We start from the raw sequence: 288,358 nt of genomic DNA on the forward strand, positions 1-288,358 counted from the left end.
CCCATCTCATTTGTCCCTCCTAATGGCCCCAGATGCAGATGGGTAGCTAAAGGGTGGATGGTTCTCCCTACCTGACATGATGAGACTGAAACCGGTGAGAGCAAGTGAGTTTAAGATCACATAACTGTGTGGGGTCAGAGATAAGGCTTGAGCCCAAATCTCATTCTGTCTGCAACTCTCTTTCCAGTACAATTTACATAGTATTCAAATGATATGTAAAAATAAGCAAATAATGAAACCAAGCATTACAATCGTATTGACCCGTTGAAACGCAAGTGTGAGATGGTAGCCAACTTTCTGTGATTCCTTTGGAGGCTTTGGCTTTGGCACTTCCCCTGGCCATCTCCTTTTTCATGTTTCTGGCCCTGATTGACACTGGTAGAAACATCTCTCTGAGCATTTACCACACCTGCTCCCCGCAACACTCAGGCTGCCATTCTATCCATGGCCACAGCCCTCAGGGTAATAAGGATCGTGGGGTACCAGGAAATGTTTTGTTCAATATGATTCCACTCATTTGCTTATTTGGTTGTTGGATTATCTTCCAGGAGTAAATTAGAAGGTTTTACCATTCTAGTTGCTTGCTTTAGTTGGGAAATCTGAGGGAAATGAGTCTAATTCACTCTTCACATTTCTAATTAAAACTTTTTACATTTCAAGCTTTTTGACATGAAAAAGAAAGACAAGAAACGTTGTGTGAAAGGCAGCTCTGAGAAGACACAATCCATGTGTGATTGCTTGAGCAAGAAGGGTTAAAAAAAGCAACAACAAAAAAACCTGCCTGCTTTTACTTGCTTAAAAAAAAACCCAACTCAAACCATCTCCAAATGTAGCTTAATCCATTTTCAGACTCTATACATTATGCATCAAGATTTTGTACAAAAGGAATTTGAGAGGAGCGTTTGCATGAAACCACTTCAGTGGATTAAATTTGCAGTTCAGCATATTAGACTCAAAGAGTTTACAAGACATTTTGAGAGCCCTGCCCCCTTCCCGAATGTGCAGGGTTTCTGCTTCAGGTAAGTATCTTTTTAAGAATGGTTGAATTTCAGCAGCTGTCTTTTAAAAAAATCAAGAAAGGATTTGGTCTCCTTCCTCTTAGCTTAGCCATGATGACGAAATCTTGAAGAATAGAAAGCATAGTTGAGAAGGTTAATCAAGCAGTTCTGTGGATCCAGAGGTTCTTTCAGGCAAAGCCACGCTTTCCAAGGTGGAAAAGCTCGTGTGAAAGGACATTCTCAATCAAAGGAGGTCCCATGGGTTAGCTCCTTAACAACTGCAAACCCCACCCAGCGTCAGTTCAAAGTTGAGTTGCCACTATGGCTAAACATCTGGATGGAAAGTTCAGAATCAATCATCCAGATGTCTTCACCTAATAGATGCCAAACATCACTGAGACCACATCTGGATGTTTGGAGGGCCAGCGGTACTTTTATTTCCTGTTATTTAAGTAATGGATTGTTGAGGCCTTGGAAACACAGTATCTATTTCCTCTTACCCCAGAGACTATGCACACTGGAGGAACACACTTTATGACAATCACGTAAGGATCTGGAGCACCCCCAAAGCAACCCATTTCTGGGCTGTTATTGATGAGAAGTCTTAAATTCACAGGTGAAGTCTAACCCTGGGCATCATTACTGTTATAAACCAGGGACTGTGCAAACAATCTAAGGAGCATCTGAAAGTTTCTATAGTAACTTTTATTTTTTTAAGTTTTGAAAAGTTCCTAGCGGTGTGGCTGGTTGCCTGGGCTACAACGTTGTGTTGACAGCTCTGGTCCTTTTCCTGGCAGCTGAAGATCAGGACAGTGATCAATAAGAGGGCAGCGTTCTCCTCTGAACTTTCCATTAGGCTGGTGATTCATTTTGAGACTCACATTTTATGAATGCTGTGAATTCAATGCAATGTAGCTGTTGAGGTGTCTACATTCAAATTGGATTCCATTAACTTTATGGTGTGATTAAATGTCTGAATCATAAGGACTCAGGGTTGAATTTATGTGCCTTCTGAAAGCACTTTCGAAGACTGGCAGCTTCGATGAGTGTGATTTGATGTATGGAATAAGGAGAATGAGCCTAAAGAGATATCAGCTCAAATATAATAAGGATCTGAGAACCCAAATTTGGGAGTTGAGGTGGGTGGTCAGTCTCAGACGTCCAGAGTGGAGCTGCATGAATTTTTTGTTTTTTCAGAACATTTTGGCGTTAGAAAGGACTTGGTGGTCTGCAGTTACAGTGGTTGTCAAACGTTAAAGTACCTAAGCATTAATTGGGGTGCTGGTTAGAAATGTCACTTTCCAAGTTCTGCCTTCTGATTGTGAAGGCCTGGAGTGGGGGAGAGCGAAATTTTTAGAGCTCCGTGGGAGAAACACTGACTTAATTACATTTACATTCAGAGAAGTGATGCGCCTCCTCCACGGCCCGGCTCACAGCTAGTGGTAAGAGAGCAACACCCAGAGTTGGCTCTCTTTATGTTTTCCTCGGGGATTTTTCATCATTTACTCAGTTCATCCTCATCCAATTCAATGTTTCTGACATGGAAATTGTCAGGTATGAAAGCCACATGTGCCATGTTAGAAAAGTAGAGAACAGGGCGTGGCAGAGAGAGTGAGCGAGAGGCGTATTGCCATTTGCCAAAAATGGGTTCTAATATCTCATTTAAAAATTTAAAGTACTCCTCAACACATCGGGGTAAATAGAACTGCACAATGCTCCACATATTGAGTCAATTTTAGGCAATTCTTGATGTAGCAGTGTACGAAATACTTTCATTTCTACATTTCTTTTTATGGATTTCTTTGGCTTTAAATGCACTGATTATATAGCACTTGGAAATCCCAGAATTGATGAAATTAAACGCTTTTTCATCATTGCTGACAATTTGTACTTATTCTTTAATTCTCTAATTTGTGAATGATTTCAGATTCTTTGTAATTTTTCTATTGAGTTGTTAACATTTTTTGTGTTGATTTTAAAGAGCTGTTTATGTATTAAAGTTACTTACTCTATACCTGTCATACATCTTGCTGAAAGTACTTTTCTCAGTTTCTGGTTTTTCTTTTTACTTTTATTTATGGTGAATTTTCTTTTACATGGAGCAATTCAAATTTTTTCTGTAGTTAAAATTATTTTTTTTTGCCCATTCTTTGTGATGTTGTTTCATCACTTTTATTTGTTAAAGCCTTCCCTATCACAAGATCAGGAAAAGGATCACTCATACTTTCTTCTAGATACTTTGTAGTTCTTTTTTCTTTAAAGATTTTATTTTTTCCTTTTTTCTCCCCAAAGCCCCCCGGTACATAGTTGTATATTCTTAGTTGTGGGTCCTTCTAGTTGTGGCATGTGGCACGCCACCTCAGCATGGCTTGATGAGCAGAGCAGTGCTTGATGAGCAGTGCCATGTCCGCACCCAGGATTCGAACTGGTGAAACCCTGGTCCATTGCAGCGAGCATGTGAAATTAACCACTCGGCCGTGGGGCCGGCCCCTGTAGTTTTAATATTTATATTTAATGCTTTCATTTGTTGATATGCTCTGTAAATGTAACATATAAAACATAAATATATGATACAAACATTTTTCCTCAAATGATTAATTGTCCCAGTATCATATCTTATAGATTTCTTTACTTTCCCATTGCTTTGTAGGATAACTACCATTCATTATATACTTAGGTACTGTGCTAAATATTTTAAATAAATTTTTAATTTTAATGAATATACATTTCATTTGGTCCTTACAACGGCATTCTAGCCTAGTGATTTTTATCCCCATTTTACAGATGTGTAGACTGAGGCTTAGGTAGTTTAAATTGCTTATCTACAAGGGGCAGATCTGAGAGCGAAGCTCAGGATTGAGTGACTCCAAATTCACAGACACAGCCACCCAAGTAAATTTCAATATAAAACAAATTCTTAGTATGAAGGCCATTTTTGGTTCTCTATTCTGCTTCACTAACTTGGCTGCTGTTTTTGTGTTGCTATCGTACTTTTAAGTATTTTAGCTTTGTAATGTTTTTAAATCAGAAAGCCCTCAGTCTTTATTACTCTTTCAATATTCATGTTGACCTCAGACTAACATTAGCAAATAAAAATCCTGAGATTTTCAATGGAATTACACTTAAAATGACATCTTTACTATATTTAAATTTTGCATCTAGCAAAATACCCTTTAGGACAGTTTTATATTTTTCTTCAGACAGGTCCTTCACATTTCCTATTTTCTTCACCTTAAGTATTTTCTACGATTGTTACTATTGTAAAAGATATTTCCCATGATATTTTCTAACCAGTATTAATTTATAGAAAATCTGACTTCTTATTGATTTTTTAGCACAGTTATTCTCATGGTTTTCAAAGTAGATAATCTTATAATGTAAAAATAATGATGATTTTTAGCTTTGTGTTAATCATACTTTTAATTTCTAGGTGTTGTCTTATTGTAGTGGCAGGAAAAGCTCAATACTAGTGGTGAAACCAGCCGGCCAGCAGGTGTGTCTGCTTGCCCCTGCTCTTCCTTTTACAGAGTATTCATGAAGCACCTGCTCTGTGCCAGGGACTGTGCTGGACCTTGGAGACGAGCACCGAACAGGTCAGAAATAGGCCCCGCCCTCTGAGCCCTATAGCCTGAGCTGGGAGACAGACATTAAACAGGGATTTATACAATTACTTCATTAATTACAACCCTTATCTCATTCTTGACTTAAATGGGAATGCATCTGGTGTTTCAATTTTAAGTCAATTTGAGATATTCTTTAAGATGCTGTGTTCCTTTAAGGTTAGTTTCATTCAAGGAGCGTCCCTAGAGTTTTAGGAAAAGGCTTCTCTCAATGTTGCCTCCTCTTATCTATTTTCAACCCACCAATTTTATAAAAAATAAACCTGAGGCTCTGTGGGGTAATGCGACACGCCCAACATCACACAGTTTGCTGTGACAGAATCCTCTCTGGAATCCAGCTCTAGAGGTCATCTCAGTACTTGAAGGGCAATGTGGCTGCTTACTCAATCCCATGGGCCTGCCAGTGTACCCAACTTAAACTGGAAGCTTCTTCAGAACAGGAGTCATTTCTGGGAAGCTCTTTGTGCTTCCCTGGGTCCGAACAGTACCTGCTGCATTCTAACTGTTGTGGGTGTCAGGACTCCCTGTCTGCGCCAGAGAGGGCAGAGAAGATGCTCAAGCTCCCAGTGGATTGGTCCAGAAGCTGGCAAAAGGACAATGACATTGAAGGCTAGGGTGTAGGTTTATCGACACTGAAGCCTAGGGTGTAGCATAAAACCTATCAGAAGCAGAGTTTATTTCTTATTAGTTAAAAAAGTTAATATAGGCTATATGGAAAAAATTTTTAAAATCACCTGTAATCTCATCATCAAGAGATAATCTCCGTTTTGTCTGAATAGCTTTTCTTTGTCTGTCATTTTTCCCCACAAAACGCATATCATATTAAATGATAGATTATGCTTTTTTCATTGAATATTATATTGTGAACAGTTTCTCAAGTCTGCAATGGCCTTGTCTTTGGTTTGTTTTGTTTCCTCAGTTTAGCCCTGCCCATGAGCTTTCACTTTGCAGTGCTCTCGTGATTCGTCTGCTGATTCATTTAGAAATAGTTCTAACAAATAAAGGAGCCTATGAGGACACTTTGAATAAAGACACTTAACAGAATCTGAAATGGCCACACTTGGTTGAATGAATGATGACCATGTCATCAAAATTTTAGCAGAAAGGAAATGGTAATAATAATTCTACATGAGTCCAGCGCCTTAAGAGCTGAAAAGGGTTGGTTTCATAAAATTTCTGCCTATTTTTCATAGGTATGTTGGAATACAGTGGCTTCTTCTATAGCAAACATTTTAAAAACCACACCCACATAGAGATAATAATCAGTACCAGTATCATAATCTTTGAAAAAGAAGAAAAGACCTATCATCTATCTATCATCTATCTCTGTTTATCTATCTTTCTTTCTATCTGTCTGTCATCGATCTATCTATCTAAATTTGGTATTGAAGAACGCTGAGAATGCTAGAACATTCCAAGGTATAAAATGTTATAGAGGAAAGATCACTGGATGGAGTAGAAACTGGCAGCCATCCCGTGTTTTTTTCCTTTCTGACAGAATCCCAGTTTTGTTCAGCTATTGGCTCACTACATTTTTCAGGCCACTCCCCAGCCCCATGGGTGAATCACGACTCACGTGTCAGCTGTGATAATTCTACTTCCCTTACCAGTATTTGGTTTAGGATTGGCCATGTGATACTCTTCTGGCCAAAGGGACACAGGAGAAACTCTCCTGGCAGGCTTTGAGAAAGTTTTTTTTTTTTCTTAAAAAGAAACATAAGAGAAGAAAAAACTCCTTTTCTTTGAGCTTTTGGTCTTTTGTGAGGATGTAGCTGTCATCTTCAGACTATGAGGGGGAAACTCTGAAGACAAAAGCCAAGATGCTGAAGAGAGCACAACAGACAGAAATAATCTGGGTTCTCAAGGATATCATTGAGGTTCCCTACCTCTGAACTTCCTTTTTTGTTAGATAATATAGTACAGTTTTGTCATTGTTTGAGCCATTTCGAGTATAGGATTTTACTTGTAGCCAAAGGCGTTCTAACTGATTCACGTGGTCACTGACAACAAGTGAACAACTACCGATTGAGCCTGTGTGAGGGAGGGACAAACTAAGTTCTTTTTCTATTTCCAGCTCTATCTATGATCAGACTGTGCCTTTTATTTTAATACGTGGAACTGTTAAAATAGTACCAAACCAGAATGCTTCAAAAATGCATATTAGTCTTTAGAACTGGATATAGTTAATATAAATAGCAGCCAAAATATCAATATTTGCTCTAATAAGGGCCTTAGCCAGGTTCCTTGGGGTAGGTATTTAGTAAATAACTTTTAGTGAATTACAGAATATTTCAGCTGAGGAAATAACCTTGGCCTAAGGGAAAAGCTATTAGCAAATTAATAATTTAGAGTCTTGTTTATACTTTTCTTATTATATTAGAGAAATCCCAAGCTAACCATAGACATTTAAAAAATTGCTGGCCTCACTTAAAGTAGAAAGTATTTAAGGTGTGGCCTCTCGTGGGAAATTCCTGAGTGTGTAATTCATCATGCTTGTGGGGCTCAGTCAATTATTTCATAGAATGTCAGTTTAGGAGGGGCTGTGGGCTCATATAAACGAAGAGGTAATTACCTTATACAGTAAAACTATAAGTAAGTCCCGAGTTAATGAATTTGCTACTTGTTTTCCCAGTTTATAGACACTGACCCATATGAGACATATTACACATGCATCAACACAGGGAGACATATTCATGGAGTTAATTAGGGCAAGCTAACTTGTGGTAACAGATAGACCCAAGAATGAAGTCACTCTAAGAAATAAAAGTTTATTTCTCCCTCATAAGACAGTCTGGATGTGTGATCCAGGTTGGTAAGTGTCTCCTGCTGTGTGGTCATTTGGGTACCCAGGCAGACAGTTGCTCTATTACCTTCAAATTGTGACTCTCCTCATTGCCATCCAGCCAGCAGACAGGAGGAAGAGAAAACATGGAACATGTTGCCTGGTCTTGAGCAATACCCTACATGTAGCACTTTGCACTTCTGCTCACATTCCACTGGCTGGAACTTAGTCACGTGGCCACACCTAACTGCAAAGGGATCTGGAAAATGGAGTCCTGCCATTCTGGGACAATAGACGTTGGTGGACAGCTTCTGATACATATGCAGTGTCACAGAAAGAGCACCGGGCTGGAAAAGTCTCCTTTTGCTCATGGATGCTTACATAACTTCTGGCCCACAGAACGTACTCAGTAAACATTGGTTGAATATAAACATGTTTGAATAAACAAACGAATGAATGAAGATCAGGATTCTAGTTTGGGCCATGCCACAAATTAGCCATGTGATCACAAAGGCTTTTCACTTTTCAGGGCCTCAGTTTCTTCATCGTGAAAGGATTGAACTAGGTGGGGTTTAAGACTGTCAGCACCATGGACCCAAGGTCCTACAATTTTATTTTTTTATTTTTATTTTTTTTTTTAAGGATTGGCACCTGGGCTAACAACTGTTGCCAATCTTTTTTGTTTTTTTCTGCTTTATCTCCCCAAACCCCCGCTGTACACAGTTGTATATCTTAGTTGCCGGTCCTTCTAGTTGTGGGATGTGGGACGCCGCCTCAAGTGGCCTGACGAGTGGTGCCATGTCCGCGCCCAGGATCCGAACCCTGGGCCGCCGCAGCAGAGTGCGCAAACTTAACCACTCGGCCACGGAGCCAGCCTGTCCTACCATTTTAAAATTGAATCCTGCGGGTCTTTGCATTTGTTCAGTTACCCAGTTGTGTTTCCTAAGCAGATATAACAAGTTCTGGATCTTGCAAGGTAGAGTGAGAACACTTTTTATTCTTTCATTTTGAATTTTTGACTATTTCAAGGTCAGTGCAAACTTTAACTTTATCCTAATCTATAAAGTCCAGTAACAACTGAAAAAGGGATTGAATAGGGTTAATAAAAAATAATAGCATCATTATACAGAAAATGATAAGGAAATAAAATCCACAAACATTTTGTTGACCATTGTAAGGGATTAACTCCTCTATGTGGTTGGAAGATGAGGACTATGTTCCTTTTATTCTGGTTGAATTTGGGCCTTGGTTTTATGAAGGCCTTGTATTGACAATGCATTAATATAAAATTTCCTTGGTATAAGAACAGGGGCTATTTTTTTCTCCTTTTGATTTTGAGATTGATAGTCAATAAAAATAGGTTAATATCCAGACTATTGTAACCATTTTTGGGTGATAGGATAGCAGGTGAGCATTACCAAGCCTGATATCAAGTTGCTGGATAGTACTTTATCTATCTAGCTAGCTAGCTATATTTATCTATCTATCCTGCATATATCTATGTGTCTATCTACCATCTGTGATCTATTGATAAACAGAGCTTTCTGTGTTATATAAGGCAAGAAATACTCATTTAGAGAAGTCTTAGTAGGATCCAGAGGAAACTTCCCTTGTTGAGAGCATCTTGAGAGACGGGCCATTCTATAAGTGGCTGATCTCTTTATTTAAGGTTAGCTGATAGACCATATTATGTTATATTGTAGAGAATTAGGTATTGAAAGAAACCAATCTACTCTCTGCTTTTACGAAGTGTGCATGTTTTCAGAAAGTTTCAAATCTACCACGGAACTGAGAAAGTAAGGAGAGGCCCAGGATTGATGAAGTTTGCAATTTCCTCTTTAAAATTGGATTGTTTATCACTTTCTCCTTTAAGAGCATTTCTTTTTCCCTCTACTTTGCAAAATGACTATATCTGATTTTTCATGTGTCATTTATAAGGGGGTGCCATTCCATCAATGGCAAAATCTGATGGTAGGCATTCTTCTTTCTAACTAATTTTATTTTGTTTTGACCAACATTCTTTTAAATTCATTTAAATTCTATTTTTAGGACAGTTTTAGATTTACAGAAAAATGAGTAAATGGTACAGAGAGTGAGTTCCCATTTACTACCCCTTCCCCCACACAGTTTCCCCTATTATTACTAATTATTAGTAATCTTATGTTACTAGGGTACATTTGGTACAATGGATGAGCCAATATTGATACATTTTTATTAACTAAAGTTCACAGTTTATTCATATTTCTTTAGATTTCCTTTTTCTGTTCCAGAAGTTGCATCCAGGATTCCAAATTACATTAGTTGTCATATCTCCTTAAGTTTCTTTTGGCTGTGACATTTTCTCATACTTTCCTTGTTTTTGATGACCTTGACAGTTTTGAGGAGTACTGATCAGGTATATTGTAGGATATTCCTCTACTGGAATTTCCTGATGTTTTTCTCATCATTAGACTGGGATTTGGGGTTTTAGGGAGGAAGACCCCGGAGGTAAAGTACTATTTTGATCATCTCATATCAGGTGTATATGCCATCAGTTTGATTTATGACTACTGCTGTTGATCTTGCTCACTTGGTGGAAGTAGTGTTTATTAACGGTAAGGGTACTCTTTCCCCCACCTTTCCATCCTGTATTCTTTGGAAGGAAGTCACCATGCACAGCCCACGCATAATGAGTGGGAGTCATGCTCCTCCTCTTTTGGAGTGGAGTATCTACATAATTTATTTGAAATTTTTCTGCAAGGGAGATTTGGACCAAGATTCTTTTAAGTAGGTGGGTTTATTTGGGTTTGGGAGTTATCCTGATAGCATTTTGTGGCCATAATTCTGCACAATTTTTTTGAAAAAAATAGGGCAATATGACCATGCCAATGTGATGGAGTGGAAACAGCACTGGAGTAGGAATGTGAGGGTCTGAGGTTGTAAACCAGCCTGGTTACTTCCTAAGAGTGAGACCTAGGTATGCCCCTGTCCCCTGAGAGCTGCTTTGAATGTTCTACCTGGCAATGTCACTTCATTTGCTATCCTCACTGCCTGGAACAAATGTCCCATGGTTGGTTCCTTCTCCTATTCTGTTCTCAGCTCAAAAGTCACCCCTTCCAAGAAGAGTTCTTGGAGCACCCCAGGTAGAGTAGCTCTCCCACATCCCAGAACTTTCTATCCCATGGCTTTGGATTAATCATTGACATCATTTATTGTTATCTAAGATCACCCTATTTATTCACTTGTTTATCATCTACCTCTAGATTATAAATTTTATCAATTCTATCAACTCCAGGAAGTCAAAGACCTTATCTGTCTTATTTCATCTCAGTACCCAGAAAGTATCCTGAATAAATCATAGGCTAGATTAAAAGGAAGAAATAAACACCAAAATGACCATTAGAGACATCTGCACTGAACAGTCTGAGGCTGAAAATTAAATAACACAAAACTCTGTGGCAGTTCTGACAAGAAAACCATAAGCCAATCTCCACTGCTGGTACTTCCATGAAAAAGGGAGGGATCCTAAAAGCAAAAGAGAGTTGTAGTATTCTCTCGTTGTTTTGAAATTTGAATTCCAAGAAGATGGTATTATTTTGATCTAGATTCCTTTTTGCTCAGGAAACTTAATTGGTATTTTGGCTGCCACGAAGGGGTCCTGACTTCTCTTATTTAACAAATCAATGTCCAGGGAAAAAAAAGACTTTGATGTCCAGAAGAGGGACGTCTTCCTGAGACTCTGTGAAATTTGAGACGTCAGAAGTATTTCTCCTCTACAATTGTTGGGAAAAGGTTTATTCTCCAGGGGAACTGAAGCATAATGAAACGCAATCGAAGAACATGCAAACTTATTATCTACCAGGATGGTTGAATGGTTCCAATCAAAAGGAGGATGGAAATAGGGGCTTTATATTCAGATTTTGGAAAAATGACTCCATGGCTATATTTAGGTGTAATATTTGCAGGCACTGAAATTGTGGCAGTCTATGGCTTGTTCATAACATAATGAACATATTTCTCTTTGAAACTTATGGGGGTGAGGAAAAAGGTGCCCCAAATTATTCTTGCAAGTAGAAGAGAGATAGCTTACTGTGGATGATAAGAGAGAGCTTGCTCATTGTCTAAGCGATAGGCTGGCATTGTTTTTTAATTGGCTCTTCAGAGGGCTGCCTTTGTGTCAAAGACTGCTTAGAGTAGGTGGATCCTGTGATGTTAAAAAAGTCAAAATTTTTCTTTATTTCTCCTACTCTTAGAGATTGCTAGGTAGTGGAGCTATAGCATCATTAGCAGTGGGAATTCTTTTACGAGAATACTGTCTTTTCCGTATCTCCATGGATAGAAGTCCTGGCACCAGGGAGGTGACCTTTTTTAAAAATACTAATCTGATGTCAATTGCTACTTAAAACTTATCAACAAGTTCCCATTCCCCTTAGGTTAAAAGTAAAATTCTGTAATGTGGTCTCTGGGACCCTGTGAGAGCTCCGGCTGTGGCCAATTTTTCAACCTTGTGTCCCAGAGAATTTGTACATCCTTCTCTCTCTGCCTGAAATTCATCTTCCTTCTTTTGCTTCCAGTTAAATTCTACCTATCCCTCAGACTCCAGCCCAAATGTCAAAACCCATGGGAAGCTTCCCTGATCTCCTGGAGCAGACCAAGCTCCTTTGTTCAATGCTCTCATAATTCCCTGACGCTTGTCTTTATCACAGTTAGTATTAACTGTCTCCTCCCACTGGATTATTAGGGCAGAGAACATGTCTGTTCGGCTCACTGCTAAATGCCCTGGCAGGTAGTAGGTACTCAATAAATATACGGTGTATGAATGAATGAATAAATGAATGGAGCTGGGTTACAAATTCCATCCTTGCATAAATTCTCTAAATACTTATTATGCTAACAACATAAACAAGTTTGCTCCCTTATTATAACTAACAACAAAAAAGTGAAGTCCGTTTTCACTTTTTTTCATATTGACTATGAGATAGGTAGATGAAGATAAAGTGAAATATGTGGGTTTTTCAATCATACAGGCCTAAGTTTAAAGCCTGGTTCTACCACTTACTGGCTAAGTGATTGTGGGAAAATTACTTAAAATTTCTCCGAGTTCCAGTTTCCTCATCTGTAAAATAGGTCAGACCTGGGTTGGAAGCCCTGATCCATCAATTATTAATTATGCAACTTGATTCAAGTTAATAATCTCTCTAAGCTTCAGGCTCCATAACTATAAAATGTGGCCAATAATGTCTATCAGTTTATCTCTTAGGGGTATGAGGAGGATTAAGTTCATATACATACATTTGTATTTGTTTATAAACATCAGAAAGGTGCTTAGTCCATGTGGAGTAAAACAATAAAAGTAAATTAAAACAATAGTGTGACATTCTTTTTTACATGTCAGAATACCAAAGATAAAAAACTGGCCAATGCATGCTGTTGGTAACAATATTGTTGTTGAAATATTGTATAAAAATATTGTTGGCGAAATATCTTTGGAGGGCACTTTGACAATATCTATCAAAATTGGAAATGCACATAAAATTTGACCTAGAAGTTTCCCCTCTAGGAATTCATCCTATAGGTACAATCAAACATGTTCACAAAGATGGCAATGCAGCATTGTGACAGCAAAGTACTGGAAACAATAAGAAGTTCATCAATAGAACTAGTTTCAAAAGTTATGGAGTTGATAAAATGAAATACCACATGGTCATTAAAGTGTACTGATAGAGAATTATCTCCAAGATATATTATTTGATGAAAAAAGCAATGTAAGAATGATGCAAATTATGTTTAAAAAAAAAAAGGCCACTCTATACAAGCATCCAATTGTTTAAATGGATAAAAATTACTTTTCTAAGGATTTACTGAAAGCTGTGCTTGCCTCATGGGGAGAGAAATGGGAGTACCTAGCTTGGAAATTTCTTTTTCATTATCTACACTTTGTTGTTGTTTTTAAACTGAGTATGTATATTCCTCTATCAATTTAAAATTAATTTAAAAGAGCGGAGACTGTGAATTAAAATTCACAGCTACTGCTACTATGATTGCTCCTTCTCTTGTTATTATTAGATGTTAAAGTTAGGCTGTCACGGAGATCCCCCGGCTGCTCCAACGTGAAAGATGTAGGACAGCAGAGTGGCGAAGTAGTTACCATGAGAGGACACACTGATCCACAGGTGCCAGTAGAGAGACAGAGAAGGATGGGCTTTCTGGCAAAGAGGCTGATCAAAGACTGGGCAGTAGGTATAGGGAGAGGCAGGGGCTTTTCAGGTATCCTAAGAGGTAAACAGAAACCAAACCTCACAACAAACTTCCTTTAATACGAATTTATTGAATCCTCATAACTACCTTGAAAATAAGTATTATCCCCCTTTAATAGATGAACACATAGAGGTTGAGAAGCCTATCTGAAGTCACATGGTGAAGCCAGTACCAGGCCCTGGCGTCTTACTCCAAAGGCACGCTTTAGGAATGCTTATAATATCTTGTCTCTGTGTAGTTTTCAGGGATCCTACTGCTATCGTTTTTTCAGCTTCAGATGCCTGGTACCCTTGCTCAAAATAAGCACTCTTTATTAGAAATGCAGGTTCCCTCTGTGCTGATGACTGCACTTGAAGTTGTTTGGTGATTTCTAGAAGCTCCTTCATTCCCTATTCGTGGTTTTTCTAGTTTCACTTTTGTTTTCCCTGGAGAAAAGATTGCTTGATGGAATCAAGACTTGTAAGCCCTCCTTGTCATCTCCTATGGCCATCAACATTTTCAGTGAGGAAGGACGGCTAAGGAAGAAACACAGCTCAGCACATCTCCAGGCCTTCCAGACTCGGAACTGCATGAACAATCCACATGGTTTCATCTTAAGAACTACTCTTACTTTGCTGATCAGTGTAGTTAGAAAATTACCAAATGCTGTCAGATCTGTCTCTACCCTAAATGACTTTGGGGCAATCCCTTTGATATTGATGGAAAAGGTAAGGTTATAGCCCAAGGTTAGAGCACAGACAGAACACATTCAACCAGGTTCCACCCAGATGCAAGTACATCTGGTTCCAGTATAACGTGGAAACTTCTGGAAGGAACTGTCCCCCTCTTAGCAATGCTCTCCATTCTAGAATACTCTGAAGTCTAAGAAATTTGGAAAGGGCCTACATAGTAATTCATTTAATTTGTCCAACTAGGGACAGTCAGTTGGCAAATGGATATTTTTCTTTTAAAATTATATTTTAATAAAGGTATTTAAAAGCTTGAGATGTTTTTAATCGTTCTACTGCAATATAATGGTTAATTTTAAGAGCTCTGTGAGTTTGATTTGTATTTAAGATTTTTACAATCTATATATAGGTTGGTCTTTAATAACCATTTATACATTTCTTCTTTTTATATAGGTCACGTATTCTCCTGGGAGAGTAACAAGATTAGAAATAACAAATACAGTACAGAATAAATTAAAGTGCTTCAAACTCCATTAAATAATTTCAGAAAATTGGTTTCACACTGAAACGTTTAAATAAGAAAACCAAACGATTTAAGGAAAAAACCCACAGTATATGCATTTGAATTGCCAGAGTTTAGCGAGTTTTATCCTCAGCAGTGCAGTGCGGTAGTGGTATCTGTTCTGAGGCCCACAGTAATTTGACCATTCATTTGGGTCAATATAGGCAAAATTATTTTTATTTTTATTTAAAAAAGTCAGTTTCATTCTTCTTGAAGATGAATAGCATTTATTAGTCAAAATGTCAAAGGAGTATCGTAAAAGTAATTGTATTTTTACATATAATTCTCCAAACTCTTGTATACAAAATGTTCTTATTACACTCAGTGCAATAAATTCAGAGGCTATTATGGGACAGGAGATAGCAAAATTGGGGCCAATACTTTTCTAAGGCTTAGGATAATAAAAAGCGGGGCTTGGTTGTCCTCTCCTAACTAAATGAAGGAAATGTGATGCTCTAGAGTCTATTATGCCGGCTGGTTTTGTTTGTTTCTGTGAGGTTTAGCATCGCTCTCCTTGTACTGAGTCCTCAGGCCTTTTTCAATTTTTCTATTCGTGCATTAAAGGCCTCTTCCTGTATTTGCAGCTTTTCGTTTATCTCGGTCTGTGAAGACAATCATAAAAAAGTGGTTATGATGGAGCTATCTTTTGCTGCACATTGTCTTTGTGGTTTTGACATACTATAGTGCCTAAAGACAGACATTATCCCTCACACACCTTCCTGTTTTGCAGACATAGCCGTGTACCAGCCTGTAGTGATGTGATAACACTTTATCATATTTCTCTGCACATTCCCAATGTATAGCATGTCTGCTATGAACAGGAAGTGGTATTTGGACAGCCATTTTTCACAGAGCCTTGTGTTGGAAGATAGGATAATTTATCTGTATTTTCAGACAGACTTTACCAATAAGCACCGAATCAGAATAACTGCTCAGGGCTCAGTTATTGCGGTGTGGTCGGTCCCCCCCTTCGCAATGGATGTTTTGTCTCCTGTGTAATACATTCTAAATGGGATCACAGAGAACTTCTGTTGTGAAATAACAACACAAATAATCTCACAATTAGAACAATTCTCATAATTAAGAGTATTCATCATACATTATAACTCTTGGAATTATGCCACTTTGTGGTATAGTTTCGGGAGGAAAAAGTAAGCGACTGCTGACAGGTTTTAGTGTTTGCTGCAGCTGCGATAGCATTTAGCCTCTGGCACTGACATTCTGTGGACCAACACTGCTACCTGCACAATTCCAAAAATACTTTCACATTATCTGAACACTAGTAGCCTTGGAAATGTCCTCCCTTTTTCATGATGAATGATAAAATTATAGAGAGAGAAACGGTGGTGGACGATGCGGTAAACTTGGTGTTTTTGTTTAGGCAATTTAAAAAAGTCTACAAGTGTATGAGGAGTAGTTTATACACACAAGTATTAGTAAAGAATTCCAAGTTTAGAATGTTAATGTCTATAACATAATTTGTGGTCTTCAGGGTAACTATATTTTGAGAAACTTTTATTATTTTAGTTTATATAGAATAAATTAAAAAATGGAATACTGTTTTTGGTCCAGGCATAACTAACTTTTCATTTTTATTTATTTATGAGTGTAATTATAATAAATAGTTTTGAAATGTCCACCTGGTTGCCCTGTTTGATGAAATTTTGTTTTACCTTCACAGTAAGAGTTGATACGTATTTCTGGAAAGATCACATCAGTGTCAACAATTCTGGATTCTCAAGTGAGTATCAGTCTTTTTTGGCTCAAGTTTCATCAAGCCCTGTGGTCAACCTCTGGCCTCGGGTTGCTCATCTTTTTTTGTGGTTGGGTAGAGGAGACAATGAGGGACGAACACGGTCCTCCAGGTTTCAAAGGAACTCTGTCATCTTGTAGGAATCACTAACCCCTCAGGTGTGATTTGGTAGAGCTGAAAGAGCACTGGTCTAGGGGTATGGGGACCTAGAGATTAGTTTAGCTATGTAGCTTTTGGCAAGTCACTTAACTACCTTGGGTGCTAGTTCTTATCTGCAAAATTAAGCAGTTGAAAATTAAGTATGTTCACGTTACATGCTGGCTTTTAAATTCATGATTCTAGCTCCTTATTTTGTGATATATTCACCAATGTTATATTTCGCTATGACATCTGAAATATTTTAAAATATGTTACTCCTGCTTCTTTGTCATACATTAGACCATATAGGAACTGAAATGGTTTGAAGAAATAATCTTGTCACAATTCCAAAGGATTAGGAAGCACTGCTCTAACTAAATGATCGATTTTTCCCACTGTCAATTAATTTGCTTTATGTCCACCAATAATCTCATTTCTTTTTAACTAAGGACAGATGTACTTTCATCTACCAGCTTCTGTTTCACTATCTCACCATGGTTTTCATGTCAACTTTTCTGGTATTTCACAGAAACAGAATTCATTGACGTAAGTGTGGGCTTTGGGGAGAAGGTTCATGAAGGTCAGGGTCCCCCCCATAGAGCAGTGTACTGAAGGAGGGGAGGTCTCTAGACAGTGGCGATCAGTACTTCAGTTCAGGCACAACCAGCAGCGTCTGGATGAAAAGACTCTTTGTCTGGTCAAGACTAGGTTGTCATTAGTCTACCATGTCTCCATGTTATTCCTCAGAACACTGCTCAATAGACAAGTTATCCCACAACCATTAGGATAAGGGAAGGCCATATTTTTTTTAGGAAACAATGGAAAACTCATGCCCTGGCTTCAGTAGCCTGTCAGTGATCACTCCCCTGAGGTGATCTCCCACCTAGCTTATCTAACCTGGGAATTGAAGTTGACCCCAAAATACCTATGGTCCCAAGATGGCCAATTTCTCTCGGGATTTTCACATTATTTTACCCTATTGCTTGAACATGGCCAACAGCCAACATTTAATGTCAAAATTTAGTGTTAGCATTCATATTTCTCTGAAATGTAATTCTTTAAATATATTAAAGTTTGCTCTATTGGGCATAATTTTTATTATGCAACTCAGGGCCAAAATAATTTCATTTTGAATGTATCTTTAAAATTAAAAAACCTAAACTATATAAGCTGAAAATGTTTGCTCTGCTCAGTATAATTTTAATTAACATCTCAGGGCCAAGATAACTTCATTCTTAATAAATTTCTAAAACTATAAAGTGAGTCAATAGCCGAGTAAGTGGATTAACATAAAAATTTAAGGATTTGCACTACATTTTCAGAAATGTCTGAATTATAGAAAGTGAAAGATGCCTGTAACCACACTGGAGAAGGAGCTCTGAAAAACATGTACTTAAAACATGAATTCTTTACTGCCTTTTCCTCTAAAAATTATAACAACAGTATGACTTCAAATAAAGAAGGAGAAAAAACTATTGGAAAATTTAAGACGTCTTACAAATAATAATTCATTAAATGTTCCTACAGCAGGTCAGTGTATTCAGAAGGCTTATATACACTGACCACTGCCGTGTGGCTACCTTTTAACAAGAATGCAGCAGTTTTTAGAGCCAGGAACGTTGGAAGGCAGGCTTTAGAAGTGGAAAAGAACTTACCCCTCTAAAACAGGGGAGAAATTTGGGTAGGCAGAGAGTAATTACCCAATTTGGAATTTGATCAAGACACAAGGGTAAACACTGAAAAAGTGCCACACCATGGGAGTATTAAAATCCAAAGTAGTCTGGTCGTGATGTAAGCGGTAATGTGGTTTTTGTGGATAACACTGGAATTAGAACTAGAACCCAGTTCACAGCCTCCTTTCAGGGCCTTTCATCAGTTTCCGACCGTGGAAACTCTGGACAAATGACTTAGTCCTTCTCTCTTTCTGATTTTTCAATTTATTTATCAGGGAAATTTCTGCCTAATTTGCGTGGAGTTCACTAGGATTATTGAGAGAAAACATATAAAGGGGTTTTCTATCTTGAGACATTGTATAAGTCCACATCATCGTGCCATTTTATTGAAAAATTGGCAATAATTTGGCCCAGGCTAGTGTCCATGAATCTACTTAATGTGGAAATGATCATGACACCTAAAGGATCTGCATCCCTCACCTCTGGTCCAAGCTCTTTCTATGCCCAATGACATTTAGATGAGCCAGCTAATGAACTTCCAGGCCCAGTAAGGATGGCTGCAGGCCACTAGGACAATAACACACACATATAGCAATCATACTCTTTCTGTTATAGAGTAGCGGTATAAATGCTGCAGACCCTAATATTAAAAACAAATTTCAATGAATAGTTAAAAACATATTGCTCACTACATGGAACATGGCCTTGGTCAAGATGTTTTCAATTTTTTGGGCCTGCAAACAATTCTATTACTGTCTAGTAGTTCCTCGGCAATCATTTCAGAGCTGCAGGATTGCAAAGGAGCCCAGGGCCATGATTATACATAAACTATATTTAGATGAAATGTTATCAAATCTAAAAAGGAGATATGTTCTGAACTCAGCTTAATTCAACTGCACTTTGCCTTTCTATACAGTAACTAGTTATTACATTCATGGGGTTGTTAACAATAAAGCTTTGTATAAAACATGTTCTTCCACTATTACTGGTAAACACTAAACACCCCTTATTAAACCGAGGACTTTGGCTGATTCTGTTGGCATCAAATCATTAAATGCCCATGTAAATAGTGCATTAACATTTGATGATTAAACAAATACTAAGGTATGTTCATGCCAAGCTAATCTTTTGCTCTTTCTAAATTAGTTGCTAATACAGTGAGCTATTTATATATAGTCTCATGTTCAGATAACAACTAAATCTTTCTGAGTTGCATTAATATTTTAAACATGCAGTATACTGTCCCATTGATTCATTGTCATTTCCACAAGAAATTATAAATCCTCTCAAAATATGCAATTCGCTTATTTAATCATTTTGCCTAGGAAATGATACAAGTCTGTGTTGAGCTAGAAATGAGTTTATTTTGGACAGGAAAAACATTAAGCATAAAGCTAAGCTGACTGATACATCATTGGCAGTTGCCACTGAGATGGCCTTTGCCATGACCATTTTCATGCAGCCATTGGTGTAAATTGCTTAGCTATTAGCGCAATGTGAAAAGGAACAAACTCACTGAGAGGGAATTCAAAGATTTGAAGGCCTCTCTTTAGAAATTTGGTGAGAAGACATAGCTAAGAATTATGGTTTGATCTTCAGTGTTTACTGTCTAGAAATGTACTCCAATCGCTCTTGCACGAGCAATCTTTACAGGGTGACAAGAGACAAGGTCTTTACCATCTTCTTTTTTGGGCTTCAATGTCAAATGATTTTAGAAACTGATAATCCACACCATACCATGTGCTGTTGGCAAATCTATTTTGTGGTCTTATTGAGCCTCAGATGACTTAACTGAGAATTATGTGGAGATGTTAAATTGAACTCCTCCATCGTAAACATCACTCTTGCTGGCAGAGTGTGGGTAGTGTTTAAAGACAATAAGGTTGAGGTTGGCTAATTAATCAGTAATAAAGAAAGTGAGCACACTATCAAGGCTGAGTACCTGAATGCTGATTAAAACGTCATCTGTGACTTGATCCAGCACTGATTTTACATCTTCAATGGTGAAACCAGCTAAAAGATCTGTATCTGAAGTGTCGGCTTCTGGCTGGGACTCCACAGCGCCTTGTTCTTGATCCAGCCCCTAGAATATTGAAAGTAAACAATACTCAAGTGATTTCTGGAGCATTCAGTGATTTATATATAACCTCAAACTTCTCTCGGGTACTTTCTTACCAGGAATAATGTCAGCCTGGAGGGACATTTTGATTTGATGTTATCCTGCGTTTTCATTATGCATGAGGGTCATGTTGAATCAAGCCATGATGCTAAGCAGTGCCTACTTTTGGGAATGTGAAGATGGAGATTGAAGAGGATGGAGTGGAAGAGATTAAAATTGCTGAGCTACCCTCAGCTGGCCCACCTTTGAATCAATGCTAAAAGAAATATTTATGTTTAGCTAGGAAAAGTCAGAGGGAAAGAAAATGGAAGAGCATGGGTCCCTTTCCTTTTGCCCTTAGAGAATATAATCCTGAGATAAGGGGAATTAAGAGACAGGGAACATACCTTCATTTCTGTATCCAATGTTGGGGGTGGCTCTATGAATGTTGAGTAAATATCAAATGAGATTCCTTCTTCTAGAGGATCAGGGAAAAGGCAACCTGAAGGCTTGACAATCTCTATCACTTGCTGGAAGGGAAGAAAACAGCTGTATTATGACAAAGTCTTTGGTGAGTAACCACAATTTCAGCCAATTCCTGTATATATAAATACATATGTATTTATATCAAGTTCCAAGTCTATTTTTTGGTCATCTTAAGTCATTTATCTCCTCTGATTTCTTGACGCCATTGCCCTCTTAGTTTTCTAGTACTTTTTGTGCTCCATATCTGATAATTAGCATTTTATTTTTCCCACTGTCTTATTCTCTTCCTATTATACTATGTGGTTTAGGATGTCATTTTGTATTACCTTGGTTTTGTTCCATGCGTCAATGTCCCTGTCCTCCTGCCTACAAGATTTCTGCAGGTAGAGATCATGTTTTAGATCCTCTGTATATCTTCTCCAGTTCTGGCAGAGTCAGTAACAGTCTGATGTTTATCGATATTATCAGCAGAGTGTAGCTGTCCTTGGGGGCAATGGCGAAGCGGCCATAAAGAGCTTGGTGATAAGGACAATAAAGGCTCTAAAGAGTAATGTATAAAGCCAGCACACAGCAAATCAGAGAGTAGATTTGCAAAATCAACCCAAAACACAGAGGGCAGGGCAAGACTTCACCGCAAGTATTTAACAATTCTGCAGCAAGAGCGTGCCAACCAGAGGGAGGGTGATAGCTGGTCAACAGTGGAAATAAAGAAATAGGAGTCAAAGAAGTCAAGTTAAGCAGTGTCCATCCCACCACGACTTGGGGGTGAGAAAGAGATGAGGCTACTGACGGCATTAAACATTGAGTCATTTTATTAGTTCCTGTTGTTCTGATTCCATGTTTCACAAGCAACATTTTGATCATAATTTGACTTCCCATCTCAACTGATCTATAAAGACATGCCCACTTGAGTGCTCTGATTTTCATGTCTATGACATTCCTTACTTTAAATCAATAAATTGATGTCTTAATTTATATAGTAAGCTCTCAGGAGATTGTTTTTATGGTCCTGAGATGGAGTCAGACACCGTATGCTGACAAAGTAAGACCCTGAGCCTACAAGTTTGAAGACAAAACTCTAGAAATGCATAAATTACCAAATAATTACCATCTCACGAGGCCTGGAAAAACTCTGAAATCAGCATACATTCATTTCTAAGTTTGCCACAATATTTCAAATAAACTTACGTGTTATAATATTTCATTTAAATATTAATATTTTTCTTTAGAAGGTTTTGGGATGCCCTAGAGGCTAGGTTATTGCTTGATCATACCAACGTACATTGCATTGAATTCATATTGTTAATTTAATTTGATTTTGTAAGAAGTTGATGTTTAGTATAAATATATAGAAAAACAGAAGTGTCCTAACTTTATAGTCAAGGAAATTTGGAAACCAAGAGATTCAATGATTGGCTTTAAGTCAACTAATTACTTAGTGACGGGGCTGGGAGTTAAACCGTGGTATGCCAACGTCTTGGCCTGTGCACTTTCCAGTAAACTGTAATATGTCGTGTTGCCACACTTGGAAATTATTAATAGTATTAAGCACTTAATCTCTATTCTGTTAGATGACATCATTCCAGGTTGTTTATCTTAAGTTGACTAAATGTTAATCAAAATAGAATATCTAGAAAACATATCAGAATGATTCTTTTCTCTCACAATATTCATAAGTCATTGTTTTTTTTCCCTAAATGGAACATACAAGCATTTTCATCTTCCCACAAAATTATTTGTACCTTTTTCATCATGCTTGCTTTTCATCCTCCCACATCTTATATTGCTCTTTATCTTACCAACCTAGGAAAATAAAACAGCTAAACCAATTTCAATGTCCCTGAAACATTATAGGTAAAATAAATAAGCTGCGCATGGGAATCCGGAGACAAGGGAAGATGATGAGGTATTTATTTAGTGGTACAGACTTTAATATAGGGTGAGAAATAGAAATTTTGAGGAAGTGGTGGTGAGTGAGACATTGAAGAAAGAAGAGAGAAAGGAATTGAATGGAGTTTACTGAATTTATTACGGGTATTAAGAAAGTAAGCACGAGATAATCTGCAAGGTAAATATTCTCTCTCAACAAAGCAGAACTTTATCTTGCTGCTGTTGCCCCATCTGTCTTGCTGCTATGCTTTTCCATACACAGCTAGGCCTTTCTGCTAATTTTCTCTGACCCCACTCGGTGTAAGCTCTCCACAGGTCGCCTCTCCATCCTGGTCGTAGCAGATGCTACCATCGGCCCACCTGTGACCTTTCTTCCATCAGATTATACACTTAAACACAAGCAGGTAGTCGTGCTCAAGTCTCTCATTTTAGCCTTCACACCCCTGCACTCTGGATATCTTTATAAGGCTCACCTGAACTACTTGCCAATGACCCAGTTTTCCTGGTCTTTGGCACCGTTGTGTGTGTGTGTGTGTGTGTGTTTGTGACCTAGGCACACACCTGGAAGCTTGGAACTCCTCAGCTCCACATCATCATTTCTTTGGTGGAGTGAAGCTCCCGTGTACCCTCAGAACATGAAGCTCTGACTGAGAGTTGGGCTTGTCTTTTTCTTGATTTGTATGAGTGTAGCTCATAAAGCTATTCATTTGATTTAAGTCATGCACAAAAACTGGGGGCGAGAATTTCTTTTCTTCAGTGTGTTTGGCATACTATCAATGAACTAAACCATGGCTATGTTTATTCCCTTCATGAAGGTGGCATTTGGCTATGTTAGTAAGATACTGTACGGGAAAGAAATATCCCAATTTCAGATGAGGGTAGATATAAAGTCATTTCATTAAGAAAAAGAAGGTACACTGTCAAATATCTAGTTTGAAATAAACATAGTGAGCAGAAGCATCAGAGTGATTTTTCCCCCTCAAGTAGCTTTTCCAAAAAATAAGTTCAAGGAAAATTAGAATCAATAATTGTGGTGAGAGCACAGAGCCAGCAAATATGTTTAAATGAAACCGTCTGATGCAATACTTTCTTTAAAAAAATACAATTAGGCCTTTGTATTTTTTTTTAACAAAACCTCATGTTTTACAACATCGCTGGTTCTGTAATAAAATCTATTTAAAACAGAGAGACATGGTCAGCTTTACTAAGTTAGATTTTCTGAAAGAACATTATAATTTCCTCAAGTCTATGAATAGTTGAAGCAAATTAAATAAAGCTAGTTTTATAACTATTTTTATACATTCCTGTAGAATTCTAATTGTTTCATATTTTTTTCCTCAAAAGTCTAATATGTTACCTCTTAAATCTAGAAAAATAAAAACAGAAAAAGGATCAAGTATGTTTATTAAAAAAACACTCCTATTTGGTACCCTGATTTAGCAACCTCCCTCTCTTCTATAAGAGAATAGCACCCATAATCTTCAGATCAGGAAACAAAGGGAAAGACTTTAAGTGACTTGCCTGAGGCCTAATGCTGAGATTAAAAATCAGGAGTTTCTGATTATACACATACATCCATTTGGCCAAATGATTGGTTTTGCTTGACTTTCAAATATCCCCTAAATATTACTTTGAATGTAAAGCAATAAATGTGTTTCTCTTGCCATTTTTGAATGCTTGCACACAAATGGATATAATAAAAACAATCATGTTGTTCCATGTGAATGCCATTTATATTTTTTCTGATAATGAGCAGACCATTTGAACCAAGGTGAGTACATTAAAAGCTCTAATAAAGAAGAGAATAGATTTCTAAACAGAATAATGGACTGTTAAGTGAACATACAATAAATAACATCTACAGATGTGGTGGCTAGAAAATTAGTTTTGCATAACTTACCAATGTATATTTCCCCCAGATGTTATCTGTTACATGAGAATTAACTTAAGTTAGTTACATTGTTCATTACGTGCACATTGCATTAGTGTTATTTAAGATGGTTTACAATCTGAGCTTTGGTTGAATCATGCTATCGTATTTAAAGAATATCGAGTAAATGTCTTTTGGCATAATTTAATACTCATAAGAAAGAAATTTCATCATCGAATATTAAATGATGTAGCTTTAAAAAAAGCCAAGGTCTTTACTTACAAGCCAAATGAAATCACTTGAAATCTTTTAAGAATTTACATATACCATATGAAATGGACATCTCTCATGGGAATAATGATAGGAATCTTGACTCTCCTGGAACTAAGTACAGGGTCAGTTTAGGTCTGAAAATATACTTATAGGAAGTAGAATCTGCTTCCAGATCTTATGGTATCTGAAAAGAACTATAAAGGTTTTATCTGAAAGTTGTGTTACCTCATGCTTTCTTTCTTTACTTTATGTGCTAACATTATTGATAATATTGTCTGGTTTATCGTTTTTGTTTGTTATTATTTGTTTTTGTGGTTATTGTTTTTGTTATTTGTTTATTGTTTTCTTTGAAGAAAGTGTAGGTGATTTGTGGGTAGTGTTTGTACCACTGAAATCTATGATTAAGGTGGCAATTATTAAATTATTCAAGATATTAAAAAAGCCATTGAGATGACAACTTTCCACTGTTTTCAATGGCAGAAAGCAAGACAAATCTCTTAGCCCCTTTTTGAGCTACAGAAACACATAACAAATACTGGTATGCTTTAAAAAGACATTTGTTTGGAATTATCAGATGATGACTTCATATGTAAATCAGAACTTAGTAAAAAATGTCACAGTTTCAAAAAGCAAACTTTATTGCAAACTTTTCTCAATTCTAACTAAGGAAAAAAGGCATAAAAATTCCTGTAATGTTTTAACTATTTTCTCCCCTTCGAGAAAGGCATTACTCATTTGCAAGTCTAATTAAAAAGTACTTGTGTGGTTCTGGAAATTTTTAACAAAAAATTGTAACCCACTGGCCACAACATACTACACAAAAAGTAAAACATATGAATGCCACCTGCAAAATGCAATAAACTCTGGTAATGTCATACTGAGGCCATAAATTTAAAATCAAAAGAGAGGAAATTCAAAAGCTAAGATTATCAGAGAAACTTGAATTAATCCATTTCTAGAGTGTTTTTCTTTTGTCTTCAGCTATCACAAACTTCTTAAGATATCCTATAAATGTAGAATATCAATTCTGCTACAAGAGTCCTCCTCCCCCTTTGCATTTTGACTTGGAAATAAATTTGCAAATGCAGCACATTAATTTTCTTTCCTATGCTTAATATGCAGTATTTACATTTTGAAAAGGTTCAAAATGTTGCCAGGCTTCTGTAGGGTATGAATAGACATCTAATAGCAACTTCTATTTTTATCCACAGCATGTTGGTAGTTTGAACATTTATAACTTAATAGAGCTTTGAGACGGTCAGATCCACATGCTAATCACCTAAACAGTGAACGGTAACACAGTACAAGTTAAGACAGGAAATGAAGACTACCCGTTCCGGCTGAAGCTGCAAGGAGGAATTTAAGTTGGCAGGCCACAGCAAACCAATTTACAATCTGGCTAGGACACTCCAGTTAACACCTTGTGCCATTTTTATTTATATCTCTTGATTTGATCTTGTTTAACTTGTGCTTGAAAAATAAGGTTAGATAATTAAAGAAACGGATTCCAGAGTCTTTAAGATATCTTTAGTATTTCTAAGAGTACTCCTGCTTAAGGCCAATACTATAATTTGAAAAGAAATCTGAGTACTCCTATCATAATGACCTCAGACAACAAAATCCTCTCTAATGAATTTGAAAAAGAGTACCTTCTTGTAGTGTAAATGCAATTTAAAAGGAAAAGATGTTTTGATCTGGCTGTGGTGCAAACATTTCCTGAGGAACAGGAGTTCTTCATATACACAGATATTTTCTAAAGATGGCAATAATCTGGAAGATAGACCACTGAATCATAGGCTGTTGACTTGGCTCTATCCCTAACTGTGTGATGCTAAGAAAATCCCCAGGCCTCCATTTATTTATCTATAAAAGGAGGGTAAGGACAATTGTGACCTTGCTACTTCATTGAATTGTTTCAAGCACAAATTAGATAATGTGGATGAAAAGGCTTGGAGTTCTTCAAAGGGTAATATTATTAAACCCAAAGGTGTATTATTATTATTGTTATTTATAATCACTGTTATTATAATGCCAGCATTGGAAGACAGACTAGAGCATCCATATTGAGGACAGTGATCCATGCTATTGCTATATGCTGTTGTTAATATTGCCCAAGCAGTCCAATTAACTCAGAAGAATTAGTTAGTGATGACATGCCATCACCCTGTTTCCATATTGTCACAGTCTTTAAAATACCAAACCTATATCTAATGTCATTTTCTTTGAAGAATTGGACCCAAACAACTTTTCTTTTGAGACCTAGGTGGCATGACATAGGTAGTCATGAGGCATGGTTGGGACCAAGTCACATCGCCTATTTAGAAAAGGAGAGTGTTTACATCTAACTTTCAAAATGAGCAAATCTGCCTCGCCCCCTCCCCCGCCCTATTTATCTCGCTTTGTCTTCTGTTTTTCAGCATCCAGTGTGGCCTGTGGTTGCCCAGATTGAGTGCATTTCGAAAAGATTTCCTTTAACAAATTTTGTCACAAGTAAAGAGGGCATATAGGGCAAAGGTCCAACATGTCTTTCTCGTGAACACTGAAATACCAGAGCTCTTGAAACTATTAAGTTCAACACTGTACTTTCGATTCTTAAATTGACTTTATCTTGCAACTTCCTCAGGATGAGAGACGGAAAGTATGGTTCCATTATAAATAGTTAGAAAATAACTAATGCTTTTCAAAAATATTTTTTTAGAAACCACTCAGTATATTTGTTTAGCTTACTAAGATATGCTCTAAAAGGCATATCCTTGACCTCACTGTAAAGTATTGCAAACAGTTCTAATCATGGATGAGTTTTCATTCATCTAGCTTGTTCTGTTTAAATTTGAGGTTTTTAATATTTAAAATTGAGGAAATATTCTAAAGTAACTCTTGTTTGAAGGACTGGAAATTAAATATCAGTATTTGTCAATTAGAATAATAAAGATGAGTAGTGCAATTATCTTTGTGGAAAGCCTGTTTTGAATTATCAAATATAAATTTAAAAATTTGATTTTATATATGTTACATTTTAATTACATCTTATGATAGCTTATATGACAATGAAGCTATTTCATGGTCTTTATATTTGAGAATAGTCTTTTTGAACAAGTACCTATAATTGCAGAAATCATATGAGACAGTAAATCACAATAGTTAGAAGATAAACTACAGTGGAAGAACCCTAAGTTCTTGGTTCTAATCTTTCTCTTTTCACCAGCTTCCTGTTATTTTCACAGTTTAAACTACCTAAGTGAGAGGAGGCTGAAACTTTTGGATAAAACCATACATGTAATTTACTTAACTTCAAAGCATCCTGATGGAACTGCACTTGAGTCCTGAAATCATCAGTTGAAAGCAAAAAAAAAAAAAAAAAAAAAAACTCCAAAAAACAAAAAACAAAGCACATTAAAACTATATTGAAATTAATTTTGTTTAGAAATATAAAGCCTTTTTGGGCCGAACTAGAATGTTTGTAAAGTGCTACGAAATCTTTAGAGAAGTCAACATAATGTTATTATTCCAACCTCTTAGACCCAAGATGTCTATTTTAAGTAATCTGACATTAAAAATGTGCTGACAAATATAGATTAAAAAACAACACAGGAAGTTGTAAATCAGTTGGTAACTCTTAGCATCAAGGAAATAAGAGACCATGAAAAACTAGTCATTTACTTTAGTCAACCTCATCCTTAATTTTTAACTAAAGAAAATTTGCAGAAGGCACGATGTTTACATTTTGGATATTTTATTCATAGTTCGTGTGTTTCCTTTTTCTCCAGTGGGTTCATAAATTAGTACAAGGAAACATGTTGTCACAGTTATAAATATTTCCCTCTCTGCGTAGCTCCTTCCACCATCCCTCCCCTTCCTTTAAAAAATCTCCACTAACTGATTCTTTAACTGTATTAGGCACTCTTTGGTCAGCTGGGCAGGATTTTCTTGCTTTGGAGGAGGAAACTGCTGTCAATTATCTTACGCGCCTGGCATTCTAGAAACACGGCTCTTACAGGAAGCACCCAAGCCTTTCCTTCTATGTAGGGCAACCCCTTATTATATACAAGGGAGTGTCATGATTTCAATGACCTGAAAAGAGTCATGTTTTCCCTTGCAGGGAACAGCTCATGGTACTCTAAGGTTCCAAGGCTTTCCATGGAATCTGAATTCTTGGAAATTAACTACAAAACTATTTTGTGGACAATGGTGTATACGGCCAGAGATTTTCTGAAAAAAGACTTTTTACTTATAATTTGTAAATCAGCCTAGTTTACTTAAAAACAAACGAACTGAAATAACAGTAACTCCAAAAAGTTTAGGTAGTATCTTTATTCCAGATTCAAATGTTGTAGAAATCTGGATTTTTTTTTCCTTAAATGTGCAGTCACAGTCCTGGATAGGCTCTGCCACTCAGACAGAGTATGTCTCAGATGTGATATCTTGATTTGTAAAATTAGGGAGTTGGACTAGGTCATCTCTAGCCCAGTTACAGATGTTATATCTTATGTTACTAAATTTCAAGTGGCTTTTTCTATATTTATATAAGACTCAAAGCTGCCGGCTTACGCAGATCCTCAGCTTCAGTATTCTTCTGTCATGTTGTAGGAGAATATTTGGATTACACACTCAGTGCTTCCTGGAATCTTAGACAGGCTGCAGCTTGTCCATTTTTTCTACTTAATTATCTTCCCCAAACCTGCTCCTCCTCCATTTTCTTTATCTCTCAATGGCATCAGCAGCTTCTTGGTTACTGGGCTCAAAACCTTGAGATTGTCTTGAGTTGTTCCCTCTGCCTTTGTCCATAACATCAAATCAACCACAAAATGTGTTTGAGGGCAGCTCCCTGCCGTCGGTCACACCTGCCCTCTTCTTTTTCATGACAATGCCCATCATGCAGCCTTCAGATCCAAGTTCTTGCCATCAGAGATCTTGAGCTCCAGGCATCCCGGACTCCTCACTGGTTCCCAATATGCACAGTGCCTGGGACGTAGTGGGTGCTCAATAAATACTTTTTATATTAAAAAAAAAGAAAAGAAAAGAAAGCATGGATGGAGGTGTTTTCCCAGCCCTGAGTCTTGCCTGTGCTGCCCCCTCTGCTTGGGAAGGCGTTTCTGTCTCATCCCTGCCGGGTAATATTCCATCAGGCCTTCCAGGCCAGCTCATTCACCTCAGTGAGGGTTTTCTTGATCTCCCTTGTGCTTCAGAGTCTTTTGCCTGTTCCTCTTGCATAGTACTTGTTACACTGTACCTTGAGTTATAGCCATGTATGAGTGATCTTCCGCCATGTTGTGGAAACAACGTGAAGGCAGGGATCTTATTCATCTTGAGGGTCCCTAGCTCAGGTCTTTGTACATAGGAGGTTTCGTTAGGTGTTGAGTATTCCATTAGGGAAACCATTCATTTAAAAATCTTCAGGGCCATCAGTTTGTTTGATCAGTGATGATTCAGTTTAACAAGTATATGATGAAAAATGATACCACTTGGAGAAGCAAACCTAATGGTTTACTGTTGCATCAGGGCAATATCTGCATCTCTTGGTTACCAATGGAATCCTAGAGTATTTTATTAGCTTAATGCCAAACAACTAAACAGCTTCTCACTGATTTGACTGCATTACTTAAACTGACTAATAGTTGTTTCGTAGACATGGGGTAGTTTAAAATTCTAAAGAATTTCCCAGAGATACCACTCCCTCTACATAGTTCCTGACAGAAGTAACATCAGATAATCTCTAGATTTTCTGAGTCACCTGAGACCAGGGGCCGTGGTCCACATTGTTTTCCACGGGCCTCTCCCCGTGAGTCTCCCATCCCCAAAACAATGTGAATAGTATCCATTGGAGTTGTGGCAGCACTGGCCACCATCCAGGAAAATGAACGTCAATGATGAAAAAAGGCAGCTCTTGTTTACTGAGAACTTATTCTGAGCCTGGCTTTGGGCTGGTTAGAAGGCACATCACAAATATTAGGTCCTTTAATTCATACTACATTGTAAGGAGAGGTTTTATTGACCTCATTTTTTGAATGAAGAATCTAAAGCTCAAAGAAGCTAAGTAACTGGGTCAAGGTCATACAACTAGAGAATGGTGAATTCCTTCCGAACTTGAACCCAGATCTATTTGACTCCAAAGCCCATGTGCCTAAACCTTAGGGGCAAGTGGAACCCCACTGGTTCTTTATAAATCCCCAAAAGTGTTTCTCTCCAGTTGATAGGTGAGGAAATAAAGGTTCAGAAAAGAAAAATAACATATGTACATTGGGAATCTGAAAGAATAAGTTGCGGGGAAATTCCAGAACAAGTTTGCTCGCTGGCTGCTCTCAGCACTACAGTGCATTGTTCCAAAATAAGTCAACAGAAGTAAGGCATGGAGGATGGTTTTTTTTTTAAGATGGCAAGATATAAAAAGTATTTGGTTTATAAAGAAATTTGAGAACATGCTTAATTCATTTGTTTAAACAAGAAAGTACAGGAGCGTCAGTTTGCTTTTGGTGACTAAAACCGCATGTTCCTGCTCAAAGAGCAATTTGTCCTATTTGTTGTAATTGTAATTACTGTTTTCATTGGAATCACAGATTTTTCTAGGAACAGGCATGCAGAAAAACAACCAATAACCTAGACAGTTAAAACACGCTGAGAAATGGGTATGGTTGTGCGAACAAATCTCTTGTGATTATTCTTCTACTGTGTGCTGTACTGTGCCTTAAATCCATTTCCATATTTTTAATTAACACTTAGTTCCAAAAAACTTTCTGGAGGCCATTTAAATCACAAATGGGGGAAAAAAACAAATTTGCTTTATCAGAAAATTGACTATAGACTATTTTGGTGGCTTTTATTATTTTTACATTTTAATGATTAAAATTAAATATAGCCTGATTACTCACGACAGAAGACAGTGAAATAATTTTCCCGGCTGATATAATTTTAAAGTCAAACCTGGGTGAATAAGATATTAGTTCTGCTCTGGACGAGTTTCACTGTCCATCCTGCGGCTCTAATTCCTGATCAGTTCCATCCATTTCAGAAAAGGAATTAAACAGCTGCACTGACTTACTTTTCTAGCGGAGACCCAGTGGTGCTTTGCCTTTATCTCAACAGCTGTCCTATCGGGACTAGAGTGTTGCTTCTGTCCTATGCATTTTAGGCACCTCTTTTCACAGTTGGAATCATTCATTTCTTTGAGTGGGAAACAGAGAATGCACACATATTATTTTAAAATTCTTTGCACCAAAAAAGCGATATTATCTGCTACATTGAAACACTGTCATTGTCACAAGTAAAAGGCGTAACTGCAGCTCTCTGCCGATGTTTATTTATCCGTGGACCCACAGCAAGGGCCACTGCTTCCTTATCTAGAAAATGGGGATAACAATAGTTACCCACCCCATGGGGTTTGGGGAGGGTTAAATGAATGGGTGTAAAGCACTCACACAGTGCCTGGCAAGGAGGAAGAGCTTAAAGTGTGAAGTTCTTGTGTTTTTTTTTTTTTCAGATTTTCACATCACATATTTATTTCTACAACAATGCTAAACAAAGCTCTCAGAAGATATGGACTTGGTCTGTTTTGTTCCCCACTTTATTGCCTGGCAGGTGGCTGATAAATAGTGGGAAAGTAATAAATATTTATCGAATAACTAAATGCAGGAAATCATTGTGGTCTCATATGGTTAGTAGATCATCTATCACTATTTTTCCCCCTACTATATAGTCTATTGACATACAGGGCACCAGATTCCGTATCCCCACACCCCCACTTCTCACCCCCACCCTCTACTATGACTTATAACTCAGGCCGCTCCTCATCTGGTGTCCAGCCCAGCTCCTTGACTTTACATGTTCCTCCCCTGCTATTTGTTATATTCTTCCAAAGGGTGTCCATGCTAGATGGAGTTATGCAAAACAGATAGATCGTAGCAGTAAGACTGGAATATTAGGATGAGTGTAGCTGGTTCCTTGATGGGGAAATTATTCAGGCCAGGAAAACCCTTGAAGGATTGTTCTGCTTTGCACACTTGTATGAGCACAGCCTTGGTATGAGGGGTTGCTAATGAAGCCAGAGAGTCTGGCCCAGCATGTTAATTTACTCGATTCAGGGAACTTCCCGGTATTTATAAATGAACTCCATACATAAGGCAGCTGATATTTAGATAAGAAAATCAGAAAACAGCACATGCTGTAATACAGTGCTTCAACAGACTGTAATATCTTTAAGCGATGCTAGCAAAGCTAACATCTTTTAAGTAATCAAAACCAAGCAAGGACAATGAGCTACTGTTTCGAAATTCTTCTGCTAGAAATAAGAAACCAGGACTAAAACCATTTAAATAGTAAAAGTACATTGCAAAACTAAGCCATAGTATTAATTGGGTTAATCTAATTATACAACCTATAGCTAAGCCTTAACAGATTTCGGATTGGAGCATCATTGGAAACATCAGGCATGTGACTATCATCATCGCCCCAGGAGAAGGTGACGGTTTTACCTTTGAGGGGTCTGGTGTTCAAGGCGTGTTTTGAAGAACAGATAGAGTATCAAAATATTATGAAAAGACACATTCTATTTCTTTAGCTTCTGTTTGTGTTTGAAATATTTTATTCTTGTTTGGCTCGGCAATGATGAGAATACTTAAAAATGACTGGGAAGATAATATTTTACAGTAATTCTTTATTCTAAAAAAATACCATTTTCCTTGCAGTTTATTTTTCATAACTGATTTGTTTATGTGCTTATTGGTAAGTAATTTTATTTTGGCTTTGGACACAGAAATACAGCATTGTAACTGATTTATTCTTTTGTCTGAGTGATTTTGCTATTGGTAGATCTTAAGACATTTTATTATTTTAACAAGAATGCTTTTAAAGCATTTGCTGTTACATCTCTAAACTTCACCATCTCACTAGCATCTGTTGGATTTAATCACCTACAGAACCACCTTATAAAGATTACCTTATCAGAAAAAGTGTCATCTCGTGAGCTTAGGTGTGAGAATTGCAAAATAAAGCTGAGCTACACTAACAACTGCTGTGCTAATTTATTGTAAATTATGTTTTTTGTTTGCAGAGATAAGACATGAGAAGTGTTTCTATTTAAATTCATTTCCTATTATTTCAACATCGATACCAAACAGCTTGACAAAAAAAAAGTGAGAACATAGAATATTCCTTAAATAGGTTCTAGTGATAGTGAAATTTATTTTCTAAGCTATCGGTACAAGTCATGTCACACTGTTCCAGGTGTAGAATCAGACAGCACAATTAAGACGAAACCTGGATGCTTAGAATGCTAGATGGAAATTGCTGATTATCATGTGAAGAGTGATGATTTATAGGATATGAACTGGAAATAATTGCATAGCAAGCTGGTCTACAACAAAGCTTTAATTCACTGGGCTGACACTGTAAACTCATAATGTGTCGACCTGGCACCAGCCATGATAGATTACGGCTGTTCAGAACACATAAGCCTGTCCCCTTCATGAGCATTCTGGGAACCGTAGTTCAGACGACCCCAGTAAAAACAACGGCACTGGTTTTAACCAAGCTGGTTCTCTAGAAATGTAAAAATCATGATGAGTCATTATATTATTAAAATTCAGAACTAGGTGGCAATGAATCACATGAAGTTATCATCTTTAAATCATCAAAGAGAGTATAAAATGGGTCCTATAAAGTATCATGAGTCTCAATGCATTTTTAACAAAATGAACCTCTTATATAAACAAGATTTTATTTTTATATTTATTGTTATTATTATTAAAACTAGAGTGAAATTTAGTGCTCATAAAAGCGAAGGGCTAATGTTGCTAGCTTGAGCCAGAAAGAGTATCAGCCTGTATTTGTAGACTGCTTTATGTAGCTCTGCCAGTAAATTTTGACCTATTCTTGTTTTTATGAGTCAATGCCAAACATGGGAATTTGTTTGATTCTTAAAAATGCATTAGTGGATGGGGCATGTGGTAAGTGGCCCTCAAAGCTATTTTGTTTTTTAACCTAAACTGGAATTTGAACTCTAGTCTTGAGAACCACTTGTGGGTCAACTCTGTTTCATGGCCCCCTCCCTTTTTTTTTTTTTAATACATTGGATCTTTCAAAGAAAACCGAGTGGAAATACCATTTAAGAAAAAAGTGAAAAACCATTTTGCTGACTTTGCTATGACTTTCTGCTAGTAAACTTGATGCTGTACCAGATCACATATTTAAAAGAAGAGTTTTGCCTCTAGTGTAAGATCTAGATTTTAGTTCAATTCAGTTGATCTGGATACCTTTCCTCCAGGCAGACACATCACAGGCAGCATTTCTGCCCTCGCATGGGGTAGAGTCTGGAGGTGGAGTTAGAAGGCAGGGGATACAAATACCCGTACAATCAATTATACCAGTATGTGAGAATGGCTCCAGCTGGGCCAGAACAGGGGACTGCTGGCTTAGTCACACCTTATTTAGCTGTGGACTGACTGAATAAGAAGGGCATGGTGGGGTATGTGTCAGCTGGCTACTCTTCATAATAATTACCCATAGGCAGAGGAATAAGGGGCATTTGCATATAAAAACATGTTAAAATAAACTCGACTCTTGAAGAAGTTGAGCGCAATTTTGAACTGCTGATGAATATTACTTTGATTACAAAGAAGAACAGAAGGAATACTATTGTTACTTAATGGTTATTTTTACTTAAAATGTTTATAGTTGGAGGGACACAAATAGACCTCTGGTCATAGATTATGGAAAACACATTTGATAGCTAAATATAAAAAAATCCAAATATTAATAACTACTGACATTTATGTAGTCCTTCCCTCCCAAAGCTCTTGACAAACATTACTGATTATATACACACAGGAATAGCACTGAATTGCTGCTACTATTTCAAAAGACTAGACATTAATCCAAGAAAAAAGTAACAAATGGCTGATCTACTTAAATATAGGTCTGCAGAATAGGGGTGTGCATTTAGAAATAAAAACTCACACCACAGCACCTCCCTCCCAAAGGGTTTGTCATATTTTATTTCAACTTTATTGAATGACTGGTCTTATTTAACTCCATTCTCTCACTAAGACACCTCCAGTGTTTGTGTTTTTTTCTCAGATGGAGACTCAGCTGGTTTATGACTGCCATGCAGCAGTGAATAAGGACCAGGGCTGATGGCGCCTCCTCTCTAAGGACATCAGCTCTGGCTCTTTAGTGCCTCCTAGTGGGAGGAGAGCTGATATGCCAGTGCAACACAGGAGTGTCTCCTACTGATGGACGAGTTTCGTTTCATCACGAACCAAGACTGTTCTTAGTTATCTGAGAAAAACCATCTGACTCAAATAAGTGTCATTTATGAAATATTAGATCAAATGAATTGTTGCTGGGCTGCTTGGTAACACTGATTAAAAAGATGCCATGTTTGTCATACTTGCTTGATCAAAGCGTAAATTATGGCAATAATCATTTTTAAAGGTCAGAAAACATAAAATGTTTAATGTACACTCTTAGGGCTCTTACTGTAAAATATTATTTTATTGCATTCTCAAAATATGACTGGCAATGACAAAAATGTAATTTGTTTCTTTACATTTCCTGTAATGATATTATACTTTGGAAATTTCCAATTCCGGGCTTATTACAAATCACTTGCTTTACATTTTAACCTTCCTTCCTCCTCTATAAATTCTACCTATCTTCAAAAGTTCAGCTAAACTCCCAGCTCCTCCTTAAAGCTGTCATAATTTTTTTCTGAATACAAGGCACTCTATGTTTTTAAAACTCTCATTTATACAATCATTTTTAGTGTGCACTTTACTGAGCAGCCAAGCACTGTCTAGGCCCTGGGGATTCAGGGATGACCAACACACATTCCTCCACTTCCAAGGAGGTCACAATCGAGTGCGTGGGTGGGGACTTAGTAGGGATGACATACAAGGTAATTTGCAGAGGGAAATAATTATTAGAAGTGTATGTGAAGGTGTCCTAGAACCATAGAGGAAAGACAGCCATCTCTCGCTGGGAGGGAAAAGAGGAATGGATTTAGGGAGGGCATAAAGGGAAGATGGTGCCTGGGTTAAATTTTTAAGGATAAACAGGGGGTAGCAGCAGATGGGGTTGGAGAAAGAGAGAAAATCCCAGACAGAAAGACAGATAGACAGGGGAAGTGGCATGGACAAAAGCATAAAGACATAAGGAGAACATTCCAGGACAAGAGAGGCACACGGTGTTGGTGAAGAGCTAGGGTCAGACGGGCCTGGGTTTCGTCCCAGCTCTGGTATTTAATAACCACACACCTTTGTCTAAACGTCGTTAATCTCCTATAAGCCTTAGGTTTCCCACCTGTCAAATGGGGCATGTAACGTGCCGAGTGGCGATCATCCAATCGGTGGAGCCCATTTTCCTGGGGATTTTGTGGGAACACATCTCGAAAAATTTAAAAATTAGAACAATGGAAATAAAAATTACAGTGTTAAAGTCTAACAACAATAAAATGAAATTTTGTTAGAGGACTGCTAATGTTTTAAATATTTAAATGTTGCAAATGTTTTAAATTTAAAATGTGATGTATAGTCTTTCAGAGTAAGTCATGTCTAGAAGTAAGTGTATGTCTTTTGCTATAGCTACACTGAAACAATGAAGAAAAAAATGAGAAAGAAATCAAGGGATTTATTTTCCATATGCCCAAATAATATCCAGCAATTTTAAGAACAAGCTTAGCAAAAGTTAGAACAATGTATTTTCCTCATCAGTTGCTGAGAGGAAGCCTGCTTGATTAATGTAATTAAAAGGTTGCTTGTAACTCAAGACTCAATTAAAAAAAAGAAATTTGGCCTCATTACTTTACTTCCAACTGGTGGTTTTCCTAGTGTGATTTTTGAGCTAAAATCTGCGGCTGCTTTGTTCATGACACACGAATTGTTTTAGCACATCCTTTCCCCTGCTGTGCATATGATTAAGAAAGCAGAGGTTAAATAGTGCAGTAAAGAATTGGGTAAATTCATTCTATTTTTGCTCACAGCTACTTTGAGTCCCCTTACCCCTTTTCAGGACTGGAAGAGTGTAGAAACCTATTATCTTCTCCTGAAATTCTTTAAGATATGTTCTTATGCCAAAAATGTAACTTGTCTCTCTGAAACCTTCTCTAGTACACTGACTTTGTGATGTCTGTGCTGCAGACATTATCTGTGTTGGCATGAAAACCAAATGCAAGTGCATCCTACCATTTATTGAGTGCTCATGTATGCTAGGCACCAGGGTAAGCATTTTGCATACAGTGCTTTTTTTTTTTTACTTTGTGATAATCCTACGAGGTAAAGATAAGCATTCTCATTTTTGATGAGGAATAAGAGGCTCTGAGAGTTCATGATATTGTTCCCAGATCCCACAGTTAGTGGGTGACAGAGCTAAGGTGCTCACTCTGGTCTGTTTTATTCTAAGGCCGGGTTCTTATCCATTAGCATTTTTTGTAGGTAGAGTTTGAGTCAAAGGATTTGAATCCAGTTCTGGTACAGCATCTTGCATACAGTTGATGCAACACATATTAAATTCAGTAGAATGGAAATTTTATACTCATGAGGGCAAAGGGTAGTCACTTGCCCTCTTTGAGTTTATAGTCTAATGCGAGTGTGACTATAGTATAAGGTAGGATATGATAAGCAGCGTAGAAGGCAGAGTGCAGTGTAGTGGGGATATCATGACAAACTCAACATGGCCAAAAGAACTCTTTTTTTCTTTCCTTAAACCTGTTCTTTCCCCAGTCTTCCTGGTAATGGTGTTAATATCCACCCAGCTGTTCGAATGAGAGTCCTGGAGGGCATCCTTGATTCCTCTTTTTTCCCTCACCCTTTACATCCAATTCCTCAGCAAGTCCTATCAGATATGCTCTGAAATATATCTGAAATCTACCTCTCTCTACCTTCCCTGCCGCCACCCTTTCCAAGCCCCCCAGACAACAGCCATCCTTCTAACTGGTTTACCTCCTTCCTCTACCTAATAAGAACCGTAAAAAACCGTAAAAAGAGCAGCTAGAGCAGGTTTTGTGGAGCCTGAAGCTAAATTATGATACAAAATTACATACAAAAGTGAATGTATAGAAATTGCAAAAGTGATTATATAGAATGATAAAAGAATGAGTAACAAATTACACGTATTAGAAAGCTGACAAATTCCACAAATATCACAAAATAAATAAAAAATTATTAACTGCTTGATACATATCTATAATACATTTTACTCTACTTTTTGGGCTTCATACTCTAATCAGCTCTTCAGAGGGCAACAATTTTGTAATATTATTTTCCACAGAAAGAATAGAAAGATTATTTAGTTATTATTGATATAGTTTAGGAAAATTTCAGCCTCACACCTCGTTATTGGTAACATCATGTACATTTTCAGATGGATATCAAATTTCAGAAAACCTAAAGCAAGTTTCTTTCATATATGAACTGCAAGATTTAAGGATCTTTTCAGGTTCTCTTATGCAGTGAACAATATAAAATAATCTTTACTCCTTGAAAGAATGGCTCTCATTAACTAATTTGTGTTTATGTCTTCATTGTAGAGGCATATCATACATCTAGTATTATCTTCATCGATGTTGGTATTTTTTGTAAAAATGCAAGAAATTTAAAACTTTTTACAATGTGTCCATATGATTCACTCCTCTTCACTAATTGGACTATCAAGCAATCTAGAAGCCTACACATTGTTTCTATTTAAAATGTATTTCTTCCTCATCTTGGATCACCAGTTTTGTTACGATCTGAATTTTTTGGAATTAAAATTTCCTCATTGATGTCAGTATAATTTCTATTGATTTAATTGCTCGTCTGTATTGCTCTTGTTTCATATTCCATTATATTTTGAATTTTTCTCAGTTCTTTAATAAATCAATTTAAAGATGACAAAAGAAGGTACTCCAAATATAAGCCCAAATCAGAAGTTGTAATTTCTCACTTGTTGAACTGAAACATTCCAAAAGTCTGCTCAAATTGCAGTTAAAATGGTATATTCAAAATTTATTGAATAAAAGTTTGCATTTCATTTGCACTTAGGTTTTTATTCCAAGTCTTCAAAAATATATTTTAGAGTTCTTAAAATGTCATTTAACTCCTATGGCAAGACTCGAGTAACTTTTTACATAGCTGATGATTATTAGAATTTTCCATAGCTTCTAGCTCCATACATTTCAAACCTGGTTTCTCCTTCATTATTTACACATGTCCAGCGCCTGGCCGTAAAGGACACACTCACATTGCAGTATGACCCTGGACCTTGCAACTTTGTATCATCATCTCACAGTGAGTGGTAGAAGCCATATCTGCACAAGGATGCCTAGATATAGATTATTATACAAGAGTTCCCTCTCCCAATTCAATCAATGACTTTTCTAATATACTTATCCAGCCCCATATTTCCAACGCTCTGTAGGAAGCTTATATTTGGCATTCCAGTATCACATTAAATTTAATGTATTTAACACTAAAGTCATAATCACAACCCTTATGATCATTATGAAAAATTGTCTTGTCTAATTATGTCAACGGCACAATCACTTTTAGATCCTTTTTCTCAAATCTGTGCAAGGATTGATTCACCTTAACTTCTGAATTTTTACATCCAAATGGTCACCAAGTTCTATGTTAAATTTTCTTTCTAACATTTCTTACTTATGTCCATTCCTTTTCATTTCCATTGCTATACTTAGTCCTTTTTTAAAAATAATTTTTCAATTTCCTAATTTAGTCCCTAATCATTTTTCATTTCACAATGTTGTATATAACATTGCCAAGTTACTTTGTTCAAAATACTGCTTTTATCTTACCAGTCTCGTGTAAAAATTACAGGCTAGAATTGCCTTCTATAACATTTAGATAAGAGTTCTTACCAAAGATGGAATAAAAAAAGAGCTCAAATTTCTGAAAAATTAAAGTTACTTTTATATCTACAAAATATTATTAATTTGGATGAATTGAGTGGAAAGCCAGTCTGACTTTGACAGCAGTCTGAATTATAGAGCATTTTCTAAATAGAACTGTACTTTCAAGTGATGCAATTCTCAGCCTGTCAACCAGGATTTCCAGAGGATTTGGCGCTCATGCCCAAGGCATCCACTGTTTATAATAAAATAACTTCTTTCCCATGCATCTAGAATCTTATTAGTTATGTATCATCCTTGAAAAACATAAGAAAATAGTCACCTAGATAATTCTCTGCAGGACTTAGTTCTCTCACAGAACCCCTGTTAAAAAGACTGGAGAAGTAACTGAAATAAACTCCTAATAAAATGTTATAAGTACAGATTCTGGATCTACCTTAAAGACTTAAAAAGCACAAAACGACTTCATTTATAATTAGCACTGTCCATTTGCATATAAACAGGGAGTGCTGCCAAATTCAAACCCTGTCCTACTTAAGAGAGCAAGAGGCTGTTTATAAACAGCCTCCGTGGAATACCGTCCACATGATGGGTCTCCGTTATTTTATGGACTGAAGTTTTACTATTAGTGCAGACCAGATTGCTATGTCTGAAATTCTAAGATTTTTGGGTTTGAATTAATGAGGTTTTTACTGTTTATAATTTGCAAAAAGATTCAAACTGCTACAACATATTTTGTCCAATGTAATTGTTAACATAGAACATATACTACAATAATTTTGATGTTAGAATTATATGAAAAATACAAATATTTTGAGAGGAGAAACTGATAAAATATTTTGATTCTGGAGCTATCATTAAAAATGTTTTCAATTTAATTTTTAAAATTAAAAGTGGATAATATTTGTTTATTAGCAATATAAAGTAGTGACATTGGTATATTTGGATAGCATTTAGCTGTTAAAGAGACAGAAAACCCAAAACTCAGCAACTTTAACAAGATAATATTTTATCTCGCCTTCACATAAAAGTCTAGAAGTAAGCAATAGAAAGCTGTTATTTTGGCTCTGCTTTGTACAAAGTCTCTTGGGGTCTCAGCTCCTTCCATCTTGGTGCTCCTCTGTTCTGTCCTTCATTCCCAAGATTACCGCATGGTCCAAAAAGGTTGCTGCACCTGAAGCCACCTCTTTCATATTCTAGCCAGAAAAACAGAAGAAAGGCAAAAAGAACGGTATGCTCCTTCCTTTTAAGGACACTTCCATTAAGTTCCATACTTTATTTCTGCTTACATCCCATCGGTCAAAACTGTTTTGTCTAAGTTTACTTACTTACTGAAAAGGAGGTTGGGAAATGAAGTCAGCTATTTGCCCAAGTAAAAATCTTCCATGAAGGGAAAAGGGGGAGAATGGATGCTGGGAGACAATTTGGAGACTCTGCCACAGATCATACTGTCCTAATTCTGATGTGTCTCCCAGCTATCTAACAATAAACCACACATATTTCATTCTTATCTCCTTGGGGGAGGAGATGGTAGGACCTATGCCAGCAAATGACATCCAGTTGTAGCAGGCCAAGTCGAATCTGCCAGTTTTCAGCCATGCTTGTACATCAAAATCACCATGAAGCTTTTAAGAATTAGAGATGCCAAGACCTAACCTAGACCTACTGACCTAGAGTTATGGTGGTGGTGGTGGTGGGGCGGTGTGTCAAGAGTTTATTTTTAAAAGCACCACAGGTGACTCAGGTACATGGTCAGGTTTAGACTGCAGCATAGGGATCCCTTGAACCGCATTATCTCAGAACTAGTAAGGGAAGGGACTATAGGAAAGATTGAGTCAGAATTGTTAGCATCTCTTCAAAAGTCCCTTTCTTCCATCATTTATCTGACTTGGTTACCCGTTCTTCTCTTTCCCTGCTTTCATCAAGCCTTCAGAGCAGCTTTGCCACAGCTCACATGACAGAGGAAGTAAAGAGGGAAAAAGGAATTTAGGATTAAAAAAACAGTTTCCTGCAAGGAACTTAGGTGATAGATAATGAGAACATTCACAGCTATAAAGTGAATTACTTGAGGGCAAGGCCTTCATCTTTTTCGAGAGGACTCCAGGGCCTATGGCATGGAGATCTCAAGGAAGGTCTGTGTGGGGAGTAAGTAAGCTGTAGTGGTACCACACGGATTCAGCTCTCTAAGTCTGGCTGCTCTAGGGACTTCGGGGGAAACTAAGACTCAAGATTTAAGGATTAGCATTACTTAGTCTTAGATGTTTTCACCTGTCTGACTTTATCTGATTTTATTGACAGAAAACTGCTCTCAGGCCTGCCTAGAATCTAGAAAGAGAGATCAAGTTCCTCTTTTACTGAATTAGCTGTCTGAGGAGGTCATGTTCTGAGCCCCACGTTTCCCTTTTGACTATGAACCATGTGATACTTACTTTGTAAACAGCTTTTGGGGTTTATCCAGATGCTTTTGTGGGAAATTTTCTGGCTGGGCCTCAATTTTATTCCATTGATTTTACTGTTCTATAAAGATACCTTAGATTTCACCATTGCTTGTCAATGGAACTCCCTATATTCCCAGCCTCAGAAAATCCCATTCTTCTCCTGGATCCTCTTTAGAACACAGAAGAACAAGGATGCTCAGTACCAAGCATGCTTCATCTAAAATTTTAAGGTTACTTTTAGGTTAGGTTGAGTTTCTCAACTATGATTCGAATCTCACCTGGTCTCACTAATTAAGCTATTTTTACTCAAAGAAACTAACACCATCCTCCACTCTGTGCCACATTATCTCATCCTTTTTTTGTTTTTAAGATTTTTGTCCAACACTTCTAGTTCAGATGAGCTTACTCATAATTTCTTTGATCATGGCTATCGTTTCAGAAAGAGCTCCACTTCTCTAGTTATGAATGTTGCCAGTTTCCTAATAGTCTGTAATTACAGACATTTAAACTTTGAAAAACCAATGTTTTTCCCTTCCCATTTGCAGGAGACAGATTTAAGGAGATTTATGTGAAGAGACAAAAATTCATTGAATTTGTTGCTGGCATAAAATGTTGCAGATAGCTTTCTGTTTTTTGTCTCAACTCTTTTTAGTGTTTTTTTCCTCCTACTTCTTCAAGAAAATCTTAATTAGGTTCTATTGGTTCTTAACACCTCTTTAATTTCCCATTTAAGAAGGAAGGTGGGCTTTAGCTTTTGAGTAGTTAGCAGGCATCTTTAGCATCAGCAAATGGAAAAAGTTGGTTGGTAAAGCAGTGGGCTACTGGAGGACGAGTGAATACAACGGGAAACATCAGACCCCCAAATCCACCAGTCTGAGAATTTTGTACACATTGAACTCTATTATGATAGGCAGCAAAAGTAAAAAGTCTTGGAATATACATATATATATATATATATATATATATGAGTGTGCATGAGTGCATGAGTGTGCGAGTGTGAACACCAGATATGGTAATTAACTTCACATTTCCACAGCCTTGAAACTAAAAGACGGTTTAGAGCTGAGAGGAAAAACAAATAAACCAAATTATTTTGAAATAAATGCCTAATATGTAACATTAATTTATCCTCGGAAAAAAGTTGAAATCTTGAACTGGGAAAAAAGCTTGACTTTGAAAAAAGTTACCTTTTGCATATTTTTTAGAAAATATAAATGAGTGTATATTCTGGACTAAACTATTGTTATCATTTTTTATTTTTTGGCTTAAAAATATTGTAGTCTTTATGCTTCTAACAATAAAACTCTGTTTTCATTATATAAATCTGAAAATGACTTAGCTGAAGAATTTATTTTTCTAGTTAAGGATTTGATTATGCTTTTTCCTCTTTATTATTTAAGGAAAAATCAAGGAAAGAAATCCATTTCAATAAAATAATTAAGAAATGTAGATAAAAAGCTGACATGCCTCAGTTTGTATTTTGAATTGCAAATCATCTGAACTGTGAATGCTTTTAGATTTTAAAAGTAATTTAACATCTAGTTAGAAATGAAAAAAATGACCAAACTATATCAAACTTCAGTAATTTGAATGTAATGATTTTTGTCACTTAGTTGGAAAATCATTCTCATGGGCAGAAAAATGAAGTTTTAACCAAACCTCCACAGGAGGGCACTATAGTGTGACTCTGGTAGAAGTTGCAACTACAGCAACCCTTTCTGTTGTTATCCGACCCTTGATTGAAAGTCTAAAATAGTGCATCCTCCTGAATGAGAAAATTCTAGTTTTCAAAACTCAAGATAGGTAGATTTCACATGTGTAAATATTTTTCCTTTGGTAAAATGGAAATATGGATAATTTAATCTTTCTTTTGTGGCATACATTCAAGAGAAAACCTTATCTCAAAATACAGCACAATTGGTAAGATGCCTGGTCTGCTTGAAGCAAAATCTAAATAGGTTAAAATTATATAGTATTTTAACAAATAACAGGAATATTTTAGAACTATCAGGCTAAGCAACCACTACCAGAAGACATTACAACAGATAAATGCATTTATTACTTATAAGTGCTATGTATCTATAAATAGTCTATGTAAATGGTATGTAAAATGGTATTACTAACAAATGGTATATATTACTTATAATGGAGTGTTTAGCTAACTAGACAGTGGATAGGTAAAACAATTTTATTGAATGCAGAAATAGAATCAAAACATAAATACTAAAGCATTTCCAAATTGGCTCACCTCGTCCTGATAAGGCTCTAAAAACATTCACTGTAATGATAAAGATGGAGATTTGGCCCAAATTAAGATTTTTAAAATGCCCCTGGTTCTAACTTTCAATTTCACTGGTGTATTTTCAAGTTGTTCTCCAGGAGATAAAATATTTTAATGTCTTACTAGAGTTAAATCAATGTAAGAGTAATTGTAATCTTGGCAGTCGCCATGTGTCTTTGTGGGCCTTGCCTGATTATTTTGAGGACTAACAGAAGGCCATACAAGTCCAAAAAAGCTATGTTAAATAGACAGTTTCATTCAATTTAAAAGAGTAACAAGAGCAGGGGTTATAGATATGGATTACACAGTTCTATAACTTTACATAACAAGCGTTTCCATTAAGAAGATTACCCATTTCATTACAGTTTTGCCAAAAAACAGCATTTAGGTAAATCCTAATAATGGAGGGAAAGACTGGTAGAAAGCTAAAGTGGTGAAAAACCCCATATCAACAGGACCTAACTTGGGTGGCGCACATCCCTCTCTACAGTCTAATACTGATAGCTTTAAAGTTCTGGCAATTTATAGTTGAAGCAAAATAATGTAACCACACTATAAATCTCAGCTTTCCGAATCTGCATTCTATATTGGAAATTGATGGCATCATATTTTCATACAAATGCAAAGCACTGACTTAAAACAGAGGAGCTCTCTAAACTTTTGATGATTCACACCTGGGTTGAATAATTAAATTTGTTGGTAATTAAAATGCTAGTTCATCTCTCTTCCAGGGATTCAAGGCAGACCGTTTTAATTTAAATATCTTTTCTTTTAGCTCGTACTTACAGATTCTTTAGCCAATAAAGAATTCAAAAAGCAGATTTAAAAGCAATAAAAATAAGAAAGCAAGACTTGGATAATCTGCTTGCACATAATAAGAATTACTTTTAAATATTATTCTTACATAAAATTGGCAAATTACATAGTCAGATACTTAAATAATGGAATCATATATCAAGGTTTTCCTTTGCTTTTTAATCTGGAATCTAGCTAACCAAAACATTCAATTTACTAGATTTTTTTTGTTTTTTAGAACTTCTATTTTTAATTTTTTCCAACTTTATTGAGGTATACTTTTATATACAAAAAATTGCACATATTTACTGTATAGATTTTGATGAGTTTGGACATATGCATACACTGGTGATACCATCATGACAATCAAGGTAATAAACATATCTATCATCTCCAAAAGATTTCTTATATCCCCTTGCTTCTGTTATTTATTTATTTTTGTGGTGAGATCTACCCTTTGAAGAAGTTTGTAATTGTATTACACTGTATTGTTAACTATAGGCACCATGTTGTACAGCAGATCTCTAGAACTTCCTCATCTTACATACCCGAAACTTCACACCCACTGAACAACTCCCCATCTCCCCCTCCCTTCATCCCCAACTACCATTCTATTCTCTGCTTCTATGAGTTTGACTATTTTATACACCTCTTACAAGTGGAATCATGAAGTATTTGTCCTTCTGTCACCAGCTCAATTCACTTAGCATAATGTCTTCCAGGTCCATCCACATGTTGCTGCAAATCGTAGGATTTCCTTCTTTTTTAAGGCTGAATAATATTCTACTGTATGTACATATACATTTTCTTTATCCTTTCATTTGTTGATGCAGATTTGGGTTGTTTCCATTTAACAGCTATTGTCAATAATGTTACAATAAACATGGGTGTGCAGATATCTCTTCGAGATCCTGATTTCAATTCTTTTGGCTATATACCTAGAAGTGGGATTGCTGGATCATATGGTGGTACTATTTTTAAATTTTTTGAGGAACATCCTTATTATTTTCCATAGTTGCTACACCACTTAACATTCCTACTAATAGTGTACAACAGTTCCAATTTCTCCACATCCTCACCAACATTTATCTTTTTTTTTTTTTTAAGAATAACCATCCTAACAGGTGTGAGAGGATATCTCATTGTGGTTTTGATTTGCACTTCTTCGATGATTAGTGATGTTGAGCACATTTCATATAATTGTTGTCCATCTGTATGTCTTTGGAGAAATGTCTGTTGAAGTCCTTTATCCATTTTTAAATCAGGTTATTTGTTTTTTTGCTATTGAATTGTAGGAGTTCCTTATATATTTTGGAAATTAACCCTTTTATCAGATATATGACTTGAAAATATTTTCCCCCATTCTATAGGTTGGCTTTTCACTCTGTTTTGTTTTCTTTGCTGTGCAGAAGATTTTTAGTTTGATATAGACTCACTTGCCTATTTTTGCTTTCGTTGCCTGTGCTTTTGGTGTCATAGCTGTGAAATCATTGCCAAGACCAACATCAAGAAGATTTTCCTTTATGTTTTCTTCTAGTTTTACAGTTTCAGGTATTGTATTTCAGGTATTATATTATATTATGTTTCAGGTATTATATTTAATCCATTTTGAGTTGATTTTTGTGTATGGTATAAGATAAGGGTTCAGTTTCATCCTTTTGCATGTGGATATCCAGTTTTCCCAACACATTTGTTCAAGAGACTATCCTTTCCCATTGAGTATTCTTAGCACCCTTGTCGAAGATGAGTTGCCTGTAAATATGTGGGATTATTTCAGTTGTAGTCAAATGACTTGACGTCAGTAACTCAAAAAAATGCAACTTCTGGGATCTATATTAGGGATGAGCCAAGTTTCCACAGAATTTTATATCACTCTGGGATACTAAAAGGTCTTCCTCAAAATAAAGTTCTATTAAGAAAACTACCTTCTTTCCTTCCCTCCCTCCCTCCTTGTTTCCTTCCTTCCTTCCTTCTTTCCTTCCTTCTCTCTCTCTCCTTCCTTCATTTTTTATTTTTACCAAAGTCAGGAAGAGGTACCAATAGATTTTTCAAAAAATCTAACGTGTCAAAATAAAAGCAAATTTTGGTTAACCAAATGCTCTATTTCTTAAGCACTAATCAAAATTTTGTTGCAAAAATATATTTAATTTCCAAGTTTGACTCCATTAAAAAAAATCAGTATTTTGAGAGGTGCCTGTTGTTTCTATCTTAAAACAAGAAAAATTAGAAGATGAAATATGACATTAGGTGAGTACTAGAACTTCCACAATAAAACAGGGAAAAGAGAAAGATATGGGAAATTTACACCCCTGGATTTTATATGGGCTTCATCTTTAGGTGAATGGAATGACACACTGTGCCTCCTTGGGCAGGATTATGTAATAAAATCCAATAGAACTATGAGCCAGAACATGTGGAAGCAGCTTCTCCTAATGGCCCACTTGAACATTCCCAGCATTCCTATGATTCAGACTTTAAGATTTTAAAAATATTACATAGAATTTTGGTGAAAATTGGTTTTTGTTTGTTCTACTTTTTTCTTTTGAAATAACTTCAAATTTACATATAAGTTATAGAAATAATACATAGGGTTCCTGTATAACCATTGAGATTAAATTGCAGACTAATGCTGCATTTCTCAGTGTGCATTTAAGTACAATGACATTTTTGTATAGAACCACAGAACAGCTATTAAAATTAACTTTGATCTAATATTGCCATATACTCCCCAGACTCCAATAGAGTTTTGCCAATTATCCTAATAATGTCGTTTATAGGTCCAGGATCCAATCCAGAAACATGTTTTGTATTTAAATGTTTCTTTAGTCTCTTTCAATTTATAATAGTTCCTCAGTCTTTCCTCATTTTTCTTGACCTTGACATTTTTGAAGAGCCTAAAACAGTTACTTTTTAGAATATTCCTCTTTAAGGGTTTATCTGATGTTTCTCATGATTTATGCATTGTTAACAGGAGTAGCCCAGAAGTGATGTTACATTCTTTTCATTTCAGCCTGTCAGTAGGCAACAACGTTAATTTGCATCATTTCTTGTAATATTAATATCTGTTACTTGGGGAAGATGGTATTGGCCAAGTTTCTCTGCTGTGAAGTTAATTATTCAGTATGTTGTACTTATTTAATAAACAATAACAATTTTTATGGGAAGATAGATTGAGACTACGTAACATTGGTTCCTTATCTAACCTACACCTTCAGTTTCCACATTCTTTGATCATTCAAATCTAAATCAATTATTATTGTGATGCTTACCAAACGGTAATATTCTACTTTCATTATTCTTTTGGGATTTATTAGTTGTCATTCTACTGATGCATCCAATTTCCCCGCATATATCTATTTTTTTTGATTCATGTATTTATAACAGTAGTGCTTCATGGATATGTATTTTATTCAAGTAGTTACAGTCCGTTACTATCATAATTTATTTAGATGTTCAAATTGGCTAGTAGGAGACCCTTCAAGCTGGATCATGTGTCCTTTGGACAAAATACCATCACTCGTTGTATACTTCTTTACTTTCTAGTACAATAACATATTCCAGACCCATTTAATTTTTTCCTTCCCCAAACCAAAGTCAGACATTTCTTTATGGAGCCCTAGTTTCTTTAATTGGACAACAGTATTTAGAAACCAAGAGCTGAGTGCTTAGTGTGTTCATTGTTACCAAGGTATCATTTCTCTGGGCTGTCTCAGCAGACAAAATTAGAACAAAAGAAAATTACATTACATTACATTCTATCTATCTACCTACCTACCTACCTGTCTTAAAACTCATTAATTCACATTGATAACTCCAACACCATGTGGTTTATTGTAGTCTTCCTCCCACTACATGTATAAGTCCTTTCTCCTATAGTGACAAAGCCAATTTTATCAATTCTTGATATATTTACTTATTTCCTCAGTTCCTGCCCCCCACATGTAACCAAATTTCAAAGTTGTGCCGGTCAAAAGCACAACCCTAGACATAGGCTGCCCTCCCCCTCTCCCTGTTGTCCCCTGCCAGCTCCAAGAAGGGGAACAGGAAGTGAATGAAGAAAGAAGGAAGGAGGAAAGGCTTAAAAATCTTGGCTCTGGCCACATCACTCCCTTACGCTGCCGCTAGTTGTGTTGACTGAGAGCTGGACCCTAAATGGATACACCGTGTCTCTCCGGCCCCCTGCTGGGCATCCTGGCAGAAGCTTAGCTTGGTCAAAATTTTTAAAATACAAATTCTGAAGTCATCTTTTGAAGTCCATTCAATGCTAATTAAGACAATCAGGTTAGCAATATGAGCATATAAAGCAATCTAATATTGTTATTCCTTTTCCCTTGTACTCTCAAGGTTCAATGACTTTCCCCCATGAAGGAACATATAAAATGCATAGAAATATTATAGATTCTTCTTTCTTTTTAATTGACAAGGGGCTATCTAATGGATTTACTGATGAGGCGAGCTCCCCACTGATAGGTTTTTGCCCAGAAATCTCCAATCACCTGGTGACATTTGGTGCTGCTTTGTAAACAGTGAAAGGCCAATTGCAATGGTGGCAGATCTGTCTCACACTTCCATATTTCAAGAAAGACAGTTTTATTGCCAAACATCTGAGAATTGATATGCCAAGTGTTACAGGCCTTGTATATAAACATAAGAACTTACTTTGTACATTTAAAGGAAAAACAAACAACAAAAATAGGAAGAAAAACCAACAACATATAAGACTCACAGAGCTAGAAGGATCTAAAGAAATCAGATAGAAAGATATAATATCCATGTCTTCAGGTGCATTCAAAAGCATGCTGAAACAAAGGAAGGTTGAAAAAAAAGGTTGTAGTCCTATGACATATTATCTAAAAATACTGAATGTGTGTGACCCACAGGTTTTAAGGCTCTAGAAATAAAATTTAAACCCAATTCTGTAACAGATGCTAATGTAAATGATGCTTACAGGCATTGATAAAACACTTTGCCTTCCTTCTACTAACATATTCCATAATTATACTGTGATTTAAATAGTTTATATATAGAAAGATGAATGTGGAACAGGAGAAAAGTATTCATAAATTAGCATTCAGAGTAAGTAATTCAAATATCTAATTGTTCCAGCTCAAGGAATATTTTAAAATATTACAAGCTAGGTGTTCAAAATTATTTTGGTTTATTTTTTTATTGAGTCATGATGATCATTTACAAAATTAGAAAATGTTCTTGATCATCATAGATGCACATTACAGAAAATATAGAAAAGGAACACAATGACAGACAATTACCATGAAAACACTTTTGCTTTTCTTTTATCCTAGATACATTCAAAAACCATTTTTTAAAATGGTGCTTGTGCTATTTGAAGAGTTATGGATGAAAACATTTCTAGTTTTTTTTCTTTACTGGAGAGAAATGTTGGGTATAAGGGGTTTGATTGTACATTCTTTGAACTCTAGAGCTCTTTTACATGCATTTTAACTAACTCGAAACAGTTTAAATCTCTTTCCTCAATATTTAGAGAACACCAGTGAAAACCTTACTATTGTAAAAATTATTCTTAAGATTTATACAATGGCCAATTTATAAATCTTTCCCTTTGTAACTGGAATGATTGGAAATTTTCAGATCTTTGAAGATTTCAGTTTTATTGGTATAGCTTTAAAGATCATAATATTTTTTAATGGTTGCGGAAGTTCAATTGGTACAACCCAATAAATGTTTACTGAGCACTTCCCTACGTTCAGATCTGTAGGAGAGTCAATTAAATAAGAAACAGTCCTCACTTTAGAAGTTTATAACCAATAGAAGGTGATCACTTGAAAATCACATTTTGTCTTTTATTATTATAGTTTACACAAGTGTCATAAATGAAGTGATGCGGGAGTTCACAGGAAGTCATCCAATTCTGGGCAATCACATATGATTCCACGAATAATAGTATTTTCCTACTATTATAAATGAACTATATATCCACTATCATAGTATTTTCCTCACCAATGAAAATGATTTTATTGCTTTTTGATCACAGAAGTAAACAGAATCATTGTAAAAGAGGTCACGCAATACAAGATAGTAAAAATATAAAAGAAACAACTAAAAATCACCCACATCCCATAAACCATCAACATTTAGATAAACATTTTCCAAAATAATTTTCTGTGTAATCAAATATGCACATAAAAATAAACTCCTTCCTTTTATTTTGCTATATTTAATGTTATATATGCATATATTTATTTATTTTGAGAAATGGCACAATGTGATAGTTATTTTGTAATCTTTCCTTGTCAGTCTCATGTGAAAATTCACGAACTCATCGTTTTTTTTCTTTTTCTTCTTCTCCCCAAATCCCCCCAATACATAGTTGTATATTCTAGTTGTAGGTCCTTCTGGTTGTGCTATGTGGGATGCCACCTCACCATGGCTTGATGAGCAGTGCCATGTCCGCGCCCAGGATCTGAACTGGCGAAACCCTCGGCCGCTGCTGCATAGTGTGTGAACTTAACCACTTGGCTGGCCCCCATGGGCTCATCATTTTTAATGTAGTCTTAAATTGGATGGATGTACAAATATGTGCTTAATCAATTTCTTATTGAGGAAGACTATTTTCCAAATTTTCATGATTGTAAAAAGTAACACCGGGATGAAAATCCTCATAGACATATCTCTGCACAAAATGAATTATCTTCTTGAGACAAAGCCTGAAAATTAGAGTTGCCAGGTCAAAGGGTATACCTTTCTAAAATTTTGATACATTTTGGGGGCCAGCCTGGTGGCACAGTGGTTAAGTTTGCACGTTCCGCTTCAGTGGCCCAGGGTTCGCCGGTTCAGATCCTGGGTGCAGACATGGCACCGCTTGTCAAGCCATGCTGTGGTAGGCGTCCCACATATACAGTAGAGGAAGATGGGCATGGATGTTAGCTCAGGGCCAGTCTTCCCCAGCAAAAAGAGGAGGATTGGCAGCAGATGTTAGCTCAGGGCTAATCTTCTTCTTCTTCAAAAAAATAAAATTTTGATACATTTTAATAAATTGCACTCTAGCAAGGTACCAATTTCAGTTTCTACAAACAGTGTAGGACAGTTTCTCACACATAGGCTAACACTCAGGATTGCCAATCTAATAAAAGGAGAATGGTATCACATTATCTTCTTTGTATTCTTTGATAATTAGTGAGCCTGAGTATCTTTTTCACATATTTAGTGGCCATTTTCTTTCTTCTTCTATGAAATGCTGTTCATGCTGTTTATTTTACTGTTGGGTGTTTTTGCTTTTCTTATTGATTTATAAGATGCTAGGAATATTAATCCTTTGTCTAACGTGTTATAAATAATATTTCTCCTTTAAAAATTTTTCAAACTTGTTTTTGGTGCCTCGTTCTATTAAAAATATAATTTTGATGCTTTACAATTACCAATCTTTTCCTTAATGGTTTATGTGACATGCTCAGAAAGGGCCTCCCCATTCAAAATTATCAACAAATTAGAAATAAATTCACTCATATTTTCATCTAATTCTAGTTTAATATTGTAACTTTAGATATTTTATTTATCTGGCATTTTCTTTGATGTAAGGAGTGAATTGGTAATGAGCATTTTTCCACTTTCCATATTTCAATCATTGATTTGAATGCCGTCTTTATCCTATATTAAGATCCTATATGTACTCATAGCTATTTCTTTACTGTGCTACCTCCATCTGTTGGTCTTTTCCAGATCCTGTATTATTGTATCCGGTAGGATGAGTTTCCCTTCATTACATCGTAGTTTTATTCTTCTAGGTGGAAGAATAATTTTGCTGTATTCTCTCTTCTCAGTGTAGGAACCCCACAATGAGGGGATCCCAGCCACAAATTTTAATAGGGTTTTGGGTGGCTCTGCATTGGATTTAAACATTAAGAACTTAAATTTTCACAATATTGAGTATTTCCATCAAAGAAGAAAGTATGCTTCTTCTTTTGTTCAAGACTCCCTTTATTTTCTTCAGTAAAATTTACAGTTTATCTGGGTTTAGTATATCCTTTTGACTTTCTCATAGCTATCGAAAACTTTTCTTACTTTTGTGGAGTTTTTATTCCAATATATTTTCTAATTGTATTGTTTAAATGTAAAAATGCTATTGACTTTTATATTTTAATTTTTAATAGCCACCAACTGAATGCTAGTTTTTTCTAGAAATTTTCAATAGATTTTCTTGGATTTTTCAGATAAATCGTTCCCCAATTTGAAGCTAATCATAATTTTGCCATCTCCTTTCCAATATTAATACTTCTTAGACTGAATCGTGTGCCCGCCCTTCCCCCTCCGATTTTTTACGTTGAAGGCCTAAACCCCAATTTGACTATGTTTGGAGTAAGAAAGTAATTAAGGTTAAACGAGGTCATAAGGATGGGACCCTGTCCAATAAGATTAGTGTTCTTATAAGAAGAGACGCCAGAGAGCTCCCTCTTTCTCTGTCCCGTGAGGACACAGAGAGAAGGTGAGTGACTGTAGGCAGGAAAAGAGCTCTCATCAGAAGCTGACCGTGCTGGCACTCCGACCCCAGACTTCCAGCCTCCAGAGCTGAGAGAAAATAAATTTCTGTTGGTTAAGCCATCCAGTCCGTGGTAGTTTGTTATGGAAGCCCAAGCAGACTAACATACTTCTTATTTAATTTTCTTATTACATTGGCTATAAGTCACAAAAATGTTAAACAATAGCAGCAACGCTTGTCACTATTTTTAATGGAAATGCTTGTGGTATTTCATATTTTAACTTTGGTTTGGGAAACACATACTTTTAAAACGTCAAATATCTTTCTATTCCTATTTTAATCAGAGTTGCTATCAGCAATGTGTGTGATTATTAAAATTTATCAAACACTTTTTAATATTTATCAAGAGAATAACGTAACGTTTTCTTCTTGTCTATTAAGGGATAACTTATGTCATGGACCGTCTCTGCATTCCTGCAATAACTCTACTTGATCATAGTGTGTTATTCTTTTAAAGTATCACTGAATTCTACTCAGTAAAATTTTATTTAGGTCATTTGCACCAATATTCAGGAATGAATTGCTTTGCAGTTTTCTTTTGTAGATAACTTTTAACAAGGTCTGAAATCATTATTTTGACTTCATAAAAAAAAATGAGCAGCCTTTCCCCTTTCTGCAGCCCTGGAAGAGTTTAAATATATGTCGACTATCTGTACTCAAAGGTTAAGAAAAATTCATCCCTGAAGACTTGTTTTTAGTTTTCGCCCTAGAGCTATTGATTGGTTTAGGCTTTCAATATCATCTTCTGTCTATTTTGATAATTTTTTCTTCCCTTTCATCCACATTTCTCTGTAGTGATCTATGGCCATTTCTGCTTTCTAATTCATATTTATTTTTATAGTAGTGCTTTTCCTCTATGTTTTAAAAATTTAGCCTAGCTATTATTTTATCTGTTTTCTTTTTAAAGAAGCAATTATTGAATTTATTTAGAAATTCTATTGCTATTCTTTAAAAAAGTTCATTAATATGTGCTTTTATCTTTTATTTTTTTTTTTAAGATTGCCCCTGAGCTAACATCTGTTGCCAATCTTCTTTTTCTTTTTTTTCTCTTCTCCCCAAGGCCCCGCATACATAGTTGTATATTCTAGTTGTAGGTTCTTCTAGTTGAGCTATGTGGGACACCGCCTCAGGATGGCTTGATGAGCAGTGCTAGGTCTGCGCCCAGGATCTGAACTGGTGAAACCCTGGGCTGCCGAAGTAAGCAAATGATTTAACCACCTGGCCACATCGCCGTCCCCTGTGCTTTTATCTTAATTAATGATTTTCTTCTGATTTCTTTGCTGTTACTGTTGTTTATTTCCTAAACTCTTGAGTCGAATGCCTTATTAATTTATTTTTATTTTTTATTGTTTCATATTGAAACAACTTTAAGGTCCTGTGCACAGCTTTGGTTATGTCCCATAGGTTTGGCAATTAGTGTTTATATTGTTATTTTTCTGGCAGTTTTGGTTTAGATTAACTCTTTGGCTAGAGTCATTCAGGAGGATTTTAACATTGGCAAGCAGCTATTGTAATGCTTCCTTATGCACTTGTTTTTCATTCCTAATTTTAATGAATTATTGTCAGACAGTGCATTATGTACTATTTCTAATACAGAAATTTGTTGAGGCTTTCTTTGGGGACTAAAATATTACATGCAAAATTTTTTGATGACTGCTTAAAATAATGTCTTCTCTGTAGATAATAGATGAAATGGATATAGTTTGTGTGTGTGGTATATGTACAACACATTAATGCACACCAGAGGCCATCCACCATGGAAGAACTAAACAACCGAATAGACAAAAATGACCCAGCCAGTTGACATCAACTAGCTTTTGCCATCAGCCTTCTCATTGCTGGTATCATGGCCACATGGCTGGCCATTTCAGCCCTATGTGGGATGTTCTGATGGCTAATTCTCACTCCAGAGCTCTCTGATGGGTTGGCTGAGGTTTTGTAGCTCATTGTCTGCATTGTTGTTCAACGTCTTTCTGTCTAATCCTGCTTCATTGCCCTTCCCTTTAGAGGTGTTTATCCCTAGAAAAGATTTTACACCCAAACTCCATCTTAGCATCTTATAATGAGAAAACCAACTTGTGACATTTAATTCTATAGAATGCATCATTCCTTAGTCCTCTACTTTCAGTTGGATTTGGCCAAATGGAGCCCCAAGCAGGATGTAAGAGAGAGGGCAGGGGGAAAAGAGAAGTCAGGGTATTTATTGCCCCATTCTTTATTGCTTTGTTTTAGTTCTGGCCTACACTGTGCTTGTGACTTCAGTTCCAGTTTTGTGGCTCCTCTTCCATGATTCCATCTCTTATTAGATTCTAGTGACTCCTCGCCCTTCCCTTTCCTCTTCAGGCTTATGGGTAGTTATACTAGTGCGAAAAAGCTAGAGTTGTTGCTGTGAAAGATTACTTCCAAATCTCAATGACTTACAACTACAAAGATTATTGCTCACTGGTTGTGATGGTGCTTCCTGATGTCCAATCTGGGATCCAAGTGATGGAGAAGCACAAACTGGCTTTAAAAGCTTCTTCCCATCTGTTTCATGACATTTCAGCTCACACTTTATTGGCCCTGACAGGCCAAGTCTAACTTTAATGGAGCAGGGAAGTGTAAGCCTCCCCAGGAAGAGGCAGAAATGGGTGAACAGTAATACAATCTACCAAAAGTATTAATGCCTTCCCCACTGCTGCTTGTAATGGGTTCTCACCAGCCTATGGAGATTTTTGTTCCTATGTAAATAGATCTTTCTTTAAGTTTTTTGAGGATGCTGTCTGTTGCATGCCCAAAATCCTGATAGATACTGTGGTGTTCAGTGAGTCTCTGGCCACCATCTCCCTTCAACATAATGTAGTTTTTCTTTCAAGCATTATAATAATTATAATTTTTATACTTTGTTAATTACTAATTTGGCCTTAATTTTATGCTCAATTGAATTCAGTACTCACCAACCATCTCTCATGTGACTTTGCCATTCCCATAGTTTTTATTTAGATGAATCTATATATTGGTCGGACTGTGTGGACAAATGGATTTTTAAAAATGCTACCTAGATACCTGGGAGATATGCTTCCACAAACTTTGTTCATTTTGGATTAGTTCATATTGTCTTGACATTTGAATACCAATTTGACTGAGTATGCAGTTCTAGAGTCAAATCTCTTTTCTCCCAAAACTCCATTGACATTGTTCCATGATTTTCTTGCATCTAAAGCTGCTAAGGAGAATTCTTAAGTGTCTGTTTTTTGGTGAGGAAGCTTGTTGCTGACCTAACATCTGTGCCAATCTTCCCCTGTTTTATGTGGGACGCTGCCACAGCATGGGTTGAGAGTGGTGCTGAGTCCGCCAGGGATCCGAACCTGCGAACCCCAGCCACTCCCGAAGTGGAGCACTGGAACTTAACCACTATGCCACGGGGACAGCCCCTAAGTCTGTGTTTTTTGTTTGTTGTTTGTTTTTACCATTTCCTTCATTGGTGACTTATTTTTGTTGCTTGAATGCTTTAACCTTGAAGTTCAACACCTTCACTTGGATATGTATAAGAGTTTGTCATTCTTTGTCTTTTTCTTCTAGAAGTGGCTTCTTCTGTTTTTCATATCCCGTCTTCCTTCACTTCAGAAATGATATTTGAATTATATCTTTGAATGATTTTTTAAAATTCCACTAATTCTGCTGTTTTCTCCAGATGTAGCCATCCTATGTATAGTGGTCTCCATTGGATCTGTCCTAATCCTGGTCTCTATGTCCTTTCCCTCACATCTCTTGTGGGATTTTCTAAAGCTGGTTCTCCATTTCATGGGTTGGTTTTTCTAGAGTATCATTTCTATTCTTCATTATTTCTAAATATTTTAAAGTTCTTCAATATGACTATTTTTCTCTGTCTTTTGAATATCAGTTCCATTTTCATTTTATTCTGTTTTGTATCTTTGTATGTCAGAAGGTTCCCTTAATCTCTATGGAGATACAAAGCATTTATAGTTTAAAATCTTTAGTGAGCATCCTTGTTTTTTTCTCTCCTTTCCTCCCCCCTCCATTCGCTTCTTCTCCTTCCTCTTTTTCTTTTCTTTTCTTTCTCTCCTTCTTCCGTCCTCCTCCTTCTCTTCCTTTTTTCTGCATTGTTGTTGTTACAAACTCAATTTGTGTGTGTGTGTGTGAGGAAGACTGGCCCTGAGCTAAGATCTGTGCCAATCTTCCTCTATTTTATGTGGGATGCTGCCACAGCATGGCTTGATGAGCAGTGCTAGGTCCACACCTGGGATCCAAACCTGTGAACCCCAGGCCACCAAAGCAGAGTGCATGAACTTCACAGCTATGCCCCCAGGCCAGCCCCTACAAATTCAATTTTTAAAAACTACTTTCTTATTTTTGATTCAGGGAATCTCTTTCCAGTGCCCATTAACATCCCCTCTTCAAATCAGTAATTGAAAACTAAGGGAGTAAACCACAAAACAGGACAAACTCCTACCCTAGAGAAGCAACCTCCAGTTTAGGAGTTTCAAAAATTTTAGAAAAAAACAAAGAAGGAAGGCTCTCATGTCTGATGGCTTAACGTTTGCCCCAAGATGGCACTGCTTTTGATTCAAAAGACAGTCAGAGATGACAGCATGCTGCTTGGAGAAGCCATTTCCCATGTACTTGTCAATCTTCTCATCAGAAGTAGAAGAGTAGACCCTATACTGAGTATTTTCTGGCTTGTTCAAAGCTAACAAGAAGAAAAAAGTGGAAATCTTTAGATTTTTCTATCATATCTCACCTGAAACCCTGTACTGTGTTCATAAACTGGGGAATTTAAGCTAGGCTCTCAGTGTCCTCTCTCAATGTGGTCTAACTAGTATTGTACCTCATAGTTGTTTAGTGGCATTTACAGTATAGGCTGAATCTTTCTTAGTTGGAAACCAAAGAAAGAAGTTTTATAAACATGCCCATATATCATTACCTTTCCAAGAAGTCCATTATAACTTTCATAATTTGTTTTACTAAGACCCGGGAAAGCAATGATCACTCTTAATGTTTGGCTTAAGATAGAGGAAGTCAGGGCTTTATTAATACTTCCTGAAACTCTGAGGCATTTAGAAGTAAATTATATATTGGAATTATTTTATTCCATTAGTAAGTGTATCCAAAAGGTAATTTATTTAACCTAATGATTTTCTGTAAAATTAACAAAGTGTTTTCAAAGCATATTTATGAAATGAAAAGTAATTGAAAGTTTTTTCATTTGGCAATTTTGCTGGACTTTTTATTATGAATTGGAAATCAATTTCCAAGCACCTAGAAGATATAGGCATTGGGCAGAAATTAACATTTTTTGTGACAAATATATCCCATCAGATTACTCAAATTTATTTTAATGACAGAGTAACAAGCTGTTAGATGTCATGAAATAATACCTGAATTAATAATTTTCATTAGATAAACTTACCATGTCTTTTCTCAATGAATTGGTAAATATTTTGTTTTAAACTTAGTTTTTTGAACTTTTTCCAATAAATTGTCTGCTTCATTAACTGAAATGACCTTTCTTGATTAGTGGCTTCACTCAATGTAGTAATCTTCCTTCTGATCCTCACTTCGGAAATTAAAACATACACAAGCACACACACACACACACACACACACACATACACACCCAAACTCTGACCTTTGCTTCATGTTTAAATAATAATCTTTTTATGGAAAAAATGCATATTTTTACATCTTTCTTTAAACAAACTCGGTTTGCTTTTCACAAGTAATTTGTAACTATTTTATTTAAACTTAGTTGATTGAGTGTTTTCCAGTGAATTGACTACTTTTTGGACTGATGTGAACAGCTTGCTTAGCTGCAGTGACACTGGGTAGCCATAACCTGCCTCCTGACCTTGACTTTGGAAATTAAAATACCTACACACATCATCGTGTTCATGGACACAAATATACACCCAAACTCTGACCTTTGCTTCATGTCAAAAATAATAATCTCTTTATGGAAAGTCATGCTGAATTTATGGCAAACGAATAGGAAGATTTCATTCCAACTGTGCTTCAGGAAGAATTTTCCTATGTTAAAACTCAGTAAAGTTCCCTTTACTTCATCAAATACTCTTACAGTCAAGTATGAAAACAGCTTCAGGTTGTTTGCTGTACCAAGTCTGAACCACACTGACTAGCACCCACTTAGAGCTTGTCACAATCTAGCCTATCTTACCCATTAAATTATGTTTTCCAATACTCTCCAATACACAGCTCTGCTCAAGACCTGTACTCTCTTCTTTGTTATCTGGTTAAAATGTAACAATCATTCTTGCCTCCCTGACCTTGCTCATATTGTTACCAATTTCCACTTTCTCAAATCTGGAATGTTCTTTGGTAACCTTTCTAAATTCTGCCCTTCTTTGTGGGCCCACCTGAATTCCCAACTCCTCCAACAAAATTTTATTTTGCTGTACTATTCCACAGTGATTCCTCCCTTTCCTGGTCTTTTATCTTATTTTTTAAACTAAAGCTTTCCTGTTAATTTCCTAAATATTTATCTTTTCTAATAGATTGCTTATTCTCTGATATCAGGTACTATATTACACTCCTTTCATTTTTTTCAACAGTCATAAAACATAGCACTGAGCACACAATATTTCTTGGTTGTTAAACAAAAGTATCAGAAATGCATTTAATTTTCTCTACTTATAATAGTGGACTCAATTTTTTAAAACTAAGTTATGGTTGGGCTTTGCTTTTCCTGTATGGGTGGTTTAAGGATTTAACATTATATTAAAAACTACACTAAGATAATCTGAAGCCCTTGAAGTTCCAATAAGGCAGAAAATCAATGATTTTGTTTTCAAAAATAAGAATTCATAAGACAGACTGTATTCCATATAAATATGGGAAGTGTAGATTCTAATTCAGAAGAAAGATGCCCTTTTTTTTGCCCCCAAAGTTATTTCCTGAGTATGTTATCAGAGTCTGGCTTCCTTCACCATTGTAACCCACAATTTCAGAAGATTTGGAACTGCTTGGGGTTCTACAGGATACATTTTTTCCCCTGGCTCTTTTGTTTCCTTTGTTTTTCATTCTTTAGTTATTTCTTCCTTTTTTTCAAAACCTTGTAGGGCTGTTCAGAAGATGAAGTGCACAGAGCTGTGCCTGGCACATAGTTGAGAGCTCAGTAAGTGTCAGCCATTGTATTATTTTCTTTTGCTTCTTTTATTATAACATTTCACCCCCACCCCTAATATGAACATGATAAAATATACACAAACATTATTTAGTATTGTTTTGTCTATTTTTACCTAAAAAATTATTATGAAGAATAAGGAAGAAGGGTAATGTCAGTGTCATAGTGGAGTGAGCTTGCCTGGGACTCTCTCCCCTCCAACATACAACAAAAAGGAGCAAACATATTCCAACAGAAAATATCCTAATAGCACAGGAATCCTCAGAGAGTCATAGCAGCCAAATGATGGAGGGCAGAGAGGCTGGAGCCCTCCTCGGAGGAGCTAGAATGGGATAAGAGAGAACTTCGCTCCCTTCCATAAAGACTGGGATCGCTACCGTGGGAGGCTCCATGAGGGAAGTAGTGGGGGAGGGGTCACATGTCTGCAGGATTGCCCATGACTCCATAGGGCCCTTGCAGCCTAGAGGGAAGTCCTTTAATGGGGTGAAAGCTTTCACGCAGGAGACCAGACAGCAAGACCTGATTGGGAAACTGGGGACTGTATGCAGGAGAAAGCACCCCCTCAACCCACCCTGCACCATCTCAGCTGAAGGTGGAGGGCTCAGAAGATGTGGCTCTCAACCCCGATCCAGTGGCAATAGGCTGTAACTGCAACCGAATAATATCAAAATGGGAAAATCTCGTTCTTCCAGCATCAGAGAGTTCATCAAATCTCCAGAACAGAAAGAAAACAATAAATACCCAGAATTCAGTCCTGAGGACTCAAAAATAAGTAAACTAAATGACAATGAATTCAAAATAGCTATCGTCAAAAAACTCAATGAGGTAAAGAGAATATAGAGAAACAATTCAACGAGTTCAGGAGCTACTTTACAAAACAGATTGAAACTACAAAGAAGAATCAATCAGAAATACTAGAGATGAAAGACATAATGGAAGAGATAAAACAAAATATGAATTCCCTGAATACTCTTGTGGACACCCTAGAGGAGCTAATCAGCATAATGGAAGATAGACATGTTGAATTGCTCCAGACAGAGGAGGAGCAAGAACTGAGACTAAAAAGAAATGAAGAAAGTCTCTGAGAAATATCCAACTCAATGAGGAAATGCAACATAAAAATTATAGGTATTCAAGAAGGTGAAGAGAAGGAGAATGGAGCAGAAAGCATGCTCAAAGAAATAATAGCAGAGAACTTCCCAAATCTAGAGAATGGGAGGGAAATCTGTGTGGAGGAAGCTTTCAGATCTCCTAAATTTGTCAATGTAAAAAGACCTACTGCAAGGCATATAGCAGTAAAACTGGCAAAAATGAATGACAAAGAAAGAATACTCAGGGCAGCAAGGCAGAAGAAAGTAACCTACAAAGGAATCCCTATCAGACTTTCAGCAGATTTCTCTGTGGAAACCTTACAAGCTAGGAGAGAATGGAATGACATATTCAAAACTTTAAAAGATAAAAATCTTCAGCCAAGAATACTCTACTCAGCAAAAATATCCTTCAGATATGAAGGAGAAATTAAATCTTTCCCAGACAAACAAAAGCTAAGGGACTTCATAGCCATGAGAACCCCCTACAAGAAATCCTCAAGAAGGCCCTCATACCTGAAAAAAGAAAAAAAAAAGGATAAAGGGTTCACAAAACACAGAGTAAGGAGACAAACAGATAGACAGAATCAGAATAGGATAGCAAATATTCAACAAGAGCATTAGGCTAAAGGGAAGGAAAACACCAAAAACAAAGACAATCTTGTCACTTTAACCACAAACTCACAACACACCTTGGAATAAGATATGAGAATAATAACTTAGGAGGGGAGGAGGAAAGGGACTGAATCAGTTTAGACTAAGGAAATAAGATGCCACCAGAAAATGGACTATGTTATGCACAAGATTCTGCATACAAACTTCAGGGTAGCCACTAGACTAAAAAACAGAACAGAGACACAAAAAAATAAATAAGGAAAAAAACTAAGAAACACAGCATAAGAAACTGCAGAAGTCAATGGGTAGACCAAATCACACAGGACGAGAAACAAAGGAAATGTGGGAGAACTGGAAAACGAGTGACAGAATGACAGCATTAAGCCCTCACACATCAATAACCACCCTCAATTTAAATGGATTGAACTCTCCAATAAAAATACAGAGTGGCAAGATGGATTAAAGAACAAGATCCAACAATTTGTTGCCTCTAGGAAACACATCTCAGCTCCAATGACAAATACAGGCTCAGAGTGAAGGGGTGGAAGACGATACTCCAAGCTAATGGAAAACAAAAGAAAGCAGGTGTCACAATACTTATATCAGACAAAGTAGACTTCAAGATAAGGCAGGCAAAGAGAGACAAAGAGGGTCAATATGTAATGATCAAAGGGACACTCCATCAAGAAGAAATATTGCTTATAAATATCTACGCACCCAACACAGGAGCACCAAAGTTCATAAAGCAACTATTAACAGACCTAAAGGAAGACGTTAAAATAGCACAATAATAGTAGGGGACCTCAACACCCCACTCACATCAATGGACAGATCATCCAGACAGAAAATCAACAAGGAAACAGTGGAACTAAATGAAAAGCTAAAAAAGTTGGACTTAACAGACATATATAGGACACTCCATCCACAAACAGTAGAATACACATTCTTCTCAAATGTGCATGGAACATTCTCAAGGTTAGACCATATGTTGGGAAACAAGGCAAGCCTCTATAAATTTTAAAAAATTGAAATAAGAATAAGTATCTTCTCTGATCATAATGCTATAAAGCTAGAAATTAATTACAAGAAAAAAGCTGAGAAAAGGACAAAGATGTGGAGACTAAACAATATGCTATTGAACAAGCAATGGATCATTGAAGAAATTAAAGAAGAAATCAAAAAAATACCTGGAAAAATGAAAATGATAACATGCCATGCCAACTCCTATGGGATACAGCAAAAGCTGTATTAAGAGGGAAATTCATAGCAATACACGCACACCTTAACAAACAAGAAAAATCCCAAATAAGCAGTATCAAATTATACCTAACTGAATTAGAAAAAGAAGAACAAACAAAGCCCAAAGTCAGCAGACGGAGAGAAATAATAAAAATCAGAGCAGAAATAAATCCTATTGAAATAGAAAATGCAGTAGAAAGGATCAATGAAACAAAGAGCTGGTTCTTTGAGAAGATAAATAAAATTGACAAACCTCTAGCCAGACTTACAAAGAAAAAAGAGAGAAAGCTCAAATAAACAAAATCAGAAATGAAAGAGGAGAAATAACAACAGACTTCACAGAAATACAATGGATTATAAGAGAATACCATGAAAAATTATATGCCAACAAAATGGATAACCTAGAGAAAATGGATAAATTCTTAGACTCTTACAACCTCCCAAAGCTGAGTCAAGAAGAAACAGACAATCTGAACAGACCAATCACAAGGAAAGAGATTGAAACAGCAATCAAAAGCATCCCAAAGAATAAAACCCCAGGACCAGACAGCTTTCCTGGGGAATTCTACCAAACTTTCAGGGAGGATTTAATACCTATCCTTTTCAAGCTAGTCCAAAAAATTAGGGAGGATGGAACACCTCCTAACACATTCTACGAGGCCAACATCACTCTGATACCAAAGCCTGACAAGGACAGCACGAAAAAGGAGAACTACAGGCCAATATCATTGATAAACATGGATGCAAAAGTTCTCAACAAAATTTTGGCAACCCGAATTCAGTAATACATCGAAAGGATCATACATCACGATCAAGTGGGATTCATACCAGGGACACAGGGAAGGTTCAACATCTGCAAATCAATCAATGTGATACACGATATCAACAAACTGAGGAATAAAAACCACATGATCATCTCAATAGATGCACAGAAAGCATTTGACAAGATCCAATGGCCATTTATGATAAAAACTCTTAACAAAATGGGGATAGAAGGAAATTACCTCAACATAATAAAGGCCATATATGACAAACCCACAGCCAACATGATACTCAATGGGCAAAAACTGAGTGCCATCCCCCTGACAACAGGAAGGAGACAAGGATGCCCACTATCACCAATCTTATTCAACATAGTACTGGAGGTTTTGGCCAGAGCAATTAGGCAAGAGAAAGGAATAAAAGGAATCCAAATAGGGAGTGAAGAAGTGAAACTCTCACTGTTTGCAGACAACATGATCTGATATAGAGAAAACACCAAAGAATCCATTGGAAAACTATTAGAAATAATCAACAATCACATCAAAGTTACAGGGTATAAAAATCAACTGACACAAATCAGTAGCATTTCTATACTCTAATAATGAACTAATAGAAAAAAGAACTCAGGAACACAATACCATTCACAATCACAACAAAAAGAATAAAATACCTTCGATAAAGTTAACAAGGAAGTGAAAGACCTATGCAACAAAAACTACAAGACTTTCCTGAAAGAAATTGATGATGACATAAAGAGATAGAAAGACATTCCATGCACACAGATTGGAAGAATAAACATATTTAAAATGTCCATACTACCTAAAGTAATCTACAGATTCATTGCAATCCCAATCAGAATCCCAATGACATTCTTTATAGAAACAGAACAAAGAATCCTAAAATTCATAGGGGGCAACAAAAGACCCCGAATTGCTAAAGCAGTCCTGAGAAAAAAGAACAAAGCTGGAGGTATCACAATTCCTGACTTCTAATCATACTACAAAGCTACAATAATCAAAACAGCATGGTACTGGTACAGAAACAGGTGCACAGATCAATGGAACAGAATTGAAAGCCCAGAAATAAAACCACACATCTATGGACAGCTAATCTTCAACAAAGGAGCTGAGGGCATACAATGGATAAAAGAAAGTCTCTTCAACAAATGGTGCCCGAAAAACTGGACAGCCACATGTAAAAGAATAAAAATTGACCATTCTTTTTACCATTCACAAAAATAAACTAAAAATGGATCAAAGACCTAAAGGTAAGACCTGAAACCATAAGGTTTCTAGAGTAAAATATAGGCAGTACACTCTTTGACATCAGTATTAAAAGGATCTTTTCAGACACCATGTCTTCTCAGACAAGGGAAACAATAGAAAGAATAAACAAATGGGACTTCATCAGACTAAAGAGCTTCTTCAAGGCAAGGGAAAACAGGACTGAAACAAAAATCAACCCACCAATTGGGAAAAAATATTTGCAAATCATATATCTGATGAAGGGTTAATCTCCATAATATATAAAGAATTCACACAACTCAACAACAAAAAATCAAACAACCCGATCAAAAAATGGGCAGGGGACATGAACAGACATTTCTCCAAAGAAGATATACAGATGGCCAATAGGTATGTGAAAAGATGCTCATCATCACTGATCATCAGGGAAATGCAAATCAAAACTACACTAAGATACCACCTTACACCTGTTAGAATGGCAAAAATAACCAAAACAAAAAGTAACAAATGTTGGAAAGGTTGTGGAGAAAAAGGAACCCTCATACACTGCTGGTGGGAATGCAAACTGGTGCAGCCACTACGGAAAACAGTATGTAGATTTCTCAAAAACTTAAAAATAGAAATACCATATGACCCAGTCATCTCACTACTGGGTATCTATCCAAAGAACTTGAAATCAGCAATTCCAAAAGTGCCATGCACCCCTATGTTTATTGCAGCATTATTTACAATAGCCAAGACGTGGAAGCAACCTAAGTGCCCGTCAACTGATGATTGGATAAAGAAGATATGGCATATATATACAATGGAATACTTCTCAGCCATAAAAAGGATAAAATCATCCCATTCACAACAACATGGATGGGCCTTGAGGGTATTATGTTAAGTAAAAGAAGCCAGATAGAGAAAGACAATCTCTGTATGATTCCACTCATATGTGGAAGTTAAACATGTAGACAAAGAGAACAGATTAGTGGCTACCAGGGAAAGGAGGGGTTAGGGGTGGGCACAAAGGGTGAAGTGCTGCATATACAAGACAACTGACAAACAATAATGTACAGCTGAAATTTCACAAGATTGTAAACTATCATAATCTCAATAAAAAGTTAAAAAAAAGAAAACCAAATAAAGAAATCAACTTTCATTCCATTTCCAAAACAAAAAAGAAGAAGAAGGAAGAAAGTAGCAAGCCAAATGGCCTTAGAAGCACCTAGTATTGGCCTATTAGAAAGTGTGGATGTTATCTCAATCTTCCTCAATAAATGTTTATCAATCACCTCATATGTGCACAGTAGGGTGAGGGAAGCCCATATTATTCAGAAATAGATCCTGATAATTTTCTACAATATGAATTTCTTATTTCAGCAACTAGAAGTAATGTTATTTAAAATGTTGAGGAGATAAGACTTACATAAATAATTCAAGGTTGAAAGTTAAAAGTGCCCCAAGAAAGGTCCAGATAAAACGAGAGTTCACAGGGGGAAATGGAAGAGCTATTTTCACTTTAGGGGGTTAATAATTCATAAAAGAGAGAGGATTTGGAAGGAACTTTGACGACAGAGCCGGTGTTGGACAAGCACAAATTTGAGGGAGGTAGGAAGATGTGATGGATTATGGATGGCTGCAAATTCGCCCTCACTCCACACATTGAGAGGTGGAGTTTCCCCTCTTGAATCCTAGCTGGTTCCATGACTGCTGTCACCAGTGCAACATGGTGGAAGTGACACTGTGCCAGTTCTGAGCCTAACCTCTAAGAGGACTTGGCAGCTTCCGCTTCTTCTGTCTTGCAACCCTTACTTTTGGGATCCAAGCACCCTGTAATGAGTCCAGCTAGCCACGTGGAGAGACCATGTGTGGAGACGATGTAGAGAGAGGTCAGCTACCAGTGGTTTGCATTTTCTTGATGACTAATAAAGTTGGACATGCCTTTTCATTTGGATATCTTCTTTTGTGAAGTGTAGGTTCAAGTTTTTGCCCACTTTTTCCTGTCAGTTTATCTATCTCATATCTTGCTGATTAGTAGTTCTTTATCTAGTGTGGATACATCTTTTGCCATATCTTGGTCATGATACTTTTCTACATTTTCTTCTATAAGCTTAAATGTTTTACCTTCGTGTTTAGATCTACAATTCATCTGGCATTGATCTTTGCTTATATTGTGAACTAAGAGTTCAGATTCATTATGTTCCTTATGGAACGTGCACTTGACCCAGACCACTTATTGAAAAGACTATGTTTTCCTCTCTGCACTACATTGCTATCTTTGTCACAAACTAAATGACCATGTAAGAGTGGGTCTCTTCCTGCACTTTTAGTCTTTCAGTGGTCTATTTGTCCATCATTAAGCCAAACACATGTTGTTTTAATTACTATAGATTTATAATTACTATTTAAATAGTAACAGTAATTTAAATTACTATTTAATTACAAGATTTATAAATCCTGAAGGTAGAATAAATGCTACAATTTTGTTCTTCAAAATTGCTTTACCTCTTTTTTGCCTTTTGCAGTTCTTTATACATTTAGAATAAAGTCATCAATTATGTGCACAAAACCTGCTGGGATTTTTAATGAGATTATGTTGAAAATGTAGATCAAATTGGAGAGAACTGACATCTTTATTCTGTGGAGTCTTCCAATCCATGGCCACTGCACATTCTGCCATTTATTTAGATGTTCTTTAATTTCATTCATTAATGTTTCATAGTCTTATATGTGTATATGTGCTTTACACATTTCCAGTTGGGTATCTCATGCTTTTTGAAACTATTGTAAATATCATTTTATTATTTCCTAATTGTTTCTTGCTAGTATACAGAAGAAATTATTTTTGTATAATGTTCGTATGTGCATGGATCTACAAAATTCTTTCATATGTCCTAATAATTTTCCTGTAGATTCTTTTGTATTCTACATATACAATCAGGTCAGCTGTGAAAAATGAGAGTTCTACATCTTCCTTTCCCATTTCTGTACCCCCAGTTTTCCCTGCTGCACTGCGCTGCTAAGACTGCCTGTGTATTCTGAATAGAAGTAGTGAGAGCAGACATCCTTATTCCCATTCTGAGGAGGAAAGGTTTCAACATTTCACCATTAATTATGATAATTATGACCATTAATTCTTCTATTCCAGGTGTACTAACAGATTTTATGATGACTGGCTGTCAAATTTATGAACTGATTGCTCTGCTTCTAATGAGAAGATCATATGATTGCTCTCCTTTATTCCAATGTGGTAAATTGCATTGATTGAATCTCAAAGATTAAACAAACCTTGCATTCCTGAAACAAACTTAACTTGTTAATAGTATACCATCTTTCCATATACCATTGGATTTGATTTGGTAACATCTTGTTTAGAATTTTTGCATATATGTTCATAAGGGAGATATGTCAAGAATTTTCCTTTCTTGTAATGTCCTTGTCAGGTTTTGGTATTATAGTTATGCGGACCTTTTTCTAAACTTGAAAAGGTCATATACGATTCCTTTTATTTCTTTCTTAAATATGAAGATGTCTGGCCTTGGAAATTCACTTTCTTTGATATAGAGGTATTAGAATCTTCAAAATTCTATCATTTTTATCTAGTATAAAAATTTAGATATGTTGTTTATATTATCTTAATGTCTATATGACCTTTAGAGATGCCCCAATTTATTACTGACATTTGATTTTGTGCCCTCTCTTTCTTTTTCTCTTAAATAGTCTTGCTAGGAGATTATCAATTTTTTTAGTCTTTTTAAATAATCACCTCATAGGTTTTTAATTTTCTCTATTGGTTGTATATTTTCTTTTTCATTAATATATGCTATTAGCTTTTTTATTTGCTTCTTTATGCTTTGAGTCTAATTCGGTATTTTTAAACTTTTATTTCTCTAACTTGATCCCTGGCTCTCCTGCCAGCATCCATGAAACTGTGAGAGCTAACTTGTCAAGTATGTAAAATTTCAGACCCTGCACAGTTCTTGATAATAATATCCCCTTATCCTTTCAATATTTGTAGAAATTATAATGATGTCATCTCTCTTGTTGCTGATATTGGTAATATTGTCTTCTCTCTTCTTCCTGTTCAGTCTTGATAGAGACTTATCAGTTTTATGGATCTTTTAAAAAATAGCTCTACTCGTTTTGTTTTACTGGGTTTTGTTCCCGATTATTGCTTTTCTTCTGTTTATTTTTTGTTTAATCTTCTCTTCTTTGCTAGTTTCTTAAGGTGAAAGTTGAGGTTAGAGATGTAAGATATTTTGTTTAATGGTACGAATTTCCTTGTAAAGACTGCTTTAGCTTTATCCTGAGAATTTTGATGTATTTTGTTTTCATTTGATCCCATTCAAAATACTTATTTAGTTTACACATAGTTTATACATATTTGGGGTTTTCTGTTACTGATTTCTAATTTAATTCAATTGTGATCAGAAAACATATTTTGTATGATTTGAATCCTTTGAAATTAATTCAGACTTGTTTTATGGTCCAGAATATGGGCCATCTGTAAATATTCTTTGTGCACTTAAATGTTTTCTGTTGTTATTCTGTAAATGTCAATTATATTGAGTTACTAGATAGTACTATTCCAGTCTTCTACATCTTTACCAATTTGGTTTTCTTGCTCTACCAATTATTGGGAAAGAAGTGTTGAAATCTCCCATTATAACTGTGTATTTATTTATTTCTCTTTGTAGCTCTATTGGTTTTTGTTTCATGTGTTCTGAATCTCTGTTATTAAGTACATAAATGTTTAGGATTGTTTGTCTTCTTGAATTGACCCCTTTATCATTATGAAATGTCCTTCTTTTTCACTGGTCAATTCTTTGCTCTCACATCTACTTTGTCTGATATTTATAAAGCCGTTCCCCCTTTCTTTTCATTGTTGTTAGCATGGTATATATATCTTCCATCTTTTCGTTTTTAATCTATTTGTATTCTTATATTCAAAGTGTGTTTCTTGTAGGCATCATATAGTTGGGTCACATAGTTGGCAAGCTGATAATCTTGCTTTTTATTTAGGTTGTTACATTTAATGTGATAATTGATATGGTTAGGTTTACATTTCCATTTAACGTGGTGATTGATATAGTTGAGTTTAAATCTACCATCTTGTCATTTGTTCCTACTTGTCCTGTATGTCTTTTGTTCTCTTTTCTGTCTTCTTTTGGATTAATTGAGTATATTTTTATTTCATTTCATCTTCTCTGCTTATTAGCTATAATTTTTTGGTGTGTTTTTGGCAGTTTATTTAGGGTTTATAGTATACACCCTTAATCCAGTTTATCCTAAGTGATATCGTACCACTTCATGTACAGAAACTTAAAACAATAATACTTCCATTTCTGCCGGTACTATTGTTGTCATACAACTCAGTCTCTTTTATATGTTTTAAATTCAATAATACATTGTGTATATTTTTACTTTAAACAGTCAATTGTTAAACAATTTTTTTAACTTATCTTATATTGACTCACATGTTTACCATTTCCAGTGCTTTCATGCCATTGTATAGATCTAGATTTCCACTGGTCACATTTTTCTCTGCCCGAAGGACTCATCTGAATATTTCTTATAATGCAGATCTGCTGAGGATGAATTTTTAAGCTTTTGTATATCTGGGAAAGTATTTATTTCATTTGCAATTTTGAAAGATATTTCCACTGGATACGGAATTCTAGGTTGACAGTGTCTTCTGGCTTGCATTGTCTCCAAGGAGAACTCTGCTCTAATTTTTATCTTTGTTTCTCTGTGTGAAACAAAGATACTGTGTTTTTATTCTCTGGTTGCTTTTAAGACTTCTCTTTATTGCTGGTTTTTAGCAATTTGATTTTGATGTATCATAGTTTAGTTTTCTTTACGTGTCTTATGTTTGGGGTTTGTTGAGCTTCTTGGATCTGCGAGTTTATAGTTTTCATGGAATTTGGATAAAAACTTGCCACTATTTCTTCAAATATTTTTTCCCTCCTCTTTTTCCCTTTCTGGGAGTCCAATTACACATATATTTTCACACTTGAAGTTGTCCCACAGCTCGCTGACTTATTTTCTCCCTGCGGACAGGCATGTAATAGGAGCAGATCACCTCAATCCCATCATGGAGCTGGTGTTAAACACTGTAAGGCTAGGTGTCCCTTTAACTTGCCACCACTCTCAGGATATAGCACTCCATGGTTCCAAGTGACAAGGACCCAGCCCTCTCTTGGTTTCTCAACTTTAATTTTGTATGCCCCCATCATAAGACTGTTGAAAACTCTGCTTTGCTGTACGGATGCTCCCTGCACAGCATTTGAGTCATTTGCCTGCCACGGTTTAAGAATTAGCACATGCCTGGAGTGGAGAGCTGTCACAGAGTGTCAGGCTTGCTTATATACACCTACCTACTTCCTGTGATCTTTCTCTCTTAATCCTGGCAGCCTTGGCATGCCCATACTCTAATTAGTGTTTTCTCAGTCTTATGAAATTGCCAAAAGTTCTATTGGCTCCTCGGCTTCTTAGGGGCTGCCCTCTGCCTGCTTCTCAACTTCTAGCATTGTATTTTCTAAATCACATGCCCCAAGGGGAAAAGCAGCACACAAATATCGGGCTCACTTCAAAAATATTAGGCTCTTTTCTCTCTGGGATCATGTCCTCTTAAGGCCCAACTGCCTTGAAAGATCTCTAAAGCCTTCAAATGGATTTTTAAAAATCTATCCACTTTTCTATTTGTTCTTGATTAGAGCACGGTCTTTTACAAGATACTCCATCAGAGCTGGAAGCAGATGTGCCATAATGATTATTTTTAGATGAAGCATTTTTCACAATGTAAAGATATGTAATCATTTGCAAATTTTATGTTTTATTGTTTAATGCCCCAAAAGGATGTATTTCCACTGTTTTGAAAAGTGAGAATATTTTTGATTTTACTGCATATTCAGGGAATATCAATAGCATCACAACAGCTTTTGGGATCCAAACTGTATTCAACAGAAACTTAGGGTTTCTCTAGTTAACTCTAAGAGCTCCCTAACGAAGCTCTTACAATAAAGTCACTATCCCTTTCTCCATATCTATGTCTCTACACACACACACACACACACACACACACACAAATTCAACATCTCAAGTCTCTAGTCACAAAGCTGTCTTAGGCACTGAAAGTCTGTGACACAGAACAAAAGGTTTCCATTGACTATAAACACAAAAAGCTCACTGGAAAATTTATTTAAAATACTAATTAGGTAAATTTCTTCTTGTTTTCGGCAAATAAATGCATTATGTTCTTAAATCATTCTGTCTTCATTTTGAGGTAACAAGAATTTAAATTTACAAATTATGTAAAATACTTATTTTATGAAGTCACTCATGCTTTAATTCATGCCCTTCACCCTGTAATTCATTTTATAATTTTGAAATGGCAAGTGAAGCTTACGTTACCACAAACATTTCCTTTAATGTGAAAAATGTGTTTTTTGAAAAGCCACTCGATGCAAATAAGGCTCTAAGTAAAGCGTCTTTTTCTAAATCAATTTAAATTAGTTATAGTCTAGATCTTGATGTAGTGCTGGAGCCCTAATAAAAACCGCAGAAAGAGCATCGAGTCTTGTCACATATTTTCCTTATTTCAAGGAAAGAAGGGAAGTCAGGCCAATAGAGATTTAAATGACTTTTAAAGTTTTTCCTCTTTCGTCCTTTGTTTTTAGTTGTTTAGTGGTTGCTGGAGTCCCTTTTAGTGTGTAGAATGAATTTGTATAAAGGCACTGATTTAGTGTAATTGTGAATTTGTGTAAAGGCACTATGCATTTACCATGAAAAATTAACTGGTTTTTTATGGTTGTGGCATAAAGCTAATAAAACAATTCAAATGTCGCAGCCATGTTTCAATCAAAGGCGACTATCCTAAACTGACTTAATTCCAAATGTCTGGCCTTATTTTAACTTAATGGCTCGATGTTGAAGGAATAATTTAATTTTAAGCCTTTTGTTTATTCCAAGTAAAGTCAAACAATGTGTGCATTTGCGAAGAATAATCTTTGGGCAACACTTGAGGTGATATATCCCACTAGAAATGATTCAAGGGGTCTCTTCTGGGTAACCTATTGAAACTCTCTCTTCTTATAATTTGTAGAAATAAAAGGTATAAAATTAATCACATATCTCTTCTATTCAAAGTTAACTGTTAATGTTAAATATTTTCCACATCTATCCATTCTGGATTTATTGAAATAAGTTTCAGAAGTGGGGCCTCTTCCAAATTCTTGGAATATGTTAACCACAAAAAACTTAAAAATATTTTGCAATCCCATGAGTAGTAATCTGACATTTAGGAGTTTTTTTTTTTTTTAAAGGAATGAATGGAGTATACACTTCCTAAATCAGAACTTCATGTGTGATACATCATAGACAACATTATTTCAGTGCCTAAAATGTGCCAGGAACTTGAGATACAAAGGGGACAAGAGAAAGGGAAATAAAATTTATGGGATACTATTTTCCAGATATTTTAACTGTTATCTAATTTATTTCTTACAGCACTCTTATGAGTATAAGAAATGTTAGCTCAGTTTTATAGATGAGGAACCCACAGCTCAGTAGGGTTAAGTAATCTGTTCATGATTATAAAGGCAGCAGACGAAGATGGAATTTAAACCCAGGTAGAGGAATGGAAAGGAAGGTAAGTCATAAACTGACCACTTCTATTTCATTATCAAAATAAGATATTTACTCATTCATTCAATCGCTCACAGTTGGCATCTGGTATGTGTCTGTCCACATGCTGAGCACTGGGGATATAAAATGAGATAAGCAGACACAGATCCTAAACTCCAGGGGTTTGCAGTATGGTACGTGGTACCAGGTTGCAAGTCTATGAGGGAGGAATGCCCAAGATGCTGGAACCCAGAAGAAGGGAAACTTAATTAGTTTGTTAGCTGAGTCACTGTCCTCTATGGTGCTTATCCTCACAACTATGGGAGGCAGATATCATTCCCCTCATTTTGTAGTTGAAGAGATTGAGCTTCATAGAGATTAAAAGAATTGTCAATAACTCCACTAGCAAGTGGGAAGGGCTTACCTTTGAACAAGCTCATGAATCAGTTTGTTTTCACCTTGTGCCAAATTTGAAATAGGACTTAGCACTTTTTTTGTATCAATTATAGTGGATTCATTAAAGCGTTAGTGACCAGTGTAGATTTTACTGGAGATTTCTTTAAAAAGGGGTTCTTACCAGCCCCGTGGCTGAGTGGTTAAGTTTGCGTACTCCGCTGCAGGCGGCACAGTGTTTTGTCGGTTCGAATCCTGGGCACAGACATGGGACCACTCATCAAGCCACACTGAGGTGGTGTCCCACATGCCACAACTAGAAGGACCTACAACTAAAAATACACAACTATGTACCGGGGGGCTTTGGGAGAAAAAAAAAAGGAAAAATAAAATCTTTAAAAAGACAAAAAGGAGTTCTCTTTAGCACTCTTTTCTCACTAATATTATTAAAAATTCATTTAGTGGTTAAGAAAGTATAAACATGTCATAGGAATGGCAAATATGATCTACATCCCAAACATGGGTCCCAGTATCTCACTCCTCTGGTCTCAAGTCAGCCTACAAAGAGCAGCCAGCACTGAGTGACCGGTGATGGTAATGACCCCCTTACCAATGCATTTATTAATGCCTTGATGAAGGAAGTGTGTCCTCTGGACACTCCTGGGTAATGGTTAGCAACTGGCTAAATAGGTTGTACATTTTTCAACTTCCCAAATTATCTGAATCCCTCCTCTACATTATGGCAGGGAAGTTCTGGCACGTCATCCTAACTGACTATAGGACATCATTGAGTTCAGTCTCCCGTTAGCCAGTCAACAGACTAATAAAGCCACTCCTGGGTACTTGAGCCAGAGTTTCAAGTCCTGAATGATAAGAGAGTGCCCCGATATCAATACATTCATACTGCTCCATCTATATCGTCTCAACTTTTGTTTCATCCTTTTTTGTTCGACACCCTTAAAATCAACTCAACCATGTTCCATCCAGTGTTGCACCCCCACTACTCCCCCTACTCCTGCCCAATAAGTTATCTGGACACCACACATTATGTGAACAACCCAGTTCAGAATCCCATTTTGAGGGTCAGTTTCCGGAAGCCATTCCTGTTAGTGATTACTCTAGAATCAGGATTCTACGAGAAAACGGCACACTGAAGCATGGTAATTGAGGAGGACTTGATAAAGGGGCTATTTACAAAGATGTAGGCCAGTCTGGGGGAAAATAACAAGGATGGGTCAGCACTCTACCTATTCTCATCGCTGGGAATAATGGGGAAGGGGAGGGAGCAGTTTCCAGAATACAGTAAGAGCTGTACAGACAGGACAGGAACTCTAACCTTCTGTGGACAACATGGAATGACCCAACAGGGAGGGAGCTGGGAGTAAAGACACCTCAGCCCCACCCTTCTCCCACTCATGCCCCCAGTGGCCCAGCTAGAAGTTAGAGGATGAAGAAGCCTATTGATGATTTCCATAAATGTTGGCATTCTGAGGCACAAAGTAGGGTAGAAAGTGGATCTGGAGGGGCAAACAGAAGACATTCGAGCAATAGGCCAAATATTTAATGTAGGATTGTTTATGGTATTTAAAATGTATCTAGGAAATAGCTATGTTCAATTATAATTGTTTTTTACTTAGATAACTAATTATTTTGATTAGGTGACTGCAATCATTTTGTGAAAATGGAACAATTAAATATTCAGAACCTCAGCCAAAGAATTTATCTTAAGGAACAGTTCAAGTTTTGAAAAATTTACATTTATATCAGAGTTATGCTCATTTGCATTTAATGATCACACTGCTTCAAAACGTTCACTATTTAACAAAGACTAATGAAGTACTTTCCCTTCTCTCTTCTCAATTTTGGCTGTAATTTAATATACAGTACAGTGTCCATTTTCATAAACTATATAAGCCGAATCATACACATTTGCTTAGCAGTGTTTATTATACAAAAACCAACATCATGGGGTTCTTGGGTATAAAGCATAAAGAATTTGAAAGGGTTGTAAAAAATGATGAATAATATAAAGTAATTTTGTTATAATATTATTTACATCATCTTTTTTTTTAGAATGCATGTTTAAAAGGTAATAAAGTTAAACTATGTCCTATTTTGTGTGTGTGTGTATGTGTGTTTTTATTTTTTTGAGGAAGATTAGCCCTGAGATAACATCTGCTGCCAATCCTCCTCTTTTTGCTGAGGAAGATTGGCCCTGAGCTAACATCTGTGCCCGTCTTCCTCTACTTTATACGTGGGACACCTACCACAGCATGGCTTGCCAAGCAGTGCCATGTCCGCACCCAGGATCCAAACCAGCAAACCCCAGGCCACCGAAGCGGAACGTGCACACTTAACCACTGTGCCACCAGGCCGGCCCTTGTTTGTGTTTTGTTTAAACTTCTGTAGGTAATCAATATTCTGACATGCTGCTTAACTGAAAAGTGGTCTAGACAGTCTCATTCATGGGTTTCTTTGGTGCCCCTAGGGATTAAATCAAAGCCTTTGCAGAGGAAGTTTGGGACAGTCATTAAGCATGTGGACATTAGTCCTCAGGTTTCCTTAAAACGTGGTTAAAATGGTGCCTACCTCCCACAGTTGTTGTGAAGATTACACATGTTGATACTTAAAAGCCTTTAGACAGTTCTGGCAAATAGTAAATGCTCGACTAACTTAACTTCCCTTCCCCTACACTTTTGCCTAGTGAACTCCAACTGTCCCTAGATTTCCACCCAAAGATTCCTAGCTCAGAAGAGCTTCTGTGATCCACTAAACCCAAGGTTAGGGGAAGCTCTCTAACACACTTTTTCACAGTAATATGTATTTTTCATTTATAGTACTTGGCTTGTAATTATATGCCTGTGGGTTTATTAAATTATTAATGTTCATTTCTCTTGCTAGACTGTTTAGCATTATGAGTAACTGTGTTTGTTTTGCTAACCAATGTTACATACTGGAAGTAAAAGTAATATTTGTAAACAAGTTGACTAACAGTAAGTTCCCAGAGTACTTAGTATGGGGAGGCCTATGCACTTGTTTAATAAATATCTTGATTATTAAAGGCGGTAATAGACACCAATCCTGAAGATTATAGGCAACACCTACAATGGGAAATGCGTTTAGAAGACAGTGACCTTGAACCCATAATTGTTTCTTAGGGCAAAGTGCATGTTGAGCTTTAACTTCATGGCAGCTTTGCCCTTGTGGAACTGAAATGCATACCTATTTCTGTACCCAAAGCTAGAGTGCATCAGTCCAGGATCTCCCTGGGTCAGGCACCAGATGAAGTTGTATGGCAATCAGTAGTAAGCCTTGCTTATAGGAGGCTTAGCTTCAAACACAAACACTTCTCTCTATAACTCTAGTCTGAGTTGGTAAAAAAATACTGTTTTTCAAATGAATGATTTTTGTTTGCACAAGTCAACAGAAATTGAAATTTGGTTATACTATGAACAGATATTTAGCACCTATTATGAACAATCTAGTTTGGAAGATGAGCCATCCATAGAAAAGAATTTGGCTTTTTACTAGAATTCCAGGGGGCTTCTCTGAGAGTGAGGAGCAGTAAGAGTAGGCCAGAGTAGGTTATATAGGAGCAGCTTGACACAGGGGACCATGACTGAAACATGGGGCAAAAGAGAGATTTCAGTTACTGTTGTGTATGGGAAATGTATCAGTTATCTGTTGCTATGTAACAAATTACCCCAAATTTGGCAGCTTAAAACCACCATTTATGATCACCCCATTCTGCTGGTCAGGAACGTGGGAGGGGTCAGCTGGGTGGTTCTGGTTCAGCATCTCTGACCAGGTTGCTGTCAAGCTGTTGGCAGGGGCTGCAGTCAGGTCAAAGCTCACTTTGGGGGAGGATCCTCTTCCTGGTTCACTCATGTGCTATTGGTGGCCCCGGGTCCTTGCCCAGTGGGCCTCTCCAGAAGCTTCCTGAGTGTCCTTGAGACATATCAGCCGGCTTCCCCCAGTGCATATGATTCAAGAGAGAGATAGCAAGAGACTGCAAGCAAGCCTCATGGTCACCACAAGATGGAAGCCACAGTTTTTTAATAGCTTAATCTTGGAAGTGACATCCCATCATTTCTGCCATATTCTGTTCTCCAGAAGCGAGTCACTAAGTTCAGCCCACATTCAAGGGGAGGGGAATTAAGCTCCACCTCTTGAGAGAAGTTCAGTTGTCCCTCGATATCCTGGGTAAACTTTTAAAGAAGGCTAACGATATAAAGAGTCACCATTTCCCTCCAGCTCCTAGGAATCAACTGTGTGTTTGTGTGTATGTGTCTGTGTGTGAGTGTGTGTATGTCAAAAGGCAGGGGCAGGCCTCAAGACAACCCAGCACTAGTCAGATGACACACAAACTAACACTGCAAGGCACAGTGCCTTAGTGGGCAGTTTATAGAGGGGAGAATTCAGCATGGTCAACAGAAGTCAGGAATGGCTTTGTAGAAGAAACACGAGTTGCTCTAGATTGTAAATATTAATAAGTGATATTTAATATATTTCACTTTTTGATGAGGAAAAGATAATTCAAGTCAGATTTTCACTGTTTAAACAGAGCAAAAATATCTGCATTCCCTTGTTAGCTGCATGTGTCATTTTTCCCATGTACAATACTTGATCTTTTCAGTTGAAAGCCCCTAATTCTCAAGTTACTGCATATTGAATAAGGGCAGAAAAACATCCTCTGAATAATGGGTAGTCTACTCTTTTTAAAGAGAGTGTGTGTGTTTGTGTGTTGGTGTGCGTGTATGAATTTCCCCACAAGCACTGGCACATTTATAAATCCAGTGTGTACTGGGCATGCAAATCTTGAAATAAGGGAAAGTTGTTTTCTACTTCTATCTAAATTCTTATGAGTCCAAAAGCCATGCTCTGGAATGTACGAAACTCCATATTCATCAGTTAAACTTACCACGTTTGCTATGGTCATTAGTGCTTGAAGCAAGCAAAAGAAAAAAGCAACTGAAGAACAAAACAAAACAAAACACTCGACCTCATCTACCCTTATATTATTTCCTTGATCAAGCACAGAGCTAGTTTGCCACAGAAAACTTTGGGGTTTTTTCCTCTTCACTCCTATAGTGTCAATGGGGCTGATGCAGCTGCATAATTTGCATAGAAAGTTGCTTGATTCTGTAGTCAGAATACCAATAAGGTGGCCTCTTTCTAAGCATGTTGATTCCCTCTTGATTGACTCTTCACTTGCATGCTTTTCTGCACAATGCATAGTTACGTGCATATTTTCAGCCATCTGTCACACACTCACCAAGCCTTAAGGCTGGCCTATTATCAAACTTGAACACTATGAAACACTGGGGTATGGCCCAATATTATAGAACTGTGACCAAAATCTTCTTAAAGAAAGTAATCAATAAAAATGTATCACCCTACAGTCTTGGTTGACTTACATTTGATTACATAAATTTATTAACATTAAGTCTGCATTCACCAAGCTAGAGCTAGCTATATATTTATAGTAAATGACTTCCTAGTTATAAACAACTGTAGTGCTCTATCCACACCAACTGTAGCAGTCTAACTTGATTTCTAGCCTGTAGAAAGGAAGCTATTTCATCATTCTATTAGTTATGCTAGACAGGCTCATCATAAATTTTGGACTTTACTACCAGAAAGAACATTTGAAAGTATACTTATGGGAAGAATAGGACGAAATAGTTTAAATTGCAATTGTCCTAGAAAAGTCTTCACTAGATGGTCACGTATTTTTAGGTAATCTGGCTCAATCTTTCATCCAATGCCACAAACAACTTCACAAAATACCTTTCAGCAAAAATCATATAGTTAAGTTGTGAATATATTCAATGAAGATATAATTTATTATCAATTCATTCAATAAAATGTATTAAGTGTCTTCTGTTTGCCAGGACCTGTGCTAAGAGTTGGTAGTATAAAAGTGAGGAAGGCATGGGCTGCTGCCCTCCTCCATCTTACCCCTTCCATTTCTGGATACGTCCATTATTTAGACAGTGATTGCATGTGACTAGTCAAAATCTTCCTCCAGACTAGCCAGCCGCTGGTCTTTGGTCTGCCATCTGGGAGTTACTCAGATAAGACAAATTTCTTTTTTATCTTGCTAGACCTTCAGATTTGAAGACAGCTATTATATCTTCTCTGAATTTTTTCTTCTTCAGAGGAGGCTCCTGGTCCTGGAAAATCCAGATTATTTTCCTCTAACACATTTCAATTTGAATATGTTCCTCTTCAAACATGCATTGCTGAACCTTATATAGTCTATTTTAGACAAGTCTAGACATCCTAGAGAAGAAAGAAAATATCACTTTTTCCTTAAACCAGAAGCTTGGATTATTAATGGATTCTGCTGAGTATGTCACAGAATAGAGATGAATTGATTTTTCTTAGACTCCATTCATTCCCCCACTGCTTGCCCTCTATTGGCCAGATATTATCTGAAATAACAGAGCAAATCCCTGTAGCTAGAATCCTTGTTATCTAGGTCTTATGGTGATCACCCTGGACATTTTGGTGATTTATATAACTCATGAATAATAAGATGCTCATCTTCCAGTAACAATTAAATCTTCATTTGCAATAGAACCTTTTGCTTTAGGGAAAAAGAACACTGCCTAATCACATAAACATGAAATGCATCTTTTCAAAATAAAACATACATTTTCATAATGTTATGCAATCTTTTAAAGTTAAATAAGCAAGAAAAAAGAAATAATGCTGAATAAGGCAAATGAAAGGAAATGGAAGAAAACTGTGACAGTTTAAGTCTCTACTCTTGAAACACAGCTCCATGCTGTAATACACGCTGATTGCCAAACACAACGTCAGGACCCATAGGCAAGTGTAAAGGGAGAGCAAAGATTATCTAGTACCCTGTCAACATCAAATGAGTACTGCTAACAATTTGATGTATGTCCTTCAGGGTCTATCCTCTGTGTAGACATAGATATGGATATACAATACAGATGCAATCACAATAGGCACATTTAGTAGTCTGCTTTTAAAAATTAATTAACATAGTGTGAATAATTTTCCATCATAAGTGTAACACTGTATGAGTATTCTTAATGATGACAGAATCATTTAGAGGCACCACAAATTTTTAAAGCTTCCTTCTAATCATAGACATTTAGGTACTTCACAGTTTGAGTTGTAATTTTTTCTATTATAAACAAATAAATGCACCCATAGTTGTGTCCATTGTCTTATTATCTCCATGGAGTAAACTCATAGAAGTAAAATTATTGGCTTAAATGTTAAACACATTTTAATATTCAATATATCTTGCCAAACTGCTCTCTGAAAAGCTTACCAATTTACACTCCTACCATCAGTATATGAGAGTGTGTGTTCACCTCTCTTTCACAAGACAATGTATCATTTTAATTTTTGAGAATCTGATATTAGTTTAATTTGCATTTATTTGAGCACTACAAAGGGTGAAAATCTTTACATAAGTTTATTGGCTATTTATATATCTTCTCTTCTAAATATGCCTTGTTAATTTTTCCATTAGCACAGACACTTTATTCTCATTGATTTGTAAGAAATCATTGCATAGAATATTAAGACTACTATGCCTATCTTCTATACTGTAAATTTTATTTTTACAGTCTGTTTGATTTTGTTTATGGTGTTCCCTTCCCCCAAAACAGAAGTTTAATTTTTTTTTTTTTTTTTTTGGCTGAGGAAGATTTGCCCTGAGCTAACCTCTGTGCCACTCTTCCTCTGTTTTGTATGTGAGCTGCCACCGCAGAATGGCCACCGATGAGTCGTGTAGGTCTGCACCCAGGAAGCAAACCCAGGTCGCTGAAGAGGAGTGCACCAAACTTAACCTCTGGGCCACAGGGCCAGCCCCCAGAAGTTTTAAATTTTGATGTGGTCAAAAATATTAGTGGCCTCTGGTGTCTTAGAGTCTTTCATTCCCAAGGTGGTCCATATAAAGCAGGTCCTCCATAATTAAAAATGACTAATGTAAACATTTTCTTCTAATATCAGCTTTTAATTTTCTGGTAATGGGTTTAAAGATTGATATTTAAAAAGGTTGATTTAGACTTTTCAGTCTACACACCAAAATAATATTCTCCAAATATTTTAGAATTAGTCAATAAAATAAAATTTTCTTTCTTTTACATTAATTGATTAACAATTATTGAAGAGTAGGTGAATGTATATAATTCCTATACTGAGAAAAACAAGAGAAAAAATGTCAGTTACCCCGATCTCACAGAGCTATGTAATTAGTTCCATGAGATGTTGCTCTACAATTAGAAGGTACACAATACTGAGGAATAAAAAGTAGAAAGTAATGTTAGTGGGGCTGGCCCTGTGGCATAGTGGTTAAGTTCATGTGCTCTACTTCAGCAGCCTGGGGTTCATGAGTTCAGATCCCAGGCATGGACATACACACGACTCATCAAGCCATGCTGTAGTGGTGTCCCACCAGCAAAACAGGGGGAGATCGGCACGGATGTTAGCTCAGGGCCAATCTTCCTCAAGCAAAAAAAGAGGAGGATTGCAACAGATATTAGCACAGGGCCAATCTTCCTCTCTCTCTCTCTCTCACACACACACACACACAAAATAATGTTAGAGAAACTATTTTTTCCTTCCTTCCTTCCTTTCTCTTCTTCTTGCTTTCTTTGATTTTTTAAGAGAAATATCCCTCAAACCGAGCTGTGAGGGAATAATAGGTTTGGCTTAGCAGAAAAAGGTTGGAGAGCATTTCAGGCAGTAGGAAGAGCTCACTTCAAGGCAGAAGTAAGTAGGAAAGCTGTAATTACGAAAAGACCAATCAGAGTACTGGTCACAGAGGAGCTGACTGATGCTAGCGGGCCAATGGATGGAAAAACTTGAGTGACAGGTTCAAGAGTTTAGGTGCCATGTGATCTGTGATGGAAACCATCTTTAAATTATGCTCCTGCCATTTATCAATTATTTTACTGGAGACAGATTCCCTGAATTTCTCTTAAAAGATTTATATTTAGAGAGGGATGATTATTTTTCTGTGCTTTGGAGAAAAAGGACTAGAGTGAAGTTTGATAAATTGTACACCCAAGCGTCAACCATTTTCTTTCAATGATAGATTCTAAAATCAGTTAGTCACACATGCCAGCTAGAGCAGATAGAGTTATTTTAACACAACAATTTCTGATTGATTTTCTTTAGCAACACCCAATGTGAGTAGGTCAAGCTACAAATTATGTCCTGTCTGATTTTCCCTTCCAGCAGTTTGCTAATAGGATCATCCAACAAGAGAGAGAAAAAAAAAGGCTTTTTCAAGATTAAAAACATCATCTGGATAAGTTTAGATTATTTTGATAGGTACATCTCAAGGGTAAACTGAAGAGAAAAAAAGATCTTTACAGCTATGCTTCAGTTGCCTTTCTCCTTTCCAAAATATGATCAGACACGCAATGTTACTTTTGTTGCTTTTTTTCCCTTAAAAGGGTGAGTGTTTACATAAGTCTTACATTTTGTTTATTCAGGACACCATAACTTTATAGTTTAAAGGAAGAAAATAAAATTTATGTTTCTATCTGGTTATTTTTCCCCCCAAAGCTAACAATTTTTAAGTACAGTGTCATTAACACCTATAATCAGTGTGGGTTTTGAAATAAAGAAGAAAAAAGTGTTTTCTTTCTTTTGTTTTTGCTTTAGGAACAAGTGCTCAGAACACTGATTTTAGAGAGATCTAAATTTCCTCTATTTGCTGACTTTACTTGTATGATTTTGGGTTATGAAAGGCTGCCAAAATATGAGTCTAGGCAAGGTAACCACTGAGGTCTATTTCCCATTCTCCTTACATACCTCTCTCACTACGTCATATTTATAACAATCGGACTCTGCTGCAGCACCACTCGTCAAAACAGGGCCTCCACCAATGGCTGCACAGGCTGGGCATTGCACAACTCCATTAAGCACACAGACTGCAATGTGAATGGCGCTCCCTGGAATTGTGCAAAGCGGGCTTGTGTGAAAATGCCCATGTTATAAAGTAAAATTCTGAAACATTAAGTATGCTGATTTCAACAGAAATAAAACTACATATATCTATTACATTTTGTAAATTAGGTAAACTAATAAAGCAGACAATCTTATGAGGTTTTTTAATATTCAAACACAATTATGTGTGTGTGTACGTGCATGTGTTTAAACACATATATATAATACAACCTTTGAAAGTACTAATGATCCAAGATTTGATGTGTTGTCACTTTGGTGAAATTAAACTGAATAAATATTTTTAAAATGTGCTATGTATACATAATTCATGATATCAGTTTTATTTTCCTAGGGAAAATTTGGGATGTTATAGCACAACACCAGATTTTTATTCTATAAACGACTTTTCAGCAAAACCTAGTTTATACTTAAAATTAAAATGTGGCAGCAACACAGTGGTAAAGTATTTAATTTTATGGGTCGAGAGGTTCACCTATGTTTTTCTATTCGGTCTCTCATTTTGTAAACACCCAGATGATATCTCTCTGTCTGTGTGTCAATATATTAGTGTGGAGGTACGTTTATATGTCCACACTTAATTTACAAAACGTGCCTCAAAACTTCTTGCGAATGAACTAGGGAACAATTTTGTTACTGTATAAGTAATACATGAAGACATTCATATTATAAAAGATTAACACAGCTCTGAAATATACAGAATAAAATGTCCCTCTTCACATCCTCTCCAACTCCTACTTCCATTCCATTGCCCGACTGTATGCCACGTTAGCAGTTAGTACAAATCCTTCTAGTCACTTAAATACATATACGTGTCTATATTTTCATGTGTATTTGCATTTAAAAATAAATGGAAACACTGTTCACATTTTTCAACTTTTATACATTTTTCATTAAGAATATGTTTGAGATCTTAACATAACCATACATCGGGATCTGCTGCCTTCCTTCTGAAGACTGGATAGTTTTCTATACTATGATTATACTTCATTTTATTTAACCATTTTCCTTCTGATTGATCTGCTATAATTATTAGCTGTTATAAACCCTGCTTTGATGTGTATCTATGTACAAATAGCTTTACATAATATGACTATGTCCACAGGCAAGATTCTCACACAGTCATGTGCTACATAATGACATTTTGGTCAACGATGGACCTTGTATACAATGGTGGTCCCATAAGATGTACCATATAGCCTAGGTGTACAGTAGGCTATACTATCTTCTGTAAGTACACTCTGTGATATTCGCACAATGATGAAATCACCTTTAATGACACACTTCTCAGAACTTATCACCATGTTGTTAAGTGATGCATGACTGTAATTAGAATTTGGGGAAAAAAGGACATTCACATTTGGTTTTGCTAATCTGCTCTCTAAAGTGGCTTACAAATCTAACCGCTAACCAACCTCTCGCCAACAAGCTGTTTTCATGCATCCTCATTAATATTGGCTATTATTCAATTTTTGCTATTAGCCAATATTACAGTTGAAAAATACTTTCACTTTTTTTGCATTTCCAGGAAATTAAAAAAAAAATTTGAATATCTTTATATCTGTTTAACAATAATGTAGATTGTTCATATTCTTTGCTCATGTTTCTGTTGTCTTGTTTGTCTTTTACTTATTTCATCTCCAGGAACTAATTGTGGATAAAATATTTTTGACCTTTATATATTAGTTTGCAAAAGTTTTCTCCAAGTTTTGTTCATAGTATCTTCACTAAACCTTTAAAAAAATTTTAGCTGGCCAATTCTACAACTAAATTTAATCTCACAATTAAAAACATTTTCCTCCTTTTTCTGATGTAAAAACATGAGAAATTTTAAATTTGGCACTTTCAACAAAGTGATTTTGTTATTCCATTCCTCTCCTGGCTCAGCATCTATTATTTATGCAATGTTTACCCTAGAGATTACAATATGCATCCTCAACTTGTTAAATGACTTTAAAAGTCAGTACTTTTACTTTTCTCAGACAATGTCATAACCTCAGAATATATTAACTCATTTACCTCCCTCTAAATTTATTTAATTCTCTATTTTAAACCACATAAAACATTGATGTGTTATACATTCAATATTTATTTAGATCTATCTAAACATCTCTCTCTCTCTCTCAACCATTTTACTTGTTTTCATTCTTTTCTATTTATCTCACTTTCCATTTGGAATCATTTTCTTTATATCCTGGAGAACACCCTTTAGTATTGCCTTTATTGTGACTCTGTTTGTAACGAATTCTCTTACTTTTTGTTGTATAAAAATACTCCTGTAAAACTTTTCATTCTTGAAGGAAATTTTTGCTTGGTATATAATTCTAGATTGATAGTTGTTCTCTTAGAACAGTTTGAAATTTCCTCATTGTCTTCTGGCTCTCACTGTTTCTGTTGAGAAGTCAGCTGTCAATCTTACCGTGCTTCTTTGAAGGAAATACACCATTTCCCCTTTATGGCTGGTTTTAAAAATTTTCTTTGCTTAAAAAAAAATTTAATTAAAAAATGTTTTATTAAGGCTTTTCTTTTAGAGCAGTTTAAGTTTCACAGCAAAATTGAGAGGAAGGTGCAGAGATTTCCCATATACAGTAGTCCCCCCTTATCTGCAGTTTCACTTTCTGCAGTTTCAGTTACGTGCAGTTAACCATGGTCCAAAAATATTAAATGGAAAATTCCAGAAATAAAAAATTCATAAGTTTTAAATTGCATGCCATTCTGAGTAGCATGATGAAATCTCATGGCATTCCACTCTATCCCACCCTGAGGTGAATCATCCCTTTATCCAGTGTATCCTTGTTGTATATGCTACCCACCGGTTAGTCACTTAGTAGTCATCTTTGTTATTAGATTGACTGTCGTGTTTTTATTTTCATTTAGTTCAAAATATTTTAAGATTCCTCTTGAGATGTCTTATTTGACCCAGTGTTATTAGGAGTGTGTTGTTTAATCTCTACGTACTGTGGGATTTTCCAGTTATCTTTCTGTTATTGATTTCCAGTTTAACTCCATTGTGGTATGAAAGCAGACATTGTATGATTTCTATTCTTTTAAATTTGTTAAGGTATGTTTTATGGGCCAGAGTGTGGTCTATCTTGGTGAATGTTTCATGTGAGCTTGAGAAGAATGTGTATTCTGCTATTATTGGTTGAAGTAGTCTATAGATGTCAATTTTATTCAGTTGATTGATAGTGTTGTTGAGTTTAACTATGTCCTTACTGATTTTCTGTCAGCCAGCTCTGTGAACTTCTAACAGAGGGGTGTTGAAGTTTGCAACTATGATAGAGGATTCATCTATTTCTCTTTGTAGTTGTATTAGTTTTTGCCTCACATAGTTTGATGCTCTGTTCTTAGTCACATTCATGTTAAGGATTGTTTTGTCTTCTTGAAAAATTAACCCCTTTATCATAATATAATGTCCTTCTTTATACCTGATAACTTTGCTTGCTTGAAGTCTGCTCCATCTGAAATTAATATAGCTACTCCTGATTTTTGTTGATTAATGTTAGTATGGTATAATTTCCTCCATCCATTTAACTATTTTTAAGATTAGCCCTAAGCTAAAATCTATTGTCAATCTTTCTTTATCCCTTCTTTTCCCTAAAGCCCCCCAGTACATAGTTGCAGGTCCTTCTAGTTCTGCTATGTGGAGTGCTGCCTTAGCATGGCTTGATGAGCAGTGCTAAGTCCATGCCCAGGATCTGAACCAGTGAAATCCTGGGCCACCAAAGCAGAGCATGTGAATTTAACCACTCGGCCATGGGGCTGGCCCCTCCATCTACTTACTTTTAATCTACATATGTTTTTATATTTAAAGTGTATTTCTTGTGGAAACATATAGTTGGGTGTTCTTCTTTTTTTTGAAGAAGATTAGCCCTGAGCTAACATCTGCCACCAATGCTCAAATCCTCCTCTTTATTGCTGAGGAAGATTGGCCCTGAGCTAACATCTGTGCCCATCTTCCTCTATTTTATATGTGGGATGCCTGCCATAGCATGGTTTGATAAGTGCTGTATAGGTCCACACCTGGGATCCAAACTGGCGAACCTTGGGCTGCTGAAGCAGAACATGCGAACTTAACTGCTGTGCCACCAGGCTGGCCCCTGGGTGTTGTTTTTTGATGTACTCTGACAATCTCTTTTTATTAGCGCATTTAGACCACTGACATTGAAAGCAATTATTCTTATAGTTGGATTAATATTTACCACATTCATCACTGTTTTCTATTTGCCACCCTTGTTCTTTGTTCCTATTTTTGTCTTCCACTCTTTTTCTGCCTTTTTCAGTTTTAGTTGAGCATTTTATGTGATTATATTGCCTTTCCTTTCTCGCATATAAATTATCTTTTTTTACTTTTTTTAATGGTTTCCCTAAAGTTTCCAATATCCATTTATAGCTAAGCCAAGTCCAATTTCAAATAACACTATACTGCTTCGTGGGTAGTGTGAGGACCTTATTATAATAAAATAATCCTATTTCCTGCTCATCCCTTGTATCATTGCTGTCATTCATTTCACTTATATTTAAGCAGATATATACACATAAACATAATCAAATACATTATTGATATTATTATTTTGAACAAACTGTTACCTGTTAAATGAGGAATAAGAAAAATAAAAGTTTTTATTTTACCTTCACTTATTTCTTCTCTGATCCTCTTCCTTATTTATGAAGATCCAAGTTTCTCATTTATATTATTTTCCTCTCTAAATAACTTCTTTTAACATTGCTTGCAATGCAGGTCAGCTGGCAATAAATTCCCTCAAGATTTTTTTTGTCTGAGAGAGTCTTTATTTCTTTTTAACTTTTTCTTTTAAAGATTGGCCCTGAGCTAACATCTGTTGCCAATCTTTCTTTTTATTTCTTATCCCCAAAGCCCCGCAGTACATAGTTGTATATTCTAGTTGGAAGTCCTCTGGTTCTGCTGTGTGGGATGCCACCTCAGCACGGTTTGATGAGTGGTGCTGGGTCTGCACCCAGGATCTGAACTGGCAAAACCCTGGGCCACCGAAGCGGAGAGTGAACTTAACGACTTGGCCACGGGGTCAGCCCCTCTTTTACTTTTGAAGGATAATTTTTCAGGGTATGGAATTCCAGATTGGTGGTTTTTCTCTCTCAACAGTAAATATTTTGCTCCATTTGCTTCTTGCTTGCAAGGTTTTTGATGAGAAGTTAGACGTAATTCTTATATCAGTTTCTCTATAGGTTAAGGTTTTTTCCCCCTCCTGCTTCTTTCAGGATTTTTTCTTTATCTTTGATTTCCTTACTTTGAAAATGATACACCTAGGTGTAATTTTTGGCATTTATCATCCTTGGTGTTCTCTGAGCTTCCCAGATCTGTGGTTTGGGGTCTGACATTAATTTGGGGAAATTTTCAGTTATTATTGTTTCAAATATTTCTTCTATTCCTTTCTCTCCTTCTTCTATTTCTGGTATTTCTATTATGTGTATGTTACACTTGTTGTAGTTGTCCCACAGTCCTTGGGTAGTCTGTTCTGTTTTCTTCAGTATTTGTTCTCTTTGCTTTTTGGTTTGAGGATTCTGTTGATAATATCTTCTAGTTCAGAGATTCTTTCCTCAGCTGTGTCTAGTCTACTAACAAGCCCATCAAAGGCATTCTTCATTTCTTTTATGGCATTTTTTATCTCTTGCATTTCTTTTCAGTTCCTTATCATGATCTCCATCTCTCTGCTTACATTTCCCATCTGTTCTTCTATGTTACCCACTTTCTCCATTAGAGCCCTTAGTCTATTAATCATAATTGTTTTAAATTCCTGCTCTGATAATTCCAGCATCCCTGTCATATCTGGTTCTGATGCTTGCTCTGTCTCTTTAAATTCTGTCTTTTGTCTTTTTGTACGCCTTACGATTTTTTCTTGATAGTTGGACATGATGTACCAGGTAAAAGGAGCTGCTGTAAACAGACCTTTAGTAACATGGTGGTGAGGTGTGAGAAAAGGGCACATGTTCTAAAGTTCTACAATTCGGTCTCAGTCTTTTAGAGAGCTGTGTCTCTCGACTGCAAACTTCACAAGAGTTTCTCAGTTTTTCCTCCCCCCTTAGATGGAATAGGATGGCTAGAGTAGACTGGAGTTGGGTGTTTCCCTTTGCCCAGGTTGGTTAGGCTCTAATAATACCTCAGCAGGTTAGGCTCTGGTTAACTAGTTTCCCCTAAGTGCAAGTCTTATTAAGAATAACAAAGTGCTCTGGCCTATTCCAAAATGGTTCCTTTTCCCCTCCCCCTGCTAGAAGCATGAGGGCATTTTTCTCGATATTTACTATAAGAATCTGGTTAAACTCCTGGAGGTAAATCTCACAACATTGTGGAGGCCCCACATGACTGACTCTCCCTGGAGTTTTAACTCTCAGAGTTGTTGGCACTGAGTCTCTAGCAATTCATCAATTACAGCTCAAGCTTTCCTACCCTGGCACTGGTTCCTATGGCAGTTCCCACTTTTGAGTCTCAGGTCTAATATACCACAATGGTCTGTATTCTCCTGACTGTCTTTCCAATTTTGGGGGCAGCAGTTTGTCGTATGTCCTTCCCTCTCTTATGGATACAGGAATAGCTGTTGATTTTTCAATCTGTTCAACTTTTTATATGTTGTTAGGATCGAGTGTTGACTTCAAGCTCCTTACATGTGGATTGGAAACTAGAACTCCCACCTAAGGTTTTTAGAAATTTTACTATGATATGTTTAAATGTGGATATTTGTATTTGGAGTTCACAGTAAATCTTAAATCTGTGGTCTAAAGTTGATTATTTCTGGAAAAGCAACTCTTTGAATGTTGCATCTATTTTCTCATTCTGGAATTGACTTCACTTATCTCTATGTCATACTTTTTCACTCTGTCTGTATTCTCTATACCTTTTTCTATGTTTATCAAACTTTTATCTACCCATGCCTCATTTTAGATATTTTCTTTTGACCTAGCTTCCTTCCAATTTACCAATTTCCTCTTTAGTCTTGACTAACCTATTGTTAAATACATCTATTTGGTTCTTAATTTCAATTATTATATTTTCTCATTTCAGAATTTCCATTTAGCATTTTTAATAGTTTCTAGTTCTCTGCTGAAATTCAACATCTTGTATTTTATTTTCCAAAATAATCCTTATTTCTTAAGCATAATTATTTAACAGTACATGACTAATTACTTCATCATCTGAAACACTTACAGGTCAGTTTCTATTTTCTGTGTGCCTCGTGATTTCTATTGAGTGACAGACATTGGTTATGAAAAACTGTTGATATAATCTGAAGTGTAGCACGAGTTTGTTTTACTTTAGAGAGGAGGTTAACAGCACTACACATGCATAATCTTAAATCCATCAGAGATTGAGATAATTTGAAGCTGAAGTTCAGTCCATATAAGGGCTGATCTCTTAAAGTATGGTCCTTTGGAGTCCCAACATGCAACTTACGGGATTTACTATATTTCCCTCCCCCTCCAATTTTTGTTCTCCTAGTTCCATGTGTCTACCAAAGCTCTACTTCTCAGCTTCTCAGACTCTCAGCCACCTTTTACAAACCCTTAGATGCCTATAGGTAGAAACCATTTCCAAATGCCAGGTTCACTTCTTGGGCCCATAATTTTTTTGAGCTTTGCTAGCCTCAGTACTTTCAAACATTTGAATATTTAAAAACCATCTTGTCCAACTTTTCTGGTTGTTCTCAATGGGGCCAAATTATAGTTCGCCATTATGGGATATGTCTGCCATTATAGGAAATGGATCTCTTAATAAATTAGACTCATTTTCAAGTTTGGTATGAGGTAGAAATCTAATTTTTTCATCAAGCATGTAACTAATTTTTTTTCATCAAACACGTAGCTGATTTTAAATGCTACTTTTCTAAATACTTGTATATGTTATACACTAGAAACATACATATGCATGAGTTTAATTCTAAATTTCATATTGAAGAAAAAATGAGCTATTATATGTAAACTATATAATCAACCAAATATTGAAGAAGAATAATATGAAGGCATTACCATAACAGACACTAAGACATTCTATAAAGCCATGGTAATTAAAACAGTATGATATTCAGACAGGGATTGGCAAATAGACCAATGGGATCACTGGTCAAAGATGAGACAACTTAAACATTAATAAGAATACTAATTAAAATGAATCAAAACACAAAAAATGTGTGCCATTAGTCAACATATATATTAGTTTCCTATTCCTGCTGTAACAAATTACTACAAACTCAGTGGCTTAAAACAACACAAATTTATGATTTTACAGTTCTGGTCTGAAGTCCTCAAGTTAACATGTTGATAGTGCTGCATTCATTCTAGAGGCTCCAGAGGAGAATCTGTTTCCCTGCCTTATCTCTCTCCTAGAGGCCACTTGAATTCCTTGGCTCCTGGTCTCTTCCTCCATCTTTGAGGCCAGCAGTGTACCATCTTCAGATTTCTTTCCCTGTCTCTGACTCTGACTCTCCTTCCTCCCTTTGTCTCTTCTAAGGAGCCTTACGATTACATTGAGCCCACTCGGATAATCCAAGGATAATCTCCCCATCTCAAATTCTTTAACTTAATCACATCTTAATTGCAAAATCACAGAAAGTCCCTTTCGTTATGTAAGGCTACATATTCATAGGCTCCAGGAATTAGTATGCAGGCATCTTGAGGTGGGGGGGATTATTCAGTCCATCACAGTCACTTTTGGAAGATCCTAAAAATCCAATTGATTATTTTGAAAACTATTAAAGAAAGGAGAAGAATCAAGCACTTATCTTGTCTTTTCCATATGAACTGTATCTCAGTTTAATCAAATAATTGAAGAATAGAAGTTTCTATACATGGAAGTATCCAGCTCATAAATGAAAGGAGAATAATGAAATAGAATATCACCATTTTAAAAATCTTAATGATAACAGATCTAGGCAATGATGATCAGTTGTCGCTAACATCACAAAAAAGAGAGAAAACTAGACATTATTTGCCTCCTAATAAAATTGTACAAAACCACCTATAAATTGCTCTTGCTAAACATTTGAAGTGAAATCTGGTCAGTCTCCTAATATTTACTATCCATTTACTGGAAATATGGAAGACAGAAGAACAAGTTAAGGATACCACAGGAATGCAATTAGAAAACAAGGCTCTGAGAAATTCTATGAGATAGACGATGTGGATTCTTCAACAAATAAATTGCAAGGAAATAAAGAAAATATAAATAGTGAACCTATAAATTAAGAATGACTTAAGAATCTAATTGCAATGTAGGTATCTTATTTGGATGCTACTTCAAACAAACACATAGACAAATAAATGAAAACACAAACACAAACCAGTTATAAGATAATCAGGGGATTTTAAACACTAGCTGCATATTTGATGATATTAAAAAGTTATTTTAAATTTTTTATATTTTAGAGTCACATATTAAAATACTTAACAATTATGGCCATAAGTTCATAATCCTTGAGGCTAGGTAATGGGTATATGAGGGTTATTACCATTCCTTCTATTTTGTATATGATTGAAATGTTCCATAATAAAAAACTTGTTTTTAAAGAATTACTTGGTAAAGTGCCACAAAAATCATGACATTTTGATTGTGACTACACTGAGTTTACATGTTAATTTAGAGTGACATATCTTCCTAAAATTGAGTCTTCTCAACTGGGAACATGTTTGTCTCTTCATTTACTCAGAATTAAAAATAAAATTATCTGGGGCCAGCCCAGTGGTGTAGTGGTTAAGTTCGTGTGCTCCACTTCAGTGGCCTGGGCTTCATGGGTTCAGATCCCAGGCACAGACCTACACACCACTCTTCAAGTCATGCTGTGGCTGTGTCCCACATATAAAATAGAGGAAGACTGGCACAGATGTTGGCTCAGTGACAATTTTCCTCAAGCAAAAGAGGAAGATTGGCAACAGATGTTAGCTCACAGCCAATCTTCCTCACAAAAAACAAAAAAAACCTCTACTAAAACTACTTAATTTATATTATTTTTGCACATTTTTGTTAGGTTAATTCCCAAACATTTTATGCTTTTCATTATTATCAATGTGATTCTTTTCTTATGAGGTATTACTAAAATATAGGAAAATATTATTTTCTTAATGTTGCCCTCATATCAATCTACCTGCAAACAATAGCAGTTTTGTGTCTTTGTTATTTTTAATACCTTTCTTTTTATTTTACTTTTAACTTCTTTTTTGTTTTATTATTTGGTAGGAACTAAAAAGCAATATTGGGTAGCAATAATGAGCCTTCTCTTGTTTCTGATATGTACTTTAATGTTTTCATTAAGATATATTTAGTGAGTTTCTTGAGTTGGTATATTCTATGAGTTAATGTAATTCTATATTACTGATTAGAGTCTTTTTAAAATCAGAAGTCAGTGTTTAATTTATCAAATGCTTTACCATATCTATTGGGATGATCACTTGTTTTTTCTTCCCTTAATCTGATAAAGTAATGAATCACATTAACAGAGATCCCAGTGTTAAACCATTCTTCCATATCTGAAATAAACCCTATTTGAACATCCAATCCTCTGCTCTATTTCACTTCTTAATATTTTATTTAAGATTGTTGCATCTATTTTCATAATTGAGATTGCCCATAACTTTGCACTATCCTTTTCCATTTTTGGTTATAATTCATTATCAATTCATGGAATAAGTTAAAAGCTTTCTCAGGATTATACTAACTTCAAAGAATGAGTTGAAAGCTTTCCATCTGCTTCTATCCTCTAACATAATTTATATAAAAGGGAATTATCTCCTCTTAGAAATTTTGGTAAAACTCGCCTTTAAAATCTTCTAGGTCTGATGCCATTTCTACATATGGATTTTTCCAATATCTTATTTGGTTATCCTTCTATTAAGATTTTTCTACATCCTCTCAAGTCAATATTGATAATTTACAGTTCTCTGAATATTGTTTTTTCTAGATTTTCAAGTCTACCAACATAAAATTGTACCTGATATTTTATTAAAAGTTTTCAAATCTTATTTTAAATTTCCAAGATTCTCTATTAGTTCATTTTTCAAAATATAATAAACTTTCAAACTTTTCCAAGAATATCAATCAGATTTAAGGTCTTCTACCATTTGCTCAATCAACTCTGTTCCTTAGCTGTTGTTTGATCTGTTTGTAGAGGATCAGGCCTCTCTCTGATTTTATTCCCTCAGCTGTTGGGTTATTTGGGGCGGCCAGTTTATCTTTTCATTAGATGATCCTGGTTCACTTGCCTGGGGATGTCTGCTTGTTTGCCATAGGCTGCTTCTAGAGAGTGTAGGAGAGGCGCAAAGAAATGATGGTAGTTAGATGTGCGAGAAGCTTATATTTAGGGTATAACTGTTCCCTCTCCTGAAGGTCAGTAGTCACATGAAACCTGCCCTCCTCTTTGGTGTCAATGTACACACTAGTTTCTTTAGCTTTGGAGCAAATGCTATGGAGGCCCAGTTTTGCACAAACAGCAGAGAGTGAAGGGGCTGAATAATGCATTTGCTCTGAAAGCAGTCAGTCCCCTACTTGCTTTCGTTTTTTTCCCTCTAAAGCTTTCTGCCATTTCTGTATCAATTGAGGATGCCTAAAGAACTTTGATTAACTCTGTAGCACTTTCTCTGTATGTATGGGGCTGTGGCTTCATCTAATCAATAATCTATAATTTTAGATGTCATAAAATCTCTTATCCATAGCACTACGGATTTTGAAATTTTGGTTTCTTATGGGATTTTGGATGGAAGAAGAGTTGTACATGTGTGTTTAATTCACTTTTTTGATAAAATCACTCTTCCTTTTGCAAAAGCTCTTTCTGCTTGTTTTGGGAGATCTATTCATCCTCTGTCACCCATTCAATATGGCCTACTTGGGTCTTCTAATAACTTTACTCCATTCCTCTGGCCACAGTGATTAATCAAGAGTGGACATATGACACAATAATGTTAACATTGTGAAGAAGAATGTCTCTTTCTTCTGGAGTTCTAAACTGGAGCTGCCTGTGTCATGTCTCCTACCAGTTGGAGGAAGCCTGTTTGCAGTAGAAGGGAATGAGGCCTACACTGAGAGAATCAGAGAAAAGAAATGAAAAAAGAGTAGGAGAGATGAGAGACTGAGACACATGCATGTCTCACACTCACATGCAAATACACACTTAATAACATTGCTAGACTACTTAGATCCAGTTGACCTTAGTCCCACTCACCTCTTCTGTTTACCAGTTAGTGATCAAGTAATACACCCTCCCCTTTTTGTGATCAAATTATTTTGAGTGGAATTTCTTTCATTTTCACCCCCAAAATTATAATACACTGTCTGGCTGGCTGATTCGCTTTAGGTTTTTAGGAAACTTTAGGTTTCCTCTTAGATTTCACCTGTTCCTGGAAGCTCCCATGAGCCTTAAATCTGCAGGTTAGATGTTCCTCTTTGTCTTCTATCTGTTCCCATTGGATCGTGATATTTTTGGCCCTATAGTGCAATTATTTATTCATCTCTCTCCTCTCAGTAGACAACAAACTCCTTGAGGACAAGAATTGTTCTTTTCATTGTGTATCTGTGGGACTTAGTACCAGGCCTAGAGCATAACGAGAACTGGATGTCATATATTGAATAAATGAATAAATAATTTTCTTAGCTGTTGTAGATGCCTAGCAGTAGATACCTGGACAGAACCCTGACTTTGGGTAACTGCTATGAGTTTTTGATCATCACCATTGCTAATATCCAATAGTGTTCTTTGTGTACAGTTATTAAATATTTCTTGAAGTTTTTAGGCAGCAAAAGCAAAAGACATAGCAGTTTCCAGGTTTCTTGGTGGAGGTTTAGGCCAAGGAAAATATGCATCCCCTAAGGAGATTCTGGTTCCCATTACAATTCTTATGCCAGAGTGTCTGTGGTCTAATTGCACTGTCAAAATGACAGACTTGGGGAGTTCTTGGCTTGGTTGACTAAAAGAGAGTCCTCATTTCTTCAAATAAAGTGAGTGACACTCATACTTCATCCATTCAGATGGCTACGAATACAGGCATTTGCTGCCTTCATTTTCTGCTCTGTTCTATCATTACCCTAGCTCAATCTGGTTGTTTACTGCCTTTTCAACACATATGATCTGTGAACCACTGAATGAACTACAAAACATGTTACTTATAAAAACATATCAGGAAGATTTCTAGATTATGAAAAATCTCAGATCACGAATAATGGTTTACAGGGGCCAGCCTGATGGCATAGTAGTTAAGTTCCCGTGCTCCACTTCAGTGGCCCAGGGTTTGTGGGTTCAGATGCCAGGTATGGACGTATATATGCTCAGCAGGTCATGCTGTGGTGGCCACATACAAAGTAGACGAAAATTGGCACAGATGTTAGCTCAGGGACAACCTTCCTCACACACACACATATACATACACACGAAAAGAAAAATGATTTACTGAAAATGTGCCTCTATAATCTAAGAATAACATGAAATTTCTTCAAAAAGGTGAGTAGAAATAGCTAAAAACAATTGTTAAGTTCAAAAACAAAAGGCCAATTTTCTTTAAACAAAAAACCAAGAAAAGTATGATTTATGTTCTCTATTAATAATTAAAATCAATATTTAACAACTATTCTTAGAGGGGATTCATGTATTTTGTTCTAATCTTCTATCCACAATTAAGAAAGAAACTAGAACCAGCCCTGATGGCCTAGTGGTTAAAGTTCAGAGCTCTCACTGCTTTGGCGACCTGGGTTCGTTTCCTGGTCTCGGAACCACAGCACCCGTCTGTCAGTTGCCATGCTGTGGCAGTGGCTCATGTAGAAGAACTAGAAGGACTTATAACTAGGATATAAAACCATGCACTAGGGCTTTGGGAGAAAAAAAAAAAAAGGAAGATTGGCAACAGATGTTAGCTCAGGGTAAATCTTTCCCTGCAGAAAAAAAAAAAAAGTACACACACACAACACAAAGAAAGAAAATAAATTCTGCCAGTGTTATCTAAATTGAATGCTTGTTTGAGAATAAAGTTTGGAACCTTTATGTGGTTGTTGTGTGGCCTCTGTTTGGTCCTGGAGTAGTGAGATCAGCATAAATAATTACGTTAGTGGGGCAGGTTCCTGCCTCCTCCACGAAAGGCTGTTAATTGAAAAATAGATATTTGTACCAAGGGTTATCAGACACCTCTAAAATGCCATAAAATATTGTAGTATATTTTGTTAGGTTAATCCTTTAAAATTCCATAAGTGGTCTAATTGTTGAAGACCCAATATTCTTTCCTCAAGGATTTTTTTATAGCTCTAGTCAGCTTGGGGAAAATTACAAAAGACAATCGAAAACAGAGGAGCCGATCCCTGTCTACTTTCTCCATTTTGTCTTTCCATAAGCACAAATGTCACCTAAATATATCCTTACAACAGAGAAGAAGGGCATGATTGTGCAATTAACAAAGGGAAAAGGGAGTTCTTTATGAAATTTTTTCTTGATGATTCTAAATATCTCCTTAGGCTGCTGTTGAAGCCACTATCATTTTCCCAAAGTTTTACTGAATAGATGAGATAGGATTGTATTCCAAGTCGATAATTATTGCAACACTGTCACATTATACAATGTAATTCTGAAAGGAAGACGTTTCCAGTGAAACTTTGTCAAGTGACACTTCATTTAAACTATAGCATGAGGAAATTGCAAAGAAGAAATTTTAAGGAAAGTTAAAAGCAAAAAGGGTTCCTTGTTTTCCTTCAGTTCACTTTTAAAAGGCTGGCATTAGAACAAGTACCCAAATGGAGGGTGAGTAATGGTGACTGAGGTGTTTATGAAGTAAGCAATTTATAAACTCCAGAATAACAATCCTCTGGAAGGAAGAATAGTTGGCACAATCCATCTTGTTCTTAATATCAGGAAAATTATAAAGATACATAAATATCCCCTTATTCACTATTTATTTCTGAACATGGCCACTCCTATCCCTTATACGTCTAGGCAATGTAGCTTCCTAAAATAGTTAAGAACCTAAGAAGCACTTTTTATGGCATCTTTAGACTCCTTAAGATGTTCTCTCATGCAGGATTCACTTCTAGCAATTACAGATATGTGCTTATATGTAAGGCTGTTCAAAAGTGTCTCCAGGTAGACCATTTATCGTAGAACTGCAATTGTATGCACTGTCACTGAATCACTTATGTCATATTAATTGGGGGGCTACTATGTCCTGCATTATACTGTATGCCATGGTAGAAAAACAGGACATGATCTTTGCCTTCAAGGAAATTAGAGTTGGGTTGTGTTGACTGTATCAATCCACAGGAAACTATTAGGAAACCATATAACACAGTGCATATTTATGTGCTTATTGGTGTGGTGAGAGTAGCCAATATTCAGCAGAAAGAGATCAATTGGAATAAAATAATAGAATGTGATTAAAGAGTTTGTCTAAACCCTTCCTTTGAGATGCAATGCAATTAACGAAGGTTTGCTTCATTGAGGAAGTGGGATTTGAATTAGGACTTAAACAATGAGCCGACTGAAAATAAATGTGAAATTAGATGAGATTTCACTGAATTAATTTATTTTACTTTTCCTGATTTTCTTTGTATGAAGACATACATACTCTATCCAATTGAGCTTTGTCAAATAATCCATAAATACATAAAGTATCCGTGATTAACAATGCTTTTAATGCCAAAAGACAGCTTATTTTCTTAATCCACGGCTCCCTTTATGTAATTACTCTTTTTGCAAACTACTAGTTGGTTATATTAACACTTGAGTAATCTTGACAAGAAGTTGCTTTAAGCAGTTAAAGATCCAGATGCTGATCAGCATGCATTAAGTGATTCAGCTTAATTGGTTCCATCTAGATAAATTACTTACCTCAGTTCCTATCACAATTTCTTCCCTGGGAGAGTAGAAGAGAAACTCATACAGCTTGTAATGTTGAAATAAGCTGAAACATGAAATAAATGTACAAATCTGATAAATTTATTTCAGGACAAAAAGCAAATATGTAAGAGTACTTATTAAAGGAAAGTTGTTCATATTGACCAAACTAAAAATATCAAACACTAATATGGTGTTAGCCATCTCATTTGTTCCAAAATAAACTGTCCAGAAATGCTAAGAAAGTAAAAGTTTACTTTTTGAGATGTTGACAACATCACACAGTATCTAACATAATACCAAGTAAATTAATCTGTGATGAGTGGATAAGTTTGAGATAAGACAGTAATTATATTGCATCTTGACTTTTCCTGGCTTACAACCAAATAATGCACTGCCCATAAATAACACTAAACTTCACAGTATTTTTCATATTTTGCTCCAAACTGGAGTCAATTTCCTCTGGCACGAATGGCACTGAATTCTATAACATACTTCCATATCAATTACTTCTCACATTCTCAAACTGTTTGGAGATTAAATTAATCTCTGATAAAACCTGAAAAATGATGCAACATGAACTGAAATCCATTTAGAAGATGTCTGATTTTCTCGTAGGATATTTGATCACACATCAAAGAGAGGAATTAATTTAAGAAAGATAATTTCTTCAGTTCCTACTCTAAAGACCAGGTGGTCAGTGTATAAAAACTATAAAGAGACAGAGGATAGGAGTTCCCTGAAACAAATATTTCTAGTAAGTTTAAAGATCTCAGCAATATATTATTGAGAGAGAAAAATTTACTGAAGGGCTGACTTCTAATACCCTGTTTGTGATAATATTTGAATTTTTCTAATTCTCTTCCTGCTGGTTGGGAAAATTAATAAACTCATAATACAGCAAAATGCCCAAGAACAAAAAATTGTCTTAGTGGTTTCTCTTTCACTCTGGTGCCTTTTGCTATTTAAGAAAATTGATTTTAATATAACTGAGAAATTAACATTTGCAAAATGTAGCTACAGAGCATGTATAATAATGGCTTCTCCTGAATGCTGTAATGGATCAAAGTTTCAATTCATTTGAAATCAATGAAGAAATCCTCAGGCAGCTGGGTCTCCCTGAGTTATATTAGCAGTTGATCTCACTACTAACACAATCCATTAAAAAGTGATGGGTGTGCAGACCCAGTCATGGATTTTTTTTTTTTGGAAAAGCAAAAACCCTTGTACATTCAAATTAGTCATCAACATTCAGAAAACTAACTTAGCTTTTGACATTACTTTGATTTGTTGGCTAGGAAATACATCAAGATTAGTGAAGTCTGATGATTCAATGAAGCAAAATAAATTCAAATTCTTCCTCCCTTGCATTGATTACCTAGAGAAAGCTTTAAGGTTAAAAATATTACACTGGCAATTACTGATTTTGAGTAGAAAAATTAAAGAGTGTAGCGCATTTTGGAAATAGCTTGGCTTCCTGTCAGTGAACTAGTGTAAAATTTTCCTTTCTCCATCTTGAAGTTAATTCATAAAGCTTCCTTCCTACAATTTTATAATCTTTCAGCCTTATTCTCTTCATCGCATATAGGAATTAGATTGTCCCATGCCAAAAGGGAAATCCATTTCTTACAATGAACATAAAATGCATTTCCTTGATGCAGTGGTCAAAGATGGAAGGCTGGGGCAAGGCCAGGACTAGGGTGAGAGGGACAAGGGGAGGGAGGCACCTAAGGATGCACTTACTCAGGGGCAGGTCAAGTTGCCTCCATTGCCTCAGTCTAGTCCCCACCTTGGAGGCGGTTCTCTAACTTTACCAAGGAGCTATCAGATGGCCTTCCATGGGAACAAAGTGACACTTCTGCTATGGGTATACATTTCCTCCCTCTTTCTTTAGACTTCCGGCTGACTCAAGCCCCTAGACTATTTTGTCATCCATCTTGTCTTAGTCCTAAATCAAAGGGAAAATACTCAGAATGAAAATGGGTCAAGACATCTGGCTCCATGACAGGAAGTGCCATACCCTGCTGTGCATGGACGGACAGTGCTGATTTTCTTACATTGAGTATCTGTGCACATGACCTTCACCTAATTCCCAGGGAATAGACAGAATACACAAGGACAGAAGTGTACTTGGACCAGATATATATAAATTACGTCTTGTATTAAAAAGCTACAACAGTATTTATATTTATATTTGTACATGTTATACAACATATACAAATGTAGATACTGCACAAGTAGATTAGTCAGTACTTACAGCAATGCTGGGGAGGAATTTTGGTATTTTTTTTCAAATCACACACACATGACAGAATATAAAATTGAGACTCCATTAACAGCATCAAATGAGATTTCACTTTTATTGCCAGTTAAGTTTCATGTGCTATGGGTCATCTTCTAAAAAATTCTCTTCCTAAATTGACAAGGGCTTTCAGTAGTTGAGTAAATTTAGTATCCAGTTAAATTGAAACATGCTTGTACTTTTGATAATTGAGTTAGCTTTCTATTTACACAATTTCTTGATAGTCATTAAAATGGAAAGTATATGATTTAACTGCCATTAAACCTACATTTGTGGACCTATGAGGCATTCTGAACAGGTGTTGTAGAAAAGTACATTTCTCTTTACACAATTTCAGTATCGATTCCAGATATGCTACTGATATTTTATTTTTTGTAACAAGTACATTTAAAATGTATAATTTCTTTGGAATCACAATATAAAGATTTAACAGCATCAGAAATAGTTCTGATTTACTTTATGTGACTAATCTCAATTTTTTTTTTTTGAGAAGTAAAACTAGGGATTTTTGGCAGGTGAACTTATGCTGGTTAGGATCTAATGGTGACTAACACTGATACCCACTCCTAACTTAACCATGTTCTGAAATAAAATGTCAAGAAATACATTGATGAACATATGTCCAGAGAGATGAGATGAAAGAGAAAAAGAGTTGCCATCTTTCACCATCTAGAAGGTGTCATGGCGGCGCCTGCCATGGTTTTGGGGACTATAGTTAACTATCAGAACCAGTGCCCATTATAAACCTCCTGGGCTTAGAGCTCAGCTGAAAAATGTGTTCTGCAAGAGAGACCTGGCAGGTTCAAATACATAGAGAGAGAAGGGAAAGAAGGATGCTATACAAACCTGCAGAGAATTCCCCTCGCCCAGTGATTCCCAAACCCCGATGGGCAGAAAGACCTTGGGGAACAGGTTCTCCTCCAGCTCTGGATTTCCACTCCCTCCCCCCACCCCCATAAGGACTGTGCTTTACTCTAATTGATTATGAAGACTACTGCGGCTTTCAGTGAGAGACACACATTAGGAGGTATGTTTTTATATTAAGAAATCATATTATACCAAATGCTATATAGAAAAACATTATATCATGTACCATTATTAATTCATGCCAGAAACCAGCACATAAACCTTATCATATTAAACACATTAATATTTAAAAAGCTTCCAGACTACAACCAGGATCCTTGCCAAACAAATCACGAGCATGTCTAGGACATCATGCAGCACCTTTTATTTTGGAATTTTAAAATTTAAAGTTGGAAAACACTGCAGCATTTAGTATTAGAGGAAAAAAGATATTCTGCAGAAGCTTTTAGTTACGCAAAAGAAAGATTTTTTTACCCACTCTTGTTTAAATATTTGCAAACTCTCAAAGTGTCCTTTGGGAGAGATGCATGACTCCAATGCAGACCTTGTGACAGATTATATAAAAAGACAGATTTCTTAGTTCACCGATGAAGAATCACTGTAATAAAAAATACTTTCCCTCCATCCACCACCATTTTCTAAGCAGAAAGAAAAACTTAATGAGTTTAATTGGTCAATACTACAAAATATTTCAGGCACATAATAAATTTGAGGAAATATGTACATAAATCTCTTTAATTTCTGATACAAAGCATTTAAAGTAAATGTTTAAACAGAAGTGAATGTTTCTCTTTAAAATGTAAAATTTTGATGTGAAGGCCAACAACCTAAATATAGAGTCTATTGTAATCAAGTCTTGATTAATCTGAAAGAATTATTTTATTAATAAAATGGTATTAATTAGAGATTCAGAGGAAAATGAAATTCTTAGGTAATTTATTATAATTCTAGATGAAATTATACTTACCAAACACAAACCTTCTTTTAAGAATGCAAGGTTAGCCAAAACATTTAATGTCCTGACTTTTACTTATTGGATGGAAGATTTAAATATTAATTAATTATGGGTTGGGTTTATTACTGCATAAATTCTGTAAATGTCTAACTTTGCAAAAAACTGAATTAATTTCTATTTAATAGACATTTTCTAGAAGGTATGAAATGAAAAATAAATGCTACTGAAAAAAAGTCCATACCTGACTTTTAAGTAATCAATGATAGCATTGGCTTGTTTTACATCAAAGATATTCCATGCTTCATTTTTTTGTGAATGGGATGGTCCTATTTCAGCCATAACTTCTCCAAGCCATTTTAAGCTGTCTTCTAATGACATACGCAGTGCTGAAATAGAATCCAGAGAAGTCATAAGCATTATTTTGATAGATGTTTTGGAAACAAAATAATAATAATCCAAGATGTGTAAAAATTTACTTTTTTAATATTTCTGAGGACAAATGGTAAAACTATTGTTTATTTATGATAAATTAATAATTACACTTTGTGTAAAAGAATAGTAGCTGACACATCCAACAACAGAAAATTACTGTAATGCTACACAATCGTCTAAAGAGTTTTCCATTTTAAGATGCAAAAACAAATTCAAAATCTATTTAAAGATTTCTTTAAAATGGAAAAGAATAAATTTTTTTTTTCAATCTTAGAATAAGAACATACATAGAAATGACAAAAAAGTTGGTTGGATTAGCTGATGTGGAAGGCCTGCTTGGTAGATTCAGTAACTGTAGACAGCAGAGCTGAACTCAGAGCTCAAAATGCAAATGAACAGAGTCGACCCACACTTGGCTTTAGCTGATTGTTACCATGTGGGAATTTGGGCCTGCAGATTTTCAGTAAATGCCAGAAATATGGATTTTTATGTAAAACATCAAGATATTTTTTTCTTTTCCAAGCTACAGACTTATAGCTTATGTAAGCTGTTTCTCCAATGTATGCCTGGTGATGGTGGTGAGAGCCAGATGACAGTGCAAAAACAGTGACACTGACACCACTTTGCCACCATTACCAAAAATGAACAAGTTCGATGATTGTGATCTATTCTTTGGCAACTAGAAACAAACAACAAAGCAACACCATCTTCTATGGCATTTGTCCAGATGGAAAAAAAGTAGATAAATGCCTAGATTTAACTTTTATAGTGTCTATAATACAAATATTAATTTCCATCTTCTTTTCATGTTTGGTTATATTATGCTCTTTTTTACTTGTGGCAGGCGAATATTGTTGATAATACACACACACACATCGCTTCCAATGCCCTGAGGATGAATCTGGGTAACTGGAGTGTCCATAGTGTCCTTTATCTGCTGACAAGTGATGGTGTATAGACATAAAGCTGGAGAGCCTGGACGTGGAGAGTTGAATGGCTCTAGCAAAAAAATGAAGTTGGACTGGCTGCCTGGGGGAAGCGAATGTCAGCTGGGGGCCTGGATGAAGGCTTTGGGGAGAATTATGCTGTTCAATGTGAACGCCACCCTCCCAATCCCAACCAAATCTGTCTGTCTCTCAGGAAACCATCAGTAAACTTTCCACTTCTTGCTAATGGAGTGGATTTTTCAAGGAGGTAAGAGGGGAGAATGCAGAGGAGTTAGGAGAACGTAGGCTGATTGTTGGACCCAGCCACTTCCCGAGTACACAGATCCTCTTTCTTTCTGGGATGTAAGTGCTATAACCCCAAATTACTAACAAAATGACAGTAGAGTAAAATTTTAGGAAGACACTATACACACTTACTTGTACTTTGTTTAGTCTAGATTCTTTTCTACTTGTAGGAATTAGAAAAAAGCAAAAACCTATATAACAATCAAAATCTGGTTTAATGAATGACAATTGGCCCAGTTCTTATGGCCTCCCTGCAGATCATCTTTCACGTATGTCAGACACATAGATTATTGCTGGATAACTAGGCTTTCCTATATCATTCTAAGTGGAGCTCAATTATTATTGTATATTTCTTTTTCCATGATAAACTTCTTTTGGAAATGGTGGGAGTAACTTCAGAAATGAAAAATAATTGGATAAAAGCAATTTAGAAATGAATGGATTAAAAGCCTGAATCATTTTATTAATAAAATGGTATTAATTAGAGACAGAGAAAAAAGAAACTCTTAGATAATTGATTATAATTCTAGATATAATTATACTTATCAGGCACAAAAATACATTTATATGACTATTTCCTTATGTTGAAATATTACTGACTCTTTAAAACTGTTTTTCTATGTCTAATGTCTTTCTATAGATAATGGCTTAAAAAATTAGGAAAGTTATCATTTTACTTATCTGAGTGAAATATTTGCTCTTTTAAAAATCACATTTAGTGATGTGATTAAAACATGAAAGATTAAACCATTTAAATAGTAAGGGCTGTTAGAAATAAAATTTATCTTTGAAATTTTAGGGTAATAAAAAAGAACACACTAGACTTATAATTAGTTGGAAGACTTCAGCTCGTACCTCATAACTGCCGCTTACTAGCTAGGTGATCTAAGCTTGATTTTCCTTAACTGTAAGTGAGAATAATACCAATTTTCAAAATTATAGTGCTGTGGTAAGGATCACATTAGAAATGCAGGTGAAACTCCTGCTAAACTGAAAAAATACACATACTAGTGTATTACACATGAATAGTGCTTTCTAGAACTCAACCCAAAGCCAGGCACATTTCATGCAGTAGTCAGGAGGATGGGCTGTTACTCACTGGGGTTGACCTTTGTGACCTTAAGGAGTTATTTAACCTCTCTGAATCTCATTTATTTTTCTCATATTTAAAATGGGGATAAAAATAGAAGTATCTCACAAGGTTGTGTGTGAATTAAATCAGACGGTATTTGGAAAGCAAATGGCACTATGACTGGCACAAGTTAATCCTACACAAATGGTACCTATTATTATTATTATCATTCCTGTTTGGGGGAAAACAATTCAATTTCATAGAACTAAAAACTATACTATGGTTATTTACTAACATTCACGTTATATACAGGGAAATCAATCTAGGCCCATGGACCTGGATGGAGGCCCAATACCCAGTCTATTCAATACTTGAAAGCTGGTCCTCGGTCAGTCCCTGGAAATATTAGACCCTCAAATGTATATTGTTAAGATAACTATACAAATCCTATGTTCCATAATCTTTTGGTTGATCCAATTTGATCTGAGGTGGGTTGTCTGCAGAATGCCTTGTACATAAGGCCGCATAAGTTTGAGACAAGAAACAGGCCAGAAATCGGGTCAGTGTAAAATGCAGTTCCCACACTAGGATTTTATTTATTATGGCTGACCACAAGACAGCTCACAGCTCCAACTGCTCTTCGGTGCTTTTTCTATTGAGCTGTTGCTGGCTGGGAGAGCTCAGGACTCTACCTCTTAGTTTAAACATCAACACGAGCTTACCTCCTTCCCTGGCACCCTTGGCTAAGATTGCGTCCTTTCCTGAGGATAACTATAACCTTGTTAGGTTTAGAGGTTTAAGGGGACGTTTTTTTCCTGCCAACAGGAAAAACTAGATCCCTTGCATTTTTTCTGGTTAGGTTTTACATACGTACTCTCACTTTCTCTTGGTTTAGGAGTAGTTGGATGGATCCTACTCAAGTGTTAAAAATTCATTTTTGAACTGATATCAACAATGTAAAGTTTCACGTAAATGAAATATTCTTGAGTCATTATAAGTTATGCAAAGTTTAAAATGGAAATATCATGTCAAATTTGGAATGTGAGATTCATGAACATTTTTTTACTTCATTCTGTTTCTAGTTTGTGAAGACAGCTCACAGGTTGTGAAGCTTGGGACTGTTCATGTCATATATTCTTTTTTACAATTTAATGTTTCGCATAGGTGATATGTTCACCTAGTTCAAAAAATATACGTGAAGATATATTGTGAAAAGACTTCCTCCAACCCCTGTTGCCCACATGCCCAATCCCCACACCTTTCCCTACAGAAAATTTAAGATTAGCTTTTCCTGAATATTCCTAGCATTTTCTGTTTATATATAACAAATAAGATACATAAATTCTCATTTTTGTCTTTTACAAACAAAAGCAAACAATTCTGCACCTTGCTTTATTCAATAACAATATACAGTTCCCCATACAATACGTAGAAAGCTTCCTCATTCTTTCCTTTTTGCAGCTGCATAGCATTCCATTTTAGGGATAGACTAATCCCTACTGATAAACTTTTAATTTCGGAGTAGTTTTAGATTTACAGAAAAGTTGTAACAATACTACAGAGAGTTCCCATATACCCCATACACAGTTTCCTCTATGAACTTTGCTGTGGTGCATTTGGCACAACTAATGCACAAATATCGGTACTTTATTATTATCTAAGTTCATACTTTCATTGGATTTCTTCAGTTTTTATGACAGTCTTTTTTCTGTCCCCAAATCCCATCCAGGATACCACATTACATTTAGTCGTCATGCTTTCTTAGACTGTGACAGTTTCTTGACATTCCTTGTTTTTGATGGCCTTGACAGTTTTAAGAAGCACTAGTCAGATAGTTTGTGGTATGTCCTTCAAGTTGAGTTTTTCTGATATTTTTGTCATGATTAGACAGGGATTAAGGGTTTGGGGAAGACCACAGTGCCATTCTCAACATGTTATATCAAGTGTACATGCTATTTAACATGGCTTATCACTAACAGTGTTGACCTTAATCATGGGCTGAGGTAGTCTTGGTCAGGTTACTCCACTGTAAAGTTAGTTTTTCCTCCTTTCCATACTGCCCTCTTTGGAAGAAAGTCACTACGTGCAGCCCACACTTAAGTGGTTGGGAGTGTGGGTTTAACTTCTTGAGGGTGAAGTGTCTATATAAATTATTGGAAATTCTGTATGGGAGATTTGTCTATTTTACCCCAGTTAATTATTTATCCAATCATGAATTTATATCAGTATGGATTCATGGATGTTAATTTTATACTTTGAATTACAATTCAATACTCTGTTTTCTTGTTCAAATTGTTCCAACTTTGGACATTGGGAGCTTTTTAAGTTGGCTTCTCTATTCCTTTGACACACCCTCATCATTTTGATTTTTGAGCACTTACTTTGGCCACTATAAGGTGCCCCTGGCTCATCTTTCATGTCCCCTGCTCCACGTCTGCAATCAGCCATTTCTCTAAGGAGCCCTGGCTTTTTAAATTCGAGAATGAAATTATAAACCAAGACCTGGGTCCTGGGTATGCTCATTGCTACTGGGATGTCATTACTTCCAGGCCCTCTCAGTGGACAGAACTAAGAAATATATGCGTGTACAGTTAACTAGACAACTATTCATCTGTATCTATATTAAGTTAAACATGAGTTCACACTGGTGTCTCCAGTTGACGTTTCTAATCTTTTGCTTTTACAAACGTTTCTGCAATGAGTAACTTTACATATGTCAGGTTACATGTGTGCAAGTGAATATGGAGGATAAATTCCCAAAAGTGGAACTGCTGGGTCAAAGGGACAACCCATTTGTAAATTTGATAGATAGCTGCTAACCTACACTCCACAGGGGTTTTTTAAACGTATACTTCCATTAGCAATAGAGGAGAGCAACTGTTTTCTTACAGCTTTGACAGCTGAGAATGCTGCCATGATTTTACAGTTCTGTCATTCTGATATGTGACAAATGGCATTTCTGTGTAGTTTTAATTAGCATTTTCTTATTATCTTTAAGGCTGAACTTTTCATTTGTAATTTATTTAGTCATATCCATATGCAATAATCTCTCCAGTTTCTTATTCTTTTTTTGATTTTTCTTTCAGTATTTTTTCTTTGCAGACTTTTGACTTTTAAAAATCAAATTTAACTATCCTTTTCTTTATGGCTTCAGAATTTTGAGGCATAATTATAAAGGTCTTCCCCATCCAACGTTGTAAAGAAATTAACCCATGTTTTCCTCTAACATTTTTATAGTTCCATTTATTTGACATTTAAGTATCTGATCCATTTGGAATGTATTGTGGTTTAAAGACAGGGAGCTCTGGATCCAGTTTTATTTTATTTTTTTTTCTCGATGGATACCCAGGTGTCCCAATATTATTTATTGAATAGTACATCTTTTCACCACAGGTTTGAGATGTCATTATATCAAGTACTGAATTCCGATGCTTGGGTGTACTTCTAAACCTGTTCTATTCCTTTGGTCCATCTATTTAGTCATTCACCATCGTGTTCAAATAGTAGAGATTTTATAACACCATTACTAATATTATAATAACAAAATATGTTATAGCTTATTACACTTCTTAAAGAAAGTTTTTCTGGCTATTCGTATTTGTTTATTTTCCCTATTTTCGTTAGAATCACCTTGCTTAGTAACCCATCCCAGGCAAAAACATCGACAAAAACTGTTGGTATTTTCAATGGAACATTAATATTGTCAATTAACATGATGAGATTTAGAATCTTTATCGTGTTGAGTCTTTCACAGAAAGTTGTAAGTTTTTTCCAAATGTTTAAAACTTCCTTTGTGACCTTTACAACTGCTTTGAGGTTTTCTTCATATAGGACTTGCACATCTCTTTTCTAAATTTATTCCTAGGTAGTTTCTCTTTCTTGTTAAAATTATATATTTTTTCTTTCACTATATCTGTTCTTTCTTTTTATAAGTAAATATTTAAAAAATTATCGTCCAGTGGAATTGACTTTTCTTTTGGTCTATAGTTCTATGAATTTGAACCCTTGTGTAGATCATGTAACCAACACCACCACAATTAGGATACAGAATAGTTACATCACCTCCAAAAACTCCCTCAGGCTATCCTTTCATGTCCTCTCTGCACCCCAGCCTCCAGCAACCATTGACTTGTTCTCCATCTCTCTAGTGGCATCTTTTTAGAATGTCCTATAAATGTAATCGTACAGTACACAATCTTTAAACTGACTTCTTTAACTCAGTATGATGCTATTGAGATTTATACAAATTGTTGTGTGTATCATGGTTTATTCATTTTTATTACTAAGCAGTGTTCCATTTATGTTCATGGCGTGGATATACCATGGTTGTTTATCTGTTGCCCTATTGACAGACATTTGGATTGTTTTCAGCACTTATGAATAGAGCTGCTACAAAACATTCATGAACAGGTTTTTGTGTGAACATATGTTTTCCTTTCTTTAGAGTAATTCCTAGAAGTGGGACTGATAGGTCATATAATTTTATAAGAAACTGCCAACCATTTTCCAGAGTGGCTGTGCCATTTTGCCTTTTCATAAGCGAAGTATAAGAGTCCTAGCTGCTCTCTATCTTTGTCAACGCTGGTATTATCAGTATTTTCTACTTTAGTCATTCAATAGGTGTGTAGTGGTATCGTAGTGGTTTTAACTTACATTTCTCTAATGGCTAACGATGGTGAAGGCCTTTTCATGTGTTTATTTGCCATCTTTATATCGTCTTTCGTGAAGTGTCTGTTCAAATTATTTGCTAATTTTTTAAAAAAAGATAGACTTTATTTTAGAATAGATTTATAATTATAGAAAAATTACAAAAATAGTACCTAGGTTCTTGCATACCCCACACACAGTTTCTCTTATTTTTAACATCTTACATTATAATGTACATATATTACAACCAGTAAACCAATATTTATATATTATAACTAACTGAAGTCCATATTTTATTAGATTTACTTAGTTTTTACTTGCTGTCCTTTTTCTGTTCCAGGATCCCCTCCAGGATACCATATTACATTTAGTAGCCATGTCTCCTGAGGTTCTCCTAGTTTCTCAGATTTCTTGTTTTTGATAACCTTGTCAGTTTGAGGAGTACTGGTCAGACATTTTGTACATTGTTCCTCAATTTGAGTTCGTCTTCTGTTTTCCTCATGGTTAGACAGGAGTTACAGGTTTTGATGCTTTTGTGCATTTTTAATAGGATTATTTGTTTTATTATTATTGAGTTCTTTATATATTATAAAGTCTTTTGTCAGATATGTGATTTGCAAATATTTTTCCCTATCTGTAGCTTGTCTTTTCATTCTTTTAACAATGACTTTCACAAAACAAAAGTTTTAAAATTTAATGAAGGCCAATTTATCAATTTTTTTTTTTTACAGATCACGTTTTGAGGATCATGTCTAAGAACTTCTCAGAAAACTCCATGTCATGAAGATTTTCTCCTATGTTTTCTTCTAAAAGATTTATAGTTTTATATTTTGAATTTATATCTATGATATAATCAGAGTTAATTGTATCAAATGAAAAGTTTAAGTTGAGGTATATTTTTTTTAATGTAGAGGAGGAGCTGTTTCAGCATTTGTTGAAAAGTCTATCCTGTTCCACTGAATTGCTTTCACGTATTTATTTAAAAAATTCAGATGACCATTTTTGTGTGAGTCTATTTCTGAATTCTATCTTTGTTCCATTGATCTAAATGTTTATCCCTTCACCAATTCCACATTGACTTTATTACTGTAACTTTATAGTAAGTCTTAAAATTATGTGGGATCATTTATGCTATTTTATTCCTATTTTTCAAAGTTGTTTTACCTACTCTAGGTCCTTAGCCTTTCCATAAAAATTTTAAAATCAGCTTGGGTATGTCTAGAAAAAAATCCTGCTGGGGTTTGGATTGAGACTGAATTAAATCTACAGATCAATTCAGGAAGAACAGACATCTTTACCACGTGGAGATTTCTAATCCAAGAACACTATTTCAATTTATTTAGGTTTTATTTCTTTTATCATAATTTTGTAGTTTTCAGCATATAGATTTTGTATTTTTTTTTTTTTTTGAGGAAGATTAGCCCTGAGCTAACATCTGCTGCCAATCCTCTTCTGTTTGCTAAGGAAGACTGGCCCTGAGCTAACATCCATGCCCATCTTCCTCTACTTTATACGTAGGATGCCTACCACAGCATGGCTTTTGCCAAGTGATACCACGTCCGCACCCCGGATCCAAAACAGCGAACCCTGGGCTGCCGAAGCGGAACATGCGCACTTAACTGCTGCGCCACTGGGCCAGCCCCAATTTTGTATATTTTTGTTAGATTTATGCTTAAGTACTTCTTTCTTTTATTTTTTTAGCTATTATAAACATTATTTGTTAAAATTTTGATATCCATTGCATATTGTTAGTATACTGAAATACAACTGACTTTTGTTTTGACCTTATTCCTGCAACCTTGCTAAACTCATTAGTTCTAAGATTTTTTTTTGATTCTGAGTAATTTCTTTATAGAAACAATCATTTTATCTGAGAACAGGGACTTTTATTTCCTCCTTTCTCATCTGCATATGTTTTATTTCTTTTTCTTACCATATTACACTTATTGCTAAGACTTCCAGTCCCTTGCTGAATAGGAGAGTTGAGAGCAGACATTCTTGCCTTGACTCTGATCTTATGGGGAAAGCATTTGGTTTTTCACCACTAAGTATGATGGTAGCTTTAGGTTTTTTATAGCTGTCTTTTATGAGGTTGAGGAATATCACTTCTTTTCTTAGTTTTCTGACAGTTTCTTTTTTAAAAAAAAAATAATGAATGGATGTTGTATTTAGTCAAAGGCTTTCTCTGCATCTATTTATATGATCATGTGGTTTTTTTTCTTTAGACTATTTACACTGATGAGATTTCCAAATAGTGAACCAGTATTGAATTTCTGGGATAAATCCCAACTAGTCGTGTGTATTATTTTTCTAATATATTGCTTGATTCATTTTGGTAATATTTTGTTGAGAATTTTCAAATTTATGTTCCTGAGGGATATTGGTCTGTAGTCCTCCTCTGGCCCCTCCACTTCCTCCTTCCTCTTTCTCTCTTTCATTGTCTTTGTTGGGTTTTGGTATGAAGATAATTCTAGCCTCAAAAATGAGTTAAGGAGAGTTCTTTTCTCTACTATTTCTGGAAGAGATTATGCACAATTGGTGGTATTTCTTCATGAAATGTTTGATAGAATTTTCCAGTGAAAACATCTGGGCCTGCAGATTTTTTCCCCCAGATTTTAGCAACAAATTCAACTTCTTCTTTTTTTTTAAAGTTTATTTTTTTGTCCTTAGGAAGATTAGCCCTGAGCTAACATCTGCAGCCAATCCTCCTCTTTTTGCTGAGGAAGACTGGCCCTCAGCTCATATTCCTGCCCATCTTCCTCTACTTTGTATATGGGACGCCTACCACAGCATGCCAAGCAGTGCCAAGTCTGCACCCAGGATCTGAACTGGCAGACCCCAGGCCACCGAAGTGAAACGTGCAAACTTAACCACTGCGCCACCAGGCCGGCCCTGTTAACTTCTTAAATAGTTATAGGACTATCAGGTTATCTGTTTCATCTTGGGTGAGTTTTGTTATAGTTTTTGAGGAATTGGTCCCTTTCCTTTTTCTTTTCTAATTTATGTACATAAGCAGTATTCTCTTACTATCCTGTTAAAAATCTGCAGGGTCTGCAGTAATATCTCATTTTTTTACCTGATAATGATCATCTTTGCCTTCTATCTTTTTTCCTTCATCAGTTTTGCTTCATGTTTCTCAAGTTTATTGACCTTTTCAAAGATCCAGATTTTGGTTTAATTGATTTTCTCTATTGGCTTTATGTTTTCAACTTTATTGATTTCTGTTCTTTATTATTTCTTTTCTGCTTGATTGATGCTTTTTATTTTACTGGATTCCTAAGGTTTAAACTTACATTATTAATTTTAGACTTTTTTCTTTTCTAATACAAGCATTTAATGAAATAAACTTCCCTCTTATCATTGGCTCAGCTGCACCACACAAATTTTCACGTGTTTTATTTTCATTTTCATTTACCAAAAATCTTTTCTAATATCTATTGAGAATTTCTTTGACCCATGGACTATTTAGAATTGTGTTTTTAATATCCAAGTGTTCGGAGATTTTCCTGACATATCTCTGATATTAATTTCTTGTTTAATTCCATTGTGGCTAGAGAACATATTTGTATGACTTCAATTATTTTAAATTTCAGGTTGTTGTATGACCCCGGATAGATCCACCTTGGTGAATGTTCCATGTAAACTTGAAAAGAATGACTATTCTGCTGTTTTGGGATGAACTGTTCTGTAAATGTCAATTAGATCCAGTTGGTTGGTAATGTTTTCCTTTTTGTTTACCTTGTTTGTGGTCCAGTCAGCTTCTTGAATTTATAGGTTTAATCTTTTGCCAAATTTGGGAGGTTTTCAGCCATTATTTCTTCAAATGTTTGTTCAGAACTCTACTCTTTCTCCTGTCCTTTTGGGACTCTGAAGAGTTGTATATTAGAACTTTGGTTGTCCCGCAGGTCCCTGAGGTTTTGTTCATTTGTTTGCCAGTCCTTTTTTCTCTATATTGTTCAGATTGGATAATTTCTATTGCTCTGTCTTCAAGTTCACTGATTTTTCCATTGTTTCCTCTCCATTCTGCTATTAATTCCATCCAGTGAGATTTTAATTTTGGTTATTGTATTTTGTGGTCCTAAAATTCCCATTTGTTTCTTCTCTATACACCTCATTTCATTCCTGATTCTTTATATTTTAATATGTGTTTCAAGAATATTTGTAACTGTTCATTTAAGCACTTTTATAATAGCTGTTTTGAAGTCTCACATATAATCTCAATACCCATTTTATCTTATTGTTGGTATCTATTTATTATTTTCCATGCAAGTTGAGATTTGCATAGTTCTTTGTTTGCTGAGTAATTTTGGCAATGATGTTGAAAGAATATATTTTAAGATATGTAGTACTCAGAGATTCCATAAATATTTATGTCATGAGGGAAAAAAACCCAGCCAAAGTCTGTCTTTTTGATGATTTACTAAGAATTCTTTTTTTGGAAGGTTGTAGTTTAACAATTGAAATTCAAATAATATTATATTACTTATTAGGCATCTTAATAATAAAATATGCATCTTTAATGAAGTACTGGAAAAGACTGAATTCTCAAGACTAGCTACCTGAGACTTCGGTTTTTGTTTTAGCTTTATACCATGTTTTCCATGTGCAGGATAATTTGAAATCAGTCAGTTAACATCATACCAGTTTTTCATTCTAAAGTATAATTATTTTTTCTTCTATTGGTACAGCTATTTATCTTTAACGTGGCACTACGTACCTAAGTAAAAGATGAAATTCTCCCACTTACAGAGAAGAAAATAATGATTTCTTCTCCTCACATACAAGAACTACCAATTCTTCCCTTGTAAAGGGCAACTAGGAGCAGGAAGGGTGCCTAGGGCATGAGTGGCTCCTCTAGGTTTTGCTAACTCACTTAAAATTTCCCATGCCTCTGTGTAGTTAGAAATTGATACGCAGAACAGAATAGATTTTGTGTGACCACAAGGTACCCACAAAATTTGCTAGGATGATGGTAACAATTCTTTAGGAGGAGCAAGGTTTCTATCTGCCCAATTAAAAGAAAAAGAAGAAAATAAACTAAAAACAAGCAAACAACCAAAAAGAAAAGAAAGAAGTTGCCTTCTAATGGACACAGTCACATCTTTCCATTGAGACACAAACACCTTTACCAGGTAGTGTGCTTGTGGCCTTTTGGTTCTACAGTCTGAGATTTAAGTTCAGCTCTGCCAGTTACCAGCTGTGCAACCTTGCTCTCTGGACTGCTTGCTCAAGTCTGAGATAGTGGTCCTAACACTTCCCTGCAGGAGCTTCTCTGAGGTTCAAGAACGTACGTTAAAGATTAGAACCAAACAAGTGCCTAGCACACCGAGTTAATAAATAAGTAGATTTCCTTCTTTTCCTTCTTCCAAGAAGCAATTCTACTTAGTCTCAAACAAAAGTCAGTACATTTAAAATTGCTCCAAGGGGAGCCGGCTCCGTGGCCAAGTGGTTAAGTTCGCCCTCTCCGCTGCAGCGGCCCAGGGTTTGGATCCTGGGCCTGGACATGGCACCGTTCGTCAGGCCACGTTGAGGCGGTGTCCCACATGCCACAACTAGACGGACCTGCAACTAAGATATACAACTGTGGACAGGGGGGGTTTGGGAAATAAAGCAGAAGAAAAAAAAAAAGATTGGCAACAGTTGTTAGCCCAGGTGCAAATCCTTAAAAAAAAAAGGAAGATTGGCAACAGTTGTTAGCCCAGGTGCCAATCTTAAAAAAAAAAATAAATAAATAAATAAAATTGCTCCAAGGAAGAATTTCCAAATTTCCTGTAGTAAGTCATTTCAATGTGGTCTAAGAAAAAAATCACAAAATCTAAGTGTATGTGAGTGAAGTCTATTTAATAGGGTTTTGATATTGACCAAAGTACCTCCTGTTTTCAGTCATTCTGAGATATCCCAGTAATACTTACAGGTAAGATGAGATGAAACAGCTCAAACAATAAAAAAATACCTAAATAAATCTGAACTTTCTACTTGACATTTTGGGGATGGATAGCACTGATAAGATTTTAAAATGAAATTAACATATCTTTGGCAAATTAATTATCAAGAGAACTTTGCCCTTGTTAAGTACTATTTGAAGTTTTACAATTTAATATATAAACTACATCTTTGCTACACCCAGGAAGAAAACATAATTTTCACTGAAGCAATTACAATAAAATTAGGAAATTTTGCTTAAAACATTAATTTAGATGGTGGACTAAATTTTCTTTTCTTAAAAAGAGAGAAAAATACTGTACTTACTTCTAAGATTATGAAGTAACATATCTAGTAAAGTCATAAATTTTGAATATTGAATAATAGAAAAGTCCATTCCTCTAGCCCACAAAAATCCAGATACATAATAATCTAGTAGGATGGCTTCCTTTAAACAGGTTTGAAGATTTTTGAAATTCAAAAACTTTTCCAGTTTTCTGTAACAAAAAGAAAAATCCATATATTAAAATCAGATTACATATTGAACAGTTCCTTTTCTAAGTTTTGAAAACATAGATATTTTTTTGAATGAAAATTCAATAATGCCCATAATCTAAAAATAGTCATAGTTATATTAAAATCCTAAGTCCAAAATGACATTCAAAGGAGAAACAGAAAGAGAGAGCAACCTCTTTTGGTCTTCTTCCTCCACTTCTTTATTCTTCTTCTAATTCTCCTTCTCTCCTTTTTTGTCTTGTTCCTTCTTCCATCTTTGAAGTATAGCAGCTTACTAGTATTTTTTTCTCTGGCATGCAGTGTCTTCTCCCATTTATACAATCAAGTTTATTTCTGACAATGTTCCGGAACTAGATTATTAAATATTCGCTCTGTTTTCTTTCTCAAAGAATCCCAATTGTATACATTTTACTCAAATTTTCTACAGCTATAATTTTCTCTCTAACCTGCAAAATATTTTTTCAAATTTATTTCCTTTTCTCTTTATATACTTTTCTCATTTCCGTCTTCTATGTCCCTTAGAGTTTTCAGCAGTGTTCATTCTCCCTGGGGCTGCTTATAAATTTCACCTCTGCAAGATCTTTCCTTTTCTACTTTTTTAAATGTGTTTTATCACCTTTTATTTCTTAGTATCTCTTCCTTGAGTTTTCATATCTCTGTTTTATGCTCTCGTTGTGATTGCTTCAAAATTTTTTTTTAATTCATAAATATTTGACCATATTTTTTGTCTGCTCATGGCTATATTTTTCTGTCATATTCTCTTTGCCTGTCGGTTCTTTTTCCTATTCTTCAATTATTTTTTTCTTGTAATGTCTTTGTATGCACATTCCTTGTTCAGTACTCATACTTGGCCATGTTAGAAGCTATTTTCTGTATGAAGTAAGTTTGTGTCAATTATTCTAGTTTTCACTCGTTTTTAAATTAGTGGGGAAACAGAAAAAAAGTAGGATTGGTTCTCTTTACTATCATGTAAACAATCTATTTCTCGTAAATATGGGAAGTATCTGTCCAGACTTGTACATCCTGATCCTGCTGTTTCACATAAAGTTTCTTGGAACAGCACTTGAGGGTTTTATCCTTACCTGGAAGAATAAGTATATTTTTTAGCTCATTCTAAGATCTTCAATCATGTGTATCCTCTCTGTACTTTCTCCTGCCCTTCTGCTTGATCCGGAATGCTCCTGGCAGTCCTCCTCGCATTTTGTGGTTTGGGCTTTCAGAATTCTTTTGGATAAAGGTGGAATTGGTATTTCCTTGTTGTTTATATATTATTTGCCAGGTAGTGTGTGTGTGTGTGTAAGAACCTTATACTGACATTGTTTTAAAGAAAGGAAGTCCTTATTCATAATATTGAAATAAACTATATGATCAGAATAATAAATAGAGCAGGATTAAACAAGTTTGGGAACAAATAAAGCCAGCGTTATGTTTAACTAACTCTCTAACGTCCATTTCATCTATAGTGGTATCAGGACGGACCTCAACCTGAAAGTGAGCTCTGATTCTCCTAAGCCAATCAGAGTGATCTCATCCCCCTTCCCATAATGCCTTACAATGCCATTTAGTATTTGGCATTCTCTATAATAGTTAGCGGTCTACAGTGGGCACTCTTCTAAACTGTTATAATTAATTTGTAACTAATGGTGAAGTTCATTTTGTTCTGTGGAACAAAAGTACAGAGAACAAGTAAGTAGCTTTAATTGCTCCTAGCAGTCATCTTATAACCATAAGAAAAATCAGTCCTAAGATTAAGCCTCATCTTTTGATACTATTGAGGCCTTGAGTCAATCAATTCTGGAATCAATCTCTCAACATCCTGTTATGTGATATTTCATATATATGTATGTGTGTGTATGTAAGTGTGTGTATACTTTCAAGTCAATGATCAGTTTTTTATGTTACATGCAACTAAAAGCATCCTGATACATTTTGTCAAGCCCACAAAGCAACTGGTAGATGCAGATGTGAAGGGGGATGGGAGGTTACATTACCAGCCAGGTGTCTTCAATTTGCAGTGGATATCAGTCAGCAAGACTTATTTTTCTATGTTTAATGTATAATATCATTAACTCAAGTGAAAGTCAGTAAGAAAACTTCTATAGTGATAAAAACCTGTGGTATTTTAATGGGATCAACAAATAGGCCAAAGGAATGGAAAGCCCAGAAATAGACCTAGCATATATTGAAAATAGGTATATGACAGAGGTAGTATTTCAAATCAATGACGGTAGTATGAACTCTTCAAAATTGTTGCTGGAAGAATTGGCTATCTGTGTAGAAAATAAAATACTACCTCACCCAATACTTTGAAATAAAATCCAGGTGGATTAACTAAAACCACCACCTAAATTAGTACTTTATTTGGAATTACATACTTTTGACTCCCTAAATTTTGGTTACTCACTACTCTACTAATTTCTGCTACCTAATGTTGCTAAGGAAAAGTCTGAGGCTGCCTGGTTATTTTCCTCTCTACATGATGGACTTTATCCCAGAGATAAGGTAATACATGAAGTTTTATTCTATCAAAATATTAAAATCAAAGCTTTTCTTTTATGAAGTTTAAATTGTTTTTTCTAATTCACTGTTGGATGTATATTCTAACATCTAATTGCTTTAATCTGCATTTTGTATAAGTTGTCTTAAATTTGTTTTCCACACTACTGACTTGATTTTCAGCAAGATAAGTTCTACATTGGTTTTATTCTTTACCCTTAGTTTCTTGTCTTAGTTCTAAGAGCTTCTTATTTACATATTTTATCATCTCTTCTTTAACCTCTTGTTTTACAGAATCAATGCCCTCTTTAATCATCAGCTTTTGCCTAACGTTTTCTTCTGTTTCTAGCAATGACTCTTCCTTCTAAGTATACTCTTCATTTGCCATCTGCATGCTATGCTGTTTTTTATTAATTAAATATTTGACCTGAATAGTTGCACATGTTCTTTGCTTTTCATTTTTATTTTTTTAGTGTTTAATTGTATATGAATGAAGACAACTATTTGCCTAAGAATATTTTGGTGAAATCTCTTTGAGGTCCTTCCACCTTTGCTTTCCTCTCTGTGCCTCCTCCACCACTTTCCCTGGTACTATTTGAATCTCAACCTTCAACTTGAACTGCAGGGCTAAATATTTACCATTTCTATTCTTTGTTCAGTCATTTCATTCAGAAGGAGATTATGTAGGAAGGCATTTGGAGCAGATGCTGTTGTCGTTTGAATGCAAAGTTTCCATGCATTTTACCGCCAAATTTGTAAGCATCTCCTCTGGGGATAAGGGGAGATGGAACCAGGAAGGGGAGAGAGAAGGCCACAGCGGAGAGAATGTAGGGAAAGTGAAAGATGCTTACTAGTGATTCAGGAAGTTTGCTACAGTGATAGATGATGTAACTATCTACTTTGTCTCACCAAGATTTTCAGCAAAAATATTACATTATTCTGGTACGCTCTTGAAATTGGAGTGCATTTTATTTTTTAATATGATGACAGGCAGAAATAAGCCTTAAGGCAAGAGCTGAACAGCTCCTGGAAGCCCAGTTATGGAAAGGTTATTAAAAGAACTCTGTGTTATTTCTATGTTTAAATAGTTATTTTCAATTTAGTCCCTATCCCTTTTTCAAAAAGGATTTAGGTGAATCTGTAAATAAAATCAGGATTATATTAAAACATGAATGATTGATAGTAGTTAGGAGATCATGAGAAATGGACCCAGACATTTACCTTGGTTGGAATTGTACTCCAGAAATATGTTTTAATGATACTTTAATGTGCTATTTGGTTGGTTGCTTTCATGGAACACAATTTTCCATTTTAAAAGGTAGAAAAATGTACTGATTTCCTATAATTTATTTAAATAGGTTTACTGCTTTGCAGACTATACAATTTTGGCATACTTCTGTCACTTGGTGACAGGATACCTAAATTATATTTCTGCTATTTTGAAAGGGATATAGTCCTCATTTACAATAATGCTATTTTAAATGGAAAGTGAATGATTGATTGCGAATATTTCAGGATTACTGTTACAAAAATCATATAACGGACCTCAAGAAAATTACTTTGCAAAGAAATGGCTCCTGACATAACACTGGTGTCATTCCTCCAAAATTGATGTCCTAAAATTTGAAATTACTTCAGGTGAATTCTATTAATGAGATGGTCTAAAAGATCAAGCTGCTGTTGACCCTAGTTCTTTCTATACCACTAACTTCCGTACCACCCCCTTTTCATTTACTTTGTCCTAGACCTCACCTCTTAAAGATTAAAAATACTTTTAGAATTCAGATATTTAACAACAAAGGAAGCCAATAATTGAAAAATAAGGATTGTCACACAGGGTATGATACATGGTAAAACTTAAGATGTGGTAAGAAATAAACAAAAAGCATTTGTTTGCAATATCGTTTATTTAATATTAATTGCACTTAATATAACATCTTTTATTTAATATTTCATACAAATAAATTGTAAACTATATTAAATATCTGTCATTTGAATTGTATTATTTTGCTAGTATTAAATACTTATTCCTGTGCATTTCAATGATCAACATTTGGGGTTACCTAGAAATGGAGAATAATATTTTACTTAAAACATAAACAATCAGTGATATTAATACAATGAATCATTTTACTAATCAGTTGTGACACTGAAAATCAGAATTCCCAATGAGCATTCATTTCTATAAAAATGGCAAAATCACCATGAAATACCTGTTTAAAATCTGTGAAATTTTTAATCGACTAATACTTATAAAGACACAGTTAGTATGCAGTATGGCCAAATCACAGATCACCAGGATTTCTAGCAGGATTTTCAGGCGCTGGAGGTGAAGAGCATCTTGGGAAAAGGCCTGTCAGTGTCATTTGCCTGCTCTTTATATGCCTTCCCTCGTCAGCTTTCTCTTCCAGCTAGTACATCTGTCATATTTCCTTCTCACTAGTAAATTACCTCTATTCCATAATATTTGTAAGATTTGTAAATGATAATCACTGACAGAGTCATTTTCTATTTGTCCATTACGGTTCACAATACCCTGCTTCCATCCGAGGACTGGCATGCAGAGATCTTACACTGGGACATTATGGTCCAGAACATCACATCGTCCCCACTCTCCACACATTATGGCCAATCAGGCTTCCATTATTAGAGTGAGATAATTTTTAAAATGAGTGATTTACTAAAAACATCTTTTAGGAATTTGTGTTGTCAGATATATCTGACTAGCGTTCTAAGTAAAAGATCCACTGTAGAAATAAATGGCCTTAAGAGCGAGATGTACATATATTAGAATTGTTGCTTATAAATTCAGTTATATTCACACTTTTAAGCAAAATGAATGAAATCAGAGTACTAGTACAGCTTCATAGCCAATAAAAATCACAGGTAGATGATAGATAATACTCAAGATTTCCAAAATAATTAAATATTGACTAGTAATATTATAGAAAACACAACTTGCTCTTGTTATGATGAGACAGAATGCCCTTTAGGTTCTTGGGCATATTGACAGATAGTTTCATGAATGAAAGAAAAAAGTAGAAGAAGATGGCATATGCTAAAGACTGCTTTTAACAATAAATCCCTATTCTTGGTTAATATTAACAAGTTGGTTTGACAGGCATTTCTGCCATAAAGAAGACTACTGAGTGGTGCAAAAAAGTCAATGTTTGAGAATTTTTGTGTTCCAGAGACTGGACATATATATATTTCTGCACAATATAAGAAATATTTTGAAAAGACGTTTAAAATATGTAAGAACATATCATGGTCATTTATAGATGCAGAATTAGAACTGCTCTATACTTGGTTGTAATATGAAAATGCTTACTGTTGAACTCCATCTACGTCCTCTGCTAGCATTTCAGTGATTTGGTCAACGGAAAGGAAGTCTGGAGACAGAATCTTTTCATGCTCCTGGAAGTCAACATCTTTCTATCAAAAAAAAAAAAAAAAAATGGGATGAGTTATTTCAATCACACATTTTACATATTAATCCCAATAATATCAAAATTTGTTCTTACTATGGTCTAGTTGCTATCAGGAAAAAAAAATTAAAACCAACAGTCTCCTAGATAATCATTTTTCTTTTCTGTTTTTTGGTAATGGTACTTCTTTTCTGAAAAGTCAAATAGCTAGTCAATCTGTCTTCTGCACATATTTACAACTGCGTGATGGTTTTCAACAAGCAAATTCTTTTTTGACTGTCTACATATTCCTCATTGAATTTGGGGCTCAAGAAGAGGCAAAGACAAGTAAGAAAAACACACTAGCCCCAAGAAGCTTAACATCTAGTGGGAGGAACAAACCAAAGGTGACTTTAAAACAAGAAAATGAAATGCAAAGTGAGCCAGGATATATCCAGCATTCAACCAAAAAGAAAGGCTAAGGACAGGGACAGGACAAGTAAAGTCTATAGAGAGGAGTTCCAGAGTGGATTTTGTGAGATCTGGCATGGATAATGCCCCAGGTGAATTATCGCGACACCAAGGTTATGAAGGCACACAGTTGGATACTGGTTCTGCAAATATGAAGTAGCTCACAATGGTGCATAGGGTATATGTGGGGTACTAGTTGGATCTAGGTGGCATGTGGGCATTAGGAATACATTATCTTAAGGAAGATCTTAAATTTAATAATTCAATAAATATTTACTGAGTGCTTACAAGACAGAAGATATTGTGCCAGGAACCATACATATTTTAGACGCTGGCTGGTTGAAGAAGGACAGCCTGAGGAGTTGGTTCTTAACAATACAGGCAACAGGAAACCCATGAAGTTTTTGAGCACTTAATGACAAGATAAAACTGTGCTTTAAGGAAGGGTAATCTGTAACAGGGTTAGGAAAAGACACGAGCAGAGAAAGTATGCAGAGGAAGAGTTAAATGAAAAGGTCATTAAAACAGTGCAGGAATGATGCATTGGGCTGTACTGGGCCCCAAGCACTGTGTGTGAAAAGAAAGGGGTGACTGCAACATATTATACAGAGGGAACTAAAAGAGGGAAGAATGAATGGAGATTCTGAATTTCAGGAATAGGTCACTGGAGGGAAAAGGATGGTGATACTCAGGGTCTCCAAGAGCACATATGCCACCTTTGTGTGAACTAGACAGGGGCATCCTCCCTGGGTGGAGGAAGTGCTAAAAGGGTTTTTCCCAAGGCTGATGCAGCTCTGTGCCCAACTGCACTGCTTGTGAATACAGTTTCAGTTCCTGTTCAACCCTCAGATGAATTCTTTTGTTCAGAGTACAATCTGCACAACCATACAACCCTTGTTACAACAAAAGCAATAAGAGCTTTGGAAGTTGATGAGTTTGGTTTCAGTGGTTGAGTTTAAGGTGAAATATGCATACCAAGGGAGAAATGTTTAGAGGTAATTAGAAATGCTAGAGTCAGAAAGGTCAAGTTTAAAGATGTTGGTTTAGGAGTCAACTGCAAGTATGAGAATGGATGAAACTGCCCAAAGCCAGAGCATGAGGAGAAGAGCTGTGAATGGGGAAGGGAAGAGGAAACTGAGAAACAGAGGTAAGATGGCAGATATTTTGCCACACAAAATCTAGGATTGTGAGATTTTGGGGAGAGAGGGGACAAACGTTTTCAATTAAACAAATCATTGATCCTTTCTTGTGAATGGGCTCCAAAAAATAAGAACAACAAGGAAATGCTTTGCTATAGTTAATCAGACCACATCCCAAATTTTCCTTATTCTTTTTCAAGAGTAGAAAAATCTCAAAGATAATACTTATTGGTAATGGTAATCAGTTTAATGTTTTTAATGCAATATTAGGTTATTATATTTTTATTATTAAAAATCTATTTGAAATAAAATGTTACTTTATTAGCTCTTTTTGTAATCCAGGTTTAGCAAATTAACCTAAACTAGGTCATACTATCAAATTATAAACTCAATATGAAAAAAATATTTTAGTACCTAATATGATAACTTACAGCTGGGACGCACTCATATATTTGTAAATTGAATCAAATGTACTCAGTTTTTACACAGGATAGTATTTTAGTCCATAATATATGACTATATATTTGTTTAAATGTTTGTTGGTTATATACATTTTTTATTTTTAGCAGTAAACTATACTTATTTCTGCACTATCAATTCCATTAGATTGTAAATTCCTCAGGGACATTCATTCAACCTTTCACTTCTGTTTAGAATTCTGCAGATCCTAGTCATATACATAGGTCGTTAATAGACTGTCTGAATTCATCTCCACCTCATGATGACATTGTTAGATGATGGAGCATGATGAAAAGCAGGCCTTGGACTTAGAGATATCATGATGGTTTGGCTACTGATTAATTTTGTAACTTAGAGAAAGTCAATTGAACCTAAATTTGGAACATGTTAAAAAATCATTTTAATATGTTTTAATACACACAAGAGTGTATCATTGTTAATAATGAATAAAGATACACATGTAAATTATGCAGACATTTAGGTCAATCTTATTTGATTTGAAAATCTCTAGATAGGAGAAAATAGGTCACAAAAGAACACTATGAAAGAGAATACAATAATCTTAACCTTTTGTACAGTAATAATTCTAGCTAAGATGCCTAATATTAGTGCATTTTTTTAGTAAAACTTGATGGCTTAAGATAATTATCTTGTATGTAGGAGGGTTTGCCTCTGGGTTTTTGTTTTCTTTTGCTTTAAATTGAATTCCTGGATCTATTTTAAACTAGAGCTATTTTCTGTTTGTTTATACACTGCCTTGCGCTAGAAAGGATATAAGGTGGTTAAAATCTTTAATCTCTCAACACATACATTCTGATTTGTAAAAATTAGAGATACAATAGAAAATTAGTGAATAGGCTATTAAAAAATGTGGCTATGTAATTGTGTCTTTCTCTGTAAAATTATCTCTCTGACTAGGTAATATTTAAGCTAAATTGCACTGTAACTCATTTTACTCCACCACCTGGTGGATTTTAGCAGTTATTCCAGAAGCAATAAAACTGTAAGGCCCAATATTACTTGCCAGATAATCTTTTATCTGAATTTTTTCTCTAATGTCACCTAAACTGTCCATATTTGAATATATGTCTTTCTTTTCGAATTTAAGCTTTCGGGGGCATCTTTGTATCTATCACTGGTAGCGTCTTTAAAGATTCTTAATAAATGTTCATTAAAAGAGAGATAACACATTTCACCAAGGATTACTAAAGAGAGGTTTCAAAGTCACAGAGAACATAAACTGCTCTACAGTTTCCACACTTGGAAAGGCTTTCTTCAAGCCTGAATAGAAATGAATTTAAGAGCAGCAGTTCTGTGTTGAACCATAGTGGAGCCAGAGGCAAAAGGAAAAATCGGTAATACTGACCCTGTCTTTATTTAAAATTTTGATCTGTTATGGATTTTTTTGCATTAATTTTGACTTTTTAAAGTACTGCATTAAAATATAGTGCATCTTGACTAATGAATTTTGTGCCCAAGGAGTGCCTCACTCAACCTCACTAAAATCCTGGCCACTGTAAGGAGCCAATTTAAGACAAAGAAAAATATAAAAATAAAAAAATAGATGAGAGAAGGATAAGTGAAAGCTAGAGCTAGTTCTTTAAAATAATGAATACAACAGGCAAATCTTTGGCAAATGTGATTAAAGAATGAAGAAAAAATACATACATGCCACATTAAATGGAAATACATTTGAAAATTACAAGGAAATGGGTGATTTCCTAGGAAAATACGTTATCAAAATTGATCTGGGGTAAGGGAGAAAATGAATCTGACTAAAAGTGAAATAAACTGAAAGTCTACTTTTTAAAAAGTCACCATGCCCAGATGGTTTTACACTTGAAGTTCTACCTAACAATCAAGAATTCATAAATTCTGCTAGTATAGTAATTCAAACTGCAGATAATTCTTTTCTTTTTTTTTTTGAGGAACACTAGCCCTGAGCTAACATCTGCTGCCAATCCTCCTCTTTTTGTTGAGGAAGATTGGCCCTGAGCTAACATCCGTGCCCATCTTCCTCTACTTATGTGGGACGCCTGCCACAGCATGGCTGGATAAGTGGTGCCTAGGTCTGCACCTGGGATCTGAGCTGGCAAACCCTGGGCTGCCAAAGTGGAATGTGCGAACTTAACTGCCGTGCCACCAGGCTGGCCCCGATAATTCATTTTTAAGAAGCCAGCACAGTCTACATACAAAAACCTGAACTAGCACAAAAAGAAAATTATAAACCAAAATCATTAATGAATCCAAATGCAAAAATTCTAATTAAAATATATTTTAGAAAATTGAATCCAGCAGTGTACTAACAGAATAATAAGCTATCATGACCAAATACGGTTAATTTCAGAAATGCAAGGCTGGGTCATCATTAACAACTCTACTATACTTTTTATGTCAAATTAAATGATAAAAATGATATGGTTATATAAAATAATAAACAGGCATTTGCTAGAATGCAGCAGCAAAATTCTCAGTAAAATATGAACAGAAAAGAATAGCTAGGGGCTGGCCTGGTGGCGTAGCGGTTAAGTTCACATGCTCTGCTTCAGTGGCCCAGGGTTTGTGGGTTCAGATCCCAGGTGTGGACCTACACACCACCTGTCAAACCAGGCTGTGGTGGCATCCCATATACAAAAGATAGAGGAAGACTGGCACAGATGTTAGCTCAGGGACAATCTTCACAAAAAAACAACAACAAAAAAAGAACAGCTATACATGAAAAAGATTATTCGCCAAAACATCACATTGAATGGCAAAATACTGAAGTCACTCTTATGAAAATCAGGAACTAAAAAAAGGATTCTGGCTAGTAACATTAATGTCAGTCCACACTCTATAGAGGCTCTAATTAATACAATAGGAAAATTAAATATGTGGCTTAAATATTAGGGATGAGGAAATTTTAAAAAATCTTAATTTGAAGAATGCATGGTGGCATACCTAAGAAATCTGACATTGGACTAACATGGTTTGAGCTAATAAGAAATTTGATAAGACAGTTACATATAACAAATACATAAAGGCCAATTGCTTTTCTCTATATTAGAAACTAATTAGAAATGGAAACAGCAAAAACTTGACTAAACTATACTCAGTTATAAATGTAATAAAAAAGGTACAGGACGTAAAGAAGTCAACTTCATCAAAAGTTTAACAACAAGTTTGATAGAAGAGATTTACTGGAAACCTTCAAATGAAAAAAATTAAACCCTTCCACATTATAAATGTAATGCAATGACAATCTCAAATCTAGAATGCATCATTATGGAACTTTACAAAATAGTTTTTTAAAGTCCTTATGGAAGAATACATACATTTTGAAAAACAAAAATAGTAAGAGAGACCTTTTCAAATTAGATATTACAGCTAAATATAAAATGGTATGGCATTGACATAAGAATGAACAAACTGGTCAGTGGAAAAGAATAGAGAATTCAAATATTTATACATATATTGTATATATATAAATTTTGGGATATTAAAAATATTTATACATGTATACATACAAATTTATATACACACATATATATATGAATAGTCACATATTCATATCTATGAATATATATATGAATGTTTGGATTGTCTTTTCTAGTCCACCGACTATTTTATCTATTCTTGGGCCCATTCATGTATATATATAACGTGATAGCGCTAGTCAGTCCATTCTCAATGGAAAGAAAGAGGATGGCTTATTAAGTAACCAAAGCTGATATAATTGATAGTTCATGTCCAGAAGAAAACAAAATTAGATCCTCATTTCATATATACAAAATACGTTTATTCAAAATTAATTTTAGCTGTGTAAGAGGTCTAACTTTAGTAAAACTTTAAATATTAGAAAAAGATTGAAGATCACTTGTGCAACCTAAAAGGGAGGCTGGAGTGGGTAGAAGCAGCAGGACTTTTAAAATAAGACAGGAAATCCAAAGACCAATAGTAAGAAGAACGATAAACCCAAATGCTTGTTAATATCTCCACACCCAAAGTCAATATTCCCAGAAGTTCTAAGTGTCTGATAAATAATACTACCGTACATTGCAATTTTGAGGAATATCAGTACTTTTTCCCCAACAATATTTTACCCAACTTTTTGGCATCCTCCCCACAACCCTGCACAGGTTGATCTACACTATGTGCTGTGAATGGCTTCAGTAAATACCTCTTGAGCGATATTGAAACTGTAGCAACTTGATCATCTTGTTGCTCAAGTTGAGCTCCAAGTGTTTCTCTCTAACCTTCCAATGATGGGGTGGGAGCTATTTTTAAGATCAGTAGGGACCACTTAATATAAAGAGAATTGTCCAGGCCTCTTCTTGGACATGTTGAGGATCTCTAAGACAAGTGACATCATCTTTCCACTCAGGAGTACGTAAATGTCTTCCTGTTCTGATAAAGTCCCGAAGCACTGAATAAATGTCATCTATTAGGAGATGTGGTAACACTAAAAGACATTATTCAGAAGAAGCAATTAGGAAATAATTATTTACATTTCTTTTAGGTCTCTGATGTGAGTTGAAGTCAATAGTCCTTTTAAGTTTACTACTTAAATGATTATATTTCCCAAATAGTTCTTTTTTCTTTCTTCTTTTTTTTTTGTGAGGAAGATTGGCCCTGAGCTAACATCCTTGCCAATCTTCCTCTATTTTATGTGGGATGCAGCCACAGCATGGCTTGATGATCAGTGCTAGGTCCATGCCCAGGATCCAGGCCAGGCTGCTGAAGCGCAATGTGTGAACTTAACCACTATGCCACCAGGCTGGCCTCTCCCAAATAGTATTTTTGAAGACACTAAGAAAGTTAGTTTATGAACAAACTACTGATAAAAGACTGATGATTGAATTCTAAGTATTTACTTATAAACTCATTTATAAATTAATTTGTAAACACTTATAAACTCCTTTCACTTACATATTTATACATAGCGAATATTTACTTTCAGATTTTTGTCACTATTCTCTGGTCTTGTGCATTTATACAGATATCTGCCAAAAGTTTAGTCTTATCTTTTAGAGGGAGGCATTCACTCCCATGTTACTAAAGAAACTGGAATGTTGAATTTAGAAAGTTGCCAAGAAGAGTTTATGCAACATCACAGAAAAAATATTTTCCTGGACCTGCATCTTACATCTGGTGGTTCACAATATCTCATAGAGTAGATTTGGTCCACGATAACTACCATTCCTGGCATACATCAGACCACCTAGCTGTTCTCATATTTTATTAAGTGCCTACTATGTGATGGGGATAATTGGTTGTTTTTATTCTAGGCACCGGCCACCATCAACAAATGGGAAACCTCAGACTATTGGAAGCTTAAGCTTTATTTCCAGTAGACCTGGCAAGAAAAGAAATATTTCACTACTGCTTGGCTCAGATGACTAGATGGTCTACTGGCTAAGTCAATTTGGATGCAGAATTTATTAGAAACGACACCATAAGGGACTAGGTCATCAGGGACCAACTCTAGAAAGAATCTGATCTGAGAAGTATCTTTCAGTATCTAACTGAAGAGCTGTAGCCTTGGGAACAGAGACTCTCAGGCAGATTTTTGCCATCTTTTCCATCTAACCCTTGAAACCCACAGTAGGCACAAATGGGCGACATGCAAGACTTGTCATTCTAATGAACCACACAGCTCTACGGATCAACTGTCTTCTCTGTGAACTACAGGAACACTGCTTTCATTACCATGGAAAATGGAGTTTCCACCATGCATCGGATTAACCTGCTAATCTTAGCAAATGAGCACAGCTGAGTACAAATTCCAACTTGATTTCTTCAACTTTCTACTCACTAAAAGATTGAGCATACCCTAAATTGCTTGTCATGGGAAATACCTGCTCCTCCAAGAAGGTAACAAATGTGCCTGCTGACAGTGCTAAGATGGCAGATAATCATCTAAGGTCTATAACTAGCTCATTCATCCAGCCCATTCATTATAAAAAGTGATTTCACCCCCCTCCCCGGAACATGCATCTTTAAAAAAATTACAGGTTATATTTTTTTTGAAGTGCAGATTCATTAACCCCAAATTATCAGTCTTCTTAGAAAGGACATTATCTACACAGTTAACTATATGTAAGTGTACACTGACAATTGTGTATTCTCATAAGTAAGTTTTTGTATATATTTAAATAACACAACCTAATTGGGAAATTTCCTATGCCACTTTTGAAAACGGAATTATTTACATTAGAGACCAGAAGGGAATAACTGGCTTAGTAACCAGTTTGTCACATTAAAATGTATTTTTAATGTATACTAATTTCAAAAGGCTCATAGGAGAGTCAGCCTGCTTTGTGGTCCCCATACAATATCAGGAAGAATCTGGACTGGGAACGACTTGTGTATCTCTGAGCAAAGCACTGGATTGTTGGGTCTGTGTTTCTGGATTTAAAAAATGAAGCACTTATAAAATTGCAGCTAATTCTTCTGCACAAAGAATGTTATTTAACTAATACCGGAGTTGAGCACGGCAATATTAATTATAACATTATTATTCACCTTCAGCGTCTTAAAACACTGAAGGAAAAACTTCATAGAAAAACACGATGGACTCTGTGAAGATGCAAACATTTTTTAGTAATATCTGGCATAGCAAACATGTTCTTAATTAAAATTTCAGGATATTAAGCTTATGAGTAATAATAATTACCTAAAACATTGATTATTGAGAGCTGGTTGTGGGAGGGGCCTAAAGGTAACAAATCTTTATTTTACAGAGGAAAAGGCGCCCAAGGAGGTTAAATAACATTCCTAAAGACAAGCTGATGATAAGCAACTAAGCCAAAACCAGAAGGTCCATTTTCCCGGCGCTCCTCTTTTGTGTTGTCTTCTATCTCGCATTTATTTACTTATTGAAATATCAAAATAATGAGGGAAACACTAAGCCCCAGCCTGCAAATATTAATCAATCCACTACCAATGAAGAGTTATTATTCCCTGACACCTTTTGAGCAATGGGAACTGTGATCATTGCAAAAGAATCAGTAGCGATTTCCCAAAGCGAGTGACCCATTTTAAGTTGAGACAACCCTTTTGACGAGCAAGGCATCCGGGGAGAAGCATCGTTGTGAGGTCTTTGGGGCAAGGAACCGTCCAAAGGAGGGATTTCTACAGTTTGGACATCCTCGCCGGCTCTCAGCGCGGCCCGCCGGGGCTACGGGGCTCGGGGAACGCATCGAGGACCCCGCGCCGCTCGGGGACCCCGCCCCGTGCCCGGCCAGCTCCCAGCCCCGCCGCCTGCCCCGGCCGCGCCGCCGCCGGGCCGGGTCGTGGGCGCCGCCCCGCTGGCAGGGGCGGGCGTTGGGGGCCGCGGGGCCCGGGAAGGGGCGGCGTACCTCCAACTCGGGCGAGGCTCCCACTGGGGTCATAGCCGCGGGGGTCGTCCCCCCGGGAGTGGTCCCCACAGACGCCGCCATGATCTCGCCGGAGCGGAGCGGCCCCTCGTCGCCTAGACAACCGGGGCGGGGCCGGGGTCGCTGGGCGGGGCAACTGGTCCCAAGGGAAAGCTGCTCCCGGACCGAGCCGGGCCCCACCGGGGAAAGCGGGGACCGGGCCGCTCTCCTGGGAAGAAGGAAAAAGCGGTTTAAATAACAGCAATTTTAAATGAACTATTACATTTGGAAGTGTGTAATGCTAACACATGGCAAGATCTCCGTAAATATTAAAGTGAAATATATCGCTGGGATTTGACCATTGATTGATATCTGATATTAAGGAATCGTAATTTTAAGGTGTTATGACGTTATTGTCATGTTTACAAGGAAAAGAATTTTATCTTTTTGAGATACATACTGAAAGATTTAGTGATGATAAAATGATCTAATGTCTGCGATTTATTCCAAAATAATGAGGGTGGCGGTATAGCAGATGAATGAAGATTGGGTACATGGAGTGGGGCGGGGACCCACTATACTATTCTATTTTATACATGTTTGAAATTTTCCATAATAAAAACATTTAAAAACGATATATTTAGTGGCAGTAGGAGTATTCTTTTGGGGATGATAATACCTGCTTGGAAAATGAAATGTACAGTACTTTACCTGCATGGGAGTTGCTATGCAGGAAGCTTACCGTAAAAACTAAACGTTCTTTAAATACTTCAGTTTCCCAACTCTAAAATGAGATAATAGCGTCTGCCTCATAACGTCACTGTGAGGATCTAACATGTTAATATATGGGAGTGTTTAGAACAGTGTCTGGCACCTGTGTTAGGTTTTATTAGGATTAGTATTAGTTTGTATATGTTTCTCCTGACTTTAGTCCATCCTGTATACAGCTGCCAGGATAATTTCTCATCATGGACCTCTTGTATTTGCCCATTGCCTTTCAGATCAATTTGAATAGTTTTACATAACATCATGATAAATGTGCCTTTCCTTCATATTGGGTCATAGTTCAAATTATGCACACGATTTGTACTGTCACCTTGTGTTCATGAATTGTCTCTAGTTTTCTGTATGTTTGGCCAGTCTTTCAAGTGGATTGCAGTGTCCTCCTTTCCATGATGTTTTCACTCGTGAAGAAACTGGTTTAGTTCTTAATACAGAATATTCATTCAACACTGTGTTTATGACTTCCAACCCCATTTAAAAAGGACTACATTAAAACTTCCTCAATTAGTGAAAATATAGTCAATTTTTAATGATTGCCAGAGTTAACACAAGAGCTACCACCTTACAAACTCATTATGATGCTTAATTATTTGATTATTTCTCTCTGATCACTACTTCAAAGAAATTGAAAATAGCAGGTTACCTTCTGCTAGGTAAGAACTCTCCACATTTCTTTAAATTCAGCATTTGGTAAAATGCCAAAGCATTTATTTCTCTAAACTGCAGCTAGTTTCCCTGAGGATCTGATTTATTTTTCTAGCTTTTAATTGTTCTGCCATTTCTTTGATGGGTTTTAGGTTTTCTGCACCCTTTTCCTGGACCCCAGAACAAGATGGAGTACTCCATTAGAGATGGAATCAGCCGGAGCAGTGACGGATGGGTTACCTCAGGGAGGGGGGAATATTGTTTTGTAGGAATTCCAATTTTACTGTATTTAATGTTGTAATTTATTGGAGAAGTCAGTTTTGAGGAGGTAATTTAATTATGTGGGGCACAAATTTCTTTGCCCAGTAAGAAGTGGTGTTGAAAACCCGTTAGCTTGAAGGTTACTTTTTTAATTTGCACAAGTTGAAGCTGACTGTAGCCTCTCACTTCTTTTGTAGGGAGGTGCCAAGAAGGAAGACAAATCTCACTAGGTGATTTGCTTTCTTACATGGAAAGGTCAGATAAGTCTTCCTTATAAGGTCTCTTTTGAAGATAAAGGCTTCTAACCGAAGCCTGCAAGATTCCGTTTGTTATCTTAGTTTATTGTTTTAGGGCTGGAAGAGAAAAGGAGACATATGGGTCTTGTAGTTTGCAATTATTTTTCAAAAAGACCTCTGACTTTTATCACATCACAGCAAAATATGGGGTAGCTTGATATTATTACAGTATTTGATCAATTGGATTGGCTTCTGTTCTAATGAAAGTACTTCAATTTATACATCTGTAAACCCATGAGTAGCTCATTTTATAAATGGAACCAGATTTTCTTGAAGAGGAGCAGTTTCATAATTTTACCAGTTCAAGTATTGGATGTTTAAAATAAACCAGACTTTTAAATACCAGAGATACATTTAGGAAAGGGCTAGATAATCCTGTGATGGATATTGATGGTCTAGTGTGGCAATATATGGTGTTGAACACCAACAGTGAGATTTCAGCTGTCTTCTTAGGGTAGGAAAACATTTCTGCTCCACTCTTCACGATTCCTGTGTTTCTTGCTCATTTTAAGTATGAATGAATTTCTTTAATAATAAATGAAATAATGTCATTAATGCAATTCATGACGTATTAGTAATTCAAACACTGATTCCTGAGGTCTTCAATCTCTTAAGTAATACCCATGATGGTCTTAAGTGGATCAGGCTGGAAAAATTCCAGTTTGTGCTTAAAATGGTACTGAGAGACCACAAAGTTCTGAGATGAAATTTAGATAACACATTGTATCTTAGCCTTGAAATACATTAAAATTGTTAGATGTGGAAAGAAAAAAATATAAAAAGAGTTTTAATTTGTGAGTAGCTGCAAATTACTTTTGTTACATATTTAATTTTTAGCAAAGAAAGTATTTCAATTTCTAACCAATTTTGCAATATATTTAGTTTTCTTAACCTTTACCTCATCCTCCAATCTGGGCTTCTCATTTCAATCAAGTGCCTTAATCTGTTCAAGTCAGATGTGAGAATGTTTTAAAGTCTTACCTTAATAAAACACGTTTACAAGATGGCATGGTAAGCCGACTGTAGTAGAATGCATTCTAAGACTGACTAATTATTATTGGGGGGTATGATCTCCAATAAATAGTACAATTTTCACATTGTTTATGTCATACTGCAACTCATCTTCAAAACTCTGCACTCTCCCATTGTGGGTATATCTGTTTTTCTCTCTTTCTCCAGTTATTCCCTTTACAGTGGATCGTTATGCTCTTCAAATGAAAATTCTGTTTTTCCCAAATCAGGAAATACTCTCCTACTCTCTTCTTAATCCAGAGACTTCTTTAAGATAGTTTTGTAACTTGTTCCTTTTCTTCCTGATTAACTTGTTGAAAAGTGGCCTCTTTCTCATCATCTCTCCTTACCCATTCCATGCCCTGCAATCAGACTCTTACCTCCTTGCCCTCCTAAAGCTGTCCTCTCAAGGGCTGCCATGGGGCCCTGTCTTCCTTGGTGTGTGGACATTGTCTGTTTGCCCCTCATATCCACTTTCTACCTTCTCCACTTGGCCTTGTGCCCTGGAAGGCTGACCTTTATGGACTCCATCATGTGGATTTGTCACATTCCTTGCCCTCTGACTTGAGGTTGAGTTTGGCCAATGGGAACACCAGCAGGAGGTTGGAGGGTAGAAGAGTGAGGTCAGGGTCATTTATTCTCCCTGCTCCTTCCCTGCAGGATTGTAGGTTTGGAGTAGTGGGATCCTACGTGAAAGATCTTGAAAGCCACAGCCTGTCCCTCAGCTCCTCCACAGCTACAGTTCTGTCTGGGTTTTAGTAACCATCTCCTCTTGCTCCTTCAGACCTGGGAGTGCTGATGGTGCCCTCCTGCTGCTAGCCCCAGGATGCTTCCCCATCCCTTGTTGGGTTCCCTTATTCTGCCCACATGTTTATACATAGCTCCTTCACTAAACTTTCCTTGGTTCTCACTTTTGTGCCATCTGTTTCCTGCTGGTTCCTTGACTGATATCAACAAAAATGAACTCCTAACATTTAACACAGAAGACTAAGTCTGGCTTGTTTAACACTGTTGTAGTCCGCCACTTAGCTGTTGTGCACTGATCAGTATTGTCTATAAGTGACCTTGAACAATTATCTAGGTAGGACTGCACTCCATCCCCAACCATGCTCCATCTGGAGTAGTTGCACCCAAGTTAAACTACCCTCAGAACTGATGGCAGGCAGGGGGGGTTTGTTAACTACCCATGACACCTGTGCTAACTATGTCCTGGGCAGCTATCAGTCCCGGACAACTTGTGTAAATTGCTGGCTCCCCAAATTCAAACTTTCTGATGCCAAGGAGCCTGTGTAGTTTCCCTGTTGATAAGACTTCCTCAAAACTTGCCCAGATAATGGCAGAGCAATAGACCACCTGGGCTCTGGCGTGCCGCTCCATGGACGATGGAGAGTGTGAGGGAGCCACAGTGCCTTCGTCTTCCCTTCTTGCCCATCCTGGCCTTGAAGCTGACCCCTCCGAATAAAACATTATCCTGTCCATGTGATGTTGTGAAATTCATCTGGAAACCAGGAGGGACACACTAGGCGGGGGAGGTTGCTTGTGAGAATGTATGTTGTTCACAGATTCACCTGTCTCAACACATTTAGATTTGTAATCTGTATTTGTACAAAAATTCATTATTTTCATTTACAAATTATTCTTTATTGGATTATTTGCCTTAGTATTTTTGTCATTCCTTTTATGCTTCAGTGAACTACTTTTAAGTCATTGGTCCATATTTGTGGACTGGTAATTTAATGCAAAAAACAAGTTAACAAACCTAAGCAATGGCATACATATTAAGTGAAAACACTTCAGCTGACAAAAAACTGCACCCTCCTTCCAAATGTTAGCCAAGGCAGACTGACCCAAATTCCTCGAAATGTAAGTAGAATCTTTAAACACATGATTTGAGTTAGCCATAAAGAATTTTGGTAAAAATCAAAATTCATCCTACATTTTACGTTTGTGAAATATGTATGATCAGAATAGTTTCAGTGATTTTTTTTTTCTTCTAAAACTGCCTAAAAGTGACTGAGTGCCACTTAATTAATGGCAGGGGACTCCACTGCTTTTTGAATATATTTTTGAGAAAACTTATCCTGGGGGAGTCAGGGGAGTGCCTTGACTGAGCAAGCATTGCCCCCTTCTCTGCTCTACCGCCCACCCTAATCCACTTTTAAATATAGCACGTCTAATTTTACCTGTTTTACATAATAGCTTTCTTGTAAATTTTGTTAGAAGGAAGGATTTTGAGCTTTAAAAAGTTTGAAAGCCACCAGGTAATCTCTAAGGCAACTTCAGATCTAAAAATTCTTTTACAGTATAATTTCCTAAAGCATTCATTGTGTGAAACGTACACTTTGACAAAGAAACAGTATTACTGTTACTAAACCTTTGTGATGTATATGCATGTTTATGATTCTAGGGAAGTAAAATAACATACATTAACTCATTTAATCATCAGAATCCACTGTCGTGGTATTCCACACAGCACTGCTTTTGATCAAAGATACTATTTCACAACAAAAGAAGTGTGGCAATGGGCCCATGCTCATGGAATTCACTGGTCTTACCATGTTCCCCCTATCCTGAAGTAGATGGCTTGATGGAACAGTGGTATGGCCTTTTAAATACTCAGTTACAGCATCAGCCAGGCGGTAATACCTGGCAGGGCTGGGACAAAGTTCTCCAGAAGGCTGAATATACTCTGAATCAGCATCCAAGATATGGTGCAGTTTCTTCCATGGCAAGGATTCAAGGGTCCAGGAATTAGGAGTGGAAATGAGAGTGACACCACTCACTATTATTACCCTAATGACCCACTAGCAAGATTTTTGCTTCCTGTTCCCATGACCTTATGCTCTGCTGGCCCAGAGGTCTTAGTCCCAGAGAGAGGGACACTTCTACCAGAAGACACAACAATGATCCCATTAAACTGGAAGTTAAGACTGCCACAGACCACTTTGGGCTTCTCATGCCCCTGAACCAACAGGCAAAGAAGGGAGTTATGGTATTGATCCTGACAACACAAGGGGAAATTGGGCTACTATTCCATAATGGAGGTAAAGAAGAGTATGTCTGGTATGCAGGAGACTCTCTTAGTACTACCATGCCATGCGATTAAGGTCAATGGAAAATTACAACAGCCCAAAGCACCCAAGACTTCTAATAGCCCTTCAGGAATGAAGGCTTACGTTACCCCACCAGGTAAAGAATCACAACCAGCTGAGGTGCTTGCTGAAGGCAAAGGGAATATGTAATGAGTAGTGGAAGAAGGTAGTTATAAATACTACGACCACTGACCAGTTACAGAAATAAAGACTGTAATTGTCATGAGTACTTTCTTCTTATTTTGTTATAAATATGTTTGTGTGTGTGTGTGTTTTTGTCTCTTCTTCTCTTATGTAGCATAAAATGTACTGACTTTATATTATAGTATTTAGGTGCGGGATATCAAGGAGAAGACTAAACATCACTCGAAGTCTTTACTTTCTCTTCTGGGGAAGGGGTTAGTGAATTTTCAGCTGGACACAAGATGTATCATATTAGGTGGAATTACAACTATGTTATTTCTTTATGTGGAGATTAAGTATGGTTTAAGGAGATGCTTAAGAGTGCCAAGTTGACAAGGAGTGGACTTGTGATGGTTAATTTTGTGTGACAACTTGACTAGGCCACAGAGTGCCCAGATATTTGGCTAAACATTATTTCTGGATGTGTCTGTGAGGGTGTTTCTGTATGAGAACAGCATTTGAGCCAGTAGAAGGAGTAAAGCAGACTGCCCTCCCCAGTGTGGGTGGCGTTATTCAATCCCATGAGGGCCTGAATAGAACAAAAAGGCAGAGGAAAAGAGAATTCACTTTCTCTGCCTCACTGTTGAGCTGGAACAGTTTTCTCTTGCCCTTGGACTCAGACTGGGAGTGAGACCGTTGCCTTCCCTGGTTCTCAGGCCTTCGGACTTGGACTGGAGCTACATCGCTGGCTTTCCTGGGTCTCTATCTTGTAGATGCCAGATCCTGGATGTCTCAGCCTCTGTAATCATGTGACCCAATTCCTTATAATAAATCAATCTCTGTCTCTGTCTCTGTCTCTCTGTCTCTCTCCGTCTCTCAAAATATGTAAATATATATATATATATATACACACACACACACATACACATCTCCTATCAGTTCTTTTCTCTGGAGAGCCCTGAATAATACTATGGTATTATTTTGTTTTACAGATGAGGACACTGAGACTCAGACGGCTAAGGTAACTGACCTACTGTCTCCTGGCTAAGTATACAGCAGGAAGAACCAGGTGTGAACTAGTTCCTATGATTCCACAGCCCATTCACTCTGCCCCACTTCATCACCCTACCTCAGCTATACTCTGCACTCAAGAACCTCGGCAGGTTGATGAAGTTTATCACTGGAACCTTCCCATAGTCCCCTCCCCCCTTCCCCAGTGCCTTTGCAATAATTGTTAATTCATTTAGTGTTTCACTCTTTGCAATTTATCAAGCAAGATATATAGTAATAACTAAAATGTGAGATTATATGGCTTAGTACCTACCAGGGGGTAGTCATATTTTACTGGGAGACTCTTGAAGATTGAAATTTGTTTTGCAGCTCAAATGAGTGAGGTTTTAATAGAAGATGCCCAAGTTGTGTGGTTTATATTTTAGGAACAGGAGGTCTTTTCTGGTGCCTTCTTAGACCTTGCCTTAGAGACAGCTATATTCCACCTACTACATGATGTTAGGATTTCTTCTACCCACCACAGCACCTATTGCAGTGCTCTGGTAAGCATCCAGTTAATAGGTAGAGCATGATGATGAAACGTAAATTAATCAGTAGAAAATATTCTTGTAGCTATGATTATTCCTGATTCTACTACAATAGATGGCATATTTTGTTTTTGAAGATGAAATTATTCTATTTTTTCCTCAATTTTGTTGAGATATAGTTGACATACATCACTGTATAAGTTTAAGGTGTACGGCATAATGGTTTGACTTACATATAGTGTGAAATGATTGCCACGATATGTTTAGTTAGCATCCACCGTTTCATACAGATTCAGTAGGAGGAAAAGTCAAAAAAGGGAAAAAATTTTTTTCTTATGATGAGAACTTTAGGCTTTACTCCCTTGACAACTTTCCTATACATCACACAGCATGTCAACTACAGTCATCATGTTGTACATTATATTCTTAGTACTTATTTATCTTTAACTGGAAGTTTCTACCTTTTGACTATTTTCTTCTAGTTCTCTCCCCAACTCCCCCCATCTTGAGTAACCAGAAATCCAATCTCTTTTTCTATGAGTTTGGATTTTTGTTTTATTTTGTTGGGTTTTTTTTTTGTTTGTTTTTTGAATTCCACAAACCAGTGAGCTCATACAGTTTTTGTCTTTCTCTGTCTGACCTATTTCGTTTGGCATAATGCTCTCAAAGTCCACTCATGTTGCTGCAAATAGCAAGATTTCCTTATTTTTTATGGCTGAATACTATTCCATTGTATATATATACCACAGCTCCTTTATCCATTCATCCATTGATGGACACTTAGGGTGTTTCCATGTCTTGGCTATTGTAAATAAAGCTGCTATGAACATGGAGGTGCAGATATCTTTCTGATATCTTTCTGAGTTCGTGGTTTTGTTTCCTTTGGATGTACTCCCAGAAGTAGTATTGCTAGATCATACAGTAGCTCTATTTTTAATTTTTTGAGGAACTTCTATACTGTTTTCCATAGTGACTGTACCAATTTACAATCCCAGCAACAGTGCACAAGGATTCCCTTTTCTCCACATCCTCACCAACACTTGTTATCTCTTGTCTTTTCAATGATGGCCGTAACAGGCATGAGGTAATATCTCATTGTGGTTTTGGTTTACATTTCCCTAATGACTAGTGATGTTGAGCATCTTTTTACATACCTGTTGGCTATTCATATATATTCTTCGGAAAAATGTCTACTCAGGTTGTTTGTAGATAGCATAATTTTAAACCTTATTTTTCTATATCACCAAAAGGCCCAAGTGCATCTTTTTCAGATGGAATGCATTTTTGTGTGCCTCCAACTGAGTTAAGCATTTACACTACAGGAATTCATGGCATCATTGTGCAGCTTTCAGAGAAGGACACCAATGTAGCACATAATTTACTATGCCATTTTCTATTTTATTTTACAATAACAAAAGTCATTAATTTTAGGTGGAGAGGGCTGATTGTCTATATGTTCTGGGAAGCTATATCTTTGAAGAGCATGAGAAGATTATATGTGATATTTCTCAAACTAGATATAGCTGATTGGTGGTTAATGGTTGAGTTCCATCTTGTTATTGTGATGATAGTCTCACCTGCCCATTATGGTACCACCGCATGGCAGCCAGTATCCTGGGAGACATAGCTTGGGTACAGGATAGTAGAGTAAATCCTGTCAGTGAGACTTTTGATCCGATAGGTAACCTTAGGAAAAATGACAATTTTAATGTAACATTGATGGTTTTTCTTAGAAAATCATTAAACATTTCCTCATATTAAGTCATCTAAACTTAGAATGTTTGCATGGAAAAAGAAAAATAAAAGATTGAAGAAAAAGAAGGGAGGAGAAAGTGGATGGTAGAACAGAAGTAATCTTCAGACTTTGGAGGGAAAAAATAGGGTCAAATAAAAAGGCAGAGTCAAAACCTCCATGACATTGAATCACACTCCTGTCATTAAGAGTGCGCTCATTAGGCCAGAGTATTCTAGTAGGTTCTGCTTTGCTCTGGAATTACCCTAGTGATTGGTAGGAGGGTTGCTGGGACAACGCCTCTTTCAGACCTAGATGCTCTGAGCAAATGATACACTGAAATGAGACCTTCTTTTCTTTCAATCATTAAACTCTCTCTGAAAATAGTTGATGCCATGGCCATAGAGACAAAGCTGATTGACACAAGTTGAGTAAAATTCAGCAGCTGAATTAGGTATCAGAAATGTCTTTGAAATGTCGATTTTGAAAAACCCAATGGGCTACTCTTGCTAGGCAGTCCACTCCTGAAGGCCTGGCCAGTCTTGATGTGGCAACCTTCTCATTGAATCTTGGCTGTGCTCAAGAAGAGTCAGACTATTTACTGGACTTCGTAGGTGTTAGAGCCCAATGGTTATAGGTCCAGGGTCCCAGGATAACCTAAGACGGCAGGGCAGGACATGATTCTAGTTTCCTGTTGCTGTTGCATCCTCTGGTACCCATTGGCAGAATTATTGTTTCTCCCTGGACTAGACAAGGAAGGGCCCATTTTTCTTGTGAACACGTAGGTTACTGGAACAATTCTACCTATGCTTTCTGGCAGAAGCAGGTGCTATGTGCTGCCTGGAGCGGTGAGACACTGTGAACTTTAGCCTCCCTCTTTGCCTAGGGAGCCATCCCTTTCTTCCCTACTGGAATGTAGATCATGGGCATGCCCATGAAATGGGCTTGGGTTGTATCTCTACATGGAGAGACAAACTCCATCTTAGAGTCCTGCTTCTAACTCCACCTCCAGTGACTAGTGCTTAATTATGTGATTATACTGAGTATTAGGAACAGAAAATGGAGTCAAAGAAACTTTCTTTACAATTTAAGACAATCTAAAATTGCTGATAATGTGTCCTGAGGCATTTTCTTCTTATTATTTGTTCTTTCAACAAATTTTTGTTGACTACTGACTAGGAGTCAGGCACTATTCTAAGCATTCGGTGAAAAAAAGAGACAAAAACACTCTGTCCTCTCAGAAATTCCATTCTGGTGAGTTAATAAACCTAGATTCTATTTCAAGATGTAAGAACCCACTCTTTAGTATTGTGGAAGGCTTTTTGTCCATGCAAGTCTGAGAAGTTAAGATCTGCGAAGAGCAAGATATTACATGCGATGTCTCTTTAACTGGAAATCATATCCTACTGGTTGATGTTTAATAGTTTGTTAGAAAGTGATAAGTGCTATGGGAAAAAATAGAGCAGAATAAATGAGTATCAGAAGTGTGGGGTTGGGAGAATCCAGGCGTGTTGCATTTTAAAGTAGGACGGTCAGGATAGGCCTTAGAGAAAAGATGACAACTGAGTAAGGCTTATCATCACCATCATCATAACTAGGATTCGGGCTAACAGCTTTCTGTGCATTATTTTACTTAAATCTCACAATAGACGTCACTGAAGCTTAGAGAAGTTAATTATTTAGCATATTACACAGCTATTTATTAGAGGTGACAGAATTTAAACTCAGGACTATCTGATTAAGAGCCCAAGTTATGCTATACTGTATTGTGTCTGAAAGCAGTGATTTACAAACTGTTTGGAGGTTTTACTGAAATTTGATTTGACATTAGTTTTTCAAAGCATTTATTATTAACCATATATGTCTTCTTTTTGTGTATGTGTGAGGAAGATTGTCCCCGAGCTAACATCTATGCCAGTCTTCCTCTGTTTTATGTGGGATGCCACCACAGTGTGACTTGATAAGTGGTACTATGTCCACATCCAGGATCTGAACCTACTAACCCCAGGCCTCTGAAGCAGAGTGTGTGAACTTAATCACTGTGCCATGGGGCTGGCTCCTATTAACCACATTTTAAAAGCCATTTTTAAAAACATGTACTCAAATATACGATAACCCACGTGCTAACATATTGGAGGGCCTCAACCTGTTCAACTGGGGGTTAGGTACTTTTTGCATGTGAGCCAACTTTTCCTACCTCTGTGCATATATTTGAACATTATATAAATGTTTCATTGTCTAGGAATGTTTAAATTTTGCATGATTTAAAAAAGTGCAGGTCTTAGCATGTCTGTTCAACATAAAATTGTAAAATAGCACATATGTGGCACAGGGCAGGATTGGGAATGTCTGCTGGTTACATGTTCTCATCACAGTGGAATCATCAACAACTCGTTAACAGGGAACCCATAACACGTTTATATAATGTCATATGAAAGGTAATTCGAGCACTGTTTGTTAGGCTTAGATGCTTTTTTGCCTGGCTTCTATTTGAGAAAAGCTGAGATATAATTAATGACTAAACCTTGATTTTATTTTAAGCTCTGAATTACTTAACTCAGAAGAGTACCTGAGGCTACAGCAATGTTTTTTTTTTTTGTTTTAAACCTACCATTGGCAACTACTTATGTAGATCAAGGTGTTATTTTTCTTAGTACTATGAAACCAAGTCAGAATATTGGAATAAATTCAATATTGAGACTAACATGGCTGGAATAGTCTCATTATGCTAGTTTTTAAAGTTATAAACAAATATATGTTATAATAAGTAAATATGTTTATAGTTATAATAAATGTGTTAAAATAGATGACTGTAGACAATACATTTATATAAATAACACTTTGGCCTATTTACATATTGAAGCTTAATTTTTAAAAAATCAGCATAGGAGGGGTATAGGTTGAAATCCATTGGTATAAAAATGGAATTCGACTCTAAAACGGCAACTCTCTAAGGAATTAAGAGATAATATAGATTGTACCCATAGTTTCCCTCAGTGGGAACTGGGAAATAGTGTTCCTTTTGAGAATATAAATAGTCCAGTGAACAAAATAATTTGTGTTTTCTTTCACCTATTTTAATCTATATAATTGTACCATTAAGGAAGTAGAATAGTATAAAAACCTTCACAATTTCATTACTCAGTCATTGACTTTGGTGACTGAACTTGGAGGGAGGTTATTTCTGGAGTGCTGGGGGCAAAGTTGAACCTTATTAATGATGAAAGAAATGCAAGTGAAACAATCATAGCATCTCCTACTTGTCAAGATTCACAAACAAGTGAGGCAGTGGATGCTTCTCTCAGATACTTCTTGTGGCCATGTGAATTAATAGCGTTTCTGGAACTTCATATGACAATATGCATAAAAATATAAAGGTTTGCATACTCCTTGCCTTGGAAATTTTTTTGTTAGTGCCAAAGACCAGTCGACTGACTCCTAGTGACCCTGCGTACAGCGGAGCCGAACCCTGCCCACTATAGCAGACGATGCTCCCCTGCTATTCATTGGGTTTTCATGACCAATTTTTTTGGAAGTGGGTGCCCGGGTCCTTCTTCCTAGTCTAACTTCACTGAAACCTGTCCACCATGGGTGGCCCTCGGCATAACTTTCAGCATTACAGCATCACGCGTCCGCCACAGTATGACAACAGACAAACTGGTGGTGTGGTCCCCTGACCAGGAAAGGAACCTGGCCTGCAGTGGTGAGAGCACCAAATCATAACCACCAGACCACCAGGGCTGGCTGACGTGGAGACTACATTTCTGGAAATGGATTCTAAGGACATAATCATAAATGTCTGCAAATCTTATCGATAATTTTTGGTGTAACATTGTTTATAATCTTGAGGGGAGAAAGGGAGAAATAAAGTCAAGTCCAATAACAGGGGAAAGACAAAATAAATCATGTTAGATACATAAAATTTTGTATGGTTATGAAGTATCATGTTTGAGAAATTGTCATGATAAATTAAAAGAGAGCACAGTACAAAGTAAGATATATACAGCATGATATTTGTGAATCCATCTGTATACATATAGTAATATACATACATATAATGTCTATATGCATTGTATATATATTTAGTAAAAGGACTAGAGGAATGTTTAGTAAAATATTGTGTCTTTGGATTATTTCTTCTTTTTGCTTATTTGTACTTTGCACATTTTCTATAGTGAATAGGCAATATTATTTTTTACTTTTTAATGGAAAATTTCAAACTTACACAAAAATAAAGAGAACAGTATAATGAACCTCCATGTGCGTATCACTCCATTTCAACAACTATCGAACAAATTTCTTTAAAAAAGTTTTTTTAAGTTCAATTACTTACAAACAATTGTACCAAATTTCTTGGACTACTGATTAATTGTGATTCTTCATACAGAATTTCTCGTATCTTCCCTTGAAAAGTATTTCATTTCCACTGCCCAAATCCTATTTCCAAAACATCGGCTTAGTCACCAAAAATTTTTGTAAGAGAAAGCTGCAAGCGTTTCAGTGTCGTTAATGAAAATAGTAACTCAATAATGTGATTTATTATTTTTTAATCAAAGTGAAAAACACATCTCTGTTTCTGCCAGTTTATCATTGTTTCTCTGAATATATAAACAAGAAACTTATGAACAGTGAGATCCAAAAGGCAATGTGGCCAGCTGTGTATGGTCCTTGCCATCTCTTTCTTCATCTAGCTTAGGGATTATGCAGAATTTGTTAAATCGCATTTAAATCAAAGGGTCTATATACTCTGCAATCAGTTTTGGGAGCACTTTCGTTCTTGAATTCAGTATGAAAGACAGAACATGCTGTGCAAGCAGATGTTTGTAAGGAGTTTCTAGAAGTCAAGAGCCATGTTTGCTCCAAGGATTATGTGCTTACATGCAAAAAAGACTCCCACGAGTTTAAATATTTCCCCCACTGAAAAACAAAAGACACAAAAAGGTGCCACAACCTCTAGCTAGTATCTTTATAACTAAAACCCTCTCTTCCAGACTCCTGTTTTTGTACCAAGCTTTAAAGGCACATTTTCACACTGTGGATCAGTGGGAGTGTATGCATTTTGATGGACGAACACTCTGGAGAACTTTAATGTGTGCTATTTTTTAAAAATCCTGGATAACTTACTTTTGGAAAGTGGAAAATTATTTCTTTTATTTCCATAAGCCCCAATACTGTGATTCCAACGCACTCAGTATAACTGGACCATAAAAATAATAAATGTGTGACAACATGAGTATAAACATAATAAATGTCATGCTTTCACGTGGCAAATTGTCAATATCTATTGACGTTTGTTCTTATGGCGTCTATTAAGGCCGCGCCATATTTATTAACTCTGGTTTGATTACGCAGCTCCATTAACTTGGTAATTTCATTATAGTTTAAGAGGGATCTTAGCTGCTGGATTTAGTTTAAATTTTATGCACAAGCCCAGAAGTCCTTGGGCAGTGAACACATTTCATATATATAAAATAAATAATTAATGAGTAAAAGCTATTTTGGAGAAGCAGAAAACAACAGAATCAGGATCAGATAACTTTTTAAAAACATAGACTGAGAAATTGCTCGTTGAGATTGTAGTCATAAACTGTGTCAGGTGTATTCATATGCTTGTCAGTAAAATACTTTGGAGTAGAAATACGCATGTCAGAGGGAAACATTACTTTAGTCAGAAAACGACATTAAGCCCACACAGACAGTGTGAACGATAAAGGGAGATGTTTGTGTGGGGCAAGAGGTTGAGTAAATGTGTTTGTTTCTGAACTAATTTAAACATGATATCGCAGAAATTTGATGAGCAAAATGTTCCTCTTCTGATAACTCCCACAAGAGTTGCCAAAAAGACCAGTTAAGAGAGAATATACTGGCTAAGAGCTTCTTCAGCCCGTAGTCAGTGTCACCTGTAAAATACATCCACTCTTAGTCTGTGTTATTTCAGCTACTACCTACTGACAAGTTGTAGCCTGCACCTGGGTTTGACCTTCCGGTTCTCAGCCTACTAATTTGTTTAATTTATTGTCCTCTCTGAAGGCACTTAGAACATAAGAAAAATATGTTTTCAAAGCCTTGCAAACAGATGAGTAAATACATGTTCTCCTTATCATTTTGTCAGATGGAACAAAGCTCTTTGGATGTGCTCAACAGCTCTCGGATGAAGACAAACACGATCAGTTAATAAGTGAGCAATTTTATTGGGATCAGAAAGTTTCAGCAGAAGCTATTAATTTTTGTTGAGGATTAGCTGACAAAAATCTATGTGTTTGGTATAACCTGTGTATCTGTAAAACACTCCCTTCGTGTTAACATTAGGAATAGAGAATCAGGCAATTCAGATGAAAATTGTAGCATATGGCAGAGTCTTTACAATGATGGGAAGATAGGGCAAAAATTATGTTTGTAAATTTCTGAAATGATTTCCAGAAACGCATTACAGGCTAAGTGCTTTATACAGTATGTATTGTTAGCAGGTGTTGCGAGTACTTTATTTCTTACACACAATGCTGACATTTTACTCCTTTATACTCTTTAAGGGAACAAGCAACATAATTGGAATTCCTTTGAGAATGATTTGTTAGTTATTTTGGACCTTTATAGGGAGTAAATGGTAAATAAGAGCTGAGATTTTGGACATTAGTATCTATTGGTTGAGCAGATTATACTGTAAATTTTAAAAAGGAAGGGCAATTTAGGCAATGATACTAACAGCTGCATGGTTATTGTGTAATAGTGGCCCACCTGGGCTGAATTGTGAGTTGCAAAACAAAGCTGAACGCTTTCAATTCCATGATGTATTATGCTACAAGGGAAGCTCTCGGCTAAGCAAAATGGAGAGCTACTGTCAGACCATCCCTCTGCCAAATTACTACTGCACTGAAAAATGACTCCGGTGATATCACTTGGTGAGATCATCGCAGTTTACTTCTCTTAATGTTTCCATCACTTCTGATCCCAATTTTACATCTCAGTAATTTATTTTCACTAATAAGTGTTTTCTCCTTCTTCGCTTTCATGGACCTTATATTAATTTTTTTAAAAAAAACTTATTCAACTCTTTGAAAATGAGAACACATGAAGTTTTCTCCCACCTTCATCATGAACAATGTAATAGGTGAACAATATCTAGGCAGCAAATTGCGTGCTATGATTTATATATGTAATGTGCAATTATTTTAAAAATAGAGGAATGTTCTTAAAAGTGGGTTAAACCCAACAAAAGCAAGCCTTCTTGCACTTAAGAATTTACTACCAAATGATGTGATTGATTGGCTTTCTATAACTTAAAGAAAAAGAAAATAATATTTTCTACATCTTTCATTAGGACCCCAACTCTGCATTCCTCTATACTTCTCAGTGTTGAAGAGGATAATGGAGGCTTCTAGAAACATGAGTTCCTAGAAAAAGAAGTTGAGACATAGGAAACCATGTGGTCTTGCTGTGAATCATCACAAATAGGAGCCAAAGAAAAGTTAGGCATTATATCAAGCATTGTTTTCTTTCCAGGTTTTGCTAAATCTGGCTAAGTTTTACAAACACTTCAGGGGAAGTTCAGAGTTCCACATCTTATTCCTAGATGTTTCACATGACTCTGAGAAGTCAGTTAAACTTACAGATGTGTTTGAGATGGATTTTAAACCACCTTTCAAAATATATCAGTAAAAAAATTGTTCAGTTGGATGCTTTCTCTTCACACACACTCGACAAAAGCATGAAAACTGTTATATTTTGATGCAAAGAATAATTCAAATTTTTAATAAAGCCAAATGGCTGCCTGGATAAATCTGTTAATCAGTTTTTCTCTTTGCTTATTTTCTTTCAGTAATGTGGTTTCCATTAGACATTTCAATTCTGTTTCATTGCTGGTAAGCATCTGTTTTAAAATACAGTTAAAAATTGGTACTTTTGGTCCAATTCCAAGGGGCAAAATCAGCAGGAATAAGTAATCCCACAGCCTTAAGAAGAAACTTCTAAACCATGAAAAAAAGTAATAAGTACTAAACTTTGAATAAAAGAGCCATAAATGAGTCTGGAAGCCTCATTTACATTGTAATGTGCATACCAGCATGATGTCATTATCAATTAGTGTGAGTATTTTCTAACAGCCGTCTATTCCGAGTGTGTAGTCATTTAGTTTATGGTTATGATTGTGGTGAGTGTGTGTTGGTATCAGAGAGTAAACACTAAAGCAGCAATGTCCATGGAAAGTAGTAATACAGGAAAAATTTATGCCAGCCATGAATCAGTCCTACTTCATTTAATATTATTTATTGATACGAAGTAGATATAGTACCTCAATAATCTATGCGTAGTGAATAGAATAATAAAATCTTGCTGTAATATAATCTTTCTACTGTATGAGTTAAAGCAACAAATAAATATATATATATATTTTTGTCAGTTCCATCACAACGTAATTTTTTTCTTTTGGATTTTGGAATGCTACAGATATTGTCAAGACTCGTATTTCGTTCTCTGTGTTTTAACATCTCAGTCTCTCTGTTTTGATTGTTTCAAGAATCTCTGCACACTCATTAGTGACGTTGTGTCTGAGGTGTGAGGTGACACTGTCCTCTTGAGTTTAGGGTTTGTTTTTTATAACTCCAGGCTCCCTGCAGGAAGATAGGGCGGTTTGCATGCGCATTGATGTTATGAGTAAAGCAATCTTAATGGGACTCTGTGCTTCTTAGGCCTGCTTTCTTGGTTTTAGACTGTTTTTTTTTTTTTTTAATTTAATTTGTTTCTACTTCATTCCATATTCTCCGAAATATTCCATACCTTCCATAGCTTTATTATTACTATTAACATTTTCTGCTTTTGCTGCATTTCCACCTAACTCATCCCAATCATTAGGAAATTTTTAAAAATTTAGGATTTCAGAACATAAATGCTTATGATGACTGAGATTCATCAGTGGAAGATATCCAGGTAGTGCATATTTTTGTGGCGAGTATTTCTTGATAATATTGTTGAAAAATATAAAGACGTCACCTGAGCAATGTAAAGCTTGTTTAAAAAAAATTTTTTTAATGATACTTGGTTTACCTGTGCAATAAAGGAAAAATAGTAATTAAACAAAACAAAACAGCAACAACAAGAAAACCCTGCTTCTGGCGTCTGCTCGGTCATTATTTTCCCTGGTAAGGCTGCCTTTCCTCTGGACAGCAGTGTGCATCCCGTCCTCAAGGCTCTCAGACTGAGGCTGCGGTGCTTCGCGCTGAGCGCGCTGCAGTTTGGTGATCTGTGTAACGTTCTGTGTCTTTCATAATCACACAATAGAAGGATCCAACTTACTGAATCATTTGCTTTATTACACTCCAGAACAGCACTGTAAGTGCCTCGTGGGAATTTTCTCAGAGGGAGTTCTTCTGGAGGTAGTCACTTTGTAAATACATCCCTTCAATTCCTGTAAGACATTCTGCTACAACTCAGATAAAAAACCAAAATGACCCTGTTGATAACCTTTCCTAGTGGAACTTTTTAGTGTTGCGTTTAATAACTTCACGGTGTTAGCACGCTACGTTGCTAGGGTAGTCATTGAACGGGATAATGTATCTAAGAGGGCTTTGGTACAGTGCCTGGTAGATGCTGAGCACTCGACACATGGTCAATAGCCAGCAATGATGCTGGCTATTGACCATGTTCACATCATGCGTTAAGTTTCAAATGGGCATCCACCTAAACTGCTTTGTTTAAAAATTTACATATGCGCCCTCTTTTTTCCCAGCACACAAATGTGTATTTTTTAACAAGTATATGAAACTCTCCCACCTGATTCCCATCCTCTCTCACTGTTTCTTAGGCTGTGCTCCATCAGGCGTTACTTTGGTCTCTCTTGCTCCACCATCCTCTCTTCTGCAACCTATAAACCCTCTCAAGTCTGCTTCCAAGCCCCGTCCATAAAACATAGTTCTTTTCCTTGATCCAACCTTCCCTTTAAGCAATTGACTTACGTTTCTTCTTTCCTTTGTAGCCAAACTTCTTAAAACAGCCATCCACTTAATGTCACCTCCCGACGCCCTATATAATTTGAAAAGCAAGGAGTGGTATGGCAGAACAGATATAAAGATATAGTGGTGGGTCTAGCATATCTGGGATCAATTGCAAATTGCGTGTTAATCAGAAAAAGAAGATGCTGCCTCTCTAACTCAGCCTCCCAGTATCTGAATCTTGAGCCTAGATTGTAAGAAATTGTCTTCCATACTGTAGGGGATGCCAAGAGAGGCAAGGCATGGTTTCTTTCTCCAAGCTATGTATGAGCTAGTTGCGAACAAGACCACGAACATAGAAAGATAACAGAATGAAAGGGAAGGCCTTTGGTTAGGGGCGGGTGGTGGCAAGATGAGAGCTGAGTGTAGGGGCTGGGTCGAATGTGGTAAGGTTGAGGAGATACAGCTCCAGATGAGGGAATACTATGTTAATATGGTTAGTGGTGGAAAAAGGTGAAATGTGTTTTATAGACAGAGAAAAACAATCTGTCCGGGAAAGAAAATTCTTATGGGAGGGTGGTACAAGTCAACGCAAAAACATTATTTAATGTGTACTTTATTTAATAAATATGTTCCTGCAAAGTGGGAGAAAATACAGACTGATGTATCTAGTTCTTTCAGAAATAATGACAGCTGGCTCTTTCATCAAAGAATGAATGCCAAAGAACCAGGTTCTCATAGTTTCCAGTCTTACCTTTTCGTAAATGAGGCGACTGCATTCACTCTTTAAGGCTTTTAGGTGATATGTCATTTGCCACGTAAATAATTAACTGACACCTGCCATTTAATACACTAATAGTGAGTATGCAATACTACATTCAGTGCAGAGTGTTGTGGGCCTCTTGGATGTTATTTCAATAAATATCTGAATGCTATTCATGTGAGTCCAATTTTTACTATTAACTATCTCAATAAATCTCTGTGTTATGTGGTACTCTATGGGGTAAATTTAGGGGAGAATTATACCAAATTTTTATAAATTACTAGGGGTCTCAGAGGTCCTGGGTCATTTTCAAATTCTGCAAAGTTCATTAAATTGTTAAAAATAGAGCTATGAAGGGGTTCAATTAGGCTAACTTTCCCCGGATGTAACTTACTCTTCGAAGCCACATATGAGATTTTACATGGCTGGTGGTCCATTTAATAAATGACTTCTGTGCACTAGATAGGACCCAAGCGACCTGAAATTGTTCGTGTGGCTTCCAGTCATCCACAGATGACTTCCTGTGTTTATTTATTGCTCTATGACAATATTTTATTGATATACTATATGTCAATTTGTCAGATTGGGTCATTCCGTGTAATGTTGCAGGATATTCCTGATTTTTTTCCTTTATGCAAGACTGTTTTCCTCTAAAGAGCTTCTGTGAAATACTCATCCATTATTAATTTTGAAAGGTAATGAGGATGGGGGCTAGAGCTTTAGGGGATGGAAGGTGTAGACAGAACGTGTTTGCCTGTTTATATGCAAACTGATAGCTGTCTAAGAAAGATGTGGTATTATTATTGAAGACATTAAATCAGCTCTTAATTCAGTGACTTGATAGTAGCCTTTCATCTAAAACATCGTTGTCAAAGGAACACTATGCCACATTTGTCCAACTCTGATCCTTCGAAAGCAATCAATCAACGTAGAGTCTCCCTTTAACATCTGAATTTGACCTAGAGCTGCTGAACCAACTTAGAAAACAGTGCGTTAATACAAAAATAATGACTCAACAATGAATATTCGCCTCCTTCCTAATTTTCCTATTAGGAAATAGAAATCATGAAATTATCGGCAGGAAAACTTCCAGTGTTAGAAGTAACATATTTTAAAGATCTACATAGTATAATATAACAGAATCAACCAGCAATTGATCAGAAAAATCAGCTAGACCAAACAGTGTTATATACACTGAAGAGCATCAGCCACATTTCTCTGAACAGAATCTTATTTTTCCTGATTGTATTATTCTGTGGACTAATTTATCTGAGGATTGAAATTGTCTAAATATGGTTCAGAGTCCTTCTAGTAAAGTTATAAAAGGAATACCTCCTTAATTATCACTCAAAATAGATTACTTTGGTTCCATATTTAAAGACTAAAAATGTAACTTTACAGGAGGTTGCTCTGAAATCTTCCTCTGACAAGGCTTACTAGACTCTACGAGCTGGAAGGGAATTTTAGAACGATTCAGTTCACCAGGCCATTTGCCAGATGAGGAGGCTGAGATCCAGAGGGTAACTGAATTCCTCAACTTCCTGCAACAAGGCCACATCTCTTCCTGGTACCACTCTGCTTGCTTGAGGGTATGGGATTCTGAAAGTTCTTGAGTTCTAAAGGTCTGTCATTGTGTTGTGCTTTTGTATCATTTGATTCTTTGATTATTTTTGCATGTGTGAGTGAAGCATATATTTCCATAGGGATGCAAACTACTTTTAAGCAATAGTTATTATTAGTTGACTGAAATTTGGAGACAAGGTGGATTCAGAGCAGGAGCTTTGCTCTCTGACAGGCATGGACTCAAGTCCCGACTCTGCCACGTTACTTGGTGACATCTGACAAGTTACTTAAGCCTCCGTTTCCTCATAAGGAAAATAGCTTTGTTTATTATTGTGAAATATTGCCAACATTATTATTATTCAATAAATGCTTATTGATCTATTGAATCTAGTAAAAATTTCTGGGGCTTCATTACTAGCTTTAAAAATATTTCTCATTCCATACTGTACAAAAGCGATAGTGATAGTATTTAGAGACTAAATTTGTGAACGTGTTCAACTATGTTCCTTGTTGGGAGTATTTATAGATTTATAGACTTCATGACCTCATCTATATGATACAGAAAAAACAGCCCAAAGATAATTTATTGACTTGCTGGTGAGTCAAAGGTAGGTCAGAGTCAAGTGAGGTTTGATTCAGAAATTAAACCATGTTGTCAAAGATCCCACTTTCTTTCTGCCTATCCTGTCTGCCTGCCAAAGTATCTGCTTCATCCAAGAAAGACTTAGTTTTGGGGAGCTGAAAGCTTCCTACTTCACATTAAGCAGTAAGATCTCTTCTGGTGGCTCTTAAAGAAGAGAGTGAATCTTATTTCTTTAGAAAAGATGTCTCAGCAAAGATTTTCTCATGTTTCATTGACCCTCACTGGGCTCTGGTCATTATGTCAGAGATGCTGACATAATGCTTGCTGACCGATTTTAGTCAGTCAAGATCTGTCTCTGATGTTGGGGATGAGTCAGTTTCTCATCAGAAAATGTGCTGTGTTGGGCAGAGAAGGATATGCAAAAGGAAATTAGAGTATGCTTACTAGGAGAAAAAGACAGTGGATCATGGATTGGCCAAAGGTCTACGATATTTCCCCAAACCACTGGTGTGTCCCAGGTTTGAGGTCAAATGTTAGATGTAACCACAGTTCTTTATTTTATACATCATCAAATTCTTTGCTTTTGCACAGATTAATAATTATTATGGACATAAGCACGTCAGCATGGAGATATTTAAAGAATTACATCAAATTCTATTCAAATTTCCTCAATTTCCTCCTAAAGCAGAGGCCTATGAAAGAGTTTACTATTATTGGACGAGAGGTCTAGATTAATTATATTAAATATGGCACATTTCAGAATCTTTGGATGGTGGTGTTTGAAGCTTTGAAGCCAAGACAAATTATTTGCATTATTTTGTATTAAAATATAACAATTTTCTTCTATAGAAAAATTCTTATTAAGCAAGGTAGAAATGAGATTGGAATGAATTCATTTGAATCATTTTGGCCTCAAACATAATTTCCAATTTTAGCAAATCATCATGTTATCAACATATAATCCTTTGTATTTTCATACATATTATTTAACAAAATATTGTTTAAGCTGGAAATTCTTTTCTGTTTCTATCAAGGAAATTTATGCTTTCAACTCTGACATCCTCTAAACACTATGGATCACCCTGCACGAATGTCTGAGGATATAAAATGGAACCAAGCTGCAGTCGGCTAAAAATAATTATGGCTCAAATGTAGTTTGCATCCCCATGGAGAATGTACACCTCACTTACAGGAAAAATAATCACAGAGCCAAATGATGACAAGTACAACAAAATGATGCAGTCATAGAATCTCGGAAAACTGTCAGAATAAGGAATTTGTCTTATTTTGGACTTCATGGTTGTTGAGTGCACCAGGGTCTCATGATAGTGACTGAATAGCCTAGAAGACAGTACTTTGGGCAGGCTGTAGCGCTTGGAGTCATGGATTCTTTGAGAATCAGATGACAGCCACAAAAGCTCACCCCAGAAAAATGCCCTCCACTCAAAACTCCACGTACAATTTTGGGGATTCATGGACTCCCTAAAGCTCATTTTTAGACCCAAGCACATATAAACCATTTTTATCAGAATGCAAAAACTGAGCCCTCCTTTCTTGAATTCAATATCGGCTTCTTACAAGCATAGGTTTAGGGATTTGAAAATACTGAGTTCATTGTTTCTCAAAATATGTTTCTAGTAGTTTAGTCTAGCAGGGCCAAGAATATGTGAAGGAGTAAGAAATGTGGAGCATTCATAGATTCTTCCAATGCCTTGCACATAGTAGGTACAATGAATCTTTTATAAAGTAATGGAAAACAGTCTTAGAATTATGCTGAGGTAGCAGCTCGATTCCAACGTCAGAAAAGTAATAGCAAGTGAATACTCATCGCAATAATTCTCCCTTATTTTGTCATAAACAAACTACTTCACTATATATAAATTTTAGGCTTCTAAATAGGATTTTCTTAATATGTGAACTCATTGGAATATACAAAATAGTTAAAGCTCCTGGTTACTTTCCTTCAATTTCTAGCTTTTATAACTTCAGGGAAACGTTTTTCAAAATAAATAATATATTATGTTTATGGATGTACTCAAATAGCTCCATGAAGAATGTTCCTTACGTTTTATATCTTAAGGGCTGTTTTAATTCTGTCTTTTGATTTTTATAATCTCTAATAAGCTGTTTTCTGAAATGAATGTTCTCACTGGAGATGATCCAACATGTCGACTCAAATGACTGAAAACTCACGATTGGTCCCAAAACTGAGAGAAACTATGTGGAAAATTTGTAATGATTTGTAAACATTTTCACACTTATTATGATTCAGATATGGACTGTGGCCCAGAAGAGATTGGGATTTATTTAGATAGTCGCTGTAATTAGCTCAGCAATGTTTTCCTAAGTTATGATTTCATGCTGACTATTAGAAATTGCATGTTGTTCAGATGCACATGTGAAGAAGGTACGGTATTATATGGCAACAATTAAAAACACTAAATTAGGATTTCAAACCAAGAAAGATGAAGTACATGTGACATAAATAGACTCGAGAAGGAAAATATCTAGTCTTAGGTTTTAGATACAGTTCTAAGCACAGAGCCCAATTTAGTTTTGAACAACAGAGCAAAACTTGAGTGCTGATGAGGCAGAGAAAATGTGGACTTTGTTCCTGTATCACTGACCTCAGTATAGAGATCAAAAAAACATGTTCTGGCCTAAATGTTGTACTACTAATGTCTTTTCTCCTAGGATGCATGACAGGCATGACTGGCTACATAGTTTGCCGGGCCCAGTACGAAACGAAAATGCAAGACTCCTTGATCAACACTCATTAAAAAAAAATATCAAGATGGCAACAGCAGTGTATTAAACCACGCACAGGGTCCCGTGCCGCTGCCAGTCCCAGTGACAGGGAAGGGAAGTTGTAGAAATGCTTCTGAATCCTCTGTCCTGGTTCTGGCTCCTCCTGGGCTCTGAGGAGATGCTCATCGTAAGCCCAGGGGAATGGCCAGCACTCTGTTCTGTGTTTTGAAGGTGATTGAGATGACAAGGGCTGCTCCTGCCCGAAATCTATCCTCTAGATAGGTTGTGAGGATTAATGAGTTAATATCAGAAATTGCTAGAGGGCAAATCTTCACTTGCCTAAAAGAGCATAAAATTTTTATTTTGCCTTTTATGCTTTCTGACAATCCCTTCAGTCTGCCACTAGGCTTTTAGTGGAGCGTGTGGAGAATTTAGGACAAGATGATGAATCTTACTCAAGGGCATCTCGATAGCTTTGCAAACTTAATGCAATAATGTAGGTCTTGGGCCCTGTGTCATGGCGTAAACGAAGACAGCCGAAACTTCAGATAAAAGAGGCTATAGCTCATCTATTGTTATTGTTTAGGAGACAAATTATGGCAATGAATTTTTTTTATCTTAAAATCTTATCATTGCATGTCTAATTTTATTTTGAGCAACTACTAAGCTATAAAGGTACTTGATTGAATGATTAAGGCTGTATTTTCTTTTAAACAGTGCATAAAGAATACACTTTGGTACCTTGAAAAAAAAAAAGGAGAAGAAACCAAGTTGTACAGATTGTACAACTGCAAACCGGGTAAAGGCCCAAACCAAAGCTGTTGGAATGTGGGGATGGAAACAAAGTTGCAACAACCTTTGCTTTCGCACACACTGGATAGCCCAGGAGGCCATTCCTGCCCCATTGCCACAGTACTCTTAAGAGCCATTTGAGGGCATCTACTTTGCCAAGTCACCAGAAAAATGGTGCTAATGAGGTATATGGCACTGTGCTCCAACAACTGAGCTAAAACAGGTAGGCTGACTACAAGCTGAGAAGATAGCTAGAGGCAGCCAAGGGGAGAAAGGAGGGGGAGAGGAAGCCTGAGTGCAGGGAGCAGTTCAAGACAGTAACCACCTCCGCCATTCACACTTGGATGGTTCCCTTTCTGTGTATTTCACAGTTACTAAGTAGAAGTTAGGTGTCTTCGGTTCAAGAAACCCTTGGGGATAGAATGATTCAGTTCCTGCCTTCAAGGAGCTTTCAGACTGGCAGTGGAGATAAGGATATCAAAAAAAAATGCAGAAAACCACTAAGAACATTGTAAGGGAATTGAAGAGGAGGAAGGAACGAGGGAGATTAGGAAAGGTTTCCTGAGGAAGGCTTTCGAGGGCCAGACCTTGAGGGCTGTGATGGGGAAAATGGGCAGAAATGGGAAGGGAACAGGCTATATTAAGAACTCTTGCAGAATACCTATCATACGCCAGAAGGGAGCTGAGAACTTTCCATAAATCCGTCTCCTGCAATCTTCGTGACGCTTCTATGAGCCCAGTGCTATCAGCTTCATTTAGAGATAAAAAATTTTTTGTCTCATTAGAGATCCAAAAAAACACAAAAGACACCACACCAAGAAATGAGACATGAGTAAGATCCTTGGAGTAGCTAAACACGCAAAGATTATGGTGCCCCTCCCTATATATAATTCAAAATAAAATAATACATTACAAAATCCATTCACACATATGTTAGAGTTAAAATAGCTTATTTTCCAATTTTCTCATGGCTAAACCCCAGGTAAGTTAATTAAAGGTTGACTTATGTCAAGTTTGAGGGGCCCTTGTTCTGCTGTGCCTTAATTACATGCTCTTAGCTAGCTGATTGGATAAAATGGCACTGCGCCCAAGGGTGACAAAACCAGTTTGTGGCAGAGAGAGCATTCAAATTTAGGTCTGTCTGATGCCGAAGCCCAGGCTGTTAATAACGTGGCTTCCCCAGAGGCCTCTGCCTGAGGTACCTCCGGCTCTTGGATGTGCGCTCACCTCATGGGGACATGCTCATCACTAGGAGCAGCCACAGAAGTGGAGACAGAACCTCAACGAAGAGGCGACAGGCTTCCCTGGACTCTGTGAAACTTTGCCACAGATTTTTAAGTGGCATAAACCTCCGCTATGTCTATGGTGTATCGTTCAGTGAGAAAAGCACCTTGCATAGAAGTGTACATAGCAGGATCCCATTTTTTTCTAAGAAAATGTTCCTATATCTATGTTTACAGATGTTGTTATATGTTTGTATAGTTACCTTGGGTATTGGAGGGAGATAAGCAAAAAAGGGGGGCAAAACAGTAAATAAGTTCCTAGTGTAATGTAAAGGGAACATATGTAATAACACAGTTTAATCTACAGTACCTCCAACAGGTCATCATTGAATGTGCCTACAAACAAGGTCTCCAGGGAGCATTCAAAGACAGCACTGTTTTGTTTAGGTGGTGGGGCTGTGGGTAGTTTTGGTCTTGGATTCTTTCCTTTTATTATTTTAATTTAGTTGTTGCTCTAAGGTAAAATAACAGAGCAAGCAAACAAAAAAGATTTCCCCACATCTGTGTGGACTTAGTTGTGCCTAAAGGTGTACAGCCAACAGTGACACAACTTCTGGCCACAGAGGACCCTCCCCCAGGCCTCTCAACCCTGCTCTGTGCTTCTGGATGGGGAACTACCCACTCTGTTCCCACAGGGCAGATGCTGGCAGTGATGAAAGTCACTAAGCACACACCCCACCCCACAGTAAAGAGCACAAAGGGTGGAGGGCACCCTCTGGGAGCTTGAAAAACTGCGATGTCCACTCCCCACCCCCACCTTGGTTAAAGTGGGAAGCCACTGCTCCACTCCCAGAGATTGTTGTGTTGCAGGATGGTGAGCCCAGTATTTTAGATCTTCAAGTTCTTCTAGAAAAGTACAAAATTCACATGTTTATGTGAACACTCTTCATTTTTAATGACTGGCACTAAATCAAATCTGAAAAAATGCTATGCAAGCCACAATAGACACATTTGCAATCACGTGTCATTGTGCCTTGAAGGGGAAAGGGTCTAGTTCAATATTTTGACAAGAGCTCGGGGAAGTTCTGGCATATGGCTATTGGGTGGGTGGGGTGGTAGGGTGGGATGGTTAGGATGGGGAGAATTTAGCATAAACGGAATCACAGAGTCACACACTGGGGGAGAACAGTAGCTGTGGCCCCGTAAAAAGACATTGGCGATAAGTTTTGCTGATTTCTCCATTTTGTTGAGTGTATGTCTTTTCCCAGCAATTTTTTCTCTCTTAGATCTATGTTGAAATTGAACTGTGGAGTTCAAACACAGAGAGGGTCACTTGAATGAGTGAAGACATTCTCTCCAACCCTAACCACATACACACATACCAAGCATGTAGAAACATGGAGAGTTGTTTTGCAACTTTTCTTGCCTATGAGTTAGGGATAGGAATGACCTGAAGTGAAATATAGTGCGTCATTACCTGGTCTGAATGCCAGCGTAATTCAAATACCTCCCACTAAGATTTGTCATCCTGCCTCTAGGCAGGACTGTTCTTAAAGTGTTCTTGACATATGAGCACCTGTGGTATTCATTATGCCCTCCTGGGAATAAGATCACCTTAAAAATACTCAGAAAGTAACTGTCTCTTAAAGAATGAACTTCTATATCTCCATCAAAAAGATGAAGGTATAGCCTTCACTCTGCTGTATCTTAAAGGGCAGGAAAAGTAGGTTAGCATGTAGGGAGTAGAATTAAGTCTGTGCCAGCAAGTCTTCAAGAAGTATGCCTTATATAGCTCATGACTTAATATCAGGAAAAAACTCCTCCCCACTCTGTGTCTTCACAAAAGGGGCACAAGAATTCTGGAACATCATATTCTATTAATTTTTAAATACTGCTGGAAACTACTGCTTTCTAAACATTAAACTATTAAGAATTGTTCTGTACCCGAAACAGATATTCTTATTTTAGAAAGTGCTTCTTCACCAACTATCACAACATTCTTTTGCAAGGAGCGAGCAAAAAGGGAGTCAAGCTTTTTTTCTGCATTGCAAGTCTGTCTTCTCTGTTCTGGTTCAAGCCAATAATTCATTTTATGCAGCCACAGACCAAGAATTTTGAAATTTCGGAGTCAGCATTGGAATAGCACATTCTCCATGATCCTGAAGACACGTTTCTTGATAACACATTGATTACTATATCCCTAAATGGATATTTCTGGTGAATTGTCTGTCTAGCAGCCATATATTCCCCTCTATTTGTCTGGGTAATTTCTGGTTCCAGAAGAACATATGGACCATATTCACAACTTCTACCATTTTCAGTGTTTACCTTTATTCTGTCAAATTTCTTAAGAGTTCTTTCCATTTCCCTTCTGTCTCTTTATTCTCTTCATTTTTCTTAAATGTGCTTATTAGTAATTCGTTTTCAAAAAGCTCCGGTTTTAAAGTTTGTGGGATAGGCGAGCTCAGTGATAAGAAAATGGTAAGACCACAGGCTAACGTTTGAGCCCTTGCTTTGTCATTATTTAACATTAACAATTCATGGAGGTCACTTAAACGCTCATGCCTTAGATTCTCCACTTACCAAATGCAATGAAGGCAGTGTCCTCCTACCAGCTAAGCAAAAATATGGCGGCAATGAATAACGGACATGAATGACCTTGAGAGTCTTTGGGAAAATCTAAGTTCTTGACCTCACTCTGCCAACAGCTCTGTCTGCAGTCTGTGCAAGTCACTTTGACTGTTCTTTGCTTTGGTTTCAACAGCCAAACAATTTGAGTAATAATTTCTGTCTCTACCTATTTCACAGAGATGCCTGAGTCTCGTTAGGCAATTGTGATACTTTGAAAAGGCAAACACTACGAAAAATTTAGGGCAGTGTGGCTCAGCTTCTGGAATAGAAATAGCAATAAGCGCTCTGGTTATCAATACCCTAATAGAGGCGGGCACCTGTGCTTTATGTCAATTACATGATCTCTTATAATCTTTTTACTGTCTCTGCAATCTGGGTATAATTATCTCTATTTTTATATGTAGATCAGGAAACTAAGACTTGGTGCGTAAAAAACTAATCCAAAGTCACATAGCTAGTAAGAATTATGAACGTAGTTTGAACCAAATTTGAACCTAGTTTGTTAGTTGTTTGTTGTTGTTTTTTTTTTTTTACTTTTAAAATGATGGCTATATATCTATATTCATTGTTAGTTATCTATATTCACATTATACAATTAGCTTTTATTGTAAATATTTTGGAATATATAGCGATTTGATCTAAACTACTGAATATCACCAGTTCATGCATCAAAGAAGATGGTAACTTCAGAAACAGCTTAAGAGCCAAAGTCACTGAGCATGGCTTTATCAGGGTTTAAACGTAGCCGCCATCAGTGAGTGCATGCTGTATCTGATCTACAGTGACAGAAAGCAGATCATGGGTTGCCAGCGGCCGGGGTTAGTTGGGGGTTAGCTTGGATAAGGCACAAAGGGAATGCTTTGGGGTGATGGCAAAGTTCAATGTCAATTGTGGTGGTGGCTACACAAGTGCATACAGTTATCAAAACTCATTAATCTCTACACTTAAAATGGGAACATTTCACTATAGACAAATTATGTTTCAATAGATTTGATTTTTAAAATACAGCTGCCATCATCTACTTGCTTTCTGATTGGGCAAATTACTTAACCTATCTCAGTCTCAGTGAAAATGGGGATACTAACTGTATCCACCTCCAAAATGATAGGGAATATTAAATAAGATAATCTCTATAAAGAGCTTACTGTCATACTTGTCCAGAATAAGCACTTAACACACACTTATTCAACAGAAATATGTGTCAGAGAGTGTTTTGGTGTGGAAGAACCAGTGGTAAATAAGACAGTTTCTGCCTTAACAGAGTTTATATTCTAGACAGAGGGAGGCAGACAATAAGCATTAGTAGACGAAGGCATGATCAAGATACTGTCCAATAGCAGTAAGAGCTATGAAGACAGTAAACAGTGATGTGATAATGACTATGAGAAGGGTGGCCATCTTGAGCAGTCAGTGAAGACCGCTGTGAGGAAGTGTCATTTCAGATGGCATTGAGATGATATCAAGGAGACAGCCACAGGAAATTTTGGAGGCAAGTGTTCCAGGCAGAGAGAACAGAATGTGGGAAGGACCCAAAGGAGCAAGGTTCTGCTGAAGAGACCAAAGGTTGGGGGAGATGGCGAGAGGGAGCAAAGGCTGGGGGAGACGAGGAAGGTGTGAATTCGGAAAGCTCAGCAGCAGGGCAACCCATCTACACTACAGGAAGACCCTGGAGCAAATTAGCAGGGCATGATATTTCTGATTTACGTTTAAAACAATCTCTTTGACTTTAAGGGGTGAGAGAAACAACAGGGAAACCAGGAAAGAAATGGTGGTGCTTGGACTAGGATGGTAGGAATTAGAGATGGAGAAATGAGGCCAGATTTGGGATCTATTTTAGAATAGAGAAAACAGGATTGCCAACAGTTTGGATGTGGCAAAGAATAGAGAAATCATTTGTTGACTTGAACAACTAGGTGCTATTTACTGACTCGACATTTACTGCTATTTAGTTACAATAATTTTTTCTAAGAAGCCATTTGGTGAGCTGTTAGGTATTATAAGGCATTTCCGGGCTAACTACTGATATTAAAGTGTTTGTGTGCTAAGTGCTGGTTTGGGGTTAAACTCTTAGCTTTAAGTCTTAAGCTGTCTACTAGGTAATTAAAACGTTGTGCTGGAACCATTTCTGAAGTCAGAAGGAAATTTGTGCTGTGTGTGTGTGCATGTGCAAACGTATATGTGTGTGTATACAATGTGTTCTTGAGGCTGTGGAGTTCTGCTTGCAGGAGTGATATTCAAAGGCAAAGCCTAGAATTCCTTATCAATAGAAATCTTGAAGTTGCCCCCTCTCACGTCATTTGTACCATCCTACAGTCGGCATAACCTTTATGGAGCGAAGACTTTGCCCAGCTGTGGCTCCCTTTATGATTTTATGTTTCTAAAGTACCTAGAGTTCCCCAGTATCTCTGGAATGGCAAATGAGAAAATGTCCTGGAGACTCCCATACTTTCCTCTCACAGTTTAGAATTCAAGAGCTGAAACTTAATTTTATCCCTTAGGTGGAGCGGCTCACATTCAACATCACAGTAGTTGACTAGCAGAGCTTTCTCTCCCACCTCCACGTCCTTCCTTCCTGGCTGTTCTCCCTGCCTCCCTCTGCTTGTGTTTCCTCCTCTAGGAACCACTGAAAGTTTCTCTCAGTGTGAAGGACTACTCTGGGGTAAATCAATGAACCACGTTCCCAAAGGTCAACTGACAACTGATAGAACCTTTAACTCAATAATAATAAAATAAACAGCTGTTGCCCTCCATTGAGCACATCCTACCTGCCGGTACTTTATAGGAATTCTCTCTCTCAATCCTTTCAGCAAACTCAAAAGCACTCTTGTAGAAACTTGTAAAGCTCTTTTATTTTCCACTTCTAATGGTTGAGTACACAGGCTCAGAGAGTAAAACAATTTGCCTTAGGCCACACAGCCAGTAAGTGACAGAACTGAGACTTCAGCTAGGTCTGTCTGGTTCTAAATTCCAAATTTATAACTACCAAGCAACGGGGCCTCAATCCATCTTAACCTTTGAGTATGGGATGTTACAGCAAGGTTCCCCAGAATCTGGACTGGTTGCTAAATGAGCTACTGTGATGCTGACCATGAAGCTTAGAGAGCAGTACCACAAACATGGCAGCCGCTGTCTTCATTAAAGGCCAGACTTTCTGTGTTACTTATATGGAAGGATCTGTTTGTTACGCTTTTGACCTTTCATCAAGGCATAGAAAATAGCATTACCTTCATCTTCAGACTCAAAGTTCCCTGATTTTCTGCTGACTGCTATGTTTATTAAAAGTGCACATTTAACCCATTGGTATTAATTCATGAAAAAGCTGTTCATACATTATTAACCCTGAAATTTTATATGCTCCAAAGCTCCTTCAGATTGAATACTTATAATACTCTAGTCCTTATATGAGAGAATTCAGACATGTGATGTTCAGCAAGGAAGTTCAAATGCGGGCATTGATGACTGACAAAAGCACAAAAGACTATTTTTCAGATTCATGTTGCTCTAAGTTCTGGCTAGAATTTGTGAAAGGAAGCAACACACATAGGCATGAGAGAGGAAGAGAGAGAGAGAGAGAATGTATTCACATAGTATTTTGGCCTGTTTGAAAGCAGGAAGTACTAAAAATACTGTTTAAAAGCATGATCTCATGAGATTTCTACCCCACTTTAGCAGGACGAAATATTTGGTTTATACAGATAATCAAACATTGGAAGCTGGCACTAGGATCAGTCCAACAAAACCTGCAATTCTTCCATTGCGACTTGCAAACTTTATTTGCTGGAATGGGGGGCCAGAAATTACTCACCCTCCTGTGACAATTAGCTATTCAGAGACTACGTCTCTATGTGACTCAGATGTACTTCACTCAGAGTGATGGAGAAATGCAAGTCTGAATCACAGATTGCTAACAAAGCGATGCAGATGAATCTATTAAAGTATATCTCCTCACTGTTTTGTTTTTGACTTCCAATTGGCACTTTTTCTTGCCTTTCAGCTTTGAAACTTGAGAATAAAATGCCTCTGGAAACAAAGCAAAGCGAGCTGAAGTGTGTGTGTTATACAGAATACTGAGAGCGATCTTTGTGTCGTGCACAGCTACAGCTGTCACTGATTTTTCATCTACAGTAAGGTCAGCCAGACACAAAGACCCAAGACAACACATTCAGTAGCATCTTTGTTCTCGTCTCAGTCTGAAAGAGGTAACTCGTAGTGACTTCCAATTACAGTCATAGGGATTTTTCAGCACACCATTGGTTTGGATATTAATTGTTGGTTAGATGCGGGAGTTCTTTCAAGCTCCTCAAATGAAATACAAGTAGCTTTCATTAAAGATGTTAACCCAAAAGCTCCAGAGATAAATGACTTAACTCTCCATGCTGAAAACGGATAGGTTTACCTCCAAATTGTTTTGAGATAGTTATGAATTCAAAATGACTTTTAATCATAAAGAGTCTACTCTGTTATTCAGAGTTTGATCATATAAATTATTATTGAGATCCTTGGCTCTACCTAGCTTCTCTTCCTTGTAGCTTTCCCCATCCCTTTCCACATCAACTGGCTGGATACGACCAATCTTCTCATTAGGTTCCTAAGGAACAGTTAATAAACTGAGATTTAGGAATTGTTCAACCATCAATGCTTTCCATCTCGTTCTAATTATTTGTGACTATTAAGTTGTAAATTTTACACATCTTTTCTTTCTATTAATATTGACCATAACACAAGTGAAATTAAAAATTAGAGAGCTTTTCATCTTGGTCTTTGAATTTTGTGATTTCAAAGACATGAACTGGAAAGAATCTGCCTCTTTCTTGAAGCATTTTCCATGATAAGAATGTTTATTTTTGGTGATTAAACAAAATGGACAGTGCCAACCTAGTTGTTTCCGGTAGACGACTATCTTTTTTCTTTAATGTTGAACTTGAGCTTGAATGGAACTGTATCTCCTCCATTTTCTTCCTAAAATTTTGTTTTATGTTCTGTCTACTTCCAGAGGATTCAATTTTATAAAAAGTTCTAAGGGAAGAAATGGCACATCGTCGTACAGGGATCAATGCAAAACAGTATTTTTCTGTGTTCCTACTTACCTCTAGTACTTGTGTGGTTATGCACTGAATAGAAAGAGGTAACACAAGCCTGCCCATGCCTCAAAATCTATAATTAAGAACTGCCTCTGATAAGAGGGTTTCTTTGCTACTGACAAATAAATGTTAGTTTTAAAAGGAATATTACAGGAAGAGTGATAAAAAATAGGCAACAGGGCAAAAATTCTTCCCTCTCCTCTTCCTCATGGCAGAATACAGAGGGGTTTTTTTTTTTTGATAAGAACTTACAATGACTACACTGTTGCCTTGGCATGCAGATCAAAAGACTGACAGATTTAATTCATGTTTCTGTGCTATACAAACAATGGCATGTACGAGCCAATCTGTGCTGCTTTCAGCAAGTAATTGAAGGGAGCGCAAACACAGACTTTAAAAGATCAGTGGTGCCCAACTGAACTGTTCGACAAAAAGAGATCCGACAGCGCATATTCTTTTTACTGTTTTGTTGGGATTCCGCTCTGTTGCCCTCTGCCCTGCCCTTACTCTCCTGGAATTAATAGCGACTGATAGCCCACGCATTGTGTCAACAGAAATGGACACACACGCACTGTATATTAACTCACTTGCCTGCTGCTGGGTGAAGAGATAAGCTCCAAGAGTGCACAAGAAGAATCTGAAGACGTTTGGAAGTTAACCACAAGAAATCAATGTTTGCATAAGCTTCCATTACACAGGCAGCTTTTGCTCTGTAATGCGGATGGTCTCTGTAATAAGGTAATACATTCATCCACAAGTGCATAAAGGATGACCCTGCAGGATTTTGACATGACATTTTCTGCAGATCTAACTTGGTCGGAAACTATAGGCAGCATTTTTCTCCAGTAATTTGTGTACTTGATGTATTTTTTTTTTCAAATTGCATGGTGCCAGCAATTTGGTTTTTAAATACAATAGTCTTTTGAAAAGTACTGAAGAAAATGAATAGAAAATCACCAGCATCATAGCAAATTATCCTAGGTCAACACATAATGCCTTCATTTTCCAGATGTCTCAATTCAGGCAGCTACTTTGGGCATTTTTGTCGAAGGATGCTTATAAGTATTCCAAGTTTAATAATACATTTTCTGTTGTGTGTTACCGTAGGCTATCATCATTGTATGTGTATCTTCCACATTAAGGTTCCGAAAGAAATGGATTTAAAACAACGTACCCAGAGGCAACGCTTCTGCTTGAATGTTTCCAATAAATTCTTTGTTCAAAATCTTTGCCTTTACTTTAGGGTCGTGGATAATTTCTCATGATTCTGTTTCAATTAAACAATTATAATTGTTTTATACTAAAAGATTTTAAAATACAATTTTTAAGTTTTTTAATGCCCAGAGTTTAAACATTTGGCAGTTGTCTATGCCATAATAAATGCCATAATAATTAACTGACAAGTTGTTTTAAGAATATTAGATCTTTCTTATGACTGTCTTAAAAAGAGTTTTCTAAACAATGCTGGCTCACTGTAGAAAAAATTAGAAGTTTCAAATAAGCAAAAGCAACAAAAAGTATCTATCGTACTTTCATCCCAGAATAATTATTATCATTTGGATTCTATCCTTTCAAAATTTAAAACAAAATATTGTGTCCATTCTTTAGGAAGTAAATATGAACTTCGATCCATTAGTCATTGTGGATATATATCTTCTCCCACAGGGTTGTGTAGAGTGCTTGGTTTGATGTGTCTTTTTCTTTGTTTTTTGGTTTTTTTTGAGGAAGATTAGCTCTGAGCTAACTACTGCTGATCCTCCTCTTTTTGCTGAGGAAGACTGGCCCTGAGCTAACATCCATGCCCATCTTCCTCCACTTTATACATGGGACGCCTACCACAGCATGGCTTTCACGAAGCGGTGCCATGTCCACACCCGGGATCCGAGCCAGCGAACCCTGGGCCACCGAGAAACAGAATGTGTGTATTTAACCGCTGCGCCACTGGGCCGGCCCCTGATGTATCTTTTTCTTTATATTGACTTTTTTCTGTGGATTTCTTAGAATCTAGAGTTTCTGAGTAGCAAGGTACAGCCTATGCATGTCTGTTATAACACAGGTTAGGAAATGGTTAAATAATGTTACTAGGATCACATGGATTGGTTGGTGGCAGGGAGAGAAACTGACAAAGGGAATGATTGTTAAAATCTTGAACAGAAAGGTGAAATATTTGAAAACTATAGATGTAAGGGATAGCAAAAGAAATTGGGCATGTTTAGGCAGAGAAAGGGCTTGTGAGAAATTTGGTAACTATCTTTTTATTTGAATGGTTGCCTTCTGGAATTCTTCATGAGTACTGTCTTGGTCAGTTCGGGCTGCTATAACAAAAATACCGTAGACTGTGTGCCTTAACCAACAAATATTTATTTCTCACAATTCAGGAAGCAGAATTCAGAGATCAGAGTGCTGGCATGGTGGGGCTCTTGGTAAAGCCCCTCTTCCTGGTTTACAAAAGGCCATCTCATTGTACGCTTATTTAGTAGAAAGAGAGAAAGGAAGCAAGTTCTTCCTTGTCTCTTTTTATAAGGGCACTAATTCCATCATGATGACTCCACCCTCCTGACCTAATTACCTCCCAAAGGCCCCATCTCCAAATGCCATCACATTCTTAGGGATTAGAATTTCAACATATGAATTTTGGGGGGCACAAACATCCAGTCCATAGCAAGTGCTGTAGAAAAAAGAAAAATAAAACTGGGCTATGGGGTGGAGACTACCTCATAGGGGCCTTGGAATCCTATTGAAAAAGAAGGAATCAGCTACTAGAAATATTCCAGAGAGGTATCAGCTGTGTTTATACTACTGAACCCGTCATCACTGAAGGTCACCAAAGGATGCTGAATGGCTATTGGTCAGGGATGCTGGATAAGGGTAGCTACATGGGGAGAAATATTAGACTACCTAAGAAATCCTCCCTTCTCCAGGACCATATTTCCTTTATGCCAGGCAATCCAAAGGGCCCAACTCTTTAAGGATAAGATTGTAAGTATACATAATGTTGAAACCTAAATGGTATCTGAGAAAAACTAAGAATAAAAACAAAATCAGTTCTGGTTTGTACAGCTGTTTTGATAAAACTTCCAATTATCAAAATATCAGCAGCTCTTCTGCTATGCCAGATGTAAGTGATACTTTTAATTCTAGAATCATAGGCTCTGTAAACATCAGAGACACCAATAGGAATTGTCAGGGTTTTGACTTGGATGGTATAAATTCCATATCCCATCTCAGAAAAGGAAGCCATGAGGAAGCCTGAGGAAACAGGGAATTATGTGCAACACAGTTAATTAAGTGAACTGTGTTCCTTTCTTTCTGTGCAGAGTCAATCAGTTAGTCTGTATATGAAAGCATTGCAGTAATATAGTCTAGAAGCAAACGAACGTAAATCACCACTTTGGCAACAAACCAAACTGATAGGGAACAAAGCACAGAGATAATTCTTTGGTAGTAGAATAATAGCATAGCCCAAGATGACTTTATGTTATTCCAGAGACAGAACGAGGTTGAGCATTATTCCTAAATACTGCAATATCTGCAAAGGTGAGATGATCATTATAAATCAGGATGTTACAATGAGAAGAAAAGAGCTGTAGCTAGAGACAGATGCTCCAATTAGCACGATATCCATTTCCAAATTATTATGTTTTCAAATAAATTCTGACATGCAATCTCAGAACTATGGAAAATAATACTAAACCAGCCCAAGTAGAAACAGGAAGTAAACCTTGGCAGAACTGTATACCCTCAGCATACTACTAATAATTTATTCCATTGCTGAGAAGGGGGAGGTGGTGGCGAACAGAATGATTTTCAAAACCAGTCTAACTTGAGATGGTTTTCCCAAACTTCGAGTTACAAATTGAAACTGGCAAAGTCAGAAAAAAATCCTATAACTACTAAAGCAGAAGTTCAGCCAGATAGTTTAAATTGATCTATAAGGACTCTCATGTTCCAAAGTATCAAATACACCTGAAAAGTCTTACGAGATTAATTTTACCCTCTGGTACATAGTACGCATTATTACGCATCTCGGAAAATCTATACTGTTCCTATATGCAGACAAAACTGTTTTCTTTTCAGTAAGTCCATTCATGCTCTCCAGTTGGACATAGGCCAGTAAAACTGCTAACCCCATTCTCACCCTCTCCAAATCCCAAAATATATAAGCCAATTTTTGAGAGAGAAAGGGGACATGGTGATGCATATATTGACTTCAAAAAGCTGCTCTCTCGATAAAGTAGGAGAGAGAAGAGGAGTGGGGCAGTGTTTTCTCAAAGCATGATCCTATGTAAAAATTAGCTGTACTGCTTCCTACTAAAACAGTTATTTAGAACAATTCCAGCCCTAGAAAATAAGATTCTGCGGGGGTTAGACCTGCATTTTAAATAAGCTCACTAGGGATGTTAGTACATTGTCTTCTGAATATCACTGGTCCAGGTGGAAGTGTGAGGGTTCTGCTCTCCAGCATCCTCCGTAACCCCTAGAATTTGTGAGTATTGTAGAATCAGTATCAAGGAATGAATGCTGGAATAAAAAAAAAAAAAAAAAAACAAGGAGGATGAGATGAGGAAGAAAAACATGAAGAATGACAAGTTTGAAGATCAAATAATTTGAAGTCTGAATGTCTGAGTATAGACTAATGCATGACATATGTAGACATAAGCTATTGAAATCAAAAGCAATGGTTTGGGGATAGAGTGAGGGAAGGACATAAAATGGCTGTGTTCTGAAGCTGTCATTTATGTCAGCCTATTGCTTGTCAGTGGAAATAAGCTGAGCATCCCCTTTGTATAACACGGCGATGAATCTTGGAAATTCTTACAAGCACGTTGAAGTGCCATTTGAAACTCAGCTGAAGCTTTTCTGTGGGAGTTCAGTTTATACAGCTGTCGCCAATGTGATCCTAATGATGTTTTATGCCTGGCAATATTTGAAACCCTTTAGACGTATTATTTCAATTAATCTTTTCGACACTTCTCCAAGGTAGATGCTATTAATCTTCCTGTTTTCCAGATGAGAACACTGAGGCCCAGAAAAGCTGAACACTTAGCACAAGGTTTCAGTTACCCGACAGCAGAACCAGGCTTTAAACAGAGTACTAACTTAAGAACCTGTGCTTTAGACCAGGATGTTATTCTGCCTCAAACTTTGGGATCACATTATGCAGTTGGGGTCAGCAAACTTTTTCTGTAACAGGACAGACAGTAAATATTTTTAGGCTTTGTGGGCCATACAGTCTTTGCCATTATAGCATGAAAGCCATAGACAAACTGTAAATCAATGAGCATGGCTATGTTCCAATAAAAATTTATATGTAAAAACAAATGGCAGGCTGTGGTTTGCTGTTTTTATAGTACTTAAAAAATGTCCAGGGGCCAGCCCCATGGCCTAGTGGTTAAGTTAGGCGCATGCCACTTTGGTGGCCTGGGTTCAGTTCCCCGGGCGTGGACCTACACCACTTGTTGGTGGCCATGCTGTGGCAGTGACCCACATACAAATAGAGGAAAATTGGCACAGATGTTGCTCAGGGAAAATCTTCCTCAGCAAAAAAAAAACAAAAAAAACAAAAAAAAACCCGCCCTTCATGGGTGATGTAAAAGACTGACACATTTAATTTTAAGGGAAAGTTTTCTGTGAACAAAGATTTTTCATTCGCTTCTAGAGTATTTGAAAATTTTGGCCCCTTCTTGCTGCTAAGAGGCAAAAGGGCATGTGCTTAGAGGAGACTTCAGAAGTGATGATGAGTTTGAAGTGTTCACATTGTCTCATCTAGTTGCTCCTGTGATCAGAAACAGGGTTTATGAAACAGCCAGCTGGGCTCAAGGGGTGGGGCTTTCTAGAAGCGGAACAGATTTTGCACTTGGAGAATGTATCTCACCTGGGAAAATATCACACCTGTGATCCAGGCTTCTTTATCTCCATACTTTAATCCAGCAAGGTCTCTAAATCAGACAAAATCAATGGTTCTGAGCACTAAAATGGTGTGTGCGCTGTAAGCTTGTTTGCTTTGCAATCCCGTATCCCAACTGAACATTGCTTGAAAATATTTGCTTCCTTTTTCATCAAAATGAAGAGACCTTTTCAGTCTAAACTTTTTCAGATGGCCCGTTAATGAGCAACTTACAAATGATAAATATTATTGATAGTGGCTTTCAGAAATTCTCTGACCTCTCTAGAATTTTGTTTCTGTCCAACTGTGAATTGGGACTATGACAGCTGCCATACTCCACAGAACTGAAAAGATTGAATAGGGAAATAGATGCCAAAAAGCCTTGATAAGTTCAGAGGGATAATAACTCTTCTTGGTAAGAATATTGTTGAAAACTTTTGAGGTCAGGTAATTACACCCAATCCCTATGTGTGTATGTGGGCTTGGTACATGGATGGCAGCAAAGTGGGATTCTCACTATAAAATAGCACTAGACAATAGTTTCAACAGTTCATTTAAAAGTTCATTCGTTAGAGTCATTATAGAACATTCTGGAACTGTTTGAGGGTGAATCCATTTGTACTGTAACAGGGGAGTGAAGGCCTTCAGGCACACTGTGATGAAATATGGCAAGAGTGGATATTCACTTTGAATCCAAATGCCTCACAGTGATACTACCACTTTTTTTTAAATGCAAATAGTTATCCACGTTTTAAGAAAAACGGTAAAAAAAGGAGTAAGTTAGTTGTCATTCTAAGAAAACTGGAAGAAGCCGAGCTGTCCTCTCATAAAAGGAGTTGGCAGAGAGAGAGAATGACCCCTTTACCTTGATTTTTACAGGCTTTGCTTTTGGAATTTAGCATTTGTGTGGACAACGGCATGGATTGCTTTAGTGACCAGCAAATACTTAGTGATCCTGGGGAGACTGACATCCACATAAAGGAAACAAACCAGATGAGGTCCACATCACTCCTCGAGGTGTCCACAAATTAGGTTCATAGCTAAGCAACTTGAGGAGTATTTACTTACTTGAGTTTCAAGCTTTTGTTTTTTGGAGGAGGAGTTTGGGTTGACTAAGGTGAAATAAACGCCATCAGGAATAACACAAAGTGGATATGACCATGGTTGTTCAATAACAAACCTACTAAAATGTTCTGAATAATCTAAAATTTCTAATTTTTATTATAAATACTCTATTTATTAAGCACTTACTCTGTCAGTAACTGTGATAATGGCATCACATGAACTATTTCATTTATCTCACTCCATCTCTGTGAAGTAGGCGACTTTATTTTCCATATTTTTTACAGATGAAGAAAATGGCCAGAGGCACACAGCTCGTAAGTGGGATTTTAACCCAGATCTGTGTGTTGCCAAAACCCATAGTACTTAATCCTAGTTAGAAAAACAATACAGGGATAGCTGAGAACTGAGCTTGGCGAATACAGAATTGTATCTAAGGGAATAGACCTCATGAGTAACTTTGATGACACAATTAAAGGGAGAGGGGAAGACAATATTTTTCTTTTCTTTGGAGAGGGAACGCAAGAGGTCACAGGGGAAGACATCTTCCCAACTGAGGTCCCCAAACCACTGTAAATGTCCCCTCCTCAGAACTTCTTTTGCCACTCAATCAAAAGGAACACCTGCACATTGTTTTTTCTCTCAGCATTTTGTTCATCTCCATCATGTGACCCATCAGAATTCAAAATTTTTCGTTTACATGTATGTTTGTTCAACGTATTTTGCTCGCTACTCTGTGAGCTCCATGAGTCTGGTTCCCAGTAGACTTTATTGTCATTGTATCCCCAGCACCTCATAGTTCCAGGCACAGAGTAAGCACACAAAACCCAATAGTAATAGTAACCTTTATTGAGCGCTTACTGTGTGCTAGGCGCTCTTCCAAACACTTTACATGTGTTTTCTCAATTAACCCTCACCATGACTCTGCTCACATTAGACTCAGAGGGAGGAGGCAACTATGCTCTGTGTGGGTTCTTTCACCCATCGTGGGTTCTTTTCATTCCCTGTCCTGCAGCTCCACTGCCTGCCATTTAAATGTGTTTTTTCCACTAAGTCCACCCCAAAATTGTTGTTTATTTATTCTTGATTTCTTGCTTACTATATCTGTATATTTTTATAAAATATGTAATGTATTAGATATAGTACACATACACAGAGGGATTTATCCTTCCTCTTGTGAAACTGGGCTATTTTTCCTGTTGGACAAATCTCAGATAATACCAGCCACGAAGCGGAATTAAAATCACTTTTATATGCCAGCTAAAAGAGGGAGAAAATGGCTCAGCTTCTGAAAAAGGATAACATCTAGAAGAGAAATGAATAAAGTCTATTTAATATACATATATTGAGTTTCTGGTTTATTTATATCCCAGTGCTTGTGAAGAATAGAAGTGAAATTCAAGACCCAGTCTCACTATTGAGTTTACAAGTTTTAAAGTTGTGGAGGGATGGGCATTTTTGAGAAAAATCTTTTGGGCAGCTGAGTCACGTGTCCCTTGAGACTTGCATAAGGTTCTTGACTTACACCTTAAGTCAGCTGGCTGGTAAAAGGGATGTGCAAGGAACCATAGTGCATCTCTTGGTAAATATGTGCCCTAACAACTACCCAGTATACATATGGATGGGAAAAAGACCTTTGATGACTAACAGCAAATGTTTAATATAACCTTACGTTATCTTAGAATTAAATGGGAAAATAGGAGCTGAACAAGATTCTAAGATAGAAGATCCAGGAATGGATAAGAAGAGTGGCAAAAATCAACTAAACATTAGATAAAGCTGTACTAGTTCAAGTATAGAAGATGAAATTATTAATAGAGTCTTGTACGTAGTAAATACTCCATAAACATTTGTTTTGACTTATTTGATTTCATGAGTGCTTATGAGAAGAAATGGCCTCCCTCTCCACTCACATGTCAGTACAAGTCTTTCACTCAAGCAGAAGGAGAGATTAGCTGTTTATTTTTAATCATCCTTGAGAACAAGGCTCATGCAAGAGATTGCTTTATTCTCTTATCTTCCTGCACCATCCCACACTTTGACCATCATAAATCATTCTCTCTCCTTTCCTCTGTTCTCTGCCCAAGGGACCTGTGACTTCCATTCTTAGACACGTCTATGCCATATGGGTAAAAGAACAAAGTGAGGAGTCATTTCCTTTATCTGTTTTTGTAAACAGCCCAGGAAAATGAGACCGGATCTAGGGAAGTTTATACAGGAAAATGGATGACGTATATGAGTGGGGGGCTAAGGCATGGAGCATGACTAAAGGAGATTAGAGGTATCACCTTAGGGGAGCGCTTAAAGGGAGAGTCTTGTTATTAACAGATAATGGAATTTGTTTAAGATTTAAATTAGTCTGCTTTGCTTTTCACTTATTTAAAGAGAACCAATCAAAGGCATAATCAAGAGCCTGTAAAAGGGTCAAAATAAGAGTTAAAATCGTCCCCACTGAAAATGTTTGGTGGTCCTTGGTAGATACTATGCCACAAAGATATTCCATATCAGGTTTCTGACATGCCGAGAAGGGGGAACCCCTGCTATGGGCTTGCACACAAGAGCTGATCTCTCTGTCTTCCCAAGATGGAAATCTGGAATGGTAGCTTTTGGAGGAGTTTGATTTATTGGAATGTGCGTTGGACAAGAGGTATATCTTTGATCACTAGTTTCCAAATTACCTGAGCAGGTCTGTAGAGATTCAATTGCTCAGGTTGACTGCAGAACAAATAGAAAAGTAGGCAGGTGATCATAGCCTTCGTAGGACCATGAATCTGAACATCTGCCCTAAGGCACTCGCCACCACTCTGCACCTTAAGATGGATGGAGGAAAGGCGATAGAGTGACTGCAAGGAGAAGATCTCTCAGAAGGAATCATTTACCTGCTTTACTTCCTTGGTAGCTGTGATCTCAGGCTATTCTAGATTATCTAGAATAAGGTGTTTTCTCAGTCTGTCTTTTCCTTTCCCTCTTTCTTTCTTTTATTTTCTCCCTACCCACTCCAGAAGAGTTCTGAAGCCTCCACAATTCTATAATATGTATCTATGTATTTCTCTCCATTCCTCCCTATTGCCTCCCTCTCCCTCTTTATGGGCTAGCAACTTTTAAGATTTGTGCATATTTGGCATGTTTAAGCTTGTAGTGAAATATTTGACTCTTTTTGGAAATTGAACAGGGCCTAAAAGATATATAACAAATACTTTTGAAAGGGTTATAAAAATCTGAGACTAAGCAGATTCATAAATTAGGCATCTGCCAATATTGTAATTTTATTTTGGTGGACAGCTGTTGGAACAAGATGTTTTCTTGAGTAGTTGGATCGTTTACTAGCCTGGGAAAGGAAATACTATTTCTTGGGGTGGGGACAGTATTTTGCAATTACTTTAGAATCACTCTGTTCCTAATCAGGGAGAAAGGGTTGAGCTTACTTTTATTAAGGAAAAACCACACACATTAAAATATAATTATTCCAATGCAAACCCAAGTTCTTCCCTTCCCTGGTAAACAGCAGGAAGGGTTGAGAAATTCTTCCCTTGACTCTGAAATATTTTCTAGAGCATGTGGCAGGGACCTCAGTAATTTCAGAATGTTGGAACTAAAGGGACATAAGAGGCCCAGGGAGAGCACAGAGGCTCTGAGAGCCTGGATGCCTTGCTGGTGGCACACTACCAAGGATGTCATGCTCTGAATGGCAAGGGGCCTGGATCTGAAGTGTGGCCTGGGATGGAGTTCAGCTATCACTCGTGCTGAGCTCTTACATGAGCAATTTACTCTCTCTGAGCCTCTGTTTCTTCCTGTGCCAAACCGGAGTTTCTAGCAAGGTTCTGGTGAGGATGAGAAAAGAGCCATGTAAATTTTAAAGTACTGTGCCCATAAGAAGTATGCAGATGGGAACATATATGAAGTAATTGGATGGGAATGTCTAACCTAGTTCTCTTTTTCATTTTTTTCCAAAGTGAAATATTCAGTGAGGATCTGCTGGATTCACTGCTGGAGTTATTAATCCTTTTAGAGTTATGGACTTCTGTGAGAACTTGATTCAAACAATAGACTCTCACCACAGAGAAATAGTCTTGTGTGTGTGCACGTGTGAACACACACACACACACACACATTTTGCATGCATATATAACTTTGCGTCCTGCCTGCCTCTGTCAATTCCAGTGTGGCATAGTGAAGAGAGCATGCACTCTAGAAACTGATAGACCTGGGTTCAAATTCTAGCCCCGCTACTTGCCAAGTCCTTGACTTTTACTACATTACTTTACATCTTTGAACTTCAATTTAGTTTCTTCAACTCTAATACAGATACAATACCCACGTCATATATCTTGGTATATGGCGGGCTTGTGCATTGGGTTCTCAGTAATGGTAGGAATGGTAGTTATTATCACTGTTTTTATTATGGTTGTGTTTTCACATAGCCCTGACTGGGTACATGCCTCAAAAGATTCAGCTGTTGTGGGATTTTGGGTGATGTATGGATAAAAATGGCCCCAGAGAGATTTTCAATATTGTCAAATTAGAGCAAAGAAAATTTCAGCAAATATTTAAACCCCACCAGTAAAAATGTTCCCATCTAATTTGGGAACATTTAGTAGCCATAACCACTAAAAATATTTTTACTGGAAAGAGTAGATAAAAATGTTGAACAGACTGCCAAATGCAGCTGTAAATCTAATTTAATATTTTTAAGACAGAACTCTAGTCTGGGTAATGCCTATCATTTAGACTTTCACAAAGATATAAACTTGCATTATATTTAGGATAAAACACTATGAAGTCAATTAGTCCAATTAGTTATATTGATGGGATATTTCACCTTCCTGGTTTTGTCAGTTTCCTTGACTTCAGTATCTTTTCATTTTTCCCTATTTTGAACATACTCTGGTTTATAGTAACCACTCTTTTCTTATGGGCCATTTTTGTCTTGTTTTTTCTTTTAAATGATTTCTTTTCTCAAGGCTCTGATGTTAGTCAGTGTAACATCTAACATAATTTGGATTCCCCTTTTGCATTTGGTTTTTAACAATCACATCCAGATGTTGTTTGCGTTATAGCCTGATTTCTATTCAATAAAGTTTGGGTATTTCAGAATATTTTACTATCAAAAGCTTCTTTCACATTCCTTTCAGTTCACAGTGATTTAGATTTTCCCATAATCTATTTGGTTCCAAAATACCGTCATAGCCCTGAAGGGGACATCAGAGGTCACGTAGTCCAATCCCCTGTGTTAGAGATAAGCAAACTGAACCCTTGAGAGACTTTGTGACCAATCCTAGTAATATACCTAGTATTTGGCAATTCTAGGAAGAAAACATGGATCTCATTTCCCCCAGGCCACTCCAAGCTCAAATACTATGTGGTTGACCACTAAAATATTTTTGAACTGTTTAAAAAATCATTCTCTCATTTATTATTCTAAATTCAGCCAAGAAAGATGTTTAGAAATCCCTAAAAATGACTGCAAATTAAAGATGTTGTATTGTGACTTTTTAAAAAATAGGCAACTTTTAAAGCAAATCATTACGCTTATGCTTCTGAATTTGAAACAAACTTGTACTTCTTCAACTTCTGTATTCTTTGAACATTTTAAACAAAGAGGTCAGTTTTTAAGAAATGAGTGTTCTCTCTTTAAGTAGTTTCTGAAAAGTAAAGTCTGAAAATGAAGAGAAGTGAAGTCATCAGGAGATCAAATGTCATTTAAGGGCATGTGTAGAACTGTAATTTTTTTTCACTAGAAAAAGAAAGGGTTAAAATTTAATTCACGTGGAAAGGGAAAACCAAGAAAATTAAACCTTCTGTTAAACAAGACCAAAAAGAATATAATTTAGAAAATGTGCACTGTAAATGCTAGTGCATAAAAATGCCTCCATTTTAATCACAATCCACTTTTGATTTAACTGGATTTGAAATGAGGAATGCCAAGGCAAGTTTAAAGTCTTTTTTTTTTTTTAATGGGATATCTGCCAACCACTAGCAATTGAGTAATTATTTTCCCCACAGGATACTCTGGGCTCATTGGAATGTGGCTTAAGATAATAATCAGATTCAAAGAAACTCATGCCGATGTAACGTGGAATTTGGTCAGGATGCTCTTTTCAGTAACATACTAAACTGTACTCAGAGAAACATGTTCCAATTCTGTTTAACAGGATGCACTATGTATCCTCAGTGGGATGAGGACAGGCTTCCTTCCAGCCACCAGCTCAAAAACTCCCACAAGACTTCCATGTATAGGCTCAGAAGACTAATTTAATCATTTATCCATCATCTTCAGTAATGAACTTTTGAGCACCCACCATATGAGGTATGGTACTCGATGCTGAGGACAGAAGCTGATTCTGTTTAAATCAGTTATCCCCAACTGTATTTAGTACAGCACTATCTTTTTTTGAGAAAATGGAAATCTATGTAAAAGCCAGTAATGACAGCTAACATTTAGACATACCATTTGCAAACACTGTATTAAACACTTTATATATATTATCCATATTATTTCATTTAGTCCCCACGAGAACCCTACAAGTAGGCACTATTATGTGCCCTTTTTCAGAAGGGGCAATGAGGATGAGAAAGGTTGGCTAAGGTGTTCCAGATCCTGTAGCTAGTATACGGTAAAGCTGAACTTCAAATGCAGTCTGATTTTAGACCTGACACTTTCAACTCTGTGACACAACAGTGTGTCTAGAGGGCCTCAACAATTATTTCCCATGATGGGCCAGTTTAGTTGATCCTAAGTTTTAATGTGAAAATTGAATTGTTTATATCCATTCTTGGAATCATCTTGATTCCAAGCAAATTTTAATGTATCTAAGATTTAGTGACTTTTAGGCATATTTTATTACATCTGAGCTAACTTCAGCATCCAGGATTGTGACAACTAATTTGTAATTCAAGTTCTGTGATTTTTCTGCAAAAAGACTTGAATGCTAAGGGGTCACCAAAAGATCCGGGAAGCTGAAGGCAGAGGTGTGGTTCATAGAATAGCATTCAAAGGTCCTCATCTCATGATAGAGGATAGTTTTTAACATAAGGGGACAATGAAATTTCTAGGGGGTTATGTACATTGAACTTGTTCCATGTGTCTTTGCCATGGATACGCAGTATACTCTGAAGAACTGGAAAGACTTGGAGCACTGGAGTTATGAAGCACGGATCTCTGGTTTGCTCAACCAAAACCACAGACTCCTCCAATATCACAAAACTTCAACTCATTGAACACACATAATGAGGCAAAACTTTAGGAATTGGGTGGCATTAAAGTTCTGCGATATCCAATATATGGTTCAGGCCTGGTACCGTTGGTCTGAACCACAGCTTGTTTTGGACCATACACATTTTCAAACTAACAGGAGTTTGAGAAATTTGAAAAAATTGAACTAGTCTCTTATTAGTTTCTTAACCTCTAAATTGAAGGATTGGTACTAGTATGAGATTGGGTTGTTTGCAGAAAGACAGGTCACAGTTATCAGAAATGATAGGCTGTATGATCTTGCCTGCTGGCTGTTTTTATTATCTAATGAGCAGCATATATATGGAAAACAACTTTTGGGGTAACATAGTATATCTTCAGTCTTGGAGATTCACCTTTTATCTTCACATAGTAAAGACACTGGAAAGCTTACAGTCTTGTTTAACAGTGTTTCTCAAGCTTATTTGACCACAAAATACTATTTTTCAGTAATCGTTATTGACATGGAACTAGTACTCTGTGGAAGATGGAAGTGCTCACATGGGAACAGCCACTGTCGCACAGAATGTCTCCTTTCCCCAGATCCCCATTGGTTTCTTTTTGTTTTCTAATTTCTTTATTCTGAAAAATTTCAAACATACATAGGAAGGTAATGAGTCCCATATACCTATCACTTTGGTATAACAATGATTTAGATTTTGCCATATTGCTTCCCCTATTTTTTGAGGTGATTTAAAGCAAATCCCAAACGTCATAGTGTTTTATCTTTAAATACTTTCGTATGCTATTATAGAAAGGAAAGAAATTTCCTTCACATCCACCATGCCATTATCCTCTTTAACAAAATTAATACTACTTCTTTAATGATGTCTAACACACAGTTGATGTTCAAATTTTCTAAATTGTTCCCCATATGTCTTCTTCATTAAGTGTACAATTCAATGGCTGTGAGTATATCCATAGAGTTGTGCATCCATCATCAGAATCAATTTTAGAACATTTTCATTACCCCTAAAAGAAAACGCTTCTCCCCTTAGCTATTGCCCCCCAATCCCCGCATCCTCCTCAGCCTTAGGTAACCACTAGTGTACTTTCTGTTTCTAGAGATTTACCTACTCTGGTATTCAGACAAATGGAATCATACAATGTGTGGTCCTTTGAATCTGGCTTCTTTCACTTGGCATAATGTTTTCAAGGTTCATCCATGTTGTAATGTGTATTGGTACTCCATTTTTTTTATAGCCAAATAATATTCCATTGCATGGATATACTGCATATTATTTATTCATTTGCCAGTTGAGGCACATTCAAGTAGTTTCCACTTTTTTGTAATTTGTTTTTTACAAAGAACGTTTTTTATTATGAAAAATTTCAAATGTATGCAAAAAGAGAGAGAATAATACAATAAACTCCCAAGTAGCATCTCAAAGTTTCACATTATCAACCTTTGACCCATCTGGTTTCATCCATAGTTCAGCACTCCCTTGCTCTCTAGATTATTTGAAGCAAATTCCAGACATTATATCATTTCATCAATAAATACTTTAATTTGTATTTATAAATGGTAAGAACTTGTTTAAAAAAATCACATCACCATTATCACACCTAAAAAATACACAATAATTCCTCAACACTATCAAATATATATCGAATGGTTCACTGATATCTTAACGTTCACCAGGATGCTTGTCTTCATATGTTAGATTTGATTTACCTGGTGGATATTGAAATTGTGAAAGCCAGTTTATTTATATATAGGATCATTTAATGTGCTAGAGGTAAATGCTTCTTCTTTCTTTGGAATTGCAAAGCGTGAAGATTTTCCATGGTGAAAGCTATCACATGCAGAATTTTCCCCCGCCTGTCACTCCTGGGTCTCCCAAATGCTCTTCCTCAGGTTAGAGGTTCACAAGCCTAGAACTTAGAGAGAGATCAGAATACTGAGATCTGACAGGGGCAAGTTGGGCCAAGACTCCACCTATTAGAGTGCTGTGATATCGATCTGGGCAGAAGCAATGATCTGCCAGCCAGGAATCCTTTCTATACAACCAGGTCATACAGTATAGTCTGGGCTAAGGCAATAGCCATGAAGGTGAAAGCAGTACTACCGGCTGAGATGAGGGAAATAAATGACAAAAAGGCTCCAAGTAGGATATAATCTGCCCTTTCAGGTAAAATATCTGGGACTCATTGATTTTATCAATGTCTACTTACATTAATATTTTTTTCTATCTTCCCTTCCTGGAGAAAAATTGTACTATTTGTCATTGAACTTAGTCTTTAAAATATTCTAAAGGCCTTTAAAATTCTTTAGACACACAAAAAGCTGTGTTTATTTAACCTATGCAAATAAAAGAACTACTTTTCTCCTCCTATTTCTATTGAATGGTTATCGTTTTTGAGAATGTGCATTTTGTCCCACAATAGAGCAAGGAACTTAACTGGTGGCAAATTTAGCAAATGGTGTGTGTATGTGTTATCAAAATTAGTGTTTTCATCTTGCAATTTTGGAACATTGATGTGTACAGTGTTAAAGTGAATGCTGAAGATGGGACAAGTATGACACTGACTGGGTGGGGACTATCAGCCACTAATTAATTAGGAGAATTTTGATCTAGAGCAGTGGTTCTTAAGCTTGTGTCCTTCAGTAAATTTTAAGAACATTTGAAAACCTTTGAAGTAGCATTTACACATTTGTGTGTTTGTGTGGACTTAGAGTTTTTTTTTTGAAGGTCCATAGCTTTCGAGAATTTCTCTAAGGAGTCTGTGACCCTTCTCCTACAGAAAGTTACAAACCAGTGACTTGAGGGTTTGACAAGAAGAGGCAATGAAGTCCTTTGAAATGTTATTTTTCGATGTCTTCTTATCTGACCATAAACTTAAAAAGCCAAGCATAGATCAATATTTGTTGAACGAATGAAAGAATGAATGAATGAATATGTGAACGAAGAGCTGCTTCTCTTATTTTACTCAAGTCTGAGATTTGGGCCAACTCAAGTAGCGATTATTTATTGATTGCTCCATTGAAGGCCCCAGTAACACCGTAAGTGTTCAACAGGAGGCACAGGTGTAGGGAGAAGACTATATGTTCCATATGAGACTTGGCACTTCCAGGGGTCACATGTCCCTCTAGACCATTACTAATGTGGCAGTGCTTAATAGTAGATTTAAGTGATAGATTTAAGAGTCACCTTTAAGGATGCAGTTGTGTGGCTCGTATCTGTAGCTGAGAAAAACACTGGAGATAATTTAAATTCACATTAAAAAAAAGATGTGTTTGGTATGCTGACTACAGCTTGGACCCATCCATCCTCTTTTCATGAAACTTCTTAGAGAGATGAACCATTGCAAATGAAAAGTATTTTGTGATGTAACAAGCTGTTATTTAGAGAAACTCAGAACAGAGTCAAATTCTGGAGTTAGCAGTTCCTTTGAGATTGTCGCTATTTGAGTAATTCTTTTTTGTTAATTTTGGCTTCTTAACTCATTAGGAGGAAAGAAATTTCTATCCCCCAAGAATAACATGTGATACCATTAAAGACAGGAGAATATAGATAATATCAAGAGACTAACGCTGGCCATCTCAGGGGACTGACTGGACTTTTCACATTAACACTGAAAACGTATTTGAACCTTAATCCCTTCCTCTCTTACCAATAACAGTTGTGCTGTCCAGCTTCTGGATGAAGCTGTTTACCCAGTCACAGAGGTACTATGGTTTCCAACACCATCCTAAGAGAACATGTAACTGCAAATTAGAGCAGGAAGTGAAGACTGTCCTGCCTAATTCAAACTAGAGGGTAGTTTCCCTTAGCTAGAAGCTCAGCATCAAGTCAGAATACTTATAAGACAAGTGACCTGGCATTCTTAAAGACTCTTCTGGGTGGCAAGATAGATCTGCATCTTATTTGAAAAAGGCAGTGTAAAACAAGGGAATAATCTTTCTTGAGTGCCCGCCTCAATTAGCATTTTGGAACCAAGAGAAGGAAAATTCATTTAAAATAGATTATCTGATGACAAGGAGTCAGACTTATGAAAAGAATATTTAAGCTTTCTACCAATGAAAGGAAGAATAAAACACATTTTTTACTGTAGCATAATCTTTGTGAAATTAAACATGTGGAACGATTATACTCCAAACATGTCAAGAAGCCCTGTAATAACAATGACGTCATAAATGGAAAAGACACAAAAAACATGATCTCATCAAAGAAGATCTATACATATATAGCCAATATTATATATATATATATACATAATAACACATATATATGCACTCACATACTTTGGAAATTTTTGTGCCTAAGCTAATGAATGTATTATCTTATCATATGGATAAGTAGGGTTAATACTAAGGAAATATCAGTTCCATATTACTCCTGAATGAAATCAAGGTAAAATATTTAGTTTAGCTATTCTATGGACTTCTCAGATGACCAATAGATGTCTTGATTAAAATGATGACAAAATATTACCTTAATGCATTTTAGTGAAATTCAGATTCGGCATTTTCATTTGAAACTAACTTCAGCTCCCTAAAATTCTGTTTTCTGCTTATATTTATATCTGTCTTCATAAATGCAACTGCCCAGAGGAAGTATAATAGACATAGAAATCAAGCCAAGTATTGTTCGTTTGAAAAACATTTGACTAGGAGTTAGGCATCCTAGGTATTTATTCTTCCTCTACGGCTAAACTAGCTGTGACCTTGGCCAGGCAGCTTAATCTCTTTGAACTTGGATTGACAGAGCTATACAATGAATTGGTTGGATTAGATTTTAAAGTATGCTTTTGGTCCTAATAAAAATAAAATTCTAAATTGCTGTGTGAATTAAATCGACATTGCCAATCTGGCTAATTCTGAGCCTCTTGCCCCTTTAAAATGGAGACTAGTTTATGTGAATTATACAAAGAATTGATTCATCTCTTCTACTTTCCATTTGCCTTTGAACGCACAGTCTCAGATTTTTCGACTGTATGGTGGCATTGTGGGCTTATTTATTTTTCCACAGACCTTTTACTCTGATTATTTGATAAGAAACAATATTTTTTTTTCCAAAGGTATTGAATTATTCCCTTGGTTTGTATTAGGGTAGATAAGCCCTTTGAGTTTTTAAATGAGTTTACATTTTCATTCCATCTCTTTGATTCTAGTTTGAAGGGATTCTATTTTGGCTATTTTATCTCTCTGCCCCTAGGAAAGCCAGACTTTAAGTTATCCCCAAGGTATCACTGGCAGCATTCCACACCATCTGTAATGTATAAATATATTCAGTTATTCAGTATATTCCAACTTAGCTAGAGCTAGTAATTTTATATTATTGGAGTCTTTGAGGAGAAAGGCATTCATTCTCTACTGATTTATTCCTTACTGTTAGTCTTGAACTTTTGATTCAGCTGACAAGTAATCTAATACAGAAACAAAACCCTAAAATTTTTCACAATGAGTTAAGTAACAGAAAGTTCTGGAGCCCATTCATTGTCTTTATTGCAGTTGACTGCCTGAATACATTTGAGCACCCTTGGCAGATTCCAAATTTGAATTTAGGAGACTTAGGCAGGTCAAATCATTCTCAATAAAGGGGGCTTGTCTTGGATCTCCTCGCTTGATAGAGCCTTTTGTTCACCTTCCTGACATGGGATCACATTAGTTTCTTTGACTATTTCTTCTCTATTTAAAAATTGCTCTTTTCTTTTTTTTTTTAATCACTGTAATGAAAGAAAACAAACTTTCCTGCAACCAGTGTATGGTTCCAAAAATTTGTTTTGTAAATTTAAATATTGATTATGATTTTTTGGGCTTTCATACATGCACAGACAGCTCCACCTACATGAGAGCATGTAAATACAGAAATGCTTGATTGTTATAGATGACCGCTTGTAAGTAGGAGTTCTTAGCCAGGGGAGAAGTATAACGGAGAACGAGCTTGTAAAAAGCATCAGAGATGGTAAGACAGACCAGAGTTTAATACCAGCTCTCCCATTACTAGTTACATGATCTTGAGAATGTCTTAACCTTTTTTAGCATCAGTTTTTGTCATCTGCAAAGTGGGACACCTGTTGTAAAGACTAAATTATCTTAACCCATAAAATTTACTGTGCAAAGTAGGCTTTCAATATTTAGAAGTTATAATTTTTAAGAACTTCTTGTGTATTTAACACTGTGCTTGCCTTCAGATAGGATGCAGAAAACTCATAAGGTATGACTGTTCTCAGGGGTTTATAATTTAGTTGAAGTTTAAAGTTCACTTAGCTAAATTGTAGCAGGATTTATATACCATTCAGTCATTCTTTCACTCATTTATTAACTCATTCATTCAACAATGCTTCTTACCTGCCAAATTTTATCCTCAGGGTCTGGGGGTAAATCAATGAGCAGAAGTACGTAGCTAAAATCTGTGGAAATTTATATTTATAACTGACTTTTTTTCCCACCTAAACATAGCACAATTGTTATATTAGAATGGTTATGAAGACACTCTGGCTTCACACAGCCTTCATTTAAATCTCAACTCCATCATGAACTATCCGGGTAATTCTGGGGAAGTTATTTTTAACCGCTTTAAGCCTCAATGTTTTCATCTGTGGAATGAGATAATAATCATATATACATTGATGTGAAGAGTAAATGAGTTGGTATACATAAAATACATAGGAAAATTCCTGCCATATAGTAAGACATGAAGGACCAATAAAATGTTAGCTTTATTGTTATTGTTATTATTATGCACTATTTTCCAGGTATCAGATTCTTAATTTTCCTTTAGGGAACAACATCTCCATTCTCAGCCCAGGTTTTGGGCTTCGTGTGGCCTTGTGACTTAAGATAATTAGGCATAGTTCATTTTCCTTAGTCGCGGTGATTGGCTGAGTTAGGACAAAAGCAAGTCAATCAAGTTCAGAGTCTTTCTAGGGCTTTTGAGATGCGTGTTCTCTTTTCTAACAGAATTGAACCTGAGTTGACGTAGCCCTAGAATTCCTGGCAACCTTCTTGTCACTATTCAGAGCCAGTTAATGAAACCATCATGGAAGAAAGCAGTACGAGAAGTTGGAGAGAAACCAGAGACTAATGATAACATATAAGCCTCTAGATCAAACAATGCCAAAGACATTACTCCTGAACTTTTCAGTTTTATGTGCCAACAAATTACAATTCCCCTATCCTATTTTCTTTTTAGTGTTTGACTAAGTTAGCAGGAGTTGGTTTCTGTTGCTTGCAAGTAAAACAGCCTAACTGGTAAGCAACTTGATTGCTTAGAGATTGACGCATATTTCTCATTATGAAATCTCTATCTTTCCTTTCTTTTCCTTCCATCCAATATAGTGGTCTCATGCTACTTTATTCACATTTCCAGAAGTTTCCCTTTTGGGCAGAAGCCTGTGATTGCCTTTTCTAGGACTAGAGCATTTCTGGAATCTACTAGAGGTGACCAGAGAATAGCCAAGAGAAATGATAAGGTAAAGAAAGCTGTAGATTTACTCAATTGTAAGTAAATGGTGTGTTTTTATGACTGGCAAAGAGGAGAATTGAATGGCTGAGTTTGTTACTGTGTATGTGGCAGTGTAAGAGATCTGGCATATTTATTCTACATAAACACACCAGATTAAAGAAGGACAATCAATTAGGCTACGAAATTAAATCTATGGTTACAAATTTTATAAGTGTTGTGAAGGGAAATATAAGGTGCAAATACTAGAGCAAATAATCAGAACATTGTCTCGTATTCTTCTGTGCTCAGAATATGAAAAAGGTCAGCAACTTTTAAAAAGTGGCATGTGACATGCCTAGTCTACAACTCACTTCATTGTTGTTATCATCATTACCAAACCACCTGAAATCAAAACAAAGAAAACCAGCTCTAGTAGTAGAGCTGCAATTGAGCACTTAAGCCTTCTGAGTAAGTACTTGTCACATAAAATTCACCTGACTTCTCACTCCACATGTGGGAGTGAAACTCGAGGACCCTTCTTAAGTTTTCCAAAAACTCTTGCGCTGAGGGCTCTGACTCTGATCATTTTCTTCCATTGAGTTAGTTAGTTTTTTTTTTTTTTTTAATACCTCTCTCTGAGCTTGCTGTCACTGACTTATCACCCCCACACCAGATTCTACTTTAGTCTCTTATCAATCAAAGGACCAATGAGACAAATACAGAATGTAAGAGATTTGTACAAAAGTTGGGTGTGAGTGCAGAATGAGCCAGTATAGATAGCAGGGAGAGTTTTACATTTGCATTTTTGCATGAAAATTATCTTTAATATGGACATATAGCACCCAAGGTCCAATGAAAGTCTCTCAGCCATTCTTAAGGGCCGTTCTCCCTCTTGTTGCCATGGCCTCCAAACTTCCATCTTGCTAGGCTTCTTCTCTCCCCTCCATCCTGGGCACCTTCTTCTCCTGAGCTGTCTGCTAGAAGTTCATTATTTTATTTAACACTTGCCACCATCTAATGAACTATTCTATCATCAATGTTAGGTGAATAAATTTGCCCCATTTAAATAATTTGGGGTTAGGAATTACTAGGGCAAGTTGAGGCTAGGGAAATTCCTTGGTATAACATGTTGACATCTGACAGAAGAAGCAAGAAGACTTGTAACGTCATGACTCCCAAGTGAGCTGGTAGAAACCCAGTGTGAGTATATGAGGAAGAGGGGTTGGTGGACTGAGGAGAAGCAGAGGTTATCAGAAACATAAAAAACATTAAAAAAAAAAAAACCTTCGGAACTTTTATAAATTCTTATTAGTGAGAGTATAGCAGAAAGGACTAATTAACTGTGAAAATAATTCAAAACCCAGGGACAAATGCCAAGAGATAGAAAATTCTTCTTCCCCTTTCTCCTTTATCTTTTTCATCATAGCAGAGCCAAAGCTTGCAATTTCCTTTTTCATGACTACTCAGTCAAGGTGCATCACTTTCTTATAAGACAATTAGTTCTTATTTGGGTGACTGTTTTATTTTTTATAAGGAAAGAGCTGAAGAATTTCTCTTACCAAATTTCTCCTATCTAACGTTAAGTTGTACTGTTCACATTGAAGTGGAAGGTTCTGCTCATTCAAATTTATTCCCCAAATGGTGATCACATCTGAGAGTTTATCTGTAATAATTATGATGATGATGGTAACAATAGGAAATATTTATTGAGCTTTTATTGTATGGTAGGCACTTGGGTTTATGTACGCATTATCTAAGTCTCCCAGCAATTCTGCAGTAGATACTGTTATTATCTCCATTTTAGATCTGAAGAAAAGGAAACAGAAGTTGAACAGTTAAATGACATGCCTAAGATCACATTAATCAAATATGTGGTCAAACTGTTGTTTGTGTTGTGAAGGTTAGCATCTTAACGATTCTTTTATCCTTAGATGCTTCATGCTCGTTTGGATGCTTGGAAGCATCGTTCTGGATGCTTCCATGCTTGATTCTGTTGCAATGTGGTATTTATACCATCAACTGGTGAGCTGATCATTATCAAACCTTTCTTTTCTATTTTATAATTAACGATTCCATTTTGAAGAAATGCGATGAATTAAGGACAGGAAAAAAAAACTATTACCACAAAGATATAATCAGAGAAATTTTAGAAAAAGTTTCCTTAGGGATGAATAATAAAACAGGAAGAAATTCAAGGCACACAAATGTCAACTTATTTGCTCCAGGTCAAACAAATGCTTTTATAATCACATTTTCCTTTGTCAAGGAAGTTAAGTGTTTTAAGTAACTAATTTATTTTAATGTTGGGAGATCTCTATAAATCTTCCTGCATTACTTAGATAAATAATTTGCCACTAAAATTGTTTTTCAGTAATTTTGTTTGGCTATTTTAGCGTGTGTTTTTCATAATCTCTAACGCTGAATTTCTCATCAATTCAGCCCTCCAGATTTTATTAGGTTTTGTGTGCTCAGGACATAACGCCATCAAAGCAGAGTTATCTTCACATACGCAGCACAATTATATTGATATATCATGTGCTGTATTTTAATTTCAAAATTATTGCCTCATTGTTTTCTCCTGGAGCCCAGTTTTATTTCTTTCTTCTCATCGTCAAAGGTATAGCGACAAGTAATTCACCCTTAAAAAAAGAAGAGAAGAGAAAGGTTTGCTTAAAAAAATGTAGCTAGAAGAATCTCCCACAGAGTGAATTCCCACAGTGTTATGGAGGATGTAAATTTAGCCCAGTGTGATTCAAACAATCAAGTTAGAAATTTTAATTTAATGGTTTGTTCCTTTGAATTGTTAGACGCTCACCTCATTGTGCAAGTTGTGTTTGAATTGGAGAAAATTAAACTAAAATGTGTTGAATTTGCCCCACTCAGGTTATTCTGGGAGGTCTGATTCACAGGCTGAGTGAAGGACTAGAAAAAATGAATCAACAAAAGACAGAAGCGGAGGCTTAAATTATTTCACTTTAATGATGACTCTATTATCTCTCAATATTTTAAAATTGAAATATTTGATTTCTGCTATTGGTATATCATGTTAGCAATTTTAATAGGCTTGGGGAATTATCTTATTTTCATTTCAACATAACCCAGAAGCCCGTGTTTTTGGTGTGTTGGTCAGAAACCTCAATGCCTCACAGATTAGAGGGTTTGTGAATCAGTTCCTGCCCGACTGGCTTGGTTGTGACAAATAAAATGCTGGAGGAGAAAAAAATGTCAGATGAAACAGCAGGCGAGAATAAGAACCAAGTATTTTTTTATGATATCTTAGGGAATATTCCAATAGGCCAAATGAGTCTAGACAAACATGGCTCATGTTTGGAACTATGATCATAAGATTTGGTAAAATACAGGACTTTTCTTGGAAAGTAAGAAAACATATTTAAAAAGCCCAACAAGAGGAAAGTGACTTGGTTACAAGCCTTTTTACATGTTTACCCATAAAGAAAGAAATGTTATTACAGTGAACCCCTTGATAGTAAAATGGAGTTCTTCCCACTTAGAGCCTTTAAAAGTTTGACCAGGTAGGGAACTCAGAGCCACAGGTATTGTTCAACTTCATTTCAGAGACATTGAGACTAAAGCTCAGAGATAGAGTGTGTCATGCCAAGGGTCACACTGGTTCTAGCGGAGTTAGAAAAGCTCTTTCTTTGATTTTTATGCCATCATGTCTCCTTGCTTTCCCTTGGGACTACTTGTGTCTCAAATAGTTGTCATTGCCCCTGTGTCCCTTTCCTTGAGTTGAATTTGGTGTTAGTTTACGGCACATGCCCCTGCCCTTTTGAATGACCATAGCCATGTCACACATATGGTGGCATAATTATTCCAACCACTAGTGCTGATAATATGGTGGCTCAGGATCTTTTTACCACCATGGTGGTTCTGAAAGCCTCAAGCCCTCCTGCAGGCAGATCCAGCTATTGTGTTACACTAACTGAGCCCAAAAACATGGTTCCTCCGAGCTGGGGGGATGGCACTGACCAAGCTTAGCAAAGACAGGTGGTTCTACCTACCTCATTTCAGCATTTATAAAAGCATTTCTCATGTGTTGATGAAACACGTTAATGTAAAACAATTAGGCCACGTGGAATAAAATGACATTCTGACAAAGCAAACATTGAAATAGAGATGGAATGTTTAGTACTGATTTTACCAAGAGCTCCAGAAGCCAGGAAACCTGTTCTGTTAAAGACCTAAATGGCTCCCAGCCTTCTCCAGGTGTCAGTTTCTTCATTTGTAAACAAAGGGTTTGGATCAGGTTATTGCTAAAGTCCCTGTGTGTTCTAGCAAGCTCCTTTAAACAAAAAGATCTCTGTTACCACCTTTGATGTGTGAGAGGAATTAATAAAATGCTATAGACTGATAATTTTTTTCTGATGTGGATTGCAAAATTGCTGTCAGCTAAGATTAACCTCATTTATATGGTTTCCCATTGGGCCTTAGTCCCTTACAAAATTCTAGATGCTTTTCAGTTTAATGTGTGTTAACAACGTATTTGTTCAGCGCTTAGAACGGTGATTTTAGGAAATACTTTCCTTTCCAGAATCCTCCACAAGCAATCTTTAAACACTGACTGAATGTGGGGCACTGTTGGCATTGAGAGCTCAAAGAACTATAGAGTTTGGTTAGGGACGGGGGCCTGTAGTGCTGTTGAAGAGAACAGAATTATGACTGAGGGCATATTGAATTGAGTGACAAATGAGTGATCTAGAGAACAATGGCAATTTGTAGCCTGTTTTTATTTAACCACTTAATTTTCCTGTATTGAAGATTTCTGATCTTTAAACTTTCTTTATCACGGTTTAAATAAATCTATTAAGAGTTGACTCATCTAGCAGTGAATAACTGTCTTCTTATTTTCTTTGAGATAATTCTCAGACTTTTAAAACGTTTTCTTAGCATTTGAGTCTAATGACTGAAGGCAGTGGGAAAGAAAGAATCCCAATGATTAAGGCTAAAGAAATATGTTATATATAGCTTTTTTGCTATGCTAACACTCTCCTCAACTCTCATACTAAGAAAAACGGAGTGTGTAGAAATGATTGGCCAGGAATCATATGTAATGACTGAATAATATTCAACACACTGCAACACTGCTAGTCACCTATTTGTCCTATTTTTACTAACTAAATGATCTCTAGTTTCACTTGGTGTGGCAATGTACATAGATTAAAAAAATTACATTTACCAACATCTCTTGTAGCCAGAGTAGCCATATGACATAACATTATCCAGTGAGATACAAAGATAAGTCACAGGACTGGGCTCCTATAAGGCTCATTAGGTTAAGGGAGAGTCTGATCCAAATGGCAAATGTTCTTTGCCTTCATCCTTCTCCTTCTCTGGGATGTGGATGCAATGCTGGAGCTAGAACAGCCATGTTGAGTTTACAAGGTAGCTTTGTGAATAATACATCCTAGGTATGGCAGAGCAGAGCTGGATGGAGCCTGTGCTCCAAATGACATTGTGAGATGTCATACCATGGACTCCTTGCCTCTAAGCTTCTCATTCAGTGAAGAAATTATAACTCCTAAGTACATAATTCCTATTTAAGCCATTTTGGGGGAATTGCTTCTGTTACTTGTGGTTCAACAAATCTTGATGGCTATGAGTACATACTGTGTGCAAAGTTCTAAATCTTGCTGTGTATGTAGGAAGCCTACTAGGAGTTTCCAAGTCTTATGAAGGAAACATATCTATCTATCTATCTATCTATCTATCTATATATATATATACACACACACACATACATACACACATATACGTTGTGTGTGTATATACATACATATATATTACATATTTATAATAGACATAGATAAACATACATTATTTTAATACTAGTGATGGGTGTGATTCTAAAGAACTCCATGAATGTGGAAGAAGAGATTAATCTGACTGATGATATCTGAGAAGGGTTCTTAGGAGCGGGTTTGTTAGCCCTTCTGTTTTTCTTCATAAGGGTGAGTATGACATTGCAGGCATATGGGGCTGGAAAGACACCTGGGGCAAAGGAACAACTTGGGTGATGCTGCAGAGATTCTCTGGTTTGGTCTCACCAGCTAATAAAAGATACCTAAGGCAGTATAGGACGCTTCTAAACTGTGTTAGTACATTATGGTGCAGATCGCAAAGATGGTTTGAACTGGAAGATGCAATTGAAGTTGCATTTTTCCTGTGTTTCCCATATCAGCTTGTTCTTGATCCACCTCATAACTGGGTATAGCATCGACCTTGATTTGTTGCTGTTTAGCTCATATGTTGCAGTTTGCGGGGAAGGCACAATGGAGAAATAGTGGGAGAAGAGAACCAAACACCTGTTTCTGTTCTTGGTAATTCAGCTTGTTCTACACCCTAACTGTTAAGCCCATAGGAAGTTACCTGTGAGCTTGAGAGTTAGAATAAATTTGAGAAGTTGTGATAAACTGTGTCCCCTTTTTAAGGTTTCCCGGTCCTTCACCTCTTATGTGCCCAAAATGATGATCATCAGGAATTTCTAAGAGAGGAGGATGAAAGTTGACATTAAGTTAATTGACATGGTTTGTGGATTTGCATATTTATGGATATTATTCAAGTATGCATAATCTTTTAGATATCAGCAAGTTCATTTAGATGTTATACACACAAACCATATATTCAGATGTTACCTTCTGGAATCTGTGTAAATGAGTGGCTAAATTCCATATATCAGCTTCAATTGCCAGAATCTTTATTTTTACATGAAAAACTTTTTTAGGCAACTTCTGCTTTACATGGCCAGTTTTAGTTTTTTTCTTGTGTTTATCCGACTTTACAAGACATGTGCTTATACATGCAAATTATCCCATAGGTCTGGAACAAGAATGCTATGTACATGGCAGGTATTGGATCTTCTTACTCCCTTTCCATGCATGTACCCCATCACTTTCCCACCGAAGTTAGGCTGCCTGAAAGTATTCTTCAACAGAGTGCTGCAAGGGGTTCCAGCACAAGTATTTGAATTGATACTCAAGATGAAAGTCATTTGCCAACTATTGAATAGGTGGGAAGCCTAGTATACTATTCTGGTACACCCTATTGGATACAAGGCTGGGCTAAGGCCTCATGTCTCCAGAAGGACACCTTTGTCTTCAGGAAGCCTGAGTTTTTCTTTCAAGGACATGAGGAATGTTATACCAGGAGATGGCTTCACAAAATAACTTGTGTCTAGTTATGGTGTTGAACCTGCCTGCTCATCCACAATCCATGCAGCCTCCTTAATACTGGTAGTGAACTGGCAATCTCATTGGACTTTCTTCTCTTATAAACAGGAAGCCACTTCCTTTAAAACTGAAGAACACTGGAGAAATGCCCCCAGAAAAATGCTACTTCATATGTACCTACTGTATTAGTTTCTTATTGCTGCTATAACAAATGGCCACAAACATAGTGGGTTAAAACAACAAAGATGTATTTTCTTATGGTCCTGGAGGTGAGAAGTCTTAAAATCAAAGTGTTGACAGGCCTGTATTCCTTTTGGAGGCTCCAGGGGAAATCCATTTCCTTGCCTTCTCTAGCTATCAGAGGTCACCTGTGTTCCTTGGCTCCTTCTTCCATCTTCAAAGCCAGCAGTGGAACGTCTTCAAATTTCTCTCTGACTCTGACACTCCTGCCTCCTTCTTATAAGGATCCTTGTGATTATATTGAGCCTACCAAGTTAATCCAAGATAATCTTTCCTTCTCAAGGTTGTTAATTTAATCTCATCTGTAAAGTCCCTTATTCACAGGTTCTTGGGATTAGATGTGGGCATGGCCCATGGCCAATCACTTTTGGTCATTTGATCTTCACACACAGATAGCCACTGTGCACAATATCATCCTCACACGCAACCAGGAAAGCTAGATGCAGACCCTTTGTCTGCAAGAGAAAATGGAGATTCAGAAAGATTAAACTAGCTGCCCATGAACATAAAGGGGAGGAACTGGGATTCTAACCCTGCGTGTCTGATTTGAAGTCTTTAAGCGGTGTACTGTAAAATCCTCAGCTTTCATTCACAATAAGGCAGTGATTTTTCAAACTTACTTTAGCAGCAAAACCTTATGTTAAATGAAATCTTACACATGTAACCGATATATCCCACTTCACCATCTAGGGGTTCAAAACAAGGTCATCTCTCTTTTAATATTCAAATTAAATGACTCCAAGTCCCATCCTGCTGTCATAGAAATGTCTTTCTTTCCTCTTTGGATCCTCCTTCCCATAACAAGCCCAAGAACACTGGAAGTGTGTATTTAGTTCATGACATAAAATGGAAAAAAAATCCAAAATAGTTTAATGCATCTACCAGGAGCCCAGATCTCTGCTGCTGTTGTTGCTGTTGCTGCCATGTGGTGTCCTCTGGAGGCAGAGCAGGAGCAGTGTGTGTCCATTGGAAGAAGCACAGCAGAGACCTACATACACAAACACTGACATCTTTGGCGGGTGATAGACTCTGGATGAGGGGATAAAAGGAAACCTCTCTTGTACAGTGTTACGCAGAGTTTACAACTCTACCATGAAACTGCTTTTTCACGATATAATCTATTTCCATTTTCCTAAGGCAGTCCCTTCCTCAGTGTCTGGGGAGCTGGGGCATGAGGGTTTTCCTGATTTAGAAACAGCTCACACCCGGAACCAGCTTCCTTTATAACATCAGCACTCTAGCCCTGACATTAGAGAGAGTCCTCTCTTGGTCTCAAGGTCTATCTCATTTGATGCATCCAAATAGTGATATTTCTTTAGAAGCATTAGCATTAGATTAGGCGGCAAGGAACAAAAAAATAAAAACACCAAATAGTAGTGTCATGAAAGAGACACAAGTTTGTTTTTTTCTCATGTTCTATCTTGTTGTGCTGCCATGTGTTCCTTACTTTCCCAAGGTCAACTCATAGACCGAGGTATCCGTTAAGACTGGAAGCTGCAATCATCACATCCATATTCCAGCCAAGAGGAAAAAGGAAAGAGTAAGAAAGACAAGGACCCTTCCTTTAAGGATACTTTATTTACATCCCACTGTCTAGAACTTAGTTAGCCAGATGGCCACACCTATCTGCAAGGTAGCACGGGAAATGTGACTTGTATTCTAGTGGCTACGTGTCCTCCTAAAATTGACGGATGTTATTTCTAAGAAAAAAGGTAACAATCAATAGTCTCCAGTCTAAGGAAAACACCCTAACTTATTACACAATCAGTCCATTTTAGAAAACAGATAGAACAGACTGGTCTGGTTGAAACAGAGGTGGTTTCCTAGGGCCCTGCACACACAGCTTTCAACACCTTTGCTGTAGTTCTTGAGGTCATGCAGAGCTCAACTTGAAAACCATTGTACAAAGATGATGACTCACAACTCAAAGTGTTACTTGCTTCCTGCTTTTGACAAACATGTTTACTTATTTTTTCTCATAAATTTAAAACTTACAGAAAAATTAAAAGAATAATACAGCAATAATATTATACCTACCATCCAAATTTACTCCCATCACATATGGTCCCAGTATTATTCTAAAGAAATAAAGCAATTTGGATTCAGCTAGAATTTCTTTAGAACACCACACAACCTCCTTCTCCTCTTTCTCCATTTCTATGTCCATCCCCGCCCTTCCCAACCTTATCATAGTATTAGTGTGTATCCCTCTGGTTCATTTGAAGTAAATAAATAAAGTCCATACTTTAGGGCCAGCCCAGTGGTGCAGCAGTTAAGTGTGCACTTTCCACTTTGGCAGCCCGGGGTTCACCAGTTCGGATCCCCTGTGTGGCCATGGCACCGCTTGGCACACCATGCTCTGGTAGGCATCCCACATATAAAGTAGAGGAAGATGGGCATGGATGTCAACTCAGGGCCAGTCTTCCTCAGCAAAAAGAGGAGGATTGGCAGCAGATGTTAGCTCAGGGCTAATCTTCCTCAAGAAAAAAAAAGTCTATACTTTGTTTTGGTTTCCTTTGATTTTACCCAATGTCTTTATCCTGTTCCAGGACCCCATCCAAGGTATCACATTACATTTGGTAGTCACATCTCCTTATATTCCCCTTGGCTGTGAAATTCTTGTACCTTTCTTATTTTCAACCACCCAGACAGTCCTGAGGAGCATTGGTCAGGTATTTTGTAGAATACCTTTCTATTGGAATTGTCTGATATTTTCTCATAATTAGGCTAGGGTTATGGGGTTTGGGAGGAAGATGACAGAGGTAAAGTGCCATTTTCATTATATCATATCAAGAGTACACACTATCTACATGATTTATTACTATTCATGTCAACTTAATCACCTGGCCGAGGTACTGTTTGTCAGGTTTCTGTACTGGAAAGATACTCTTTTTCTCCTCTTCTATTCTGTAGATGACAGTCACTAATGCACAGCTCACACTCAGGGAGTGGGGAATTATGTTCCCCCTCTTAAAGATGGAGTATTTACATTAATTATTTGGAATTCTTCTGAAGAAGAAGATTTGGGAAATTTGTTCCTTCTCCCCCATTTATTTATTTATTCAATCATTTATTTATGTCAGTATGGATTCATGGATATTTATTTTATACTTTAGGTTATAGTCTAATACTATTTCATTTATTTTTTGCTCAAATTGTTTTGGCTTTGGTCATTGGGCGATCTTTCAGCTGGCTGCTATGTCTCTTTGACACACCCCTAACCTCCTGTTGTCATTTTATAAATATATTTATTTATTTAATTTTAGAACTTCCTGATTTTCTGGTACTACAAGATGTTTCAGGCTCACCATGCCCCAGTCCTAGAAACAGTTATTTTTTCGAGGAGCCCTGGTTCCTCTTATTGGAGACTGGTATTAAGAACTAAAATCTGGAGGGAGCCAGCCCCGTAGTGTAGTGGTTAAGTTTGTGTGGTCCACTTTGGCAGCCCAGGGTTCATGGATTCAGATCCTGGGTTCGGACCTACACACGGCTCCTCAAGCCATGCTGTGGTGGCATCCCACATACAAAATAGAGGAAGATTGGCACAGATGTTAGCTCAGGGACAATCTTCCTTGAGAAAAAAGAGGAAGATTGGCAACAGATGTTAGCTCAGGGCCAATCTTCCTCCCCCCCCTCCCCCCCCGCCCAAAGAACCAAACTCTGGAGCCAGCTCTGATGGCCTAGTGGCTAAAGTTCAGCACACTCAGCTTCAGCAGCCCGGGTTCTGTTCCCAGGCTTGAAACACCACTCATCTGGCAGTAGACATGCTGTGGTGGTGGCTCACATAGAAGAACTAGAAGGACTTACAACTAGAATATACAACTACATAATGGGGTTTTGGGGAGGGAAAAAAAAGAGAAAGGAAGATTGACAACAGATGTTAGCTCAGGACAAATCTTTCCGAGAAAAAAAAGAAAAAGAAAAAAAAATCTAAAAAAAAAATCCAAAGAACCAAAATTTGGGCACAATGCCTGCTTGTGATATATATATATATATATACACGTATATGTATATATGGACGCGTATATCTATATATATAAGATTTTTATTTTAACAGGATTTAGTACATAGTATGTAGTAAGCTAACAGGAATAAAGTTCTAATTATGGGATTTTTAGCATTAAGGGAACAAGTGGCAGAATTTTTAGGGTGTGGTCCTTGGAGCTAACTGTCGTCCTCAGTCACATTGTGAAAACAGTTACTTATTCATACTAGAACTTAACATTAACGTTTCTTTGAGCCACAAACCCCTTTTGAGATGCTGACAAAAAGTCAACAGACCTTTTGACCGAGAAAGAAATATATAAATAAACAAATATGAAGTTTAGTCCAGGACTCCTGAGGTTCATGAGCTCCTCGAAGTTCTGACTGATGGCATCAGTGACCCGTGGTTAGGGAACCTTGATGCTAGAGGAAGGGCCAGGAAGTCCACATGCCCTGTTGCTGCTTTTCTCAAGCCCCACTTCCATTGTGACCTCTTTCCTGGCCAAGAAAATGGTGTCATTTAGCAAAGAAATCAGAAAAATGTGATCCAATAATACAGTTTCTTCATCAGTTAATTACAAACATTTTATCTTAAGCTGCTCCCTTTTATGTGAAATCATGATGGAGTTGCTGGAGTTCTTTTTTGGTTACTATGATTTAAAGAAAAAAATCAGACTTAATTTGCATGAGTTCCTTAATTCATATCTCCTTCAATTTTGTTTGTCACTTCCCCTTCGCATTAATGGTTCCTATTTAAAAATGGTACAGTGGGAAGGAAGGTGTATTTAGCATAATGTTGTGTCTGTGAAAACTGACTTAGGTGTAGGACTGAAAGAGTTAATTGAGTTAAATCTCAGTACATTTTTCTGAAGCTGTGTTTAACACTGATTATTTCAAGGTGGTTTTTATAATCACTTCCAAATGTTTTAATGATGCTGTTTTTCATTTTTCTAGAGACTTCTTTTTAAAAATTTTTTCCTTTCCATATTGATTTTCCAGCCACTTTCCTTGATGTCACCATTGGCAGGCCCAGTTATGCACTCTTACGGTTTGTTCCGGAAGCTCCCCTCCACCTCCCAGCCCCATCTCTCCTCTTGTCTCCTGGGTGCTCTTCATCTGAGGAGAAAGCTCTTCTGGTCTGATTGTTCTCAGTTTCTCTTGCAGCTCACACCCCAGGCCGGGTACAGTTTTTATTTCAATCTGCCAGTCTTTGTCATAGCTACCTCCTGTTGTCATCTTATTTCTTTAAGATCCTTCTGGAATAGAATCTGCAAGATTTTTTATGTTGTCAAATTCACTGATGATAAGCACTGGAAATCTGTTTAATTCAAGTTTGCGTTCCTTTGGTTTCAGACTCCACCTTAGAAGCACTTCCCTTTCCCCCTCTGGGTCTCTCCAGTCTGGAGGGGCCCCTTCCCTACTGTATCACGTAGTGATAGGCAATTAGGCTGCCCAAGGAAGGCAGGGCCATGACATTCGTCACCAGCCACAGCTTTCGGACAGCTCTGTGTAAACACACGTTACCAGCCAGCCCAGGTTGATGTCAGAGATTAGAGTCAGAATACGCCTGCCATTTCTCCAGGCAGAGGTCTTGTTAGGTCAGGACAAACAGCCACAAGATTTATGGCTTCCCAAAGAGGAAAACCAATTCCCTAGACTATTGCTGAGAGTGCTCTTGGTATGCCGGACCCTCTCTTTGCAAACATCATGACACAGAAACAAGATCACTCATCAAAAGTGCTCTTATATCTTGGTGTGAAGGGTGTTGGGTATTTTCTAAAAGGTAATGATAATAAATGGGCCTGTTTCCCCTATTTCCTTTGCCTTATTTGTCTATTTGAGTCCGGAAGCCTATTCTCAACTTAGCCCCATCGTTATAAATATGACTTTTCCCCCTGAACTATATTACTCACACAAGCTTACTGAGTGATTTTGCATTTCTATTTCAAAGTTGAAGTGGTCAGGGTACATCTGTTTTCAATGGAGAGAGAAGGTGTGTCCCAGGTTGATGTCAAGATCTCTGCCAAGGTTAACAGAATTGAAAGCATTAATATAGTGTCCCCTATGTATATGCTTGGGTATTGAAGCTTGCTCATTGGCTATTCCTCCAGGACGAGGAAGTATTTCTGCATGAATGATATTAAGGTAGCTCTAGCATTCAGTGGGGAGAAGGCAAATTAGGTAACTTGGTTGAGAAAAGCTTTTTAAAATTTGGATTGTGGTACAAAGCTAACATTAATTTTCAAGACTAAACTGCCATTTTTCAATGCAGTAATATTAAAATAATAAATTATGGACAAATAAGAACACATATTTTTCTAGGACCATTCAAATGGAATATTTTCAAGTGAAGATTGCCAAGTCATTTGGATAAACACTGTCCCAAAAACCCAGATGTGGGGCTGGCCCGGTGGCATAGTGGTTAAGTTCGTGCACTCTGCTTCGGCAGCCCGGGGTTCACAGGTTCAGATCCCAGACGTGGACCTACACACTGCTTATCAAACCATGCTGTGGCGGCATCCCACATACAAAATAGTGGAAGTTTGGCACAGATCTTAGCTCAGTGATAATCTTCCTCACAAAAACAAAAAACAAAAAACAAAAAAAACCCAGATGTCTTCTCTACACATACCTAAACATCTGAGTATTTGGAAATGTCAGTTTGGGGCTAACATTTTCTCCTCTCAACCAGGGTTTGGCAGCCTTTGAAGAGGCCAGTGTATCTGGCTGTGAGTATTAAGCAAATTCATCAGTATCAGAAGTCGAAGGACAAAGGTCCTTGTGAGAAAATCTTTGGAAACTCATAGTATCAGGGTATCTGTAACATGAACTGAGTTCCCAGGCAACACCCTTTCCTGATATCTTCATTAATGTCTGTGGAAGTGATTGATTTGACTCTAGTCTTTGTCTGCTTGAGCTATTCCAAACCCAAGAAAAAAACGTTACTTGAATCTGGGATCTTTTATTATTAAGATTAATTGGCATAAAATTTAATAATTGAGAAAGAATACCAAAAAGGAAGATAAAGTAAAGGTTTTAATGAGAAACAGATATCCATCCTCAAGGAAATAAATGTGAGTACAGATGTACATTAATATAAAGAAAAGGAAAAAATATGTAGCTGCTGCATATAGTGGCAAGCTCCCTCCTAGGGCTACATACTGTCTTCCAATTCTGTTCCCCCTATTCTCCCCAACTCAGAAAAATTCTGCTTTTGGAGTTGAAATTCTCCATGCTTTGTTTTACCCTTAGGGAATGCATTCAGTTTTTCTGGAAGTTTTTATTTTGTGAAAGCTAAATCTCTTTTGCTTTTATCTACGCAATGATGTATTTTAACAAACAAAGGGTTGGCAGTCCCAGCAACAATTAGTCTAGTCCCTGCGTTGCCCCATGAGGAGACGGGAAACACCATCTCATTCCCACTGGCATTTGTATCCTTGTTCATGTTTTATCTTTCCTGGCATGCCTTTCCTTCTTTTTGTTTCTCTGACTGTGACCAATCGCAGGGTCATCCTGAGTTTCATTTGTCCGGTAAAGTCTGTTTCCCTTGATCTCCCTTTCCTTCAGTGCTGATTGACGCTGACTCATGATTTAGCCCTTGGTTATAGACTATCTTCTATTTCTCCCTCTCACTTGATGTGTTAGCCTCATCAGCTAGTCTCCTGAGCTGTTAGTCTCATCATGTTAGTCTCATCGGCTAGACTCTAATCTGCTTAAGAGACCAGATACATGTCCCACGAGGGTCTCTTCTAATAGCAAGTGTGATGCTGGGCATGCGGTGTTGTACTATACACTGCATCTCCACTTGGGGGTTTGATGGACTTGAGTAACCAGGAGAGTTCCTCCTTCATGAGAGGAAGGAGCACCCTGAAGAATATATTTGAAAATATTTTCTAATTACATTGTTAATGGATTATAAAACATAACTGAAGTTCCTCTTATAATAAGTTTATAAGAAAGTTGTCATAAGGTAATGATTGGCTACTTATTGTGAATAAATTTCAAAAATGCTTAAGGCCAATTATTTCAGACAAGCTATTCCTAACATCATTGTTGCAGCAAGGTATCTGACAAATGCTGTTTTTCATAATCTCTTGGGATGCTCAAACTGAATCAGATTAGCACTTTACAGATTGTTTTTCCATGTGTTAAAATCATTTATACCTGCATTTTAAACATATGACAAAGTTATTCATAGTGCTATTTTCCCAGTTGGGACAGATCCCATCTTGCACTAAACCAGTGTTTTTCTAGAAATGGTTCTCACATTTCTGGGGTAAGGTGGATGAAAAGTTTGAGGGAGGTATACCAATGGACATTTCAGATTTTAATAATATATTTTAGTATATAGTAGAAAATATATAGCAGGTATATCAAACCTCATTCACTGATATTATTGCTTAGAATAAAGTATGTAAATATTGTAAGCCAAGGTAAAGGAAAACTATCAATTATTTAAGTACTTACTCTTTGTATGTTGGTGCATGGATATGGCAAAGATTGTGAATTTGGTAGAGAGATCGAGTTAGAGGAAACACAGCTTCAAATTAAGACTCGACCTTCTACTAAGAGAGAAGAGAAGGCAAGAATTTATTAGCACTCATCCAGTGAGGCAGACATGTTCTTAACATGGCACGGCCCCCATTGCCCTCCATGCATTTCTAACGAGGTCACTCTGCATGAACGCACCCATAGGGCTTATTACAAGTTGAACACAGCCTGAATCTGCTGATGAGTGAGCTGTCCACCTGGCAGTATGATTTGAAGAAGGAATGAACATGTTTCCAAGTCCTAAACCTTGGTGTTACCACACTCTGGTGTGTCCTATGAATGATAGCACAATCTGCTAATGAGAAGCATTTATACTACCAAAGTGGACAAGATTTTCTTTTGGTTATAAACTAAAGCAGATCTTATGTCATCTCTATAAATGTTATTACTTTCACATGCATCTAATACTTTTTCTAGAGTGGGAGAGAAAAGTTGGGGAGATACTGAAGAGAGTTGGAATTGCATCTATCTCTGGGTCCAACCTTGGGTTGGTGCCATACTTGGATGCATTGTCCATCCTATGTGGCCATCATTTTGAAGCATCTTATCATAAACCTTATCTCTTCCTCAGCTATGTCTAGAAGCATGACATATTTCTATACTTCAAACTAAAATGTATTTTTAGAAGTTGACAGCAGCTAAACCCTATCTTTGGCTTTTTTTCCAATGGTCATAAAATGTGGGAAATTAAAGGAATATCCCTTGCTCTTTCCAAGTATCACTTTGAATGGCTAAGAATTCAAGATGTTGATAAAGAGCAAGTCACACCCGGCAAGTGACTTGGCCACTGTGACACAAGGTAGCCATCTTTTCCAAGGGATAGAATTCAGTGGCCATTTTGTTGGAGACTAGAGATTCATTATAGATTTTGTTGTTTGTTTTCAGAATATCCTTTCAGAGTAGCTGTATGAAGAATTAAGGCCTGCTATTCTCTTGTTCTAATGAAACTGATTGTAAGGAATCGGTCCTTAGTGGGGATTGTCAACTCTCAGCTCCTCCAACGAAGTGCCGTATCTTATTCACGGAGCAATCCTTTGTACTTAACACTGAGTCTGGCCTACAGAAGTACATTGTTATTGTGACTCATGACTTGTATATTTTTCCATTCATGCACTTCTGAACTTATTATAGTCAATATTACCAAAGACTAATTTTATATTGATAGGTGGTCATGCTGGTAATTAAAAAAGGGGGGGGAGGGGGGGAGGAAGACGAATTTGAGGGGCAGAGAAAATTATGACAATCTAATTTATGCATTATCTATTATATGATGCAAATATACTTTTTATTACTGAAAAGTAATCTCTGAGAATTAAACAAAAGTTAAAAAAGCTGTTTAATAATTGCTTAAAGTTGGTTTCTTTTTGCTGGCTTTAGTAGATTGTAATTATGTTCCATAACTCTGATGCTAAAGGGGAACATTTACGCAATATTTTAGAAACTTTTTAAGCAAAGAAAAACATTGATTGAGGCTGAAACAAGAATCCTTATCATTCCCATTCACTATGAGCTCTCCATTAAGCACAATTGGATAATAATGTAGTGTGACCACTGCTGATCTCTATCTCCCTTTGCTTCCACATCAAGACAGTAGTTCTCATGATTACAAACATGTTCATTTGAAATCAAGAATGCTACAGAATCACTAAAACTAACAGTTTTAAAGTTTACAGATCATTAATGTGACTGGAATTGATTTACTGGCGCCAATATTGCAATTATCCTCTAATAAACCCCTCAGTGGGGAATTTGAAAATATTGTAAACTAAAGTGCTGATTTAGCACTGGAACCCAACATGGTGATCTTCTTTTTCCTCCCTCCTTCCATTTATTCCTCTTTCCCTCCCCTCCTTCTCTGCTTCTTTCCTTTCATTCCCCTTTCCTCCCTCCTTTCCTTATATTTTTCTTTCTATCTTTCAGCTGAACTAGACTCAGCATTCCTCTCACCCACATTCTGCTCTGGCTTCAACATTGGAGGAAATGAAAACAATATTTCTGGCTACTGTTCTTCATAATAAAAGGACTGGGTATATAATGACAAACATTTCTTCTAATGAAAAACATTCTGCATTAAATGTTTATTAAATTACCTACGAGCTTTAAATCTTAATTTATATGTACAAAATTGAAACAATACAAAGGAAAAGCAAAGGAATTTGATTATGAAGATACATTTCAATTTATGAAAACTCCCAGAAACTAACCAATGATGTCTGTGTTAAAGGTTATTTTATTTACTACTGTATTACCTGAGTGAATTTAATGCATCAGTAATTCAGATACCTGGATTGCTCTAAGACTGTGATTTGGGGAGTTCTCATTACATGTAAAAGCATCCTGCAGAGCTCTTTGCTCAGGGGGTCCAACCTGCATCTATAAACCTGCACAAGGTTTTCTTGGTTCACCGCTGGGGGCTGAAACAAGAAAGCAGATGGGGATGTTTTAAAATGAAAAGGAAGAATAAAACATTCTGTCATAATGACAATTCTATATACTTCCAGGGAACAATGGTAATGATCAACACTGGCTATAGAGATGCGGATTTGGGGTGTGTGTGTGAGCGTGTGTACGTGTGTGTGTGTGTGTGTGTTTGTGTTATGTTTGCAAAGGCATTTAATAACTGTGCAGTAGTGACCTGAAAAAACAGAAATATTGAGATCAGTATGTAAAGTAATGCTTCTCCCCACCCTGGCTGGTTCTGGGGCAGCCTGGTGATGCAGACCTTCTGACATAGAATTGGCAGGGCTCACACCCACGGAGATTCTCTAGGGATGGTCAGGAACTCCCTACCCACAGCCTTCCACCTCACTGGTTTTTCTTTGTGTTTGTCTTTTTAAAATTTAAAATAATAGAACGCTCTTTCCCTTCTTAAATCTTATCCAAAATTCCAACATGAAAGCAAGAAAAAGTAGATCATCTGCTTTTGAAATGGTGGCAAGAGCGTTGGAGCTCTGGCCACTAAAGCTCTCTTTTGTTCAAGGCTCCATCTAAAATCAGTTCCTCTATGACTCTTACAGAGTATGGGGAATATTCTAGTGATTCATTCATTTGGGTTAAGACTCTGAAGACCTTAGCTACAAAGTAACCATCTGGGAAGGCTGTCACGCTCTGTCATTACTTGTCAGCCATTCCTACCTTCATTCTCTTTTGTTAGCTGGTAACTAGCAGATCCCAGAGTGGTCTGGACAAAGAAGAAGTGAGCTCTAATTTGAGGAGAGATTGAGGAGAAAAGTAAAACATATTGGGCCACGTCAGAGAGAACATTAAAAGGCTAAGGTAGTAAGAAGAGCTGAGCATTTGGGAAGGAGTCTTAGAACACTGGTTGTCTGGTAGAAGGACATAAGTAGGCCAAAGGGAGGGAAGTATTGTGGAAAGGGAGAAAATAGGTTATGAATGAAGACTGGTACCAGCCTTTATGTTTAGGCATTCCCTAAGCTTGCCAATCTGGTATAATGTTTGCTCCATTTGGTGAAAGGCCTCATTAAAACTGAAGATCGTCTAAGAGTTTATTTTGCCTGGGCAATAGCCTAGAAGACCAATAGAGTGTTTCAGAAAGGAAGAAAAATTGGCCCAAACTTCCCAATGTAGATCCCAGATGCAGATGTTGGCTTCAAGGGCACCTTTGCTTTGGGGTTCTAGTAGGCAATATTCTGGAGGTCAATCTGGTATCTGAATCCTTTCTTGGCTTAGTTCTCTATCCCTGAAGATGCCTCAGAGACAAAGAGGAGCAGGAAAGCCTTCTGTCTTCAATTTACTCGAATCTCTGCTGGATCTTCAAATTCTTTCCTTAGCTCATTGAATGAGTTGGATGAAAATTTTGAAAAGTTACTCCCTTTTGCCAAAGGTGGTGGTGAAGAAGGGTGGGATACGTGTAAAGGAATTCAAGGAAGGAAATCTGTAGTGAGCCAGTGATTGATTTTGCTTAGAATTTATGTATAAATTAAAAGGAATAGCAAATAAAGAGATTGAAAATCATAGTCAGCCAGTTTCCCCCACACCATCTACTAAATAATTTCTGTTTTCCCTTGTTTACTTGTCTTGTTTGTTTGACACATTTTTGAGTGACTCAGTAACCTCTAGGTGCATCCATTCTCCTTAAGGTATTTACCTTGAGTGCTTCTGTATATGATATCTTCAACTTGGTGTTTGTATGCAATTTTCACATATGGTTTGTATTTTGGGGGTTTAGTTTAAGACATAAAAATGTTTTTCAACACTATGTATCAACTTTTTCTTTAAATATTTTTTCTGTTCCATTTTCTCTCTCCTCTCCTTCTAAAACTCCAAATATACACCTATCAGACCATTTGATATTGTCCTACTAGTCCTTAATTTCTTTTCCCTAAATTTTTCTCTCCCCTTCAGATTGAACAATTTCTGTTTACCAATATTTTCCTCTGTCATTTCCATTCCAATGCTAAGCCAGCCAGTGAAATTTTTATTTTAGATATTATATTTTTCCTTTCCAGAATTTTCATTAATTTCTTTCTATAATTTCCATTTCTGTGCTGAGAATTTCTCTTTTCATTCATTGTGAGTATATTTTTCTTTACATCATTGAGCAAAGATATAATAGATATTTTTAAATCCTTCTCTGATAATTCTGAGTCATCTCAGGTTTGGTGTCCACTGATGATATTTTCTATTGAGAATGAGTAGCATTATTTTGTTTCTTTTTAAAGTGATTTTGAACTGTATCCTGGATATTGTGAATGATATGTTGTAGGGACTCTGGGTTCTGTTATATTCCTCCAAAGAAGGAATGTTCATGGACAAAAAGATTCAATATTGTCATATGTCAGTTCTTCCCAGCCTGATGTATAGATTCAATGCAATCACAATAAAAATCCCAGAAAATTATTTTATGGATATTGAAAAACTCTTTCTAAAGTTTATGTGGAGAGGCAAAAGACCCAGAACAACCAACACAATGTTGAAAGAGAACAAAATTGGGTGACTGGCACTACCTGACTTCAAGACTTACTATAAAGCTACAGTAATCAAGACAGTGTGATATTGGAGAAAGAATGGACAAATAGATCATTGGAATAGAATAGGGAACCCAGAAATAGACCCACATAAATATAGTCAAGTAATCTTTGACAAAGGGGAAAAAGTAATGCAGTAGAGCAAAGATAATCTTTTCAACAAATTACGTTTGAACAACAGGACATCCATGTGAAAAAAAAAATCTAGACATTACATCTTTCATAGGAGAAAACCAAGATGACCTTGTATATGGCAAAGATTCTTTACATACAATATGATGGCACAGTCCATGAATGATAAGCTGGACTTTATTAAAACCAAAATCTTCTGTTGTGCAGGAAACACTGTTAAGAGAAGGAACAGACAAGCCGAAGTCCAGCAGAAAACTTTTACAAAGGCACATCTGAAAAAGGACGGTTAGCCAAAATACACAAAAAACTTTTAAAGCTCAACAGTAAGAAAACAACTTGATTAAGAAATGAGCCAAATGCCTTAACAAACATCTCACTAAAGGCAAACAAGCATACAAAGAGATGTTCCACATCATACATCATTAGGGAAAGATAAAGTCAAACAATAGTGGCATACCTCTGCACACGTATTAGAATGGCCAAAATCCAGGTTAGTGAAATCAACAAATGCTGGCAAGGATGTTACGTACCAGGAATTCTCATTCATTGCTTGTTGAAAGGCAAAATGGTACAGCCACTTTGGCACTTTCTTACAAAATGAAATGCCCCTTATCATATGATCCAGCAATCACGCTCCTTGTTATTCACCCAAATGAATGAAAACTTATGTTCACACTAAAACCCACAAGTTCCACTTGTTCATTGCTGGTATATGGGAAAGTAATTGACTTTTGTATCCTTTTTCATATTAACTTTATACTCTGCAACCTCACTATAATTGCTTTTTAGTTCCAGGAGGTCTTTTGGTCAATTCTTTTGGATTTTCTACATAGACAAACATGTCATCTAGGAACAAAGACAATTTTATTTCCACCTTCCAAGTCTGTATGCCTTTTATTTCCTTTTCTTATTGCATTACCTAAAACTTCCAGTACAACATTGAAAACAAGTGGTAAAAGGAAATATCCTCGCCTTGTACCTGATCTTAGTGGGAAAACTTTGAATTTCTCACCATTAAGTATGATGTTAACTTTATGTTTTTTGTAGATATTCTTTATCAAGTTGAGGAGGTTCCCCTCTATTCCTGGTTAACTGAGAGTTTTTATTACAAATGGGTGTTGGATTTTGTCAAATGCTTTTCCTGCATGTGATTTTTCTTCTTTAGCCTGTTGATATGATGGATTACATTAATTGATTTTTGAAAGTTTAACAAGCCTTGCATACCCAGGACAAATCCCACTTGGATGTGTTGTGTAATTCTTTTTATACATTGTTGGATTTGACTTGCTAATATTTTGTTTGAGATTTTTACATCTATATTCATGAGAGATATTGGTGTGTAGTTTTCTTTTCTTGTAATATCTTTGTCAAATTTTGGTCTTAAGATAATGCTAGCCTCACAGAATAAGTTAGAAAGTATTCCCTCTGCTTTTATCTTCTGAAAGAGATTGTAGAGAACTGGTATCATTTCTTCCTTAAATCTTTGGTAGAATTTGCCAGTGGACCCATCTGGGCCTGTTCTTTCTGTTTTAGATTGTTATTATTTATTCAATTTTTAAAATAGATACAGGTCTATTCAGCTGGTCTATTTCTTCTTTGTGAGTTTTGGAAAATTGTGTCCTTTAAGGAATTGGTCCATTTAATCTAGGTTATCAAATTTGTGGGCAAGAGTTGTTCATAATATTCTTTTATTATGCTTTTAATGTCCATAGGATCTGTAGTGATGACCTTTCTTTCATTTCTGATGTTAGTAATTTGTGCCCTCTCTCTTTTTTTCTTAGGTAGTCTTAGCTAGAAGTTTATCAGTTTTATTAATATTTTCAAAGAACCACCTTTTTGTTTCATTGATTTTTCTCTATTGATTTCCTATTTTTAATTTTATTGATTTCTGCTCTAATTCTTATTATTTCTTTGCTCCTGCTTACTTTGGATTTAATTTGTTCTTCTTTGTCTAGGTTCCTAACGTAGAAACTTGGAAAAACTTAGAAACTACTGATTTTGGATCTTTCTTCTTTTGTAGTATATACATTCATTGCTATAAATTTCCCTCTAAGCACTGGTTCACTGTGGCCCACAAATTTTGATAAATATATTTTCATTTTTGTTTAGTTCAAAATATTTAAATTTCTCTTGAGATTTCTTCTTTGATACATGTGTTATTTATAAATGTGTTGTTTAATCTCCACATATTTGGGGATTTTTCCAGTTGTCTTTCTGTTATTAATTTCTAGTTTAATTCCATTGTGGTCTGAGAGAAGACATTGTATGATTTCTATTTTTTTTTAATTTGTTAAGATGTGTTTTATGGGCCATAATGTGGTCTATCTTGATGAATGTTACATGTGAGCTTGAGAAGAAAGTGTATTCTGCTGTTGTCAGATGAACTGGTCGATAGACGTCAATTATATACAGTTGATTGATGGTATTGTTGAGTTCAACTATGTCCTTATTGATTTCCCGCCAGCTGGATCTGTCCATTTCTGAGAGAGGAGTGTTGAAGTCTCCTACTATAATAGTGGATTCATCTATTTCTCTTTGCAATTATATTAGTTTTTGCCTCTTGTAGCTTGATGCTCTGTTGTTATATGCACACATATTAAGGATTGTTGTTTTCTTAGAGAATTGACCCCTTTATCATTATGTAATACCCGTCTTTACAAGGATAAATTTCCTGGCCTTGAAGTCTACTCTGTCTGGAATTAATATAGCTACTCCTGCCTCTTTTGATTAGTGTTAGCATGTTTTACTTTTCCTCCATCCACTTATTTTTAATCTATATCTGTCTTACATTTAAAGTGAATTTCTTGTAGACAACATAAAATTGGGTCTTGTTTTTTTGATTCATTCTGACAACATCTGTCTTTTAATTGATACATTTAGATCATTGACTTTCAAAGTGTTTTTTTATATAGTTGGATTAATATCTACCATATTTGTTACTGTTTTCTATTTATCGTCTTTGTTCTTTTTTCCTATTTTTGTGTCCCATTCTTTTTTTAGCCTTTATGGTTTTAACTGAGAATTTTATATGGTTCCATTTTCTCTCCTTTCTTAGAATATTGATTATACTGCTTTTTTTTTAACTTTTTTTAATTGCTTGCCATAGAGTTTGTAATATACATTTACAGATAATGCAAATCTACTTTCAAATAACATATATTGTTTCACAGGTAGTGTGAGTATCTTATAACAACAAAGTAGTCCTAATTCCTCCTTCCCGTCTCTTGTATCATTGCTGTCATTCCCTTTACTTATATATAAGCAAACATAAAGCATATATATATATTTGAGTACAATATTGGAAATATTTTTTGAACAAACTGCTACCTTTAGATCAAGCAAGAATAATAACAAGTGAAAGATTTTATTTTTCCTTCACTTATTTCTTCTCTGATGCTCTTCCTTACTTTATGTAGATCAAGTTTCTGATCTTTATTATTTTCCTTTTCTCTAAAGAATGTCTGTCTCTTCAAATTGCATTTTTTTGCCTTTTGGTATGCCTTGTTATTTTTCCTTGACTGCTGGACATCATGTGCCAGGTAAAATGAACTGCTGTAAATAGGCTTTAGTAATGTGGTGGTGAGGTACGGGGGGAGAGGAAGTAGTCTGTAGTCCTCTGAATAGGTCTCAGATGTTCAGCTAACCTATGCCTCTGGACTGTGAACTTCCCATGAGTTTCTCAGGGTTTTTCACCCCTTAGGTAGGACAGGATGGCTAAAGTGGACTGGAGTTGAGTATTTCCCTTTGTTCAAGTCAGTTAAGCTCTGATAATATCCTAGGAAGTTAGGCTCTGGTTAACTAGTTTTCCTTAAGGACACGCCTTGTTAAGAATAACAGAGTGCTCTGGCATATTTCAAAATGGTTCCTTTTCCCTGCCTCCTACTAGAAGCATAAGGGGATTTTTCTCCCATATTTACCATGGGAACCTGGGTGAGCTCCTGAAGGTAAATCTCACAATATTGTGGAGGTCCCCATATGACCGAGTCCCCCAGAGCCTTTAACTCTCAGAGTTGTGCACACAGAGCCTCCAGGGATTTGTCAGTTACAGTTCCGGTTTTCCTACCATGGCACTGGTTCCTAAAGTGGTTTCCACTTGTAAGTCTCTGCTCTGGTAAGCCATTACTGCCTCTGTTTGCTTGTCTCTCCAACCTTGGGGGCAACTGTTTGCCCTGTGTCCCCCCCATCTTACAGATCCAAGAAGAGTTGTTGATTTTTCAGTCTGTTTAGCTTTTCGCTTGTTAGGACAGATGGTGACTTCCAAGCTTCTTATATGTGGACTCCGTTCCTTTGCTTTCCATTTTTAGATTTTATTTGGCTATTTGTTTACATTTGTTTTTCTATATGAATTATAAAGTAAATTTATCATCTCCTTCAAAAAAAATCAGGGAACCTGGATTTCTTTATATTAGTACGTTATTACAATGAAGGGTAGGGAATGTCTCCCCATGTATTCAAATCAATGTTTATGTCCTCTTACAATTTTAAAATTTTATCCTTAAAAGTCCTGTGTATTCTCTGTTAACTCTTAGAATTTTATAGCATTTTTTTTGGAACAGTGTGAATTCTGTCTTTCATTTATTCTATTTTCTATTACATTATTGCTTATGTAAAAAGATGTTACTGATCATTGTTACTCTTTAATGGGGGCCTAAGTTACAGATAGTAAATTATATAAATCTTAAAAGTACAGCCTGATGCATTTTTATTTTTGTATATAGCCATACAACTATCACTGAGATCAACATAAGGAATCTTTCCAGGATTCCAAAGGCTCCTTCGCATCTTCTACCATTTAGCTGAGTTTCATACAAGTGGAACTGTATGTTATGTAGTCCTTTATGTCTGCATTCTTTTGTTCAACATCGCGTCTTGAGATTTATCTATGATGGTTTATTCTTTTATTCTTGAGTATTATTTCAGTGCATAAATATGCCACAATTTGTTTCCTCATCTTCCTATTAATGAACACTTGGATTGGTTGATTTGGGGCCATTGAGAATAAAGTTGCTATGAACATTCTTAGACATGTTTTTGATGGACATAAATATCCCTGAAAAAATGCTTTAGATTTTCACAAATTGATCTTTTATCTAGTTAACCTTACTGAATTTTCTTATTAATTTTAAGATTTGTTAAATCTGTTCATGTTTTAGATGATTACATAATCTGAAAATAAAAAGAGGTTTAACTCTTTCCTTCCAATCCTTATGCTTTCTATTTATTTTTCTTTCCTTAAAACATTCATCAGGTCCTCTAGTACTTTGTTAAATAACAGAGGTAAAAGTGGTATCTATGTGGTTTTCCCAATCTGAAAGAGATCATACCTGAAGTTTTCCAATACAGTTATGTATTTCTCTATTAAGTATAAAATTGCTATAGACTTTTGGTATATGATCCTTGTCAAATAAAGATAGTTTTTGACTGTTCCTTGTAGGCCTACAGTATTTTTATAATGTTATAAAATTTTCTTTTTTCTGAAATGTTCTTTTCTTCTCTTCTTTTGTCTTCCCTTAGCTTCTCTTTTCTCTCCTCTTTTCCTTTTCCTATTTTGGAAAGGTTATGCTAGCCTCATAAAGTGAGTCAGACAGATTTATCTCTTGTTTAATTTTCTGGAATTTGTAGGAATTACTTGATTGCTGAAAGCTTGGTAGAATTTACCTCTATAACTGTGTGGGTGCAGGACATTTTGGGAAAAATCTTTTATTACAATTTCAGTTTCTTTAATGCTTATGTGTTTATTCATGTCTGATTTTTCTCATACAAATCTTTTTTATGATAACAGAAATTTATCAATTTTATATAAATTTTATAATTTATGCATGCATAGTTTTTTCATAATACTTTAAAAATTTTCTCTTTTTTCACATTAGATTTTTTTGTAACAGCTTTCTCACTTTCCCTTTTTTCTCCATTGGGGGATATAATCTGTCCTTATCATTGTTATTTGATTTCTGTGGGTTAGCTCTGTTGCCTTTTCCCCCAACTTCTTAAAATAAATGCTTAGTTCATTTGTTCTCAACCTTTCTTGCTTTCTGATATATATATTTAAAGCTATATTTTTCCTCTAAATATTGTATTAGCTTTGTCCAACAAAACCTGACATGTGCTATTTAATTTTAACTTTGTAATACACCCTCTCATTTCTAATTATCCTGAGTCATAAATTAACATATTAATTTTCTTAAATTTGGTTTTTAGCAATGTTTTTCTTGATATTTTCTAATTTTATTGCATTATGGTCAGAAAACATAGCCTGTAAGGTATTGCTTCTTCAGATTTTTTTAGGCTTACTTTGTGGAAGAAATGTAAATATAAATGTTCTATATACCCATATGGAGGACAGTGTTCTCCCTCTCAAGTGTAGATTTTTCTGTATAGCTAATAACTGAAGCATAGAAATTGTATTATTCAATCAAATAGCTCAAGAAACTATCACGAAACCTACATACTTATTTTTTATCTGTTTATCTATCAATTTCTGAAAGAGATGTGTTAAAAATATCCAACTTCTAGCAATTGTCACTTTATATAATTTGAGGCTATATTTTAGGAGTATATTCTCTACTGTTTTCCTTTTTTCTCCAGTATCAAGAGATACTATTGTGCATTATGATCATTTTTGTCTTCACTTTATTTTAACAGAATTTGAGATTGCTGTCACAACTTCTAGTCCATACCATTTTCTGTGTAACTTTTCAATTGTTTAAATTTTGACTCTTTTTGATTCTTTTTGCTTAAATCTGTCTCCTGTAGGAAATATGTTACTGATTTTTTAAAAATCTGAGAATCTGACTTTAATTGGTGAGTTTGATCCACTTATTTGTGTTATATTAGGATTTCTTTCTGCTGTATTATGTAATGTTTTTTATTTCTTTTACTTTCATTTTTCTTCTTTCCTGTTTCCCATTGGACAGATCAGGTTTCCTGTTGCTGGTTTAAAGTTTAAGCTAGGCATTGTTTTTGTTTATTAACATGTTTGTTTGTTTTTACAGTGCTTGCTTTAACCTAAGAATCATACTTATGTTTATGTATCCCTAGTGATATTTATAAAACTCTTTTTATTGCATAAAATTTCCATCAAGTTAAAAACGGAGAAAATAATATAATAAAACCAATGCAGCACCATCCTACTTCAACTATTGGCAACACATTGCCAACACTGTGTCATCTCTAACTTCCTCACACCGTCACCCACAACTCCCAAGATCATTTTGAAGCAAATCTAGGATTTCATATCATTTTACCCATAAATATTTCAGAATGTATCTCTAAAAGATAAAGACTCAAAAAACACAAACACAATGCAATTATCAAAAGCTAAAAAATCAAATAATTATTTTATACAAATATTCAGTATTCACATTTTCCGAGTTGTCTACAAACTTTTTCTTGACAATATGTTTATTTGAATCGGAATCAAAATTATGCACTCACATTTGACAAGTTATTAGTCTCTTAATCCTTTTGGCCATTGTCCTTCGAGCAGCAGCAGGCTCAGTGTCATCTGGAAGTTAGCAGAATTGCAGAATCTTAGGCTCCACATAAGATCTACCAAATCTGATTCGGGGAGGTCCAGTTGTGGCAAATACATATTAAAATATGAGAAGCACAGTGTTATCAGTCCCTCTTGCCTCTCTCTCCCTCAATATTTTTTTAGTTGAAGTAACTGGGTCATCTGCCCCATAGATTTATTTTTAGTCTAGATTTTGATGATTGCTCCCTGTGGTATCCTTAATATGTCTTTCTGTAAACATTTCTGATCCCATTTTATGAAAATTGATAGTTATATCTGGGGTTTGGATTACATTAAGGTACATATTTCTTTTTAAATATTTTCATAAATGATGCTATATACTACCGTTAGGAGATACACAATGTCTGATTGTCTTTGTTTTTGTGATGTTTGTCAACTCTTTGTTATCCTGAGATCACATTGGAAAAATTAGAATAAATTCTTGATTCTATAACTTTATTTACCAGTTTTCAAAATAGTGAAATTGATCAATAGCATCCTCTGAAAAGGACCATGAAATTTTTGTTTTGTATTGTTTTCTTTGCTCTTATTTAATTCAATCATTTATTTATTCATACATTTTGGCATCATTGTAAACTCTTGGATTTAAAGACACGATGTATTTCAACAGATTTCCATTACTATACTTATTAATGCTCAAATTTTCCCACCTTAGAATAGATTGGCTTCTCAATCCTTTTGGCTTAAATTTATTAAGCTTTTGTAACTGCTCTGCTTTTTGCTATGATAAGCTTTCTGGTATGTTAATCTTGTATCCTCCCTATCCCAAACCACTAGCCATTTCTACAATGAATCTGGTTCCTTTCAGTGTAAGTGGGTTCAAGACTACAATCTGAGTATTAGAGAGACTCACTGATACTATCATTGTTGTCTAATGTAGGGAATCCCCATGAAACACAGGAAAGACCCACAAGATTTTTGAGACTGTTATACCAGCAGCTTGGTATTTCCAGCTTGGAATTAAAGAGACAAAGAGAAGACAAAATGAAAGGAAACTGTTGGACTGTTAAAATTCTACAGGCAGGAAACAGGCTGATAAAATTACTTAGCTGCAAACAGGTGTCACCCTTCATGAGAAAGGAAGGATGACCATGAGGGCAGAGCTGTGAGTTTGGAGGGTGGAGCTATGGGCCACAGAGGATAATTCCCAGGACTTAAAAACTAAAGGAGTTTGCCAAGTTGGAGTTCAAAATTGCTTGGGACCAATAACTCCCTTTTTGTCTATCATTTTCTCCCTTTTTAAATGGGAATATCTATTATCTAATGCCTGTACCACAACTGTATTTTGGGAGAGAATAGTTTGTTTCTTGAGCTTCACAGGTTCACAGAGAGGAATTTTGCTACAAGCTAGGCCATACCCAGAGTCTCACCCATACCTAATTTAGCTGATGAGATGTTTGACTTTTGAACTGATGAGACTTAGACAAGATTCTGGATTCTAGTTGATGCTGTAATAGGTTGAAACTTTTGGTGACCTTGGAATGGGGGTGTATGCATTTTGCATATGGGAGCGTTGTGAATCTTTAGGGGCTAGAGTGCAGACTATAACTGGCTGAATAAAGGCCCCTTGAAGATAGCCACACCATAATCCCTGTAAATATATTATCTTAGATAGTAAAAGGAACTTTGCAGATGTAATTAAGTTAATGACCTTGAGATGATATGATCCTGGATTATGCACCTGGGCCCAATATAATCACAAGGGTCTTTATAAAAGGGAAGCAAGATGATCAGAATCAGTAGTAGATGTGATAATGAAAGCAAGAGGTTGGAATGATGCCAAGGAACCACAAACCTAATTATGCAGGTAGCCTCCAGAAGTGGGAAAAGGCCGGGAAATGGTTCCTCTCCTGAGCCTCTAGAAGGAACCAGCCTTGCTAACACTTTCAATTTAGCTCAGTCAAACTGATTTTGGACTTCTGACATCCAGAACTGTAAGAGAATACATTTGTGCTATTTTTAAGTCACTAAGTTTGCAGTAATTTGTTACAGCAGCAATTGGAATCTAAACTTGCTGATACTGGTCATTGTTTCCGGGACATTCCAAGGCTAGAGCAGGGAAATACATACATTTCAGGAAGACAAAGTACAATATATGTGTGTGCTCTTACTTCCAAGTCAAATTCAGAAGTACTGAGTATTTATTTCTCCTCATTAAACTTATATCAGAATCTATTTTCTCCTATGCTCAGAATATTGGTTCTCAGTAACATAATTACTCATTTACTCCATCCCAGATTACAAATACGCCAGTTTTAGAATGATAATACCACTACTGCCACCAAAAATATTACTACCAAAAACGATTTATTCTTAGATTATTTCCTACTGAGAGTGTAAAATGAAATTGCTCTGTCCTAAAGTCATTTGGAATAGATCTTCTCTGCGTGATCATGCCACCAACTGGAGTTAGAGTAGCTTCATTTGTTTCATTTTTAGATTTTTAACGACTTCTTTTTGATTGAATTTTATTTTATAATCATGTAAAATATTTTTATGGCTCCAATGGTAAATCTACAAATCAAGGAATTTTGGCTTCTCTCCCTGTCTTTTCCACTATTCTTTTCCTCTTTCATAAGTACATATATTTTTAAATCACTGGACAAACGTTATTGATTTATTTTAAAAAATATCTCAGAGAACACTTGCTCTTTAGGGTGCATTGGTAATATAAATAAAAATGTATGATCATGGAAATTTTAAAACATATTAAAAGCACACAGAACAAAATTTATGAAGTGCCCTGGAGTCACCACCAACCTTACAATTATTTGCTCATGGCTCCTGTCTTTGCATCTATACCCCCGACTCATTTTTCATCTTTTTGCATTATTTTGAAGTAAAACCCAAAATACTAAATCATTTTATCCATAAATATCTTAATAAGTATCTCTAAAAAATAAGGAATCTCAAAAAATAAACACAGTTATTATATCAGCAAATATAAGGAGTTTAAACTTGCAGATCATTATTTTTATAGTTCTCTTTTTTGAACTAGAATCCAAATAGGGTCCACCTATTGCAATTTTTTCTTTAAAAATCTTTTAAATTTATAGGTTCTCTTCTCTTAAATTTATATATATATACACACGAGAAAGAGAGCTTTTTGTTGGAAAAGCTATACTGGTTATCCTGTAGATTTTCTCATAGTTGTCATTTTACACATTGTATCCCTGTGATTCCATTTAATGTGTTTCTCTGGTCAATGGTCAATGTATCCTGTAGATTGATATTTGGATCTAGCATCTTTTTTCTTTTGAGGAAGATTAGCCCTGAGCTAACATCTGCCACCAATCCTCCTCCTTTTGCCGAGGAAGACTGGCCCTGAGCTAATGTCCGTGGCCATCTTCCTCTACTTTATATGTGGGACACTTGCCACAGCATGGCGTGCCAAGCAATGCCATGTCCACACCCGGAATCCGAACCAGTGAACCCGTGGCTGCCAAAGCGGAATGTGCGCACTTAACCACTAAGCCACCGGGCGGGCCCCTGGATCTAAGATCTTGATAAGACCTTTTTCAAAGGTGGTATTTTATTGTTCAAACAAGAGGCACATGCTACATGGCTCTTCTCTCTCTAGTGATCAATTCCTAGACCCATAAGTCATTAGGGAGTGCAAAATGATGATACTCTAATTCTATCATTATTTTATTCATGTTTAGCTGGAATTCTTTCATAAGTGAAACAAACTTCTCATCTGCTATTTGATTACACAGTGATGCCATTCATCTAGAAAAGCAGGCTAAATCTTTGATTCTTTCTTTTTATTTACAAGTTTTCAAAAAATAGTGAGATTGTTCCCTGGTGTCAGGGAATGTGTATCTATGTGTTTAAGAGATTTATTTTAAGGAGCTGGCTCATATGATTATGGAGGCAAAATCCCAAGATCTGCACACAGCAAGATGGAGACCCAGGAGTGTCAGTGTCAGTGGTGTAGTTCCAGTGTGAGTCTGAAGGCCTGGGAACCAAGAGAATTGATGGCGTAAGTTCCAGTCCAAGGGCAGGAGAAGACTAATGTCTCAGGTCAGCAGTCAGACAGGTGAAGTTCCTTCTTATTCACGGGAGGGTGAGCCTTTTTGTTCCATTCAGGCCTTCAACTGATTGGATGAAGGTCATCCACATCAGGGAGGGCAATCTGCTTTAGTCAGTCTCCCAATTCAAATGTTAATCTCATCCAAAAATACCCTCTCAGGCACACCCACAAGAATGTTTGACCAAATATCAGGGAACTCCATGGCCCATTTAAGTTTGCCCATGAAACTAAACATAGCATCTGACATCCTCCAATAGCAATGGTTTCCTTTTTCCTTTTCATTCCTTTTTCAAAAATTCATCATAAACTCATGGATTCAAATATATTTGATGTGTTTCCAGCCATTGAAATTACTTTCATTATTGATACTCAAATTGTTCCATCCTAGGACTCTTCAGTTTGGCTCCTGAACCATTTTGACACTATTATAGTAGTTTTTTTTATAGCTTCCTTCCTTTTGGTGTGATACTCACACTTATTATGTACATTTCTTGCCCTAACCTTGAATCAGTCATTTCTTGAAGGAGCCCTGCGTCTTTTTAAAAGAGCAAAATGCTATTTCAAGGCAATAATCTGGGTGCTAAGGGTGCACATTACTTACTACTGGGTTGATTATTATTTTTAAAAATCTTTTCCATAGATGAAGCTGGGAATATGCAATTAATTCTTATTATTCTAATTCAGAACCACAGAATGTTTTGTTTGGCTTTTACTAAACCTTTTTTATATTACATTATATGTTCCCACTGGCACTAAGAGAATCTCAGTTACCAATAACACTGGGCCTGATAGAATTAATATATTAAATAATGACTAGTTGCTGGATCCCACATTACACACACAACAGTATCATAAGAACAATATCCACATTACCACCAACAATATGATTATTAAAACAACTTAAGATTTTTTTGGCTGTTCTTTTATCCTTATGATTTCTTCACTAGGAATATGTAGTCAAATTACTATATTTTAAAGCCACTTGGAGCAGTGTCTCTATGTGTGATGATGCCGCTAGCTGGATACATATATACGTTTGTTTCATTTTATTTTATTTTTTAAAATAATTCATAAAAGTCCAACATGGTGAACTACCATATGCTGCAGCAATTCCACTTGTGGGTATACACCCAAAGGAAAAGAAATCGCCCTCCTGAAGAGATATCTGCACCCCATATTCGTTGCAGCATTATTTCCAATAGCCAAGGCGTGGAAACCACCTATGTCCATCAATGGATAAGTGGACTAATTCTATCAGGCCCAGTCTTATTTGTAACTGAGATTCTCTTAGTGTGAGAGAAAACAAATGGATGCAATATAAAAAAGGTTTAGTAGGAAACAAACAAAAATTTTGGTCGTGAAAAAAAGGAAATCCTGTCATTTGTGACAACATGGAGGAACCTTGGAGCCTTACGCTAAGTGAGATAAGTCAGAGAAAGACAAATACTGTGAGATCTCACTTATATGTGGAATTTGAAAAAATCGAACTCTTATAAACATAGAACAGGTTGGTGGTTGCCATAGGCAGGGGCTAGGAGGTAGGGGATGTGGGGGAAGGTGGTCAAAAGGTAGAAACTTCCAGTTGTAAGGTAAATAAGTTCTGGGGGATGTAATGTACAGCATGGTGACTATAGTTAACTATACTGTATTGCATATTTGAAAATAGCTAGGAGAGTAGATCTTAAAAGTTCTTATGACAAGAAAAAGTTGTAAATGTGTGAGGTGATGGATGTTAACTAAACTTATTGTGGTAATCATTTTGTAATATACACATATATCAAATCATTGTGTTGTACTCCTTAAGCTTATATAACATGCCAATTATATCTCAAAACACTGGAAAAAATCATTAGATTTTTTTAGTACATTCTTGATTTACAGAATAATATAGCATATAGTACAGATTCCATATGCCCACCCACCCCCATTCTCCCCCAGCTTCCACTATTATTAAGATCTTGCATTAGTGTGGTACGTTACAATTAAAGAAACAATATCGATATGTTATCATTCACTATATTCCATAATTTACATTAAGATTCACTCTTTGTGTTGTACAGTGCTATGACTTTTGACAAATGCATAATAACATATATTCACCATTAAAGTTTCATACAGAATAGTTTTACCACCTTAAAATCTCATGCTCTACCTTTCATCCCCTCTCTCTCCTCCAAACCCTGGCAACCACTGATCTGTGACTGTCCATATAGTTTTGCATTTTCCAAAATGTCATATTGTTGAAATCATACAGTATGTGGCCTTTTCAGGCTGGCTTCTTAACTATAGCAATACGCATTTCAGGTTCCTCCATTTCTTTTCACGACTTGATAGCTCGTTTCTTTTTATCACTGAATAATATTCCACTGTATCTATTATCAGTTTGCTTATCCATTCACTTACTGAAGGACACCTTGGTTGCTTTCAGTTTTTGACAATTATGAATAAAGCTACCATAAACATTCATGTGCCAATTTTTGTGTGTACATAAACTTTCAACTCATTTGGGTAAATGAGTAGGAGTGCAATTGCTGGATTGCATGGTAAAACCAAGTTTAGTTAATTCATGTGAAAGGTGTGTGGATTGTGTTCAGATTCATCTGTTTGCATAAGGATGTCCAATTATACTGGCACCATTTGTTGAAAAGAGTATCTTTCCTCCATTGAATTGCATTTGCTTCTTTGTCAAAGATCACTTGCTTATATTTGTGTGGGTCTACTTTTTTATCTCTATCCCTCCATCCTGTTCCCTCAATTCTCTTGTAGTTAATTATTTTAAAAAATTATGGATCCACCCACTTTATTATATACAAGGCAGCATACTATACATACTGTCTCAGTCAGTTTAGGCTGTTAGAACAGGATACTACAGACTGGGTGGCATAAACAACAGAAATCTATTCTCACAGTTCTGGAGGCTGGGAAGTCCAAGATCAAGGTGCCAGTCAATTTGGTTCCTGTGAGGGCCCTCTTCCAGGTTATGTCCTCACATGGTGGAGAAAGAGAGGGCAAGCAACTCTCTTCTGCCCTTCTTATAAGGACACTAATCCCATCATGAGACACTAATCCTAAAGGCGCTTCAGCTTCATGACTTAATTACCCCCCCCAAAGGCCCCATCTTCACATATCACACTAGGGATTAGAACTTCAACATATGAATTTTTGGGGGACACATTCAGTCCATAGGGCATACTTAATCTTGTCCAGCTGCATTGGTCCATAACTCCAAGACAGTGTTTAATAGCAGAGGAACTAGAGGCTGGCCTTTTCTATTCCTGACTTTTGTAGGACAGCCTTTAATGTTTCCTTACTAACTAAGATACCAGCTTAAGGACGGACAGATATATAGATAGGTAGTAGGTAGGCAGATAAAATCATGTTAAGAATTTCTCTATAAATTCTTATTTTATTGAGTACTTTTAAAATGAATAGATATTAAATTTTGCCAAGTGCCTTTCTTGTGTCTATGGAGATGATAATATAATTTTTTTCCTTTACTTGATTATAACGATGAGTTATATTAATGATTTCCTAATGTTGAAACACACATGTATTCCTTGAAGGAACCCTACTTAGCCACAATAATCATGCTTTAATGTGTTGTTGGATTCTGTTTGCTAATATATCATTCCTATAAAAGTTCTGCAGCATTATTTATAAGTGAAATTAGTCTGTATTTTTCTGTGGCAATTTTTGTCAGATTTTGAGATTATGCTATAATTGTTTCATAAAAGTAGAGTTGGGACAATTCTCTTGTGAAATCTTCTGGGCCTAGTGCTTTTGTGTAGGGGATTCTCTTTAACTACTATTTTTATTTCTTCTATGGAAAGTGATCTGTTTAGATCCTCCATCTCCTCTGGAGTTATTTTTGGTAAGCTGTAGTTTTCTCAAAAACTATTCATTTTATATTGATTTCTTGAACATCTTTATCTTCCTTCCAGAAGATAAATATTCTCTCATGCATTGTTTCTTCTCTTGTTGATTTTTCTGGAATTTTAGTTCCAGATTGTTTAGACGTATTTTTATTTATGTTGTTTTTATTTTTTTTAGACAACACCACATTATAAAAAGTGATTTGACTAAATTTACTTCCTGATGTCTTAAGTTATCCTCCTGGGTTTGGGTCTGTTGTATGAGTACTTTCCCTAAAGACGGGTTTGAAGGTCAGACTCTGTCTGGCAAAACTTGTGAGGTCTGTTAAGTTAAAGGATATTTTTTTCATCAGATTTAAATGACATATTGGCAAATATAAAATTTTACAATCACAGACTTTTTCCTTCCACAGCCTAGAAATAATACTATATTATCTTAATGCTTCTTCTTTTTCTTATATCTGTGCTTTCATTCTGGAAGCTTCTAGAATTTTCTTTTTTTGATGTTATTACATTTTACTACAGTGTGTCCAGGAGTAGAGTTTTATCTATTAAATTGTGCTCTATAAAGACCTTTTTTCAATTTTTTCATCTTTCTTTAAATTTGGCAAATTTATTTTCCTTATTTTATCAAATATTTCTTTATCTATATTTTTAAAACTATCCATCCATTATTTCCATTATCCATATGTTTTTGCTTATATTTCTAATCTCCACAAGACCTATTTTCTTTCTATGCCCCATTTTATTTTCCTGTTTCCTGTTTGGAAAGTTCCTCAATCTGACATTTCAGCTCACTAGTTTGCTTTACAAACTGGTGTTCTTTATGTCCCTGTCAGACTTTTCACACCTCATATCTCACCTTGTTCTTTTTTCCTTCTTGCTGGTACAACTTAATAACACTAAGATCCTCCAGTCTCTGTTTGAGAATATTTGCTTTGCTTATTTGGATTATCTGTTCCAACAGTTCTTCATCATATAGTTATGTACTGTTTTCAGTTTATTATCTTTATTTGGTAGTTTGCATCTCTCAGCTGACTGTGAAGTCATGTTTCCTTGGGGATAACAGACATGTAGAACTTTTTTGACCTTATTCTACACTAAGAAATACATTGTTACCTGGTGACCCACTTGATATCTGTTTATAAAATGGTATTTTTAAACGTATTTTGTATATATTGCAAAATAATGTTTACTTTATGATGAGAAACGCACTCTGATATTTCCTAGTCATTTGATTTTGTTGAAAAATACTAGTCACTCTTCACTATGTTAATTTGATCATCCACTAATGAGTCAAGATTCACAATTTGAAAACTCTATGATATATGAGAGAAGGTCCGAAGGTCAGGTAATAGTTAAGAAGGAAGGATTAGAGGAATAAATTCTAGAACCCTAGGCACCACAGAATCCCTCAGATTAATCTAGTTTGCTTCACCCCATTGGGCAATAGCTCTGTTTGGGCATTCCCTTCTAAACTCTAAGACAGGAGCAGTGCTATGAGGTGGCTATTCCTCTGGGTTATACCTTACCTGCCATGGAAGTTTGATGAGGAGGGGTTGGATCGATGAATATCCAAGGGTGACTGGTCAGCTTACACCTACATCAGCTCCTCACCCTCAAAAGGCTGCTCTAAGAATATCTATACCCAAGGGCCTTGGTAGTTCCTGCTGATTTCTGATGCAAAGGAGCAGGCAATGATGACCCCAAAGGAACGAGGCACCGGTGAGATAAGAGCAGAATTTACAAAATCTGCACCAATCTGTATACTTCGCTGCTGCTGTCAGGCTGCCTCCTTGTTCCTAACGGGATTCCCGAGTCCTCCCGGACCAATTCACCACAGCCTTTAGTCTCCCTGAGATTTCTCACTGTTTTGATATAATTTCCTTAATAATTCCTTCCACAGTTTCTGCAGAGTGGATTCCATTTGGGGAAACCCAGCAGCCCTGGGTTAAGTCTTTTCAGGAATCTTCAAAATATACAGGCTCAAAAATCATACTTTTTCATGGCAAAGACCTCAGTGATCAATCTGATATGAATCTGTCTCACAATAGGGATCAGGGTGATTGAAGGAAGATATAGAGCTTTACTTTTTTCAAGGCTGCCTTTGCATCTATTTCCTCCTGTGTTGCCCAGGTAGCATTCATTCTTACAAGTTCCTGGTTAGGCTTCAGTGGTGCATTTCGGCCGTGTCTGCACAACCAAAGCCAAGCAGGGGCCTTCAGTCACTAATGCACTGGGAGTGCAGTCAATCAGAATAGCTCAGGAAAAACAGTCTTTGCATTTGTGCTCATTAAAGATAATTCAGGTCACTGCTTTTTCCGCGGGTACATTATGGCCCATATGTGGGTATAAGTATACACTGGGGGGTATCCAACAAGTAGATGGGGTGGGTCTCTAACTCTGGAGTATGATAGGAGAGCTTCAAAAATCACCTCTCCCTCCAAAAGTACCTCCATACCTGCTCTGACCTTTTCTTTAGGTTGGTCCGAAATTTTCCATCCTGCTTTCGAATTTCCGTTATTTATATTTCCTTTGAGTTAGACAACAAAGAGCATAGAATTGTGACTAAGCCCCCCTGATAAAAGCTCTTTCAAGAATAGCGCACATCATAGTGTTAGTGTTGATTGGTGAGCACTTCTCCGTTCCAGTGAAACAGGTAACCTCTTCTGTATCTGACTTCATCATCCTTCTCCACAAGATGCTTCCCCCCCCATATTCCCCAGATCTGTATCTGCAGTACATCCATGCAGTTGCCCCTAGTGTTCCTCATCTCTTTCCTTGTTCTCCTCCACAACCAACTCCTGTTACTTTTAACTTTTATGTTTCTCTAGAATCCACGCATTTCTCTTCATCCCTGCTGCCACTGTCCTAGGCATCTCTCACTAGATGTTTCCTACAACGTTCAAGTTATCTCCTTCTCTTCAATCTTATTTTTGTCTAATCCTTTCTCAACATGGCAGCTGTAACATTTTGACCATGTCGGTACTTTCCTGAAACTCTTCAGTGTTGCCCAATTGCCCATAGAGTGGTTTGCAAATATTTTTCCCACTAAAACATAGCCAAGAAATACAATGCAGTTCCATTAGCATCAGCAACTAAGGCAGTTGAGTTCATGATCTTGTCACATGCCAAAGAGGAAGATATATGGGGACATAGCTGAATCTCTGGAATGAGAACCATATTCCTATAACATTGTAGGTATTCAATGAACATTTCTTGACTGAGTAATGATGAATAAAACACAAGACAGGTAAATTTGGCAGCAAGAAGCAGTTGAAGAGAAGTTCAGAGCATAAAACTGTGTGAGCGGAGTGCAAGAGAAAGTACTGGGAGTCTGTAAAAACTTGGTCTTGTGAGTGTGTGCGTGTATGCACTGACACACGTGCACCCATATGAGATAACTAATGTTCTCTTCACATAGAAGGCCCTCTATCACTAGTTGTTGAATAGGAAAAAGGTTTTAAGGATAAAACTGTAAAACAGTTTTGCCTGTGTCAACCTAACTTCTTCCCTGGATTTTGGGGACAACTGTTAATAAGTGAATAATTCAATCCAATGCATAATTTAATACAATGATTTCTAATTTATTATTTGTGGGATGATTTTAAAGAAAAAAGTCTTTGATGGTATATTAGTTTTCTGTGGTTGATGTAACAAATTACCACAAATGTACTGGCCTAAAACAACACAAATTTATTAGTTAACCATTCTGGAGGTCAGAAATCTGATATGATATCACTGAGCTATAATCAACATGTGGGCAGGGCTGTATTCCCTCTGGAGGCCTGAAAGGAAAATCCCTTTCCTTTCCCTTCCTGTCTTTTAGAAGCTACCCACATTCCTTGGCTCAGGGTCCCCTTCCATCTTCAAAGCCAGCAATGGCCACTTGAGTCTTTTTCATGCTGCGTCACTCTAACACTGACTCTCCTGCCTCCCTCTTCCATTTATAAGGACCCTTAGAATACATGGGCACAGCTGGATAATTCAGGATAATCTCCTCATTTTAAAGTCATCTGATTACCAATCTAAATTTAAATTACACCTGCAATGTTAATTCCCCTTTGCCATGTAACAGAACATACTCACAGATCTGGGGGGATTAGGATGTAGACATCTTGCAGGGAAAACATTATTCTGCCTACCATATATGGTCACACTCCCTCATAGAGATTCTCAGAAATTACAATGCACATTAGCATAGCAAACCCTAAAGTACAACTGCCACATGTGATTGTTCTAATTGCACCCTACGTAAGGGTGCCCAGCAGGGGAGATGCAAGAAAAGAGACCAAGTCCTGGCTCAGCTCCATGTGATAACCTCTACTAGATATTAAAATTACAGTAATTAAAACACTGTGGTACGAGCACAGAGTAGATGGTGTAATGGGACATAATAGAAAGTCTGAAAATAGATCCATTTTTAAGAACTTAACATAGTCAGTTTTCAACTTTCATGCAACACATTTTTCTCTACTTTGTGCACTGACATCCCTAAGGTACTCTGCATCAGACAAATTTGGGTTTTTATGTATATGCTAATGACCAACTATTTTGATCTAGAGCTTACCTCTAGCTCATAGTATGATTTGGGAACACTGTCATCATATTTTCTTGTGAAACTTTTGGTATTCGAAATGTTTTAAAAAAATTTGTCCTTAGGTTATTATAATGAGGTAAAAAATAGAAAAACAGAAGTGCTGGTATTAGTGGTCGTATTTAAGGTATGATTGGTAATTATCAGACAAGCCAAAAGTGTTGCATCTTTATTTTCTATGGCATAATTATTGGGCTTAAGCTCATCAATTGTCCGTTTAGTTGTTGAGTTAATATAGTAAAATAATATAGTGAGTTATGGAACTATATTATAGAACGTGATTTTTTTCTTCTTAAAAACAAGGTATAATGGAGAAATGGAAAATAATAAGGAGATCTTTAAAATTATAAATTGGGTATCAAAAACTGTTTTCACTTCCATCTTTTTTCATATGACTTCTTATGCCAATACTTTTCTTGTACACCATATTAATTTCTAAATGAGTCAGAGATACAAATGAATAAATGTGGGAGAATCAAAAAGAAGGAGAACTATATAACATTACACATACTAGAAGAAAACATGAGTGAATTTCTCTATAACCTGGAATTTGGGAAAATAATTCTAAATATGACACAAAATCTAGAATCAATAAAAGAAAAGAGCAATAAATTCAATTCCAAAAACTAAAAAAGTTTGCATGGCTAATTAAACACAGCCAAAAGACAAATTAAAAACTAGGAAAATATTTGCAATTTATCATAGACAAGGACTAATAATCCCTAAAATATAAAGAGCTTCTGAAAATAGAGAAAACTGCCCCATAGAAAAATATGCTAGCGATGTAAACAGAAAGTTCAGAGAGATAGAAAATCAAGTGGCTCTTAAGCATATGGAAAGATACTTAACCTCATTTATAGTAAAAGAAATGCAAATTAAATGTACTGTTAGAAACATTTCTCACCCATCAGATGGGCAAAAATCCAAAGTCTGATAGCATCCTTGGTGGAAAAGGCTGTGGATAAACAGACACTTTTATATATTGCTGGTAAGAATTAAATGCTATAGCCCCTGTGGAGGGAGATTTTCCAATATCTAGCAAAATTGCATATGTATTCACCCTTTGATCCAGCAATTACACTTGTAGGAATCTATTACAACCAAAACACTGGCAAACATTTGAAAAGATGCACAGGAATATTTACTACAGCATTAGGGATAATAAAATAACTAGAAACAATCGCGTGTCTATCAATAAGGGATTAGTTGAATAAACTACTCTACATCCATACAATGGACTACTGTAAAATAGAATGAGGAATATCTTTCTACACGATTAAAGAACCGTCTCCAGGATATATTGATGAGGACAAAAACAAGGTAGTAAAAGCATGCTAATATTTTAAAAAGAGGAGATATGGATGTTTATTAATAAAACAATGAAAGGATAACCATAAAATCAAAATTAAATAAATAAAGCTTACCTGTAGTGGGAGGGAGTAGAGTAGAGAGACAGACCTCTTCAAATATACCTTGTTTTGAAGGTATACTTTGACTTTGGAAGTTTATACATTTTTATCTTATTATAAAAGAAAGTTAAATAAAAAAGCAATCTCTTAAAAATCTAAACAAAATGGAACAAATGAACCGAACTCTAAATCCAATTGACCTAATCTCATAGGGAGAACTTTCCAAGTGATTTTGCAACTCAGTAATTTGACCGTGTATTGCTAGTTGGGTGTACTCTAAGGAGAGAAAGAACTGCAAAAAATATTTTAAAACTATTTTCAGTGATCCCAGTATTGGTGGCAGTGGTGCTATAGTTATTCTGAGAGTTTTATGTGTGGTGTGGGATAGAGCAAATAAGTCGTTCTATTGACATTAAAAACAGAGCTTTTCATCATGGAGGAAAGAAGATGCAGATGTAAACCTATGGTCCTGAATTTGAAATGGAAGCACCAGTATGACCTAGGTATTTCCTAGGTGATCCTCTGAAAAAGTCAAGAACAATGGTCAACCCAGTTGAACCTCATCAGCACTCAGATTGGGACTTGAAATACCATTTTCAACCTAAAGAAACTAGGGTTTTTAGGGAAATGACTGAATTCTGAATGTGGATTAGGACACGTGCAGGGGAAATTGGCACATCTTGTACCAGATAGAAAGGAAGCTACCCATAGGCTCTGTTCAAAAAGACTTAACAGTTAACCTGAATTAGGTGGACAAAGGTGGGGCCATCAACTGGAATGGAAACATTTAAAATATAAAATATTCAAAAATCAGAATTCATTGTGATTTCTGGATGCTAGAGAATAGCTCCTTGTTTTAAAAACTAGTAAACAAAGAGAAAGAGACAAATATTTACCCTGACTTTTCAATATGATCTTTACGTCATGGTACCCAAATTATTGATGAAGCCAAGTTTCTCTTTATTTATGTATTCCAGCTAATAAAGGAAGAAGAAATGATAGAATTAGAAAATTACCAGAATTGAATTGGTAATGATCATCAATGGCTACTAACATTAAAAAATGAGAGAGAACAGATATCATGTATCTCCTGTTGGAAATAAGCAAAATCTTCTATAAAATAGTCCTGCCACACGAAAAATTTAAATCTGAATCTTATCATTTTTCTATATCTTATTGTGGAGATGCATCAAGAAAATTCAGACTGTGGGGGTATTCTGTATGGCTAAAAAGCCACTTTCTTTAGCAACCATGGAAAAAATACAAAGATAAAATCCAGGATATCAAAGGAGAATCTATAAAGAAACAAGACGTCCGTCTATCAATGAACTGTGATGTATGCACCTTATTTGAATTGCAAATAAAGCAGGCAAATTTTAGAAAGGGAAAAGAAGACAATTGAGGACCCGTGAAGAATGGTGAATGTTTAAAGTTTTAAGAAAGTGTTTTACATTATTTTGAGGTGATGGTGGTTTTGTGTTTAAGGTAAACACAAGAGCCCTAACCAAGAGTTTAAAATTTGTTGAGGCTGGGAGGTGGGTATATCAGGTTTATCATATTCTGTCTACTTCTGTTTATGTTTTTAATTTCCGTAATTAAAGGTTAAAAATGTTTCCATTAATTCAGATTTCTGTAGTTACTAACAGCAACAATGAAAACTGTTTTATCAAGAGAAGAAATTTGATGTTCGACTTTTCTTGATTAATATTTCAGGGAAGTTAATAAGATACTATTAAAGTTAGAAACTCAATTACCTGCTCAAGCTTAACACTGGCAAATTTTCTTCCCAATCAATTTTCTCTGCTTCATAAAAGTTGTTTCAAGAAAACTGAGGGAATTAGAAATTATAACTGAAAGATAAGAAATAACTTTGGAAATTTATTTTATGGTTTAATTTCAAATTTAATCTAGGCTTTTAGTAATTGCATATACATTGCCTAACACTCAGTTTTAGAAAAAATAAACCTATGCATCATATTTAGAGATCTTTCCAGTATTTTTAGCCTTCTGTTAAGGTATCCTCCCCTTTAATTCAGTCCTGTATTACTTCACTGAGTAGAACCTTTTCTATATAATAAAGTTGGAAAATCACGTCAGTGAACAAAGAATTGATTATTCTAATCAGTATGTTGTTCTAATTGGCTAACTATTTGACAAACAATCAGAGTCTATCTTTACCTTATACCAAACTTATGTGTATATGGATTAAATACTTAAATATTAAAAAAGGAAACATGAAAGTAATATAATAGAAAATATTAATGAATGCTTATATAGCTTGTGTTGAGAAATGACTGGCTCATGTGATATTTAGACAGAAGCTACATCAAAAGATTGATAGACTTAAAGATATAAAAAGTTAAACCAAAATATCACAAAAGACTCCCTTTCCCCCAGTTAATGACCAACTGATAAATATTTAAAACATGTGTTATTAGGAGTTAATATTCTTAATATATTAGAGCACTTATGGATGAGAAAAGGATGCTCTTTCTAAGAGAAAAATGGACTAAAGACTTGAATAAATGATGCACAAAGAAAGAAATACAAATCACCAATAAAAAGTTCACCCAGACATCCTAGTAATAAAATAAATACAAATTAATATGAAGATGAGAGGACGCTTTCTCATCTATCAAATTGGCAAAGACAAAGAGTTTGACGGGACAAGTGTGTGGGTTTTGGCGTTCTAGTATCGTACACTGAGGAGAGAAGTAGAAGTCAGAACAATCTTTCCCAAAGCAGTTTGTCTGTATTAAGATGAACATTTGCATAACCTTTAACATGGACATTTTTTTCTCTAGAAATTTGTTCTTTTAAAAAAACAAAACAAGTGAGTAAACACTGACATGAATGTTTATTGCATTGCTGTTTATAACAGCAAAAGAGCTGTAAGCAATCTGAAATCCAGGGATTCAGAATTTACTCAACGGCTTGGTAAATATGTACCAATGCCAAAAAGTGCCTTATTAACAAAGATGGTGACAGCTATTGTAAAGAGGGAAAAGAAGAGTTCAGAGCAACTTATATTGTGTCATCCCATTTTATTTACTGATACATATTTAATCTATCTGCATTTTTCTAAGAAACCTATAACGTCTGTAATAAATTTTAAAAAGATGTTTTGTTTCCTATCTGTATTTGAAAAGTTTCTGGTGAGGAACTATGCTGTAAAATGCAACAGTAGGAAAGACCATTCAACACATTGTAGTGCTTCTTCTTGTTGAGGTACCGCGACTGACGGGTGGACCCTGGCTCTGGAGGCAGAGCCCAGAGTGATCAGGAAATCTGCGTGATGTAACCTCATGTCTGGTTTTAACACGTCACAAAGGAAAGAAATGCAATACCTTTTGTATTTGGTAAGTGGAACACGGATAGATTTTTTAGTCTAGAATACACACACACACACACAAATATACATATATAAACAGAGCAAAAAACTTAGTGCCAAGGAAGCTTGGGGCAGATGATAAGGCAAGACTAATACCTTCATACTGATAAATATTAGCACCCACTAACTAAGGGACTTTTAACTCAGTGATACATAATGATTGCAAGTTGAAATGATCTATTGGGTTAAATAAAACATAGCATTAAAATTAATTTTACCCATTTCTTTTTACCTTTTTTAAAAATAAAGATACTAGAAAATTTAATATCAGGTATGTGGCATGTATTGTCCTTCCATTGGACAGTACTGCTGCATACTGTAATAATCTAATTATGTCATAGCCCTGCTTACAATCTTTAAGTGTCTTCCTGTTACTCTTGCTTAGGATAAAGACCAAAGTCCTTAACATGGCCCGTCCATCTCTGAAGAGCCTTACCCCTGCCTCCCTCATCATTTCTACCTCTTCCCAATCTTCCCCCTGGTTTCTGAGTGCCAATCTGTGGTCTTCTCTCAGGTCCTTCAGCACAGCAATTTTCCTAACTGCAGATTGAGACCCAAAAGTGTTTCATGAAATAAATTTAGTGGATTGAGACCAGCATTGAAAGTAGAATGGAATAGAGTACACGACAAACAAAAGGGTAAATATTATCTTATGTAGATGCTTTTTATTTCGTGTGTTTGTTTACTAGGTTATGCTGTAAAATACATTTCTTACTGAAGTAAAAAATGTGTAAGAGGCAATGCTCTAACCTAAGGTTTCTCAACTTTGGCATAACTGACATTTTGATTGCACAATTCTTTATCATGGAGAGCTGTCCTGTCCTTTACAGAACATTTAGCAGCATCTCTGGCCTCTGCCTGCTAGATGCCAGCAGCACAGCCCTCCTCCATTATGACAACTCAAAACACCTCCAGCGTTTGCCAAATATTCCCAGTTGAAGACTATTTTTCTAACTCATCATGATTGATCTCACAACAAACCTTTTTCTCAAGCCGTTCTCCCTTACTAGAGGTGCTTCTCATCTCTCGTCTCCTGGTAACTCTTACCCTTCAGCTCCCAGCTCAGTTGCACTCTCTCTGGGAAGTCTTTCCTGGGTCTTCTAGGCAGGTCTCATCCTTCTGTATATGCTCTCGTAAAATCATGTGCTCTATTTCAAGCACTTATCAATTTATAATTTTCATTTACCTCTGTGACTATTTGATTAATATCTGCCTCTCTCACTAGGCTGTTGGTTCCATGAAATCAGGAATCGTGTATTGCCTACAGTACAACAATAAACAAGTCCTTTATGCAGTGTCTACTATGTATTGGCTCCATACTAGATGCTAAGTGTACAGTAGGTAGCCAAAGGAACAAAATTCCTGTCCTTGAGTGGCTGACAGTCTTGTTGAGGAGCCCTAAAATACAGGAACAGACCAATATTTAAGCACAAATTAAAAATGGAAATGATGCTAAAATAAAGATGTGTTCTGAGTTGGGAAGACCAATTTAGATAGAGTTTTCAGGAGAAGGATGCACTGAGGATGTGAACGTTAAGTGGAATTTGAAGTATTAGAAGGACACGGCAACATCAAAGCAGCGAAAGAACATTCCAAGAACAAATATCCTCTTACTTAAAGGCCTTATAACATGTTCCCAGTAGGTTTTAAACAATCATTCTTCTGTGAAGAAAATGCATCAGAGAAAATTAAAAGGAAGTAGGGGAAGCCACTTAGAAAGTTATTCAGTCCAAGGAGGAGGTCGTTGGTGTCTTGGACTAGGGGTTGTCATTAGGGAAATGGAAAGAAGTATGTGTAATACAAGTATTTACTAGGTATCTAGTGTGTCAATTTTCAGATTCAACACACTAGTTACTTAGTAAATATTTGCTGATTTATTATCTACTGAGTGAATTCATTCAACATTTACTAACATAATTAGATCAAAGCTTTAATAAATTAAGATAACTTTGGAGTAAGTTTTGAATGATTGCCTTTTATTTTTGTCACCACATCTGCCTTTTAAAGTCCAGTTCAAATTCTATATTGTCTACGAAAAAGTCCCCTCTACTCTCAGACAAATCAATCTCCGTTTTCTCTCCTGGCAAATTTGGTCTAGCTCCACTGTAGCATTTATCACTGTCTACCTTAGATAAGATACTTGTGACATCAAGATATTGTGACTACTGTGATCACCTGCCCAACTATGTTATGGGTGCTGTGGAGGCTGATAATTTTCTTTTCTATCGTTTGAACTCTGATACGATAGACTGTACAGAGGAGACGTTAAATAATGTTGGTTGAATAGAATGAACCCCATGAAAAATTACTTGGGAAAAATTCAGTCTTTTAAAACTTTGCTTTGATGACTCTTTCAGTCAGAAATCTCCCAATGGGCGGGAAATTATTTACACTGCTTATTTCAAGCAAAATTTATTTTGAAAAAGGAGTGTTTTAAAAGGTGCTTCAATCTCAGACATACCAAAGGCAGGCTTCGTTAATACACACAGTTCTTGATGATGCATTTCACCAGGGGAGCTAAGGGAACATATGTTTTCACTTCTCTACGATGATTAGCTGGCAATGGAACTGCTGGGTCCCAGGGAAAGCGATGTTTAACTCTAATCTTTTTCCAAAGGGATTTATCATTTTATGTCCTCATCAGCTATGTATGAAGGTTCTGTTTCTCTATATCCTTGTCAGCTTTTGCTATGCCAGTCATTTTAACTTCAGCCATTTTACTGGGTGTGAAATAGTGTCTCATTGAAGTTTTAATTTGAGGTTTCCTGATGACTAATGATGTTGAACACTTCATCACATGCTTATTGGCCATTCATTTATCTTCCTTTTTGAAGAGTCTGTTTCAGTTCTTCGCTGAAATAAAAAAAAATTTTTTTCCAGCTTTATTGAGATATAATTGACAATAACATTCTGTAAGTATAAGATGTACGACATGATGATTTGATACACTTATATATTGCAAAATGATTACCACAATAAGATTAGTTAAGACATCCTTCACCTCACATAGTTACCATTTTGTTGTTGATGTTGTGGTGAGGACATTTAAGATCTACTTTCTTGGTAACTTTCAAATATACAATACAATATGTTTAACTATAGTTACTGTGCTATAAATTAAATCTGTAGAACTTATTTATCTTAAAACTGGAAGTTTGTTCCCTTTGACATATGTCTCCTCATTTCCCCCATCCCATAGCCCCTGGCAACCACCAATCTATTTCTAGGAGTTCAGCATTTTTATTTTTTATTTTTGATGAGGAAGATTGGCTCTGGGCTAACATCTGTTGCCAATCTTCCTCTTTTTGCTTGGGGAAGATTGTCGCTGAGCTAACATCCACACCAATCTTCCTCTGTTTTGTATGTGGGACACTGCCACAGCATGGTTTGATGAGCCATGTAGGTCCACGCCCTGGATCCAAACCCACCAACCCCGGGCCCCCAAAGCAAAGCGCACACACTTAACCACTATGCCACCAGGCCGGCCCCCAAGTTCAGCTTTTATAGATTCCACATGTAAGTGAGATCAAAAAGTATTTACCTTTCTCTTTCTGACATTTTACTTTGTATAATCCCCTCAAGGTTCATCCATGTTGTCCAAATGGCTGAATTTCCTTCTTTTTTATGGCTGAATAATATTTCATTATGTATCTTTATCTATATTTATATTTATATGTATCACATTTTCTTTTTGCATTCATCTCTTGATAGACAGTTAGATTGTTTCCAGGTCTTGGCTGTGGTGAATAACGCGTCAGTGAACATGGGGGTGCAGATATCTCTGTGAGACAGTGTTTTCGTTTCCTTCGAATACATACCAGGAAGTGGAACTGCTGGATCATATGGCAGATCTACTTTTAATTTTGAGGAAAATCTGTATACTGTTCTCCATAGTGGCTGAACCAGTTTACAATCCCAACAACAGTGCACAATAGTTCCTTCCGTCTACATCCTCACCAACACCTGTTAGCTCTTGTCTTCTTATGACAGCCGTTCGTACAGGCATGAGGTGACAGCTCATTGTGGATTTGGTTTGCACTTCCCTGATGATTAGTGATGGTGAGTACCCTTTCAGGTACTTGTTGGACATTTGTATGTCTTCTTTGGAATAATGTCTATCCAGGTCCTTTGCTCTTTTTAAAAATTGGATTCTTTGTTTTTTTGCTATTGAATTGTATAAGCTTCCTATATATTTTGAATATTAACCCCTTATCTGATACATGATTTGCCAATATTTTCTCTCATTTGGTAGGTTGTCTTTTCATTTTATTGATTGTTTCTTTTGCTATACATCTTTTTAGTTTGATTTAGTCCCATTTGTTTATTTTTGCTTTTGTTTCTTGTGTTTTTGGCGTCGTATCCAAAAAATCATTGCCAGGACCAATGCCAAGGAGCTTTTTCCCTGTGTTTTCTTCCAGGAGTTGTATGGTTTCGGGTCTTATATTTACATCCTTAATCCATTTTGAGTTAATTTTTGTGAGTGGTATAAGATAGGGGTCCAGTTTCATTCTTTTACATGTGGATATCTTTTCACTAAATTTTTAAAAATTATGTTGCAATGCCTTTTTATTATTGAATTTTAGGTATTCTTTACATATTATAGATAGATGCATTTGTGAGATATATATTTTGTGACTACTTTTCCCCAGTATGTGATTTGCCTATTCACTTTCTTAATGGTAGTTTTTAATGAGCAGAAATTTTTAATTTTGATAAAGTTCAATTTCATAAGTATTTCTTTTTGTGGTTAATGTTTCTGTGACCTGTCTAAGAAATCTTTGCTGACTTCAACTCATGGAGATACTCTATGTTTACTTCTAAAACCTTTATGATTCTAGCTTTGATGTTTAAGTCTATGGTTCACCTGAAGTTAGTCTCTGTTTGTGATGTGACGTAGCGATAGTGGTTGATTTTTTTCCTTATGGACAACCAGGTTTCCCAAAACTGTTTGCTGAAAAGACTTTTTTTTTCTCCTATTCAATTGCTGTGCTGTTTTAAAAAAATGTTTATTTGACTACACATCGATAAGTGAATTTCTGGACTCTAGATTCCATTACTTTGATCGATTTGTCTATCTTTAAATCAGTACCACACTGACTTGGTTACTGCGACGTTATCCTAAGTGTTGAAATCAAGACTATGTAATTCACTCAACTGCGTTCTTCTTATTAAAAATCACTTGGCTATTCTAGGTCTTTTACATTTTCATATACATTTTAGAATTTGCTTGACAATTTCTACAACAAATTTTTGCTAGGATTTTGAGTGAGACTGTGGGGAATCTTTAGATCAGTTTGGGGAAAATTAATATCTTAATGATATTGAGTCTTCTAATCCATGAACATGATATATCTTACCATTTATTTAGATCTGCTTTAATCTTTTTTTAACAACGTTATGTAGTTTTCAATGTTTCACAGTTTTCATGAAGATTTCATGTGTAGAGGTCTTACACATATATTGTTAAATTTATGACTAAGCATTTTTAATGCTATATCCATTAAATTTTCCTATTATCTTTTAAAAAGTTATTTCTAGGGTCTGTAGTGACAGTCCTTCTTTTATTCCTGATATTGATAATTTGTGTGAACTTTCTCTCTCTCTCTCCTAATCATTCTAGTTAGAGTTTAATCAATTATATTAATTTTTTGGCAGAATCAACTTTTGTGCTTATTGATTATTGTTTTATTTATAATTTCCTTTATCTCTGCAAGCTTTATTATTTCCATTCTTTTGCTTGCTTTGTGTTTTATTTTGAAAAAAGTCCGATCAAACTTCTTTTCTCCTGTCCCTCCCCCATTAGATAAGAAGTTGATTGAAGGCAGGGACAATATCTAATACCTGCATGTAAAAACCTCAACAACTATTTGTTAAATCAACTGTGGGAAGCAGGTAGGGGAACATTCCAGTTCTCTAGCATGTCACTTGGTTAACATTTGTATTAGTTATGTATTGATGAATAATAAATTATCACAAAGATTCTTGGCTCATGGGGAAGGGGAAGAAATATAAGATAAAGATTAAAAATAAAAGTCCGGGGGGCGGCCTGGTGGCACAGCAGTTAAGTTCGCATGTTCTGCTTTGGCGGCCCGGGGTTTGCTGGTTCGGATCCTAGGTGCTCACATGGCACCACTTGTCAAGCCATGCTGTGGTAGTTGTCCCACATATAAAGTAGAGGAAGATGGGCACATATGTTAGCTCAGGGCCAGTCTTCCTCAGCAAAAAGAGGAGGATTGGTGGCAGATGTTAGCTCAGGGCTAATCTTCCTCGAGAAAAATAAATAAAAATAAAATAAATAAATAAAAATCTGGGGCCAGCCATGTGGCATAATAAGTTCATGCACTCCGCTTCAGCAGCCTGGGGTTCACCAGTTTGGATCCCTGGCACAGACCTACACACTGCTTATCAAGCCAGGCTGTGGCAGGTGTCCCACATATAAAATGGAGGAAGATGGGCACAGATGTTAGCTGAGGGCCAGTCTTCTTCAGCAAAAAGAGGAGGATTGGTGGTGGATGTTAGCTCAGAGCTAATCTTCCTCAAAAAAAAAAAAAAATTAAAAAAAATCCATCCTAAAATGCTGAAGGAATGCAGTAAGGGAGAAGGAACAGAGACATGAACCAGTCAGAGTGCGTTAAATTTGAGTTTCTAAATTTCAGGTAAATAACTTCTCTGAGCTTCAATTTCTTCATCTGAAAATATAGTAACACTACCACTCAAACGTTTGTCGGATTAGATGAAATATAATCCTGTAGCAATACCTGGCACATATTAGGGGCTCAATGAATGACATTTCTATGAGTCTCAGAGTCCTTATTTGTAAAGTATGCTCTCAGAGTAGGGTTGTTGGGTGTGTGGAAAAAGATTTGTAAATAACGTGCTTAGCACAGGGCACGATCCATTTTAGATGCACCCAGAATATAAACTCCTTTGGGTGTCTGTAGAAACTATAAATCATGTTATGGTTATAGGAGATGGAAAAGAATCTATGGACAACTTTTTGGGGTTCTAATTATTGCTTAAAATCTACATCTTGCTTCTCCAATTGAGGATTTAGTTTTTTCAAAAAGCCTAGGTGTGAGCCAGGGCAATATTAAAGAGAGATGGCAAAGAAGGACAAGGCTGGATACTTGAAACCGCCTTTTGACCGCCATTTTCAACAAAAGAGGGTGAAAGCTGGTACCTGGAGATGAGGAATTGTGAATTCTCCCTTTGTATCTGAGTGACCACCAAATGCAGGGATCAAATAGTTTCAGTCTCTCACGAATTTTATATATAAAGTAAATAAATGGTTCTCTAACATAATAAGTGTTTACAGAACCCTCACATCTCCATTACAACATCAAAGGTTAGTGTTCATTATGATTTTCCTAGGATTTGATGAGTACTTATAACCATTAATATTGGAAAGACCCACTATCACACCTGTCACCTCTGCTCACACATTGTTGGCCAAAACAGTCATGTCTGTGGGTAACGTCAAGTGGGTAGAGCAGTGCAATCCTCCTGTGAGTAGCAGTATCTACCACAAAATTTAAAAATCTATTTCGAGTAGAATACAGAAGCATAGGTACTAATCCTCCATTCTCTTTACTTATGGGCCATAAAAGAACTTCCAGCTCAGAATACAGGCTGAGAATCAGTTGATATGAATTCATTCATCACATACTTTCCTAACTATGTGCCAGTGTTTCTAAGTGCTTTACACATACTCATTCATTTATTTCTCAAGATAATCTTAAGAGGTTGATATTATTATCCCTACTTACAGATGAGGAAGTGAAGGTCAGAGCGGTCAAGCTGTTTGCCCAATGTCACGCAACTGGGATTCATCCCCAGACAGTCTGGCTCCAGAATCCATGCATGTAACCAGTGTACACGGCCTCTCAGAGTAGGCCAGAATGACTATTTTTGGGTAAGAACTAGGTGCCAGGCTTTGAGCTGGGTGTGTCCCACAAGTATTGTCAATCCTTGTGAATTGTTTGTGTCAGAATGCAGCCATCAGGCAGGATGACCACTGCTGGACTTCAGAAAATTCTTCATAATGCACAAGAATGTTTCAATACTGCACACATTAGAAAAGAGTGTTCTGTTCATTTTATGACTTTTTACCATGTTTCTACAGAGGGCACCAACACATAAGTAACTTCTGTTGCTCAGTGTTTGACCTTTGTCCAACAAAATTTGACTCAAAAACTCAAGAACGTATTATTTTCCTCTTTTGAGAAGAGCAAAATGTTAACTTTGTGTAGTTGCATGGGACAAGAAGAATGAAAATATACAAATTAGTTGCATATTTAGTTAACTGCTTTGTCCTATATATATAGCTTCCTAATTTTTGATCTTTTGCACCTTTACACTAATAGCAAATAAGAATTAATTTATAAAAAAGACAGAATGGGAAATCAAAAGTAATTTCTTATCTTCTGAAAATAATTTAACTTCCTCAATTTTATTTTTTCAGGAACCAATTCTATATCAGGTGTCATCTGCTAATTGAATGATTTGATCATCTCTGCTGGGGTTGGAAGATTATAGCTTGAAAGCCAATTTTAACGTGATACCTATTTTTATAAATAAAGTTTTATTGAAGCACAGCCACACCCCTTCATTTATGTATTGTCTCTGGCTGCTTTTGCACAACAATGGCAGAGTTAAATAGTTGTGACTATTTAACTGCAGCCTAAATTATTTACTACGTGGCCCTTTCCAGGAAAAAAAATTACCAACCTCAGGCCTGTGAAGATGATATCAGTTGCTGAATCATTGATAATAAGTCGGTGATTTTGAATGTTCTTTATCCTGTGCCCGGTGTTTTGGTTCCCCTTGCAAATCACTATCATGCGTGCTCAGAGAAGGGCCAACTGGAAAGACAGTGAACTGGGTGCCTAGCCCCATTAGATCATCAAAGCCCACATCCATGATATAATTGACCCGATTCTCAAACGATGAGCATGAGTGTAAGACTTACTATTCAGGTTCTCTGTTTGATGGTGCTCTGCCAAGCACTAGTCTTATTTCTATGTATCCCTGCTCCAGACTAGGTCTCAATCTAAGACACAAAATACTGAGACAGTTCCAGGTTACAGTCAAAATGAGATTAATATTTAAACTTCTAATAACTAAAAAAAAATCAGAATTCCTTTTCAGCTAGAAATTTCGATATCTCTTTGCTCTGAAAATTTTGATGGAAATTACAAATAGCGAAACTTTAAGGAAGAGAATTATAGTGAAACTTGCTTACCAGGAAGTTGTGTTGAAGTGCTTGTTTTAAAAGACATCCTGTTTAATTTTGGGGGGGAGGGGTGAATAATTTTAGACATTCTTTTCTTAACAGTCACAAGACAAGCTTACTTAAGAAGACAAAATATCGGTTTGCAAAGGCAAATAGAATAGATGCCGGATGTTATCTTTTTTCTTTTTTGCTCTGAGTTCAACATACCAGCTGGCTTGAGCTGTGGATGACAAACACAATTAAGACTGAGTAAAAAACCAGAATCTTACTTATCTGGCTTCCTATTCCTTTTTATGCTGCCCAAATCATAACGCTGCCATCATTCCTGCATAATAAATCCAGAAGAAATTCCTGTTGATATGATTTTATTTTTTCAGATATGGCCATTGCTGTATCATCTACAAGTATAAGGGTAAATTAATGAAGCAAGTCACTAAAAATAGTGTGTCCTATTAACTAATTAGATGATCATAAAGAAAAGAAAATTCAGTATCTAAAGTTGGCATGCTATCATTTTAGCCATTTTGATGGAAGAGATCAATTTCCAATCAAGGTGATACTGTCAAACAACTGGATTGGTTTTCTTCTAACTTTTTCATTAGGAAAAATTTTAAACACACAGAAAAATCGAACAAAAATGAATATCCATCATCAAGATTCTGCAATGGATAATGACCATTTTTGTATTTGCTTGCTTTATCACTAGTTTTTTAAAATCTAGAATAGTCTCCTAGCTTTTCATTTGTTTGTGTATTTAATTAGATTGGCTTTCAAAAAAGACCAAGTCAATTTTCTCATAGATTGCCCCGCATTTTGAATGTGTCCGATTGTTTCCTGTTGGTGTTTTTACCTTTTTTCTCTATCCTCTATTTCCGAAAAACTGGAAGGTTAGTCTAAGGACTAGATTCACAGGAAACATGTTGGGAAACAATATTTCATAGGTGATCCTGTGTGCTTTGCTTTGCATCATATCAAAAGGCACACAATGTCAGGTTATCCCAATATTAGTGATGCTGAGTTTGGTCACTCAGTTGCTTCAATGACCAGCAGCCCTCTCCATTGTCAGGGACGTATCCTTTTGGCAACATGTGTATATCTTATATTCCAGCAACATTTTACCTAATGCTTTTAACCTTTATTACAAAGGATCTTTGCCTGAATTACTGATTTTATAGGAGGGTCAGAAAACTATGATTTTATAATACTATTATCCTTTCTATGTTTGTTAACTGATGCTCTTTTGTGAAAAAAGTACTTTTCCTCCTAAAAATTGCTCACCTCCTTCCCTTTAGTTATCAGCTATCAGAATAAGGAATTAGTGCGATGGTAAGATCACTATACATTCAGTTTGTCCAAGACAGTCCTGGTTATGTCTCTTTCTGCAGCATAAATATTATTATTATTATTAAATAAATTTAACAGATTGGGCAATAAATTATAAGATTTTTCCATGTATTAATCACCTCAAATTTCTTTCTCTTTTCCTCTCTCTTTAATTTTCAGAATCCTAAGTGTTTATCTATTTAATGTTTCACAAGCAATTTATTATACCTTTTGATATCCAAATCTTTTATATGTAACCAATTGGAATAATTATCCATTTTGATACTCAAATCTCAATACTCATGTGCTCTAGTCTTAAAACTGGCTACCGTCGGTCCCTTAAAAAATGTCTCTGTGTCCTTTTGGTATATTTCCAATGGTTTTTGAATAAATTTTTGCTTTATAGCATAGTAAGATGTTACAGCTTCACCTTGTATTTTTTATGCACCAGATCCAAATTCAATCATTTCCTCAAGGACTTCTGATTTCTTTTAGTAGGAACTGGTAGTTAGAAACCAAGATCTGTATGTCAGGAATATTCATTTTTACTGAGGTGTTATTGCTCCCAGAACATTTCAGATAAAACTAGGATCTATGTAAATATAAACACACTTAAATATTGAGTTTGTATTGTTATTTCCAATTCAAATTAAATATTACAGTGCTTTTCTTAATTTCTTTGATTTCATATTTCTGTTGTTTGTTCTATACTGAAATCCTTGGTTTCTAATTAGGACATTTACTTTATTCTATGATATGCATAAAATTGTTACAAAACAAAAAATTCCCATATGTCTACCAACAATAGAACTCCAAGTATGGTTTAAAGTTTTGTTTCAGTTCCTTTTTCCCTTTAGGATGTGGTCTAAGGATATACAGCCAGAATACTGGGTCAAAAGTAATCTAAATATTTGTCTGACAAACAACACCACAAACCAAATAGACGATTAACTTAAAAAAAAAAGTGCTTTCAGTTTTTATCACAGACAAATGGTTAACATCCCAGACACAAAGAGCTACTGAAAAAAGAACATATAAAAAAGAATAAAATCATAGTACAGATACAAACAGTTCACATAAAAAAGAAGAGCATGAAAATAACGTATGACTCGATGGCAAAAAGTTAAATATAAATTAAAACTCTGTTGAGGTACAAATTCTGACTTATGCACACTGACAAAAATCCAAACTTGCCTCTATTGACAAGGCTGTGGGCATAGACACAATCACATATATTGTTAGTGACAATGCAAAATAGTATAATTCTTTATGGAGAGGAATGGGCGATATCTAGCAGAAATCTACATGGATTTATACTTTCACACAAATAATCCAGAATCTCCTCATCTTGAGATTTTTAATTTAATCACCTCTGCAAAATCCCTTCTGCTCAGTAAGCTTCTGGGGATTCATAGGTGCTGGAGATTCTGATGTGGACATCTTGGGGGGCCATTTTCCATCTATCCCATTGGGGCATAAAAAAGTAGATAAATTTAATAATAAATTTGAAGGGATTGAAGTCACACAGAATATCCTCTTTAGTCATAATAGAATTTAGCAAAAGATCAATGAGTGAAAGGTAACTGGAAAATCCGCAAGTATTTAGAAAATAATTGGCACACTTCTATATTGTCCTTAGATCAAAGGAGAAATCACAAGGGAAATTAGAAAATGTTTGGAACTAAATGTAAAGAAAAAACTACATTTCAAAATTTGTGGGATACAGTTAAAGCACTGTTTAGAGAGAAATTCATATCTTATAAGGCTTATACTAATAAAGTGTAATAGTATAAACTCAATCATCTAAGCTTCCATCATAAGAAGCTAAAAATAGAGCAAATCTAAGTTAAATTAAACTTATAATGAAGATGAGAGCAAACATAAATAAAAGAGAAAACAGACAAAAAATAGAGATCAACAAAATTCAAAGCTGATTCTTTGCAAAGTTTTACAAAACTGATAAACTTTTAGCAGATGGATCAAGAAAACAAAAAGAGAAGACACAAGTTATCATTATCTGGAATGAAATTTAAAAAGTCACTATTGATCCAACAGTCATTAAAAGGATAATAAGAGAATATAATGAACTTTATTCAATAAATTTGAGGACTTAAATGAATTGGACAAATTTCTTGAAAGGCATAAATTATAAAACTGACCCTCCGAGAAACAGACACCTCAAAAGTTCTATATTTATTAAAGAAATTGAGTTCGTTACTTAAAAGCTCTCCCAAAAGAAAACTCTAGGCCCAGATGGCTTCACAGGAGAGTTATATTGACTATTTAAGGAAGAAATTATACCAATCCTACACAAATTCTTTTAGAAAATAGAGGAGGATTAAACATTTTCTAAAGCAATTTATGAGTCCAGCATTCACCTGATATCACATCCAGTCAAAGACATTATAAGAAAACAAAGCTAAAGAGCAATATCTCTCGTAAAACTGGATGCAAAATTCTTAAATGTTAGATGGGACCATAACTTTAATATTAGTTATAAGAATAACTAAAAATTGACTAAAGTAAAGGCTACCATTTTGAGGGCAGAAAAAAATTTTGAGTGTTTATTTTAACCTCCCACTTTAAAAATATTTGTACATTCACTGAACTTATACCCTAGGTAATAGTGTCTCAGCTTCTTCTTCATGATTGCATCTGAAGGCCAACTTCAGGTACTCTTACGTGGAAATTTGACATATTTTTTCAAGACAGGAAAAAATACAGAAGGAAAGCCTTGTTTTCTGTTAGTTTCCTCTGTTTCATTTTCCTTTATTTCTCTTTTTTACTTTCTATGGGTTATTAGAATAATGACAGAATAATTAATAGAATAGTTAATGGAATAATTTTTAAGGATTCCCTCTCATTTTTATAGATAGTATTTTTAGTTTTACTAGTGGTTGTCCTGAGTATAACCATATGCATATGTGATTTACCACAGTCTGATGTTAACTGAGTGAAGTTTAGAAAGTTTTCTTCCATGGCTGGCCTGGTGGTGTAGTGGTTAAGTTCACACACTCCACTTCGGTGGCCTGGAGTTCATGGGCCTGGATCCTAAGTGCAGACCTACGCATCGCTCATCAAGCCATGCTGTGGCAGCATCCCACATACAACATAGAGGAAGATGGGCACAGATGTTAGCTCAGGGACAATCGTCCTCATCAAAAAAAAAAAAAGAACCTTTACTTCCATTTAAGTCCTTTTACCCTCCTCACCTTTTAAAGATAATAATCTTAAGTATTTACTCCACAGAGTTGCACATTGTGCTATACATGGTGCTATAATTTTGCTTTAATCATCGAAAATGATATAAGAACCTCAAGAGAAACAGAGTTGCCTATTATATTCACCCCTATTTTTACCCATTCTGATATTTCCTTCTGAAATTCAAAGCCTTCTTCTAATATCATTTGCTTTCTGTTTAAAGAACTGCTTTTAGTCATTCTTTAACACTAGATTTGCTAACAAAAAATTGTCCAAGTTTTCTTTCTTCTGAGAATGTTTTTATTTCTCCTTGATTTTTAAAGGATATTTTCACCAAGTTGGTATTTGCATTTGAGTTCTTTTCTTCTAGTACTTGGAAAATGTTGTGTCACTTTCTTCTGTCCTCCGTGGTTTTAGATGAGAAAAGGGCTTTCATTCTACCTGTTGTTTTCCTGTAAGTAATGTGTCATTTCTCTCTGGCTGCTCTGAGGATTTCTTCTCTGTCTTCAGTTTTCAAATGTTTAATTATGATGTGTCTTGTGTCTTGGCATGGATTTCTTTGGTTTATTCTATTTGAATTTGTATGTTTACGTGGGTTACTATCCCACAGACCTGAGACTCTGTTTATTTTATTTTCAGTCGATTTCCTCACTGATCACACTGGGTAAATTCCATTGATCTGTCCTCAAGTTCGCTGAGTCTATTCTCTATGGTTCTCATTCTACTATTGAGAACATTCGGTGAGGTTCTTAATTTCACCTATTGTATTTTTCAGTTCTACAATTTCCATTTAGTTCATTTTTCTAAAATAGCTTCTATTTCTTTGCTGAGGTTTTTAATTTTTTCATTTGTTTCAAGAGAATTTGTAACTGCTCATTGAAACATTTTTATGGAGGTTGCTTTACAATCCTTTTCAAATTGTTCCAACATCTGATTAATCTTGGCTCTGGCATCTGTTGACTGCTTTTCTAATTCATGTCGGTGATGTTCTGGTTCTTGGTATGATGCATAATTTTCTATTGTGCCCTAGACATTTTGGGTATTATATTATGAGACTGTGGTTCCTATTTCATCACTTTATTTTGTGCAGACCATGACCGTGTTAAAGTGCACTTCAAGGTCTGGGTGATTTTATATGTTCAGCTTCTTGCAGGGCCTATTCTACCCGATGTGGCAAAAGTGGGCACCAACTCACGCTGCTTTGTTACTGCAGTGCATGGCTGGAAGCTTGGGTCTACACTGGGCCACCCTAACACCAGGTGAGGAGAAGCAGAGTTCCAATTATCCCCGATTCCCACTACCTCTCTGCCTCTTTGATGCCAGGTGAAGGTGGAGGCTCAGTTCCCCACTGAGTCTTGCTTACTCCAGGGGTGGCGTGAAACCGGAGCACTTATTAGGTCCAACTGGTACCTCATTGTTCTGTCTCCTTGATGTTGGGTGGGGCAGTGGATGCTTAGCTCCCCAGTGGACCCCACTACCCTCATGGGGAAATTGGAGCACTGTCCACTTCCATCAGACAGAGGATGGAAGATCAGCTCCCTACTCAGTCTCTCAGACATCAAACAATGACGGGGAAATTTGAGTCCTTCCTGTTTTTGCCTGGGCGGGGGACTGGGGTAGAAGGTCAACTTCCCACTCCACATCTGAACCTGTGGGACTGCAAAGTGTGATTTTTAAATTTTTTCCCCTTGATGTTTAGCTAAAGTAGGGCGGGTAGTGCTCAGAAGGTTTTTTAATATTAGGCCACATGTTTTCTGGCCCCTACGCTTGGAATGAGCACGCTTTTCTTGGAGTTTCTGGTCTGTGCCTGTTAGAGGCTCTGCATTGCCTTATGTGGGATATGTAGGTAGAATAAGGAGATCCAGCAAACTCACCACCAGGTTGTTCCTCAAGTCTTGAGGTCCCTTTGCAGCCAAGCTCCTTCTTTTCACCTTTCGGAGAATTCCTATGCTTGCTTGGTGTGTTACGTGCAGAGTTTCTTAATTGTGAAGGGGAGGGCCTGGGAGGAATGGGGCTACCCCACCTTGGAAGAACCAGAACTCCCTATCCTAGAAAAATTTAAAATTTGTGCAAACCACAATCAACTTTTATTATTTTTTACTTCACGTGTTGCATACTAACCTGGTCAGGGATTCATGTGGCTGCCCAATCCTCCTTGTCAAATCAGACCCTAGAAGATCAAGGGCAGGCCAGGGTTAAGCCATCATTAATCTGTTAAAAGAAAGTGAGGGGAGAAACCTTTTCCCTGAGTAACTAAGGCAGAATTTTTTAATATGTCTTTAGATGATAAATGATAAGTGAGAATATTTGATCTAGGACAAGTGTAATATTTCCCCTGGATTTATATCTACCATTTAGCACCACCAAGTTCAGTTCATGAACACATTTAATGATAAATATCCCTTTTAGGTTAATTTTTCTATACCTAAAATAGTGGCCCAGTGGGATGCAATGACCAATCCATTCCCCAGTGGCTCCAGGTAGGGAAATTACTGAGTTCATCATCAATCTTACCCTTCAGTTCTCCAGGGAAGATTATCTTCACAGAACATTGTAAAGCTAAATAAATTTAAAAGATTATCAAAGAGAGATTATAAATCTAAGCAGAAGTTCTCAATTCTGGGCACCCATTAGAATCACTTGAGGAATTAGAAAAAATAATACTAATGGATTGGCATTGCCCCAGAACAATTAAATAAGAATATCTTGAGTGAGGCTTGGGCATCAGTAGTTTTTAAAGCTGTCCAGGTGATTCTAATGTGCAGCCAAGATTGAAAATAACTCATATAGGCAGGTGTTGTTTTCCTTGACAAGAGAATTTATCTGTGATAACAAATTGCATCTCCCATACCAGATAAAAACTCACACTGAATAGATGTTATATGAGATAGGCAGCTGAAAAGCAGTCCCTTTAAGATTGCTCCTCCCAACTTTGCCAGCGGCTTATTTTGCTACCAGAAAGTCCTTTCAAATCATGAAAAAGGATGGACAATACTCTAAAAATACTTTTCCCCAACAGATAAACAATCAAATGCTATAGTTCTGGAGAGAAGGATGCTTTAAAGTTTAGATCTCTTGTACAGAAATTGAGTTAATAACCATCAAGTTCAGTTCACTGGATTCCTTAACTTTGGGACTCAGAACATTCTGACCTACATAAGAGAAGCTTTACCTGTCAAGAAGTACCTGCAGGGGCCGGCCCAGTGGTGTAGTGGTTGAGTTCGCAAGCTCTGCTTTGGCAGCCTGGGGTTCACGGGTTCGGATCCCTGATTCGACCTACTCCACTCATCAGCCATGCTGTGGAGGTGTCTCACATACAAAGTAGCAGATGATTGACACAGATGTTAGCTCAGGGCCAATCTTCCTCACAAAAAAGCCCCAAAAAAACCGAAGTATGTGCAAGCAAGCCTACTGGGCAAAAAGTATTGAAACTGTTGGATTTACTGCATAACGAGCATTCCCTGAATCCACTGGTCCTGGTAGAGACCTCATCTTGGACCTAGCAAACCAATCTCATTTTGTCCATGCAGAATATTTCTAAGCAAGAGTTTTCATTTTGGAAACTTCAGGGCTTCTGGGATGGTTCCCTATCCTATACTGGTGTGTTAGTCACACCTGGAAAACGATGAAGGACTTTTACCCAGGGGAGTTGTGTTGGACTGAAAGGGATGACAGCAAAAATATCCAATTCCCCAATTTGGAAAAGAATAGGGAGGGTACCAGTTCCTGAATGTAGACATAGAATATACACAAAGGATTGGAGAACACCAGCCATAGCCATTTCCTTCTCCTAAGGGAGGGGAGTCTGTTGACTGTGATAAAATAGGTCTTTCCTCCTTAAGTTTTGATAGTCATGTTTCCCTGAGTGGCCCATCAGGGGCTCTGACAAATTAAGAGGGTCTCCACAACTGATCTCATTTACAAAATTATGCTAGGGTAGCCTTAGTTGTTATTAATACTGCTGAGGCACCTGCAGCATGGCCCTGGTGTCTTGGTATTTTTGAGAATACCATATTTATCTTGACTCGGGGTTTAAGATTTGGGATTTTCTATTTAAATAGGTCATTTTTGTAGGTTGAAGAAAAGAAATGGGAAGGCTCAAGGGTGGCACATGATTAACCAAACTAGCTTCTAGAAACTTCACAGGTAAATTTAGCAATCAGTTAGCAACCATGTAAGTAATCCATACAGTTAAACCTAGTTGTGCATGTAGATGCAAGTAGAAGATTCCTTGGAAGCTGTACAATCCTTAGATTTTGGAGAATGACTAACAGCTGACAATATTCTGGAGACAAAGTTGGTTCAGTTAACAAAAATTCATTAAATACCTACTGCATGCTAACATATATAGAAATGGATAAAATAGGGTGTCTATCTTTTAGAAGTTTATAACTGATCACAATCTTTCTATTTTCAGCCAAACTTTGCCATGAGAAGTGCCTCCGGTTTTAGAAAGTGTTAGAAGAAAATTTAACTTCTGCTTCAATAGTTCAACAATGATTACATAACTCACTAAGTTCGTTCATTCTAGCCTTGAATAAATTACTGCTGGTTGACTTATCTTACTTTTTACATATTTATTATTAAAGCTTTTCTATATAAAGAACTCACAGACGTGCAAATTATGTGAAGATGGCTCACCAGACCAAAGGCATAATTATAGGTGGTGCTCTTTAAAGTCTTAGGAGGCAGCCACCCACATTTTCAATATTTATCGGCCACCTCTTACATGTTTGTAACCAAAAGGGATAAGAGACTCATTGTCTAAATCTATGAAGAGCTACTTCACGTAAGCAGCACATACAGCTTGCTGCATGATTAATTAGGTCTCCAAAAATATTGCGTGAAAGTAAAATGAAAATAAAAGTTTGTGATGGGTACATATAATACTTGAAAATATTGGATTCCTTTTCACTTAACGATAGTTGCAAAATTTCTCTAAAATGAAGACGATTACCTCAATGTATATTAGATGCTAAAGCAGAAATTGAGGAGAAGAAATTCCATTTGAACTGCATAAGCAAATGACTGGTGAAGGGATGTCAGCTGCATTACATTACTACTTCCCATATTGGCTAACTAAATTATGTGCTCATTAGTTTATTGGGTTAATAAATGAGGGGCTAAAAAATGTACACGCTCTTACAAGTGAAATATTTTCACAGAGCCGAAGGAAGCCTGACTAATTTGAGTTAGATTTAAATCTCCTGTCTTCTGTAATGATTAATACCATGAGACAATGAAAGAATAATCAGCTTCTAATTCTGACTTGGCCAGTGACTCACCAAGAGAACGTGAGAAATTCTCTTAACCCCGTAGGTCTGCATCTCTTCATCTGTAAAAGGATAAAATGAAACTGATTCTTGGGGCTCTACCTAGTTTCATGATTCTGTACCCTCAGATAAAGATTCTAAGAGTTTTTATATTTGTAAGTTAATCTTATATATAATAAAATTGGTCTGGTGTTATTAAAGCATAGTCTTATAGGATCATGGTCATTTAAGGACTGAAGTACATCCTAGGCTGAGAAACACTCCAGGGCCAAGACCCATGATATAGCTGCAGTAATTAAATTGCTGAGCTCTCAGAGAAGAATGGGGCTGATGACATATTATCCTGAGATGTGATAATGTAAATGAAAACACTTTGCAAACTATTTGGGTCTATATACATGCCAAGTATTAGGCATTATTATTATCTTCTCCATTTATTGAAGGACCAACTTACAGAAGTGACTTCAACAAGGCCATGTAATAAGTCAGGGACAGTTTGGAAGAAAATGCATTTTTTATTCTGACGTTCCTTCCATTCCTTCATCCCACCTATATTTATGGAGCTGCCTCTACTTCTAAAGTACCAATGGGGGAGTCAAAGAGCTGTCTAAGACACTCTTACTAGCTTCAACAAGTTTGCGATCTAGTAAATACGTACGAAACTGCATCATCTATTTTTCTTTAATGATCTAATGTGTAGAAGATTATTTTTCCTGACTAGGTTTTAAGTTCTTTGAGGCCCAAAGTAGACTTTTATTTCTTTTGACCTCCTTTGCTATGTTTAATGGACTACTGGGCATATTGATCCTAAAAAAATGATTTGGTGAAAAAATAAAAAATAACCTCTGTAATGGGGTTTAGACCCTCTACAGGGCTAAACAAATGTAAGTTATTACCATTATTTATGTTTGAAAATTTCTCTAGTGCAACTCAAGAAGACAGCTAGGCTCTTAGGATTCCATAGCTTTAGAAATTATATTGGGCCAATAATAGCCAAAAATAATAGTACAAAAATAACAACTTGTATTGAGGATTAATTATATGCCAGACACTGTTTTATGTGTTTATATTTATTATCTTATTTACTCCCCACAATAATTATATTAAGTTGGAACTTATTATTATCTTCATTTTATAGATGAACAGACTAAGGTTTAGAGATGATAACCAAAGTCACACAGATAGTGAGAGTCAGAACTAAAAACTGAATCCAGGCAGTCTAGCTGCCGACATCTGAAAGCAGCCGTCATTACTGGGAGCTGATTTGCCGCATTAAAAAATGTCTAGAATTTTAGATGAGTCTAGACCAGTGGGTCTCAATGAAGGACAATTTTGCCACTCAGGAAATATTTGACAATGTCTGGAGACATCTGCGGAAGTCACGACTGCAGAGGTGCTAAAGAGGCCAGGGATGCTGCTTAACATCCTCCACTGCAGAGAGCCCCCCACAACAAAGAGGGATCCGGCGCAAAATGTGATAGAGAAACCCTCATCTATACCTGTCTTTCCAGGCCAGGACGGTTCTGTTGTAAACCAGTGACTTCCTTCTAACGGCTCAGACAGTCATGAGCAAACGTGACATGAAAGGCCAGCACAAGAGCTCAGGTAAGCGTGCGGATGCAGTTCGTGATCCCAGAGCTTCTGTTGAAGGCGATACAACATGGGGTACTTTTTTCCCTGAAGGTAAGAAGAGCATTCTCCTTTGATATTTACGACTTTTTGGTTGAATTTGGAATTTGTGAAGGTTTGGTCTCAGGTTCATCTCCCCCTGCCAACTATCCCGCATACTTCTTGTTGATTTAGGACAATGTGCTACAGTTTTTGAAAATATAAAATACAGCTGAAGTCTTTCCTATATTTGAGACTCTTCCCATCTAACAGTTATATGGCTTTATCTTTGAGTAGCTAAGATAAATAGCTATAGTAATTTCATGGTACTTAAAGTCACATTTCTTGATAATCTCTGGATTTTCAGGGACCATTAGAGATCCCTGTGTGAATCTTGGAATAATGAAAAGTACATTCTGGCAAATACTTTAGGTACTCTGCTATCGCTGCATTGATTTAGAAACACATCTCCAAATCAATTTTTTTTTCAATTTTAACTTGTAATAAAATGAGTCTTAACAAAAATGCCCTTTGCAATCTAAATGGTTAGGTTGAGAACAACAGGCCAAATTGAGAATTAATTAACATTTCAAAGCCATAGTGCCATATTGCTTAATCCTAAATCGTACTTCAAGTGGAGATTGATTTCTACACCATAGCAAAACAACTTTTCCCTCTTCTCATACTATTTTTTAATAAAAAATACGGATGGTGTATATTTAGAGAATAAGATTAAGTAATGCAATCATTAAATGTTTTTGATGAAGCTGTAATAATATCCTATTACAGAATCCACATTCTCCAAGTCGTCTTTAAAACTTTGATAAAACAATTATTACTGAATAAGGAAGACAGAAAACCAACCAATGCTGAACACATTAGTATAATTTATGTATTCATAAAACTGATAATAGACATTTATTTCTAAAAATCCTTAAAGCACAGGTAATAATGGAGCCAGTCAGCAATTTACCACTTGCAATTAATCACTCTCTTCATATTCACAACATTCAGTTTTTCTTGCTATTTGAGAGTAATGATTAATTGATAAAAGTTTAACAAGTGCACTAATAGCAGGTGCTCCTAATTGCGGTCTTCAGAATGATTCTCCCCAAACCTACTTTATGCTAATTTGTACAGCATTAGTCATAACACTTTATGATTTTACTTTTAAAATGACTTTTCTTCTAGTCATCCTAATTTAATTAAGGATTTTAACTAGTTACATGTATCAAGAACACCAATGAATTTTAAATTTGTGAGTTTGATTACCATAAGAGATTAACAAGAAGACTCATAAAAATGCACGGCTGCCAATTAGAAGCATCAACACTGCGTAAATTAGAATTTGTTAATTGGTTTAGCAAATGTAAATTCAATTTTTTGAAATTTTATGAACTGAAAAATTGATTATATTTTTGTGAGCCTCCAGAAATCTCTTATTAGGGATGAAATTTGTTTCAGTGGTTCCTGAGATGATCCTTGTATTTTAGCCCCGAATATTTGTATTTCATTTATTTCAAAAATATCTCATTCTAGCTGTCATTTTTCAACCACACGTTTGCCCCTTACCATCCACACTATTAAATGAATAGTTAAGTACACATTTTTCTTTCATCTGTCTTTCCTCTTAGCAGGGAAGATAAAATATGCATTCTAGGTAAGGTTTGTTATTTTGTATTTTCAATATTAAAGTGCATGCAATTCATTTAATTTCCTATACATTTATGACAAAAAGTACAGACGATTTTGCAAAGATGAACATTGAAACAGCATCTCAGGTAGGCAGATTAATACTGTTTGCCTCTAGGAAATAGACCCAGCAATCTTACAATTTATAATTATAAGAGGAGCAGAAGCTATGTTTCAGAATGCATTGTGGAATGGGGAGGTCTCTTAGCAATGTACGATCAAACTCTATTCCCAGCAAAGTACCTATACAGTCTGAGCACTAACCTTCCATTGGTTATTCCCATGCTGAGTTGCAGTCAAGAAACCAAGGGCAGAATTGCGAACAGGCCTAAAATGTTCTTATGGCTTCGTCTGCATACTGTAAACGAGGAGCTGGGGAAATGGGATATTGGACTGGATTGTTCCATGAACTCAACACTCTTCTTTCCAGCTAATGTGACTCATTCGATAGTATCCATGAACACCCTTACTCTGCCCTCTGACTTCTCTGCCCCTCCCGGAACTGCTTTTGAAAATCACAGAGCTTGATAATCTCTCCTAAAGGCTCAAAATTCAGCAGATAATTATTTGGCCATTCAAAAACCTCTTGCATTAATGCATTATTCTGAACTAGTGTAGTTAGATTACTCTGTCCATAATTAGCTCCCAAAGGGATATCAAAGGGATGTCTTATCAAAGGGATAAGACACAGGTAAGACCACAGGGTAAAGGAATCTTGAACTTAGCGGCTTCCCCTTTGATCAGTGGGGCTAGGAAGGAACTTGACATTTATAGAGAACATGCTTCATGCATATAGCTCCTCCATACCTCGTCATCTTTAAGCAGGAACTGGGGCCCAGACAACTAGTCTTGGAAACCAAGTAGCAGCAGGAAGGCGTCTGATCTGCAAGGGTTGCTGCAGGAACTCAGGGTTGAAAGTCACTAGCAATTGGCTGGGTCACAGGAAGCAGAGTATCCTCTGACTACCAAGAAACAGTGGCTTTGTTTCTTCACCCTGATCCCTTCCTCCTTATTACACTCTCCCCTTCCTAATGTGATCTTCATGCTATACTAGTTTAAAGGAAAAAATGTGGAAACAACCTCAATTTCCAAAACCAAAGGATTGTTCAGTAAATACAGACATTAGTGAAATATTCTGCAACTATGAATATAATAATGAAGGTATATATAAACATCAGCATGGAAATATGTTCACAATTTACTAATTCACTGATTCACTGAATATTGTTGCCTGCCTGTTATTTGTCAGACTCTGATCTAAGTGCTTCAGCAGTAAGTAAAACAGACCTGTCCTCATGAAGTTTGCATTCTAGCAAGAAAGTCAGAAAATTAAAACTTAACTAAATAAATAGATAATGTAATTTCAGGAGTGATCATTGCTATGAAGAAATATAAAGCAGAGTAAGGGATGGGATGGGAATGACGTCTGAGTAGATACAGGGATGAGATCAAGGAATAAGAACATTCCCAGCAGAGAAAAAGTCGGTGTAAAAGTTCTCAATTGAGAGTCAGAAGACCAGACACAGGGGTGGAAAGAAGGGCCAAGGCTAAAAAGGAAGGAAAATAAGAGTTGAGATATAGAATGGAGGGAAAAGATTGTAACGATGGCAGCAAATTGGAGATGCTCCAGTGCCCTCACGCAGCTATCCTTTCCGAGGATGGCCCCAAAGAAGGAAGCATCATCTGCCCGGAGCTGCTGGTAGTTCTGCGTGAAGAAGGCAAATGGCGTATTCTACACGTGTTAATAACCAGGGGGGTCGAATGTATTGTCTCGTATCCAATGGAGAGAGTACAAGCGTGCCTGCACCCTAAATATGTTTAATTAAAAATGAAATACTACAGGTTTGGAATCTGTGGGCTGTATGTGGCCTTTGGGCTGGAAGCTTTTGCTCCCATTATAAACCCATTTAGTGAACACTCCAGAAATGACTGTGCTGGAGGAATTGAGAAAACATGCATTGTGGTCCTAGGAAACTCCTTGAGCAGAAGACTTTCTCCGGGAGCACACCAAATTTCTGATTCGTTACCCCTTTTCCTCTTTTCTAGACGTAACCTAGGACATTTTCTCTAGTAACAGAAGCCCTATGTAAGTTTCACCACTTTGAACCTCCTCACACAATGTGGTACTCATAACCTTTATGGTCTGCTCCTAGTCAGCACAGGGACTCTAATTCTCTAGTATCTAGTTGGAATACTTTGGGGAAGTTCTGGGCAAAACCATACCACTTGAAGCCACAATTTCTTAGGCTATTAATGAAGAGAATAATATTTATCTTCCCAAAGTGTGGTGTGATGGTTGATTAATAAATGCTTAAAGGAAGGGGCCAGCCTGGTGGCATAGTGGTTAAGTTCATGCACTCCACTTCAGCTGGCCCAGGGTTCTCAGGTTCAGATTCTGGGCATGGACCTGCACACCACTCATCAAGCCATGCTGTGATGGCATCCCACATAAAATAGAGGAAGATTGGCACAGATGTTAGCTTAGCAACAATCTTCCTCAAGCAAAAAGAGGAAAATTGGCAACAGATGTTAGCTCAGGGCCAATCTTCTTCAACAAAAATAAATTAAAAAATGCTTAAAGGATGTTTTGAAGATTAAAGGCATCAGTTATTATTGTGATTATTATGGGTTGGTCCTACAATCCAGAATTAGAATGAGCACCAGCTTACGGCTGACTCTTTCATCTTCTGTATATACATTCTACCCACTGGAGGTATTAAATTTAAGCCTGGTATAATTAATTAATGTTTACCAAGCATGTTGTGAGTTTCAACCACTCCAAGTGCCAAGTACAGTTATGAGAAAGACCAGAGCTTTGGTTGAACCTTGTAGTAATATCACATTCTGATTGGCTTCATTTACATCACAGATCAAACGCTCAGGGTCTCATTTCTATGTTCTGCGTCGTGCCCAGTAGCCTGTTGACATATCATAACAATCCAATAAAAGCAGTAATAAAGTTGTAATCTCCTTTCCTTTTCCCTTGATTTGCCTCCATATTTTTTTTTAAAAAGTTGACTAGACAGGAAGAAAAATGCGCTCTTATTTTTGGCAAAAGATGATTCAAAATCTCTGCTAATGGGAATATGAAATCTTCTTGCTTCTTCTTATCAATCAGGAAAATAAAAACTATTTGCTCTGGGAAATCTGCTTGCATTACTCTTAAATCATTTATAGTCCACTAAGAGCTTTGAATAATGGAGAAGCTAGGAGGGCCCCTGATTTAATTTTGTCTCCTGTGTTTCTTTAGTATCTTTGTGCTTTCTTGCATTTAGGGGAATGGCACAGAAGAGAGAGTTAAGGATGATTTTTTTTTAGAGAAAGCTATTAAAAGCTTTTACAAGGGACTTGAGCTTTAATAAAAGCTCTCTGTATGCAGGAAGGCCAAATCTCCAGGGATTTCGAAAGAGGCAACCTCAAAGTTAAACATTGGAAGAGCAAACTAAATTCATGACTTTAACATCACTTCCTTTCTTCTCGAATCCATATCCTCCTAATAACAGATAAAACCCGAAATCTCTAATAGACCACAGTATCAAATTATAAGAGCACATATTTGCCTGACATTTTAGTTTATAAAATGCTATATTACATGTGTGTTAGTTTTCTATTGCTGCCGTAATAAATGACCATATGTTTCGTGACTTAGTAGCTATTTGTTATTTCACAGCTCTCTAGGACAAAAGTATAGGCACAGGTTGGATCAGCTGGTTCTCTGCTCTGGGTTTCACAGGCCAAAATGAAGATGTCTGCAGGACTGTAGCTCTTCCTTAAGCCTCTGGGGCTGTGTTCACTTCCAAGCTCTTTCATATTGTTCACAGAATTCAGTTCCATGTGGTTGTAGGACTGTAGTCCCCATTGCTTTGTGGCTGCTGGCCAGGGGTTATTTCAACTTCTACAGGCTGCCCACATTCCTTCATTATGACTTCTTTTCTCCATCTACAAAGCCAGAAATGGTGGATCAAGTCCTTTTCAAGCTTTGAACCTTTCTGATTTCCCCTTCTGCCTCTTCTCTGCTTCCCACCTGAGGAAATTCTCCTTTTTAAGAGTTCATGTGGTTAAATTGGGCCCAGCTGGATAAACCAGAATCTCACTGTATCAAGGTCTATAACTTTCATTATATCTGCAAAGTCTCTTTTACCACGTAACATAACATATTCGCAGATTCCAGGGATTAAGGCATAGGCATCTTTTGGGAGAGGTCATTTTTCTGTCTATTATTCTGTGGAACCACCCTAATAGGCAAGGAGGACACTATCACCCCAGTTTTATAGATGAGGAGATACAGAATCTCAGTAGCATAAGTGATTTAACCCAGGTCGCACAGCAAATAAACGGCAGAGTCCAAGAGTAATGATTAAAATCCTTTTGTTATTTTCAGTTATTCTTTGCTTTTAATAGACATTTACAGAGTGCTTAGCAAGGGTCAGGTTCTGTACCAAGCCTGGAAATAGAGGGATAAAATTCTGCATTCAAGAGCTTCACAATCTTACAGGCTAAATTGACAAAATCTGCAAGTAATTTTAATATGGCTTGTGAAGTTTGGTAAGGAACACAGAAGGAATACAATCTCAAGGAAAGAAATGAGTGGGCATTAGAAAAGACTTCTCAAAGAAGTGATCTTTGAAAAGGCTTTTAGAGAACAAGTAGGACATCATCAGTTAGATCTCCAGGGTCTGGTGGGCACAACATGTACAGAGCCTTGGTGGCAAGAAAGAGTAGCACTCCTTCAAGAACCAGCAAATAGGATAAAGGGCTCTGATGGAGAAGAATTGACAGATGAAACTGTAAGGGTGGATAGAGCTATATTGTGAAAAGCTTTTTAAACATACTCTGCTCCCCGCCACGGTAAGCAACAGTTGAAGCATTTGAGCCAAGTTTGATATAATCTAATGTACATTTCAGAAAGACGTAAAATGAGGAGAGTCAATTAAATGGGACTGAGATGGTGAACAATAGTGGCCATTGTATTCAAGGCACTTGCTAGATATTTTTTTTTAAAGATTGGCACCTGAGCTAACAACTGTTGCCAATGTTTTTTTTTTCTGATTTTTTCTCCCCAAATCCCCCGAGTACATGGCTGTATATTTTAGTTGTGGGTCCTTCTGGTTGTGGCATGTGGGATGCCGCCTCAACATGGCCTTGCGAGTGGTGCCATGTCCGTGCCCAGGACCCAAACCACCGAAATCCTGGTCCACCAAAGCAGCGTGCACGAATTTAACCACTCAGCCAGGGGGCCAGCCCCATTGCTAGATATTTTGAGGGTTACAAAAATATAAGTTATACATTTTATCCTTACAGGTTTTTTTCATCTTATGTCAGAATTCTCGGTTGCAAGGAGTAGAAACCTAACTGAAACTAACTTTGGCCAAAGAAACATACTCTATTGATTCATACTACTGAAAATCATGAGGATGTATGATTTCAAGTCAAGCTGGATCCAGGAGCTCAAATGATGTCATCAAACGTCTATCTTTCTACATCTCTGACTTCTGACTTCCTCTTTTGGAATCATTTCAGAGATCTTTCCTTCACGTTGCACCAAAGATGGCCAGCAACAATTCTAGGTTTACATTGACTTTATAGCTAATAATCTCAGAGAAAAGAGCATTTCCTTTCTCCCAGAATCCATATGATTCCGAAAAAGGACTCTGATTGGTCTGGCTTACACATGCCCACCCATGGACCAAGCACAATGTTCACAGGGATGGAATACTCTAAATAGCCTACCTGAGTTATACATCCACCTCTGTGGTAGGAAAAGTGGAGTCAACCTCATGTGTTGGAGTTAGGGTAGTTTTTGAAATACAGAAATGATAGACTTTCTGAAATAGAGAATGATAGGCAAATATGCCTCATCTCCATGATGCCAGTGTATACAAATCACCTGAGGATCTTGTTAAAATGCAGGTTGTGATTCTGTAATACTGGGGCAAGATCTGAAATTCCTCATTTTTAACAAGCTGCTGGGTAATGCAGGTGCTGCTGGTCCGTGGATCACCTTTTGAGTAGCAAGGTGCTATACTACCTATTGAGGGAGCCAAGCAGAGATGTAGAAAGCTAACCGTAATAACGAATAGTGGAAACAGTAATTGAAGATGATGACAGAGGAGATGTGAAAGGAGGGAATGTCAAACAAGTTGTAAAGGCAGTAGGTACCACAGGAATTCAAAGAAGAGAAAATTTCCTTAAGCGAGGTCAGCAGTTCCCAAACTGTGGTCTGCAGTTTAACCTGGGAGCTTTTCAAGGGGTCCATGAGGTTGAAACTGTTTTAATAACAATACTAAGATGTTCCTTGACTTTTTGTCCTGTGTCTACATGTAATGATGGTGCCAAAGCAATGATGAATCAAACAGCTGGCACCCTGGCATGATTCAAGACACAAGATTCAAATTGTACAGTAGTCATAGTATTCATCATGAGTAAGCCCTCACAGGAAAAAAAAAAAAAAGAAAAAAGAAAAGACAGTGCCAGTCTTACTTAAGAATGACTTTGACAAAGCAGTAAAATTTACTAATTTTATTAAATCCCAACAATGGATTTTATTAGATCTTTTTAATAGTCTGTGTATTGAAATAGGAATTATTCATAAGACATTTCTGTGGTATCCCACAGTCTAGAGATTGTCAGGAGGAAAAGCACTTGTGTGATTGCTTGAGTTACAAGGTAAAGTAGCCACTTTTTTCATGTAACACAGTTCTTACTTGAATGAATGGCTGACACACAAACTATAGTTATTCTGACTTGGCTATTTGAACATTTTCTTAAAAATGAACAAGCGAGCCTCCTACTTCAAGGAAAACAAATGACAGCATTCATTCTTAATGACAAAATTTGAGCGCTCAAACAAAAATTAGAACTTCAGGAAATAAGCTTCATAGCATCTCCATTTTTAAAGGCTTTTCCGATAAGATTACTGGTATATTAATAAATGTGATTTTTGACATTGCTATGTCATCATTTGGACAATTTACATAATTCAATGAGTTGAATTTTCCACAAGACCAATGCATGATGTTACAAAAGTATGCATGGGTAAAAAATCCACTGAAAGTGCAAGATGGACCTATAGATATAACATGTGCAAAAATCTCATTGATGTGGTTTCAGGTGCCATATTGCAAGCAACCTTTAAGAAACTACCACTTGTCAGGTTTGAGTGTAGTATCATAGAAGAATATCCAAAATTGTCTAAAAAGGCTATTAAAATAATCTTCCCATTTCAAAATACATATCTGTGAGGGCCAGATCACCTTGGTATCCTTCAAACAAAACGCAAATTGCAGCAGATTGAGTGTAGCAGGTCACGTGAGAATTCAGCTGTATTCTCTGAACTCAGACAATAACGGGATTTGTAAAAATGCGAAACAATGCCACTCTTGTCACTAAAGGTTTTATTTATTTATTTTTGGCTTTGGAAAATATAGTTATTTTTTTCATAAACGTATTTCACTTATTTTAGTGTGCATTTAATTTAATGTTATCTTTAATAGCATTAAAATAGAAATATATAAAACTTTTCTGTTTAAAATGTTCTAATTCTGCAAATTTTTATTGATATAATCTGCATAAACAGAAGTTCTTTGGGGTCCTTAATAGTTTATAAGAGTGTAAAGTATCCTGAAGCCAGAAAGTTTGAGGATTACTAGGCTAGCCTTATCAGAAAAAAACTGAGATTCCCAGGTTTTTATTGCCATTTAATTATGAAGTATATTACAATAGAGCAAAAAGATGAGTTCTTACTCTTAGAATAAGCTTCTGTTATCTAGTTGGGTATAATTAACCTTTTGGATACAGTATTTGGAATAGAATATATGCTTTTAGAATCTTTCAGACATAAAACCAAAATAAATACCCCAACAACACCCCCTAGTAAATATAGTCGGTCTTAGGTGTCATTGAGTAGAATAGGGCATTAAATATTTACCCCTGTGTTTAAAATGTGATTCTTTAAAATAAAATTTAGAGATCAAGTCTCTCACATTTCTGAAATAAATGCTATTTGGCAAGGCTTCCATTTGTCCTAGTTTTTCTATTTCTACTTGGGATGTCAAAACACACTTAAATAGCTGTTTGGAGTTAGAAGTTCTCATTTGTTGGCACTTTGCCTTCCCTTCTACTGCTGCTAAAGGTTGGATCACTAGAGAGTTGACTGACAGATATATTGCACCCAAGGTTATCCCCTCAGATGAGGTCATGAAACTTCTTATATGAGTAGCCATGTTTCTTCTACCTGAACATAAAACTTTAGCGCTCCCCACAAGGTTTGTATTACTTATTATATTCCAAGCACTTTTGTAGATGCTTTACAAATATCGACACATTTAAATCTTGTAATAATCTTATGAAGGACCGATGCAATTGAAGACCATAGAGGTTAAGTCACTCTTTCAAGATCACACATCTACTGTGTGGTAGATGAGCCCACGCAATTGACTCCAGAGATGTGTCCTTAACCAAGGCCGTGTGTTGAAATGGTGCTTTAATTGGAGATAATTTTTAAAATAACATTTCAAGGGAAGAGCTGCTTAATTTTGATGGGAATTATCTTAATTAGGATTTACTTGTGCTTTGGACACATTCACCTTTGCTTGTAAGACTTCCGAGAAGAGATTCAGGACAGGCTGAGGCCACAAGGGACACAAGTTGCAATGATTTGGAGTTGGCAGAAATCTAGTAATAATACTTCTCAAACTCTGCCAACAAAATACCCACCAATGGCACTAGTGTGAACCCTGGCTTTCCGTTACTAGTGACAAATGTCTTTGAAATTTCATGCTTTATCTTGTAAATGTTCTTGAATTCTTCATAATATAATACTATATTTTAATATAAAAATCACATTTTAAATTACTCCTCATTGAATAAAAATGACGCTCCAAAAAGATCCAGTTACTACAGTTCTTTGTGGCTTGAAGTGGCTCCTACCACACTGTCCCAATCTTAGAGAAGGCTGGCTCCGTGGAATTCTTTTGGAAGACCATGGAGAATTATCTCCTTTTTGTCTCTCCTCTCCATGCACCATAGCCCAGGGGCTCTATAGTAGTATGAACCTGGTTGTATAGCTCTAAATAAAATGATAGCAAGAGGGTGCCAGGAGTCAACTCTCTAAGCTAGCTAGGTTTGGCAAAGTCACTGAATGGTCCTCTTTCATTGCTCCTTTTAATTTATGCCTGGGGTTACAGAGTCAAATGTCTAAAGAGACTTGGCAGGCAGCAAGAATGAGTGAAACAGACCAGGAATGACAACCGTAGGAAATGCTGGTGATCGGGCACAGCAGAAGGCACATGTGCTATTTAATACGGGCTGCACCACACATCTCCAGCCCAGGTGGAGTGGGGCCAGCCCTGCCAGGTATTTTGATTTTTTTAAAAAGTACAGAAATAAGAGATTTCTATTATTACCTAAAATAAAAATATTTGAATTTTGGTAAGTAATTCAATTTTTATAAAATATGTGGCCAACCAAAAGAGTTTCAGACCGCTGGCCTGTGCTGTGCATTCTTCCAGGAAAGGGGACATTCATGTTCACAATTGTTTATGTCTTTGGTTGGTGGATGAATACTCTCTGGCTGTGAGTGTGTCAGGCAAGAAGTGAGAAGAGAAACTTTTGTCCTCTGACCATCTTAAAGTTTTAGTCTCTGTCTACCTACAAATCCCAAGAGGGAGAATTAAGATGACTCTTTTTAAATAGGATAAAGAATGATCTCTTTGTCACTTTTATGCTATTATCCTCTAAGGAACACACATTTCTTTTGTTCTCTTTTTAGTGTCAAGGGGGAAAACTATTTTCCATCCTCTGAAAAATTCTTTTTGTAATTTGAAATAGTCATTAAGGCTCTCTATACTCACGTCTTTGCTTTCTTCAGACAAAATAATTCTAAATCCTTAAATATTTCCTCAAGGATTTCTTTCCTTCTTACATTTTAATTATTTTCATTATAGACCTCTGGACCCTCTCTGAGTATCCCATATCTTGCTTGTAATGTGGTCACACTGGAGCACCTGGTTCTCATAAAAGTTCAGCCCAAACGAAATACAGATAGAAGATTATTTGCGGTTGTTACACATTATGTCTTTGTGTTGTTTTCAAACAGCATTCATTTCTGACTGATATGTTAACTTGTAATTTGCTACAAGCCCCATATCATTTCCACCCTATTTATGCATAGCCAGTCCTTTCTTATTCTTGTGACATAATTTGTGACTGTCGCTGCCTTATATTTCATCCTACATAATTTCCTTCCCTTTTGCTTTTCTTTTCTATATCCAGAATGCTGGAAATTGGCTGATGCCCAATTTGTCTATAGTGCCCAATACACAATAGGTGCTTAAGATTTGTTTACTGATGAAATAACTCAAATAAGATTTAAACAATGTGTCCCACAAAAAATTTTTATTGAATCTAGTAGAAGCTTCTGGTACCTTTTTCCAATCTTGTCTAAAGATTCAGATTCTATCTAGAGAAAGATTTGCATCTAAGACTTGGCTCTTGCTGCTTATTAGCTATTTGATTTGGATGCGTTATTTAAATTCTCTAAGCCTTTGTTTCTAATCTATAAAATGTACATAATAATATTTATTTTTAAAGTTAATGTGACATTCATACAAGATATTGCATTTAAATGCTTGGAAACATTCTTGGTATATAATGAATCCCCCCAAATATGATAGGTTAGGAAAAAATATAATATCCAAAACATAGAGCACTCTATCTGAATAAACAGTGGGATATTCTCTCATATCATGTTTTCCCTTTTAAAAAGTCTTATCCTGGAAACTATTTTGGACTCTAAGAATTCTTGTTCATACTATTCTCTTTTGCTTGTGCTATTTCTCATCTTTCTGCTCAAATTAAATGCACAGCATAAATGGTTAGTCCCGGTAAAATAGCATCAGTTTCATCTTTTCTAATATCTTCATGAGATAAGAATCTAAATGGAAAATATACCCCACTGGTGCAAAAAAGAAATGTATAACTTCTACTGAAGTACTTTAAAGAAGAAGAAAATCTTTGAGCATTCAAAGAAGAGGCATAGGCCTTCTGCAAGGAAAGAATCAGGTCTTACGCAGACTGTGCTCCAAAGGGGGTGCTGGGCAAGTGCCTCCTAACTGACGGTGGTGGTGACGGTGGTGGTGACGGTGGTGGTGACGGTGGTGGTGGTGGTGGTGGCAGTGGTCTGGACGAGTTCCCATGTCATGGAAAAGACGGCTTGGCCACTAGAGAAACATCAGAGTATGAAGTATTCCAGTGAGTATCAGACTATGGCAAAGCTTTAGGAATGACAGGAAAAGTAAGAGGAAATGACAATTCAGAAGTGATTCACAGCAACATGAAAATAACAAACTGGCAGACTTCATGGGTGCTAAAATTCACAATTCTAAAACGGTCACCAAGTTAAGTCCTGAAGCGTGTGTCTCAGCAGAAATTGTAGTTGAAAGTGAAGATTTATAGTTTCTTTAGCAGGAGGTGAGCTGCACAGGAACAAAACTTTTATAACGCTTATTAATGGTCATCATACAATAGTACTTAGGAGTGGCATCTGTTAGCACAAGGTACCATAAGGTGATAACTCACAGAAAGTTTACATTAAGCTTAGAATTCATTAGAATAATTTATGAAATCCAGACGACCTTGCAAGTAATTTTCATTTTCAGCCACTATAGCAGATCATTTCATACTCAGAACTACTTCAAAATTAAAATGCGTCCCAAGGACATGCTGAACTTTATTTTTATACCTGTCCAGTTCTACCTTCTCTGGGAAAAAGTTCATTGAAAATGAGATAAATAAAGCAGAAGATCCTATAGTCATCACCATTACTATTAGGCTTACTGATTGGGATAAAACAATTAAATAGTTAAAAATTATTAGATTATTTTTTTATACTGACAAATACAACATCCTTGAAATTATAATATACTACTCGCCCAACTATTTGTGCCAATTTGTTGTGTGTATTGACGGGATGAGTGAATATGAAAGTGCCTGGAAAAATGGTGAAACTAACACAGGTCTAGGAATCAAATGACAGAATTTTGTATTAGTTCTACCATTTGTTTGCTGTACACGATTTGTTAGGCAAAAATTTTGAGCCTCATTTTTCCTTTTAGTTAAATGGGGATGATTTCACAATGACTTCACAATGCTGTTTAATAGGACAAAGATGATAACGAAGGTCATTTAAAACCCACAAGAGCTGAACAAACATATGCAAGCTTCTACTGCTAGTACACTAGCTACTGATGCTCCTTCTCCTAAGACTACTGCTCTTATAGCTGCAACCACCGTCACTGACAGCATCACTCTTTTCTTGGTTTGCTTCAAGCAGCTATTTCTCATCTTGGATTTGAATACGATTAACATATAGATAAACTATATATATATACATTCCTCCCACACCTATATAATTAAAAACAGTGAAAGATTAGGTAAAATAGTAATATATTTTATGTATTTATTTTTAATAAAATTAATACGTATCAATTACAAAAAATATCAAAAATAATACAAAATTGTAATGTAAAGAGTGAGGTATTTGAATAAGTGAAAGAATGACTGCCTTCTATTATCCTCTCCCAATCTCTTTCTCCAGAGATTACTCAGCCTATGCTTTTTCTAGAATAATAGAAATTATTTTACCTCTCTCAAGGCTAGCTGTTTTAGGAATAGAATAAATACGTGTGAATATAAACTGTTCAACACTTTGCAAGTTTCTACACAAGTCAGTTAGCAGGTAAGGGCTTTGGCCTTCAAATATTTTACCTTCTAGTGGGAAAACAAAACTAACTCAAATCACCGTCATTAACAGATAGGTTTTGGTGCCTGTTAGGCTCACGGCAGAGTACTGGATACCTGACAAGTATGAATTCTCAGCTCTACTTTTGCTAACCTTCATGGAAGCCGTTCTCTTCTATCTATGCTGCCCATTATAACATCCCTCTTTTTATTTTTAATAGATTTTCAGATTATCTCACAGTTCTGACTTTATAGTTTATTTCCTCTGGAATCTTTTCTTTATTACATATATAAAGTCAATTTGATTACAGCAGCCGAGTTTACTTGAATCCTATTGCAGGGTTCCTGAAGATGGCAAATGCCATCCATCTTAAATGGAGTGGCTGGAGATCTGAGAGACAAGATGAGGTAGACAGGGATGTAAACAGGTCTGCCAAGGATTACCCAAGGTTGAAATGGAGTGACTACATTGAGGTGAAATCTGGTTGCTGATATTGGCAGGACTAAGGTCTGCACAGGCAGGGGCCATAGAAGGGTAGTGCATCAAGCAAACATAAAAACATGCTTTCACTCAAAATTATAGCTTAAGTATGCTTCCATACAAATTTAAATGACTATATGATAGTCATGGATATATCATTTACCATTATTGTGCATTATATCATTTCCAGTGTTGTATTATGACTAATGGCTGCATGGAATGCATGAAGATCTCTTCATATTTTTGCTCATTTCATTAGAATAGAGTCCCTAAGGTAAAAGTTCAAGTCAAAGAACATGAAAATTGTAATGACATATATACAACATTGCCTAACTGACTCGGACGAATTTAACTTACAGCATTAATGCTTGAGACGCCCCATCTCACTGCTTCCTCCACCTCCCCTCTGACTCCTCACCCCCAGTTCGGTTAATACCCAAAATATATAAAGAACTCTTACAAATCAATAGCAAAAAAAGGCAAAGAAAGTTATTAAAAGATGGACAGAGAAAGAGAATAGACTTTTTCCCAAAGAAGACATACAAATGTCGGGTATATGAAAAGGTGCTTGACATCACTAATCATCAGGAAAATGCAAACCCAAACCCCAACAAGACATCACCTCACATCTGTTAGAACGGCTGTTATCAAAGAACACGAGATGAGTGTTGGCAAGGATGTGGAGAAAAGGGAACAATTTTGCGTTGTTGGTGGGGATGTAAATTGGTAAAGCGACTATGGAAAACAGTACGGAGGATCCTCAAAGATTAAAAAAATAACTACCATATGATTCAGCAATCCATCTTCTGAGTACATATCCAAAGGAAACAAAAATAAGATCTCGAAGAGATATCTGCACTCCCATGTTCGTTGCAGTGTTATTCACAATTACCAAGATATGGAAACAACCTACGAGTCTGTCAACAGATGAATGAATAAAGAAGTCATGGTATGTATGTATACAATGGAATATTATTTAGCCATGAGAAAGAAGGAAATTCTGCCACTTGCTACAACATGGATGGAACTTGAGGGCATTGTGCTAAGTGAAAGAAGTCAGATGGGGAAAGACAGATACTGTATGATAGCACTTATATGCAGATTATAAAAAAGCTAGAATGGCAGTTACCAGGGGCTGGGGAATGGGGGAAAGGGGACAGGTTGGTCAAAGGGTACAAACTTCCAGTTATAACATGAATAAGCTCTGAGAATTTAACGTACAGCATAGTGACTATAGTTAATAATACTGTGTTATATACTTGAAAGTTGCTAAGAGAATAGATCTTAAATGTTGCTAAGAAAGTAGATCTCAAATGTTCTCCCACAAAAAAGAAATAGTAATTATGTGATGTGATGAAGGTGTTAGCTAGATCTATGGCAGTAATCATTTTGCATTATATAAGTGTATCAAATCAACACATTGTATACCTTAAACTTACGCAATGTCATATGTCCACTATATCTGAATAAAGCTAGAGAAAAATTTCTATTTCGTTTTTTGTGAATTGCTGATTAGTACGGAAAACCTCATACAAACCTTAATAATTTCTCTGAGCTTTTTACGTAGAAATCATCTCAACCCATTGTCATACTTGTTGTAATATTGCTTCCAGTTTTATTTTTTGCCTTTTCATTTGGATTATATTATCTTCCATTTATAGAATAGAAATTATTTTATGAAATCAAGTTAATTACCATTTTCTTTATTATTTATTTCTATTAATTAATATTAATGCAATCTATGAGCACAATTAATCACAGGTAAAAATGCAAGGTCATTTAAATAACTCTAAGCTACTACCACTACCATTGCCATCACCGCCACTACCGTTTTACCTTGGAGTATACAGGACAAAGATTGAGAATCTGTCTTCATCCTCCCCCATCATCCACACACAAAGCAGGGATAAGAGCCAGCAGTTTGATGCCTACCCTTCAAAGTTTTGCATTTACATGAATTTACAATCCTCTTTCCCCTCACCCTTCTCTTCCTATCAGTCATTGAGCTCAGTAGATGCAACTTTCAAAATGCATTTTGAACTCTCCATTTCTTTCTGTTTCCAACCCACGTTTTTGGTCCAGGTCATCCCTATCTCTTACAATAGCTTAGTAAGTTGCGTCCCAACTTCTACTCTAGCATCCCAACAATCCACTGTCTTCACAGTGGCCCATGAGGATCATTTAAAAATGTACTTTCTTTTACAACTAAGTGGTTTTCCATCACAGTTAGATTAAAATCTACATTTTTAACCAGCTTATCATGCCCTCCAGGGGTTGACTGCTGCCTGTTTCTCCAGGCTCCTGCATTGCCTCTTTTCTGCTTACCAACACTGGTTTTAGTTTTCAGGTTGTTGCAGCTGCTCCCCAACTCAAGCCACATACTATTCCCTCTCCTTGGGATGCTCTTCCCTTCCACTCTCTTTCCCTGGCTAACTCCTACTCATTCTTCATGTTAAATGTAACTTCTTCTGATTTGTCTTCCCTCAGTTTCCCTAATCTGAATAGTGTTTCTCTTTTCATACTTTTAATTTTCCATTGTAATATTGATATCAATTGTTAATAAATAATCATTTGTGCAATTATTTACTTAATATTTGTCTCCCCCAGGACCATAAGCTCCATCAGTGGACATGGTCTGTCTGATGCACTTACCAGGAGGGGAATACTATCCAGGATGGAACACCAAGGAAACCTCTGAATTGCTGAAAGTATTTCATATCTTGATTTGGGTGGTGGTTATTTGATTGTATATATTTATTTTTACATGTGCACAAGTGTATAAATTTGTAAAAACTCAAGATTCATGAAGCTTATCATATAGACATATTATTTTAATATTTTATATTATTGTTCAATTTAAAAGTTTAATAAATTAAATCAAAGATATACATTTAAAAAAATTCTTCATAGTAAATATCAGATTGTCCTTCAAAAGCTGTAACAATTTACATTTCCACCAACATTATATGTCCTCAGTACACTCTTTCCGCCAATATGACAAGCAAAAATATTATATCATCGATGTTTAAATTTGCTTCCTTGATTGTTAGTGAAATTGGACTAGCAGTTTTAATCCATCTGAGATTTATTTCAATACATCACATAAGAATTAAATTTATTTTTCCCATCCTGTTGTTCCAGCATCATTTATTGAATAATCTTTCCTTTCCTCTTTGATTTGTTACTCCATTAATCTTTATCATATTTTTGTGATGTCAATGGCCTTGATAATACAATAAATTCTTGTGTATAGTAAGATCTATTTCTGAGATATCTATTCTCATCTATTCATTATCTCTTTATTGTCACACCAGAGCCATGCTGATTAAATTAACATAACTTAAAAAAAGTCATCCTCATTAATCTTCTTTTCCAGATGTAAAAAGAATCCTGATACTTTAAATGATGTCTAAAATGGTTTTGTTAAGTCGAAAAACACCAGCTGAGATTTTGATTTGCAACTCATCTTGGGTTGGGCTCCTCAGGAAATGGACATCGAGATGAAGATTTGCAGGCAGGTAGGTTATTTGGGAGTGCTTGTTAATAACACCTGTAGGGGAGTAAGAAATGCAAACGAGAAGTTGAACTGCAATGAAGTTGCAACAGAGGCTTCAGCTGAATCCTCAGGGAGCTGGGGAGTTGGGATGATTCTTTTGAATTGACCAGAATTCAAACAAAGGGGCCACATCAACTAGTTAATGGATACAGGCTGCCTACAACGAGGAGATGTGATGGGCAAGGCAAAGGACAGTTTCTGGAAAAGGACTCGGCTATGAGCTGTCAGTTGCCAACACTTTCAACCTCTGGAAGTGAGAACTTTGATCCTGAGTGGGGATATGGACGGTTCACCACAGAGTGCATACACAAGTTTTACAGTACTGCTGCCTCTTCCAGGAAACTGATTAGCCTTTCCCTTTATTCAATTATTTTATATCTGAACTTTCTCAGGCTAAAAATACAAAAGAAGACAATTGGAAAAACTGAGTAACTTTTCTGTTCAATGACTAGTAGTGAAAAAATAAACTCAGTAGACTGGAATAATGAGCCCAAATTAACAAGTGAACTTAGCAGAAATAAATGACCATCTTTTACTCAATATTAGCTAAAGGCATAATGTGATTTAAAAAAAGACTAACCCTGGGGCTGGCATGGTGGTGCAATGGTTAAGTTTGCATGCTCTGCTTCAGCGGCCTGGGGTTCACCAGTTTGGATCCCAGGCGTGGACCTACATACTGCTTGTCAAGCCATGCTGTGGCAGGCATCCCCCACACGTAAAGTAGAAGACGGGCACGGACATTAGCTCAGGGCCAGTCTTCCTCAGCAAAAAAAGGAGGATTGGTGGCAGATGCTAGCCAAGTGCTAATATTCCTCAAAAAAAAAAAAAAGTATAATTCTTTCCTTTGTTTCACTTTGGTTTTCCCAAACTCTTTCATCTTCCTTGAGCTACCAGTAAACTTCACGAGCCTCCTCACATTCTTCTTTCTGCTCAAACCCTGCTTCTTCTGACTTGGATGATCACCAACACCTGGCATTTGCATGTCCAAATGTCTGCTGAGCATCTCTTTCATGTCAGTATATCTTCCTTCCTCAAACTCGATCCTCCTTTATTCCATTGGAACCATCCCCAACTCTTCTATCTCGTAGCCTACTTTTTTGTGGTCAGGACCTACCGCATCTACCTGTGAGATGTGCTTGAACCTGCCTCTTGTTTTTATTCTCGATGCTGGGAACAAAGTTCACATCAATATCATTTGTTACGCAGGCTAATGTAAATTCCTAACTGATTTCTATGTCTCTAATTATCCCATCCTAACCAATTATGTCACTGACATAATTGTGTCACCATCATCACCATCCAAGCTCCAACACTTTGATGACTCACTATCCCTCAAAGAATAATAAACTCTGGATGAATATGGAACTCAAAGCTCTCTGTATTCTCCACCTCACCTGGAATTTTGTTCTACAGCCCCGCTTTATTGTACAGCTTGCATTTTCATTCTCCTTGTTTGTACTGCTTCCCTACGTCTCTTTTCTCTATCCATCCATAAATAGAATTTTCCCTCTGTCCCTCTGTAAAGACACTATATTCATCTTCAAGACTCAGCTCAAATGTTCCCTCAGTGAAGTATTCTTGGATTCCCACAGCTGAAATTAGTCATGCGTCCTTTTATTTCCCATAGTGCTTTGTTTATACCGTTCTTGCAACATGCATCCTGCTATTATATATTTATGTGTATGCGTGTTTCTCTGACTAGATTGAGTTTTGGGAGGCAGAAGCTATTATTTTATTTGTCTTTGCATTCTTCACAAAGCCTGGCCTAGTACCACTTATTGTGCAAAATATATGGCTGTGGAATATAATTCTGATGTTTTAAAAACAGGGATGCAATTCTTCCATTCACTCAGTCCTCATTGCAATACATATACAACTGCACTGTCCAATATGGCAGCTACCAGCAACATGTGGCTATGTAAATTTAAATTAATTAAAATTAAGTTAATAAAAAATTTCGTTCTTTGTTCACATTGGCCACATTTCACATACTCTATAGCCACAGGTGACTAACGGCTACCATATTGGACCACACAGATATGGAACATCTCTACCATTGCAGAAAGTTCTGTGGACAGTCCTACTCTAGCACATTCCCATTAGAATGCTTTCAGCCGGAGGGAACAGACTACCCAATTTGTCTTGATTCGGATTCCTCAAGAACAGACTCCAAGACAAAGTCTTGGGCACATGAAATTTATCTGATGTGATCCTAAGGCCAAGGAAAGCAAATCTGAGGGGAAAAAAGTGAGACAAGGAAGGGAAACAAGCCAGCAAAGGGTGTGTTAATAAGTGGGTTTCTGTCACGGGCAACTGGGACTCTGGTGGAGTCCTCTGAGAAACTGTGTGGAACGCATTTCAGAATGTTCCAGCAGGGTGTGGGGAGGTTTAGCCTCCAACTCCACTAAATCCCACTCTGTTGACTGAGGCTTAGTGAGCAGGGCCTCAAACTCCTCCTCCCCCGCCTCAGCATCTCATCTTCAGGAAGAGAAGAGGTGCAGGCCCTTCAGGTAGAAAACTATCAGAGTGCTGGCAACGAGCTATTACAGCAGCAGATCACCTCAGGTGGGCAAAAGGGATGGTTTGGGGCATCAACAGACTCTGCTTCACATCTAAATGGGGCTTAAGCAGTAACCAAAATTGATTTCCTTGTGTAGAAAAAGTCTGATAAAGGGAAAAATTACTATTTGCTAATTCAGTGGCTTCATGATGAAGGAGCTCTGGGTTGGTGGTTCTGTAATAATCTTGGCTTTCCTCCAAGCATCATCTCAAGTTGTCTGCAGCACATCCAAACATCACAGCTTCAGAAGTGAGCATCCCATAGGCAGGAAAGGGTAAATCCTGGTCTTGGTCATTTCTAAAGAGTGAGGAGAACTTTTCTAGAAGGCCCCTGAAGGCTTCCTTTTGTATCTCAGTGGCCACGAAGGCATCTATTCCCTTGAAGGCGGCAGGATAATAAGATTCCCATGACTGGCTTAAACTAATCAATATTCTCCTCTTGGGTCAAGAGGGGGCCTGCCTTTCTTGAGCACACTACCTTGCAATATCTGAACAAAATGGGCCTCTGCTGGCAAGGAGAAGGAGCAACTGGAGTGAGGATATGTATGGGCCAGGCAAGCAAGAGTCTGTCATAAGTATAGGCTCCAACTTTCAGGAAGGATATTAACAAACTGCAGGGGATCAGAAGCAAATTTCTGGGATTTCCAGGGCCTGGAAATAGTATTGTATTTTGAACAGATAATAGAACCAGGTATAACCCATAGCTCTGATGTCATTAAATGACTGAATTAACCATCCCTTGAATTTTTCTCTCTAATACACGGAATAAAAAACTTAAAGGGTATCATGATAGCTATCATTAAATATTTGAAGAAATACCATTGGATAGTAGATTAAGCTTAATTCTGATGTACCAGGGCATATAGCTAGGACTAGTGTGGGAGTTTGATTTTTTATTTTCATATATTGGACAGACATTTCTTTTTAGCAATTAGAGCTGTTCATAAATAATATGATAAAGTAGTGATATCCTCACCAATGGAAATCAAGCAAAAGCTGAATGATATTAACAATTTACATTCCAATAGCGCTTTATGTTTCAAAGTCCAATTTCATTTGACTGTTCTTAAAACCCTATAAAGTGGTAGCGTGTAGATACTATTATTTCTATTTCCCTTAGGGAAAGAATGAAGCTTGGCAAGCTTAATGATTGCTCAAGATCATACAGCTAATTAATGGTATATATTTGACTCATACCCAAATTTTCTGACTCAAAAATATTGGCAATCCCTAAAACTTTATAACTGTTAAGCCATTTAAAATGTTTTATATAATTGAAAATAATTTTGTAACAGACTTAGATTTGATTCTGGTTCTACTGCTTTATTTCTTATTACTGGCAATCTTGTTCCCAGGAATGCCCATCATTAGCCACTTTATTCCCTTCTCCCCTTGATAACTTAAAGCTACATTTCTTCTAGCCCCCACTGCTGTATTTCTATGTCTTGCCGATTCTGCCTGTGTTCTCCTTTAGCTGAAGATGCCTTGGTTGGTATTAGTCATTATGTAGATTTTCACTCTTTCTCAGTATTCTGTTGGGTCCAGTTTGTGAATAAATGAAAACATAGCTACAGAAAGTCCATCTTGTTTCTCTCCTTGGTCAGTCTGAATTTTCTTTCTTTCTTTCATTGAGCGTTTTGGTTTATTTCACGATCACTGGGACAGAATCTCTCTCCTTTCCTTTGTATTAGGTACTGGGAGGATTAGAATTGTTGTTCCAGTTACCTGCTATTCTGTTCCTAACTCCCTTACTGGGAGGAGGTCGCTACCTTCCACGCAGCCAGCACTCAGTGGATTCTATTCAAATCAAGTAGGGAATTCTAATCTAACTGGCGGGCTCTTTTGATCTAGCTCTGGCTGCGGCTTTATGGTTCTGGTTTTTGCATTTGTGCAACCACGCTATTTCTCTAGTCCTTGAGTTGGAATTTTTAACAACCACCAGAGCTTCAAGCTTTGCAGGATTTGAAGCAGCTCACTATCTTCAGGTCCAAAAACAAGACTTTGCTTCTCAAATACGCTTGATGCAAGATTTTCCTTCCACTCCTCGTATGGGTTACTTTTGAGCTTGGCAGAGTGATTGTTGATACTGTACTGGTGACTTCAATCTGTGTTTTTTGGGGGCTGCTCCAAAGACTACCCAAGAATTTTTAACTCCAGAAAAATAGCAAAAGACATATCAAAAGATATAGATTAGATAAATGACTTTACAATCATTACAGTGATGCTGGTTTGTTTCTTAATGTTCACTTTGATCTGCTATTTCCTACTAATTGGTGGTTTATTTTACAGTAGCAATAACAAAATAGTAGTAAGCAACAATATCTAACAGTTATTGAGAGTTCACTCTGTCCGAGGCATGATTCTAAGCATTTTTCATGTATTAGCACAACAAATGTGCCAACAGGGTACTAGTACTATTGTTATCTTCATTTTACATATTTAAAAACTGACACACAGAGAGGTTAAGTAAGTTGTTCAAAGTCACACAGCTATAAAGTAGTGAAGCCAAGATTGCCAGCCAGACCATCTAGCTCCAGAACCCATACCCTTAATCACTATGCTTTATTATTATTATTATTATTATTATTACTAAATTTGTTCACCAAGTTGGAATTTTTAGAGGGCTGGCAGGGAAGCACATAAGAAATTCATTTCTTAGAATGTATTAATGTATTTCTTTACTCCCTTTAAACAACCCTGTGGTGTTTCAACTTGCATGTTTAAGTGCTGGCCAACTTTAAATTTCTACTCTTTGCTACCTACCTAAAGAATATACACATGTAAAATAAATTGTTAAAGTAGGTATTCCTTAAGTCATCTGTTCATATCTCTAAAACTCTTTGAGGTTAGAGATTATTCCACGTGCATTTTCTGAAGGGCTGACTTGACCTGTCTTTGAAGGAAGCCCAAACTAGGAAGTAAAAGCAGAGAGTGAGAGAAACAAAACTAACAGGGTAGTGATGGGAAGGATTCTCAGTAGCTGTAAGGACAATAAAAGACATGTGACTAAAGGAGATAAAAGGTTTAAATCACAAGTACTAAAAGAAAAACGTAGTTTAAGTAGTATAAATATTTTTATACAGGGAGAAAAAATTAGGAATGTTTGGGAATAAAAGCTAGTCTATAGGATCAGAAATTTAGGATTAATTTTTGTAAATCAAAGAAAAAGAAAAATTAAATTTCTGCAAAGAGATATAGATACATCAGGAAAGAAACTGGAATCAGTACTACAGAGCCTCAGAAAAATGAAGGAAAAAAAGAAAGAAAAAGTCAAGGAGATAGATAGGGAAAAAAACGTGGCAAGGCAGCTAAAGAAAAACAGGAGTTAAATTATTGAGGGGGCAATATTTTCAGAAATTCCCATGATTTTTAATGACGAAAAGCCACAGATACATAAAATATGAGAGAAAGGCAGAGCTGAGTCATTCCCACAGCTGGCTGCTGCAGTAAAGGCTGCAATGTTTCTTTATTATGACAACTGACCGGCCAGATAAATTATGATTCAGTAAGTTACAGGTGTGGGAAATGGAGTGGAAACATACAAGGGACTCAGCAAACTGTAAAACTGCATTGAGTTTATCAGCGGACTCATGTTGAGTCCGTCTAGTTGATGAACATCCTTATCAGCCAGCAAATATAAATGACTTATGGGAATAATATTTCAAGGCATAATGACACAGATATATCTAGTATTCTTCTAAGATCTAGGTTATTAAATATTAAATATCAAAGCTGTAAATTATAGTAGCAGCTTTATATAACTAAATTAAATTCAAACAAAACCTAATTTCCTTAATCATTGGCTGTAATCCTCCAGGAACATATGCTATTAACTCAACTACAAATGGCACAGAAATTGTATGACTTCAGTTAAGTTATTTGATATCAAATTCTAATCCAGGGCAGCCTTCTCTGTAAATCTCCTACAGGGGTTTTAATACTTCTACAATCATATTGGCTTTTTACAGAGTAACTAATCTTTTCATACTCTTCTCACTCCTTTATCCAATTTCTTTTCTCTCTCTCTCTCTTTTTTTTCTCAGAGCATATTCTAGGTCAATTTTTAAAAATAAACCTCCTGTGGAATTAAAAATATATACCTGAAGTTATAACCAGAGATATCATAACCTGAGATTCTGCACAGAGAACTAATTAAACTTAACTGGGAGTATTTATAGATCCAATTAACTGTCTACGGCCGTGACTGTCAGGGCAAACTCAAAATAGTAAAAAAGAAATGATCAGTATAATTTGGCCCATTCTCCCCATAGCCAAATGTTTATCATGGAGTTTGTTCAATGATGAAGTGTATTATGTCTATTGTAATTATGAACAAATGGCTTAAGTGAATTTACTTTGTGCTATTGTTGGACAAATGTTAGCCACTTTTTGAATAGTCCATTATGGGCACAGACTAAATGACATATGATTAAGAATTTAAAATTGTTTAAAGTATAAGAGTTTGAAACAGAGAGAAGAATTAATTCACATTATGGGGATGTATACAGCAGTAAGGAGATGAGAGTCCTGGTGAAAATGGATGCCTGGGAAGTCTGGGTTTCTGTTCATCACCCAGGTAAACAGTGATGTGAGGCATGGGGAGATTGGTCTTGAGGGACATTTAGAAGAAGGAGTGTAATTAGTTCATGGTGTAATCCTAGATGTCAGGCTTCCTGAGTGTGAGGATGGGGCAGTCCAGGACTGCCTTGAATCCAACAAGATGGAAATTCAAAATGGCACGCAGGTCAGCAAGAGGAGGTCATAACTATTCCCTTCACATCTATATGCTGAAGACTCTTCAATGTTATTCTCTCCAGCCCAGACTTTCCCAGCCTCAGGGTTTCTCCAGACTCATTTTTGCTTGCCTATGTATATCTTCACTTGGATGTCTGACAGGAAGATCAACATGGAGTCGCCTCTATCACAGTAGGAGTCTCATCATGGGACAGCTGGCACCCTTAAAATGTTAACCGAGGGGTCAGCACCATGGCGAGTGGTTAAGTTCACGTGCTCTGCTTCAGTGGGCCCAGGGTTTCGCCAGTTAGGATCCTGGGCATGGACATGGCACCGCTCGTCAGGCTATGCTGAGGTGGCATCCCACACAGCACAGCCAGAGGCACTCACAACTAGAAATATGCAACTATGTACTGGGGGGCTTTTGTGAGAAGAAGAAGAAGAAAAGTAAAGGAAGACGATTGGCAACAGATGTTAGCTCAGGTGATAATCTTTAAAAAAAAGTTAACTGAGACCAGTTTAATGAGAAACAGTTCACAAAGGTAGAGGTAGAATTAAAGGAGCCAGTACAGGGTGCTGAAGCACCCAGGGATTGGTAACATTGGGAAACCGGTAGCTTCTACAGCCAACATGCAAGGACAAGGGCAAGGAGCACCAAGAAAGCTTTGAGCCATGGAAGAGAGTGATCCCATTAAAGCAACTATCCCAGAATGCAACCATGACAGAAATGAGGTGTGACAAGAAGGGATCAGAAGGAATAAATTCTTCCACATTTTCTTCTCCTGCCTCCTGCTGTTGCCTCACATATGTACATCTATGATACGTGTGCATCTATATATGCACACACATCTATTAACTATCCATCTATTTATCTCTCTCTATAAATAGAGAGAAAAATTCCTCATTCATATATATTTATATAAGCATGTATATATGCATGTATAAGTCAACTTTGTTCTGCATTTAAAATAAAACATAGGAATCAATGTTTTTACTAGTTACTATAGACATCTAGACTGGTTGATCTTTGAAAGAGGCAACTGGCTTTGAACTCTAGCTTCTCCTAGGATCCCTCCACTGTCTATCAGCTGGCATCCCCAAAGGCTGAGTCCTCAACGCTCTGCTCTTTCTTCTTGCAGTCTATTCCCAGAATTCAACTGTGGCCTTTATGCTACTGTGGGTTCTGACCTCAAGGCACAAGTCATAATTCACAGGGACAGTATCTGATTAGGAGTGCAGGATTTAAAACGAGGTCTCCTTTTTGCTATGAAAAGGTGCGGAATTAAAAATTAAATAGACTCACTTTTGCACTTTCTTGGTTAAAAATGAAGCAACTCAAACAAGACAAATGAAAAAGATAAAGGGAGCATGTGGTCCATCAAGCTAGCAGTAAAGGTCTAAATTACATTCCCAGTACTTGATTTGCTCTGTAATCATAAACAAGTCTTGATCTAATGTGGTTTAAGATGTAAGTAACTCAAACATCCCCAGGTCTCTCCAGCTTGTAGATGAAGTCACCAAAAGGGTCTTCCTCAAGTCTCTGAGGGCAGATGTTTGTCTCGCATATAACTGATACTCCCTCTGCCCTATTTGAGGGTCAGTGCTCTTGCTTCAGATGATCATCTCTGGAAGTGCCAGGATTGTACTTTGGGGGCTCTTGCTCTAGCTACTCCCGTGGTGGGGTTGATCCACCATTGACACTCCCCTCTGGAGCATCATCACGTCCACACTGCACTTAGCGCTCCATCGCCATTGCTTTTGGCTCTTTGGTTCTCTTCTGTAAGACAGAAACCTTTCCCTTCTCACACCTTCCGCTTACAGAGGATGTCCCATGGTGAGTGGCCTGGGTCCCTGGTGAGAGCTGGTTGTCATACTCACCTAAGCATATAGGTGATTCAGGGCTAGAGGCATTACACCATGGCTCTTTCCTCACTTACTCAGGCTGCTCACCTGAGTTTGAGTCACAGAGCCAGAATCCTTCAATTTTGGTAAGTGGTGTCCCCCAGGGGCCCTCCTTGCAGTGGCCCTCCTGCAATTGGTCTCCCATTTTACACTCACGCCCCCATCAGTCTACATCCCTGCTGTGGATGGAATTCAAGATCTTTGAGACCTATGGGCCCCACAGAAGCCTGGGGCATGGCTGGGTCTGCTAGTTTGGAATGTGAATGTGAAGAGTGTGGGGGGTGAGTAGTAAGGGAAGAATAAACAGCCTCTTTCTCTCTGTAGGCAGGAGAACAAGTTTCAGTAGCTCCATTCAGGGTGAGACTGGAAGTGTGTGTGTGGGAGGCAAAGGCGTAGAAAGGGAGTTTGAAGGGTGGGGAAAAAGGAACTGTCATCTGCATTCAATGCGATCAAGTACAAGCCTCATCTCTGACCTCAAAATTCCTTGATAGGTTGATGTGGTCAGTCATACCAAGACTTTCATTTATTTTAACCAATTTTTAGCTAATCGTGTTAATGATATTTTCATCTGTGATTAAATTTTCAACTCTTAGTAGTTTTAGAAAATGATAAAAATTGTCTTGAATGCCCTTGACTCAAAATTGGATTGAGTTGACTCATCACAGTATTTTTGAAGTTTCTTGAATTTCTGGTAAAAAGTAGCACTGTCTATTAACCTATTCCCTCCTGCTTCCATTCATCGTTCATCACTCCTTTTACCACCACAGGTTTAGGAGTTTGCTGTTGTTAGAAGGGCATCAACCTGATGGAAGCTTGTAACTTAGCAGAAGCTATGTTGATACATGATTTTTCTTAAGGCTCTATGAGAAACAAAGGCAGAGTTGGTGTAATTCTTGGGTCTTGAGCTTGTTAAAAAAATTCAATTTTTTTTCCTACTTTGGGGGTTTTGAAAAGATGAAGCAGTTAAGAATTACAGTCAATTTCATGCTCAATACAAAATATTATGAGCTGAAAAGTTCTGTACCAGAGGCTTCAAAGAAAAAAAAAAAAATATATATATATATGGTTCATTTTAAAGACATAAAGCTTACTTGTTCCATTAGGTAACGTTTGGAGAGTTGAAATAGCTTCAGCCATTGCTGTGAAGTCTCCACAATTCTTTGAAGAAAGTTACTCTTCAAACCGCAACTGCTGTTCAATAAAAAGAAAAGATGCTGTGGTCATGGTGTTTGTGCAATATTTCTGCAGTATCAACTTTTGATTCAGGAAGAGGGGGGAAAAACCTTTAGTTTCCCCAAGGAAAGTCTGTACCAATCTATTAAATGAATTGAACTTTGTACCTATTGGAGAGTTCATAAATTGTTTCACAGAAAAAGTGTATTGCTTTTATTTACAGCTTCATAGGTCATCTCCCAAATCTACAAATGCAGTACGGTGAAAAACTGAAACACCTGGCGTTGCTACAGACCACCCTTTGTCAGGCTTTTCTTTAGGACTTATAGCATAAAGGTGGTATATTAACCTTGAAAATATTTCAAGAGCTCTCTCCAACTTTGTCAAAAAATAGTCCTGCTCAAAGAATGAAAACTGCTCCCTTACAAACATAGGAGCCTTGCAACAAGTTAGAGGCCTAGCAGTTGGTTGTGTAGTATGATTTAAAACGCACCATACACACATACACATACATACACCCCGGACACTGCCTCTGTTAGTCTAGTTTATCTTCTAGGCATGCTTTGATTGCAAACTCATCAGACCTAAATGAAATCTTCTAGACCCAGCTGCTGGCACAATGTCAGGATCACCAGGCCCTGGAATCCACTACCCCTGCTGATAGCCAAAGATGATCAGTAAAAGTGCGAAGACTTTCCCCAGTCAGGAAGGAGTGACCTCCAGTTTGAGTCTAGATGCACAGCTGGGCTTTCTACTAGAACCTCCAAAGACATTTTTTAAAACCAATTTTTTCTCATTACAACCTTAAAGATTCAGAGGAAGAAATTCTCTACCCCATCCTATGGCTTAGGTAAGAAACCGAATGAGGGTAGGGGCTGTGTATGTCTTTTCCCCATAGTTTCTCCAAGGCTCAGCCTATGGTAAGAACTCAATAAAATTGATTGACTGTCTCCTCTCTTTCTCCCTACTATTGGCAACTTCTCCACAATGCTTTTGAAACAGCGTGGAAAGATTTAGCAGTTTATAATTTATAATCCAGCCCTCAAAAAACCAGGAAAGTGTGTCTTCTGATTTCCTTTAAAAAGGAGACTCATTTAGGGTCTATGCCCAGCCTGGAAGTCTGACAGAATGGTTTAGCACATGCAGACAATTATTGGACTGATATACTTTAGATAAGTTGTCTCTTCTGTGATAGTAACAAATACCTAAGGTAAGGCTTTGATCATCGTATTAGTTTGGGCTGCCATGACAAGATACCACACACTGCATGGCTTAAACCACAGACATTTATTTTCTCACAGTTCTGGAGACTGGAAGTCCAAGATGAAGGAGCCCCAGCGTTGGCTTATGGTGAGATCTCTCTTTTTGGCTTGTGGACGGCCACCTTCTCGCTGTGTCCTCACATGGCCTTTCCTCTGTGCTTGTACAGATTGAGAGAGAGATCTCTGGTGTCTTCCTCTTTGTACAAGGACACCAGTCCTGTCTGATTCGGGCCCCACTCTTATGACCTCATTTAATCCTAATTTACTCTTTAAAAGCCCTGTCTCCAAGCACAGTCACATTGGGG

At 36.6% G+C, this 288,358-nt stretch overlaps 1 protein-coding gene across 1 annotated transcript; it reads right to left on the reverse strand.

Moving 5' to 3' along the window:
• Positions 1-15,012: 15,012 nt before the first annotated feature.
• Positions 15,013-135,148, reverse strand: CABCOCO1 (ciliary associated calcium binding coiled-coil 1). The gene is made up of 8 exons (XM_046652068.1): positions 135,046-135,148; positions 125,561-125,664; positions 119,545-119,714; positions 106,154-106,298; positions 101,783-101,855; positions 20,937-21,059; positions 20,374-20,514; positions 15,013-15,469 (listed from the first exon to the last, which is right to left on the reverse strand). The coding sequence occupies exons 1-8, from the start codon at positions 135,124-135,126 to the stop codon at positions 15,395-15,397; spliced, it is 912 nt and encodes a 303-aa protein (XP_046508024.1). The 5' UTR covers positions 135,127-135,148; the 3' UTR covers positions 15,013-15,394.
• Positions 135,149-288,358: the final 153,210 nt, after the last annotated feature.

This window comes from Equus quagga, chromosome 2 (genome assembly GCF_021613505.1).
Source record: "Equus quagga isolate Etosha38 chromosome 2, UCLA_HA_Equagga_1.0, whole genome shotgun sequence".
Classification (NCBI taxonomy): Eukaryota; Metazoa; Chordata; class Mammalia; order Perissodactyla; family Equidae; genus Equus; species Equus quagga.

What these genes read in the sequence shown, in the direction of transcription:
- CABCOCO1 (XM_046652068.1), bottom strand. Translation starts at nt 135,126, where the DNA reads ATGGCGGCGTCTGTGGGGACCACTCCCGGGGGGACGACCCCCGCGGCT. An exon ending in ATTGATTACTTAAAAGTCAG is followed by an intron (nt 101,856 to 106,153) that starts GTATGGACTTTT and finishes TTCATGTTTCAG; the next exon opens with CTTATTTCAACATTACAAGC. An exon ending in AAATTGTGATAGGAACTGAG is followed by an intron (nt 21,060 to 101,782) that starts GTAAGTAATTTA and finishes CTTCCCTTCCAG; the next exon opens with CAAGTGATAGAGATTGTCAA.